General features: G+C 40.3%; 3 protein-coding genes and 1 long non-coding RNA gene across 8 annotated transcripts; 2 read left to right on the top strand and 2 right to left on the bottom strand.

Moving 5' to 3' along the window:
* Positions 1-91,835: 91,835 nt before the first annotated feature.
* On the bottom strand, positions 91,836-138,127 carry LOC126427899 (ras-related protein Rab-11A). 2 transcript variants are annotated; one of them, XM_050089784.1, is made up of 6 exons: positions 137,854-138,127; positions 137,130-137,251; positions 131,728-131,801; positions 122,182-122,456; positions 118,129-118,268; positions 93,084-93,222 (listed from the first exon to the last, which is right to left on the bottom strand). In XM_050089784.1, exons 1-5 carry the CDS (start codon positions 137,891-137,893, stop codon positions 118,132-118,134), a joined length of 648 nt encoding a protein of 215 aa, XP_049945741.1. In that variant the 5' UTR covers positions 137,894-138,127; the 3' UTR covers positions 93,084-93,222; positions 118,129-118,131. The 2 variants fall into 2 exon arrangements, with proteins under 2 accessions (XP_049945740.1, XP_049945741.1); XM_050089783.1 differs by lacking the exon at positions 118,129-118,268 and having other exon boundaries at positions 91,836-93,222.
* Positions 138,128-155,641: 17,514 nt separating this feature from the next.
* LOC126428447 (haloacid dehalogenase-like hydrolase domain-containing protein 2) lies at positions 155,642-199,574 on the top strand. 4 transcript variants are annotated; one of them, XM_050090380.1, is made up of 5 exons: positions 155,642-155,771; positions 166,012-166,171; positions 168,317-168,619; positions 184,117-184,287; positions 198,980-199,574. In XM_050090380.1, exons 1-5 carry the CDS (start codon positions 155,653-155,655, stop codon positions 199,151-199,153), a joined length of 927 nt encoding a protein of 308 aa, XP_049946337.1. In that variant the 5' UTR covers positions 155,642-155,652; the 3' UTR covers positions 199,154-199,574. The 4 variants fall into 4 exon arrangements, with proteins under 4 accessions (XP_049946337.1, XP_049946339.1, XP_049946338.1 ...); XM_050090381.1 differs by lacking the exon at positions 155,642-155,771 and adding an exon at positions 156,337-156,374; XM_050090383.1 differs by lacking the exon at positions 155,642-155,771 and adding an exon at positions 156,796-157,027 and having other exon boundaries at positions 184,077-184,287.
* LOC126428448 (uncharacterized) lies at positions 187,123-262,645 on the bottom strand. The gene is made up of 3 exons (XR_007576832.1): positions 262,542-262,645; positions 229,595-229,749; positions 187,123-187,377 (listed from the first exon to the last, which is right to left on the bottom strand). It is a non-coding gene; the product is annotated as an uncharacterized LOC126428448 (long non-coding RNA).
* A 115-nt stretch (positions 262,646-262,760) lies between these two features.
* On the top strand, positions 262,761-287,269 carry LOC126428446 (dnaJ homolog subfamily A member 1). Its single transcript, XM_050090379.1, has 8 exons — positions 262,761-262,964; positions 263,232-263,386; positions 266,686-266,980; positions 274,864-275,048; positions 275,531-275,685; positions 280,018-280,136; positions 280,494-280,659; positions 285,853-287,269. Exons 2-8 carry the CDS (start codon positions 263,255-263,257, stop codon positions 286,001-286,003), a joined length of 1,203 nt encoding a protein of 400 aa, XP_049946336.1. The 5' UTR covers positions 262,761-262,964; positions 263,232-263,254; the 3' UTR covers positions 286,004-287,269.
* The last annotated feature ends 1,089 nt before the right edge of the window (positions 287,270-288,358 follow it).

Below are 288,358 nucleotides of genomic sequence, written 5' to 3'. Positions count from 1 at the left end.
TTGATCTGTTTGTGGAAGTGAGTCATTATCCTTGCATTATGTTGTTAACATAGGTTGACCAGTCTCTGGCTGCTGATGTTAGTGAATGTGTGTCCTGGACTTTTCCTATTGTTCCTCTGAATGTCTTTTTCTTCCAAATTGTGAATTTAAATCAGCTAATAAAAGTTTAACATCCCATTAGGGTTCTCTCTCTCTCTCTCTCTCTCTCTCTCTCTCCCCCTCTCCTTTTTTTGCCCCCATCTCAGTGCTTATTGATTCTTTCCTTGTCTCTCTCTGTTACTGCTGTTTACTGACGCTTGTGTGTTGATTTTCATTTGAGCCTTGTTGTCATCAGTCTGTTGTATATTGATTTCACTTCTGTTACTGATCAGAGGGGCCCCTTGACTGGAAAGGTCATTCACAGGAGTGGAGCTCCTTTGCAGATTTTCCTCTGTGTTTCACTCTCGAACAGTCTGTAGTTACCGAAGCCCACAGCGTTGTCATCTGTGACGCAGGTCTCCCGTATTGCCAGTATCGGGACCCTTTGTTTGCCCAGAATCTTTTCTGATTCATTTACTTTCCCTGCTTTGATTAGTGTGTTGGTATTCAGTGTTCCTATGTATGTTTTCACTTCGGTGGAAAATTTGCCAGATGTCTCTGATAACCTCTGTTTCCGTGGTAGGCCAAACTCCACCAAATCTGTCAGTCCAGTTACGGTGCGACGGTGAGCGCCGGTCGATCGGCTACCACTGGTGCAGTGATAGTATTTCTCTCGGCGTTCTAGTCTACACTCAGTTTGCAAGTCCACCTTCCACTGCGTGAGTAGAATTGGAGTGGTCACTTCCAGACCTTTATTGCAGCTACCCCAACTAGATGCACAGATGCCGACATTTAACTGCTTGCTCCGAGCAAATGCTGAAAGGGTTTCTGTGACTTGGTTTCTTCCACTCTCTCTGCCATTTGGAACTGATACTACTATTTTGTTAAACAGGTTTCACACACAACCTTGGGCAGGGACTCTCGCAGGGTGCTACCATCCGGACCCAGGTTTTGTGGCAAGGACTTGCTCCTCCCCCTCCTCTTCCATCACTTGCAAGGCGAGGCCCCGGGCTGGAGACTGGCAGTGGCAGGGTTTTTTAAGTATCTGGACACCTATTAGTTGACAGTAAAATGTAGTGTTTCCATCCTTCGCCTTTGACAACTTGAATACTGGAGAATCTGTCAACAAGATGTGTGAATGTCCGTGAAGGAATGGCAGCCCATTCTTCTTAAATAGCCAGAACCAGAGAAGGAGCTGGGGCATGAAGCGAATTCAACTTTCTAACTAACCCCAAAGTTGTTCCTTGGCTCCAGGTTGGGAATCTGGGAAAGCCGGTCCATTTCAGAAATGTTGTTGTACACAAACCGTTGCCTCACAGCCTCCTACAGGAGTAGGAGGTAACAGTACCTGCATATCACATTTGTAGTGACAATGACAATCACATCAAGGAAAGTTAAGACTGACTGCATATTGCAGGGGAATGTTATCTTATTAAGTCATAAACCTGCTCAGAAGTGGTAATTTTGAATGTTTCTCCCAAATGAACAGATGTTCACCCAACATGTGGTATACAAGGTGCTTTCAATAAGTAATGCAACAACTTTTTTTGTTTTTGTTTTTTTTCCTTGGTCAATTTTGGTTGGGGAAATGCAGAATTTGTTGTGGGACATCATGGAATATTCCCGTCTCTATAGTTTTATGAAGTTCTGACTGGTGGTGGCACTGTACGTGTCTTCAAAATGGCGTCTGTAATGGAAGTGTGTTCTAGTCGGAGAGCTGTTGTCGAGTTTCTTTTGGCAGAAAACCAGAGTGTCACAGATATTCTTAGATGCTTGCAAAACGTCTGTGGAAACATGGCAGTGAGAAAAAGCACGGTTAGTCATTAGGTGAGGCATCTGTCAGCATCGCAACAAGGGCGCCATCAGGAAATTGAAGAAACGACATCAATGCAGTCTCGCCACAAAAAAATGAACCGACTTCTCCTTCTCTGTGACAACATAAGTCCTCACACTTGAGAGGAGCCCACAAAACTTCACTGGATTGTTCTAAATAATCCATCCTTCAGCCCAGATCTTGCACCTTCCGACTTCTACCTCTTTGGCCCAATGAAGGAAAGATGTTGGCCCCGACATAAACCAGTAGAGTGTTACCATGCGGGTGAGGTTGCAAAGGCCATTACATAGAATGGAGATTACGTTGAAAAGTAGAGATTTCTTGCCAAATGAGGAGTACTATGCTTTATTGGAATCCTGAATGAAACCAACCTGTTTTCAGAAAAAAATTGTGTGGCATTACTTATTGAATGTCACAATACTACTACAGAGATAAATATAACTTCTTGCATTTGTTTCCACTGTATGCTAAATTCCCTGATCATACGAAGTGTTTCAAAGTCTTTGCGACAAGCGTCAGTTTTCGTGACCGAAGCTGCTACTTCTCAGTCGAGTAATTCCTCAGTTGGCCTCACGAGGGCCGAGTGCACCACGCTTGCTGACAGCACTCGGCAGACTGGCACAGTCACCTGTCTAGGCGTTAGCCGAGCCTGACTGTGCGTAACTTCGGTGACCTGGCAGTAACTGGTGATACCACTGTGGCAAGGGCATTGGCTAACCGGTATATTGGGTGTACCAAAATTCCTTCAGTGAAGACACCACAATTCAATCCCTTGTGTGCCTACAGCGCAAAAATGTCTGTAACAGAATTTTGTCTTCGCATACTTTTGGTAGAAAACTGATATCGATGAAAAGGCAATTTGGCAACCCCGTCATTGCATTATGACAAATGTGTTCATTCAGTACTTCATAACTATGCTCTCTCAATAGTGTGGTGGGTAGAGTTTGCGAGTTAACTTCCTTGAGCTAAAACGTGGCTCGTAGATGTCTCAGGATCGCACCGTACGTTGTCTGCTTTACGCCACGCTAAGGTAGTGATCAGTCGATACACTGCATTGACGAACCTGTGGTCAGATGCTCGAAGGCAGACACGTGATGCGAGTTACAGATTATTAAACATAAAAGACCATGGAAATCACGGCAATAACGTACAATACACTCCAGATTTATATTCGAAATAACTTATTTATTCAGCAAGTTATACTTCCCATTGAATTGTGGTCCTAATGATATAAAATATGAGTTGCTCTAATAAGAATGTCCCATTTGTAACTTAACTAGTGGCATACAAGTGGTGGAAGTCTTGACTTGGTATGCTCAAATTAATAAGTGTGTTTATATACCAGTTCTTATAACCAAAATGTCAGATGTGTAAACTCAAGTCCACAAATAACAAAATACAGTACGTGCTTCGACAGCCAAAGTCACAGTCACGAGTATCTCTTCAGAATGTATCATTTGGCTGCACTCCCGATCAAAGGGACCACCACCACACACAAACACACACACACACACACACACACACATGTCCAACAGCCATAACTGAATATCCACTCTCACATCAGAAAAACCAAACCAGCCCCCTCTGTCCGTCCAATGGCTGTAACAGAACTTTCTCTTGCGTTTTCGACAGCTCTCAAGAGCACATCTCACATCATCACATTCACCACTGTTACCTAACTTTAGCTAACACAACTTCTTACAACACTTTTACACACCGTGTGCGGTTGAAATGAAATGAAACTGAACGGAAAATGTGAATGTAAATGGAATTGGACCACTATTCCTACACTAATAATTCTACAGTTAATTTACATGAAACATTACTTAACACAGTGTTTACTGACACTAATTTCTATTCCTTTAAACATGGTTGTATGGTTTATTTAGACAAGGATGTGCATTTATATCAATTTCAATCAAATACTATTGACAAGGTTAATAATTACGTTAAATTAGTTTTATATACTAATAATTGTGTACCGTTTTATTTTTAAGTGTATGTGTGGTATGACACACTTAATGTAGACACCTGTCATTGTAGTGTATTAAATAGTAATATAATTTGCATTGTTACTCGTGATAATGGCTACTGTGCAATGCCATTGTTCCATACTATGTCTCACTTATAAGATAGTCTTGTTTGTTGTTATTGTGTGTAAATGTTTACAGTTCAGAGTCTACTTATGCTTGTAATTACAGTTGGTGCTTGTGTTCATAGCGCTGAATAACATTGTCTTTCTTGAACTCACATATAACCCTTAAGCTTACTGCATCAGTGTTCCTTGTCTTATTCTAATTTATTGAGGTTCTGTCCAGAATCTTGCTATTTCCAAACAACAAGTATCTATTAGTGGCCTTCTCGGCATTTACCTGTTGGTGCCAAAAACTTAAAGCCAGATGCTAACTCATACTAATTCCTCCTTTGTCCGTAGGCCTTTGTTGTGCCTACCTTGGCTGAACCCGTCACCACTTGCCCGGCCTCTGTTTCATATACACACAACATAATGAACAGTCTTCTATAGCAATGTCTTTTGGGAGAGGGAACCATCCCTGTCCATTAACAGCTTAAACTAATGGTTATACTGCTCTCCCGCTCCAGCGTTTCCACAACACGTGTTACAGGTCGTCTGTTATTGTTTACACTTTTGGGTGTTACCATGAACTAATTTTCTCGACTTCAACTTATACTTACACAGCCCCAAATAATTATTACTGGTGGCCTGAGGCTTCCTCTCCAGCCTTGTCATGTTGCAAGTTTTGTGTCAGAATACTGGAGTTCGTTAGTTTGATTCCAGATCTAGGTGTAATATTTTTTCTTTTCTAATTTTAGACACTCAATTAGGTACCTGGATTCTTAATCATTTAATAGGCATTGCAGACACATGCAGTTATTTAATACTTATTTCAGAAATGAGAGTACAATTGTTTTTATTATTCCACTTCTAAGAAAGAAGTTGTCTTCACATATGAGGGTATCTCGGGTCCCATCATGATGCCAGACTGGTTGACTGAGTAAAGGTTTCATTTCCCACAAACAGTATACTTGAAGCTCTATAAGACATTCTACTTCATATTCGGCAGAGGCTGTGGTTGCACCTGTACAATTTGTAAAATATGTGCAACATTAATAAAGGAGAGCCTTTTTCAGGAAATGGGTCGGTCATGGAGGTTGTTTTGTGGCCTCCGCATTTACCTGATCTAAATTCTCTGTGCAGCGCTTGAAGAGGCATGTTTATTCTGTTCCACTGACGAATGTAGAGGGAACTGGTAGTGTGTTCCGTGTGGGTCTCGTTACTGAGAATGCAGCTGTGCTGCGAAGAGTTTGGAGAAATGCGATCCGACAAGTCTCTAAATGTTTGGAGATGCGGAAAGGTCTGTTTAAGCATCTGCTCTGAAGACTACGTATGTTTATACATCTACATCCACACAATTACTCTACAATTCACAACGAAGAGCATGGCAGAGGGTTCATCGAACCACTTTCAAGCTATTTCTGTACCTTTACACTCTTGAACAGCACGCGGAAGAAAACAAACATTCACATCTTTAACAAACATTCACATCTTTCTGCACAAACTGTGATTTCTCTTATTTATTATTATGATGATCATTTCTACCTATGTACCAACAAAATATTTTCACACTCTGAGGAGAAATTTAATGATTTAAATTTTATGAGATACTGCCACAATGCAAACCACTTTTATTTCAGTGATTGTCACCCCAATTTACATATCGTGTTTGTGGCACACTCTCCCCTATTTTGTGATAGTGCAGGATGTTCCATTTATCTGATGACTGCCTACTCGGGGTATTGCGGGTCAGCCACGGAAGATGCGCATGCCGGTCGAATGGGTCCCATGTGCGCTACACCCCGCCCTCCCCCATCGCCCCCCCCCCCTTTTTTTTTGCGTGAAGGCCATACAGACATATGGCCAGCGTCATTCGAGCAGTGAGACAGGCAACACGAGTGTAACAGCAAACACAACAATGGCAAGAGTGAATTATTCAATTCCGCAATGAGCGTTTATTTACAATTCACATGTGCGTACAGAGTCCGCTGGTACTGGTCGGAGATTGTTTGAACAGAAGTTTCCAAGTGTTAGAGTTCCAAGTAGTGACACAGTTCACAAATAAGTGAATAAATTTTGTGAAATAGGATGTGTTCAAGACAAGAAGCGTAAAGGACGATGTACAGTGTTCAAAGAACCTAGTCTCGATGACATTGCGTACTGGCTGGAAAATTCCCCTAAAAAGTCTCTTGTACATCTTTCGCAGGAAACACAAATATTGTGCACCTCTGTACAAAGGGGTGCTAAGCTGCTTGGGCGAAGGCCCTATTAAGTATCACTGGTACAAGAACTTCGACCTGATGATCCTGCGCACAGGATTAAGTTTTGAAAACTGGTTTTAAAACAAGTGCATGATGGGGAAATGAGTCCTTGCCTCATTCTGTTTTCAGACGAGGCTTGATTCCGTGTTAATTCCCAAAACTGTCGACATTGGAGTGCAGATAGACCTGTTGTGCTTCATGAGAAATCCCTTCGTGATCAGAAAATAGGGCTTTGGTGTGCCATTAGTGGTGACAGAATAATACGCCCAATTTTTTTTAATTACACAGTTACAAGTGAAAGATATGCGCAAAACATTTTGTGACCATTTTTTAATGAACTTATTGGAAGAGAACAAAGCATCACATTTTTTCAACAGGATTGAGCAAAGGCTCATATGACCAATGTTTCTTCACATGCAATTCACAGTGTGTTTGATGAAAGAGAGATTAGTAACAATACCAGGCCTGCTAGAAGTCCTTATTTGACTCTGTATGATTTTTATTTGTGGGGTGCGCAGAAGGACAAAGCATACACAACGAATCCTCACACAATAGAGTAACTCGAAGATAATATGTTGTTGTTGTTGTTGTTGTGGTCTTCAGTCCTGAGACTGATTTGATGCAGCTCTCCATGATACTCTATCCTGTGCAACCTTCTTCATCTCCCTGTACCTACTGCAGCCTACATCCTTCTGACTCTGCTTAGTGTATTCATCTCTTGGTCTCCCTCTATGATTTTTACCCTCAACGCTGCCCTCCAATACTAAATTGGTGATCCCTTGATGCCTCAGAACATGTCCTACCAACCGATCCCTTCTTCTGGTCAAGTTGTGTGAATCAATTAATTCAATATCTCAAGAGAGAGTTACATCTTGTAGATGCCAGAAATGCCTAGTAAATAATGGCAGGCAGCTCCAGCATCTCCTTGCGTGACATGAGTGAGTACAAAATTTATTTTCTTATATTCTAAATAGATTCACGTCATACCGCAGCAGTAAACAGGCGGCGACACCTCTGATCGCTGGGCAACGGAGCACACACTGCCCGGCATCTAGTGCACTGTACAGTATTAGATTAGATTAGATTTACTTTCATTCCAATTGATCCATAGTGAGGAGGTCCTCCAGGATGTAGAACATGTCAGAAAAACAATAATACATGACAAATATTTACAACTGAAACAAATAAGGTAATGTACCTTCCACAGGTCCCAAGTGGAATGGTGATCATTTTTTTTTAATGAACACGATATGAAAGAATCATTTTACAAACACTATTGCACTGAATTTTAAATAAAAAAGGTTATTTTTATTTATAAGGTAATGAACATGTAATAGATCTACTATAATACTTATTTACAATGAACACAGGGTTAAGTTTCGCAAATGGGTTTTAAAATGAGTGCATGATGGGGAAACGAGTCCTTACTTCATTCCGTTTTCGGATGAGGCTCGATAGAACTACTATAATACTTATTTGCAATGAACACATTGCAGAAGTTAGATTGTACTCACACACACACACACACACACACACAAATCAGTTGAGAAAATCATCAATGGAGTAGGACTTGGCCACCAATAAATCCTTTAGGCTTCTCTTAAACTGAATTTCATTGGTTGTTAAGCTTTTTATGGCTGCTGGCAAGTTATTGAAAATATGTGTTCCTGAATGGTGCACACCTTTTTGTACAAAAGTAAGTGATTTTAAATCCTTGTGAAGATTATTCTTATTTCTATTATTGATTCCATGAATTGAGCTGTTAGTTTGGAAACGTGATATATTTTTAATGACAAATTTCATTAAGGAATGAATATATTGGGAAGCAGTAGTTAGTATCCCTAGTTCCCTAAACAGGCTTCTGCAGGATGTTCTTGAGTTCACACCACATATAACTCTTACTGCACGTTTTTGTGCATGGAAAACTTAGCTTGGCTTGATGAATTACCTCAAAAAATAATCCCATATGACATTATGGAATGAAAGTAAGCATAGTATGCCAGCTTTTTAATTTTTATATCCCCTGTGTCTGACATAATTCACATTGCAAATAGAGATTAGTTAAGACACTTCAGCAGATCTGTAGTGTGCTCCTCCCAGTTGAATATATTATCAAGCTGTAATCCAAAGAATTTAACACTGTCTACTTCTTCTATCTGCTTGTCATCATATGTTAGGCATATACTCATGGGACACCCCGTACAAGTTCTGAACTGCATGTAGTGTGTTTTTTCAAAGTTTAGTAACAAAGAATTGGCTAGGAACCAGTGATTAATGTCCACAAATATTTTACTAGCCGATCTTTCTAACACTACACTTGATTTGATATTCATTGCAATGTTTGTATCATCGGCAAACAAAACGAACTTGGCATCTGGTAATGTTACTGATGAAAGGTCATTGATATACACAAGGAAAAGTAAGGGCCCTAAAATGGAACGTTGTGGGACCCCACATGTATTTGTTCGCAGTTGGATGATGCCTGGTAGCTTAATACATGTCTCTTTCCTAATAACACCCTTTGTTTCCTGCCAGAGATATAAGATATGAACCATTTTGCAGCATTCTAATTTACTTAAAAGGATATTCTGATTTACACAGTCAAATGCCTTTGACAGATCACAAAATATACAAGTTGCCTGCAATTTTTTGTCTAATGAATTAAGCACATTTTCACTGTGAGTGTATATAGCCTTCTCAATACCATAACCCTTTAGAAATCCAAACTGTGACTTTGACAGTATGTTATTTGAGATAAGATGGTTAAAAAGCCGATTGTACATTACTTTTTCTAAAATTTTTGAGAATGCTGGGAAAAGTGAAATTGGACGGAAATTTGATGCTATTTCTTTACTTCAATTCTTAAACAGTGGCTTAACTTCAGCATATTTCAACCATTCAGGAAATATTCCACTGATAAATGACTGGTTACACAGATAGCTTAATATGTTACTTAACTCTAATTAACTTTGTTGATATTTCATCATACCCCCTAGATGCTTTTGATTTTATGGTGGACATTATTTCTGCTGGGGTAGTTAGGGTCAAATTCATATTATGGAAGTTACTTGAAATGTCTGGTCTGTGAGGTATTCCATAGCAGCTTCTACAGTACCTGACAACCCCATATTTTCAGTAACAGTTATAAAATATTTGTTAAAAAGTTCTGCAACACTACACACATCTGTCACCAATGTATCATTTACTCTTAATGCTATTTGTCCCTCTTCATGTCTGATTCTACCGGTCTCCTCCTTCACTATATCCCATATTGTCTTCATTTTGTTATCTGATATGACTATCTTTTCCTTGTAATATATTTGCTTTCATGTCCGTTTTACAGTCTTTAATATTTTGCAGTATTTCTTGTAATGTGCTATAGCATCATCAGAACTGTTTTGGATTGACAGAAACAGTTTTCTTTTTGTTTACAAGATACCCCTATTCCTTGAGTAATCCATGGCTTCTTTGTAGACTTTGCTCTGACCTTGGTTAGTTTTGAGGGGAAAACAGTGTTCAAATAAGGTAAGCATTTTATTACCAAAAGTGTTATATTTTTCATTTGTGCCATGAGCACTGTAAACATCAGTCCAGTGGATGTCTCTGAGGAGTGTTCTAAAATAATCAATTTTTGGCTTATTGATTACCTTCTTGAGCTCAGATTTAACAGATTTTATATCATGTTCAGTATTAACATTTAACAGAAGGAACAGCATGTCATGGTCTGAGAGACCATTGACTATTGGTTTTGTAACATAATTTTGTTCATTGGACTTTTCTACAAAGATATTTTCAATGGCTGTTTGTGAGCAATTGGCTACCCTAGTGGGGAAAATCTACAATAGGAACTGTGCTTTGAATTTTTTCGAGGTCCTCTGTCAATCCTAACTTGTGTGTACCCCCAATGCGCAGCAGTATTCGAGAAGAGAGGACATGTGCGTAATGTAAGCTGTCTCTCTAATAGATCTATCTCATTTTCTTAGTGTTCCGCCAAAAAATTGCAGACCGCAGTTTGCTTTCCTGACAACATTATCTATGTGATCATTCCAATTTAGGTTATTTGTAACTGTAATCCCTAAGTATTTAGTTGGATTCACAGCCTTCAGATTTGTGTGATGTATTGTGTAACCGAAAGACTTACTGTCACAGATGGTGTACTTAAAGTATTACAACTTGCCACTCTTAATGTAGCATGTGTGTTTAACATATCTGATTGATAAGTTTTGCAGTTATTTCTATCCTGTAACAGTTTTTTTTTTAATCGATTAAAACAATTATGAATATTTCTGACATATCTGTCCAATAATTATGTTAAACGTTAAAAGCTGTAGTTATAAGATACATTTCATTTAAGAAACAGTGTATATTCCAGCATTGTTGAGCAGGTTAATTTTTTTCAAAAAAGAAAAAAATTACCCCTGGACCCAAAATGAAACTCGAAAATTCTAAGGCAAAGCTCTACTTATCACACTAATGGGACAGTATAGCTACAATTTATCAGAAGAAGATACATCCAAATGTGACTACAATGTTTCCAAATTGTCTTTCTTTGTCGTCCATTTTCAACTGAAAATATGCAAGGGACAAATATTTTTTACCGGCATTTTTGTTATGTCGATATGCGAGGAATCACATTGTGGCATCGGAGTGCACGAATTTTGATTCACCTTGTATATAATAGTCTAAAAATGAACTATGATAAAACCGGATTGTGATGAATGAATGAACACTGGAGGGAACTAATTCTGTTGAATGTACTCAACTGCAAAGTGTACAGACCACTCTGTAGGGGGTGATGCGAGTGTGGTGATGCCATAGGTGGTGCGAAACCAGTGGGAACGCTGTGGACAGTTTAACAATATAACTTTATTACATCTGCATTTCTACACGAGGCAGACACACCTCTCCTCGTGAGCTCTGGACGGTGCTGCCGGCGTGGGCTGCCAGAAGGGTGCTCGGCGATGCCGTGTCGGGACTCCGACCTGGTGGCAAAGGCGAGGCCACGACCGTTTATGACAGTGGCGCTTCACAGCGGAACGATACGCCGTGCGGCAGCTCTGCCTCTCTTCACTCCACGGTGGCGGAGGTTGCCGTGCACAGGTCTCGACCCCCCCCACCCCCACCCCCGCGCCGACAGGTGGCGGACGGTGTCTTGCGTGACACCGTGTCCCTCCCTGGGCCTCAGTGTCGGCAGCAGCAGACACAGATAGCAGGTTAGTGTGGCTTTGGTACAGAGTCCCGTGAAGGACCCAGTGTGACAGCAGATGTAGCCTAGTCTCAAAACGGAGGCTGCAGTTGGTGGTGCCCAGTTATCTCGTAGTCTGGTGTTGCGGTGCTACTACTCAGTGACGATCGAGTCCTCGAACTGAATGATATCATGCTCTCAAATCCAGTCTCATTTATACTCCGCTACTGCCCATTTGTTTTCTCTAAATCCTGGCATCTAGTCACGTTGCCCATAACAGAGAGACTCGCTCGAGTGTGGTGGGAATGACCTGCTCGCTACAGCTGCGCGGGCAGTTTGACACGGCACTCGGCTATCCTCACTTTGCAACTCACTTGCACATCTGTTATTGTGCCCTACATAATAACATAGTGTGGCTGACGGTTATTACCATAATATTCTGCAATGGCCTCCGTGCTACTTTCAGCCACTTACACTAAAGATTTAATACTTTTACCTAAAATATTGGGTAGTGCCACTACAAAAGGGTCACAGAATGTCTGTCTGGGTCGATCTGAAAATATGAAGAGAGGCCCAAAACCAGAAACACTTTGATGTATGAAATTAGGCTGGCAAGCTTGTGGAAGACACTCTTCAGTTTTGAATTCTAAGATGTCGGTTGACCAATTTATACTACTAGTAATATCTAAATCGTGAGACATGGACATTAAATGAATTCATTATTACAACCCCCCCCCCCCCATGAACCATGGACCTTGCCGTTGGTGGGGAGGCTTGCGTGCCTCAGCGATACAGATAGCCGTACCGTAGGTGCAACCACAACGGAGGGGTATCTGTTGAGAGGCCAGACAAACGTGTGGTTCCTGAAGAGGGGCAGCAGCCTTTTCAGTAGTTGCAAGGGCAACAGTCTGGATGATTGACTGATCTGGCCTTGTAACAATAACCAAAACGGCCTTGCTGTGCTGGTACTGCGAAAGGCTGAAAGCAAGGGGAAACTACAGCCGTAATTTTTCCCGAGGGCATGCAGCTTTACTGTATGATTACATGATGATGGCGTCCTCTTGGGTAAAATATTCCGGAGGTAAAATAGTCCCCCATTCGGATCTCCAGGCGGGGACTACTCAGGAGGATGTCGTTATCAGGAGAAAGAAAACTGGCGTTCTACGGATCGGAGCGTGGAATGTCAGATCCCTTAATCGGGCAGGTAGGTTAGAAAATTTAAAAAGGGAAATGGATAGGTTGAAGTTAGATGTAGTGGGAATTAGTGAAGTTCGGTGGCAGGAGGAACAAGGCTTCTGGTCAGGTGAGTACAGGGTTATAAATACAAAATCAAATAGGGGTAATGCAGGAGTAGGTTTAATAATGAATAGGAAAATAGGAATGCGGCTAAGCTACTACAAACAGCATAGTGAACGCATTATTGTGGCCAAGATAGATACGAAGCCCACACCTACTACAGTAGTACAAGTTTATATGCCAACTAGCTCTGCAAATGACGAAGAAATTGAAGAAATGTATGATGAAATAAAAGAAATTATTCAGATTGTGAAGGGAGACGAAAATTTAATAGTCATGGGTGACTGGAATTCGAGTGTAGGAAAAGGGAGAGAAGGAAACATAGTAGGTGAATATGGATTGGGGGACAGAAATGAAAGAGGAAGCCGCCTGGTAGAATTTTGCACAGAGCACAACATAATCATAACTAACACTTGGTTTAAGAAACATGAAAGAAGGTTGTATACATGGAAGAACCCTGGAGATACTAAAAGGTATCAGATAGATTATATAATGGTAAGACAGAGATTTAGGAACCAGGTTTTAAATTGTAAGACATTTCCAGGGGCAGATGTGGACTCTGACCACAATCTATTGGTTATGACCTGTAGATTAAAACTGAAGAAACTGCAAAAAGGTGGGAATTTAAGGAGATGGGACCTGGATAAACTAAAAGAACCAGAGGTTGTACAGAGATTCAGGGAGAGCATAAGGGAGCAATTGACAGGAATGGGGGAAATAAATACAGTAGAAGAAGAATGGGTAGCTTTGAGGGATGAAGTAGTGAAGGCAGCAGAGGATCAAGTAGGTAAAAAGACGAGGGCTAGTAGAAATCCTTGGGTAACAGAAGAAATATTGAATTTAATTGATGAAAGGAGAAAATATAAAAATGCAGTAAGTTAAATAGGCAAAAAGGAATACAAACGTCTCAAAAATGAGATCGACAGGAAGTGCAAAATGGCTAAGCAGGGATGGCTAGAGGACAAATGTAAGGATGTAGAGGCCTATCTCACTAGGGGTAAGATAGATACCGCCTACAGGAAAATTAAAGAGACCTTTGGAGATAAGAGAACGACTTGTATGAATATCAAGAGCTCAGATGGAAACCCAGTTCTAAGCAAAGAAGGGAAAGCAGAAAGGTGGAAGGAGTATATAGAGGGTCTATACAAGGGCGAGGTACTTGAGGACAATATTATGGAAATGGAAGAGGATGTAGATGAAGATGAAATGGGAGATATGATACTGCGTGAAGAGTTTGACAGAGCACTGAAAGACCTGAGTCGAAACAAGGCCCCGGGAGTAGACAATATTCCATTGGAACTACTGACGGCCGTGGGAGAGCCAGTCCTGACAAAACTCTACCATCTGGTGAGCAAGATGTATGAAACAGGCGAAATACCCTCAGACTTCAAGAAGAATATAATAATTCCAATCCCAAAGAAAGCAGGTGTTGACAGATGTGAAAATTACCGAACTATCAGCTTAATAAGTCACAGCTGCAAAATACTAACACGAATTCTTTACAGACGAATGGAAAAACTAGTAGAAGCCAACCTCGGGGAAGATCAGTTTGGATTCCGTAGAAACACTGGAACACGTGAGGCAATACTGACCTTACGATTTATCTTAGAAGAAAGATTAAGGAAAGGCAAACCTATGTTTCTAGCATTTGTAGACTTAGAGAAAGCTTTTGACAATGTTGACTGGAATACTCTCTTTCAAATTCTAAAGGTGGCAGGGGTAAAATACAGGGAGCGAAAGGCTATTTACAATTTGTACAGAAACCAGATGGCAGTTATAAGAGTCGAGGGACATGAAAGGGAAGCAGTGGTTGGGAAGGGAGTAAGACAGGGTTGTAGCCTCTCCCCGATGTTGTTCAATCTCTATATTGAGCAAGCAGTAAAGGAAACAAAAGAAAAATTCGGAGTAGGTATTAAAATTCATGGAGAAGAAATAAAAACTTTGAGGTTCGCCGATGACATTGTAATTCTGTCAGAGACAGCAAAGGACTTGGAAGAGCAGTTGAATGGAATGGACAGTGTCTTGAAAGGAGGATATAAGATGAACATCAACAAAAGCAAAACAAGGATAATGGAATGTAGTCTAATTAAGTCGGGTGATGCTGAGGGAATTAGATTAGGAAATGAGGCACTTAAAGTAGTAAAGGAGTTTTCCTATTTGGGGAGCAAAATAACTGATGATGGTCGAAGTAGAGAGGATATAAAATGTAGGCTGGCAATGGCAAGGAAAGCGTTTCTGAAGAAGAGAAATTTGTTAACATCCAGTATTGATTTAAGTGTCAGGAAGTCATTTCTGAAAGTATTCGTATGGAGTGTAGCCATGTATGGAAGTGAAACATGGACAATAAATAGTTTGGACAAGAAGAGAATAGAAGCTTTCGAAATGTGGTGCTACAGAAGAATGCTGAAGATTAGATGGGTAGATCACATAACTAATGAGGAAGTATTGAATAGGATTGGGGAGAAGAGAAGTTTGTGGCACAACTTGACCAGAAGAAGGGATCGGTTGGTAGGACATGTTCTGAGGCATCAAGGGATCACCAATTTAGTATTGGAGGGCAGCGTGGAGGGTAAAAATCGTAGAGGGAGACCAAGAGATGAATACACTAAGCAGATTCAGAAGGATGTAGGTTGCAGTAGGTACTGGGAGATGAAAAAGCTTGCACAGGATAGAGTAGCATGGAGAGCTGCATCAAACCAGTCTCAGGACTGAAGACAACAACAACAACAACATTATTACAAAACGAGTAGTAATGCAAACAGTAATGGAATGATTAGTGTTGGCTTCACATAGAAACACAGAAGGAAAGCAGCTGATATCAGCCAGTGAAACAATGGAAAGAGTGATTAGCTTGAAATGGCAGTGGCCAGGTCATGTCACTTGAAGAAAAAACAGTAAGTCATCAAAACAAGTACTAAATCAGAGCCCAATTTAGCAAAAATGTTGTTGATCTCCATGGTATCCTTCTCTCTTAAATCAAGTAACATTGTTACATAAAGTAACCTGGTCACCATAAAGGTACACTTCTCCTCAGAAAAATCCTTTTTGAAAAAGGGTCCTCATCCTCAAACTTAGGTATAGTATATAGGTAGCATTTTCCTTTAAGGTATGCCTCTCAAAGATATAATCAACTGTTACGAAGTTGTTTCCTCGAACTTGTTATCTTCATCATTATCTGAGGTATCTTTATTAATAAGTATGCACATAATTGTACACTTAAGAGCCAAAACATTATGACCACTGTCCACTGCAAGATTGTACACTGCCTGAGAGCACGTAATGAGTGAAGAGAAACGTACGAATGGAGCAGAGAGACATGAGGAATCATTCTAGCAATGATAAGTGGCATAAATGCAGAAATCTGCCGACTTCAGTCATTTTGACTAAAGCTAGATTGTTGTGGCCCAGTGGCTGGGATCAAGCATCACGGAAATGGCAAAACTGGTCAGCTGTTCGCATGCTACTGTCATAAGCATTTATGGAAAGTGGTGGAAGAATGCTGAAACCGCTAGTAGTTGACAAGATATTGAACGTCCGTACCTCAGCACGGACATAGGGATCGGAGGCTCGCCCACTCCATAAAGCAGGGTAGGCATTGATCTGTGGCAGATCTGATAACAGAGTACGTTGCCGCTGCAGGTACAATCGTTTTGGAGCACACCGTTTGGCGCACAGTGTCAAACGTGGAGTTCCGCAGTAGAGGGCTGCTACGTGTTCCCGTGTTGCCCCGACGACATTGTCAATTACGATTACAGTGCGCATGGGATCATTGAGACTGGAAGTGTGTCACCTGGCCAGGTGAATCCTGTTTATTGTTAAACCAGGTTAACGGTCGTGTCCAGATATGCAGCCATCCAGGCGGACGGGTGCTCGAAACGTGCAGCGCACCAGAGGCCCAGGCTGGTGAGAGCAGTATTATGTTATGGAGGACATTCACCAGGGCTTCCGTGGAACCCGCTGCAGTAATCGAAGACAGCTGTGGACTACATGAATATTATTTGGGACGACCTGTAACCCCTTATGCTGGGTGTCTTCCACAACAGCGGTGGTATCTTCCAGCAGGATAACTGTCCGTGTCACAAAGCCAGAATCGTGCCACAGTGGTTTGAAGAGCACGATAGTGAAGTCGCCCCGATGTCTTGGGCGTCAAATTTGGCTTACCTGAATCCGATTAAACACATCTGGGATGCTATCGAGCACCAGCACCGCAACCACAAGCCGACCCGACCACCCTTACATTGTGCGAAGTCTGTGACCTGTGTGCAGGCATCTGATGTTACAAACCTCTTGAAACCTATCAAGTACTAGTTGAATCACACAGAATCACTGCTGAATGGCATTGCAGAGGTGGACATAGTGTTTTGACGCATCTGTGTGTGTGTGTGTGTGTGTGTGTGTGTGTGTGTGTGTGTGTGTGTGTGTGTGTGTCCATAACATTAGGGTGTGAAACATCCTTATGTTTTAACATCTCCTCTTCCCTCAGAATAAGCTACAGCCTAAATAATCCAAGTACACCAAAAGACTCTTTTAATTTCACATGCTTCATTTGTCCACTAAGGGACCACATAAACTTTGTATATTCTAGTCCAAGAAGAAGCCTTCGTCAACAGGAACTTGTCTCTGATTCTCTTCATTGATTGATTGATTGATTCATTCATTCATTCATTATGTTACTTAGGTCGCATCAAAAAGAAGAAACTTCAGAGGTATGCAGCAATTGAAGATATAAATTGACAAAAGAGAAGCAAATTGTAGAAATTTAATTTGTTTTCCATATCAACAATAGCCTACCATTATACTACACTCATGCTCATAAATTAAGGATAATTGCAGAATTTGGTGCCACACAACGTGGCACTACACAAAACTGGCGCCAATAGCATAGGCACGTAGGGAACATACACGACACAGATCTATAAGTCCACGGTATTGGTGATAAGTTGAGAAAACCGTCCTGAAACTCATGCTACAAAACGCCACTGTTTCCTGCGCATGTACCCTTACATCAAAATGCGATATGATCACCATGAACATTTACAAAGGCCGCACAACCGGTTGGCATACTCTGGATCAGTTGTTCGACCAGCTGCTGGAGTATAGCCTCCCATTCTTGCACCAGTGCCTGTCGGAGCTCCTGAAGTGTCGTACGGGTTTGAAGACATGCAGCGATACGTCGACCGAGAGCATCCCAGACGTGCTTGATGGGGTTTAGGTCTGGAGGACAGGCGGGCCACTCCATTCGCTTGATATCTTCTGTTTCAAGGTACTCCTCCACGATGGTGGGGCCGTGCATTATCATCCATCAGGAGGAAGGTGGGACCCACTGAAAAGGCAGATATACTGGTGCAAAATGACATACCGACACACCTGACCTGTTTCAATTCCTCTGTCAGACATGCAGGGGTGTACGTGCACCAGTCATAATCCCACACCATCAAACCACAACCTCCATGCAGGTCCCTTTCAAGGACATTAAGGGGTTGGTATCTGGTTCCTGGTTCACGCCAGAAAAAAAAACGGCAAAAATCACTGTTCAGACTATACCTGGACTCATCTGTGAACATAACCTGGGACCCATGTTCCAATCACCATGTACTGTGTTCTTGACACCAGGCTTTACGGGCTCTCCTGTGACCAGGGATCAGTGGAATGCACCTTGCAGGTCTCCGGGCGAATAAACCCTGTCTGTTCAGTCGTCTGTAGACTGTGTGCCTGGAGAAACTGTTCCAGTGGCTGTGGTAAGGTCCCAAGCAAGGCTACCTGCAGTACTCCGTGGCCGTCCGCAGGCACTGATGGTGAGATATCGGTCTCCTTGTGGTGTTGTACTCTGTGGACGCCCCGTACTGTAGTGCCTGGGCATGTTTCCTGTCTGCTGGAATCGTTCCCATAATCCTGAGATCACACTTTGTGGCACACAGAGGGACCGTGCTACGAGATGCTGTGTTTGACCAGCCTCCAGTTGCCCTAGTATTCTACCCCTCATAACGTCATCAGTATGTGTTCTTTGAGCCATTTTCAACACACAGACACCATTAGCACGTCTGAAAATGTATGCACATTTACTCGCTGCACCGTACTCTGACATGCACCAACACACCTCTGCATCTGTGGACTGCTGCCAGCGTCACCGTGCGATGACCGCAGATCAAATGCACCGCATGGTCATACCCCGAGGTGATTCAAACCTGCAAATCACCCACCAGAGCATGGTTTCATCATGTATCAGCATTATCCGTAATTTATGAGCATCAGTGTAATTGATGCCATTCATGTTTATGCTGGCTAACTTTAAACAAATAAATCAGAAACAAAGTTGCTTCATTGAAAAAAGCTGCTGCCTCCTTCGTTACTTCGTACAGCATCTGTTTAATTTTATTACAATGGTATTTTTCAAAGAAAATTTTTACCAACACCTACAAATACGGAGTCTTGTTTACAGTACATTACTGCTTGCCATGAAGCTTTACAAAGACTATTACTGCACTTGCCATGTAGCTAACAGAACTTTTTAATCTTTGAATCTAGATATTCAAATAATTTATGGAAAGAGTGGCTAATGAGACATTTTCTATCGAATTGTGGGGATTCCCAGCTCTCTTTCTTGCCTTGTGTTATGTGGGAGAAAGTAACACAAGGTACATAGGGGAGCACATGACTCCATCCTAAAACCTAGACTGAGAGGCAAAGTATATGAAAACTATTTTTGTGTTGTGATTGTGCAAACCACAGTTCAGCTGAAACTGATTGTCAGTAGCAAAAACAATTGAGGAGTAAATATGTTGAGAAGTGTTGTTGTTGTTGTGGTCTTCAGTCCTGAGACTGGTTTGATGCAGCTCTCCATGCTACTCTATCCCATGGCCGTAGTTTCCCCTTGCTTTCAGCCGTTTGCAGTACCAGCACAGCAAGGCCTATTTGGTTAGTATTACAAGGCCAGATCAGTCAATCATCCAGACTGTTGCCCTTGCAACTACTGAAAAGGCTGCTGCCCCTCTTCAGGAACCACACATTTGTCTGGCCTCTCAACAGATACCCCTCCGTTCTGGTTGCACCTACGGTACGGCTATCTGTATCGCTGAGGCACGCAAGCCTCCCCACCAACGGCAAGGTCCATGGTTCATGGAGGGGGAGGGGGGGGGGGGGGGTTGAGTAGTGAGCGGCAAGAATTTCAGTCTCTTTAAAAAGACTTTTGCGAGATGTTGTTTACTATATGCAATTGTCTTACTTCTCACCTCTATTGAATAATCACATTATTTACTGCGGATGGACTCCCCCAGAACAAATATGTGAATGTCGTGTGACTAGGGCCTCCCATCGGGTAGACCGTTCGCTTGGTGCAAGTGTTTCAATTTGACGCCACTTCGGCAACTTGCGTGTCGATGGGGATGAAATGATGATGATTAGAACAACACAACACCCAGTCCCTGAGCGGAGAAAACTTCCGACCCAGCCAGGAATCGGACTTGGGCCCTAAGGATTGACATTCTGTCACGCTGACCACTCAACTACCATGCCCCAGAATATAAATCCACAAGACAAAATCTTCTAAATAAGACAACACTTTTGTGCTAAGGGCAACACAATGAGGGAGGTTTCTAAGGTCATATCACACTGACCTAAGCTTTTGTATTAGTTTATTGTGTGTTGACTATTTTAACTTATCCTGCTGGATGTGAAGGAATTTTTATCTAGTGTATGACCATCAGTGTCAACTTCTGGTGCTAACACATTATTATTGCTTGTTTGAAATCATATAATGTGAGTCTAAGAATTAAACTATCTGCTGTGAGCCCCTTGGTCTGTTCAGTTATCGCCTGACCCATTCTTGTATGCTTGTGTCATCAGCATACATTGCAGTCTTTGAACTGCCCTTTAAGGTCATCAGAAAACCACTTCTGTAGGTTAAGAACAAGAGCTGGGCCAACCAGTATCTTTCCTTGTGGCACCTCACACTTTATGTTTCCCCATTCTGTAGGCAAATGCCTGAGACACTGGTCTATCTGTGAGACCCTCTGCTTTCTGTTGTGAATGTAAGACACTATCCTTGCAAGAGGGCTGCAAATAATGTCCTAACACTGATATGTAGAGCCCAGATTTTTACTTCTTTTAAACAGGCAAAATATGTATATATCTATGTAATGAAAATGGGCTAAATATGCAATATTACGAAAATATTTTGTTAAGTCTGTAACACAAACAACAGTTTCAACTGAAATAAACTTCTGAATTACATTATAGCCTTTATTATCTTAAAATACCCTTAAACATGCCAGAGTGTTGTAACAGAAGTAACAAAATATTTCAATGATCAGGGACTCAAGGTGAATGTCACCAAATCTCAACTACTGACATTTAAAAGAGGCAGTTCTCATCACAACAATATGAATAGTGCATGTAATATCTCTGCAACAGAAAATGGTAACTGTAAATTCCTGGGTGTATGTGTTGATGAAAATTTGTAGTGGACATACCACATTAATTTCGTATGCGGAAAAGTCAGTAGTGCCATATATCTCCTCAGCCAGTTCGCTAAGATAGTTCCTAGCCAATCACTGAAATTAGTATATTATGGATCACTTTACCCCTTTCTCAATTATGGAATTGAACTAAGGGGCTGTGCAGCTGACGTACATTTAAAAAGAATACTACTACTACAGAAAAGAGCAATAAGACTTGTACATGGGATGGGACATAGAGATTCATGTCATGAAGTGTTTGTGCAGCACAAATATCTGACAATATATTCTCTGTACATCTTCAAAATAGTTTTATTTTTTATAAGTCAACCAACAGAAGCTATCAAGAGCAGTGATGTACACGATCACAACACTAGAACAAAGAGTAACTATTTCCGTAACAGAGCAATGTTGAAAATTACTGATAGAAGTCCATATATCAGTGGTTTGATTTGCTATAACAAGCTACCAAACTTCCTGAGAACGTACACGGGAAATGTTTTTAAAACAAAATTAAAATCTTTTCTAATAGAAAAATGTTTATATTCTTTCAATGAATTTTAATATAGTGATTGTAACATGAGGCATTAGCATATCAGTTGTAATGTGATAAATGTAAAAAATAGACATAAGAAGCAACAGCTACAGAATATAGTGTATTTTATAAGTATAAATATAACCATAGTATTAAGTCTGATGTTTGCAAAAGCCATCATTACAATGGCTCCACGCAAAGAAAATGTAAATAAAATAAAAAAAACACATGAAAACTACACTAAGAAGATACATTTACATTACTTAATTTTTTTGTTTTTAAAGTATACTGCACTGGGCACATGTGAGGGAATACTGATCCTAAAACTTCTCTTGGAAGATAAGTTTGGCAAAGGCAGACCTATGTTTTTAGCATTTCTAGACTTGGAGGAAGTGTTTGCTATTGCTGACTGCAATACTCGCTTTGAGATTCTGAAGGTAGCAGGGGTAAAATACAGGAAGCAAAAGGCTATTTACAACTTGAACAGCAATCAGACGGCAGTTATAAGAGTTGAGGGCCATGAAAAGAAAGCAGTGATTAACAAGGGACTGAGACAGGGCTGTAGCCCAAACCCAACGTTATTCAATTTTTACACTGAGCAAACAGTAAAGGAAACCAAAGAAAAATTTGGAGTGGGAATTAAAGTTCATGGAGAAGAAATAAAAACTTTGAGGTTTGCTGGTGATATTGTAACTCTGTCAGAGACAGCAAAAGACTACGAAGAGCAATTGAACAGATAGTGTTGGCAGTTGAATCGACAGTATGTTAAAAGGTGGATATAAGATGAACATCAACAAAAACAAGACAATGGTAATGGATAGTAGTCGAACTAAATCAGATGATGCTGAGGGAATTAGATTAGGACAAACACTTTCTCTAAGTCTAAAAATGCTAAAAACATAGGTTTGCCTTTGCTAAACTTATCTTCCAAGAGAAGCTGTAGCATCAATATTCCCTCACATGTGCCCAGTGCAGTATAGACTTCAAAAACAAAAAAATTACGAAATGTAAATGGACAGTAAAATGATGGCCAAAGCAGAGAGGGTAAAAAATGTAGACTGGCAATGGCAAGGAAAGTGTTTCTGAAGAAGACAAATTTGTTTACATCAAATAAAGATTTAAGTATTAGGAAGTCTCTTCTGAAGGTATTTGTCTGGAGTGTATCCATGTATGGAATTGAAATATGTGCAATAAACAGTTTAGATGGGAAGAGAATAGAAGGTTTCAAAATGCGGTACTACAGAAAAATGCCAGAGATTAGATGGAAAGATCACATAACTAATGAGGAGGATACTGAATGGAAATGGGGGGAAAAGAAATTTGTAGCATGACCTGACTGGAAGAAGGGATTAGTTGACAGGACACATTCTGAGACATCCAGGGGTTGCCAATTTAGTATTGGAGAGAACTGGTTGGGGGTAAAAATTGTAGTAGGAGACCAAGAGTGAATACAGTAAGCAGATTCAGAAGGATGTAAGTTGCAGTAGTTATTCAGAGATGAAGAGGCTTGCACAGGGTAGAGTAGCATGCAGAGCTGTACCAAACCAGTCAACAACCACAATGACAACTGCACTAATAAAAGAAAATTATTTTTGGCCACATCTGTTTACTCAGATGCCCATTGTCACTGAAATTACTAAGGTACGCTAGCTTACTTTTCATTTAGGAGTGCAATCAACAACCAGGTACCTCTCCAAATTCACTGTAATAGTACGAGGTATATCCACAAAGTAAGTTCCATTTGGTTATATAAAACAAATGTGTACAAATACAGAAAAAATATTTATTGTACAAAAATCTACAACTGTTACACTACTTTTCTACATAGCTTCCAAAATTTTGTAGGCTCTTGTCATAGTGTGGCACAAGTTTTTATATGCCTTCTTCATAGAAGGTTGCTGACTGTGTATTCGACCACGCGGTAACATGTTCTTTCAGCTCGTCACCATCGCTGAAGTGTTGACCACCAAGGACAGATTTTAGGTGTAATAAGAGATGAAAGTCACTAGGAGTGAGGTCCGGGCTGTACGGAGGATGATCAAACACGTCCCAGTGAAATTCCCATATGAGTTGTCTGGTCACATTCGCTGTTTGAGGTCAGGCATTATCGTGCAAAAAAACAACACCTTTCGACAGTAATCCTTGGCACTTGTTCTGTATTGCATGGAACTTCCATAGCAAGGGCACTAAGTATAAATTTATGGTTGTGCTTAATCTTCTCTTCAGTTGTGTGAACCAGTTCATTAGTAACCACAGATGGGCGTTCATTTCAATCTTCATCGTTCACTTGATCACATCCTTCATTGAACAGTCTGACCCATCTTCTAACCATTGAATCACTCATAGCATTTTGTCTGTAAGCCTCACAGACTTGCCGATGAATTTCCTTTGGTTTAACTTTCTTTGCATTTAGAAAACAAATCACAGATCTGATTTTACACGCGGTGGCATTTTCAATTACTGCTGAGATTATAAAGAAGCACTAAAAAAGCACACTTCGGCAGCAGCGATATGAAAATGGCGTACATGTCTTCTCCTTGAGTCAGAGTAACTGCTGTGCATATTCGGAATTGCGATCATAGTGCTGCCGTGGATAGAAATAGAAACGGAACTTACTTTGTGGGCAACCCTTGTAGAATGTCACCTAACAATAAGATACTGCACAGAGTATTTGGTGGTGGAAATTTTATGAGATTAATATTTCCAGTGATATGTCCACTGGAGCATCTTCTCCTTCGCTGAGGATATTGCAGATAGTATAGAAGTTGAATAAACTGGTTTTCTTGCAAAATTGGCATCTAACTGTTGCAAAGCAGATTAGAATAGGCCTTCCTTGGTGCAGCCAGAAAAATTTTGATGTTCTTCTCTGACAACCCCAGAGGCAGAACGTAATGAGTTGGCAGCCAGGCAGAATTCCAGTGAGGAATAATCACTGATAGTGCAGCAGCAAACACAGAAGCTATTGCAACAGAAAGGCTGAGTACCGGAACAAGCAACATAGCAAAATGACATCGTGGTGACAAAGGGATATTGTTGTAATTGTGATTGCACAAAGTGTTGCAAGAAGGCTGAAGTTGGACATAACAGTAACTATTCAATTTGTGCCTGCCCGGTTGGCTGTGCGGTCTAACACATGGCTTTCCAGGCAGGAAGGAGTGCTGGTCCCCGGCACGAATCCGCCTGGTGAATTTGTGTCGAGGTCTGGTGAGCCGACCAGTCTGTGGATGGGTTTCAGGCGGTTTTCCATTTGCCTCAGCAAATGTGGGCTGGTACCCCTTATTCTGCTTCAGCTACACTATGTCGACAGATTGCTGCGCAAACAAGTTCTCCACGTACGCGTACACCACCATTACTCTACCACGCAAACATAAGGGTTACACTCGTCTGGTGTGAGACGTTCACTGGGTGGGTCCACCGGGGGCCGAACCACACAATAACCTGGGTTCGGTGTGGGGTGGCAGAGGGGTGAAGTGGACAGCGGTAGTCATCGTGGGGTTGCGGACCACTACGGCTGCGGCGGGGACGGAGCCTCTCCGTCGTTTATAGGTCCCCGGTTAACGTAACATAACTATTAAATTTACTGATGCAGCAGAAAAGAACGTCTGAAACATGAGTGTGTGAGATCCTGAAGTGACAAAAGAGAACATACCAAATGGGAAAATCAGAATGAATAATGTCATTGCTGCCTCACTCTAGCAGCGCCCAGGAGCTTGTCCTGTATAAATATTACTTCTGTTCTGGCAGAATTCTATTCACATTGTAGCCATCCCGTCAAAGGGGAAAGCCAGCACCAGTCGACCCTCTGCTTTTTTAGCTGCCACTGATTTTCTACAGAGTGGCAAGTCCTGTCTGGAGGGACTCGGTAGCCGTGAGCTGCGGCGCCATCTACCGAGTCGAGAATGGAGGAAAGCTGGGCCGTCGCCATCCGCCAGGCCTTCTGGAGGTCTGACCCACCATCCGTCATCTTGTAGGCGAGTCCCCGCTGCTGCCCACCTCTGTTGCTGTGGCAGACTTCTACAGAGCCAGGTTCTCTCTCTCGATGGAGGGTTATGGCATTTCACTACACAACTTTGCGTACTCTAGCAAGCTGGTAGACACCTTCCCCGTGTGCTGCCTATGACAGGATCAGGGTGCCCTGGCCGTCATCTCCTGGAAGCTGCACGCAGCCAAACTCGGTGCGTGTGCATCCGAATACTAACACAGATGACGTTGCCACTGTGTGCGTGCCAAAGTCTGACCGGCGCATTTCGTGGCAGTATGCTACTCCCAGCCCTGTTCACACTGACCGTCTGAATGTTGTAGCATGCAAATAAATATGTTTTGTTGTAAAAATACACTGTTAGAGCATTTTTGTGTCATTGAAGATGTGGATATGATATGTACGAGGGCCATCTAAAAAGTTCTCAGCCTCGCCTGGAGATTACAGCACTACTCGTGATTTTTTCCCTATACATTGGTACATGTGTTAGTAGATACCACATAGAAGATGTCCAAAAAGAGCAAACACACCAGAAATCATCAGCAAAGTGCACAATATTATTTTGGAAGATTGGTGTTTAAGGGTGTGAGAAATTGCTAATTCTCTAGGGATATTAAAGGAATATATCGGTCACATCTTGCTCCAGAAACTGAACACGAGAAAGCTTCATGCAAGACAGATGCCGCATTTGCTCAGTGCGGATCACAAATGCGCCTGCACAGCACTTTGTGAAGAGTGCTTGGTGCATTTTAAGAAGAACATAAATGACTTTTTGTGTCAATTCGTGACAGTGGATGACGTGTGGATTCATCACTACACAACCAAATCCAAGCAGCAGTCTACACAGTGGACTGAAGCTCATTCTTCAGCTCCGAAGAAGGCAAGAACGGTGCCATTGGCAGGAATGATCACGGCATCGGTGTTTCGGAATGTGAAAAGAATTTTGTCAATAGACCATCTCAAAAGAGAGAAAACCTAACTGGAGAACATTACTCAGCTTTTAATGAAACTGGACATAATCATTTGTGAAACCAGATCCGGCATAAAGAAGAAAACTATTGTCTTCCGTCAGGATAATGCATTGGTCTCAGCAATGGGGAAATTGAGGTATTTGCACTGCAAAGTGCTGGAACATCCATTTTATTTGCAAGATTTGACTCTCTCAAACTTCAGCCTATTCCTAAAATTGAAGAAATGCCTTTTTGTCCAATTGAGAAGCTGTTGCAGCCTTACATGGATACTTTGCAGAACTTCTGGAAGAACACTACAGAGAGCAGATATGGTATTGGAACACGACTGGATGAAATGAATTGATATTAGAGGAGATTATGTTGAAAACTAAAACTTCTTTGAAAGCATAAATTATCATCTTCACTATCAGGCTGAGGACTTTTGAGACCACCCTCGTATGTGAAAACTGGCTTACAGAAAATCCAGTGGACAGCTGTTAGGGATATGTTGCAGTGGGCATATGCTGTGGAAAACAGAGGATCATGGTGGTGATGGACTTTACAACAAGCACAGTTCAGTAGTTTCAAAACAACACAACACAGTATTGTTCAGAAACACACACACAGTTTAGTTGTGTAAGACTGGTTGAAGAAAATGTAATAATATAACAAGTCTCTAAATTGGTATATAACTTTATTTTTTGATAAATTTGAATTATTGTTGAGAAACATATCTTCCTATCTGTCAGGATTTTAACACTGAAATGGCAAATTTATAGTAACAATATTCCAGATTATGTTTTAAGACTTCAGGGTCCTTAAACTTGCATAGCACAAATGAATGTTCAACACATAATGATACATGTCTTTGGGTACAATTTGCTTTTAATATTTATTTACTGGAGCAAATTTTCTGTTTTTCAAACCGTCCATAGAGAAGAAAGTCAAATCTAGTGAGTTTATTACTTACTCCAAACACAAAATAATTTGAACATAAATGTGAACTGTGAGTCGAACTTTGTAGTTTAGCACTGTCATAGGCTACGTGACTTAGTTACCTTAGTTGCAGAAAACTTGGATTAGATTAGATTAGATTTACTTTCAGTCCAATTGATCCATAGTGAGGAGGTCCTCCAGGATGTAGAACATGTCAGTGGAGAACAGTACTTGTAAATTTCCCATAAGGGAAAAGTTCCAGCATATCAGTTACATAATTGGAGACTCGATCCAGTAGAACATGTAGCAAGAACAGGGAATTGCATGCTGTAGTACTAAATAACTTACATAAAGTATCTGTGACAGTTAGTTATACAACTGACTGGTGAGGATAATGTCTGAGGCCTCCTGGTAGAAACAGATTTCATATCTTCGATTCAGTTAACACAGGGAAGGTAATTGGTGAGTCTAGGTCCGTCTTAGCATTAATGAGGGTGAGTATTAAAACAAATATTGCAAAAGCTAGCAAAATATTTGTGCTTTCCAAAGGCAACAAACAGATTGCAGGTCACCCAAGCAGCCAACATCAAGTATTCATGTAAGGGTCTGAAAATATAGAGAATCAGTGACAAAAATTCAAACATATTATACAATGTAAAGGATATAACAGGAATAAATGCAGATATTTCTATTGGTCACTGAGGTACAGAATAACTTTACATCAGTATTTATGTCATTTGCAGACTAATAACTGTAGCTACTACAAGTCCTTTTTTTTTAGGTTGGGTGGTACCTCCAAGTACATGTGACAAGAGTAGGCCGTTAGCCTGATTTTCCCAGGGTCAGCAGGTCGGGTGTTGAAACACGGGCATAAAATGGTCAGTCTATACTTACAGGTGTAGTCCACTTAGTGATGCAGCTCTGATTGTACAGAAAACATCAGGTCGTAAAGTTTCTGATGTGTTAATGGGAAGACTTTTCAAAGTGGAAAAGAAAAACAACCAAAACACTGATGTGACTGCATATTAAGGTGACACATATGAAAATACCCATTACATCCTGTACATAAGACAGATGTGTGCCAATCAGAGTCATGGCCAGTGGGAAAAGCCTACTGTGGATCAACAGCTCTGTTAGAAAATTATTATGAAAGCAAAGAGAGCTTCATCACAGATTTGAACAAAGTCAGAATCTTGTCATCAAATAAGGAGGGTAAAATAAGCACTAGGAAAATGAACTGTAATTGTGTGTGACAAAGACTTGACAAGTCCTTGGTAAGTTTCTGGAAGTACGTGATACCAGATGTCTAGGCACAGGTCACAAAATTCCCATAAATTGTAGGCCAGTGTCCGATCGGGATCAAGTCGTGAATTTGGCAGTCAAGACTTGAACGTGATATCACTGCCATTACTGAAGACTGCATTAGGGTACATCTATGCAACACTTCTCAAACCAATGCAGCATGATTCTGACCTTGGTGCAAGGACAGTTATCCTGCTAGATGATGGCATTGCCATCAGGAAAGACATCAAGGTGGTCTGCATTAAAGTTTACGTAGTTCACAGTGTGGTGCTTTTGCTTATTACCATAGGTCCCATGGAAGCCCAGCTAAATGTCCCCCATAGCTTAATACAGCCTCCACCATCATGTGGCTGTTACCCAGGGCATGTTTCAAGCAGCAGTTCATCTGAATCATATTTTGACATGACCATTGAGCTGGTGAAAAAAAAAAGAACCCTAACTTATATGACCAGGTGACCCATTATCTACATCTACATTTATACTCCGCAAGCCACCCAACGGTGTGTGGCGGAGGGCACTTTACGTGCCACTGTCATTACCTCCCTTTCCTGTTCCAGTCGCGTATGGTTCGCGGGAAGAACGACTGTCTGAAAGCCTCCGTGCGCGCTCGAATCTCCCTAATTTTACATTCGTGATCTCCTCGGGAGGTATAAGTAGGGGCAAGCAATATATTCGATACCTCATCCAGAAACGCACCCTCTCGAAACATGGCGAGCAAGCTACACCGCGATGCAGAGCGCCTCTCTTGCAGAGTCTGCCACTTGAGTTTGCTAAACATTTCCATAACGCTATCACGCTTACCAGATAACCCTGTGACGAAACGCGCCGCTCTTCTTTGGATCTTCTCCATCTCCTCCATCAACCCGATCTGGTACGGATCCCACACTGATGAGCAATACTCAAGTATAGGTCGAACGAGTGTTTTGTAAGCCACCTCCTTTGTTGATGGACTACATTTTCTAAGGACTCTCCCAATGAATCTCAACCTGGTACCTGCCTTACCAACAATTAATTTTATATGATGATTCCACTTCAAATCGTTCCGCACGCATACTCCCAGATATTTTACAGAAGTAACTGCTACCAGTGTTTGTTCCGCTATCATATAATCATACAATAAAGGATCCTTCTTTCTATGTATTCGCAATACATTACATTTGTCTATGTTAAGGGTCAGTTGCCACTCCCTGCACCAAGTGCCTATCCACTGCAGATCTTCCTGCATTTCGCTACAATTTTCTAATGCTGCAACTTCTCTGTATACTACAGCATCATCCGCGAAAAGCCGCATGGGACTTCCGACACTATCTACTAGGTCATTTATATATACTGTGAAAAGCAATGGTCCCATAACACTCCCCTGTGGCACGCCAGAGGTTACTTTAATGTCTGTAGACGTCTCTCCATTGATAACAACATGCTGTGTTCTGTTTGCTAAAAACTCATCAATGCAACCACACAGCTGGTCTGATATTCCGTAGGCTCTTACTTTGTTTATCAGGCGACAGTTCGGAACTGTATCGAACGCCTTCCGGAAGTCAAGAAAAATAGCATCTACCTGGGAGCCTGTATCTAATATTTTCTGGGTCTCATGAACAAATAAAGCGAGTTGGGTCTCACACGATCGCTGTTTCCGGAATCCATGTTGATTCCTACATAGTAGATTCTGGGTTTCCAAAAACGACATGATACTCGTGCAAAAAACATGTTCTAAAATTCTACAACAGATCGATGTCAGAGATATAGGTCTATAGTTTTGCGCATCTGCTCGACGACCCTTCTTGAAGACTGGGACTACCTGTGCTCTTTTCCAATCATTTGGAACCTTCCATTCCTCTAGAGACTTGCGGTACACGGCTGTTAGAATGGGGGCAAGTTCTTTCGCCTACTCTGTGTAGAATCGAATTGGTATCCCGTCAGGTCCAGTGGACTTTCCTCTGTTGAGTGATTCCAGTTGATTTTCTATTCCTTGGACACTTATTTCGATGTCAGCCATTTTTTCGTTTGTGCGAGGATTTAGAGAAGGAACTGCAGTGCGGTCTTCCTCTGTGAAACAGCTTTGGAAAAAGGTGTTTAGTATTTCAGCTTTATGCGTGTCATCCTCTGTTTCAATGCCATCATCATCCCGGAGTGTCTGGATATGCTGTTTCGAGCCACTTACTGATTTAACGTAAGACCAGAACTTCCTAGGATTTTCTGTCAAGTCGGTACATAGAATTTTACTTTCGAATTCACTGAACGCTTCATGCATAGCCCTCCTTACGCTAACTTTGACATCGTTTAGCTTCTTTTTGTCTGAGAGGTTTTGGCTGCGTTTAAACTTAGAGTGAAGCTCTCTTTGCTTTCGCAGTTGTTTCAAAGTCTAATGTTGATGATCCTGTGCTCACTGCAATTGTAATGCCAGTAAAAACATGCCATTGTTTGACCATCAAACAGACTCGTGTATGTACAACATGGTGATAAGCATCCCTGGCATAGAGAAATAACTGAAAGTTGGAAACAACCAGGTCCAGATGGAATCCCAAGTCAGTATTACCACAGAGTACTTTACAGTATTGGTCTCTCATTTAGCTTGTATTTATCGTGAATCTCTCATACAGCGCAAAGTTCCAAGTGACTGGAAAAAAGTGCAGTTGATTCCAGTATGCAAGAAAGGTAAAAGAATGGACCTACAAAATTACAGACCAATATTCCTAATATTGGTTTGCTCCAGAATCCTTGAACGTATTCTCAGTTTGAATATTATAAATTTTCTTGACAGTAAGAAGCTTATGTCTATGAATCAGCACAGATTTTGAAAGCATCACTCAGGTCCTGGCCATAATAATTTGTCTCTGCTCTGCATACAGTTTCCTTTTCCACACCACATTCCCACACCACTACCTGGTGGGATTCAGCTTCACAGTCAGCAGTGGTCATTAAGTCTGGACTCATCAGTGTATTTTTGAGAAGAATGATTTCATGCAGGTGGCAAAGACAATTTATCCATTTAAGATGTCAAAGCTTATTTCTTATCATCTACATCTACATCTACATCCATACTCCACAAGCCACCTGACGGTGTGTGGCGGAGGGTACCTTGAGTACCTCTATCAGTTCTCCCTTCTATTCCAGTTTTGTATTGTTCGTGTAAAGAAGGATTGTCAGTATGCCTCTGTGTGGGCTCTAATCTCTCTGATTATATCCTCATGGTCTCTTCGTGAGATATACGTAGAAAGGAGCAATATACTGCTTCACTCCTCGGTGAAGGTATGTTCTCGAAACTTCAACAAAAGCCCGTACTGAGCTACTGAGCATCTCTCCTGAGAGTCTTCCACTGGAATTTATCTATCATCTCCGTAACGCTTTCGCGATTACTAAATGATCCTGTAATGAAGCGCGCTGCTCTCCGTTAGATCTTCTCTATCTCTTCTATCAACCCTATCTGGTACGGATCCCACACTGCTGAGCAGTATTCAAGCAGTGGGCAAACAAGCATACTGTAACCTACTTCCTTTATTTTTGGATTGCATTTCCTTAGGATTCTTCCAGTGAATCTCAGTCTGGCATCTGCTGTACTGACGATCAACTTTATATGATCATTCCATTTTAAATCACTCCTAATGCGTACTCCCAGATAATTTATGGAATTAACTGCTTCCCGTTGCTGACTTGCTATATTGTAGCTAAATGATAAGGGATCTTTCTTTCTATGTATATGCAGCACATTACACTTGTCTACATTGAGATTCAATTGCCATTCCCTGCACCATGCGTCAATTCGCTGCAGATCCTCCTGCATTTCAGTACAATTTTCCAATGTTACAACCTCTCGATATACCACAGCATCACCCGCAAAAAGCTTCAGTGAACTTCCGATGTCATCCACAAGGTCATTTATGTATATTGTGAATAGCAACGGTCCTACAACACTCCCTTGTGGCACACCTGAAATCACTCTTACTTCGGAAGACTTCTCTCCATTGAGAATGACATGCTGCGTTCTGTTATCTAGGAACTCTTCAATCCAATCACACAATTGGTCTGATAGTCCATATGCTCTTACTTTGTTCATTAAAAGACTATGTGGAACTGTATCGAATGCCTTTCGGAAGTCAATAAACACGGCATCTACCTGTGAACCCGTGTCTATGGCCCTCTGAATCTCGTGGACGAATAGCACGAGCTGGCTTTCACACGATTGTCTTTTTCGAAACCCGTGCTGATTCCTACAGAGTAGATTTCTAGTCTCCAGGAAAGTCATTATGCTTGAACATAATACGTGTTCCAATGCAGTCAAAAGTGCCTGGAATATTTCATAGATGTAATAGCATACATTTAAACAGGAAGAGGACCCCATCGGGTGCTATAAACAGACTTTTCCTGGTCAGTTTTGTCAACTTTGAACTGCCAGTAGCCAGTCTCCATACCCGTAAGTGGAGAAATACTGTGCCCCCATTAGACAACCCAAGGTGCCATAAACTCATGACAGTGTTTATACATCCTTTATTGGTGATTTTGTTAAGCTACAAGTAATTGCCACAGAATAGACGTGCTGCCTTTCTTCTTCATGAGGACCACATTGCAGGACTCTACAGTGGCTGACTGATTTCTCTTAGCATCTTCTCCAGTTTCTTCTGAATTACTCATCATTTGACTAGAGATGTCCTATTCCCTTCCATCCTGAGAGAATTTTGAACTTGTATCTGAAATATAGCAATTTCCGTACACTATGACCTGTTGATTCAGGTAAAAATACTGAAAAAAATCTCATGATGCTAGTTTGTTTAAAAAGTCACTAACATGATTATTCTACTCAAAATACAAACATCTATAGAATCCAACTGGCACTTCATGGATTTGTTTAGACACCTTATATATGTTAAATGAAACGTTCTCAGTATAAAATAATGCAGGAATTGCCTTAAAGTAATGAAACGTTGGAAAACATTGTATTTATCTCTGGGATGCATGGCTCTGTCTTCTAGTTGAAGTTTGAAACGATCTGTTACACTGTGGTGGTCACAATATGAAACAAAATAGCTGCCAAACAGAAGCTGGGAACTTGCACAATCACTGTAGCCTGGAGTGACGCAGAAAAGTGACAATGGTGAGCCACGAAACATTTAAAACCGGACGTGCACAATCGTGCATGCCAGGGCAGAAAGGCCTGTATGAGTAATAAGTGATTGGGGATGTGGATACGGCATTTCACATTTGGTCATCTACGTTTCCTCGTCCCCTCTCAGGACTCGAATGCACCTGAAAACTGACACACAATAGCTGAAAGATGCAGACACTGTCCCTCTTTCAAGCTGGGACCTACTTGTGGTCAGGTAGAAGATGCTGGTGGGTAGTCTGTAATGGTGTCATAGAACGATTCTCCATCACTTGCACTGAGCTGACATTCCTGAACTGGTTTGTCAGTCCATTCCTGAACGGGTTTGTCAGTCCGTATGCACACGCCCATAGGTATGGGTTGCAGCGTTAAGTGGAATTGGTGGCCCACAACTCTTCTGCTCCATTTGTAATGGTTATGACTGTCACTAGCATATATATTTCTTTTTGCACTTTACTTAAAGTTCACAGTTTGACTGAACATCCAGGTTATGAGCTAGAACTTATCTCATGAACAACAATGGGATAAGTGGCTCTTAAACAGTTTACTATCGTGCAGAGCACTCATTGCTGCATGAACTTGTGGGACAGCTTCATCAGTCTGGAGCTCTGACTTACCACAGTCTGTGACTGTTTGTGCTACATGTAAGAAGCCCCAACCAATACAAAATTATGGCTGATAAAACAAAAAATTGGAAGGGCTGTATTATGTTGTTGATAGTTAATCTTGCAAAACAGGTTCCTGACAAGTAGATAAATTTTCCATGCGCAACCTGGGTAACGTACAATTGCTACAGTCACCCGTCCATTTCCAGCTTGGTTGGTATCATTATTCGTTAGAGTGAAGTTAAGCACCGTTCCACAAAAAACAGAAGGGCCGTGCAAAAACACCTGCCCATTAGTGTGATTCACATTCATATTAATATTGTCTACAGCTTTGTAAACTGTCTGGCATGTGCGCCTCCTCCTCCTCCTGTAGTACCGTGGCATCTCTGTGTATATGTGTTGCTGCTCGTGCGGCTGCTTCAGAGACTGACGCCTTCTGGCAAACGTTACTCGTGCAGCTGCGTTATCACACCACAGCTTCCGGCCCCAGAAATGATAAGCAGCAACTTGCCTCGGTGCGCGACCTCAAGCACGAGGCCACCGGATATAATTTTATCCTGTCACGGGCCTAGTAAAACTAGGGCCTGTGACACGGGTACCACAATCTTGAAACGAGCAGTGCGCATGCGCGAAGCCGTGTTCAGCGGCTAAGTCCTGTTCGAGGTCACACAGAGATAAGGAAAGGAAACAACCTTTGTTAATTTCTGTAATAGTGAGTCAAATCACCTACAATATGAACATTAGCACAATTGCCTGATGGGTGACTGTAGCAATTGTATGGTACCTAGGAGGCAAAGTGTCTAAAGTTGAAGGACTAGAGGCGTTTTATGATAGAGACATTATTGCATATGATGCATATCATATAGATGAAGTGTATAACAGAGCTATCGCAGCTTCGTATTTTATGTCTACAATGCCTCTTACTTTAAGAAATAATAATCACCGTGAAATTGGTGGATATGAATCTGTATGTGTCTGGGCTAAAGGCTCAGGCAATTGTTCTGATGTTCAAATTGTAGGTGATTTGACTCACTATTACAGAAATTAATAAATTTCCTTTCCTTTCCTCATGTCATTTCTTTTTTGAGAAAACTTCAATCTCTGGTTGGTACTCAGTGACGTACTCCGTGTGAGGCATCTCTGCGTGACCTCGAATGGGACTTAGCCGCTGAACGCGGCTTCACGCATGCGCACTGCTCATTTCGAGATGGTGGCACCCATGTCACACGTCCAAGGTGAGTTGCTCCTTATCGCTTCCTGTGCCAGAGTGGGGGTTTGATAACACAGCTGCACGAATAACGTTTGTTACAAGGCGTCATTTGCCGAGCAGCCTCATGAGCGGCAGCACATACACACAGAGATGCCGCGCTACTATAGGAGGAGGAGGCGCACATGCCAGACAGTTTACAAAGCTGTAGACAATATCAACATGAAAGTCAATCACACTAATGGGTAGGTGTTTTTGCACGGCCCTTCTGTTTTTTTGCGGAGGAGTGCTTAAATTCACTCTACAAAATAATGATACCAATAGAGCTGGGAATGGATGGGTGATTGCAGCAATTGTAAGGTACCCGCAGACCGTAAAGTGTCTCTTCAACAGTTGACTGTCGTGCAGAGCAGTCATTGCTGCATGAACTTGTGGGACAGCTTCATCAGTACGGAGCTCCAGCTTTCCACAGTCTGTGACTGCTTGTGCTACATGTAAGAAGCCCCAACCAATACAAAATTATGGCTGATAAAACAACAAATTGGAAGGGCTGTATTATGTTGTTGATAGTTGATCTTGCAAAACAGGTTCCTGACGAGTAGATGAATTTTCCACGGGCAACCTTCAACAGTACATACTGAGTGTGTCTAATGTAGAGGGTTGCATAGCTTATAAATCGAGGCACCGCTGTCCCATCTGTGCTATTCAGACCTCTTCCTTCCCACTGCAGTTGTCCTCTCTCACTGAAGCTTGCAGGGGTGTAGGAGAAATTGTGACTTAGTAAGGAAGTTGAGTGCTCAGTTTGGCTGTTACAAAGATGCTCTGAGAGGATGAAATGAATGGTTTTCAGGATCAGGTAGCTTCTAACGAAGCTGTGTTTTGTCGCGATATGAAAGACGTGAGACAAAAATTAAGTGATGCAATGAATACAATTGCAAATGTAACCCATTACAGGAGTGATGTCTGTTAAGTCTGATGCTGTAGTCCACCCTTCAGACAAGAAACTTACAAAGTTTGTCCAATTCAAACGGGGTGGTTGTATTCTTCTTTATTCACCCTCCAACATGAGACAACATATGTGCACCATCAGATGACTAGCAGGGTCCTGAGCAATGTAGGTTTCTTTCCTTGTGACCAAAAAGTGTACTCTTTCCGTATTCTCTTAGTTGTGACAACTTGTGCTTATGAACTAATAGTGAGTTGTTTGGCTTATCATCAATTTCTGTAACTTTTTTTAAGACTGTTGGAAATTGATTTTAATAATTAAACACTACTTAGAGACAAAGTGGACTGAAGAAACAAAAAGAATACAAGGAGAAAAAAAATTTGAGCTGCTTCGAATCTCGAAAGACCGAAACGTAAAGAATTTCACATGATCTGAGGTCCAATCACACTAGTACTAATAACAATAATATACACACATACATATTAATGTATGCATAAACAGAACAGTATTCACTAGTAACTATTCAGTCATTGCATTGGCAGATAATAATTGTCATGTACAATGATTGCTAATATAGTGATAATGTCGCAAGTTCTCAGTTATATTTGCCAACTCGTGTACACCCTCTACTTTCTATGCTGGCAAAGTTCACTTGTACTCACTGAGACTCAAGTGACAAGTGGTAGAGACTCTTGAGTCGAGTCTCTGGGTGTAAGGAGACAATGAGTTCAGAGAAAATGTGTGACAATGGCTGTAACTTGTTTATAGAGAATGGTTTAATCATCAATCACATGTCCAAAATTAGTCAATGCAAATAAATGATATTTCTCATTGCAACTATGACAAATTACAAATAACAGTTTTAACATATCGCCCTATTAGATTAGCAGCTCCAACAATCACACTAAGCCTCACGCCACACATAAAAGACGCAGGTCTCTTGCTGGAATGTCTCAGATCAATTCCCATCTGTCTCCCTTAAGAGTCAATAGGCTGAAGCCTGCAACAGAATTTGTAAATGTTAACATCTAATGCTCTCACATTATTTATATCGTGCCACTGAAGAATCCTTTTTGTTCCATCACAGCTGACATGTTTTAGGTCTTTGTTCATTATTAGGAGCATCATTTCTCTGCTAGTTTGTATAGTGTGCATTAAGAATATCACATTACAGCTCAAAGGCCTGGAGCACAAGTATGACCATCTTGTACAACTATATTGTCCTCTTTGTTGCTCTTATGAGTGTGGGCGTCTATCATAACATGGGACTGATGCATGTGTGTGATGTTCATACCATTAGAGTGAAAGAAGTGCCTTAAATTCTCTGCAGAGCAAGAGTTCAGCTCAGGACTATGTTTGTGTACCTTGTTTGAAAGCTAATCAGAGTCTCAGACTAAACATTTCTGAATCCAGAGATATGTTTCGACAAACAACCATTTGTATCCAGTGTACTTAAGATATTCAGTCTTAAATCAGGGCAAAATATGCACCTATATCACCATAAAATGTGTTGTGCAATTGATCTTTAGAAGAGTAGAATCTAAGAGATGAACAGTCTGCAGAAATGCTTGTTTGAACCAAGTTCACTTATTCACTCATCATGGGCCATAGATCCTCTCATGGAGTTCCATCATTGTTGTTGGGGCCTTCTGTCCAAAGACTGGTTCAATGTAGCTGATCATTCTGGTCTATTCTGCTCACCATGGCAGTACTGCACAAGTCTCTTCATCTCTGCATAGCTGCTCTAACTTCATCCATTTGAACCTGCTTATTATACTAATTCCCTCCACATCACCTGATCTAATTTGATTACATTTAGTTACTCCTGTATTACTTTAGTTGATGTTTGTCTTGTAACCTGTTTTCAAGACATTATTCATTCCATTCAACTACCCTTCTGAGCACCCGTGCCACATCTGGAATTATAATATCATTAGCAAATCTCGAAGGTCTTTACATTCTCCCTGAACTGTAAAGCCCTTTCCAAATTTCTCCATGCTTTCTGTTCCTGCTTGTTAAGTGTTCAGGATTGAATAACATGGGGGATAACTTGCAACACTGTCTCACTCCCTTCCCAACTACTGCTCCCCTCCATGCCCTCATACTCTTAGTACTGCAGTCTGATTTCTTTACAACCTTTTGCTCCATGTATTTTGTCTCTGCCATTTTTAGAATTTCAGAAAGTGAATTCCAACCAATATTGTCTGAAGCTCTTCTAATCTATGAATGGTATAAATATAGGCCTGCATTTCTTTAACCTATCTTCCACTATAAGATATAGCAAGCCTCACTTGTTCCTACATTTCTCTAGAACCCAGCCTGATCTTCCCCGAGGTCACTTTTTACCAATTTTTCCATTCTTTTGTACCCCCCCCCTTTTCCCCCATGGACCATGGACCTTGCTGTCAGTGGAGTGGCTTGCGTGCCTCAGTGATAAAAAGAGCTGTTGTGTAGGAGCAACCACAATGGAGTGTATCTGTTGAGAGGCCACAAAAACTTGTGGTTGCTGCAGGGGCAAGAATCTGGATGTTTGAGTGATCTGGCCTTGTGCATCAACCAAAACAACCTTGCTGTCCTGATACTGGGATGGCTGAAAGAAAGGGGAAACTACAGCTGTAATTTTTTCGAAGGCAATGCACTTCTACTGTATGGTTAAATGATGACGGCTTGCTCTTGGGTAAAAAATATCCTGGAGGTAAAATAGTCCCCCATTTGGATAGGGGCTACTCAGGAAGATGTCATCGTCAGGGGAAACAATACTGGCTTTCTACGGATCTGGACTAATGTGTTGGCAAATGTGCCAACACCTTGTAGATAAAGGATGCCGAAAGGCACGCTATCTAACGCGTGAATTCTGGAACAGGATTAGTAGTGAATTCTAATAAGAAAAGTATGCAGCTCCTTGAATACTTAACTTTATTCGATCCTTGTGGTACATCGCTCTTGATAATACAAATAAGACTATCTTCAGATACGGTTAATGGCGCCTTGCTAGGTCGTAGCCATGGACTTAGCTGAAGACTATTCTAACTGTCTCTCGGCAAATGAGAGAAAGGCTTCGTAAGTGTAGTCGCTAGCAAAGTCGTCGTACAACTGGGGCGAGTGCTCTTCCGTATCTCGCGACCTGCCTTGTGGTGGCGCTCGGTCTGCGATCACACAGTGGCGACACGCAGGTCCGACATGTACTAAATGGACCGCGGCCGATTTAAGCTACCACCTAGCAAGTGTGGTGTCTGGCGGTGACACCACATTCCTCCCCCGCAAATCGGCGAACGGTCGTGTTATAAGGCTTCCGCCCGCCGTGGGGAGGACCCCATGTTGACGTATGCGATGAGGTGGGGAGCCTAACAACAGGTGAGGCTGTGCCACCCGCACCCGGCCATTCAGTCCGAGGGGATCTAAGAAACGCCTGAAAACCTAGTCCAGGGTGCACGTCAACATGCGGTGTATGCGCCCGTAAAGAGACAGGAGGGGCCAAAGGGTCGACCTCCATTGCGTCGGGGTATCCGACGCGCGAAGACGCCATGTGGTCCGGAGCGGGCAAGAGTTCCATGGCGGAGGACAGCTGGTCACGGGAAGCGATCGACGGCGCGTGACCCAGGGAGGCGCTTGGCGGCTGCAGCGAAGCGTCCACTGCGGGCAGCGCCAGCTGGAGGACAGGCGGCAGCAGAGGCGGCGGAGGCGGCGGCGGTGGCGGCGCGTCGCCATGGGGCAAAATGGAAGGCATCGTCGGTAACACCTGGGCATGAGGCGAGCCAGTAGATGGGTCCCCAGGGCGCTGACCGGACGGCACCGTCGCTGAAAGCAGACGGGGAGCGGCAGAACCCGTGCAACGACAGAGGCGCAGCTGATTGAGATGCCGACGCACCTCACCAGAGGCCCCCAAAACCAAATACATTGCGTGGCCGAGGCAGCGAAGAATGCGCCCTGCGAGCCAACGCCGTGAACCTCGATAGTTGCGATAAAATACAACGTCGCCTGGAGCAAAAGCAAAAGTCTGCCGCCGCACAGGAACCTGATGCGGCGGATGCAACAAAGACGTCAAGGTTCGATGAGGATGACCGTGGAGCAACTCAGCCGGCGAGCGACCATCTCGGGGCTGAGAGCGATACGAAGACAAAAAGAGCAACAAGGCGTCCTCCCGAGAATGCGACTCTTTCAACTTCAACATCTGTGACTTGAAAGTCTGGACCAATCGTTCAGCGGCACCGTTTGACTGAGGCGAAAACGGCGCGGATGTCAGATGTTGAATACCATTGGACTGGCAGAATGACTGAAATTCTGCGGACATGAATTGTGGGCCATTGTCGCAAACAATAGTCTGCGGAAGACCTTCAATGCAAAAGATAGCAGACAACGCTTGGATGGTGGCAGAGGACGTCGTGGAAGACATCCGGACAACGAAAGGAAAATTACTGAAGGCATCTACCAGAACCAACCATCGAGCATTCCAGAATGGACCAGCAAAATCGATGTGCAAGCACTGCCAAGGGGAAGTGGCTTTTGGCCATGCAAAGACTTTCCGCGGCAGTGCGGATTGTTGTTCGGCACACGCCATGCAAGAAGAACACATATTCATCATCGCAACATCAATTCCGAACCAAGTACAGTGCTGAGGAGCAAGTTGTTTCGTTCGCACTATACCCCAATGTCCTTGGTGAAGAAGCCGTAAAACAGAGGACTGTAACGAACGTGGGACCACGACTCTGGACTGATCATTATCAGAACGCAACAACAAAACACCACGTCGAACAAAAAGTCTCTCCTTGTGAGCAAAAAATCGGCGAACCAACGGATCCTCGATCCGTGACTTTGACAAGGGCCATTGCGTAGCAACAAAATGCAAAACGGTAGCAAGGACAGGGTCAGCAGCTGTGGCTGTAGCTACACGATGAAAATCAATCGGAAACGATTCGACCACTTCATTGGTTTCCGAATCAATGAACATGCAAGCAAGTTCGGAAGAACCGAATGCTTTATCCTCAGCAACAGGCAAACGGGACAACGCATCGGCGTTTCCGTGCTTAGCAGTGGACCGATACAAGATATCGTAGCGGTACTGCGAGAGGAAAATAGACCAGCGAATGAATTTCTGCGCTGTACGCGGAGGTACAGGCTTGTTCGGATGAAAAAGCGACGTCAAAGGTTTGTGGTCTGTGATGATGGTAAAGTGACGACCATACAAGAAATCATGGAACTTAGTAACACCAAAGACGAGAGCCAAAGCTTCTTTCTCTATCTGTGAATAATTTCTTTGCGCAGACGAGAGCAATTTTGACGCAAAGGCAATAGGGCGATCATGCGAGCCAACTTTGTGCGCAAGCACAGCACCGATCCCTAATTCCGATGCATCTACCATCAACAAAAGGGGTTTCTGGGGATCGAATGGCATAAGGCAAGTATTTGAAAGCAATGCCGATTTCAACTGGCGAAAGGCGCGTTCGCATTCCGTCGTCCAGACGAACGGAACACCTGTACGGCGTAAGCGATGAAGTGGAGCTGAAATGGAAGAGGCATTGCGCAGAAAGCGATGATAATAGTTAATTTTTCCCAACAAACTCTGTAGCTGTTTCATATTCTGTGGCGAAGGCAATTCTTGTATGGCACGGAGGTGCTCTGGACTCGGATGTATGCCTTAGGCATTGATGACATGCCCCAGGTATGGTAAGTCACGAGCAAAAAACACACATTTGTCCTTCCGCAAGCGAAGACCATGTTGGCGCAATACCTGAAATAATGTTCGTAGGTGTGCTAAATGCTCGTCTGCCGTCTTTCCGGAGATCACAATATCGTCCAGATAGTTCGCAGCTGTAGGGACCGACGCACAAATAGTTTGTAAATATTGCTGAAACAATGCAGGGGCGGATGCACACCCGAAAGGCAGTCTTTTGAAGCGGTACAAACCAAGATGCGTGTTAACCACCAAGACGCGCTGGGATTCGGCGTCCACTGGGATTTGCAAGTACGCATCTGCTAGGTCCAACTTGGAAAAGTATTTACCCGGGCACAGTTTATCAAAAAGATCTTCCGGGCGGGGCAAGGGAAAAGTTGCAGGCACTAGTTGTGGATTCACTGTTGCCTTGAAGTCCACACAAAGTCTCAGTTTTCCGTAAGGTTTTGGCAAAATTACTAAGGGTGAGGCCCAGAGAGAAGCTTGCACACGTTCAATTACACCTTGTGATTCTAAATCGTTTAATGTTCTTGCGACCTCATCACGCAATGCGTGGGGAACATTGCGCGCTCTGAAAAAATTTCGGTTGCGCGTTTACTTTCAGTTCCAAATGTGCTTCATAGTTTCTAGCGCAACCTAAGCCCGGTGCAAAAATGTCTGCAAATTCTTCACATAGACTAGAAACACTGTCTGTAGGCACAGTCTGATTCACTGATAGGACCTGATTTACTATAGACATGTTAAACAACTGAAATAAATCTAAACCAAACAAGTTCACTGCAGTAGAAGAACGAAGAACGTAAAATGACACAAGTTTTGTTTGTCCCTTGTATGTTGCAAGAAGGCTGCACTGTCCTAACACAGGGATCTGCTGTCCTGAATAACTTTTTAACTGAACATTTGCGGCAGGCAATGGAGGTTTGCCCAGTTGTTTGTACGTGTCGTGATTGAGCAATGAAACTGCAGCTCCGGTATCGAGCTGGAATGGTATGACCTTGCCATTAAAGTCCAAATCTACAAAAAGTTTATTGTCCTGCTGACGACAAGAGCGACTGTCTCATGCAATTTGAACTGATACCGGTACAGCATCACTTGCTAATTGACGTGATTTCCGGCGACGTCGATGCACACTTTTTGTGGGACGAACACAGTCACTGTTTGAGAAAGTGGCACTGGACGAAGTGGAATTAACTACATGAATGTCCATGGGCGAAGGTTCACGAGCCTGAGTGTCCTTGGTTCGATTCTGGCGCGAAGCAAAGGGCCTGGAATGGTTGTGATTGTCTGATCTGAGATTTTCTGGCAAACACTTTGAACATGTCCTTTCCTATTACAGAAAAAGCAAATAGCTTGGCGTGACGGGCAATTGTCACGCGAATGTCTAGTAGCACACCGCGGGCATGATTTCACTGCATTTGTGTGCTGGCGCGGCACACCTGGTTTAGAGCGTGGCGGCAGCTGCGTTAGTGTGTGCGAGGGCAATCTACCGGGCCGCGCAGCGCGCCCGTCGGGCCGGTTAATGTTACACACGGCCGGCGAAGTTTCAAAAGATTCCTGTGCAAAGTCAAGCGTGTCTTGTCTATCCAATATGTCTATCACTTGCTGAAGGGAGGGATTAACTAGTTTCAAAATTTGCTCCCGTATGCGAACATCAGAAACGTTCTGTGCAATTGCATCACGCACCATAGTATCTGAATAAGGAAGGCCACAGTCACATTCAAACGCACAATCCCTAGTAAGGCCTTGCAAAGTTGCAACCCACTCCCGATTAGTTTGACCGGCCTTACGTTTTGTACGAAAGAAAGTATACCTTTTTGCAACTACATTAACTGTTTCTTTGAAATAGGCGTCCAATGCCGACAAAATTTCTTCATAGGACAGAGTTGCTACGTCGCGTCGGGGAAACAATTTCACTATCACACGGTACGTTTGCACCCCTACACATGACAATAAATGAGGCTGCCGCTCGTTACCTTGAATTCTGTAGGCGGCGAGATGGAATCCAAACTGGCATGACCACTCAGTCCAGGTCTCGTGCTGTGCATCAAAATTGCGAAACGGCGGTGCAACTGCATGGTGTGGCTGCGGTAGCGGTGAAGCGGCGGCTGCCGCATCGGTTTGAATGGCACGTTGACCCTGGACGAGCTGTCCAAGGGCATCCAATAACGCCTGCATCTGCTGATTCTGCAAGCGATAAAATTTGGGCAGTACATCTGGAGATTGTGGCGAAGCCATGACACAAGTAAATGTAAGCAATGAGAAAGAACAAGACCCTTTCCGTTGTCTCGTCGCCAATGATGTATTGGTAAACGTGCCAACACCTTGTAGATATAAGCGGCCGAAATGCACGCTATCTAACGCAGACGGGCGTGAATACAGCATTCTTGATGAGACATTTCATATGATAACTATCAAACTATGTAAGGCTAATGGCACCTTGCTAGGTTGTAGCCATGGACTTAGCTGAAGGCTATTCTAACTGTCTCTTGGCAAATGAGAAAAAGGCTTCGTAAGTGTAGTCGCTAGCAAAGTCGTCGTACAACTGGGGCGAGTGCTCTTCCGTATCTCGCGACCTGCCTTGTGGTGGCGCTCGGTCTGCGATCACACAGTGGCGACACGCGGGTCCGACATGTACTAAATGGACCGCGGCCGATTTAAGCTACCACCTAGCAAGTGTGGTGTCTGGCAGTGACTCCACATGGACATGGAATGTTAGATCCCTTAATCTACAGGTAGGTTAGAAAATTTAAAAAGGGAAATGGATAAGTTGAAGTTACATATAATGGGAATTAGTGAAGTTCAGTGACAGGAGGGACAGGGCTTCTGGTCAGATGGATACAGGGTTATAAATAAAAAATCAAATAGGGGTAATGCAGGAGTGGGTCTAATAACAAATAAGAAAGTGGAAATGCAGGTAAGCTCCCATGAACAGCATAGTCATTTGTAATGGGTTTTGGTTCTTTTTAAAGTAGTTGTGGCGGTGTGTCTGTGTTATTGTAAAATGTATGAAAATGTAGCAGTAACAATAACAGCATTATTTGAAAAAAAGAAATAATCTCTGATAATTCTTATTTATGTGCCACTGAGCCCAACTGTATTGATTTATTTTGTCATAGCTCATCACAAAAAATAACGATTGAAGTGCTGTTTCACTAATTCAGTAAGTGATTTTAAATTTATGCAGCAAATAATTAATATATCACACTGAAATCTCTTTCCATAATGAACACTGGTGTCATAAATGTTTTTATTTAAAGTCACTGATAAATTACTCTGAGAAAAATTAATCTTACGCACCAGCCACAAAAATGATTTCATTTATTTAAAGTCTAAGAGTGTTCTACTAAATGTTGTTTTCACTGTTAGAATACAAAAATAATAAATTCCTTTGGGTTCTTGTCCTCAGAGTTCAAATATAATATGGATCAAAAAAATTACTGTCTGATTATTTCTGCAGTTTTGAAATTGCCACTCTCTACACTCATGTAATGGTGGCAGATAAAACACAGTCTGGACATGGTATTCTTTCCTGTTTGCTGTGGACACAAAACTTACACATTCATAGTTGGTTATCTAATTACAAATAAAAGTCCAAACAGTAGAATTCTATTTATTAAATTGTACATTATATTTTTTCTTTTGATCACTTATGACTACCTTTTACAATATTTAAAAGAATAGACCACAGCTTAACTTCGATCTCAGCTGCTACATACATCATAGAGAATAATAGAAGAAGGAAGAATTTCACAGACAATACAATGCTAATACATTCTTTTAGTGGTATTATCTCTTGTTATATGATTATTCTTTGTAGGAAACTGGTTATAAAAATAATAAAACATATTGTGGTTTGAAATTATTCACATTTCACAATATAATAATAAAACACTCATCACTTCGTAAATCTCAAGCACTGTCACATACAATGGTGACACAAAATGTCAGCGTTGACTTACACAATGCATTACCACAGCCGAGACAGTCACAAAGCCCACACCTACCACTGTACTACAAGTTTGCATTATTGGAGGCAAGATAGACACAAAGCCCACATCTACCACAGTAGTACAAGTTTATGTTTCAACTAGCTCCACAGATAGTTAAGAGATTGAAGAAATATATGATGTGATAAAATAAATTTTTCAGACAGTTAAAGGAGACAAACATTTGATTGTGATGGGGACTAGAGCACAATAATAGAAAAGGAAAAGAAGGACAAATAGTAGACGAAAACGGACTCAGGGAAAGAAATGAAAGAAGAAGCCACCCGGTAGAATTCTGCACTGAGCATCGCCACTTGGTTTAAGAATCATAAAAGAAGGTTCTATGCATGGGAGAGACCTGGAGACACCAGAAGGTTTCAGGTTGATTATATAATGGTAAGACAAAGATTTAGGAACCAGATTTTAAATTATAAGACATTTCCAGGGGCAGATGTGGATTCTGACCACAATTTATTGGTTATGAACTGTAGATTAAAATGGAAGAAACTCGAAAAATGTAGGAAATAAAGGGGATGGAACCTGAATAAGTTGAAAGAATCAAAGGTTGCTAAGAGTTTCAGAGTGAGTATTGGGCAATGGTTGACTTCAATAGGGAAAGGAATGCAGTAGAAGACAAATGGGAGCTTTAAGGGACAAAATAGTGAAGGCAGCAGAGGATCAAATAGGTTAAAAAGACAAGATCTAGTAGAAATCCTTGGATAAAGCCCGACGTACTGAATTTAACTGATGAAATGAGTACATATAAAAATGAATCAGGAGAAAAGTAATACAAGGAGGTGAAAAATGGTTGAGCAGGAATGACTAGAGGACAAATTTAAGGATTTAGAAGCATATTTCAGTACAGGAAAATTAAAGAGGCCTTTGGGGAAAAGAAAAGCATCTGTATGAATATCAAGGGTGCAGATGGAAAACCACTCCAAAGCAAAGAAGGAAAAGATGAAAGGAGCATTTACATGGCCTATACAAGGGAGATGAACATGAAGGAAATACTACAGAAAGGGAAGAGGATGAAGATGAAGATGGGATGGGAGATATGATACTGTGACTTGAATGTAACAGTGCTTGGAAGAATCTAAAAACAAAACAAAGCTCAAGAGTAGATGATATTCCATGAGAACTATTGACAGTATTGGGGAGCCATCCAAGACAAAACTCACCCATCTATGCAAATGTACAAGACAAGTGAAACACCCTCAGACTTCATAAAGAATGTTAATTCAAATACCAAAGAAAGCAGTTTCTGACAGGTGTAGATATTACTAGACTATCAGTTTAATAAGTCATGATTGCAAAATACTAACATGAACTCTTTAAAGAAGAATAAAAAATCTGGTAGACGATGACCTCAGGGAAGACCAGCTTGGATTCCAGAAAAGTATAGGAACACATGGGGCAGTATTAACCCTATGACTTGTCTTAGAAGACAGGTTAAGGAAAGGCAAACATACATTTATAGCATTTGTAGACTTAGAGAAAGCTTTTGACAATGTTGACTGGAAGACACTCTTTGAAATTTTGAAGATAGCACAGAGGGAGCAAAAAACTATTTACAGCTTGTACAGAAAACAGACAGCAGTTATAAGAGTTGAGGGACATGAAAGGGAAGCTGTGATTGAGAAGGGAGTGAGACAGGGTTGTTGTCTATCCCCGATGTTATTCAATCTGTACATTGAATAAGCAGTATAGGAAACCAAAGAAAAATTTTAAGTAGGAATTGAAGTTCAGGGAGAAGAAATAAAAACCTTAGAGGTTTCTCAATGATACAGTAATTCTGTCAAAGACAGCAAAAGACTTGGAAGAACAGTTGACTGCAATGGAAAGTGTCTTGAAAGGAGGATGCAAGATGAACAACAACAAAAGCAAGACAACGGTAATGGAGTGCAGTCAAATTAAATCAGGTGATGATGAGGGAATTAGATTAGGAAATGAGACACTAGAAGTAGTAGATGAGTTTTGCTATTTGGAATCAATGATGGCTGAAGTAGAGAGGATATAAAATGTAGACTGGCAATCGTAAGAAAAGCATTTCTAAAGAAGATAAATTTGTTAACATTGAATGTAGGTTTCTATATTAGAAAATCTTTTCTGAAGGTATTGGTCTGGAGTGTAGTCATGTATGGAAGTGAAACAATGATGATTAACAGTTTAGATGAAAAGAGAATAGAAGCTTTCAAAAAGTGATGCTACAGAAGATTGTTATAGGTTGGATGGGTTCATCATGTTACTAATGAGGAGGTACTCAAGAAAACTGGGGAGACATGGAATTTGTGGCACAACCTGGTAAAAGGAAAGGATCAGTTGACAGGACACATGCTGAGACAGAAATGTGGACAGGTAAAATTTGTAGGGCGAGGCCAAGAAATGAATACAGTAAAAAGATCAGAAGGATGTAGTTTGCAGTAATTATTCAGATATGGAGAGGCTTTCACAGGATAGAGTAGTATGAAGAACCGCATGAAGCCATTTTTCAAACTGAAGACCAGAACAACATTTTGCAACCATGACTCATTAAATTGATAGTTCAGGAATATTCACACCTATCAGCACCTCCCTTCTTTGGAACTGGAATTATTACATTTTTCTTGAAGTCTGGTGAGATGGAATGGTATTGTTGTGGGTGACTCTCCCAAGGATCTCAATAACTCTGATGGAATATCATCTGTTCCAGGGGACTTGTTTTGACTTAGGTCTTTCTGTGATCTGCCAAGTCCTTCTCACAATATTCTATCTCCCAGCTTATTTTCCTTTAGTTCATCTTCCTTTTCTATAACTTTGTGTTCAATTTCATTTCCCTTGCATAGCTCTTCTGTATATCCATTCCACCTTCTGTGTTTAGTACTATGTTGCCATTTGAGGTCAAAAGGTTCATAGAGTTGCTTTTCTTTTCTCCAAAAGTCACTTTAATTTTCCTATAGGTAGCATCAGTCTTTGTACTAGTCATACTTGCTTTTACTGCCTCGCATTTGATATCTAGCTGGCCATTCCTGTTCAATTATTTGCGTATTTTCTATATTGTTGTACACTTTTGGCTGCTTCATTTTTATATTTTTTCTTTCATCAATTAAATTTAATGTCTTGTGGGTTATCCAAGGATCTGTACTAAGCTTTATCTTTTTATCTATGTGACCCTCTGCTGCCTTCACTACTTCACCTCTCAAAGTTATCCATTAATTTTCTATTGTATTAATTTTCTTGTTTCAGTCAGTTATTGCTTAATGTCCTCTTTGATTCTGTCCATAAGATCTGGCTCATATAATTTGCACAGGCTCCGTCTCTATAATTTTCTACCTTTCTTCAGTTTTAAGCTGCAGTTCATTGCCAATAAACTATGATCTGAGTCCACTGCTACCACAGAAAATGTTTATCTGTACTACCATAATATAATCTGCCTGAAACCTTACAGTGTCTGTGGGTCTCTTTCATGTATACACCCTCCTTTCACTGTTCTGCAACCAAGTGTTGGAATGTTCTGTACAAAATTCTGCCAGGTGGCTTCCACTGTCATTCCTTTCCTCCAGTACATGTTTTTCTATTTTTCCTTACATTTCTTTTCATATTATTGAATTCAAGTCCCACATCACATTTAAATTTGTGTCTTCCTTAACAGTTCGAATTTCTTTAATCACACATATTCCGGTCTCTTCATCCTCTGTGGAGCTAGCAGATGTCGGGGTACAAGGGCATTTTATGAAATACATGAGAATTTGAGTGGCATTAGTACCCTCGACAGCTTTATGACTGAGTGAGTGTTATCAGTTTAAATTAGTATTTACAGATCTCCAGCATGCCAGAGTTGAAGTGGGATCACAACTGTATCTTTAATGGAAGAAATGCTTGGAATACATCATAAGCTGCATTGAAAGGTCTCCTTTGTTTCTTAATTGGTGATTAGTTTCAGGCTTGTGTCCATTCTGAAACCATCCTATGAGATCAGATTTACAATAGACATTACAACAGTAATACCAGTAAAGCATGACTATGACAGTTGTTCCTATTGCAAGTGGTACAAACAAGGTTTCATACCATCTTCGTAAATAACTGAATACAGTTATGCATTCATGTGTGGGACAACTATAGCAAATACTCAAAATGGTAATACAGCTACTTTAGCATACGGTAGACCAAATTACAATGTGCATAGCAATGAAAACTAAGACTGGAGGAGCTCACCAGTAGCTGCCAAGTGATAGCACCACATGCCACTAGTAGCAGTGTGTGCTTAGGTCAAAATGTTTATTATCTAATAAACAGTTCTAATTGTCCAATGCTATCTGTGCAAATTATGTAATAATAATCAAAAGATATTGCAGCCTCCTATTCGTAGTAACTAATTTAAGATCAATAAAAATAAGTGTGTTCATAATATGTAGGGCCACATGTGGCATGATTTGCAAGAGCAGGTGGCAGCACTGCACAACATTCAGCAATAGCATGCAAATATTGAGTAAACACTTGAGAATGAGGCACATAACAAAATAAACTTTCTGGATTTAACAGCAACATGAAGGGGAAACAATCCACGTTTTCCCATTTCCTGAAAATCCATAGACATGGATGCCATAATCAATAATGATTCAAACCATCCCATATAGCACAGAAGGATCTTTTTTCATGTGTTGGTAACATACATTGGCAAACTTCCACTAATAATACTCTGTTGCAGAAGCTAAGTAATTATGGAATACGAGGCCTGCCAAACAAGTGGATACATTCCTACCCTCATGACCGTCAACAGATCACTCAAATAAAATACAAACACATAAAAACACAAAAAATTGTAATTGTTACAGTAATGCACAAAACATTACATATGGAGTTCCTCAAGGGTCAGTCCTTTGGCCAATTCTTTTCATTCTTTATGTTAATGATTTGTCAGAAAAAGTAACTAAAGGGATAACAGTACTTTTTGCAGATGACACAAATATCCTAATCAAATCATGTGATGAGGAAAGCCTACAAAAACAGCTACAGGTATAATACAAAATTTGACACAATGGTTCGGAACAAACAAGCTAATAATAAATAATAAAAAAACAGTGACAGTCAATTTCCACAATTCTCAGAAACTACATCCTGCAAGACCAATTTTTAAAACTGATGGAAAAACTGTCTCATCTGTGAGCAACACAAAATTTTTAGTTGTACATATTCAGCAAAACCTAAAATGGGAGACACATTTTAATTTTGTAAATAAAAAGCTAAACACCCTCACGTACGCAGTAAGAATCCTCGCACAAAACACAAGCCGTGCATTTATGATCACAATATACCATTGTAGTATTCAGTCACTGCTGATGTACGGCATTATCTTTTAGGGGGACTCCGTAGGTACAAAAAAAACATTTAGGCTACAGAAAAAGATTGTTAGAATAATAAACCATGCTAAGTACAGAGACTCCTGTAGACCAATATTTAAAAATCTCAACATACTGCCTCTTCCTTGCCTATATATATATGTATGAAATATTAAATTTCACAAAAGGAAGTATTTTAAAAGATGGAAATATCTTCAAGTATAACTGTGATTACCACCCTCATGATACTAGGCAGAAGCATTACTTGCATGTCAATACATTACATTAAGTAAAAACATTTGTAAGAGAGGAGTGTCTACAAAAAGGGTGACAAAGACAATCCTGCAAGCTTCAGACCAATATCAATTGTTCCAGACTTGGCCAAAATAATGGAATATATCATATACCCACTTCGAAAAACTTGGAATATTTAATGAATCACAATATGGATTTAGAAAATAATTATCAGCAGTTGATGCAATATACTCCATAATTAAATATATACTTAGAGTGTTTGAGGAGAAAAGCTATGGTCAGGCACATTTTGTGACCTGAGTAAAGCATTTGACTGTGTAGGACACGATACGCTGCTAGTGAAACTCCATTTATATGGCATCAGGGAAAACAGCTTAAAACTACTAACATCGTTTCTGCAAGACCATAGGCAAGTTGTGTGTATTGGCTCAGAAAAGTCTACTGAGAAATGTACGAAGATGGGAATTCCACAGGGCTCTGTCTTGGGACCATTTTTGTTTTTGGTTATGATAAATGACTTACCCTCCTTTATAAGTTCCAGTACGGTCCTATTTGCAGATGACACAACCTTCCTAAACTACAATTATGACCTGAATAAGCTGAAAGATTCTGTGGACAATACACTTGCCCGAGCAAAATATTGGTTTAAGTCAAATGGTTTTCTCCTGAATGAGAACAAGACACAAAAAATGTTATTTAGCCGAAGGGACAAAAGCCCTGTTAATGATCCCAGCTATGTAAAGTTCTTGGGGATACACTTAGACAATAAGTTGGTAGAGCACTTGCCCGTGAAAGGCAAAGGTCCCGAGCTCAAGTCTCAGTCCGGCACATAGTTTTAATCTGCCAGGAAGTTTCATGTCAGCGCACACTCCGCTGCAGAGTGAAAATCTCATTCTGCAGATATAGGAGAGGTATGGTAATGCTAATATATACATAACACAGGTAGGTTAAGACTTCACAAGGAGAGTATTAAAAAATTCTGACATTGCTATACTGAGGGCATGTAACTAGTACATTGGTATCAACCTTTTCAAAAATGTTTCAAACTCGATTTCAGACTGGAGGAGGGGTTGGGGGGGGGGGTTCATCTTAAACATATATTGAAGCACAGATTGGGTAAGGAGGTAGAAAAGGGTGACACTAAAAAATTTGACACATACCAGGTGTATAAGCTTAACTGAAAATCTTGTGGTAAATTTCATATAGGCCAGAAGGGCAGATAATTCTTGCCTACATTTAAAGGATACATGGGCCTCACAAACAGGATGGTGTCTGGCTGCACTTGCATAGTGAAGGGCATGGTGGATATGATGAAAGTACTTCATGTCACCACAAAGGGCTTGCAGGCAGATTTTAGGTATAATAGATATTTTGCTTTGTTTCGGCAGGAATTTTAGTTAACATATGATTGATGTGTAGGATGATCTCTCAGTAGGTGAGATGCTGGAGTTGGCAGTCATGTGTGCATGAGGCGTGCTTGCTTGCTTGCGTGTATGAATGGTGTGTGTCTGTCTTTTGCTGATGGATGCTGTGGCCAAAAGCTTTATGTGTACTTTAATTGTGTCTATTTGCAACTTAACATGTCTTCTTTATGCTAAGTAGCAATCTGTCTTTTCCTACAGTGTTGATATTTCTACCAGGAGTTTCTATTGTTTGATTAATCATAGACAGTCACACTAAAAGTGCAGCATTACTAGAGAGCAGTATACCATTACATTACTACTTTGTGGCATCATCATTGCATCAAATACCAAATAGTTTTGTTATTTAAAAGAATTTCAAGTGTATTTTAGCTAAGTGTGATTAATTTACCACAAAATACAAGTGATTTGAGCTTGGCAATGCGAAAAGTATTTGGTTACCTATTATATCAATAAAAGTAAACAAGCCATCACAACAACAAATGGGGGATAATTATTTATTTTAAATTTCTTGGTTTCATTCAACAGTAGCTAATACAGTCAATTAATACCCACAAAAAGGTTTTGCACTATAACCCAAGAGGCAATGTTCCTCAAGTTCCAGCACCTCACACCACAATGTCATGCAGTAGCACCCAACACTGCAACGTAAGACTGTGTCCTTAGCAGATATGACAACCAGAATAATTCATGTAACGCTATCCAGTGACACAATGGAAAATCCAGGATGTAATAGTGACTCAACATCTCCATTACATGGTGAGGAACAGTCTATCCTTTTTATAATATCCAGTGGGTCAGTTATATTGCATTGACAAGTACGTCTTTAATAGATACTTGATTAAGAAAGTGTATATGAATCATAATCATATGGAAAACCAGTCCTAAGCAAAGAAGAAAAAGCTGAAAGTTGGAAGGAGTATATAGAGCTGCTATACAAGGGAATGAACTAGAAGGCAATATTATAGAAAGGAAGTGGACATAGATGAAGATGTGATGGGAGATATGATACTGAAGGAAGAATTTGACAATCTCTGAAAGATCTAAGTCAAACAAAGTCCTGGGGGTAGACGATATTCTGTCAGAATTACTGATAGCCTTGGGAGAGGCAACTATGACAAAACTGTTCTATCTGGTTGTGCAATATGTATGAGACAGGTGAAATACCCTCAGACTTCAAGAAGAACATTGTAATTCCAATCTCAAAGAAAGCATCAGTTTAATAAGTCATGGTTGCAAAATACTAACACATATTTCTTACAGAAGAATTGAGAAACTGGTAGAGGCCGACCTCAGGAAAAATCAGTTTGAATTCTGGAGAAATGTGAGAACACGAGACCACACTGACCCTGTGCCTTATCTTCGAAGATAGGTTAAGGAAAGACAAATATATGTTTATAACATTTGTAGACTTAGAGAAAGCTTTGAACAATGTTGACTGGAATACTCTCTGTGAAATTCTGTAGGTAGCAGGGGTAAAATACAGGGAGCAAAAGGCTATTTACAGCTTGTACAGAAACCAGATGACAGTTATAAGAGTCAAGGGACATGGAAGGGCAGCAGTGGCTGAGACAGGGTTGCAGCCTGTCCCCAGTGTTACTCAGTCTGTGTACTGATCACGCAGTAAAGGAGACCAAAGAAAAATGTTGCATAGAAATTAAAGTTCAGGGAGAAGAAATTAAAACTTTGAAGTTTGCCGATGACATTGTAATTCTGTCAAAGACAGCAAAGGACTCGGAAGATCAGTTGAACGGAATGGGTAGTTTCTTGAAAGGAGGATGTAAGATGAACATCAACAACAGCAAAGCAAGGATAATGGAATTTAGTTGAATTAATACAGGTGGTACTAAGGGGATTAGAACAGAATAGAATAGAATATTTTTATTAGCCTTTCAGTATTTTTTATACAATTGGCTTCGTCAAAGTTTACGGAGGGTTTTAGTTTCAGTACGATATTCAAATAGTTACAGAAAGGGGAGAAAAGGAACTAAAGACCTTTTCTTCAGCATTATGAAAAACAATGGTTTATATAGGAATTAAATACACACATAAGAAAAGAATCACAGTAAATAACTAGCTTATATAATATCAAAACATTTTCTTCATAACTTAGGTAAAACATATATTTTGATGATTAGTTTCTAAGAATTCTTCAGTTGTATAGAATTCGTTGGTTTTTAGCCAGGTTTGCTATGTATTCTTATATTTATTTAGTGGTACTGTACAAGCTGAGCATGGTAACATATTGAAAACTTTCATGCCTAAGTACTTATAGTTATTATGGACTACAGCAAGTCTTGTGGAAGGCAAGTCCAGCAGGTGACTGTTTCTTGTACTGTGTGCATGCACATCACATCTCATGTTCAATTTTTTCAGATTTTCTCTGGCATATATTAAACAGTTATATATGTACATGCTTGGCACTGTCATTATGCCAAGAGATTTAAAATAATTTCTGCAGGACTCTCTGGGTGCTAATCCTTCCATGCACCTGATTGCTTTCTTCTGCCCATCTGAAAATACATTCAGCCCCTGCGGAGTTACCCCAAAGCAATATTCCATATTGCAGTTGGGAATGAAAAAAAGCATAGTATGAGTGGAGTAGCAACTGCTTGCTCACACTGTCTCTTAATTTATACGATAAGAAAAGTACTCATGCTAGTTTACTACATACAGAATTGGTGTGTCCTTCCCTTGAGAGCTTTTGGTCTATGATTAGTCCAAGTAATTTCACTGTTTTGTTTTCATTTTTAGTTACTTTGAGATAAAATATTACTTCTTCTGTTTTTGTTTGATTTATGCACAGCTAGTTAGCCTGACACCAATAATTAGCCATTTGCATCATTTCTCTATTTTTATCCCAAACACTAACCAAAACAGCCTTGCTGTGCTGGTACTGCGAATGGTTGAAAGCAAGGGGAAACTACAGCCGTAATTTTTCCCCGAGGGCATGCAGCTTTACTGTATGGTTAAATGATGATGGCATCCTCTTGGGTAAAATATTCCGGAGGTAAAATAGTCCCATAGGCCCCCATTCGGATCTCCGGGCGGGGACTACTCAAGAGGACGTCATTATCAGGAGAAAGAAAACTGGCGTTCTACAGATCGGAGCGTGGAATGTCAGATCCCTTAATCGGGCAGGTAGCTTAGAAAATTTAAAAAGGGAAATGGATAGGTTGAAGTTAGATATAGTGGGAATTAGTGAAGTTCGGTGGCAGGAGGAACAAGACTTTTGGTCAGATGAATACAGGGTTATAAATACAAAATCAAATAGGGGTAATGCAGTAGTAGGTTTAATAATGAATAAAAAAATAGGAGTGCGGGTAAGCTACTACAAACAGCATAGTGAACACATTATTGTGGCCAAGATAGACACGAAGCCCATGCCTACTACAGTAGTACAAGTTTATATGCCAACTAGCTCTGCAGATGATGAAGAAATTGATGAAATGTATGATGAGATAAAAGAAATTATTCAGGTAGTGAAGGGAGACGAAAATTTAATAGTCATGGGTGACTGGAATTCGAGAGTAAGAAAAGGGAGAGAAGGAAACATAGTGGGTGAATATGGATTGGAGGAGAGAAATGAAAGAGGAAGCCGCCTGGTAGAATTTTGCACAGAGCATAAGTTAATCATAGCTAACACTTGGTTCAAGAATCATGAAAGAAGGTTGTATACATGGAAGAATCCTGGAGGTACTAGAAGGTATCAGATAGATTATATAATGGTAAGACAGAGATTTAGGAACCAGGTTTTAAATTGTAAGACATTTCCAGGGGCAGATGTGGACTCTGACCACAATCTATTGGTTATGAACTGTAGATTAAAACTGAAGAAACTGCAAAAAGGTGGGAATTTGTGGAGATGGGACCTGGATAAACTGACTAAACCAGAGGTTGTACAGAGTTTCAGGGAGAGCATAAGGGAACAATTGACAGAAGGGGTGAAAGAAATACAGTAGAAGAAGAAAGGGTAGCTCTGAGGGATGAAGTAGTGAAGGCAGCAGAGGATCAAGTAGGTAAAAAGACAAGGGCCAGTAGAAATCCTTGGGTAACAGAAGAAATATTGAATTTAATTGATGAAAGGAGAAAATATAAAAACACTTCACCAGAGTCTGCAATGCAGGGTGCTGCACCATGGAACCTCATTCATTGGAATTCTGTGGTTTGGACTTCCAGACAATAATCAACGTGTCACTGGTGTACATCCAAAAAAATACGACAGTCTGCATAGAGAGCGTATACAGAAGCTACCAGATTGTAAAGTCCAATGTAATACTGTTAATGAGTTATGCTACAGTAAATAAATGCAGTAACTGTCTGCATTTAGGCTTTCACTTCGTAGTCAGAGTTACCTGGTACATGTGGTGGTCTTGTCTGACTCGCATCAGGGTCAAATTTCAAGAAATTTTAAGCAAGATGGAGCCTTTCGCACAAAAACTTTTACTACTGTGGTGGATGTTGACTTCACATCTATCTGGGCTATGGTAATACACTACCATGCTGTTCATAAGAACTTACCCGCATAATTATTTTCTTATTCATTGTTAGACCGAGTCCTGCACTACGGATGTTAGATTTTTATCAGTTTTTTGAAAATAGAGGGACAAAAAATCCATCCACCAAGTGGCAACAGGAGAGCACGCACATACAGGTACTGAAACTTGCAGGCTTTTGGAACCAGTGGCTCTTTCTTCTGACAGCAGGGTTGAAGCAGAAGGGAGAGGTGTGCAGGAAAAGGACTGGTGAGATTTAGGAGATGGGGAGAATCTGGAAAAGTTGGCAAGAACTTTGAGTTGGGGGCAAACTTACCGCACAGAGGTGGAAGGAACAACTGAGTGTTGGGGACTGCACTGGGTGTAATATAACATGGCAAAAATGTTTTTGTGGGTGAGGTTTGGGATGTGTATCATTGCTTAATACATGAAAAATAATGATTAATTTACCACATCTTATTATGGATATCCTCCACCAATAAAATAATATGTATCTAGTGTAATGTGGGATGCTGCTTCTTAATGCTGCCGTAGGTTCGTCTTGATGTTACTGCATTGCCACGCGGGAATCATGCAATGACAGAAATAAGTTTCAGTACTTCTTGTTCACAGAGAATTTTATCTCACACGCTAGATGTTCAGCGGCAAATATACAAAGTCTGACTAGATGTTGTTGAAACAAAATTTGGTCCACAACTGACACAAGACTGAGCTAAGACTGACATCAGACTGACCTACAGCAGCATACAAATCGCCTCGATTTATATGGTTTTCAACAATTACTGTCAGTATTACATATTGAATTTTGGATTTATATAATTACATACATATTTCCAAATTACATAGAAATTCACATGAAATAAAAGTGAATAATTTCATACAACAAAAGTAAAGAATCTGTTTCTATTAAAACTATAAATTACATGTTTTATCACTGCAACAGTGTATTTCATTAATTTGCATCTATTATTTTACTGACTTAAAGAAATATCATCCTATCATTTTCAGGTGAATAGAGCAATTAGTTTTATTGAATAAAAGGCCTAGATTCAATTAATTAAATTTTGTACAAGTAAAATTTTACATTTCTATATGGTCATAATTACAATTCTGTTAACCAACACCAATTAAAACATGAGTATGCTTAATTCTGACTGAAAAATCATCATATCATATTTCTGTTATGGATACAAATAGTTTTTTGATTTAACAAAGCATAAAAATAGCTGTCTCTTCATGACTAGAAATATCAGAACTTTAATCATTAATTACTCCATAATTACAACAGCAATTTTATTCCTACAACGTGCCTGTAATTTGTATTATGTGCAAATTGTGATGGTACATTAGCTTTTAATCCAACATGTTTCCTTCATTCTATATACTGTTGAGGCCCAACATTAAAATCCTCATAGCCCAGTAAATAGTCATTAGGATTCTGTGTGGTGTCAATTACAGACATTCGTGCAGGAAACTCTTCCAAAAGCTGCGAATACTCAAAACAGTATCTCAGTACATTCTCTCTCTCGTGTGTTTCTTATGTAAAAACCATTCCCTTTTTGAAATGAACAGCATGTCTCATAACTATGACACTAGGGTAAAAAATGATCTACATCTTGAACAAAAGAAACTAAGTATGGTACAAAAAGGAGTACACTACTCTTGCATAAAAATATTTAATGCTCTCCCTCGGGCAATAAAAATGTCAGTTACTGATCCACCTACTTTTAAAGATCAACTTAAACAAAATCTTCTAAGTAAAACCATTTACTCACTGGACGAATTTATGTATGAGAATATGTGAATTGATTTGGATCTATTGTAAGTCTGTTCAATGTAATTTGTAACTTTTTACAAAAAACTATTCTTGTAAATGTTTTTTCTATGTAATATATTACTCATTGTACAACCTATTATTATAAACAAATGTTTCAAAAATATGTAAATGACACAGTCTACACCCAAGTGATTTATCGCTAATGGGTCTACAGAACACGAATGAAATAAATAAATAAAAATAAATAAGTAAAAATGTCAAAACAGTAGCTTAAATTAGTGAAAATTACTAATTTGCTGCACAAAAAATCTTCAGTGTATTCAAATCTAGATAACCATGAAATACAAAGTCAAAGCAGTAGTTTAAACTGGTGTAAATTACTGATATTACATATATGCCCTCTTTGGGAGAGTGGGGATGAGACTGGAAAAGGATACAGGATACCAAAAGGGATTGTGGTATTACATGGACAAGATCTGAAAACCAGAGATTTGTGTTTCCGGGTGACTTTTCTGAACTTTGCCCATTTCCTAAACCTCATCAGTCCTTTTCCTTCATCCCTCTTCATTCCCCTTCGACACTTTTTCCTGAAGAACAAGCCACTGGTTTTGAAAGCTTGCAAATTTCAGGTGTGTTGTTATGCCACCACTTCGTGAGTAGATTTTTTATTCATCCAATTTTTAACACTGCACTTACGTAATATATTATAACATGTTGTGCAATGAGCTTTCTGTTCAGCAGAGTTCCTATTGTCTGCGCAGTAGTGATGTTTAGCACTTAATGCTTATCGTTTTCTTTGCCTCCAGTCTTTTGCTCATAATCCCCTATGTTATGAAGAAATGAAATATTAAGTACTCTCTATCAGTTCATGCTAGAAATTAGATATGTGTCATTACTGTCTTTCAGTTTTAACTAGAAATTTGGCAACAGAATTGGAGGAGTTCTCCAGGAGAAATGATTTTAAATTAGATTTAAAACTTGCTTCACTACCTGTCAGACATTTTATGTTATTAGGCAAATGATCAAAACTTTTTATTGCTGCATATTGAAATCCTCTTTGAGTCACTGACAGCTTTAACATAGGGTCATTTTTTTCCTCTGGTGTTGTGGGTATGTACATCACTGTGCTTCTGAAAGTGTGATGTATTATTTATGACCAATTTCATTAGTGAATATATGTATAGTGATGGTGCAGTTAAAATGCCTGGCTTCTTGAAGCTGTACCTACACTATGTCCATGGGTGAATACCACATATTATTCTTCCTGCTCGCATTTATGCAATCAGTACTTTCTAAGTGATGAGTTATCCCAGGAAATTTTTTCATACAATGTTTGTTAGTGTAAATATGCAAAATATGTTATGAGATTGATACATTTGTTTCCAAATTTAGCAATTATATGAAGAGCAAAAGTAGCTGTACTTCACTGTTTGAGAAGTTCCATATTATGCTTTTTCCAGTTCAAGTTTACATCAACATGTACACCCAAAAATATCGAGCAATTCTGCCCTACTTACTGACTCTTACTCATGTGTTACATTAATTGTTGGTATGGCTCTATTTGTTGTACACAACTGAATGTAGTATGTGTGTGTGTGTGTGTGTGTGTGTGTGTGTGTGTGTCTGTGGTTTTTTTTTTCCAAAATTTAAGGAGAGTCCATTTTCAGAGTATCATTTAATAATTCTTTGGAAAATATCATTTACCAGCTCTTCTGCAGCTTTTTCTCTAATAGGATTTAGTATAACACTAGTATTTCTGCAAAAAGTACTAATTTTTCTTGTTGAATGTTAAGTAGAAGATCATGTTAGGATTAGAAGTGTCCCAAAAACCGAATGCTGTGGGACTCCCTTTGTGATTTTATCCCAGTCAGTACAATTTTCTAACTTTCCAATATTGTCTGAACTATCCACCACAACTTTTTGCATCCTGTTTGCCATGTATGATCCACACCGACTGTGTGCAAAGCCATCAGTACCATAAAACTTAAGTTTTTCTACAAAAGTATCATGATTAACACAATCAAATGGCTTAGAGAACACAGAAAAAATACCAACTGGGTATAAACATGGGCAAGGAGATTGCCATGTTGATTATTCAAATATTTTATCAAGATTAATCAACTAGAAGATGCCAATAAATGTCTACGCTAGCTTATGGTGAGACTTACCTCTGTATTACAGTGTCAGCATGATTATTATTAGATTGCAAATAACCTTTTTTCCCTTATGGATTAACTTACGTGGCATGGTTTGTATTGGCCACTAATGGAGCAATGATATAGAGTCTGTAATTGGTGATGAGTTTGATCATACTGTTCCCACAGACTATTTCAGCCATCATCTGCACAATCAAGTGAGCATCACACCATGCTCCGCTTTATACCAGCCACTCAAAGGAGAGTACATTTCAATGCATTTTAAACTAATATTCTTTACTGACCAGAAGCTCAGATCTTCCTGCCACTGCACTTCGCCAACTTCAACCACCCATTTCTCATTTTAAATTATCTCACCTACTTACATCTAATGAAACTAACATCCCACACATTGACCCACAGAATACCAAATTTGTTTTTCCTGACATCCTCCTGAGTAGTCCCCACCCAGTGATATGAATGGGAGACTGTTTTACTTCCGCAATATTTTACTCAGTAGGATGCCATCATCATTAAGCCATACAGTAGAGTTGCGTACCTGAAATACCTACACATAAAGGCCACGTTGGACAGTGCTACTACAAGGCTAGATCAGGTGATCAACCAGCCTGTTTGCCTGCAACACATGATGTACTTAATCTGTCCCTGTTCCTAATCTAAACATAGTTTCTTCATACTCTTTATTCCTTTCATGAAACTCTCTCTTCCAGAGAGAGTTTAGTCTGGCCTATCAATAGATACTCCTCACCATTCTGGTTGTACTTATAACAATCTCAGCATAAACCCTCCCCACATCAGCGACATTGATGGCGAATTTAGACTTTTGGACTTGCCTTTCAGGAGAAATCACAGCCAATAGGAAGCTGTTGTATATATTTTATATATGTGGAGAATGAAAAATTATTAAAAATAAAATATTGCATCAAAGAAACTAAAACATTAAGCTGTTGTCAATTTTACACATTCAATAAGTGTTTTAACAATATTATTGCCAGGTATGCAGCTGGATCATACAAACATTTTGACACACTGGGATCTCTCAGATTTTCTAGAGATAACTGATTAATAGTGTGCTTCCAGGTGTCCTGCTGTGTTGTTTCCATTTCATGCACAACATTTCGATGACTGACCCAGCTGCCTTCTTTAAGTAGTCTCAGTTTTGCTGTTATGTGTACTCACTGTTTGGACTCCAACCAGACAGACTGTAATAAAATCAAAACAATCTGAGGCATCATAGGGAATGAGACAGGTGACAACTAAGCTGGTAAACCCAAAGAATTTGACTTAAATATTGACGATAAACATGTAAGCAACAAAGAAGTAAGTTCAAAAACCTTCAATGACCATTTCTTAAATGCTGCTGAGCAAATAGACAGCCATGGAAATACTGAATTACCATTTTCCCGACCCACAACCAGAAACAATGTACAGAAAACTGCTGCCTCTCTAAAATGCAAAGGATCATTAAGTGTAGATAATACTTCCAGTAAACTTCCAAAAGCCTGCTCTGATCAGTTATGTATGGTTTTGGCACACATGTTTAGTACAAAGTATTATAGTAAATATTCAATACATAGTGTCAGGGTGTTTTCCCAAACAGAACAAAAAGGGAGACAAGTCTCAAACCATTGACCAGTCTCCCTACTGACCACATTTGCAGAACTTGGCAAGAAAGTACTGCAGTCCTGAATTGTGGGGCACCTCGAAAACTTTGACATCATCAGTGATAGACAGTTTGGTTTCCGAAAAGGTATGTCCACAACTGAAGCTACGTTTTCATTTGTGGAAGATGTATTGAGATCCCAAAATTTAAAAAAAAAATATAGGGAGCCAGATGGGATATTTTGTGATCCTTCCAAGACTTTTGACTGTGTGGATCACACAATATGTCTCAACAAAGCCTGGCACAATGGCATCAGAGGGGCAGGGAAACTGGTTAAAATCCCACTTCCATGATAGGAAGCAGTAAGTAGTTCTGGATGAGAGCAGCACAGTAGATGAAGGGGTAGAGTCTGACTGGGGCACTGTAGTCCATGGAGTTCCCAAGGATCTGACAATAGTCCACCACTGTTTCTCATACACGTAAGTGGCCTACCTTTCTCATACAAAACAAACAAGTTCACTATGTTTGTTGGTCATACTGGCATTTTTATGAACAAAATAAGTCCACCAATTAAAAGCTAATGCCATCAAATTACTTTCAGAATTCCTTTACCGACAGTAAACCTGAGCGAAACTAATTATACCCAATGCAGCACCAATCTCAAATTCACCACAGGAGATACCTACTGTACATGACAGCCAGCAAATATAATGGGTACACAGACTGTAGAGTTAGCTGGAAACATCATGTCCTCCAAACCATAACAAGGTTATCCTCTGCTATTTTTGCCATTAGAACAGTATCACATTTTGGAGACCTCAGTGTCAAAAGATCCACTTACTTTGGGCATTTCCACTTTTAATATGTATTTTGGCAATCCACCAACATCAAAGAAAATTTTCTTTCTGTAGAAAAAGGTTGTGTGAATTATGTGCAGAGTACCCACGAGAATCTCGTGTCGTTATCTCTCTAAGAAACTTGGGATACTTATTACAACTTCCCAATATATTTTTTTGATTATGAGTTTCATAGTTGACTGTCCCGTGCACTACAAAACCAATGAAATGTACCGTTATCACAATACAAGATGAAAAGCTGACCTCCATTGTGATAGCAAAAATGTAATATGGTATTCTAGTATTAAAATATTTAATTTACTGCCAAACTACATCAAAGGCCTCCATAGTAACAGTAACCATGACTTATGAATTAGGCCTTAGGCGGACTGGTGCCTATAAGGCAGAACAAGGAGCAATCGAGGGTTGTGGGACACGCGATCAGCATGTCGCCAGTCGCTCCAGCCATTAGTGCCAGTAAATGAATCTTGCTGGTGCTGCTGCTTCTTTCAAGCAGCTCCTCATTTGGCCCCGCAAGGGCTGAATGTACCCTGCAGCAAACCTCCCTACCTCAGGAAAAAATCTGAGGAGACACCAAGAATTGAACCCGCACTCTTCCACACTGAAGGCAGCGATGCTAACCGTTTGATAACATGTAGTGTAGTGTATTACTTTGGTGAAGTGATGTGCTACCCAAGTATTTTTTGAACCAATGAATGATGATAGCCAAAAGTTTAGTTTTGTAAAGTATTAGATAATCTACTGTGTGATATGAACACCATACAGGAAGAACAGTCATGACAATGCCTGTGATGTCATGGCGACTAGAGAAAACTAGTTATGGTGATAATTGCAATTGGAATCCATTAACTATGACAGACCATTTTTGAAATTTGTCTTTATCTGTGTTTTGTGGTGTTGCGAATAATGTAACAACTCTGTACCCGCAGTTATTGCAAACAAGAGTACAATACACAAGACATTGTTTATTAGAAGCCTCGCATTTATTTTGAGAGTTGGATGTTGCACATGTATTCTTAAATTCAATTGCAGCAGTAACTGCAGCATGTCACGTGAAGTTTGACCAGAAGAGGTTGGTGAAACAGTGAGGTGAGCAAGTTTGAATAATAGGAAGCCTTAGCTCCTGATCAGACTACTTTACCTCTTGATAGCACGACAAGCAGAACATCACATACGGAGGTGGTCAACAGTGAATTAATTATGAACATGTTAAAGATACAGCTACCTGAGGGGAGGGGGGGGGGGGGGAGGAACTTTATTCATTACACGAATTTTGTAACAGAAATATAGAGTTTTTACACAGATATGTTTACTGATTTTTAGGTGCTGTACAACAACATATGCCAATCTCTGTATGATGTCTTTTCACTTTGCTTCTGTTTTAGTTTTATAGGTTTATTTTCCCTGGAAGTGACATGCAAATTAACTTTACTATGTTCTATTTAATCTACATTTTATTGACATGAGACAGACAGATCAGAGTGAGCATACACGAGCCATGCATGTGCATGTCATGCTTGTTTTTTCGTGGTGTGTGTATGTGTGTGTGTGTGTGTGTGTGTGTGTGTGTGTGTGTGTGTGTGTTTCCTTCCTCTGCTGGAGAAGGACATTTCTATCCAAAAGCTAAAAGTCCACCAGTCTTTTCATTGTGTCTGTCTGCAAGTCAACACCTCCTCTATGAGGAGAGTAGCAATCTGTTATTTTTATATTGTTGTTAATTTATGTTTACATATTTTTCAACGTGTATCACATCCAAGCATCTCACATGCATAGAAGGATTTACAGGATATGTATAAAAACAAATAAGTGAAGTTCATATGCTGGGAGAGTTTGTAGGGCCAGAAGTGTTCGAATAGTTTAAGTTTTCTTTTAATATTTTTTTTCTTTTATTAAGTCTTGTGGACAAATACTTGTGCTTAACACCGATGGAGTGTATGAGGGGCATTCAATATGTAGTGCAACATACTTTTTTTCTGAAAGCACGTTGGTTTTATTCAGGACTCCCATACATCATATTATTACCCACTCTTTTGGTTACAAAACCCTAATTCTCAACATAATCTCCATTCAATGTGACAGCTTACACCACTTTACTAGCAGGGCCTGTATGCCCCCAATGGTACCACTCTACTCGTCACTGTCAAAGCCATCATCTTACTGCACAAACAACTTCCCCATGATACAAGTTACTGCTTCCCCCGGAATGCACCCTTCATTGGACCAAACGGGTGGAACTCAGAAGGTGTCTTATCCAAGCTATAGGATGGATGAGGATGAACAGTCCAATGATGTTCTGTGACCTTCTCTCTGGTGGTCAGACTTTGATAAGTCCTTGCATTGTCATGGGGAAGGCAAGGTTAGTCTGCATTTTTCAGGTGACGAACAGGCTGAAGTCATTTCTTCAATTTCCTGAGAGTACTGCAATACACTTCAGTGTTTATTCTTGCACCTGACGAGAATTTCAAACAGAATCACCATGACTTTGCAAGCTGAGGTTGTTGTCGCTGTTGTTGTAGTCTTCAGCCCAAAGATTTGTTTGATGCAGCCCTCCACACTACTCTATCCTGTGCAAGACTTTTCATCTTCACATAATTACTGCAACCCACATCCTTCTGAATCTGCTTACTGTATTCTTCACTTGGTCTCCCTCTCCAATTTTTTCCCTGGGGCACATTTCCCTTCAGCACTAAATTAGTAATCCCTTGATGCACCAGAATGTGTCCTACCAACTGTTCCCTTCTTCTAGTCAGATTGTGCCACAGATTTCTCTTCTCCCCAATTCTATTCAGTACCTTCTCATTAGTTACATGATGTACCCATCTAATCTTCAGCATTCTTCTGTAGCATCACATTTCAAAATCTCCTATTCCCTTCTTGTCCAAACTGTTTATCGTCCATGTTTCGCTTCCATACACAGCTACACTCTGTATAAATAGTTTCAGAAAAGACTTCCTGAGACTTAAATCTATACTCAATGCTAATTCCCTCAGCATCACCTGATTTAATTTGATTACATTCCATTATCCCTGTTTTGCTGTAGTTGACGTTCACCTTATATCCTCCTTTCAAATGCTCTCCCAAGTCCTTTGCTGTCTGTGACAGAATTACAATATCATCGGCAAACACCAAAGTTTTTATTTCTTCTCCCTGGACTTTAATTCCTACTCCAATTTTTTCTTTGGTTTCTTTTACTGCTTGTTCAATGTACAGATTGAAATTGTACAGGGTGGCAGCCAGTCAAGGAATATTTTAGGAAAAATTGTTTGTGCAGCAATCGTCAACATAGTGTAACTGAGGCGGAATAAGGGGAACCAGCCCGCATTCAATGAAGCAGATGGGAAACCGCCTTAAAAACCATCCACAGACTGGCCAGGACACCGGACCTTGACACTAATCCGCCGGGCGGATTCGTGTCAGGGACCAGTGCACCTTGCTGCCCGGAAAAAATGTTGGGATGTAGAAGCATATATCACTAAGGATAACAAAGATTCTGCATACAAATCAATTAAAGAGACCTTCGGAGAAAAGAGAACCCATATCAATATCAAGAGCTCAGATGGGCAACCAGTTCTAAGCAAAGAAGGGAAAGCAGAAAGGTGCAAGGTGTATATAGAGGGTCCATACAAGGGAGATGTACTTGAGGACAATATTATGGAAATGGAAGAGGATATAGATGAAGATGAGGTGGGAGATACAACACTGCATGAAGAATTTGATAGAGCATTGAAAGAGCTCAGTTGAAACAAGGCCCGGGAGAAGGCTGCATTCTGTTAGAACTACTGATAGCCTTGGGAGAGCCAGCCATGACAAAACTCTTCCATCTGGTGAGCAAGATGTATGAGACAGGTGAAATACCCTCAGACTTCAAGAAGAATATAATAATTTCAATTCCAAAGAAACCAGGTGCTGACAGGTGTGAAAATTACCGAACTGTCAGTTTAATAAATCACAGTTGCAAAATATTTCCAAGAATTCCTAGCAGAAGAATGGAAAAACTGGTAGAAGCTGACATTGGGGAAGATCAGGTTGGATTCAGGAGAAATGTAGGAACATGCGAGGCAGTACTGACCCTACGGCTTCTCAGAAGATAGGTTAAGGGAAAGCAAATCTACATTTATAGCATTTGTAGACTTAGAGAAAGTTTTTGATAGTGTTGACAGGAATACTCTCTGTGAAATTCTGAAGGTGGCAAGGTTAAAATACAGGGAGAGAAAGGCTATTTGTAATTTATACAGAATCAAATTGGCAGTTATAAGAGTCAAGGGGCATGAAGGGAAAGCAGTGACTGAGAAGGGTGTGAGACTAGGTTGTAGCTTATCTCCGACGTTACTCAGTACATGAGCAGGGAAGGGGAAAGGAGGTTGCGGCATCCGGCTTATTACGACGATGTGCAGGTGGTCGAGCAGTAAGGACTTGTAAGTGGGCATCCAGTGCTGCTGTTTAATGACACAACAGAAAATTAGGTAAAATAAGCAAATATATTTCAGTGTATAGCATACAAGGGCCACAACCTGGGCCACTCTACGAGGTCGAACAACTAATTGAAATGGGCAACGGAATGGGAGGCAGTTCATATTAATAATGTCAGTGGCCGGCCATGGAATGCAGAGCCAGAGGCTCCGCCTCCCAAAAAGATGTATGTTCTGCTCGAGACCTGGATCACAAGAGAACAAGGCAACTGTGTTCTGTGCTGCAGAATGCTCCAGCATCTACACACATGACCTTTATCCCATGCATGCTATTGGCTAAAATCAATGGCGTGAACTCACTAGCAGTTTCAGCAGAGGGCTCAAGGCTTCTCTTGTCAGCAGCTTTAACTGGACAGAACTGCCTTGGTTCTGAAAGACAAGCAACGTGTGACGTAGGCACACCTGAAGTTGCTCTGGGAGAAAACTTGTAAAGATCTGACTGGGCCTTTGAAATAAATTTTTTGAACCAATTCCCTAAAATATTCCTTGCCTGGCTGCCACCCTGTACATTCCTTCCCCCTTCCAGAGGAATCGGGACTCACATTGTTTACAAGAGGATATCAGTCACTCACCGGAAAGACGGTTTGCCCTGGTAGGGGCCTTAATGCTATGGGAGGGATCTGTTACAATGGTTTTTATTTAGTGTAAGTGGGAGGGGTCTTACCTGTAGTCAAGTTTATCAAATTTCATGAGTTAAGAAAACAGTAAATATTAACTGTTCAGATTTTGTACAGAAATACAGTAGCTTCTGTAATAATTGAAATCATCATTGTCCAAATAATCAGATCTTAAAATAAAAGAAGTTAAAATCATACCAGAAAGCTCACAAAGAGGAATGTACTACACCATAATTACTCTACCATGCAAACATTGGGGTTACACTCGGCTGGTGTGAGACGTTCCAGGGGAGGTCCACTGGGGGCCGAACTGTACAATAACCCTGGGTTCAGTGTGGGGCAGCAGTGGAGTGAGTGGACTGCTGTGGCCTGTTGTGGGGTTGTGTACCACTGCAGGCCACGGCGGGGACGAAGCCTCTCTGTCGTTTCTAGGTCCCCAGTTCCATACAATACAATACATCCCAAATTTGTCCTGTAGACATTCTGCTTAGCCAGTTTGCACTTCCTGTCAGTCTCATTTTTTTAGATGTTTGCATCATGTTCTTTCAGTTTATCCAGGTCCTATCTCCTTAAATTCCTACCTTTTTGGAATTTCTTCAGTTTTAATGTACAGTTCATAACCAATGAATTGTGGTCAGAGTCCGCATCAGCCCCTGGAAATGCCTTACAATTTAAAATTTAATTCCTAAATCTCTAACCATTATATAATCAATCTCAAACCTTCCGGTTCCAGGGCACATTGGCATTGATGGGAACGAAAGGGCAGATGTCGCAGCCAAGGAGGTGTGTCTCGATTCACAAGTATTTCAGTGTGCCATCCCCCTGTATGCACTCACCTCGCACTTGAGCTCACGAGTCATGCATCAGTGGGAGGATGAGTTGCTGGAAATGACTGACAATAAGCTCCATTTAGTGAAGCCCTCAACACGTGTGTGGTGTACTTCCTTTCAGCCACACCAATGGGATGAGGTTCTCCTCACTTGTCTTATGACACATGGCTTCTTGCTCCGGCAAGAAGACCTTCTGTGTCGTGCTTGTGGCATCCAGATCACTGTGCACCACGTTTTATTGGATTGCATTTTATTTTCTGACCAACAGGCCGCGACTGACTTGCCAGCAGATCTGCCATCTCTTTTAGGAAATACTCAAACGAATGTGGTTAAAGTTTTGTCCAAGGTTTTTACCAAAATTTTAGGGAGAAGGTCTTAATTTGTTCACAGGGCGACTGGCTCGTCCATATTTTACGTAAGTGGCCAGCCAGTGTCAATTTCCTGTGGCGTCCCTGATGCTCCTTTCTTGTTTTCCTTAGGTTTTATTTTCTTATACAGCATTTTTCATCTTTTCCCACTTTCTTTGCATGTATGCTTCATTATACTAATTTTGTCCATTTTCAATTCTTTTAATGTGAGCCAGGGCACTGATGACCTCAATGTTGAGTGCCCGTAAGCCCTAATGTGCTCCGCCCACACACACACACACACACACACACACACACACACACACACACACACACACCGGTTTCTCCAGGTCTTTTCCACATATACAACCTTCTTTATAATTCTTAAACAATGATTAAATTATGTGCTGTGCAAAATTCTGCCAAGTGGCTTCCTCTATTATTCCTTTCCCCCAGTCCACATTCAACTATTTTTTCTTCTCTTCCTTTTTCTACTATCAAATTCCAGTCCCCCATCACAATTAAATTTTCATCTCCTTTCCATTTATCTCATCATACATTTCTTCCAAACTTGTCATCATCTGCAGAGCTAGTTTGCATATAAACTGTGGTGGGTGTGGGTTTGTGTCTTATCTTGGCTACAATAATGTGTTCACTACGCTGTTAATATTAGCTTATCTGCTTTCTGATTTTTCATTAATTATTAAACCTATTCCTGCATTACCCCTATTTGATTTTGTATTATAACCCTGTATTTACCGAACCAGAAGTCCTGTTCCTCCTCCAAACAAACTTCACTAATTCCCACTATATCCAACTTGAACCTATCCATTTCCATTTTTAAAATTTTCTAACCCACCTTCCCAATTAAGGGCTCTGAACGCCAGTTTTGTTTCTCCTGATAATGATGTCCTCCTGAGTAGTCCCCGCCCAGAGATCCAAGTGGGAAACTACTTTACCTCCAGAATATTTTACCCAAATTATGCCAACATCATTTAACCATACAGTAGAGCTGCATGCACTCAGGAAAAATTATGGCTGTAGTTTCCCCTTGCTTTCAGCCATTTGCAGTTCCAGCATAGCAAGGCAGGTTTGGTTGCTGTTACAAAGCCAGATCAGTCAATCGTCCAGACTGTTGCCCCTGCAACTACTGAAAAGGCTGCTGCCCCTCTTCAGGAACCAACAGATACCCCTCCGTTGCGGTTACACCTACGGTACGGCTATCTGTATTGCTGCAGCAAACACGCCTACCCACAAATGGTTAGTTCCGTGGTTCATGGAGGGTAGACCAGCTGAAGATGCAGCTTTAAACTTTTTCTTCAGAGGAGAAGTGATGTGGTTCCATAGATTGTCGTTTTGTTTCTGGTTCGAAGTGATGAACCCACGTTTCATCGCCTGTGACGATATTCGACAAAAAAAATTGTTATGATCTGCGTCCACACAGATGGCCCTTTGTTACTCCTCATGGTCTTCTGTTAGGCCTTGAGGAACCCAGTGGGCACACACCTTCCAGTACCCAAACTGGTGAATGAGTGTCGCACTACCAACAGATGTCCAGTCAAACAGCAATATGTTTGATTGTGATCTGTCGGTCACCTCACCTGACTGTGCCTCCACATTCCAATACTGCAAGAGTGACAGCTGTGTGTGGCTGGCTGCCGCATGGAAGATGAGACAGGCTCACACAATCTCCTTACGATGGTGACAGACACCCCACCTAATGACTCAACATTCTTTTGTTCACCCCCAATCTCTAGAGGGATTCTGCAAACGCCTATGAATAACTGCAGTGCTTTGGTTTTTCTGCTGAAAGAAACTCAATGGTAGTTCTCTGCTTGGAATGCACCTCCATTACAGACTCCATTTTAAGGGCTAAGTATAGTGCTGCCACCTATCAGAACTTCATAAAACTATTGGGGCTGAAATGAGAATATCCCACTAAGTCCCACACAAATTCTGCATTTTTTCAACCAATACAGGCCTACAAAAACAATGTTTTGCATACTTATCGAACGCTTGTTCTATCTTAAAACTTACGAAGTTTCCTTGTATAGGTAGTCCAGTGATACAGGTTGTGTGGAGATGAATTATTATCAACATTCATAGAAGGCTGAAGTTCGAAATTGTAATTTTTTTACCGTTTTGTTTCTGCTGTGCTTAGCTCTCTCTTTTCAGTTTTCAAAATACACTGTTTCCATATTAACTTCCAGTAGATGATCCAGTAAATCAACTGAAAAAGTTGCCGTATACACAGCCATGTACAACTTCGTTTGAGACCGCAGTAGTCGTGGCTAGTCAATGTGCAGTCTAACTAGATAGTGTAAGGACTATTCCCTAGGAGAGAAACTAACAGTACATTGACAGACCTGATGAGCAAAGGAAGCACACTTTTTTAACACTTTGAGATTATGTACAGTGAAGAGCCAAAGAAACTGGTACACATGCCTAACATCACGTAGGGCCCTCCGAGCGTGCAAAAGTGCTGCAACACGACATGGCATCGACATGTCTAATGTCTGAAGTAGTGCTGGAGGGAATTTACACAATAAATACTGCAGGGCTGTCCATAAATTCGTAACAGTGCGAGGGCATGGAGATCTCTTCTGAACAGCATGTTGCAAGGATTCCCAGATATGCTCAATAATGTTCATGTCTGGGAAGTTTGGTGGCCATCAGAAGTGTTTAAACTCAGAAGCGTGTTCCTGGAACCACTCTTGTGGGATGTCGCATTGTCCTGCTGGAATTGCCTTAGTTCATTGGAATGCGCCATGGACACGAATGGATGTAGGTGATCAGACGGGATGCTTTTGTAAGTGTCGCCTGTCAGAGTCATATCTAGACATATTAGGTGTCCCATATCACTCAAATTGCACATACCCCACACAATTACAGAGCCACCACCAGTTTGAAAGACCCCTTCTGACATGAAGGGTCCATGGATTCATGAGGTTGTCTCCGTACTCGTATGCGCCCATCCGCTTGATACAATTTGAACCGAGATTCGTCCATCCAGGCAACATGTTTCAGTCATCAACAGTCCAACGTCAGTGTTGACAGGCAGAGGTGAAGCATAAAAGCTTTGTGTCATTCAGGCATCAAGGGTACACGAGTTAGCCATTGGCTCCGAAAGCCCATACTGATGATGTTACGTTGAATGCTTGGTGCACCGACACTTGTCAATGGCATAGTCTTAGACTCCGTTGAAGTGCGGAAGGCCTTCAATCCTGCTTTGAAGCTGCCTTCGATGAAGCAGAACCCATGGTATGTAGCTTTGAAATAGGGAAAAGCTTCAAGCCAGCTGAACCTCTACGGCCGTACAATGCAGAGATTTGCGGAAGGGTTGCATTTCTGTCACACTGAACGATTCTCTTCGGCCCTTCATGGTCCCTTTCTTACAGGATCTTTTTCCGGCTGCAGCAATGTCAGAGATTTGATGTTTTACCTGATTCCTGGTATTCATGGTACACCCGTGAAATGGTCATTAGGGAAAATACCCACTTCATCACTACCTCGGAGATGCCGATTATTACACCACATTCAAACTCACTTAACTCTTGATAACCTGCTATTGTAGCAGCAGTAACTGCTCTAACAACTGCACTAGACACTTCTCTTTTAAAGGCGATGCTGACCGCAGTGCCGTATTCTGCCTTTTTACAACTACATGATTACTCTGTTATTCACAATAAAGTGCCCAGCAGAGGGTTCACTGGACCACCTTCAAGCTGTCTCTCCACCGCTCCACTCTCAAATGGCACGCGGGAAAAATGAGCACTTAAATTTCTCTGCGCAAGCCCTGAATTCTCTTATTTTATCGTGATGATCATTCCTCCCTATGTAGGTGGGTGCCGAAAGAATGTTTTTGCTGTTGGGGGTGAAAACTGGTGATTGAAATTTCATCATAAGATCCCATTGCAACGAAAAACAATGATTGCTACTCCAATTCACATATCTTGTCTGTGGCATCTCCCCTCTTTCGCAATAATACAAAAATGAGCTGCCCTTCTTTGAACTTCTTAGATGTCATCCATCAATCCCACCTGATGCGATTCCCCTATCCAGGATAGGGCGGATAAGCCTGGTGTAAGTAGTCTCTTTAGTAAACCAGTTGCACCCAAGTGTTCTGCCAATGAATCACAGTCTTTGGTTTGCTCTACCCACAACATTATGTATGTGATCTTTCCAAGCTAGATTATTTGTAATTGTAATCCCTAACTATTTAGTTGAATTTATAGCCTTCAGATTTTTGTGACTTATTGTGTAACTGAAATTTAGAGAATTTCTTTTAGCACTCGTGTGAATAACTTCACACTTTTCTTTATTCAGGGCCAATTGCCACTTTTTGCACCATACAGGTATCTTATATAAATCAATTTGCAATTCGTTTTGCTCATCTGATGGCTTTACGAGATGGTAAATGACAGCATCATCAGCAAACAATCTAAGATGGCTACTCAGATTGTCTCCAGTGTTGTTAATATAGATCAGGAACAATAGAGGGCCTATAACACTTCCTTGTGGTAATGCCAGGTATTACTTCCGTTTTACTCAGTGGCTTTCCGTCTATTGCTACAAACTGTGACCTTTCTAACATGAAATCATGAATCCAGTTGCACAAGTGAGGCAATATTTCATAGGCACACTGTTTGGTTAGAAGACACTTGTGATGAACGGTGTCAAAAGCCTTCTGGAAATCTAAAAATATGGAATCAATTTGACATCCCCTGTCGATAGCACTCATTACTTATTTGCTGAATCCGTGCTGACTGAGTGTCAATAAATCATTTTCTTCATGGTAATTTATAATGTTCAAACACAGTAGATGTTAAAAAACCCTACCGCATATCGACATTACTGATATGGGCCTGTAATTCAGCAGATTACTCCTATTTCCCTTTTTGGGTACTGGTGTGACTTGAGCACTTTTCCAGCCTTTAGGAACAAATCTTTCTATGAGCAAGCGGTTGTATATAATTGCTAATCATGGAGCTATTTCAGCATACTCAAAGGAACCTGAATGGTATACAATCTTGACCAGAGGCCTTGCCTTCATTAAGTGGTTTAAGCTGCTTTGCTACACTGAGGATATCTACTTCTAAGTTTCTAATTGTGGCAGTTTTTCTTGATCGGAATTCAAGACTATTTACTTCATCTTCTTTGGTGAAGGAGTTTCAGAAAACTGTGCTTGTTAACTCTGCATTAGTGGCACTGTCATCAGTTACTTCAGCATTGTTAAGGTGCAGTGAAGGTGCCGATTGCATCTTGCCACTGATGTGCTTTATGTAGACCAGAATCTCTCTGGGTTTTCTGCCAGATTTCGAGACAAGAGTTTCATTGTGGAAATTATTAAGAGCATCTTGCATTGAAGCACGCGCTATATTTCGAACTCTTGCAAAACTTTGCCAACCTTGGGGATTTTGCGTTCTTATAAATTTGGCATGCTTTTTTCATTGCTTTTGCAACATCAATCTGACCCATTTTTTGTACCATGGGGGATCTACGAGGGTGAGTCAAATGGAAACCTTAAATATTTTTTTAAATATTATTGATTGTGCAGAAGTGGTACAAAGCTGAATCACTTTTCAATCTAATCTCCCCCACGCTCAATGCAAGTCCTCCAGCGCTTACAAAGTGCACAAATTCCTTTAGAAAAAAATTCTTTTGGTAGTCTGCGCAACCACTCATGCACTGCGTGGCGTACCTCTTCATCAGAACAGAACTTCTTTCGTCCCATTGCATCTTTGAGTGGTCCAAACATGTGAAAATCACTTGGGGCAAGGTCGGGTGAGTATGGTGGATGAGGAAGACACTCAAAATGCAGGTCTGTGATTGTTACAACTGTTGTACGGGCAGTGTGGGGCCTTGCATTGTCATGTTGCAAAAGGATACCTGCTAAAAGCAATCCACATCGCTTTGATTTGATTGCAGGCCGCAGATGATTTTTTAGGAGATCTGTGTATGATGCACTGGTGACAGTGGTCCTAGGCATGTAATGCTCCAAAATGACGCCTTTTTCGTCCCAAAAGAGAGTCAGCATAACCTTCCCTGCTGATGGTTCTGTTCGAAACTTCTTTAGTTTTGGTGATGAGGAATGGCGCCATTCCTTGCTCGCTCTCTTCGTTTCCGGTTGGTGGAATTGAACCCAGGTTTCGTCCCAAGTAACAATTCTTGTAAGGAAACCATCACCTTCTCGTTCAAAGCACCAAAGTAGTTCTTCACAAGCATCAACACATCATTCTCTCAGTTCAGGAGTCAGCTGCCGCGGCACCCATCTTGCAGACACTGTGAAACTGGAGTACATCATGCACACTGTGGTGTGCTGACCCGTGACTAATCTGTAAACATGCTGCAATGTCATTCAGTGTCACTCGGTGGTTTTCCTTCACTATGGCTTCAACTGCTGCAATGTTCTGTGGAGTCACAACTCATTGTGCCTGACCTGGACGAGGAGCATCTACCACTAAAGTCACACCATTTGCAAACTTCCTACTCCATTCATAGACTTGCTGCTGTGACAAACATGCATCACAGTACTGAACCTTCATTCGTCGATGAATTTCAATAGGTTTCACACCTTCACTAAGCAAAAACCGAATAACAGAATGCTGTTCTTCCCTGGTGCAAGTCGCAAGTGGGGTGGCCATCTTTATACTGATACTGCGACGATATGTGTGGATCTGCATTATGCTGCCTCCTACAGGTCATTCTGCATGCTGTTTGTAGCACGCTTACCAACTTACAGGATAATGGCACAACATTTCGATTTGTTACTACAAATTTATGGCAACGGCCTTGCCGCAGTGGATATACCGGTTCCCGTGAGATCACCGAAGTTCGTGAGATCACCGAAGTTAAGCGCTGTTGGATGTGGCCGGCACTTGGATGGGTGACCATCCAGCTGCCATGCGCTGTTGCCATTTTTCGGTGTGCACTCAGCTTCGTGATGCCAATTGAGGAGCTACTCGACCAAATAGTAGTGGATTTGGTCAAGAATACCATCATAACGACCAGGAGAGTGGTGTGCTGACCCCAAGCCCCTCCTATCCGTATCCTCTTCTGAGGATGACACGGTGGTTGGATGGTCCCGGTTGGCCACTCGTGGCCTGAAGCCGGAGTGCTTTTTTATTACAAATTTAAGGTTTTCATTTGACTCACCCTCGTATTAATTTATGTGGTACATATATCTCTCAATTGCCGTCGATACTATCTCTCTGAAATCGTTTCCACATCTTTTTTAAACTTACATGATTAGATCAGAAGAAGTGGAGACTGTCTCTTAAAAAGGCGTTAAGAGCACTTTTATCAGTTGTTTTAAACAGATGTACTTTGTGTTTGTTTTTGATAGTTGTGGGTGTTACGGTATTCAGCCTAGCAGCAACTGCCTTGTGGTCACTAATCCCTGCATCCGTCATGATAATCCCTATTTGTCCAGAATTGTTTGTTGCTAACAGGTCAAGTATGCATTTGCAACCATTTACGTTTCGTGTGGGCTCATGAACTAGTTGCTCAAAATAATTTCCTGGAAAGCATTCAATACAATTTCAGATGATGTTTTATGCCTACTGCCGGCTTTAAACGTATAATTTTTCCAGCATATCGAGAGTAGATTGAAATAACCATCGACTATAATTGTATGAGTGGAGTACCTATTTGAAATGAGACTCAAGATTTCTTTGATCTGTTCAGCAACTATATCTTCTGAGTCGGGGTGTCAGTAAAATGAACCCATTAATAGTTTTGTCCGATTGTCAAATATAAACTCTACCCATACTATTTTGCACGAATTATCTACTTCAATTTCACTACAAGGTAAACTACTTCTGACATCATATCTCTGCATTAGATTCTTGAGAATTGTAATAGATTTCTCACGACTTAGACAAATTCCCATCCTGAAGTACTATACTTCCTGTCCCTACAAGAACGTTCCATCTTTGCAGCCAAGTGTTAGTTATTTTATTATCAAATCACGTATTCACTGTCTTTAAATTGTAAGCTGTTAGTTACTCAGTTAGAACAATATAAACACTCTGAACACAATGGGAAGCAATCAATACGAGTAAGGCAGGCAAGTGGAGCAGAAATGGGTAGGTGAACACAATAAAATGATCACATGCCATTATTGGCTGGTGAACACAGTTAAGTCACATGACTATAAATGGCAGAATTTTTCAGTTGATCTGCCTGACCGTTCACACACAGCAATATGACTGCACTCACTGTGTATTCGTAAGACAAAAATGACAATGTAATATTGTTACCAAATGCCAAAGCTGGAACTAATGTATTTCAAGTATGTTAAATTTGTTTCTGTGATTTTGTAGCATGCTACAAGACCACACAGATTGTTGTTGCAGCATCTTAAATTTGTTTTTAGTACTTTTCATAACAATAACAACTTCAGTGTTTCAGGTTCCAGAGGGCCATTACTGGAAGCCAGTTGTTACAGGCTGAAAAATTTAATGAACCTTATATTTTGATCCTAATGCACCGCTAGGTGAACTCAATCAATTACACACAAAGTACTGCCCCCTTTCTTAAATCCTTTTCACATAACATTATTACACTTAACTTACCTGTAAGCTTTTTGATGTTTTCTCCTATGAAAACTCTTCCACAGAACAAATAACTTCATTGTACAAAGTCATACCAAGAGTGCAGAACTCTGATGCAGCTGCTAACTGGCTCAACACAGTTGGAGTCACAACGAAATTCAGTAAACTTCCAGGGACTGTGGTTTGCCATCGCCTCAAGTTTCAAGGTGGATGAAACGTAAAGGGCCGGGAAAAATGAACAATGAATCCTGCTCTAGCTGACCCTTGACCAGTGAGAGTTATGAGAACATGTCATATTCGTGCTCTCTAACATTGATTGACATACGAGCGTACTGACAACAGCAGAGACTCAGTATTCGAAAAACCACTGTGCCAATCATTAGCAACAAATTGGGAACCAGCTCAGTATACACCTTCTGCATAGTGAAATTATTAAGCAACACAGTGGTAATCAACTGAATTTTTAGAATGTGTGCAAAATGAACCCCATTTTGAACAATGTTATTATTAATGACAAAATGTCAGTCTGACTATATGATCCTCACTCAATCTGACAATTCTGAAAAGAACACTTCCGAGTACTCATGAGAGTGCAGATTAGCAAGTATACTGTGCCATGTAGGCAATGACGCCACCTATTTTATATCTTCCTCCTCCTGTAAGGATGAAGCTCGTGGTCAGCGCTGCCCGATGTCATGTGACACTGCGTGTGCTAGAGGGCGCAGTGTGAGGTGGAGCAAGGTGTGGCAGCCGGAATGGAGATGGACAATACCGAATTTGGCCAGACTGTGGCTTGTGGGCTGTGCCCATACTGCTCGTCTCTGGAATCATGTGTCCAATCTGTCTAGATGTCTGGGTGCTTTGTCAAAACATCTCCAACAACCGTTTGTAACAGATGTAGTCTGAGGTATGCAATAGCCCTGGCTGAATATTGTTTATCTTGTGGAGCAATTCATTGTTCTTCAGACTTGAGTGGAGTACACATTTCATAGCTTAAAGTAAGACATCTCTGAAGTTGTGTAACTTCCAATAGACACAACCGGTGCAGACATGTTGTGATTGTGAGAGGCACTTTGCCTCTTGTCACCATGCAGAGTGCAAGGGAAGATTTGTTTTGTCTTTTAAATCTTAGGGTGCTTGTATGCCTTTTTCTGAATGGTCTAATTCATAAAGTATTCAAGGTGACTGTATTTGACAGAATCATTTTAATGCACCCATGTTATTTGCCTGTCATGGATTTTTGAAGCCCACGCATTTCAAAGCATTGGTTGCAATCTAAAATTATTTCGCAAAGACTGATTTGCCGAGTGCTTGACATGATGATTTTCCAAAAATAGTCTTTCTAATGCACTAATGTTAGTTACTAGTTTTCCACTTTGAGAACTGTTACTTTTCATAACTTTCATTAAATTGATTTCTCATGCTTATGAAAGTAATCCTGTAAGAGGAGGGTGTAATTCTGTGGCCTGTTGGCTAGTTTCTTGTTAATGTCAGTTGAATAATTTTCTGCTGCGTGTGTCTCTTCTTCAATTATTAGTGCGCTACTGAGAAAACTTATGATAGATACATTGACAAACTGTTTGGATCTGCTATATTATTGATTATTAGATTATGTTTTATAATGGCTCAGGTACTCACTCTAATGTACACTATGTGACCAAAAGTATCTGGACACCCCCAAAACATATGTTTTTCATATTAGATGTATTGCGCTGCCACCCACTGCCAGGTACTCGATATTAGTGACCTCAGTAGTTACATTATACATCGTGAGAGAGTAGAATGGTTAGCTCTACAGAACTCACAGACTTTGAACGAGGTAAGGTGATTGGTTGTCACTCGTGTCATGCATCTGTAAGTGAGATTTCCAAACTCCTAAACATCCATTGGTCCACTGTTTCCGATGTGATAGTGAAGTGGAAATGTGAAGGGACACATACAGCACAAAAGCGTACAGACAACCTCATCTGTTGACTGACACAGACTGCTGACCATTTAAGAGGGTCGTAATGTGTAACAGGCAGACATCTATCCAGACCATCACACGGGAATTCCAAACTGCATAAGGATCCACAGCATGTACTATGACAGTTAGGCGGGAGGCGAGAAAACTTGGAATTAATGGTCGAGTTGCTGCTCATAATCCACACATCATGCCGATAAATACCAAACGACACCTGACTTGGTGTAAGGAGCATAAACGTTGGACGATTTAACAGTGGAAAAATGTTGTGTGGACTGACAAATCACAGTACACAATGTGGCGATCCGATGGCAGTGTATGGATATGGTGAATGCGCAGTGAACGTCATCTGCCAGTGTGGGTAGTGCCAACAGTAAAATTTGGAGGCGGCAGTGTTAAGGTGTGGTCGTGTTTTTCACAGAGGGGCCTTGCACCCCTTGTTGTTTCGCATGGCACTATCACAGCACAGGCCTACTTTGATGTTTTAAGCACCTTCTTGCTTCCCACTGTTGAAGAGCAATTTGAGGATGGCGATTGAATCTTACAATACGATCGAGCCCCTGTTCATAACGCACAGCCTGTGGGGGAGTGGTTACATGACAATAACATCCCTGTATTGGACTGGCCTGCACAGAGTTCTGACCTGAATCCTATAGAACACCTTTTGGATGATTTGGAATGCTGATTTCATGCCAGGCCTCACCAGCCAACATTGATACCTCTCCTTAGTGCAGCACTGCGTGAAGAATGGGCTGTCATTCTCCAAGAAACCTTTCAGCACCCGACTGAACGTATGCCCGCGAAAGTGGAAGCTGTCATCAAGGCTAAGGGTAGGCCAACACCATACTGAATTCCAGCATTACCTATGGAGGACACCACGAACTTGTAAGTCATTTTCAGCCACATGTCCAGATAATTTTTTCACATAGTGTATCAGTGTGTTCCAAGTCTGATCTGTATTTAGAAAGTGCTATTTTATTGTTGTTTTCTTAAGATTGTCTGAACTTGGTATATCTGAATAAATGTGTTTCAAAACTGTATCCCAACTCATGCTCAATCAATCACTCTGCATCTTTACATCCACATTCCCATTACAATATAGAGAAACCCATGTTAATTGTCTGTTTCTACAGGATATGAGTCACAAAAAGCCTGTATTCTAAGGGAAAATTCCTGACTAGTGCTCAAAAGATTAAGAAAATGGGCTGTCCAAAAGTGAAAGCAAATTAGAAACACCTTTCAGATGCATGATGACAATGCTTGCAGCCACACCGAGTGTTCCTGGCCGAGTGAGAAACTTGGCAACATTGCCCCATCCCCCACTATGTGGCTGACATGGCTCTGTTGGACTTTTCCCTGTTCTCAGAATCAAAATCAGCCTGAAAGATGTTAGTCTTGAAATCGCTTAAGTTATCCAAATTGCCATGACAGAGGTTCTAAACAAGGTTCCTGTCTGTCTTCCAGGATGCATACAGTGCAGGACACTTACTGGAAAGTATGTAGATGGAAAGGGGAATACAAAGAGCAATTTTTAACATTTACATCATCATGATGCCAATTTTGTTTAGAGTCTAACTGAATCAGTTCTTGCACTGTATACGAATAAACACCAATATTGTACTACGCATTAAGTACTGCACACATTTCGTAACTACAACAACATAGGAAATTGTTTCTCAGCTATGTGTGTAACAAGTCACCAGCATGCTAAAGTAAAACTGCACTTGCCAGGTACACATCTAAATAAAAGTGACAGTGTCCAATAGATTAACATAGTCTGAAAGTCCATGAAGACAAAAAGGTAAAAAGTCAAAGATAAATCAGCAAAGGGATAGTGCCTTAAACTTTTCGTAAGTAGTCTTTAATGGCTGCTTCTGCCTCTTCACTTACAATTTGACTATTTCCACATTCCTGAAGACTCTCTTACATGACATGTCAATGAATTATTACCATTTCAGAAAGTTTTTAAGTTTTTACAGTTGCCAAAAATATGCAACATTACTGACTGTACCCCAATTGGCCCAAGGGCACAAAATGTTTCTATACGTTTCTAACACTTCTGTAGCATACAAAATCTTAAAGCCTTTTCAGCTCAATGCCACTGGTACATTCACTGACAGAGCAAAGAAACTGGTACATCAGCCTAATAACACATACGGCCCCCATGAGCATGCAGATGTGCCGCAACAAAATGTGGTATGCACTCAACTAGTGTCTGAAATAGTGCTGGAGGGAACTGATACCAGGAATCCATAAGAGTACAAGGAGGTGCGGATCTCTTCTGAACAGCACATTGCAAGGTATCCCTGATATGCTCAATAATGTTCATTTCTGGGGAGTTTGGTGGCCAGCAGAAGTGTTTAAATTCAGAAGAGTGTTCCTGGAGTCACACTGTAGCAATTCTGGACGTGTAGGGTGTCACACTGTCCTGCTGGAATTGCCCAAGTCCATCGGAATGTGCAATAGGATGAATGGATGCAGGTGATCAGACATAATGCTTGCAATGCTTACCTACGTGTCACCTGTCAAGAGTTGTATCTAGATGTATCATGGATCCCATACCACTTCAACTTCACATGCCTCACACCATTACAAGCCTCCACCAGCTTGAGCTGTCCCCTGCAGACATGCAGGGTCCATGGACTCATGAGGTTGTCTCCATACCCACACATGTCCATCTGCCCGATACAATTTGAAACAAGACTCGTCTGACCAGGCAACATGTTTCCAGCTATCAACAGTCTGATGTCAGTGTTGATGGGTCCAGGTGAGGCATAAAGCTTTGTGTCACGCAGTCATCAAGGGAACACAAGTGGGCCTTCGGCTACAAAAGCCCATATCAATGTTCAGTTGTATGGTTCGCATGCTGACACTTGTTGACGGCCCAGCATTGAAATCTGCAGCAATTTGCAGAAGGGTTGCGCTTCTATCACACTGAATGATTCTCTTCAGTTGTAGTCGGTCCGATTCTTGCAGGATCTTTTTCTGGCTGCAGCGATCTCAGAGATTTGATGTTTTACCGGATTCCCGATATCCATGATACACTTGTGAAATGGTCATACGGGAAAATACCCACTTCATCACTACCTCAGAGATGCTATGTCCCATTGTTCATGCACAGACTGTAACACCAGGTTCAAACTCACCTGATCTTGATAACCTTCCAGCAGTAACTGATCTACAGATGCTTGTTATCTTATGTAGACATTGCTGACCACAGTGCTGTATTTTGCCTGTTTACACATCTCTGTATTTGAATATGCATGTCTATATCCGTTTCTTTGGCACTTGAGTGTATATGAATCGTGGAAAGTCTGGATCACAAACACAAAATAGCTCGTTTGTGACAATGAACGCTGGGCTACTGCCAAAAATGCTTCCATTATGTCACTCATGCACAATTTGTTAACTACATGCTAAACTCCTGAAGCACACCTGACACTGAAGTGAAGACTACATGAGCTTCCTAATAACAATAAGGATTCAACTCCAGTTCACAAGAGAATACAGCTTTACAGCTACTGGAAACTTGTGGTTAGATTAGGTTTGTATACACAAACCTCTGCAATGAGATGATGATACACACAACAGTATTGTATTTAAGAGAGCAACACTGTGAGCACAAAAGAAATACTGGTTGCTAGAGCTATTACTAACACAGAAATGATCCACTGTAGTGCCCCCAGAATTTTATGAAAGTCTGGAGACACTTGTGTTCCAGCTGTTTCGAATACACGTTATTTTAAAGCAGGGTTTAAGGATGAGCATGGGATACTGCACCCATTTATTGTTTGTGCAGGCGAAACTGGAAGGGAGATAATTCATCGGCACTGGCAAGTGTTCAGCGCAACCTGCCAAGAATAAGGAAATACGGCCCAGAAGCTCCGTGTAATGTGGCATTGTATTGTTAAAAAAACAAATGGAGAGACTTGAAATAGTGACTGTTTATTAGACGTTGAACTGCAGTTGAGAGTACGTGGACTGGACGTGGATAGTCAGCCACGATAAAAGCTTATGCATTAATTGTGTTCAAAAATGTGTAATTAACTGATTCTGGGTGCCCAGTAATGTGTGGGCTTATGTCATAAAGTTACAAAGTGGAAAGAAATATGTCCTGGTGCATTGAATGATATTCCAAGAGTAGCGTATTTTTTAAATAACAAGAGAGAGAGCGAGAGAGTAAAATTTCCCCTTTCCAGCAGTGAAATCTTCAGAGAAGCATCCGGTGCTAGCAGAAGACACCCGGCGCTGCAAGAAAGCAGAACCAGCGTTCTTCAACAAGTAAGTCCACGCAAACGCTTCAGCTGTATAGAGAGAGTTTAACATTACACCGGGCCACCGCACCACATCGATTGTGAATGACAGGGATCTTTAACAGAACAGCAAGAGGGAAGGGAACATACATTGGTATGTAAGCCTTATGAATGAAAGTAGCTTTGGCATGATGTGTCACTGCCAAGTAACACAGTTTAGTGAAACATGGGCCATGCATAGAAAAAACTGCTACAGTATAGGACAGAAGGAACTGAAAGAAAAGGGCAATGAGACAAACAGAAATGACACTTTTATTCAAAGACAATAATTACATTGGAGTCTTTGACTCATTATAGTTTCCTGGATATTAATAACGGCAGAATATGGTTCTTAACAGAGTGTGTGATCACTAATTATGGCAATGTAGGCTCTGCAATGTGCTCCCATGCTGGCCACATGGTTGGTAAGAAATTCTTGTGGAAGGGCATACCATTTCTCCACCAGCAGGGTTGACAATTGCTGGGTGGTCATTGGTGTATGTGGACATGCTGGAATACAGCTCCCTAACACAGCCCACATGTATTCAATGGGATTATCATCTGGAGAACAGGCAGGCCAGTCCATTCAACAAATATCCCTTCACTATGATATGTCTCCTAGCGCTTCTCACACATACTTCACGGAACTTAAGTGAGGAGAACAGGCAGGCCAGTCCAATAGCCAAATATCTTCCTGTTCCACGAGCTGCTGCACTTTCACTGTATGACGTGATTGTGCGCTGTCATCCATAAAAATTCATCCTTAACACGATGCAAATGGGGAACGAGCAATAACTCAATGAAGTTGACTGGAGAGTGTACCATTTTCAAAGATTTACGATAGTATCGAGCATAAGGAATGGACCAACAAGCAGTGGCACTGAACACACTTTTGGAGGACAGCAATTTCAGTCAACACAGGCATTCTGGACATACACTCATATGGTGAAAGGTGAGAACACCTAATGCACCGAGGAACATTGTCAAACATGACTGTTTTTGTTGTCCAGATACTATGGCGTGGGGATGCATATTGTCACATGGGTGTACTGACTTCCAAATCTACAAAAATTGCACACTCATCGGACAATACAGGCCAACAACCTTCGTTTGGACTTTTATAATAGGTGTTAACTCTTGGAGCACTTTTGGTCACTGGTCACCACAAGCACTGCATTCCAGTGGTCATCCACAGCCAGGAGAGTTGGAGATTCTTCACACTGCAGACTTGGGACAGGATGATGGCCTGCCATCACAACAGACTTCACACACAGGGGGAATGTGCGCCCCCCCCCCCCCCCACACAGAGAGAGAGAGAGAGAGAGAGAGAGAGAGAGAGAGAGAGAGAACTTGTCTGCCCCCTCCCTCCAGGCATCCAGATGCTCCCTTCTCCATATCGTCAGAGCCTCCTTCCTCGTTTTTACCACCACTTCTTACACCGAGCACTATCTTGGCTACATCACTGGATGGTCAAGTAGGTGCTGTACCAGCTGGCTCCCAAATCTCCCCCTCACCCCAATCCTCCAAACACCCCCATGTATCACATTCTGGTGTCAATGCCAGCTGAAGCTAGTGCCTCATCTGCAGGTGCCCCCTACGACAGCTATCACCGCCGAGGTCATTTCCAACCTTACCTTCTGGCACCAACCGACAGGGGACTTCTCTCTTCTCCAGGAGAGCCCGCTGATGGTGCCCAGAAGAGATGGTAGTCATTTTTCTAGGTGTCATGCACCATCCCATGCTATGGGTGAAGTACATCAGAGGCACACGGTCTCAGAGTTTCCCTGGCAAGGGGTTTGTACTGGTAACTTTTTGTTACCATATCTACCACACAGGCATCATGCTGGCCATGAGAAAAAGACTTGTGGCCAACTCATTACAACTCGACACACCGGCACCTGGTGGCATAGTTCCGGTCACCGGGCAATGGCAGCATTGCAACGAAGTTGGCGTGCGCAGACCACAGACAGCACCACCTCACGAATCTGACTAGCAACCTACCTATTATAATCCCAGAGAGAGGGCTCTCGTCCTCATTCTGCTATGGTTCCACTTTATGCTCACTTTACTTTGCTCTCAGGAAGCTTGCTAGTTGTTTGGATGCGGCCTAGCTATGTACATGAACTTTGGATGGTACTTAGATTGCTGTTCTCATTAAAATGGTGTGGTTACTCTACACATACTTATTTGCGTAAACTTCAGTTACTCCAAAGAATGTAACAATCTCTTTAAAAATTTGGGATTGAACAATACACAGGAACTTAAACACCTAATGCCATAAACAATAAACAGAAAGTAAATAATGAATACTTACAGAAGAAATTTTAAGAAGCTGAAGAACAATACCATAGGAAAAGTAATGAAGCAAATGCAATAGTAAGATCAGTACATAGTACATCTTGAGAAGCATTTATAAGCTGAGTAGAATACCATATCCGTGGCAGACAAGAAATACCATAAAAATTAATGAAACACGTTTACAAAGAAAGATATACCATAAATCTAAACATCTGACTAGATTACCCATCATAAATAATCAAGATACTACCCAGAAATTCAAAGAAGTAGATAATAAAGAACAATTGCAAGGAACAGGTTATATAGAACTGATGAAATTGATAAAGTTTTTAAAAAATGGAAACCGAAATTCACCTGGACTAGACAGGATAAATACCCAATTAATTAAACACAGGAATTATCATAGAATTAAGAATGCTACATTTCCTTAACATGGGCTGGGTAAAATATGAGACACCAGAGGAAAATAAGAAAGATGGAAGTAATAATACATATAATTACGGAGATATAAGTATTCTGAATATTGCTTACAAAATCTACAGCAAAATATTACATGAAAGGCTATGAAATATCTTGAACTTCAAATAATGGTGGAACAAGTGGGTTTCTGAAAGGGAAGATCACACATAGACGATGTTTTCACACTAAAACAGGCAATCCTCAAGAGATGAGAATTTACTGTTAACTCCTCTAGCATTTGTGGATGATAAAAAAGCATTTAAAGAAATAAGGTATGCGCTATAATGGGTAAAAGAGAAATCCCTAAACATCCGATCCAAGTCACAAAAAGACTATGTATAAACACTATAATTAGAATTGGCAGGGGTGCAGATATACAAACAAATCAAGGCATTAAAAAAGGGTGTAGCTTGTCACCAACATTATTCAATATCCACATAGATGAAATGAACAGAATATGACAAGAGAACATCATCAGACATAAATACTGGGAGAAATTAACATATTAACACAATGTTAACTGCAGATGATCAAGTTATCGTACAAGAAAGTGAAGATGGATAAAAATCTACTCACCAAGAGGCGGCAGAAAATACACATAAAAGAAGGTTATAATAAGACAAGCTTTTGGAGCCAGTGGCTGCTCCTTTAGGCAGAACGGTTGACAGAGAAGCAAAAGGGGTAATGGAGATGGATTGGAGACGTCTGGAAAAAGGGGTAGATTTCAGGAAAATCACCCAGAACCACAGGGTCAGGTGCAACTTACCAGAGGCGGTGAGAAGAAAAGAGTGAATGTTGGGGACTGCATCGGACAAGGTTTGAAAACCTGAGAGCTTAAAGGTGGAAGACAGAGTAATATGCAAGACAGAGATTACTGCTTAAACATTGTGAACTGGTTAATATGAGTGAAAAGCTATATGCATTGTACATAACAGAGATGGAAGGGAGGGTGGCGAAAAATAAACAGGCAAGAAAATGAAAGGTGTAGAAAATTGAGTGAAGGAAGGAGTAGTTATGTGAAGAAATGTTGGGACGGAAGAAATTAACGTAAAGAAAGGTCAGGTGTGTGGTGAGAACCAAGGTCACATTGTAATGAGAGTTCTGAGGAATTTGAGTGGGGGGGGGGGGGGGGGGGGGGGGAAGACTCCAGATGGCGCATATGGTGAAACAGGCACAGAGGTCATGACTGTCATTTTGTAGAGCATGCTCTGCAACAGGATATTGTGTGCTGCCAGTATACATCCTCTGCCTATGCCCATTCATCCTAACTGATAATGTGGTGGTACCTATGCTGATGTATAAGGCCGAGCAGTGTTTACATAACAACTGGTGTATGACATATTGCTTCACAGGTAAGTATATGTTTTGCCAGCTACAGGGCTGGTATATGTGGTGGTTAGAGGCTGCATAGGGCAAGTTTAGCAGCATGGATTGTCATAGGGGTAGTAGTCATAGGGTAGGGAGATGGGTGCATTAGAACCATTGGGTCTGACAAGAATATTGCACAGATTTCTTGCCTGTCTATTTTTCACTGCCCTCTCCCACCTCTGTTACGTACAAAGATTTTCACTTATATTAACTTGTGCACAATATTTGAGCAGTAAACTCTGTTTTGCATATTACCCTGTCTTCCACATTTAAGCTCTCAGGTTTTCAAATCTCACCCGGTGCAGTTCCCAACAATCAGTCTTTCCTTCTCATCGCCTCTGGTAACTCTCCCCTGACCTGCGGTTCTGGGTGAGTTTTCCGAAATCTACCGCTTTTCCTAGACCTCTCCAGCCAGTCCTTTTCCTTCACCCCTCTCCCTTCCCCTTCAACCCTTCCGCCTAAAGAAGGAGCCACTGGCGCCGAAAACTGCTTAATTAGAACCTCCTTATGTGTGTTCTACCGCCACTTGGCATTACATAAAATAAATGGGGAATGCACACTACAATCCGACTATATCTATAATTAAAACTCAAATCAAACCATTGCCTTTTTAAATATTCACCCAGTATGAACAAAAATAGTCCTCAATAATAAAACAGACTGAAAATGTAGCCCAATGAAGTATTTTAAGATGTAACACATCATATGATCAAGATATGAATATACAGGAAAAACTAATACTTACAAGCGTATACGTGGCACAATAAGGAAAACACTTAAGGGTAAAACCAGGAAGGAAAGACAGCTGAAATTTAATAAATTCAACGCAGTAAACATTTCATAACACGGGGTGGAAAGTTGGGACACTGAGAAAGAATGATTTATGGCAAACAGAAATGGAATTTCTAATATCTGTGAAAGGCTGCACTAGTTAAGACAAAATAAGAAATGGAGTAATAAGGGAAGAATCAGGGATACAACCAATAATACAAAAGGCAATCATCTACAAAGAAAACTGAAGAGAACACGTAATTCATATGTTGTCACAAAGACTTCATAAATTAGCAATGGATTATAAACCGTGGGGCGTGTGAGAATACTGAGGATGAGATAGTGAGACCGGAACAGGCCCCATGCCTAACCTTGGAGTGGCTGAAGAAGAAGAAACTCTTGTTGAATGCTGTTTTTTAACGAAACTGGACTAGGATAAGGAACTGTATCAGTGAAATCTCCGGAGCCTAGTGACCAGAAGCAGGAGACTGTTATGTGAAGTGAAGTGAAGTGAAGGGAAGTACAGTGCGAACTTCAAGGGCATCTAGGCCGCTACAGTAACTGGAGGACCACACACAACTCTGCACTTACTCTGTTCCTCATTCCCATTTTCAAAGTAATGAAGCAAACTGAAAATTAATAAGATCAGTAAATTTAAAATATGTATGTGAACTTTAATTTTACTTTGTATTTAATATTCCTTTTTTTTTCAAATATTCAAAGTAAGAAATGAACTGTCAAGGGGACAAAGTTTATACGCTAGCTTAAATCACACCAAGCAAAATAAGACCGAAAATGCAGAATGGTGCAAGATGGAACATAACAAAGAACACAGGTGGTACAGAACAACCACCTAAAAGTCTAGAGAAAACTTCCTGAGCAGTAAAGATCTTTTAGATACCATATGCAGTGCATCTAGACTCTCATTATTGTGAGCTAGACTTCACAACCTACGTCATGCTGTCTGCCCAAAACAAGCCCTAGTACCTGGCAACAATCTGGAGTAGAAAATTGGGAAATCCTTTAGATTAAGGAGCATAGTGGGAAAAACAAAACCATCTGTGGCAAGATGGAATCAATGCCTTCATTTTCAGGCATATTTGTGCCCTTATTTTTTCCCCATATATTTCATCATGTATCAGTATATACAGTCAAGGCAGTAACAAATACTCTTACCTTCAAGAGTGGTCACATATTTGATATTTACTTTCAGTATGTAGTGACAAACTGACCCATGACCTTTGGCAAAAAATGCTTTCTAGTTTAAAAAGATTAGGCAAAGTTTAAAACATTTGTTTTTAATTTGAAATACTTAATCTGTTCCACAATTCAAGTTGGTATATGCAGTTCAAATTGAATCTTGTGCAATGTGATTTAAACATGCTGAAACTATTTGTCACTGCCTGTAATTGCTATTACAAAGTCAATCGTGCAAAAATAAGAACAGCATTAGTTGCCATACCCAGCTGAAAACAGTAAGATATTTTTATGTTTCAGGTACATACTATCTGATGATTATCCCACCCACAATGAGGGTCTGTGTAAGGAAACACACTTGACAGAGAAATAATTACCATTCAAACCACCAGATATGAAACACTACTGAATAAGTAAATTTATTATGGCCATACTTTCAAATTTACAACGTAAGGACACCTTCATAATATATCAGCAGTAACACTTCAGGAAAAAGTATATATATATTTTTTCATATATAATGTATAGTAATAATAATAATAATTATAATAATAAAGAACGAGCACAGCACAGGTGTTTGAAAAAGCAGCTCACGTCGAGTAAAGCAACCAGTGCCACAGGGGTGATCAGTCACCCACGGGCGAGACAGACAAGTCAAGACAGCGGTGCAAGGTGCATTTGCAGCAGAAAGTACATGGCACCAGGCAAAACAAAATTCTCATCTAGGGGGAATGGCTCCTTCACTGGGTCACATCACGGTCTGGCACTTACAGGGTGCCACCCAAAGCTTAAAAAATAGCAAATTAATGTCTCTCTCTTTCCCCCCTCAAAATGTCCTTTCTCAATATACAGTTCACCAATCCCCCCCCAAGTCTATTAGCAACCACAATAACTTTTTAAAAAATTGAATTCACATCATTTCAATTTACAATCATCAAACAACTTACGTGCCTTAGTATTATTTAGACTATTACCTCTTACAACCATTTATTTAATGTTGAAAGCTCTCAACTTTTGAAGTCCGACCTGTTCTCAGTTTCCTTGACCCACGTTTAAAGTACAGTGTTCAGCAATTCATTCTGCCGAAGTATTTTTTGCGGCTCTACTATTATTTTAATATCACACGAGAACAGAGGAAAAAAAAGAGTGAATGACATGTAAAACTAAAAATGTCAGTTTGTCTGTTACTCTTTCCAATCTAAACTATAACAGTACGAGTAAATAATACAACTAACATAACTTTGTTCACATTACTCACATTTTTTAAAAGTAAAAGAAAGGGAAAATCAGTAGTTCCTGCAGAAATAGAAATTCAACAATACAGTAAATCTAAAATGAAAACCAGAAAGACCTCTAAATTACTCGGGTGCATCGATAAATAAGTTACGAGACCACCTAGCCGGACATCGGGCACACGAGCGGCTAATGTGGGATTACGCTACGCAATTAGGAATGTCACCCTGACGAAGACTGATGTTTTCTGCCCCAGCACTGTAGATCCCAAGCCCCCTCTCCCCCCCCCAAAAGTCTTCCACGTCTTCCCGCTCTCGTGTTGCGACAGAGAGAGAGGCACACTCGAGGTGGGAACCTGACTCCGACTGCACCTCGGGAGCCGGGCGAGGCGGGAGATACACCTACGGAGTGCAACAGGCACGCTTCGCACCCGCCGCACTACTCTCGTCCGTAGGCTCCACGTGGATCGGCTTCATGTTGCCCGAGGGAGTGTTGTCCTCATCGGGGCTGTCTGGGATCTGTTTCTGGGAAACAATGCGGTAGATTTCTGCAACAAAGTAACACTAAGGTAAGTAGAAATTAACATTTATGTGCAATAACTTAAACACATCAAGTTGCTACTGTGTTTTCATTCACGTTTTTAAGCAAATTCTGGAGACAGAATATTGCATGAAATATCCAATGCAAATGAGGATTTTCACTCGTACGCAAACTTATTTTTACACTTCTAACGAAGCACTGACATGCTGACACCATACAAATAAAAATGTTACATTATTTGGATTGAAGCTGATAGTATACTTTCTTGAAACTTTTAATAGTACTATGTATTTGTTCCAGATGCCAATTTTTATTAATTATCCGTTTCTAAAAGTCCATAGCAGACTGTCCAGAAGAGGTAATTTTTGTTATTGTTAGAACTTTCACTGTTACATCTGTGTGAATGTTAGCTCTCAAACATTTGTAAGATTCTTTAAAATTGAATTAACTATGAATATATTCAACAAAATGACCACTATACATATCCCAGAACTCAACAGCAATGACTGTAAGTAGAGCCCTACATGTCAATTTACTCGGACAGTTTCATTCATGTCAGATTACGAAGAACCCTTATTTCATAACCTATTACCTTTCTTTCCAGATACGTTTCTCATTGTGACAGCCAATCAGCAAACAATTTCACTCCACTCCCCCCCCCCCTTTGTGACATCCAATCAGCATACAATTTCACTCCACTCCACCCCCCCCCCCTTTGTGACAGCCAATCAGCATACAATTTCACTCCACTCCACCCCCCCCCCTCTCTCTCTCTCTCTCTCTCTCTCTCTCTCTCTCAAGTATAATGTATAATGCTAAAACTGGATACAAACAAAACAAAAAACTTTATAATAAATTCAATTATATGAAAATCCAAAATTTATTGAACTACACAAGTTAAAATTGCATAAAATATTAATACTAAGTGGTTTTTGGACACCTCTTCCTACCTTCCATAACACTGGTGAACTAACCAAAGGACATTTATGCTACTAGTCACGTTGATTGAAAGAAGTCTATCACAGCAACAAAAAATGTTCAAATAATTTGATATTGAAGATACATTAAAGATTGAGACAGCAAGGGGAATCACCAAGGAACAGTGGGAATTACAAGTCAAACCAGTAGTGATCACAGATACTAAAAAGAAGATATGGGTGTCAGAGTAATGTAAAGATTACTACATGTTTTGTAGCCAGGTTGATAAAGACAGGAGGTTGTCAGCTGGAATGCATAATGAAGGCATGGAAAAATAACTTTCATAACCATGCATTAGTGAAAGAATAACACAGTTTATATACATATTACAACGGAAGTAGGGGTGGGGGTGTAGTAGGTGTTCACGCACTTCAACAAGGAAATAGCAGCAGTTTATGAAGAACTACAAACATAATACATAAAAACTAAATGATTATTGTTTTTGGAAAAAAAAACGGTAAACCCCAACTCTTGAAAGAATCACTTTACACATGAATTAATGTGGTGAACATTTGTCACTAAGCATGTATGTAAGAAGAGGTATCTAAAGGTTGGAAATCGTGGGTGCCCTCAATATGAAACTATGGATGAATATCAACTGGGTAATTTGCGACCCATTTTAGCATAAGATGCATCTCAATGTTTATTACATAGTATTGTCTGAGATACGCGTCTTACAATGACACAAGTTTGCAGGTACATTCAGTGATGCAGCATGTGTTGTGAATAGAATTAGTAGTAGAGAAGAAGTAATAAATTAGACTCATGCCTGATGCTGAAGCTTTACTGCACAAACAGCAAAATGTAGTAAGTGATAACTTTTTTCCTTTGATCATTTGTGGAGCTATCAGTGAGAAAAAGTTTCATAAGGAATGGAATCTTTATTGGAAGTCCTTGAGTGCTCTCACTCTCAGGTACTGGATGGATGAGGGCTATGCATTTGTACGCCATCAGTTATGCTGCCTAATGACAAACAAGCGGATTCTAACTGTAATACTTGTCTTTTAGTATTAAACTTCTAACACAAAATTACATCTCTGAATGGGTAGATTTTGACAGCATTTTAAATTTCATAAATAATTACATTAAATATTGAAAAATCGATTTTTTGTTGCCCCTGCTGCAACACGTACCAGGTTCCAGGACAGTGTTTTAGTAATATAGATGGTGAAACAATATGTAACAGCAACAGATACTATCACACAGACTGAAGCTTACAACTCACTTTAGAACTGCCAATAACTTCTCTGTATACACAAACACTAATTCAATTCACATGGGCACAAAGAGAAACGAAACTCGTAACACAATATACTGTAGCAAATATGTAAACTGCAGCATTAGTCAAAGATACCAGATGCAAGTATCAGAGCAAATAATTTTCTTTCACAAAATCAAAATTAATATGCCAACAACAATGGGATCTTCTCTTTAAACCAAAACCTAATTCCACAAACAAAACCTTCAAAGTAAACCATGAAAGAGATAAAGCGTTAGATCTTGGTATAACAACTCCAATAGTTATCTGAGAAGTAGTATGAAATAGCATGTATACAGCATCTCCACCACATAAAGCATCTGGAAAGCAGGTAAAATTATGTATAAAGAACAGGCTAGGAATACTGAATGATGATGCCAAAAAGAAGCTTATCTGAAATATTTAAAAAGTTTAAGACTGAGGATAAACAGAATATCAAAGTGCAACAGTATAGAATAACGAAAATAGCGAGCTGGGGAAACATATCAGATAAACTGTGAATGATCTCATGTAAATCAAGATAAAGCTAATTAAATAACTGAATTTCACAACAGAAACAAGGAAGGCAAGGTATTCCTTTAATAGTGCAATATCAATAAAAGCATGTGAAAAATACTATTAAGAAATTTGGAGAGCAACTACAGAAAGGGACATTATGACCATGGAGCATGGCCCTTGTGCAGATTTGAAAGCTAAATGCTAAGTCTTGTAAGTTTTGGAAGAGATGTCAGTACAGATTATTAATACAGAACAGAATAATAATGCAACCTCTCCGTTAAGAAGACAGAAGGCAGTGCTCCATAACTGGAATGAAGACCTTGCTATGCCAACATTTAAAAAAGGAAACAAATGTGTGCGATGATTACTGACATACCAGCTTACTTAACTTGTGGGTACAAATCTACATCAAAATATCAGCAACAGATTAAATGTTGTCTCGGAAATATGTTATTAAATAACCAAGATACCACCCCGGTTTTACATTTAGTACAATCGGAAAACCAAGAAATTCAACACACTTTAATCTTTATATGCTAAGGGAAACAATGGAAAAGAAAGGAGTTCCAACTTAGCTACTAAGTGCTGTTAAAACATTGAAGTGTCAGTAAATAACCAAAAAGCAACCTACTAAACGTAGAACAATGTGGAAGACAATGACATCAATCACTTACATTATTTAACTTTTGTACAGACAATACCATAACTACAAAAACTATTTGGCTTCAGAGCCTTCAATTGGTTATTGGCAAAGAGCATTATCTTTGGTAGGTGTTTGTTATATTTCAAAATATAACAAACATCTACCAAAGATAATGCTCTCTGGCAATAACCAATTGAAAGAGTGAGAATGATATAGTCCAAAGCCACATTTTTCTGAAAATAGGTTATTGTGTTAGTTCAATTTCTGTTCAACAGAGGAAGCTACTCGAAAATATTTTAACTTTCACTCACTGGATGGCAGAGCAGTTCACACTTGTTCTTATACAGTGAGGAAGTAGTCTTTTTCATGTGTGACAACTCACAGTAAAATGGCACTTGCAAAGAATAGGTTATTTCCAAGCGTAACAAAAAAAAAAAAAAGAAAATTCTGAAACAGAAATGACCAGTTCTGAAGAAGATTATTCGTCCAGTGTAAGCAGTTATTGTGCCCCTGATGAATATTCATCCGAAAATGGCATGGTAAGTCAAAATTACTTATTTTAAACATTTAAAACATTGAGGCTTAGGACTGTATCAGTAAAATATTATTGCATAATTATAACTATTATATATTCACTAATTAAAATTTGTATGTGTGAATCATGAACAAATTATACTTCTATCAATTACTGCATTATCGGTAATTTTAATATTGTAAGGCTATTTGTATAATATATTCAGGTACGTTATACGTGTTAAAGTGGCTTTGGTCTTTCTCATTCTGAATACTTTGTTTGGCTTAGGATGCTGAAGAATGTAAAAGGTCTCCCGAAGTATCACCTACTGAAAGAACCTGAAGGCAGGAAAAAAAAATGTGCAGCTGGAAAAGGGAAAAATGTAAATGACCTAGAAATTCTGGCAGAGTGCATATCTGATAAAACAGGACGAACTGTTGGTGCTAAAATTTGAGGTTCTGGATGTACATATAAAAACAAGTGTTGCAGCAAAATTCATGAATGTGTAGAGCAGATAATCCATTCTTTTTGGGATATGGGGGATTTCAATTGCCAAATTAATTACCTTCTGAGTTACATTAAGACGAAACCAGTGCAAAGGAGATCACTATGATTAACGAAAATCTGAAATAAATTTTTTACATCATGTACCTTTTATAAATAAAATATTATTTTGATTGATATATATTAGCCTTTTAGGTACCCAGAGAAAAGGAAAAGCATAGTTTCGTGGCGAATGGTTACTTTTTTGTACCAGGATAAGGTTAATGGCCATTATATTTTGGTACGCAGAGAAGCATTTTTAAGTGTGCATGGGCTTCAGAACAATCAAGGACGTCTTAAGAGCTTACAAAAACACTCGTGTGATGGACAATCCACTTCTCCAAAAGAGAGAAGAGGTAGATAAAGACTAATTTACTCTTGCTACCCAGAAAAACCATAATTGTTCTATTCTACTTATTTTTTCAGTGTTTTTCCTTTGAGTATCATATTCAAACATAAATTCACTAAATTTCTCTGTCCTGGGCATTTATCTTTAAAATTACTTTTATTCTTTTCCTTTGTTTCCAGGAAAAATGGGGAATAAATCAAGGAACATTTCACCAGAAGCAGTTCAGACTGTTCACAACTTCACAAATAATATACCTAAGTATGCCACTCATTATAGCTGCTCACAGATCTCTCTCTGCCATGACATGTCTATTTCCTCATTGTATCAGTAGCACTATTGAAATATTGTGAAGAACAAATTCACCACAAGTAAAAGTTTCAAAATTGAGATTTTTTTTAACCTTAATTTTAATATTGGTTTTGAATCACCTCGTTCAGACACATGTCATGTATGTGATGAATTTCAAATTGAAATACAAAATGCACTGTTGACCAATTTTTAAGATATGATTAGAAGATTAAAAATTGAAAGGGACCTATATCATTCCAAAGCATCTGCTGGACAACTTAGCTAAGGAAAATCCTGAGGAACATCTTACAATAGCCTTTGATTTTAAACAAATGTTTCAACACCAAGGCTGACATGTGGGCCTGCATTCTATAAGAGGAAGTTGTAGCCATAATTTTGGTATTCATTATTGTGGGTCCGAGCTCCTGGAGGTATGCAGCTGACTTGCATCCACTAACCCCCCCTCCGCCTCCTCAAGCCATCACCTGCAAAGTCAGTGTCATGTGGATGGCAGAAAATTCCAATTTTTATTTCTCACTGGCAAACTATCAATCACTGCAGGCCTCATGCGAGATTCATCAATCTGACTAACATGCAGCTGAAAGCCAATGTTATTTCAGTTCTGCGATGGAGACAAGTTTTCTCCCAACCCTAAGCTCACACTAGTCATGGATACCATCAGCACAGTTGCCATGCGACTACCAGCTGAAGCAGCTGATGAAGTATGTCGTGAAACCTGTGATTCTCTAACTAGAACCAAGCCCTATGAAAGTCAAACATTACCAGCAGAGAGAGGGCAGTCATCCGGAACCTGAGAGTCCCCTGCGTTGACGGTCTTATCTTCTGATAAAGACAATACTACTCTTGTTCTCTCCCACAAAGAATACACTGAGAAGATGCAGAGCATGCTAGATGACAACTACAGGAAAATTAACTATGAATTCACTAAGAAGCTGGGGATTAAGACCAGGGTACTCGAGCACTGATTTACCATAGGGGGTCATCAACAAAATGTTACAAGCACCTGTACTGCCAAAATTTTATAGATGCCCTAAGATCCACAAAGACGGGTATGTTCCATCCCGCTGTGATCATTAGGGCTCCTACATATTTGCTGTCAAAATATCTGACAAATGCTACGCCCTTATATTGTCAATATGTCCACATCACACCTGCAAATCTATGGATTTTGTGAAACACCTAAACAACCTCATGCTTAAAGGCTTAGATATCCTGGTGAGTTTTGATGTCTTCATTGTTCACCACCAGGGTGCCCATACAAGAGTCACAACAACTCAATGGTCAGAAATTTGACAGGAAGACCACTGACCTTACCAAGCATGTCCTGAGCTCCATGTATGTTCTGTTTACTACAGAAAACTGAACAGAGGGAGCCATAATGGGCATCCCACACTCACCTGTAGCTGCAAATTTGCATATTGGGCACTTCGAGGAAGAAGCCCTGATGTCATCCAAATGTAAACCTACCTACTTTTTCCATTATGTAGATGAAATGTTCATCACCTGACCCTATGGAAAGCTTCTTGACTTCCCTCCACATCTGAACTCCAGTCATCCCAATATCAAATTCACTACAGAGACCAAAGCAGAAGGAAGACTACAATTTCTGCCATCATGGTCAAGAAACGAAACGATTGCATCCTGGGCCCGGTGAGTATCAGAAGAAAACACAAAAGAACCTGTAATCACACGAAGTCAGCTGCCACAACCATATGCAGAGGAATGGAATATTCAAAACACTAGTGCACACAAAAAAACACCATCTCAGATGCAATGTCTGCCCTGAAACTGGAACATCTTAGAACAGTGTTCCGAAAAAACAGTTACACGGAATGGGAAATTAGGTGCGCACCTTGCCTCATCATTATGGTTCATCCTGTGGAGACAGAAGAAGTCAGGGAGGTAGAGGCAGCCACTGCATTTATACTGTATGGTCGTGCACTGCTGGGGAAAAATGTGACATACTGGAAAAGCACTAAGTAAAAGATGTCTTCTGCCCGCCAAATAAAACATTGGCATCATTGGGGATTGTCAAACACAATGTACTGATTTACATCAGATACCATGCCAGTGTGGGAACACAAACAGCATGTACAATTTTAGATCTGTCCCAAGAACACCAGCCGCACACACTATTGACATATGCCAAAAAGTTGTCGCACAGCATTGTTTGTATGAGAAGTGTGCAAAGGATACAAATGTAGCAGGATTATAGCACAGGCTCGCAAATACTGGGACAGTGTTAGAGGGGTCAAAGAAATTCACATTAAGGACAATCTCAGTTGCTTAAAAAGACCTCTCCATCTTCTGTATAACTAAGGCATTTTGCTGAAGTGAGGAGTTTCCCAGAGCACTAGACTATCAGGGTGCCTTTAAAGAAATCTTTTGAAATTATTGAGAATGTCAAATCCAATTGGACTGTGACAGGCGACATTAGGCAAACAAGAGTGAATACGTTTCACACTGTTTTGATAAGATGTGCAGACTATTCGATTTCCACTTTATAGTATCACTTCATAACCTGAATGATTGCTTTCACCTGCGAGAGCGCAGAATTGTAATCATCATTGGCTTGTTAGTGTTCCGTGATTTTTAACACACTTGTGTATTCTGTGACTTTACTAATGATTTTTTCCTTCCAATAGTAGGCTTGACTACAGACAGACGTATTTTCAAAGGTGGTGTACTATTGTTAAAGAACAGCAGCCATTGCTGCGAGATATAAGAAAATATTAATTTTTTGTCAGTATATGCTCTTGTAAGAAGCTGAATGTATACTGCAAGTGTTGAGAACTGAGAAAAATGTTTTTATGAAATAATTGTCATCTTAAAAGGTAAAATTTTTCCCATATCTGAAGTGAATATTATGCTCATCTTTCCTCTCCTAGTAATTATGATACAAAGTGAAGCAAGCAGAAGACTTGGGATTTTGAGTGCTAGGTAGTAGTGTGCAATCCCTGTTTAAAAACACTGTCTTCTGGAATGAACAGATTCTCTTTTGTGAAAAGTGAAAAGTGAAAATTTGTGGCACTTGCCCTACCGGCACAGGCTATCAGTTGTTCAGAATCATTCATCTGACTTGCTCTTCAATAACAGCATCAAGAATTTTCCAAAGCTACATTACTACACAGGCTGTTTCTTATGCTGGCTGCTAAGAAACTTAATCTTTAGTGCACTCGACTGCACAACAGATGCCACGCATTACTGAAAAATCAATAAATTACTCTTTTACAGCCATCAAGACAGTAACTAAAATCCACAGTAAAATCAACAACACTGAATATTTTTGATGAAAAAGTCAATTTCTTTATATTCAAAAGTAACACCAAAGGAAAGATTTATGTAAATCATTTAATACTAGGAAGGAAAGAGGACCTGGTAAGAGTAGGGAACAGAAGTTACAATTTTGCAGCAAAAAGTTTCCAGGCTGTCTTAATTCTTTTTGCTCTTATCAGGAATACTCAAATTTTCTAGCAGCTAAGAGCTATCTGCAAAACCCTCAAAGCAGCTAAGAGCTATCTGCAAAACCCTCAAAGCAGAAGAAGATACTCAGGTGAACTCTTGTCCAAGAATATGTCACAATATAAAATTTGCACCATTAATGTCCTGTAATGAGGAGAGATCATTTTGCTCTTATAAAAACATTATTTCTGATCGGCAGCATTTTACAAGTGCCGATAATTTGGAGAAGTACTTCATTGTTCTCTGCAATTCAGACTGGAGGGTAAGGTAGGGACAGAGTAGGGTAGGGTATGTGCCTTAGTAATTTAAGTGAAGATGGACATTTCAGTAAACACACAACAGAAAATAATTCTTTTATTAGCACATTTTAGACAGATATTTTTACAACATATCTTCTTTGTTAACGTGTTTCTAGTACATTTAAATGCATATTAAGATAAAGTAGGTTACGAAGTTGATTTCAATAAAAATAGTTTTGTGTTATATATTAAGTAATATTTTTTGTGATATTACATGTTTGCTCATTTTCTTTACATAAATACAAACCCATTCTGTGTGCTGATATTGTATGAAAACTTGTGCCTCAGGCATCAGTGAATGAAAACATGCAAAATATTTTAACTGCCTTCTATATTTCCAAAGTTGGCAATTATGGCACAAGCAGCTGACACTAAACAGATCTACTATACGATTTTTCCATATCAAATTTTCAACAATATGCATACTAGAAACTCAAAACTTTATGCTGCTAACAAAGCCACAGCTTATGACTTGTAATCTTCTGGGCATCTACCCAGAACAATTAAATCTGCCTGTCGTCTCCTTGTCCCCCCCCCCCCCAAACTACCAAATTCTAACCAATGTGCTGCCACACTTCTTGACCAAAGTAATTGAGAAACCCCCTCACAATAATGCACAACTCTACATTAATTTATTAATTTCAATCAATTAGATTTCTCTAACATAATTAACAAGTGCCCCTGAAGTTCTCTACACACAAAGTAAGGGAAATGCCAAGGTGGATTCTGAAATTGCTTCTTGCACTACACTAGCAGCAGTTATGGAAATGTGTGAAAATGAATGGTGCCGAGTGTTGTTCATTTTTTGGTCAATACTTACCAACATAAAAGGCATTACTCTAAGTTGTGCACACTGAATCAATACTACCACTTCTTTTAAACAATTTTATGTAGTCAAAGCACAAACCTCTTAAGTGAGTATGTAACACTGTGGTTCTAGTAACAAACGACAGTTCATTGAACACAATTCTTTGCTATCTTTACAACAAAGGCTATAAATGGGGCTTATGGCTCATTTATGAACTACAATATACATACTTGTTGTATGAACTGTGTTCCCGAAGATATAATCCAGAACAAGTAAGGAAATTATGCAAAGTAAAGGAGCTTTTGAGACTATTGGTGCTGTCTGGACAATACTTTATGGTAGAGATATCAATGTATAACTTCTCTGGTTAACATGTGCCTTCCCCTGGAATTTGTTAATTACTACAGTAATCTGAAGTATTCTGCCACTAATTATCCCGATGTGTAAGAAAGTTTAATGTGGGCAAAAACAAGATTGAGCATACGAAAGTGGATTATTGACATTGTTTCTCTTTTTGCAATTAATCTTTCCACTACTACAGATGTGCTCTTTGCATTCCGTGCTGAGGCAGCTTTTGTTATGGCTGTATCACTTGTAAAACACTAGTGCCTGTACTAAGAGATGGTATTCAGGCTGATATGAAATACTTATCTGATTTTTTGCAAACTATAATGGGAAAACATTTGATTTTTTGCACATCTTATAGTCTGGTATCTTCACCTGAAACAACTGAGTTATCCATCATACATACTGCGCAGCATCAAATCAAAACATTGTACAAAATTTTAATGAGTTCGCAAAGGTAAAAACACACTGTATAGACTGCATATGGTTGATTTTAGTTCATACATTGCAGTAAATGAAATTTAGATAATGTATTGAAATTTTATTAAAATTGAGAGCAGCAGGATACCTCTGTTCTCACGTTACTGGGTTTTTATGTCCAAAGGATGGTAGCACATGATGCACCCATTCATGTCTTTTGGCACTGTGAATCCTGTAGCCACAACAATTGTCTACCTCGACTAATTCAAGGTATCAAAATGAGGTTTTTGCAAACTATAGCACGTAATGAGGCACATTAACTTGTATGATGACTACTCTATAAACTTTTATTCACTGAAACATGGAAATAGCTCATCCGCAGAAGTGAGAGGTTGTCTGTTCACGATGCATTCAGATGACGTTAGCATAGTAGAAAAACCCAAGTGGGCCACATACACACGCACCCAGAACACCTGAGGGCCACTGTAACAGGAAAGGCACACATACCAGCAAATGGGTTAAGATGCAAACTATTGTGAACCAAGGGTAACTTTTCTCCAGAACATGATTTAGTTCGTAATTCTATTTGACCTAACAATAATGCTGGTACCTGTATTATTTGCAGTTAATTTCAGAAAATTTGGTCTCCAAATTTTGACAGTAAACACACTGCAATGCACAATGCCTCTCAATGGCTGCCACTAAAGTTGGATGAGCATCTCCATAACACACATAGACAACTAGCTCTCCCAGATAAATGAGCAATATTCTAGAATCTGTTAACTGAAGTTTATATAGGCTTTTCCTTCAACTAGTTTTAGGTACCCCTGAACACATACTGCAAGAAATTTATAGTTACTTTTTCAAATTGTTATGAATTGTGTAACCTAACAGTAATGGATGCTTGTTTAAGTTCAGTATGTTAAATTTATTTACACTGAGGGCCAAGTACCAGTGCCCTCACTGAAGGTCAATCCTCAATGTTACTGCACTTCCCAGAGTTTCTTTCACAGTGGAACATTTCAGTACGTCAAGAATGTTGTATCTAACTCTACAAGGAAGTCATTAACCATAACATAACAATATCTAAGTTCAAAATTTATTCATTTGGTTTGTTTGTTTTTGTTTTAGGGTGCAGAAACAACTAGAGTCACAAGCACTGATGTCTAAACTGTAGAACACGAAGATAAAGAGAGGAGTTAAAAACCACTACACACCAATCCCAGTCAACGGAAGGAAAGACAGCTAAAAAACAGGGATGTGGAGAAATGTCTATACAATATGCCATAAACAGAGGTCCTGAACTAAAAAGTGAATGGCTATTGCCATATTGCTACAATGAATAAAAAGTAAAATGTGGTCGACAGCCCATATGTCGTTCACTGAAACTGCCAAAATTCAGACAGCAAACAAATAGGAACATAATTGGTTAAAAAAAGGGTATTCTGTCAGGAAATGGTGGACAATTAAGAGTTGGACACAATGAGCACAGTGCTATGAGCACAAAGTGGTGGGGGACCACCACTTAAATAGCGATGGCTAAAAAGACAGTGCCCAATATGCAACCTAGTTACCATTATCTCCCTTGTGGCAGAGGAGCAACAGGTGGTGGTTTAACTTGTTGGGAGAGGCTCAATAATCCAGAGCTTGTTCCCATGAAGGGAGGACCAGTGGTGACACCAAAGTGACACCACCTTCATACACATGGCAACAAAGAGATCATCAGAGGGAGTGTAAGAACTACCAGACTGAGGTAAGCGTCAGCAGCAACCCACATAAACACCACAGTGCCTCCATCAAGAGTAAGCAAATACAGCTTTCCTGGACCCGTTGCACTCAGGGATGGACGATGTGCATCACACAGAGGTTTTGAAAGTCACAGATAGCGAGCAGACGATCCAATTGAGAAGCCTGTGTCGCCAGATGTACTGCATGGCCTAATACAGGGCAAAGAGCTCTGCTGTAAATACTGAGCAGTGTTCCAGAAGCCAATACCAAAAACAATGACGAAGGCACACCCTACATTACGATCAGTATATACAACAGTACTATCGCGAAATTTCATGTGAAAGTTGTGAAACTGAAGGCAACAGAGTGAGGCTGGAGTAGAGTCCTTAGGAAGTGAATGAAGGCCACGGTGAACACAGACTGCTGCATGAAGTCAATGTGGTGAAGGATTCACACCTACCACGAAAGTGGCAGGTAGTGTGAAGCTAAGCCATCAGAGCAAGAGCTGAAAGCAAACTCCAAGTGGTAACAAAGAAGAGGGATGCACCACTAACTGGTGATCAGACGAGTCATCAAAGGAGGCATAGGTTGGGTGGACACGCATGTCAGACAACAGGCACACATATCTGCCGAGGAGAAGGTAACGGCAGTAGTTCAGCAGCTTCTGCATACAGACACTAAACTGGGCTAGTGTACAAGTTGCCAGTGGCCAGACGGATGCCACGACAGAGGATAGTATTGATACTGTGTAAGAGGGACGTTCGTGCAGAAGCATAAACGAAACATCCATAGTCTAGTTTTGAACAGACAAGGGACTGGTACGAACAGAGGAGGGTGCTTCGATCTGCACCCCAGGAAGTACCAATGAGGATGCAGACATTGAGGGACCAGGTAAGACACGTCTGAGGACCAAGAAAGTTTGCAATTGAGCATGAGCCCCAGGAATTTTTAGTTTCAACAAATGGAAGAGCAACATGCCCAAGATGTAAAGACAGTGGAAGAAACCAATTCTGCCACCAGAAGTTCTCACAAACGGTTTTTCCAGTGGAAAAATGAAAGCCACTGTCGATGCTCCACGAGCAAAGACGATTGAGACACCACTGAAGACACTGCTCAAGGAGACAAGTCCATGGAGAACTGCAATAAATAGTAAAATCGTCAACAAGAAGGAAACCAGATATGCCTGCCAGGAGACAGGCCATTATAGGTTTAATGGCAATAGGAAAAAGGATGATGCTCAGGACAGAGCCCTGAGGCACACCGTTTTCCTGGATAATAGTGCCCGACAAGGCAGAACCCACACATACCTTGAAAACTGTCCTAAAAATTCCTGAAGAAAACCACACGTGTGGAGTGTACGGAGGATACCAGTCCTCCGGCAAGTGTCTTGGGCTTTCTGCAAATCGAAAAACATGGCCAGTCAGGGATTTCTGCAGAAAACCATTCATGACATGGGTGGACAAAGGGAGAAGACTCAACTGCAGAATGGCACATTCAAAAGCCATGCTGTGCAGTCATTATTAAATTGTGTAGTCATTATTAAATTGTGAATCCGAGCCACCACACTAGCTGGGCAAGAATCACGCATTCCATCACCTTGCAAACTCAGCTGGTGAGAGAAATGGGGCATTGGCTAAAAGGAAGGTGTTTATCCTTACCGGGCTTAAGTACGGGTATGACAGTGGCTACACACCAGCATTTGCAAAACATGCCCTCTGCATATATGTGGTTGCACATATTAAGCAGAAAAGGCCTGCCCAGAAAGGTGTTGCAACATCTGAATGTTAACAGTGTCTGGCCCTAGGGCAGAGGATCGTGGTGAAGTGAGAGCATGATCTAACTCCCTCATAGCCACACTAACACTCACAATTCTGAGAAGCTCAAGCTGCCTCCACCCATTTCCAATGGATGAAGGCAGAGTGATAGTGGGAGGAGCTTGAAATTGCGCAAAATGGGAGTCCAAGGTGTTGGAGATAGCAATGGGGTCCACAATGACATCTGCTACTATAATGCTGGAAATTGGGGAATAGATCTTGGTCCCAGAGAGCCGCCAGAGGTTGGCCCACACAACAGAAGAGGAAGTGGAAGTGGGACTGCTAAAAGAACTAGCAAATGAAATCCAGCTAGCTATTTGGCTTTCCCAAAGAACGCGACGACACCGTGCACCCATTTGTTTACAATGAATGCAGTTTGCCGTCATATGCTGACAGTTAAAAACGAGGAGAGCACATCTCCGTGTGTGTTGTGGTACACCTCAATCCACCAAGCGATTAGGACACGGTGCGGTAAAGAAGAAGTGCAAAGAATGGAACATTCTGCTGGGGTAAGGATAATGTTTATAAGATATTCCACCTGGTCATCATAACTGGGGAAATCTTGTTCATTGAAGTTTGCCACGGAGTAGTAAAGCTTCCAATCGGCCTTAGCAAGCTGTCATCTGGGTGTGTACGGAGGTGGGGTAGGTGTCAGCAAGCAGAGAGCACACAGCAAATGACCACTCGAGTTGTGTCAGAACGGATCATTCGAGACTGATGGCTTGCACAGCTGAACAAGGAGACAGCAATGCAACCTTGACATTGCGCAATTTCACAACATCAACATCAGAGCTGAATTTGAGATCGCATGTCTGCATGGCCATTTTCTTCATGGAGTGAGACATAGCAAGGACACAGTACTGTAAGTGCCAGACAGTAGAACGCAGGGTTTGCGACTCGTTAATAACTTGCAAGTGACTGGGTAAGATACTTTTTCCTTTAATCTCTTTGACAGCCCACCATTGACATACGTGGGTCAATCTTGAGATGAGGCAGCTTGGTCGCCGTTGCTATTTATACAGTGGGGGAGAAGGAGGCGGACCTTTGCCTTCATGAGCATCCCTACCACAGGTTACTCTCATGTTGACAACACACGAACGAGGTTGAAAATGACACAGGTAGCAGGGCATCTGGTTCGGAATGTACTGTGACTGATAATTCATATCCGGATTTGATCTTTGACGGAAGTACCACTACCAAACGCGATAAGAAAGTGCTTGTGGGTGCTCAGGAAGCATCCACCCTTTTCATCAACCAATGGACAGCAATGACACCCTGATCAGAGAGGTACATTTGGATTTCGGCCTCAGTCAGACCATCAAGCAGCCTAGTGTAAATAACACCACAGGAAGAATTCTATGGGCATCGAGACGAACAGGACAGCCATGGAGAAGTAAATTGGCATGCAGTAGTTGCACATGAGAATCAGAAGTAGTCACCAAAAACAAAGTGCCATAGTGTAAACGAAAGCAGGATTTTACAGGGGCGGCAACTGCATCAACACCTTTCTGAATTGGGAACGGATTTACCATTGCAAAGGACCGACTGTCTTTAGTACGTGAAACCACATGGAACTGTGGTGCAGCTGAGAGGGTCTCTGGATCGGGAGCTTCATTCCATTTATATCTGGTTTGGTAGACAGACTGCAATAATGATGATTGGTCATTGTGAGAAAACCCCCATGATTGCCAGCTTCTCCAATGCTACGCACCTTCCAACTGAAGGCCCCATTCACAAGGAGGTGCACCCACCTTGCATGATTGTTCACACTTCAGATCACACCTCCGGAACACCTAACAGAGGGACCAAATCATCAATTTGGGAAGGTAGCAGCTCAGGCAATCACCACACACTGCGTGTGCTGTGCATGTCTGACCTATAGAGGGGACCCTACATTTCTCACCCAATAGCAGATGCCAAGACAAATCACAGAATTTGCTGAATAGCTTGGGCATTCAGTTCAAGCCCCCCACTTGACCCAAACCAAGAGTATCACCATCAGTCCTTGGAACTGATATACCAAGTATTAAGCTGTTTTTCATCTCTACACAATATTAGCTTCCATTAACAATTCAGTCAGCCATTTAAAAGGAATTTAGAACAAGCTGTGTACTCTGACATCACTTATGCTGAAAACAGCTACAATTTGTGCATTCAATATTCATTAGCAGAACCTCATCTAAAAAGGAACCATGAAAAAGTTGATTGCAGATTTCTTTCTTCTTGACCTGCCAGCTATTTCTCCGAGGGGGCTCAGACTTTCCAGGAAGATCACTCGAGGACACAACAGGTAAGGCATCACACGCTGACTCAGGTGTGCACAATAGAGGGGAATGCCAATTAGTAGCTAAGGCATCAGTAGAAAGCTGTGCAGTCAGTAGCCACATGAACCCTCTGGCCAGAGAGACCCTCCCACTGTCAGCTCTAATGCACTAAAAAGCACAGCGACAGCGACAGTGTTTCCGCAGCATTTTAGGTGTACCTCAAATGCGACAGCATTTGTTCCATGTCCCAAATTGCTGCAGAGTCTGTCAACCACACCCAGTGTAACAAACATCAGTTTCAGGCAGCAGCCAAATCATCCTGCATACAAACTCTATGAGCAGTCCTACCATGTATGAAGTTCATAAATAATTTCAGAGTAAAGGTTGGTTTTATTTTGCTTTAGGGTGCAAAAACACCTGGGGTCATACGCGCCCAAGTCAAAACTATAGAACACAAAGACAGAGACAGCAACACAGAGCTCATCACAGGGAGTATAGGTATTCGCAAGCTGAGGTACAAGAACGGCAGCTTTGTAGGCAGTGTCAGCACCTTCATTTCCTGGCAGATTGACATGACCAGGAACCCACAGAAATATACTGGCACCACCAAGAGTGAAGTCAACAGTTTTCCTGGACCCACTGCACTAAGGTACGGGCAGTGTACAGTGCACACAGGCTTTGAAGGGCACTGAGAGTGAGCAGAGAATAATTGAAAAGGCTGTGTCACTGGATGTACTCCGTTGCTTGATACAAGGCGAAAAGCTCGGCTGTAAATACTGAGGAGTGTGCCGGAAGGTAATATCTAAAGACACGGGTGCCAATTACTAAGGCACACCCGACCCCGTGTATACAAAGGTACTATCGCGAAGTTCCACGCGAAGGTCATGAAACAAAGCGATAGACCGTGGCTGGAGTAGTGTCCTTAGCAAGCGAATAAAGGCCAAGATTAACATGGGCCACTTCACAAAGCCAAGGAGGTGAAGGGTTCACACCCACCGAGAAAGGTGCAGGTAGTAGAGTGAAAAGCCACCGCAGCAAGTGCTGGAAGTGGACTCCAGGAGGTAACAGAGAAGGACGACCCCCATAACGATATCAAAGGAATCATCAAAGAAGGAGGCATAAGACAGGTAGCAGCAAAGCAGATGAACAACATACATACCTGCTGAGGAGAAAGTCAGAGCAGTAAGAAAGTGGTAATTCAGCATACAGACTCAACCGTGTAAAAGGCAAACGGATGCCACAATGGTGGACAGTGTTGAGATGGCTTAAGAGGCATGGGCTTGCAGACGCATAAACAAAGCACCCATAGTCTAGTTTCGAACGGACAAGGGACCAGAACAAACGGAGGAGGGGGGTTCGATCAGCACCCCAAGAAGTACCATTGAGGACATGTAGGACACTGAGGAACCGCGTACAGCAGGCTGCCAGGTAAGATACATGGGAGGACCAAGAGTGTTTCCTATCAAGCATGAGCCCCAAGAATTTCAGAATGTCAACGAATGAAAGGGCAGCAGGCCCAAGATGTAGAGATGGTGGTAGAAACCATTTGAACCACCAAAAAATTCATACAGACAGTTTTGTCAGTGGAAAAGCGAGAGCCATTATTGACACACCAGGAGTAAAGGCAATAAAGACACCACTGAAGACACTGCTCAGTGAGACAGGTCTGTGGCGAACTGCAATAGATGGCAAACTTGTCGACAAAAAGTGAGCCAGAGACACTAATGGGGTAATGGGGTAATGGCGATAGCAAAGAAGGTGACACTCAGGACGGAACCCTGAGGCACACAGTTTCCCAGGATAAAGGTGTCCGACAAGGCAGAACCCACATGCACCTTGAAAACTTTATCTAAAAAAATGCCTGAAGGAAACAGGGCAGGCAGCCATCAAAGCCCCACGTGTAGAGTACACAGGATACCAATTCTCCAGCAGGTGTCTTAGGCCTTCTCCAAATCAAAAGACACGGCCACAGTGTGATTTCCACAGAAAACCATTCGTGACACAGGTGGACAAAGTAACGAGATGGTCAACTGCAGAATGCCGTGCTCAAAATCCACACTGTGCATTCGTCAGTAAATTGATGGACTCTAGCCACCATACCAGTCGGGCATGAATCATATGTTCCATCACATTGCAAACACAGGTGGTACGAGAGGTGGGGGGCGGCAGCTAGAAGGAAGGTTTTTGTCCTTGCCAGACTTAGGTACGGGTACAACAGTGGCTTCACGCCAGCATCCAGGAAATGTGCCCTCTGTCCAGATGCGGTTGTAAATGTTAAGCAGAAAGTGCTTGCCCGCAAGATAAAGTTGCTGCAACATCTGAATGTTGTTGGCATCCAGCACTGGGGCCAAGGATCAGGATGAACTGAGACCAGTCAAGCTCCTCCGTAGTAAAAGCGGCATTGTAGCACTCACCATTCAGGGAAGAAAACATTATTGCCCGAGCCTCCTCCACTCGTTTCCGAAGGAGGGAGGCAGGGTGATAGTACCAAGAGCTCAAAACTTCCGTAAAATGGTGGCCTAAGGTGTTGGAGACAGCAATAACATCACCTGCTACTGTGAGGCCAGAAATGGGGGAATGGATTTCGGTCAGAGGGAGCCGTCCGAGTTTGGCCCACATGACAGAGGAAGGGGTGGAACTAGTAAAAGAACTAGTGAATGAATTCCAGATAGTTCATTTGCTATCCCAAAGAACACGATGACACACTGCACACATCTCTTTACAATGAATGCAGTTTGCCTTTGTAGGATGATTGTTAAAAACGCAAAGAGCACGTCTCCGTGTGCAAATTGCATTGCAGCATGCCGCAATCCACCAAGGGACTGGGACACGATGCAGTAAAGAGGAAGTGTGAGGAATTGAACATTCTGCAGCAGTACTAACTGGGGAAATCACGTTCTTCGAAGGTCGCCTGGGAGGAGTAAAGCGGCCAGTCAGCCTTAGTAAGCTGCCATTTGGGCGTGCACACGGATGGGATAGGAGTCGGCAAACAGAGCACACGCGAAATGGTCACTCGAGTAGGTGTCAAAAAGAACAGACCACTCAAGATGATGGGCAAGCTGGGAAGTGCAGAATAGGTTCAAATGGGAATAGGTGTGCAAGTAGTCAGAAAAGAAAGTGAGTGCTCCGTTGTTAAGGTAGAAGAGAGTTGGTAAGGAGGTCAGCCAAGAGGGCACCTCTCTGACAGGCCCTGGGAGAACCCCACAAGGGATTATGCACATTAGTCACCAAGTAGCAAAAATGGGGGAGGTAGCTGCCTGATAAGCTGAAGGAAGACTGCCCTGGTGACATCGAATGACGGAGGTACATAAATGTTACAGAGGGAAAAGGCAAACTGCAATATCTTTAAGGCGGATAGTCAGGGAGGTGGGTTGGGTTGTTTGGGGAAGGAGACCAGACGGTGAGCTCATCGGTCTCATCGGATTAGGGAAGGACAGGGAAGGAAGTCGGCCATGCCCTTTCAAAGGAACCATCCCGGAATTTGCCTGGAGCAATTTAGGGAAATCACGGAAAACCTAAATCAGGATGGCCGGACGTGGGAGTGAACCGTCGTCTTTCAGAATGCGAGTCCAGTGTCTAACCACTGTGCCACCTCGCTCGGTGGAGATGGGTCGACTACGAATGTCATCCCATAGGATCAGCAAGACACCCCAACGAGGCGGAATGCTAATCTCAGGGGAGGCTCAAAACGAATCAGTAAGTAATGTGAAAGTTCAAGCCGGTTGTGAAGGTGCAATTTCATTTCCTGAAGGCAGAGTACAAGGGGATGCTGCAATGCTAAAAACAGCTGTAATCCTCTTTGTGGGACCGAAGGCCACAAACGTTCCATTGGACGACAGTCACGAGCAGGAAGAGCTGCAGGGTGTCAACTCGGCAGCCGCCGAGTTACAGCCAGTGTAGAATCTCTACTACAGGGCACAGAAGCAGGAGGATCCTGCTCCGTGGGGTCCACAGAAGCAATGGCTTGCTTATGCAGTTGGTCTGTGGAGTCCAACACTGAAAAACGGTTGGTGGTGCACATCGGCAAGACAGAGGCCGGCCAAGCTAAGATACCACGTGGCGACACCGTCGAACAGGATCTTCAAGTCGGCAAAGGAGAAGACTGTTTGCCTTCGGTGGACTTCTTCGAGCCTTTCCAGTTAGAGGAAGACTCGGGTGTGGGACGGAGGAAGTCTTCATGGGAGTACTCCTCCTGTCCTTTCCTGCCTACTGTTTGTGTAGCTGATGGTGCAGTGGGAAGTGTGTTCAGATCATTAGCCTCATCACATTTACATTTCATAGATGTCGACTGGGAAGACGATTGACTCATTGCACGAAAATCCCCACGATTGCCAGTGTCTCCGACGGCGCGCTCCTTCCAACTGGGGGCTCCCTTCACAAGCAGGTGCACCCGCCTGAGGTGATTGTTCACACCTCACATCACACCTCCCGGGCATCTGACAAGAGGGACCAATCGACAATTTGGGAAGGTTGCAGCTCAGGCAATCACCCCTCCCTGGGCCTCGCCTATACCAGGGGGTTCATGCGAACCCTACCTGACGACCCGGGGCTGGGAATTACGCGTTACCCAGTCACCTGTGAAGCATCAAACGTGTGGGCCTGCCAACATCAAACGTGTGGGCCTGCCTTCAGAAGTGTACAGGGAGGAAGAAGAAGAGAAAGAGGAACCTCAAACGCCATAGCAGAGGAAGGAGAGGAGAAAGGAAAAGGGAGCGAAAAACAGTGGTGAGCCTGTTCCTACATCAGCAAGACAAGGCAGGTATTCCCAGTAACATCCTAGACATGTTCCCAAGGGAGAGGAAAAAGAACAGCAAGAGGATAGACAGGCAGCAAGGAAGGGAAAAAAACACTGCAAAGACTGGGGCCCTTGGTAGCCAAGCAAGAACCTGCCAAAGAGTCACGAGCCCCCTGGGTGTCGGAGTAAAGGGGACTACTCACCAAATGACATAAGCATTGAGTTATCAACAGGCACACACAAAGAGAAAGCAACCTTGGGAGCTTTCATAAAACACACACACACACACACACACACACACACACACACACACACACAAACTGCCCCTGGATAGTTCCAGTTGTGCTCCGTTCCAGCTGTGCTGCATTCCAAATCAAGAAAGGCTTTATTCCACAAGCTAGTAAGTGTCGCGCGCGTGTGTGTGTGTGTGTGTGTGTGTGTGTGTGTGTGTGTGTGTGTGTGTGTGTAGACTGGCACATGCACACATGTTCCTGTCAATGACAACACTTCTATTTGGTGAATGGTGGTCTTTATTACTTAGTTCTTTACATTCTACCAATTTTCACTATATTCCTGTTAAGTTCAGTTTTACAATTAACATGAAAGAAGCAAACTTACTGAAAATGGGGAGACTGCCATAACATGGGATCACACTACATGTGGCAGATTGGTGCCCTACTGATTTAACAAGAAAATAAAAGTTAGTTTTGGCATATATATGCTTATAACTGAATCAGTTGTTCTGTATTGCTACAAATACTGCAATTACTGTTTTGTTGAACAGAACATTTCTGACTGATTCTCATTACTTAATGGAAATTAAAAAGTCCTCAAGAGAAGAGTTTGATAGCAGCATTCAGGATTGCATTTTTCATGTTATTACAATTCTCTTATCTGTAAACTCTCTCATAAAAAGCAAAATCCAAGAGCTATATGAAGAGTATGTCTAGCTATCAGATGCTAGCAAATGATGCAAACACTGACAGGGAAAAACTGGTCAACCAGAAACATTTGAGTAGCTGACTTGATCCCAAACAATCACCAACACAACTTAGTAACACTGCCTCTTGATGATCTCCCTCAGATGTACACAATGTAATGGTTTTCAGGTCTCTAAGCCAACTCACTACTGAAAGTAATTTTTAGGCTGGTTGAGTATCAGCAGCTTCCTACCATATCCCTACTTATACACTGCTCCAATATCTGACAGGACAAAATGAATTGCCAATATTATGTGGAACTGTTAATTCACTACAAATAGGACAATAATGATTGAGTTCACTTGACAGCAGTTCTGGTTCTGGGCTAGTGTGGGGTTGCATTCATTGTATCATTTCATTTCAGAATTAAATACATAAAGACAGATTGTACTATGAGGATTTTTTAGGAAGTTTATTGGAAATACTGGAAACAAGTATGACATTTCATGTATCAGTGCAAAGGAAATGATATTTCACACTGCAACAACAGTATGAAAATTTCTGTCAGGATGTCCAAATTTATTAGATTTCTGTCCTACTGAATAATCCACTGTTACAATATACAGCTAGAATGATACGCAGTATTCCTGGTATTGACTTTACACATATCTTGCATATTATAGTAATCAGATGTAAACCTCACCAAAAACTGTTTGTTCCCTCAGCTGTATTTGGATAAAAATGTACTGATCATACTATACACAAAATATAAAGCATTTTTTGCTTTATGTCATACTCCAAATGGAAATCATTTGTGGAAACACACAATATTTAAAAAAATTTCAAGTGATACAGCTTATCTGACCAAAATGAAACGCCTTTAATTGAAACCCACTAACACCTTCTCTATCTTGCTACTGAATAAGGTATTCAAAAATACGAAAATTTATCCTCAATTTCAATCATGTGAAAGTACACAATACAACTATAGTCTGATATCTCCAACCACTGTGGCCAGATGGCTGCAGCAGCTGGAGGTAGCAGCCATGTGCATAGGGGGGGGGGGGGGGGGGGGGGGGGTAGGTGTTATGCATTAGGTATGCACATGCACACACTTTTCTTCAGAAGGCTTTGCCCAAAAGTTCAATGTGTAACAGTTTCTTTGTTGTGTCCGTCTACAACTCAACATGTCTTTATAGTCATTAGCTATCTATCCTTTTCATGACGAAGATGATATTCCCACCTCTACATTGTTTAATGGCAATAAAATTATCATGCAAGGAGGAACTATTCAGATGTGAGAAGGACTGACTTGTTTATAAGAATTTAATTTATCTGCAATTGCATACATGAATTTACAGACACTGTATAATCACAATTGCTAGACCAAGATTTAAATAGCGAACAATTCATAGCTGACTTGTGAAGAGCAATATTATAATTCAGTCGAGCAAGGGAATTTGTAATGATTAGCTCAACTATTATGTTCTTTCAATCTGTTAATGTTTACAGGAAACTTCTTGTATCCCAGCACATTGTAATATACACAACACAGTATTATAATATTGATCCTTAAACTATAAACACTTACGTGCTAAATTTTTAAAATAATCAAGTGACTAGCTTACATTCCCTCACATGGAAACGGGCTCCTGTCATCTTAAAACTAAAGTATGTGTAATATAAGAATAGTTACAAGAAGGAAGTATTTAAGGGAAGATTAGGAGAGTGTAAATGGCTTCACTGACAAAGGAACCTCAACAAGACTTGTCATCTGACTTCCATATAAAAGCTAGTGGGCAAGGGCAAAGGGGAGGAGGGAAGGGGGAAGAGTGGGGGAGGTGGAGAGAAAGATGAACAAGGAGCTCAGGCAGTTTAAAAGTCCAGGTTTGAGTAATGACAATACAGACTAGAGATAGCTACTCACCACAGAGGAGGCACTGAGTTGAGACAGGCACAATAAAGAAAAAATTACGCTCTGATTAAGTTCTCCTCTGGAGGCAGAAAACATGCACATTCACACCAACAAAACTAACACATACATGGCCACTGTCCCTGGGTACTAGGTCCTAGCTCCACAGATGGTGGCCATGTATGTGCAAGCTGTGGTTATGTAAACTATACAGGTTCCTTTCTCAGAAGGACTTTGTCCAAAATTTGCAATATTTTTCAGTCTTTTCATTGTGCCTACCTGCAACACAATGCCACCTCTGTGCAACGAGTTCAGAGGTTTTCAGATGACAAAGGATTAAGTGACAATAGGATTAAGTTAGGAAAGATGAAATTAATTGCAAAACAAAGGTAAAGACAATGTAAATAGGGTCAAACAAACGCCAACAGAATTCCTAAATATTGCTAATGAAAGACATGTGAATAATGTTCACAACCCAGTCTTCACACTAGGGCACGGCCTCCCCAGAGTGAGTGACAAAACTGTTCACAGCAGTGCAATCAGCAAGCTCAAATGTAGGTGTCAATTATGAGACTTTTCAATGTACAAGCATAAAATAGTTTCAAAATTTCATGGAACTTCCATCGAATGAGTAAGTGGCACTGAACTGCAACTCTCATGTACATCAGAAATACATTAAAAATATAAATCCCTTCAAATTATTATGAACTAGTAACTTTTCATTTAACTTGAAACAAATGAATTCTTGTTTTCTTACAGACAAATTAATACACATGTTCATAACTGACCAGCTTAGTTAGTAAAGAAATTGGCAAATAAACATCTCAAACCATTAACACCAACCAGACCCCATCAGGAGAGCAAAAAAATTATGTGCTTGGCTATGCAGATATTTCAACAGACAAAGAAATCACAAATTCAATATCTCATAGTAGTATATTTAATTTTTATAATACTGTATACTTTCACAACATGATGCCACAGTGCATAACATGATACAAAAACAATAGCTCTAAACCACAAGTCAATGCAGGCACATGCACATAAATCATGCAAAATTAACTACAACTGACTGGCCAACACTTAACTAGCATTACAAAACCTGTCTACTGACTTTTCACTGGCAGCATTGCTTGCGCACACTGTCAGGGTTGACTGTCGGCTTCACATCAATCGGTTCCACATTTTGGGGCCGAATTGTGTCTCCTTCGGGAGGATCTCTGATTTGCTTCTGGGACACGATCCGATAGATCTCTGCCGGGAAAGAACGAATCCAAAAACAAAATAAAAATGAACTGGCACACAAAGAAGAAGGGTCTAGGACTGATTATATTCGAACACAAGGATGGGCTTAAACTGAGACGTTTTTTCATTTTAAATTAGGAATTTTAACACAAACATAAAAGTAGATTAAATTACTATCTTATAGAAAAAAAATCTTTATTAACTGAATGAGAATATGTAAAGAATATTGTAAGAACACATACTAAATACTGTGCCCTCAAAGTAACTCAGTTCTCTACAACTGCTTCCACTAGTCCAAACGAAACAATAATGGTAGTACCAAAAGTAAAGTGTCACGTGTTTTTATACGTGCCTATTGACAGAACCAACATTTCACCAAACATATCTCAATTCACCAAGTTCTTTCCACCCCTCCCACTACCTCTTTTCCAAATTGGCAACAAGTGTGAGGTCAACAATTGGCTGTGATAAGTCATGCATTTCTATCAAATCTAACAGCTACACATCACATCAGGGTTCGATCACCTCTTACCATGACCTGAAATGGGGTCAGACACTCCAAATAATCTCCCAACTTTTCCAAAATGGTTTACTGCCTTACCCTCAAACCAAGAAATATACTGGGCTGGTATTATGTCATTTCTACTTCAAACACTACCATAAAGGGCATACACGCATCAGAGAGCCATACACAAAACCTTCAGCACCCATCCAGAACAGCCTGTTGCAGCACCATTTGAGTACACGTCAAATCGACAATCTTCCCCACATCCACAACAGCAACTGTGTCATACACCGACAACACTATCATCACACAGCCTTTTACGTCGGCACGACCACTGACCGACTATTGCCCACCCCACAACCTGTGCCATCTGGATTGTTCCTCCAACTACAGCTTCCCTGGTCCAACAATGATCCCAGCCATTATCTTATTCAGTACGCCACCTTTTTACATCTTTATTTCCATCCCTTTGCTTCCCGACTCCACCACTTTCTTAATCCTCTAATAGTCTCCACCACCTCATTTTAGTTTGAAACCAATTACAAATCTTTGTTCAAATTGTTCTGGTAAACTTCATTTACTCTGTCCTGATCTTCCAAAATCATTACACCCAACACACCACTACTGCCACCTGCAGTAAACCAGTTCCTCCAGGGCACCTTACTACTAATCCTTTGACCCCCTTTTTGCTCTCACCTCCCTCTCAGTCTCCTCCTCCCCCACCACATTTTTCTTTCACCCCTTTGGTTAACCTCAGCTTCTCTACCCCTCCTTACCTTCTAGTTTCTGTCAATGCCACAGTGTAAGGAATGTCTCCAATGAAAACCTATTTATTAACCTTAGTTACTGAGTTTCGTGTTTTCATATGTCTTAAGCCTAAGCAATATGCTATGTGGTCTTCTTTAGCGATTTCACTGCTACAAAAACAGTGGCTAAAGATCAACCCACAAGAAATATTAGTGTTTATTATCTTGCCAATGATGAAATCTCTAGACTGAGCGAGATCTCACAATGGGAAAGCACGGGGAATGACTTCCGACAACTTTATCTTGGGTAATGAATTCAGACCAGTTTCTTTCAAAGGAACCATCCTGAGATTTGGCTTCAGTGATTTTGGACACGTGCATACCCTAAATCTGTTTTGTGACCTGATGGAGATTTGGATCATCCATCATCTATAATCTGAGTCCGGTCTCTCACCACCGCACCACTTCACCTAGGATTTCATGAACATGATTATCTACCACTAGCCATATAGGGTCAAAGGCACACACACTATTGACTGGAAATCAATTTTACACTTAGTTCAATAATTTAACTGTTCAGGAATCCACTCTGCAATATGTGGGAGTTGCCTGTTCATAGATTTACTTACAATTGTGTATTAATAATATATTATTTACTTCTTTCCAACTTTCATTTGCACAAACCAAACTTGTCTTATGATGTCACTCTTCTCAACTGACAACTGCAGTGTTATACAATCGGCCCACAGCCTTATCGAAGCAATTCCTCACTATGAAAACAGGGATACGATCCTGAAGAGATACTTATCTGATCCTTCCACTCAGCAGGATACATGCCTACTATAGGGTAGAGGCAAGACAGAATGCAACCTCTCACTGACAAACTGATAGGGATGCTACAAGAGATCAATTGTGCCATTCTGAAGATCCCACCTCAACATTTACACTATACGATTTAGAGATCTAGAAAAACTAAACCTGAACAGCCACAATGGGGGTTAAGGTCCCCTAAGCACCAACCTACTCTGTACTGTGTAAAAGGAAACAGAACTTGTGCTCTTTATTAGTTGGCCACAATATTATGGCACCTGGGAGTGAGGATGCTTCAAATGGCTTATTTTAAGCCACCAGGTAATCAGCGTTGATAGCATATGCACAACTGACCTGAAAGCAATGACAGTGCAATGTGTTTTCTTTATTCACCACTGTCCTTTTTCCTGCATTGTCACCACGTGTTTCCGATAATGCTCAAGTGCAATAATATTGTGGTTGAGTAGTAACCTGCAGTCAATAGTGTGTGTAATGATGAAAGCCACAGGCAGGGCTACATTTTGTCTGTGCACCTTTTTCCAGCAAAAATTTTTGTACAATAGGCATACAGGCATCGACATTCCCTTCATCATCTGTGCCACTAACAATTTAATGTATTGGTGTTCTGTGACAATACCTGCACAGATCAAAAGTGTAAAGAGTGAAGAGGATATGGACTATACTTTCCACAGTGTCAAATCACATTCAAGACATCTCCAATATATGAAGCAGACAGCACCTATAAGCTAGTTCAGTGCAAATCTGGAACTTTTGTGTACAGAACTGCCAAACTGGTATGCTCCAAAGTGCTGTCTGACTACTATAATAATGTGCAAACACGTATGTAATGTGCAATAATTCTTGCAAAAGTCAAATGCCACCACACACAATACAACCATCTTGAGGAGGATATGGCAACTGATATTTAACTTATTACTCTGCAGAACTTTCGAAGAATTTGCACGTTATATTCCACTTCTGCATTTCTCTAACCCAACGTCAGTTACACTAGCTAATTTATTTTCACAAGCACTAACAGAAACTAATTGTACACAATGCAAAATTTCACACACACAACATCTATAAATGCAATTTACTTTCTGGACAAAGGTTATCTTTCAACTGCCCCACAATGTATGCTAATACAACACTACACTGACAATATTTTAACATACTTAAAATTCAAATATAATTACAGAACTCCCATGAATTTACCATTATTACAAAATGCATTGCTATATTCTGAGCACAAGTTTCAGTTAAAGACTTGCACCAGACTGCATACAGTGGCATGAAGGAAATTCCAGTTTCCACTAAATAACCCAAAACAACACTATTCTACTACCACTAACAAAGAATTTAACAAATATGCATCAACTCAACACAGCACTGCAACAACTTAAAGGCTACCATGCATGAGTGTTTTTTTCTTCACAAAACCTCTAAGATATTTTTTCAAAACATGCACAAAAGAAATAAACTATTTGCAACATGAAGGTAACATACTAGTTAAAAAGTCTTCACATATCTTTGATGCTAGAAAACTATGCAACAGTCAAACAGCTACTCATTACCCTCAGAAAATGGATAAATATGGTGATCAGCAGATTTTTCAACCACATTTACATTTTACCAAACCCACAACCACTTACAGATCACAAAAGCCTGTAAACTATTTAGAAACATCTTACGGCTTAACGACACAGTTTACAAATAAAGGAGTCCTTAGTTGACAGCTTAATGAAAGAGAATTATCTATAATTAAAAAAATAAAAAATTGAAAGGTAGAATTATGAGTCTTGTATTGAAGCCCAATAACACAAATTTAACCGTCTATAATACTATATACTAAAAAACAAACCTGTCAGAATGTTCTGGAAGGCAGTTTCAACATTAGTCGAATCAAGCGCTGACGTTTCAATAAAGGAGAGGCCATTGCGTTCAGCGAACATCTTCGCCTCATCTGTCGGCACTGCCCGCAAATGCCTTAAATCCGACTTGTTGCCAACAAGCATAATAACTATATTCTGGTCAGCGTGGTCACGAAGTTCTCTCAGCCACCGCTCCACATTCTCGTATGTTAGGTGCTTTGCTATGTCATACACCAACAGTGCTCCTACTGCACCACGGTAATATCTGCACAAGAAAATTGAGGCACAATTAGACACCACATCTAGGCAAGCTACAAAGGAAGTTAATATTTCTAATTTATTTAAATTAATATATGTGAACAAATATTTTAAATATTTGTGCCAAAGCTACAAACTGGCAGTAACTTAACACTAGCCAATTTGGCATACTGTAATACTGTGCGTTTTAGGGATAAGGCAATTCCGCTTTCACCGGCCAAGTACATTACCAATGAATTCCATGCTGTTTTTTTCTTTTTTTTTCTAATTTAGCTACTGATTGTCTCGCATATCTTTGGCAGTAGCAAATACTGGAACAAACCAAGCTGCCAATGGCTGAGGAAATACGAAATCGAGAGCTCTTACATGCAACAAACAGTGTGTATAAAATATGGTATGCCATTTATATTCCTAACAAACTTTTTGTGCTTTAGGTACATCAGGAAATGAATGAGAGCATTAAGAGTCCAGTGAATGTAACATTGGACTGTATCTCCCATGTTTAATTTTTACCACACTGTACTTCACTATGAATGCGAAATTTTCCTCTGATCTTGTGCCTTGTGTGCTTCTTAAGCTGTACATTGGCTGTAAAAGAAATATAAAGAGATCACGTTTTTGCTTACATATTTGAATACTAGCAATCTTTTTCATTTTTTCTGTGATAACTGTTAAATTGAAGTTTCATCTGCATCTACAAGATTTAATACCAGACATACTGGAGGAACATACGTATTTAAAGTCGAAAGTATTATAAATCTAAAATGTTTCGAAATTCCAACTATGCATTTGTACACACGAATTATTAATTTAAAATAAAGAAGAAAAGAAATTTTAGCCAGCCCACAGGTAATGGCAGCTATCTACAAGACCAGTACCATAAGTGTTGAAGTTATGAGCTGCTTCCATTACTTATATGTCCACTTAACAAGTGATGATAATACAACACACTATTAGAGAAAGTACACAAAAAAGAGCCTATTTGTGCAAACTTACAGGTGTTCAAGAATTCTCTAATTACAAAACAACTACATTAATAATATGCTGTTCCTCATGTGACCAGTGGTTAATATGGATCAGAATGTGGACAATGACCGAAGCAGATTTGAACAATCTGAGGGCATTTCAAAGGGAAATCCTGCAAAAAATTTATGGGTCTGTGAGAGACAGAGGGTTGTACAGTAAGGCACAATGAAATACAACAGCTTATAAAAGGGAAAGAGAGTGAAATTCATTAAATCTGAGAACATGTAAGTTAGGACATATGGTGAGGATTACAGATGACAGGATGCCCAAGCAAATAATGAAAGATTTTATTCCACCAGAAGGACAGGCCAACCATAAGCCAGATGGTTGGACAATATTTTGGCTGACTTTACCATGATGGTGAAAGATGGATAACCGTGGGTTGAAGAGAAAAAGCAGAACAGAGATGTATGGAGGAAGATTGTTGAGGTGGTCAAGGCCCACCAAGAGGAATACTGATTCATAAGAAACATTTGTGTACATACATTTATACACACTTTGCACATATTGGCAGGACTATGATGAGTTAAAGCTCCTCACCAACGTGACAAAGCCATTATAGCCAAGGCCATCTGACTGCAGCAACAGCCAAATGGGAGCTACCACTGCTGAAAGGCCAGTGCAGGCTACTGTCAACATCTGTGATATTAAGCTGATAAGAAGAGATTTTTTGGCCTCGAGTTAATGTTTAAAGGGTGTGAAATTTAGGGAAATGTTACACAGAAAATGTGGCTCACGCCAAACTGGCACCAGAGTTGGGCAGCTGTCAGCTCAGCTTGCAACTTCCATTATTGCCATGAGATGTCACTCCAATTGCCAATTAAATATGCAACAGGTAACATTCATGCCTCCTGAGAACTAACATAGGGTAAACTGTTTAAGTTACATGAAAGTGGCAATATTCAGTTACCCAATGTTTTCTAAATTTTTATCATAACTATGCAGTGTCCCACAAGCAAAACTTCAAAGTCATCCACCCATAGATTCTCAGTGTTACCTGTGCGAAAATAGGACAGGCTACTAGTATGAATTACATTTCATTGTTACCAATCAGCGACCCAGTTATACCTTACCTGGTTTAGGTCTCATTCCATTAGTACTGACTATCTACATTTCTTCATGCAAAGAGAATGGGTTATCCTTCAATCCCTATAGTTGGTACCCCTGCCTAAAAATAACCAAAACTACTCTGTATTATAAAAATCCTCCTACAAATCCTATAATCAATGAACATTTCACTGTTTCCCCTATATCTGCCTTCTGTTACTAAACAACGGGGCTAGAACTGCTTCTCTAGCACCTCACTCTTGCTTTCAAAATAAAGTGTAACTTCAAATTTCTCTTCAACCCTCTGTCTGAAGCAACATTACAAGTACTTTCTATACATTACAGTGTGCAGTATGTTTTAAATAGAGACACTCCTATTTTACTCAAATGTAGTAGTTTTGAGCACTGATCGACAAAGACTAAGTGATTTTTTTTACAAATGTTTATTATTCCATTTCAATATTTACACGATCTTTTTCAAATCACTTCCTCCCACTTCAATTAACTTTTTATAGCATCTCTGTCTGTCAAACGCATGGTACAGGGCTTTCTTCGTCACATCCTTGAGAATTTCTTTTCTTTAGCATTGCTTCAGAGTTCTCAAACTGAAGGCCCCAAAGCTTTGCCTGCAGGAATGGGAATAAAAAAGAATGCAGAGTGCAAGATCAGGGCTATAAGGCAGTGTGGTACACAGGTAATATTGAATGGACCAGAAATTGCACGATCTGATTTGCAATGTGGAGCCGTGCACTGTCAAGAAGTCGCCACCTACTCCGAGAATGTTTTAGTTGTTTCCTTGCAATGTGCTTCCTCAGTTTAGCCAATATTGGTGTGTAGTGTGCTGCCTTAACAATTGTGCGGGGGAGACCGCATGCTGGTAAATCATCCCCCGACAGTCAAAAATGTGATGACTTCCTCTGCAGACGGAACAACTTCCACACTACGATGGCTCATTTTCCTTCAAAATTATAATGATGCAGCCACAACTCATCACTGTTGAGGGTCAATTATAGAAATGCAACCCCTCCATCAGCAAACAGACACAGCTTGTCTATTCGCACAGCCTTTAGTTCAGAGTCCACAGACGTGGCATCCAATGGCCCCAAACATGGGTCATACAGAGATGACCCTACATAATCATAAAGGCACTGCAGTATGAAATTCAGTCACTGAAGAAGTCTATTGAGGCCCACATTGCTTAATACAGACAAATCCGCCTTCTTTGAAGTCCCAGGACCTCTGGAACACTGAAGCACGAAGTAGTGCATCTTCACTGTATGCTTGCTGCAACGTCTTTTAAGTTACAGTGGCTGTAAAGCTTAAACAACCAATTTTATTAGGAACCCTTCAGACCAAATATTTCCTCTGCTTTTTTCCCTGATGGCAAGTGCAGTCAAAGTGACTACACAGCATCACATGGACTCTACATGTTGGCTACACAAACTTTACAAGCATGTTTGGGCTATATGGAGAAGGGGTGATTATTTGTGCACACTTGTGCGAACTGACAGCAGCAATAATGTGTAACTACCTTTAGCCTCTTACAATGCTGCACACGAGTTTCAGTGCACCTTAAAATAACCAGACTGCTTTCAGAAGTGGGCCTGATTCTGGTCACAATATACCGGCCACTTGCACATAGAGGGTGGCACATGCACAACTTTTTTCTTAAATTTAAGGGCGTAGTGATAAGTAATGATTTATTGGGATTTTTGAGAAGTTACTTCTTGCAGTAATGTACATGAAGATGGCTTGTCCATCTAATCAGTTATCCAAAGTATACACAGTTTTGTAGATTCCCTCAATCAGGTCTGTAGCAGCTAATTTCCCAAAACTCCCACGGTCCATACCAATCACAGAAATATCACTTAATTTATTGGTTACAACATCAAAATCTAATGGCCCAGTCTAAATCCTATGAAAATACTATATTTAAAAAATTGCTTGGTACAACACTGCTTATTGTGACTTTGCGCATAAAATAACCTATATTATATTTTTGGAGAAATATATTGGTTATAGCATACAATGTTCATTTTTGTTTGTTACAAACCTGGGGAAAACTAACAATAATTTAACACTTATCGTCAAACTCTCGTTTTCTCTACAATGCTTGTTTCAAATCAGTGTGTAGGTTAAGCAGTCAATGCTGGCATCACTTAAAACATCTTTAAAAAAAAGAGAGAAAAGCATTTAATATTTAAGAAAAGTCACACATAAGACGGCGATTAGAAAATGGGGAGACTTAACACCAGCATCGCAAAGGAATTTGGCATCTTGACACTCATTTTCCAGAATCTGAGGAGAGTGAGAAAACAGTCTTTTCAAGAAAATTCTTTAAAAACCAAGCAGGCAAGATCATCTGAGCACAAAGATATTGAAGTAGCTTTATTTACACAGCTTAAGCAGCAAAGATCAAACAATGTGTCTATCCGTGGATCTATTCAAGCGAAAACCAATGAATTCGCAAATCCGTTTGAAAATCAGAACAACAGTTTTTTGTCTTTGATACGTTTCCCAACTAGTCATGATATTATCGCTGGGAAAATTTCTAGCGCAACTGCCATCTAAGAAGTGGCCTGTTTTGTGTGTAGGCTACAAGCCAGACGATATATTCAATGCAGATGAAGCTGGCTTGTTTTACTACATGACCCCAGATAAGACACTGAAAATTGAAAGTTAACTGCGTTCAGGTGAGAAGTTTAAGACAAGGATCACAGCTGTAGTGCAGCAAATACAATGAAAAGAAAAGCTTTTGCTGATTGAAAAATATAGATTACCTAGATGTTTTTAAAACTGTTACTCCCTACCCATAGTTTATGAAAACAATGCAAGATCTTGGATGACTTTTTTAAAAGTGGTTGCGTAACTGACTCTCTGCAGAAATCCAAGAAAAATTATTCTCCTCGTTGATAACTGCCCTACTCATTTAGTAATCAATCTACACTGAATAAAGTTAAGTGTTTTTACCTCCAAACGTCACATCAGTTCTACAACCTATGGATCAGCGAGTTACAGAATCTCTTAAAACTGAGTACAGAAACTTCAGGTGATGAACATGTTACAAAAACTCTTAAGAAGGTACAGAAACTTCTCAATATTCTTGATGCAATTTTAATGATATCTGAAGCATGGGAAAGATTCACTCTAAAGACAGTTGCCAATTGTTTTAAACATGCAGCATTCACAACTCTTTCCTCACCATCCCATGGTGAAGGTTATAGGTTTTCAACAACAATTGATGGTGCTGACAATCATGACTACATTACTCTGGCAGAATCTGTGCAAGAACTTCTGACAACTCTTGTCAACTTGAGAAATAGACTACTTCATCCAGACACACAATCTTACACTGTACCCCTCAGTGAGTAAGTGAGTGAAGAAATTTTAGCTGACACCCAAAGCCAGCACAATCGTTATCCTACACAGTGTTCAACATTACAGAACATTCTACATTGTTGCTACTCCTTTCTTCAAATATTAAAGGTTTTTATATTTTGTTGGCATATTACTGCTGTACATACTGCATAAACATAAGAGAACTTCCCTCAGTCCCTCTGCACAAACAATGTATAGTACATAATACACATGTACTGTATTTGCCATTTTCAGTAGTTTTAGCTCTGTGGCAGCCAAAATTTTTTAATCAAAAACACAAAAACCCAGTTTTTGCAACTATCGTCTCCAAAGACCATAAATCACTGGTCCCTTTGACATCATTATAACCAGTCTGGGCTGTAATTATGAAAGCTATGCAACATTACCTGAAGGATTCCAGCTTCCTTCCATTTTCATGTAAAAACTATTTTAACACCCATGAAACACAATAGTAGTAGTATACTCGGCAGATCTTGCATCAGCTCCCTAGCACGCACCATTATGAGTCAGACAGCTAACCTGGAGGTGTTTCATATGTTGACAGCTCCAGTGAAATTTCCTTCTAATATCCTTAGAACACTACCTGTGTTGGCCAATCAGGACTGCTGCAGCATCTGACGTCACAACATGCAACCCACTGCAAGCAAAGCCACACTAGAGTTGCATTTGGCTGAAACTTTTATGAAATGTGCCTCTTAATTGTTTTGCATGAGGAGTAAAGGAAGCATTACTGCTTTAATTTCTGAATATAGGGAAAAGTCTTCCCCATAAACAGAGAAACTAGCTGCCCTTTAAACATACGATGTGCTACCAAATATGACCACATATTGTGTGATAACTATAGCAGACAAATTAGACACCGCTACTGCCTGCTAAACATCAGTTGAGCCAGACATCAAATACACTTGTTGGGAAACTTCAATCTGCATGAAAGGCTTAAGGAAGGGACTTTATATGGAACAGATGACAGCTATCAAAACATTAGCTAAAGTTGGCACTGATTAGCAGATGATTTTATGGAGGTCAGAGAGATAAATGTCCAGAAATTTAGTTTCTTCAAGGACACTGAACAAATGAAAGGTTTGGAAAATAGTGTTACAATTCTGGAGAAAAGAGTAAGGGGATAAGAAATTTAAGATTCAGGGAGAATAGGAAAGCTCTATCTAGCACAAATAGTTCATTATAGGGAGGTGTTTTGTGTACCTGCATCAGTTCTCCAGAAATAGCCTTTGAGAAGTAATTCAGAGGCAGAATGAGAATGGCTACTCAAAGGAAATTGTGAATTTGGTATCAGGTGGCTGAAAATTTTTGTGAGTACTTAGTTACAATATACTCCTGATATCGACACTGAACATCAGCTAGACAATGTTATCTATCAAGAACAAACCCTGTGCATTTAATTCAACTGAGCCGGCCATTTTACAATTCTGTTGACTGTACATGCCACACCGCATAGCCACATATTTCATGCACACCATCAAATACTTGTAAATTGGCTGATGTGGTATGCATCTTGTTTAGTATTTCTTCATCTTTAAGCTTTTCAGAAACCGTGAGATTACGCTTTAGATTATTCTTTTTGAACTGCTGCATTTTCTCAACAAAATTTTGCCTGCATGTCATTAAATACTCAACAGGAGAATCTGAAAACTTATGTCACAAAGTTTAAAGAGTTTTCTTGTACTGAATATCCATATATATTCTGCAAGTTTTTTAAAAGCTGTTACAATTTTATTTTTACCAGAAATGAAAATAGATTTTAGCTTTAACCTTCAGCTTGGTAATTTGATGCAAACTTAAGTCAGATGCCAAATCTGACAATGAAAAGTATGGCCGGATAGGCATGTGTTGTACATTGATACCTACGATTACAAAACCCAGTTGATAACCAACAGTGCTACTGTTTTCATGAAATGCTGTACACCAACTCACTCGTAAACTAATTCACGTACACAAATATCTTCAGTCAACACCAAGTAATTTCGTTATGTTGTTGTTAGCAAATACATATCCACAACTTTCTTAAATAAATGTGAATGGTGCATGAAACAAAAAACTACACAAATTTTGATGTTTCAAGCATATTAAATGTCCAGAAAGAACACATTCACCACAAAATTCTCAACCACTGCACACAAATTTTGAAGAATGGAACACTAAGGTTCCTAGTATGCATTCCTCTATCTTTGTGTTAGAACTACTCTTTGAACACATAGAACGCACAAAGTTTTTCAGATATGGAGAAAATGTCACATGCAAATATAACAAAAGCAGTCATATAAAACTGTTACTGATCGCAATATGTATATATACTCAAAGACCTTTGACAGCCAGTGTATAATGCTGCTGCAAATAGTGGAGTTCCAATGTCAGAAAATTGGTATAAATGCAGGAAGAGCAACAAGGACTGACACCAAGTTCAAGTTCAGAATTGCTATTGAGCTCAACAAATATACTTTGTTGGATATAAATGGGAAGAGTGACTCAACATTCAATTCCATTATTGGCAGATAATCACTGGAAACACTTAGGAGCACCTGTTTTTAAAAAACTAAAATTGAAAGAAGTCTTATCAAACAGCCTTGTTTGACTTATTCTTGAATATTGACAATTAGTTCAGAAACTTTACCATATAAGGGAATTAGAAGCATATTACAAAAAATTATGTTATCACATATTTGTGTGTGTTCTCTCTCTCTCTCTCTCTCTCTCTCTCTCTCTCTCTCACACACACACACACACACACACACACACACACACACACACACACACACCAGTCAGTTGCAAAATTTCAGTAAGAGAAAAGTTTTGCAAATCACATCACAGAGGTTTGCCATTAAAACTGCAAGAACAAACATTTCCAAAATAATCCATTAAATTTCGGGAATGCAGCCGCGCAAATAAAATTTCTTCTACTGATATTTCGGCCGCGTATCGTCCGGCCATCTTCAGAGCGAGTTCCAAGACTGACGACAAGGTGCCACGCGCGGCCTTATATGCTTAATTAAATTGCAGAGAAGTCGTCACCGTGTCACCGACGCCAATCAAACGTCGATAAGCATATCGAATCTCCGTACGCCTTCGCCACAGGCGGCGCAGCATCTGTGACCCGCATGCGCAGTACCGCCGCGGTGGAGCATATAAGGCCGCGCGTGGCACCTTGTCGTCAGTCTTTGAACTCGCTCTGAAGATGGCCGGACGATACGCGGCCAAAATATCAGTAGAAGAAATTTTATTTGCGCGGCTGCATGCGCGAAATTTAATGGATTATTCATTACGCCGCGAGTAGTTGAAAATGCACATTTCCAAAATATTTCGGCAACATATCACTTCTTCCCACACACTTCTCAGAAGTGTCCATAATGTAAAATCAGAGATTCAAGCTCATTTTACAATTTACCAACAATTTTTATTCCCAGTCACAAGCCTTAGAGCAGGAAATGGGAGAAATAATAGCAGTTCACATATGAAACCAGCATGCAGACCATGAACATAGATGTAAAACAAATCTACAGTTCTCAGTGCAATAGTTTTCTCAAATTTACTCCAAGCCAACTTTCTGTCCACTTCTAATAAGTCTGTTCCACTTCATTTTCCTTATACACATTTGGCAACAGCAATAAACATATAAGAAATATTGTTTTTAACCTGAAAAACTTAACAACTGCCATGAAGCCTGTTCTAAGACTGCCATTATTTGTTAAGTACCCAAACAGTACTTTGTATCTAAAAGTATTCCTAGAAGTTACTTGACATAAAAAGACCCAGAAGAACTAATCAATTTAATAACGGCAATTCAACTAATGAATAGGTAGCAGTATACTTACGCCGAAGTGATAGCTCTGTATCTTTCTTGGCCAGCTGTGTCCCATATCTGTGCTTTGATTGTTTTTCCGTCAACCTACAAAGCAAGTACAATGTAAGAAAAATCTAAAAATAAAAGTATTTACAAAAATATTTTAAGTGTTTATAATTCAAATGAGTAGCAGAATAAGCAAAAGAAATTTCACCTGGAATTTGTCAAACCATATAACTGTACACTTAATTCCCATGACTACGAATATTTAAGAAACATTTGACATTAAGATAATGTGGCGCATTAGCACTGTTTGCCAAAGTCTGAAATTGATCTCTGAGAGTATGTTTCAGATAAAAACTAGAAATTTTCAGAAGACAGTTCCTCATATGAGATTGGAGGTAACTTAGCTCCAAATAAAAAGAAAGAATGAAATGATTATGAATAACCTAATGTACAATCTGAATTATCTATATTTGAGGAAATGAGCTGAATGGGTTTCAGATAATACAATATCAATATAATTACACACAGTTCTCTTACTACAGAATAATATGCATATAGCTAATGATATTCCTCCTGAATTCTATAGTTAGAAAAATCAAATGAAACTTTGAAAGAAATGAATTGCAAAAAGTATAACCATTCTTATATCGGTTTTAAAGAACTGTAAAGTGAAACTGAGTTTAAGGCTCACTGTTTAGTTTATAATTTGCTTCTTAGGTGATGCCAAGAGATTGTCATATGCATGATGCTGCGTACAATGACAACAAGGTTCTATATGAACCTCAAAATTGCATAAAATGAGGTAAAATAGCTTTGTACCTACCAAACTAACAATGAGATCAGACCATAGATGAAGCAATTTGTCCTTTGAGGAGGAACTACACTCCAGGTATGAGAACACAATAGCCCTAACAAGGGATACAACTATTTTAACTAAAGCTAGAAATTTTGTACAGATGATTCCACTCCAGCTCCACATCTACTCGAACTTGCTAAGAAAGTTAAATGGAGCAGTAATTTCATGGAATTCTAAAGAGCAACAAGCACTAGCGTTAACAGAAGCCGAAAAATGGTGTAAGGAGCTCCATACCTTCAATGATTACATGGTGAAATGTGTTTCAAACACAGTGAAAACCTAAAAAATGTTTTCTGTGATAATAGAGGTGACACTGCACTGTGTCTCAGTGGAGAGCATCACACTATTCCAGGATCAGACAAACAGTGACATCTAGCTGATTGCAGGGCCACTACCCCATCAATAGCCAATCAGAAAGCACTTTGTTGCACCTTCTGCTCCACACCCCACAGTAAAATCTCTACTTTGGCAGGTAGCACTACTACAGTCACTTGCAGATGATACTCGCAGTTAGTAACCTGAACAATTGTGATGCATTTCGTTGTGTGCTTTGTTTCTCATTGAGCAAGTTTATTTTTGCTACAAAATGTCTGAAGCTTCTAGTGGAAGCATACATAAACGTGTGGGTGCTAACCTGAAAGTTCAGCAATCTGCTCATGTTTTGCACCACACTGTGTGTGGGTGTAGTTTGGAAAGAAGAGAGAGAATGTTATGACTATTGCCAAATTGAGGCAGTTGAAATAACTGCAGAAGCTTTGAAGATACTTAAAAACATTGCCATCAAAGTTTTCATGAAAAAGTATTGTGCAAAGCCTACAAACACCTAATGAGGACAGAATTGTGAGAAACTTGGACACATTCCTACAAGGTATTGTCACCACATATATGAATATTACAAGTGGAAATAACATCCAACCACAAAAACCTGTTACTCTTCATTAGCCAGAATTGTTCACTGGCAGCATGACAAATTTGTTAACATTTGCCAGAGCCCTCATTTCCTGCATAAAAAAATTAATGGACAAAAATCAGAACAGAGAGAGAGAGGGGTGACATCATAGCACAACAGTGTATTTTTAAAAAACATAGATAGACTCCAGACATTCTGTCAGAAAAGGTTGTACAGCTTATAGTATATGCGGAAATTTTGATGTTCATGTGGGAAAGGACAATTATAGTCTCGCAAGGTGGAACTTCATCTGGTTTCATACATAACTGTCTCCTTGTTGACAAATTGACGAGAAAAGCAAGAGAGTAACACAAGAGTGTTAACCACGATAGTTTTATGAAGCGGTTCAGGGTAACAAACTTAAACAGCCGTCTGTCACTGCAATGGATAGTGCCCCACACCATTCAGTTATTAAAGATCTGAAAAAGACAATGGAAAAAGCTGATGTCATTGAATGGTTGAAACAATAAAGTTCAGAATGATTCATGTAAGGCAGAGCTCAGAAATAGTGAAAAATATAAGCCACTGGTTCAGCAGAATGTTGCAGGCTGAGATGGGTCAAGAACACGGCCTCAGGGTCGCAAGCTTCCACCATACCACTGTTGCTTCAACACCATTGAAATGGTTTGGGCTCAGATCAAGCATTATGTGGCAACAGATGAGAAAAGCTTCACTGAAATAATTAGGAAAAGCTTCACTGCAGAAGAAATTAAAGAACTGTGAGGAACCAATGGCACAAATGATGCCAGATACATGGAGTAATGATGAACACTTTACAGAAATTGATCTTTAAACATGAAAAAGGGAATGTAGAACATAATATTGAAAACAATTACATCCTTCAGAAATTCCAGTGACACCTCCACAGACCGGAGCACAGATAATGACACTGCCAAGGAAGAAAGCGACTTCATTTACGCTTTGCCACAAATCATCTTAATTTTTGTAAATCTCACCTCATTACTAAATAACAGTAGAAGTATGATGTACTAAATGCACAGCGATTGTTGAGTAACTAAGCAGTTTATATTATTATAATGTTTCAAGATACTTTATGTACAAGAACAATTTGGATCAATCTCAGTGTCCACTTCATTAGAAATATGGCAACCAATATGAATCATTTGTAAAAGACAGTGCACTTCCTGCTGCTGTTATTGAGATATAGAAGAAACAGGAACAACACATGAGTATTGTGTTACATGACAAGGATATTAAGAGTCTGTAAACGTAATCAATATTTCACATTAAAAGGCAGAATGAGGAGGTAATTCATACAGAGTCACAGCCATAATGCACAAACATACACCAGTGAACTGACATCGCCCCTTCCATGCTTAACTGCATTTCACTGACAATCACTTTGCAATTTTGACTCAGCATAACATGCATCAATATGAGGTAGCACTATACTCATGAGCTAATTAATAGAATAGAAGGGAGAACCGATAGAGGTACTCAAGGTACCCTCCTCCACACACCGTCAGGTGGCTTGCGGAGTATGGATGTAGAAGTAGATGAATGCAGGGCAATTAAGTCTCAAGTCTATCAATATTAATAAGCAGCAAGCTACCTTTTTCAATCAAGCCAAGCTGTGGGACTTCCAGTGTCTGCAAATACATACTCCACAAGCCACCGTAAGGTGCCGGGCAGAGGGCATATGCACGGGGATGTTGGGAACTGTTTCTGCACATACAACTTCTAAACATTTGTTGTCTTCGTCTTTGATCCCTACTTTAATCACAGAATAAATAGTTTCATACTTGTGTTTCTGACAAAATGGCATATGATAATTTAATTCTTTACAAAGTCTACTTTATAATCTCCTAAAAGGACCTAATAGAGTTTATCCAGTAGCACTCTAGAGCCAAAATTAAAAGAATACTGAAGCTCCAATTAGTCTTAATTGTCAATATACATCCACATATCATGCAACTGCATTATGGAACCAAACCCCCACCAAACTGTCATTTCACTTGCATGTTTCTATTGTCAACATACCACAAGTTTGAACTAGACAACACTTAAGACAAAAAGTACATGATTTTTGTGGGATACTGTCCCCTTCGAATAGATCTGTAATGAACCCGGGATCTACATTAGGCAGGAGGTGACAACCTAGTTCCTTGCTGCTAAAACCCAAAAGGGTGACTACAAAACAATATTTTTATTAATAAAGGGATGTGTATCAGTCTGAGGTCTACATTTAATGTACTATTCATTATAAGTAATGAAATTCATCACAAATAAAAAGGCAGTAGGAGGTACTAATCTGTTTTGTTAGCACGCATAAACAGCAAACCTAATACAAAGCAGCATTTATCATATTTTTCTAGATTATCTAAAGCATGCAATAATTGTGCCCCTACTAAAAGGAAATGCAGAAAATACTGAACACTACACACCAGTTGCCCCACACATTTGGTTACCTGAATACAATCTTCTCACCTCACTTGAGGCTCTCAGAAGTAATAACTGTGTTAAAGACATGTTTAGAACTGTCCCAGACTTCGACGACCATAAAATATTCCTAAACAAACTAGAAATGTAAGTATGATAGCTACTGGCTGGTTCTAATCATACCAGTAAAGTAGGGTGCAAATGAGAGCTCCACTTCAGGCCTTAACGCTAACATCGGTGTTCCTCACGGGACTATTAGGACCAGCTCTGTTTGCCAATAAATTTCAATGACATGGCAGACACACAGAAAAAATTCTCTTTGCTGATAATGGCAACACTAAAGTCACCAATAAAACTCCACAGCTCCTTCCTGATAATGCAAATGAACTAACTGTCATGACTTTCCTACAGTACTCAAAAAAATTTCAGACTTTTTCAACACTACCATAGTCAAACAGCCGCCATCCCCGCGAACATGCACATACATTCCAATGCCTGTGTATGTGACATATGGCTTCCCTTGTATTAAGCTGACATACATCACTATAAAATTACCCTGGGACATAATTACGAAAAATTTGGTAGGGGGGGGAAATCAGACACAAAACTTAGGTTTAATCAGTAAGTTATTAGAGTGTAAGACAGTTTAATGTCAGTGAAGTATGCTCAGAGCACTAAGCAATTACTGTAAGTCACAAACAGTAGCACCTTATAAACAAGTTAATACACATTTAACTAACTGCTGGGACTAGTATTCGTAAATGGAAGGTTTAAAAGTATAATGTACTTGAGAACTTACCGACATGCCTTTGTAAATATTGTTTCTTCAAGTTAACACTTTAATTAAATGCTGATTACAAATATAATAATGCTTGTCATTAGACATTACATTTGCTGTCCAGTACAATTTACGTTTTTACTCTAATTGCATGAAAGTTCATTTTTGTGGATATTAAGAAACTCCTGGTAGGCCATATACTAAGCCTATGGGCAGAAGTGCATTTCATAAGCCTATTGAGATGTGCAAGATTATGAACTAAAAAGAAGCTGAGAAGCTTTTGACTTTATACTGGCACACATGAACGTCAATTCAGGACTGAAGAATTGTTAGTAACTGGTTCGGGATTTATAACATGGCAATTACTTCAATTAGCTCCTGATGAAAATTTCACTTGCATTTAAAATCTCTAATTTCAGTGCTATATAACGATCCTAGTCTTACCTGGATGCTTCTCGTTGCAAACTCTACTCCTATTGTGGACTTCGACTCGAGATTAAATTCATTTCTAGTAAATCTGGATAGGAGATTACTCTTTCCAACTCCCGAATCTCCAATGAGGACAACTGTAAGAGAGAAGGGTTACTCGTGAAAAATACTATGTCTTGTCTTCGATTCGTTCACTGCCTGAACAGAAAACTGAGAACAATAATGAGCATATATTCGAAACTTCATTTTCTAATTGATGAATTCGGTATTGCGACAAATATGCAACTTTTAGTACAGATTTATGGTTTTTAAACATTCATAATCATCTAATTGTATCCTAATACAATAAATAAATCGGTCGAAGATAACCTTCGAAGGCTCCTTTGATATTCACTATCCCTGAATCATGCCACGTTAACGCATAGACCCCAAGACAAAATTCACTGCCGCAGCTAGCACCATAGCACGATCACTTTCAATGTACTTTCGTTGGTTGTTTAAAGCCAACGTCAGTAATTGTCCCACAAATAACACAAACTGGCAACGTCAATCCATAAAACGATTGCCTACGACAATGACACTCCCGCACTGCACAAACGTCAAATCCTAGGTCAAAGGCGGAAAAAAGTCTGCAGGAACGTAATTACAATGCGTTATAATAGTTTCTAGACAGTATCAATTCAAGAACTTCCACGATTAGTAACACACAAATTCTGAATCGTCTCCCATTAATCTTTACCTTTGAACAAATAATCGTATTCATCGTCTCGGGTACCCATCTTACTGGAATTTGCACTCTATGTAGACTGGTAAAAATCAATAATATTCAAAGATAAGACACTAAGTATCACAGCAGTCTTGAACCCGTAGGCAAGAGGTGTCACAACACGGCGGCGCGGTATAGAATCTAATAAATTAACAGAAGAGTTGTGATTTGACGATGTAAAACGCCTGATTAGTCTGAACTAACAGGACAATATTGCAATATGGCTGCCACTCTTCTCCGCCCCTTCCATTGCGCATGTACATGACGTAATTCTGCGCCTTCTAAATATTTCGTGTGACGATGACAAGTTGACAACTAACCCAGAACATGACGCTTGCATGTGAAAGAAAATTATTTTTATTGTTTAAAAGATATTTAAGGAAGAATAAAAAAAGTCTCTATATACTGTTCAATCAAAATTGATATGATAGCCGTTTAAAGAATGAATACTCGGCTGCATAACAGCATTCCTAAACGCTAAAAACGGACGAGATCATTTTTGTGTTCTGTTCGGCTGCTAGCCTCATGACTCAAATGTTTCTACGTTTCGTATCAATGAATGTCAGAGGTTAACAATATTGGCTTCGGAAAATACATATACCATGGCGCTCCTCTCCTCTATGGCTTCCTCACGTGTGACGACCAGATCATCTCCATTTGCTATGCACTTTACAGTAGTTCGCAGAGTACAGCTGCAATATAGATGTTATTGGCACATTCATTAACATCCACAGCCACTAGACTGCAGAACAAAGGCATTGGCGTACTAACTCAGTACAAGGTGATCAGAGTCCCTTACCCCATCATACTCAACCTGAAAGCAACGCCATCCCTGAAATCACATTTGCTTTACCCAGTCACCCTTGGACACACTCATGTCTCCAGACTCATTGGAAGTGATCATCTCACCATCATTCTCATAATCACCTACACCACACCCAATAGACACTACCCTCCAAATATTTTCCTGAAAATAAAAGAAGCCTACTCTCATACCAATCGGAACACCTACCAAGATTTCATACATACCCAAATTCAACCCCCCCCCCACCCCCAATCTACCCTGCAAAGCAAAGGTTGACATTTTGCTCACCACATTCTTCCTTCAAGGTATCATGCCTTGTTTCAGGTCGCATCCACTATAATATCTACTCACGTAATTTACCCCCACGAGGCCACAGTTCTCCCAAGAGAATCTTGTCAACTACTCTGATCCTTCTTCTCCTAATCGCAGAACATTCCCTCATGTCACTGGCAACTACAGCAACATAACTGTAATCTCCTTCACACACACAAACACTGAGACTATCAACAGAAAGTACCACATAACATACCAAATTAACCATAAACTCAACAAAGTATTGAAAAGCTATCCACCATATCACTAATACAAATCCTTCACCACATTATCCTCTCCTCCACAACAACCCACTATTACCAAGCAACCTCTAAAAAGCTAACCTCTTTGCTTCATACCGTAAAAATATCTGACAGTTCCCACTGATCCACACTTCATGCCCCGTGTCCACATGTTTTCCGAAGTAATCATTCTGCCTCTTGGTCGCAGCTTCCAATACTTTTGCATAACGTCACAACTCAAATTAAGCACACCAACTGCAGCACAAGACATTAGAACATCAGTCTCCAGAAAACACAATACCATCCATAGTCATGACTCCACTACATACCCCCAAGGATTGCTGTAAGATCCTATCTGATATGCCGGTTTCTATCTGGAGCTAAGGAAGACATCCAGAATACTCCAGTTTCTTAAATCTATCAAACCTCTCAGTGAACTAGAATGAAATTTTCACTCTACAGCGGAGTGTGCGCTGATATGAAACTTCCTGGCAGATTAAAACCGTGTGCCAGACTGAGACTCGAACTCGGGACCTTTACCTTTCGTGGGCAAGTGCTCTACCAACTGAGTTATCCAAGCACGACTCACGCCCCGTCCTCACAGTTTTAATTCCAGTACCTCACCTCCTGTGAGGACGGGGCGTGAGTCTTGCTTGGATAGCTCAGTTGGGAGAGCACTTGCCCGTGAAAGGCAAAGGTCCCGAGTTCGAGTCTCAGTCTGGCACACAGTTTCAATCTGCCAAGAAGTTTCATATCAGCGCACACTCCACCGTAGAGTGAAAATTTCACTCTAGAAACAACCCCAGGCTGTGGCTAAGCCATGTCTCCGCAATATCCTTTCTTCCAGGAGTGCTAGTTCTGCAAGGTTTGCAGGAGAGCTTCTGTGATGTTTGGAAGGTAGGAGATGAGGTACTGGTGGAATTAAAGCTATGAGGATGGGGCGTGAGTCGTGCTTGGGTAGCTCAGTTGGTAGAGCACTTGCCCACAAAAGGTAAAGGTTCTGAGTTCGAGTCTAGGTCTGGCACACAGTTTTAATCTGCCAGGAAGTTTCCTCCCAGTGAACTATCTTCCTGTCAACCCATTAGGTTCTTACTTACATCTTCAGCAACTTACTCTGAGGATGGTCGGATGATACGAAGCCAAAATATCAGTGGAAGAAATTTTATTTATACAACTTGGAAAACAAATGATAATGAGATGGGGAGCTATTAATATCAATGGGGGCTACTCTGGGAAGAAGGTAGAGCTGGCAGAGGCTGCAAGTAAGATGGGGCTAGATGTTTTAGCTGTTAGTGACATTCGGGTAAGGGGTGAGAAAGAAGAGGAAGTGGGAGAATACAAGGTCTACCTGTCAGGAGTCAAAGCAGGAATAGTACAATGGGGTGTAGGGCTTTACATCAGGAAAGAAATGGAACCCAGCGTAGTTGCAATAAGGTATGTAAATGAACGATTGATGTGGATAGATTTGACAGTGTCTAGCAAGAAAATTAGGATTGTGTCAGTATATTCGCATTGTGAAGGGACAGATCAAGATAAGATGGATAGTTTTTATGAGGCACTCAGTGATGTAGTTGTTAGAGTAATGGACAAGAACAGTGTTCTGCTCATGGGTGATTTTAATGCCAGGACAGGAAATCGAACAGAAGGGTATGAAAAGGTTATGGGTGAATTTGGAGAGGATATGGAGGCCAACAGGAACGGGAAACAACTCTTGGATTTCTGTGCCAGTATGGGTTTAGTAATCACAAACTCCTTTTTTAAACATAAGAACATTCACCAGTATACTTGGGAAAGCAGGCGAACCAGATCTGTCATTGACTATGTAATAACATATCAGGAATTCAGGAAGGCTGTGAGGGACACACGTGTATTCAGGGGATTCTTTGATGACACTGATCATTATTTAATCTGCAGTGAAATTGGGATTGTGAGGCCGAAAGTGCAAGAGGTCAGGTCCATATGTAGGAGGATAAGAGTGGAGAAACTTCAGGATAAGGAAATCAGGCACAAGTACATAACAGCAATCTCATAAAGGTACCAGTTAGTTGAATGTAGTCAGTTACAGTCATTGGAAAAGGAATGGACAAGGTACAGGGACACAGTACTAGAAGTGGCTAAAGAATGTCTTGGAACAGTAGTGTGTAAAAGTAGGATGAAGCAAACAGCTTGGTGGAATGACACAGTCAAGGCAGCCTGTAAAAGGAAAAAGAAAGCGTATCAAAAATGGCTACATACTAGAACTTAGGTAGACAGAGAAAGTTATGTTGAAAAAAGAAACAAAGCCAAACAGATAATTGCAGCATCCAAGAAGAAATCTTGGGAAGACTTTGGAAACAGGTTGGAGACTTTGGGTCAAGCTGCTGGAAAACCATTCTGGAGTGTAATTACCAGTCTTCAAAAGGGAGGTAAGAAGGAAATGACAAGTATTTTGGACAGGTCAGGAAAACTGCTGGTGAATCCTGTGGATTCCTTGGTCAGATGGAGGTAATATTTTGAAGAGTTGCTCAATGTAGGTGAAAATACGATCAGTAATGTTTCAGATTTCGAGGTACAATGGGATAGGAATGATGATGGAAATAGGACCACATTTGAGGAAGTGGAGAAAATGGTCAATAGATTGCAGTGCAATAAAGCAGCTGGGGTGAATGAAATTAAGTCGGAACTCATCAAATACAGTGGAATGTCAGGTTTTAAATGGCTACACAGGATAATTGAAATGGCCTGGGAGTTGGGACATGTTCCATCAGACTGGACAAAAGCAGTAATCACACCAATCTTTAAACATGGAAACAGAAAAAATTGTAACAACTACAGAGGTATCTCTTTAATCAGCATTGTGGGTAAAATCTTCTCAGGTATTGTTGAAACGAAAGTGTGAGTATTAGTTGAGGACGAATTGGATGAAAATCAGTGTGGGTTTAGGCCTCTTAGAGGTTGTCAGGACCAGATCTTTAGCTTACGACAAATAATGGAGAAGTGTTATGAGTGGAACAGGGAATTGTATCTATGTTTTATAGATCTAGAAAAGGCATATGTCTGGGTTCCTAGGAGGAAGTTATTGTCTGTTCTACGAGATTATGGAATAGGAGGCAAAATTTTGCAAGCAATTAAAGGTCTTTACATGGATAGTCAGGCAGCAGTTAGAGTTGACGGTAAATTGAGTTCATGGTTCAGAGTAGTTTCAGGGGTAAGACAAGGCTGCAACCTGTCTCCACTGTTGTTCATATTATTTATGGATCATATGTTGAAAACAATAGACTGGATGGGTGAGATTAAGATATGTGAACACAAAACAAGCAGTCTCGCATATGCAGATGACTTAGTTGTGATGGCAGATTCGATTGAAAGTTTGCAGAGTAATATTTCAGAGCTAGATCAGAAATGTAAGGACTATAGTATGAAGATTAGCATCTCCAAAATGAAAGTAATGTCTGTGGGAAAGAAATATAAACGGATTGAGTGCCAAATAGGAGAACCAAAGTTAGAACAGGTGGACCGTTTCAAGTACTTAGGATGCATATTCTCACAGGATGGCAACATAGTGAAAGAGCTGGAAGCGAGGTGTAGCAAAGCTAATGCAGTGAGCGCTCAGCTACGATCTACTCTCTTCTGCAAGAAGGAAGTCAGTACCGAGACTAAGTTATCTGTGCACCGTTCAATCTTTCGGCCAACTTTGTTGTATGGGAGCGAAAGCTGGGTGGATTCAGGTTACCTTATCAACAAGGTTGAGGTTACGGATATGAAAGTAGCTAGGATGATTGCAGGTAGTAGTAGATGGGAACAATGGCAGGAGGGTGTCCACAATGAGGAAATCAAAGAAAAACTGGGAATGAACTCTATAGATGTAGCAGTCAGGGCAAACAGGCTTAGATGGTGGGGTCATGTTACACGCATGGGAGAAGCAAGGTTACCCAAGAGACTCATGGGTTCAGCAGTAGAGGGTAGGAGGAGTCGGGGCAGACCAAGGAGAAGGTACCTGGATTCGGTTAAGAATGATTTTGAAGTAATAGGTTTAACATCAGAAGAGGCACCAATGTTAGCACTGAATAGGGGATCATGGAGGAATTTTATAAGGGGGGCTATGCTCCAGACTGAACGCTGAAAGGCATAATCAGTCTTAAATGATGATGATGATGATGATGAGCTGCATGCATGAAATTTAATGTAGATTCAAGGATGTTGCTAAAGATGGGAGTAAGAACTTAATTGATTTATAGAAAGATAGTTCACTGGGAGGTTTGACAGATTTAAGAAACAGGAGTATTTTGGATGTCTCCATTAGGCCGCAAAAAGATGAAAATGCATCCTTGAATCTGTTTTAAACCAGCACTCCATATAATTAAGGAACACACCTACTCCCCAACACACAATATGGCTTCAATCCAAAACACTCAACAGACGATGAGCTCCTCATCTTCTTGTTGTAACTGATCAAATGCTGTTATGACATCTTTGTTTTTCTTGACCTTAGAAATTTCCTTCAGTAGACATGACACATTGGTCCCCTCTTCAAACTGCAAACATATTCTCCTCCACTGAATTACACCCACTTTTTCGCTTCCTTTCTGACATGCTGCCCCTGTTTTGTTACCATCAGCCACACACAATACTGTATCTTTTAACCATCTCCAGTAGAGTCCCAAAGATCAGTCCAATCTTCTCTCTTCTACCTACTCTACACAGTTAAGATGCCCCAGCCACCCATCTCCCTCCATTTGCTGCAGTATGCCGATGACAGCACCTTCCTTGTCAAGCGCCCAACCATACAAGCTTGTCAATGGTCCTTCCAGACCCATTTCAATTGCTTTATTTCCTGGTGTAATCCCTGGCACCTCAAAATTAATTCTAACAAAATCAGGCAATAGTTATAGGATGTACTCCCCACCACTTCTTGTGTCCAACTTTCACTCATCATCCATAACCATGCCATATTTAGTAATAAAAAACTGCCTTATTGTCACTTTACTATTCTACTCAGCATACTTAGCAAAAGTTCAATATCACTAGGCCTGTGATGGCACAATGACCAAAGGAACACATCACGGTTCTGTGTTCCCGGAAGTAATTAAGTTCACACAGTGAACGACTGGCATGAAACAGAATCCAAAATACAGTAAGATCATTGTAAGTGTACAAGATCAGCCCAGAGCAAATAATAAAAGAACAGAACAAAAACATACAAGACGAAGTAGTCAAAAACTTCAATTAGTGTGGTCCAAGGGCTTCAAGAGATAACAGCAAGTAGCTGTATGTGGCTATAACATGCATTTAAGCACAGAACTCTGCACAAAAATAGTATACCTACAAAACCAGAGCCATCCTCACCTTTCACAGTACAGCCAGAATCACTGAACCCCCAAAATCTTACCATTCCTTGCAAGTGCTAGAATACCATGAGCTCTGTCTCATAGTCCGCACCCATCTTCCCTGTCCTACACATATCCTACACCAGCTTATAAAACTCCCCCTCTCATATTCCTCGGACATCTTTGAATATCCTATACAGTGAGAAAACTCAAAGCAAACACTAATTGTCTCTTCGATACTCTCCAATTGTGGGTGGCTGCTACATTCATACCATACAGCCCACCCTCCATCCATCTCCCCAATTTCAATATCCTTTCCCAAGGCAACTCTAAAGGCTATTTCTGCTTGATCCAGAAGTCTACCCTAACATACACCTATTCAACCCAGCTCGCGCTATTCGTCCACAAGACTCAGAGGGCCATAGACACGGGTTCCCAGGTAGATGCCGTGTTTCTTGACTTCCGCAAGGCGTTCGATACAGTTCCCCACAGTCGTTTAATGAACAAAGTAAGAGCATATGGACTATCAGACCAATTGTGTGATTGGATAGAAGAGTTCCTAGATAATAGAATGCAGCATGTCATTCTCAATCGAGAGAAGTCTTCCGAAGTAAGAGTGATTTCAGGTGTGCCGCAGGGGAGTGTCGTAGGACCGTTGCTATTCACAATATACATAAATGACTTTGTGGATGACATCGGAAGTTCACTGAGGCTTTTTGCGGATGATGCTACAGTATATCGAGAGGTTGTAACAATTGAAAATTGTACTGAAATGCAGGAGGATCTGCAGCGAATTTACGCATGGTGCAGAGAATGTCAATTGAATCTCAATGTAGACAAGTGTAATGTTCTGTGAATACATAGAAAGAAAGATCCCTTATCATTTAGCTACAATATTGCAGGTCAACAACTGGAAGCAGTTAATTCCATAAATTATTTGGGAGTACGCATTAGGAGTGATTTAAAATGGAATGATCATATAAAGTTGATCGTCGGTAAAGCAGATGCCAGACTGAGATTCATTGGAAGAATCCTAAGGAAATGCAATCTGAAAACAAAGGAAGTAGGTTACAGTACGCTTGTTCGCCCACAGCTTGAATACTGCTCAGCAGTGTGGGATCCGTACCAGATGGGGTTGATAGAAGAGATAGAGAAGATCCAACAGAGAGCAGTGCGCTTTGTTACAGGATCATTTAGTAATTGCAAAAGCATTACAGAGATGATAGATAAACTCCAGTGAAAGACTGCAGAAGAGACGCTCAGTATCTCGGGCTTTTGTTGAAGTTTTGACAACATACCTTCACCGAGGAGTCAAGCAGTATATTGCTCCCTCCTACGTATATCTCGCGAAGAGACCATGAGAATAAAATCAGAGAGATTAGAGCCCACACAAAGGCATGACAGAGGCGTGGCCCCATGGTACGATGTATTAGGGTTTCTTCCCATTCATATAGTGCAGGAAAAAGGAGTACTTAAATGCTACTGTGCAGATAGCAATTTCTCTAATATTGTACTGACAGTTCCTTTGGAGAGCAATATGTAGGAGGTAATAGCACAATCCTAGATTTCTTACATACTACTGATCCTTGAAACTTTGTAAGTAGGCTTTTGCAGGATAGCTAGTGTTTTTTTTTTATAGGATTTCCATGACATTCTCTCATTTGGTCAAGCCAACCTGTCATCATCCACGCTGCACTTCTTTGTATATTTTTAATGTCCTATGTTACACCTTTTGGACATAGGTCCTACACACCCATGCAATTTTTTAGGCTGGGTCACATAAGTGTTTTGTAAGCAATTTCTTTTGTAGATTGACTGCATTTTCCCAATATCCTAGATATGAATTCAAATGTACCACTCTTTTCACATATGACTGAGCCTATGTGATCATTCCATTTCATATTGCCACAAATTGTTACAACCAAGAATCTGTATGAGTCAGCTAAGTTGATTTTTGAGGCACTGATATTATAGTCACAGGATACTGAGATTTGCATTTTGAAAAGTGCAAAACTTTTTATATTTCTGAATATTTAAAGCAAGCTGCCAGTCTCTGGACAATTTTGAATCCTTTTCAACATCTGAATGAATATTTGGGCAGTTTTTTTGGTTAGTAATTAATTATAGAAAACTGCCTCATCATCAAAAAGTCTGAGGTTGTTGTTGATATCGACAGCCAGTGCATTAACTCACAATATGAATAGCAAGTGTACCAACACATTTCTCTGAGGCACACTTGTGGTTACTTCTACATCCACCAATGAACCTCTATCCAGGATGACTTACTGCATCCTCTCAACGAAGAAATACTCAACTCAGGCACACATTTCATTTGATACACCATATGATCGAACTTTTGTCAGTAAGTTTTGGTACCACACTCAGTCAAGTGCTTTTCAGAATCAAGAAACTCTGCATCAACATGACTGCTCTGACCTGTAAGCTTCAGGATGTCATGTGAGAAAAGTCCAAGTTAAGTCTTGCATGACTGATGTTTTTAGAATCTGTGCTGACTGGCCTAGAGGAAGTTGTTCTGTTTGACGTAATCTATATTATCTCCTTAAATCAAAGCTCCAAAACTTCTTCAAGCCTCCTGACCCATCTCTGCCACTTCCTGTGCCAGCCATCATTGTACACTGCCTTCCCATCCTGATATCATCCTCCCACATCTCAATGTAGCAACCCATTTATCTGTATTCTTCTACTGCCCCTCAGCTCACCATCTTTCCATTTACTGGGAACTGACTGTGAGGAACTTGTCAAATGCATCATTGTCATTATCATCATCAGGATCATCATCAACCTAGAACCAGATACACCACTGCTGACTGTGTTTTATAGTAACTCACAAGGAGATATTGTTTTAAATGTTTTTAATCCCATCATTTCAATATTCTTAACTGTAAAAACCTATTTCATATATATATTTTAACATTATTTTGTCGAAGAGCAGCAATGTGGTTGCTGCCAGCTTGCACCCTCTCATATGGGTGGGGGGGTGGGGGGTGGGGGGAAGGAAACAATTAACAACAACAATGACAACAACCAAATAATTCTCTTCTCTTCCACGCAATGTATGGACTTCTTTAACTCTCAGGTAGCAAATTGTTATGGATTATTTTTCTTTATTCACACACATATATGTGAAAATCTCTTGTTGTCACAGTAATTTACAGAGATTTATCACATCATCTTCTCCTGCTGTGGACAGATCCTTTTTGCCATAGTCAAATTGCACAAATACCAACATATCCATAAGCAGACAGCACCTAATATATTTGCTTAAATGACAAGGGCTACTGTCCACACATTACATGGTTAGGTGGACAACACAGTGAACAATAACATGTCAGACACATGCATGGTGCAACCCAATATATGTAAATCTCCAGATGACCCTCAGTCATTTAAAAAAATATCTCTTGCAAAGATTTCATTATAACAAAGCCTCAAATACACAACTCCCACAATTTCATTCATCACACATTTTAAAGTCCTAGCAGAATATAAATAATTTAGGAGCAAAGGTGACAACTCATTGAATAGTGGAGACATTGAGTCATTAACAGACACCTAAAAAAAGAACGAAAAATAAGAATGAAAGTTTTAGAGCATTTAAACTGTAACACTACTCAGTAGACCACCACCAATCTAACCAGAACTCTCCTCCTTCTCCCCTCCCCCACTTTCTCTGACCACTCACCCTGCATTAGCCACTAATATAATTGATTTACATGATCCAAATAAAGAAATTAAAAGTTATTTGAAATAATAATGGATCTACCTACCTAAAAAGTATTTTTGGCATCACCTAACACCACTGAAAATTTTGATGAATAGTGGACCATAATAAATCCACAGTTGGACCCTTACAGAGTCATTAAAGCAACCCCATAAGCATATTCATGTCAGTGATGCCCTTAATATAATTTCCATCTGGCTGAAGAAGTAAACACCCACCCACTCTTGTTACAGAGAACATCCTCAACGCAAAAAATTTGACAAACACATATATTGGCCAACCTGCAACAGCTGCAGGAAAGCAAAAGCTACCTAACATAAATGCAAATCAAAACTGCCTCCCCAAAAGTTGAAGTGATTACCCCTACACATACAATCCACTCCATGGTAATGACTCAATCTGGCCTTCACCCACAGCTCAAAGTATCATCTGTTTCACCACCCTAATCCTCACATGAGAGGCTAACGTCCTACAATACATATCTACACATACCTATATACTCTGCAAACCACCATGAGGTGCATGTCAGAGGGTACACCCCATTGTACCAGTTATTCTGTTTTCTTCCTGTTCCATTCACATTTGAAGTGCGGGAAGAATGATTGTTTGAATGCCTATGTGCATGCAGTTATTATTCTAATCGTGTCCTCACGATCCCTATGTAAGCAATACATATGGGGGTGTCATATATTCCTAGAATAATTATTTAAAGCTGCTTCTTGAAACTGTTAATAGATAGTAAAAGGATATCTTATTAGCTGCTGCTTCCATCTTGCAGTAGGGTTTGATTTGGGGGTATTAATGCTAGTCAATATTCATGTTCATATTAAACTATTATTTAAATTGAATAGTATATATACAGCTGACAGTGTTCAGTGTAAAATTACATATATGCTCAATACGAGCAAGTGCTGAAAAGTAATACCTCCGAATTGTTTTTGGACACCTTCTGTCAGGTAAATACTTCCAAAATAACTGTAAACTTTCTCAGTATACATTTGCAAATTTACAATTATTTTGAAAGTACTACATTATTGAGTAATAGCGAGTTTGGCTTTCAATTTCAGCTATCAATAACAAAAGCAGTAGACTGTCTCCTCAGTAATATATGTGAAGGATTTGAGAACAAGAAACTCACTTCTGCAACGCTGTTAGACTTAAGTAAAGCCGCTGATTCTGTCAGACATTACATGATAAAAAAGCTAGAGCTTTACGGTATGATATTGCAGTGGCTGTGTTGTCCAGAGGTACGGTGCGGTGATGAACAGGCATTGTAGCAAGCATATCTGTTACGAAATACATGAAATGTATTGGCAGTCGTGAATATGGACAACAATCAGTTGTATAATGGAGTGACAACAGTGAAAATTTGTGCTGGACCAGGACTCTAACCTGGATTTCCCAGTTATTGTGAGCAGTCAGCTTGCCATTAGGAGGTCATATTTATCTGCCAACACCAGGTGAGAGACTATCAATTAAATGTCTCCCCTGTATGGGAATATACATACAAGTGCAAAAGGAAACTATAGTCCAACATTTATCCGAACAAGCTAAGAAAGTAGAACAGGAATTCCAAGAATTCCTAACAGAATTCCAGGAATTCCTAACGGAGAAGGAATGTCAGATCTCAGAACAAATAGACAATAAAGTGAAGACTGCTTTGCAGCAAGTAACTAACGGCACAGCTGTTTGTAAACAGAGTGCAGTCGAAGCGTGTCAGCTCGCAGGTGAAAAACAGAAGCGAACTACAAATCTCCAATGCCACTGTGGCGCGATCTCCAAGAGGTTCAAGATCCCTGGACAAGACCGGAGTAGCAAGAAGGACCTGGAAAAATGGGAAGTTTTCTTAGGAGCAAGAAAGGAAGTGGCCCGAACAATAAGATGGACCAGAAGACAGAAGATGAAGTAGGAATTGGACGAGACTGAGACCAACTTCAGGAAAATCAACAGCAGACACTTTTTTGGGAAATTCAAAAAGAGTCCGAGTGGATACAAGGGTAGAGAACTGTTTATAAGAGATAAGAAAGGGGAGCTGGTTGTTAGTGCAAAGGAGAACTGTCGGATTTTTGCAGAGTACTTCCACGACCTGTTGAACTGTGGACCACATGAAGACAAGCTGGAACTAGGGACTGACACAGAAGAGAGAGAGCCTCACCCTCCAACCAGGGATGAAGTCGCACATGCCATAAGAAGGGGGGCAAGAGAGATGCAAAGAATTACAGGTGCTATCAAAACTATTGCTCAAGAGAGTAGAGGAACAGGTAGAAAGTACAGTTCGTGTGGGATTCAGAAAGGGAAGAGGTTGCATAGAACAGATATTTATCCTGAAGCAACTCATCGAACATAGGGCCTTAAAAAACAAAGAGATGGTAATAACCTTCTTGGACTTCACAAAGGCATATGACACCATCGACAGACAGACTCTTGTTAGGATCCTGAAGAACAGAGGACTGGATGGAACTACACAAGAACTCATAAAAGAAATTCTGACAGACAGAAAAGCAAGGGTGAGATTTAGAGGAGCACTGTCAGAAGAATTTGAGATCAAGACTGGTGTTAAACCAGGGAGATGGATTGTCACCATTGTTGTTCAATATAGCACTGGACGAAGTGATCAGGCAGTGGAGAGCAATAAATGAGGAAATGAGAATACCAAAGACCCATGTGGGGGACAAAAAGGACAACAGGGATCAAGTGGACTACCTAGCCTTTGCAGACAACATAGCAACAGTAAGTGAGACGGAAGAAGATGCAAAGACACAACTCGACAACTTAAGTAAGGTAGCCAAAAAGGTGGGACTGAGGATCGCCTATAACAAGACAAAGACATTAAATACCACTGCAGACTGAGAAACACCAGAAGGTACTGTGCAAATGGTGGACAAATTTAAATACCTGGGAGGATTTATAACAAAAAGGAACAGGAGCAATGAGGGAATGACAGAGAGGATAAAGAAGATGAGGTCAGCCTTCTGTATGACAAGAGAAATATACAATAAAAAGAACATATCCACAGAGGCAAAGATAAGCCACTACAAGGCAACAGTGAGGAATGCAGTATTGCAGACGATGAAAAAATGGGGCAGAACCACTAGAGAAAGAAGAGAGAAAAATACTGAGAAAAGTACTAGAACCCAAAAGAGGTGGAGAGAGATAGATGCAAAGAACTAGGGAAGAGTTGTACCAAAACATGAGAACAATATCTGGGGAAATCAGACTCAAAAGGGCAAGGTTTGCTGGACACGTAGTTAGGATGAGTATGGACAGAATGACGAAGAGAGTGTAGGAAACAACAGGGAGGACAAGGGGAAAGACAGGAACTAAGTGGGTTGTTGAACTTCGGAAGGACTGGTTGGAATTGGGGATCAAGGTCGAAGGAAAGGAAAATTGGAGGAACAAATATACACCGACCAATGTGCCGGAGATCAATGACAAAGAAGAATACAGGAAAAGATTAGAGTGTCACCAGTGGAGCCGATAGGAGAAAAGGACACTGAAGATCTCGGGAGAGGAGCGGGAGAGAAGAAGAGAAAGGATGAAAAGGTTCTGGGAGAAGAAGAGGAAAATGCAGTCCACGAAGGAGCTACCCGTGGTCCTACAGAGGCCGTAATGCAAGAAGAAGAAGTTCAAGTTGTAGACACATGGTTGACGGCATATGGAAGTTTGGGGCGGGCCATGAGTTGTGCTCAGATAGCCTAATGGGGGTAAAGGAGCCACTTGCAACAAGCGGGAAATTTGGGTTTGAGTCTTGGTCCGGCACAAATTTTCACTGTCATCCTTCCATTATACAGCTGGTAGTTGTCTAAATTATTAGCTGTGAATATAGTTCATGTCGACCATTATGATGTCATAAATATGCCATTACAACTATCTCAGCCATACCAAATGTCAACACCCTTGAAAATAAACAGAGGAATACCACGAGGTTCAGTGTCTAGGCCTTTCCTGTTCATTGTGTATATCAGTGACTTCCAAAATTACATGCTATGTGACAATGTACTGGATGCAGATGACATGACACTAATTCCAGACGGAGAAAATCTGCAAAATTGCTTACGCTACAACAAAGTAGTAACTGAAATTGGCAGTGACTGGTGCATGACCAATCTTTTATCTGTAAAGATAATAAAAACTGAAGAAATTCACTTCACCCTGGAGACATTCAAACAAAATACGAAAAAAATGTCAGATTGTTAGGATTGCATCTATATAAAAATTCACAAAACCTATATGGGGTAAACACGGTTATTATCTATGTGGCAAACTTGCTTGTACTCTCTTCCTACTGCACAAGATGAGACACATTATTAGTAAAAATTTACTAATTTCTGCACACTTTACATTCTTTCAATCACAACTACAGTATGGAGTACTACTTTGAGGTAATTAAGTTGGTTCAAGCACCATCTTCAAGTGGCAGGACAAATGTGCTAAGGATGAAGACGGAGATGAGTTCAGGGTCAAGTACTAGATGGGATATGGGACTGGAGGTCTTTCTATGGTTGTAGCATCCCTGAACAACCTCTATAATCTCTGTAAGGTGCTCTCATTCTATAATGTAGTTTATGGTACTCTTATTATGAGATTCCAATTACCTAAACTGCATGTTCCTTACTGAAGTTCTTGCTCCCCAACAACACTGTCATCCTACTCCTGCCTTAGGATATCACTGAACGACAGATCCATCTTACTGCAAGTGAAACACGATTGTTCCCTATTCACCAAGTAAACATGACATGGTGTAGAGGGCCTGTTGTGCTGACATCTTCCAAATGCCACATCCCCCAAGACTCCTTCCCAGCATCCCAAAAAACCTAGAAATAGTTGTTAATGTATTCTCTCAAAACCTCAGTCTGACAGAGTTTTCAGTGCTTTTCAAGGGCCCCAGCTATGTTCAGTAATACTGAGCTGATCAAAAAGCTAATTTCCTTTTCTACAGTGGAGATTCTTGTCACAAAATGCATTGACCATAACAGTCAGAAAGGTAAAGCTGAACACTGCAGCTCCTATTTCACACCTCCATGCAATTGTGACCCCCCCCCCCCTCCCTTTCATTCACACCCACCAACACTGGTCACCTTCCAGGAGTTGCTTGTCTTCACCTTACGCTCTCTTTCCTTTCCTATGCCCCTTCTAAAGAGTCAGTACTCTTAGCAGAAGAAAATGTGATGCCACCATCATGTATACTTGACTTATTGTCCACTGCATTCCTTACTTTCGGACATTTCAGAAGAACAAATTCAAAGAGCCTCTATGCCATTCTACTATACCCCATCAAATAAGATGTTACAGAACACATCCTCACACGTAAACAATTCAAAGATATGGAGAAAAGGCAGGAAGAAATATTGACATTGAGCCTTCTATCAACAAATGCAAAGAAACTAAAATTCTGGTTCAGATTGCCAGTTTCTCGCTCGTCGAGGAAGCTATGAAAATCATGCTGCTCAAGAATGAATGGAAACAATAACTTCAAAATTTGAGAAGCTGAATAAAAATTATTGCAGATGCAGACACTACCCATGTCCAAGAATATATCCACAGTGGTGTGATGAACACCAGATATGCCTCCTAGTCTTCAAGGAACTGGATAGTGGATAGACTATAAGTAAATGTCAGTATTTGAAAACATACTTTAACTCTCCACTCTGATTATGTGTGGAAATACGAGTTATTTAATGGGTAGGCAACAAGGCAATTCCTCAAACTGGCCTTCCATAACAACCTACTTACATTGACTGACCTCACTGGGTGCACAATCAAGTCTTTAGATTCACTTTACATGTACTGAGAAATTTCATAATAGTGAAACTCCACCAAATAATCCATCTCTAGGAAAACTATTGAAGATTAGTACTGAAGATCAGAGGGAAACCTAAAGTGTCAAAGAACTTGTACATCTGCAACCCGGTAACCAGAATGCAGTACCAGTAAGTGGCCCTACCTACATGTGAGCTAAGTTTGTTCTTTCAGTGTGATAATTTCAGATTAATTACTGCTTTTCAAATTTACTCTCCTGAGGACAGAAGAGAGAAAGCCACCAAATTTTCATTGCCTGGTAACTCTTACGAAGAGATCAACATGTTCAGGAATGAATGTCAAGAATTCCCAAGAGAGGTTCCAGGCAACACTTATGAGCACGAAAATCTTTGATGGTAGCACATTCATCTGGTACCAAGTGTGTGTATCACTTCCACACTTCTGTGTAACAGCACACTCAAGAGTTCATTCTCATAGTAGACAATTTTTACCATTTACATACATGTAACATTAAGCAAGCAGCAGTAAATTTGCACCAGCTGCATATTACACCTCAGAATACAGCAATTTTGTTCTGTTCATTGTAAAGCTGCATGACAAGTCGTAATATATGATACTGAAAATGTGCTTCTATTGATTTTTGTTGCTTTTACTACCAATGTTGTGTCATCAGCAAACAGAATTGTTCTATGCAAATCAATAAGCACATCCAGATCATTGATATAAATCAGAAAAAGAAGATGTTCCATTACTGAACTTTGTGGAACACCATAGATGACTGAGCATTCATCTGACAAATACTCCGTGACATCTACAAATATTGTTCCTACTTATTTTTTTGTTTGCGGTTTGTAATACATCCAGATAAAGTTTCTACAATAAGTTTTTTGTTTATTAAGATACACCATGACCCTTTGTAGCCTAAGATACACCATGACCCTTTGTAGATTTCTTGATGGTATGTATGGGGCATAATAAACGGCAGGAAAGCTCTGAGGAAAGAGGCATTACATATTATCTAATAAGACATCTAGAAAGGTTTAGTTGTTCCATGATGAGTTTGAAATGTCGTCGGTTTTTCCATATAACTCCGAATCCCGCTTGCGGTGAAGGAAATTTGAAATTCTGACACAATCGTATTAATTTAGGGCTGCAAAATGAAATATTACAGCTATAGCTAATATTATAGCTAATATTGTAGCTAATATTGCTACATAACTTCCAGAAACGTACTTACGGCATAAAACTCGTCAACTTTTTATGGAACATGCGTTCAGAATTTAGTCTATAATTTTATTTGGTACTCTATTATTCGAATTCATATTTCCGCCAACATCGAATTTGGCGGTCTTCCTGTGTTTGGTGCAGCCAATCATTGTAACCAACTTCCCGTAGTCAATGTTACTGAACGAGGAATAAATGACCTGAATTGAAACAGTAGCAGATCATCAGTTATGTGATACTATCTATGCTTTACTGATTATTGCCGTATATAATTCTACTGAATATATTTTGTTAAATGATGACTCACAATTTTTGTCATGGATGAGTGTGTCAAGTTGGCAGAAATGCAGAACACATAGATCATAGATAAGTGGATTATGTATGGCGAAGACAATAATTAGCAAAATGGGGAAACGAGTGAGATTAGTATTAATCGATCTTAGTGGCACTTTACATATAGAAGATGAGCCTACTCCAGGAGCTGTGGACGCTCTGAAGAGGTGTGACGCTGAACAAAAACGATAAAAAGATTACGTCTTATATTATTTGTTGCAGGTCCCGAAGAGCACCGACTGATGTCAGTGCGTTCAACCTCTTACCCACAGTTACACTTGCGACGCTAATGATTCTTAATAAGAAACATGAGATTCACTCTTTAATTTACATGTCGATAAACACGCCGTAAAAACTTGCCTTGACCCTGTGATGAAAACACTTCGTATGCCATAGAAGCAAAGAAACGTAGCATCTGCAACAGTGTGTTCAGTTTTCGGAAAGTGTCGTCCGTTTATCGCATCAGAGGTTTCTAGTTTTATTTGATACACAACGAAAACGTTGTCTATGCACTTAAACATTTTCTCGGGAGGAGTGATCCTGTGGTTGGCCTCGTCGAAAACATTTTGGATTTACGCCGTTTTGAGTCAGGATGCACATATTACTTTGTACTTTTTTCCAGTATCCTAGGCGACTGATTACTGGCTGTTACTGTTAGAAGCCGGCCGAAGTGGCCGTGCGGTTAAAGGCGCTGCAATCTGGAACCGCAAGACCGCTACGGTCGCAGGTTCGAATCCTGCCTCGGGCATGGATATTTGTGATGTCCTTAGGTTAGTTAGGTTTAACTCGTTCTAAGTTCTAGGGGACTAATGACCTCAGCAGTTGAGTCCCATAGTGCTCAGAGCCATTTGAGCCATACTGTTAGAATTGCTTCTTAATCACCAATTTGGCCGTTGGATAGGTTACTGTTTTTCCACCACACTGACAACATTCTGCCAAAAGTGTAAACCAAGGACATAAAGTTTTTTTTTTTTTTTTTTTTTGTTGTACTTCTTACATTTAAGATTTCTGCTTCCATGCCTTTCAAGGCAGATTATGACAGACATTTGTCGCGTTGTTGTAGTCACAATGGATACTGATACTGTTGTTTACAACCTATAAGAATAGGTGTTTTTTTTTTTCATCGTCTAGTAATTCATATAGTTTCACACTGATTTCAACGAAAACGTGGTATTGGTACCCACTCCCTCACCAGAAATCTGTTTTGTGATGCCACACTAATTTGTAACAATCCCCAAGTTCTGTGTCCGATCAAAAAGTGAGAATTTGCTTGTGAGTTGGCATAGCCAGTAAGTGTGAATTGCAAATAATCTTGTGGGAACAGACTGACCTGTAGAGTGTAGCCTAATGTTTACATCCACGCCATCCTGAAATACACTTTACCATATTTAGTACTTTTCAACAGAAAAACGGAGACTGTAAGGTAAATTCAGAAAATATGTGTTAGATAATAGACATGTCTCTGGGGAGTACTTTCATGCATTTATTGTATGTAAACTGTGAAAAATGTGAGGGAGGGAAAGGGAAATGCGAAGTACACTATTTAATTTTTACCCCTATTTGTGGTATAACATGTCCATATTGTGTATTTCTAGTACACATTAAATTTTTGCTAGCATTTTTTATTGGCTCTACATTTACGAAATATTAAGGTTTTTTTCTTGTGTGTTACTGCCACAGAAAAGTTTTTGGTTTTAATAGAACTGTATCTTTAGTTTCAGCTTTTCGTTTGGTAATGAATAGTCCAGATTGTCAAAGTGTGCAGAATTTTGTGCATGAACTGACCTCTTGATTATGTCCCATAAATGTTCGATGGGATTCGCGTCAGGCGATCTGGGTGTTCTTCAAACCAATTGAAAATAATTGTGGCTCAGTGACATTTCACATTGTCATCTATAAAAAAATCCATTGTTGTTTGGGAACACAATATCCATAAATAGTTGTAAATGGTCTCCAAGTAGCCAAACATCCGAAGGAACCAGTCCATTTCATGTAAACACAGCCCACATCATTATAGAGCAACCACCAGCATGTACAGTGCCTCGATGATAACTTGGGTCCGTGACTTTGTGGGGTCTGAGCCACTCTCTAACCCTACCATCAACTGTTACAAACATCTAGCATCAAATTGGTGTGGTCACAAGCCCAGGAGAGGTGCTGCAGGTGATGTACTGTTGGCAAAGGCACACTTATTGGTTGCCTGCTGCCATAGCCCACCAAATTTTGTCACACTGTCTTAATGGATTTATTCATTGTACATTCCACATTGATTTCTGCTGTTATTTCATGTAGTGTTGCTTGTCTTTCAGCACTGACAACTCTACGCAAACGCCCTTGCTCTCGATCGTTAAGTAAAGGCTATTGGCCACTGCATCATCCATGGTGGGAGGTAATGCTTGAAATTTGGTATTCTTGGCGCATTCTTGACACTGTGGACCTCAGAATATTGAATTCCAAAATGGAGTGTCCTAGCTCCAACTAAACTTCCTTGTTCAGAGTCTGTTAATTCCTCTCATGTGGCCACAATCACATTGGACACCTTTTCACGTGAATCAGCTGAATATAAATGATAGATCCGCGAATGCACTGCCTTTTCTACCTTGTGTACACAATACTACTGCCATTTGTATATGTGCATATCCATGATTTTTGTCACCTCAGTCTAAATTGGACAAAAGACAACGCTGCATTTTCTGGCCCAGATGGGGCAATTGGGACCGACCGCCCACCGTATCATCCTCTGCTAATGGGGTCATTTGGATGTGGTGCATAGTAGCACAAGACCAGCATGTCACTCTCCCAGCCATTGTGAACTTTATAGTCCATAGAGCTGCTATTTCTCACTGGAGTATGTCCTAAGTTGGATCACAAGGCTGAGTGCTCCCCATTCCAATCCTTCCACCAAGGAAAAATCTCTGACAGTCCCAGGAATGGCACCGGGGTCTTTTGCGTAGCAGCTACCCACACCGACCACTCAGCTGCAGAGGTGGACTGATCATAAATTAGGAAACAGTTAATTCCTATATACTGAAAACATAAGTTAAGAACATGACATAATCTTTTATTTGAGGTGCCTTTTGTCATTTTGCAACATGGAATTGGTGTTTTGCCTGCTGTATTGCATGCTACCTTATGTAGCGTAGAATGTGTAAATAAGTGTATTGAATGACCAGATATTAGTAACAAGACTTTATTTATGTAGGCAAAATGTCTAGCTGATGGTAAATAGTCAAGCTAAACTTCCTCATTCCCCCACCTCTCCTGACCACACTCAAGACAGAGAGTGAAGTGGGGATGGGACTAAACGTGAAAGTTCTACACAAACATAGTTCTGCAAGGTTCGCAGGAGAGCTTCTGTAAAGTTTGGAAGGTAGGAGACGAGATACTGACAGAAGTAAAGCTGTGAGTACCAGGCATGAGTCGTGATTCGGTAGCTTAGTCGGTAGAGCACTTGCTCGCGAAAGGCAAAGGTCCCGAGTTCGAGTCTCGGTCAGGCACACAGATTTAATCTGCCAGGAAGTTTCATAATGAAATGAAATGTGCACAAGAAGAAAAACTGTTGTTTCTCATTTTTGTATCTAACAATTCATTTTTTTGTCTAAATAAAAAATGAAGAAGATTAACAAAGGGAAGCACTTGTCGTAAAGTATATTGAAATTGAGCATAAACTACTTGTTTATTCAATGAAGATTTAGCACAGTAAAATTGGCAGAAAAATGGGTACTTTGAATGAAACTACTGCTTCCTCAGTTACATTACGAAGACTCTGCTTATTCTTGTTGTTAACTTAATATGTACACAATCAGTGTGATATCAGAATTAATGTGTTTATAGTCAGCATTGCTGTTATTCATACAGTTAATAAATATCTTCAATCCATAAATGTAGATAATCAGGTAATTGGTTCCCCCCCCCCCCCCTCAGAAATTTCCAAGTCTGTGTAATAGGAAGTTTTTAAAATTTGGAAGCCCATTGTGAGCCTTAAATAGTGAGACAGTCTACATAGAAATTATTTTTGTAGCTTGTACTGTGGTTGTGTCAATCACAATCACTGATTTGTTACTATAGGGAACAATACAAATAAGGAGTAAATGTAAAGTGATCGTAAAAATTCAAATTTCTGTATACATCATAGAATTCAGTCTTGGTCACATTTGGAGAGTGTACTAATTTCTTCTGTACAGTCACTATCGATTTATAGTGAAAAACGAAGTAAAAATAAAGGTATTTCAGAATTTGTGAATTGATCATGAACCAATAAGTACAAACGTGGAAAAAACAAGTAAGCTTATTACATCATAAGCTAGGGGCACGAAGAACATGTATTAACTGAACTGACTAACAGTGCAGCTAGTGACTAACTTGTTTTCCTGTTTGCACATATTAGGTTCTGTAATAGCTGTATTTTTATCTTTCTTTTGTAGATCTGATGAGAGATGTAAAGCTGAAAACAGTTATATGTTCAGGTAAAACAAACTGTGACCAAGACTGGAATATCTAAGGTATCATCACCAGGATCCACCAACTGCAAAAGTGAACTTTTTTCATGTCAGAGTTCTTTATAGAGACTTTACAATATGTGTAATTACTTACTACACCTTTCTTTTGCCTTTGGCACTGTTTAAAATCTCACCTTCATCTACTTTTTCTTCCCCTTATATAATATTGTCTTCTAGTTTGTTTCCCTTGTGTAGGACTTCCACATATTTCCTTCCACCTTCCAGCCTCCCTTTCTTTGCTCAGCACTAGCTTGCCATCTGAGCACAAAATTCCTATATAGTCTCTTCTCATTTCTCCAAAAGTCTCTTTAATTTAGCAATACGTGACAGCTGTTTTTCCCAAAATAATGAATGCTGCTTCAGCTTATCCTCTAGCCATTCTTGATAAGTCATTGTACAATTTTTGTCAATCTCATGATTGTAGATAAGTATATTCCCTTCATTTGATGTATTTTTTTAGCTTAACAGATCCAGAAATGAGAAGAGAATAAGCAAGTTATTTGTTTGCCATTCTGTAAGGCACAATTCAAACAGAAGGGTCATGGTGCAGACGTCTGTGCGGACATGTTGTTGTTTAAAGCCACCATCGTGTTAATAAACGGAGCAGTTCAGAGGTGGTATGGAGGAGTGTCGCTTGTTGTCTTCATCGTGTCCAGTTGTAACCACCAGAGGCACACCAATGTGATGTGAGGTGGACATGTTCAAGTGGTGCGCTATTGTTTTCTTTAATGTGAAATGTCAAAATGCTAGACTATTTAGAGCTACATTCGTCTCTGTAGTTAGTTCCCCAGTGAAGCTTTTACTTTTCACACAAAAAATGAAAACCACTATTTTGTGATTCACACATGATCTGCGTTATGCAATCTTTCTCATTCGGTTCTCAAGAAACTATTTAATTTTTTTTTTATTCTTTCACATCTTATAGTTTGTTATCATAGCTCGATAATGAACGGTTTCTCATTTTGAGGTCGCTTGGTTAATTTGATATTTCTGAGTTAAGTAAGTATCGCACATATTTCAAAACATTTGCGGTGTAAAATGTAGTCACTGGCCAGTTTACATTTAGTGCATTTTAGAGCCGTCATTACTGCTTGCAAAATGAAGTTAACACAGCAAGATTGTTTTTAACACTGGAAGGAGAGCCATATCTCTTTTCAGTCCCAAGTAAATAAGTTTTGAGATTTGGCCGCGATGAGATATGATGTGCCACACTCAACGATGTGGCTGCACGCTGTGCGGAGTTGTGGCTCATGCTTCTCTCATGTATGAAATTAGTTACAATAACATTTTGAGGTATTATTGCATTAAGGGTTATTCTAATTTTAAAACTAGAGATAGACAATTACAGATCCAGTGGCAGAGATATACACCGTTTGTCAATTTTTCTTGTCTCCACTAATAGTTTCATTCACAAAACAGTCAGTAAATGTTTTTGTTCTCATGTTGTCAAAAAAAAAAAGAGAGAGAAAAGAAAAAAAATGTGTGTTCCAGTGAGCAATGAATGTAAAATGGGATTTTGTAGCAGATCGATGCATGGAGCACAGTAACACACAACAGAAAACAGCATTCACACTAGCTTTGAGGCACTAGCTCTTTTTCCAGCAATACTATACACATTCATACGCAAAACCACAGACACATCCAAACACACACTGTTGCTGGGAAGATAGCTAGTGCCCGAAAGCTAGTGTGAATGCTTTTTTTTTCTGTCATGTGTTACTATGCCCCCACACATTGATCCACTATAGGTGAGCGGTTGCCTTTACATTATTTTACATATTGCTCCATCCAGAAATATTCAGCATTATTATATGAAATGGGATTTTGCTATTGATGTAACTAAAGTTCTGGATGTTTTATGTTCACCTATTTTACTCTTACCTATTTGATATTTCTTGATGCAGGCATTGTATGTGAGCTAAAACACCATTTTCCATATTTTTGTAACAGTTATTACATATTTATTTATGTCATCTTTGAAAAAAAAGCACTCTTTTGTTTTTCCTTCCATGGATGAAAAACAAATATATCTGTGAAGTTACAATATTGTGCCACTGAAACACACTGGTTTTTCTGTGTTACTCATTTCAGAAACAGAAAGCGTATTTTGAGACAGTGCAACAACACAAGTCAAAACGCATAATGCTTATTGAAGTTCAAATCTCTACAGGTGACAGCAGAAAATATGGAAAAATTTAACACTCTTCCTGTTGCAGTTACAATCAGCATTACATTTTCTGTGCTCAGGCAATGAGTTTTGTCAGTCAGACCTGAAAGTCCAATATTCATTTGGTATTTGCTCATAAAAATTCCATTTTTTAGCTGAAATGTGCTGTCACATGTCTAGTAAACCTTTCTTCTTGGCACTTTTTACTGGCAAAGTTTATCATACAAGATAGAAAAAACTGAGATGTTATTTAGCAGCAGATTTCTTTTCCCACCACCTCTTGTCTTCCTTGCAATGCTTTGGCAAATCCACAGTTGTTGGATGTCATGACTGTTTTTTCTTCTTAGTGTAGTAGGGTTGTCAGATGAAATGTGTAGCCTGACATATTCTGTTATTTTGAATTAGCCTCTATACAACCCTTGGTCTAGTGTGCTAACATTCCTGAAATCCTGCAGATGATGAATCCATTGTCTTTGGCACTGCCAATTACTGGAATCCAGTAGTTTGGGTGATTGGATCTTTTGTTCCTCTCTACAAGGACAAAATCTCTATCACATGGTAGGAAACTATACCCTGTAATGAGGAATTTCTGATCTACAACAGTCAAATATTTACAGATAATCAGGTTTTGGAAAAGCACCCTAATAATTTGAGCATCTCTCATATAATCTGCAGTATTTCCGCTTACATTTAAATCAAAAACAGGAATTATGATCAAAAAATTCCAGTTCCAGTGCTTATCTGTGAATGCTGTCATTCACTTTGTCTGGTACAGTTTAGAAACAGTCTTCAGACATACTGTAAAAATTCTGGAAATGGTCAGGATACATGTTCAGTTCTTTCATTAATTTGAATATAAATAGAGATCATGAGGCATGCACTGGATGTGGCTCTATGGGTGAAGTTGCTGGGAATCCAGGTGAATTGCAAACTGAGATGGCATCGCTGTTTGCACGAATTAATCATAAAGCTTAGTTCTGCCTGCTTTGGTCTTAGCAGTCTCTCTGATTGTGTTGCCCTGCAGACACCATTGATAGTGTACCACGCATACTTTGACTTGATTCTGTACTATGGAGTAATCGTCTGGGGCTTTGCAGATAAGCTGAAAAAAGTGTTTATTCTAAAGAAGCATGCTATAAGAATATTTTGTAAAATGTCTAACCAAACATCTTGCAGAGCTAGGGATTCTTACACTCGTATACCAATATGTATACTCCCTAATGGTGTTTGTGATTGATAACAAGAGTGAATTTAGGATGAACTCAGCAATTCACAATTACAATACTATGAGGGCAGTCTGAAAAGTAATACCTCCAAATTTTTTATTTTGTTCTCTATATTGTTTGAGGTATTATGCATCATACATATTTCAGGGTCAACTTTCTCACTTTGCTGATGCAACCTGCAAGCCTGTGGCACTAAAGGGATCTGAATTGTAGTGTGTAACAGGGCAGTGTGACATAACTGTCAGTGGATGAGAAACAGCATGCTGTAAATGAGTTTCTGACCAAAGAAAATGTGCCTCCAATTGAAATCCATACAAGAGTGAGAGCTGTTTATAGTGGTGATTGCAGTGAAATTAGTAATGTGCAATGTTGAGTAGTTTGTGTTCGTAATGAAGGAAATGCTGGTGCAAACCTCAACGTTTGTGACAGAGCTCGGAGTGACGACTGTGTACGGCAACCGATGAGACTCATTGGAATCAGATTCATGAACTCATTAGATACACACGTTCATGAACTCATTACACACACACACACAGCTCTCAGGTAAGTGTGGCATATCACAAGAGCGTGTACAGGCCATCATTGCAGAACTGCTGTCCAGAAAACTGTGTGCACACTGCCTGCCTCGAATGCTAACTTGCAGCACGAAACAGAGGAGACTGGACATCTCTCAGCTATTTCTTTTCAATTTTGAGCATGAGGGTGGTGAGTTCTTTAACTACACTGTGACGGGTCACCGTTTTGGCCCCAAAAAGAAGAGAGCATCGATGGAGCTCCACCAGAAAGGATCACCAGTGCCAAAAATGTTTAAGAATGTGCTATCATCAGGTAAAGGCATGCTCACCATGCTCTGATATGCTCATGGTGTGTTGTATTTGGAGTTCATGCCTAAAGGCACCACCATAAACTCTGCAAGGAACTGCAAAACCCTCAGAAAACTGAAAGCACAAATTCAGAGAGTTCATCCACAGGAGAAGCACCGTCTCCTTCAGCATGACAGTGCTAGACTACACACGATTGCTGTGACACATGCAACAATCCAATGCTTCAGGTTCACTGTCATCAACCGTCCTCTGTACTGCTCGGACTTGACTCCATCTGATTTTTATCTGTTTCCAAAACCTAAAGAACATTTTTGAGGACTCCAGTTTGATAGTGATGAAGCAGTGCAAGCAGAGGTGAGGTTGTGGCTCCATCTACAAAGCGAAACATTCTACAGTGATGGTATCAACAAACTGGTCTTTTATTGGTAGAAATGTCTTTGTTGCCATGGTCAATATATTGATAAATAAATATGTAGACACAAAGAATAAAGATCTAGAATGTTAATAAATTTTGTTCTTTATTGAAAGCTTTAAGAGTTTTCACTTAAGAAATTTGGAGGCATTATTTTTCAGCAGCTCCTTGTAGAAGTAGAAATAATTTTCAGATTCATTCTCTCTCTCTCTCTCTCTCTCTCTCTCTCTCTCTCTCTCTCTCCCTCTCCCTCTCCCTCCCCCTCCCTCCCTCCCTCCCTCCCTCCCTTCCTCCCCCCTCTCCCCCCCCTCTCTCTCTCCCCCCCTCTCTCCCCTCTCTCATTCACAGTGGAGTTGCTGCTGTTTTATCAAAAAAGTTGGACTTGAGAAATTAAATTTCACGTAATTCTAATATCTCAATTATATACTGATTTTGCCAGTATATAGAAAGTTTAGACAGACTAAGAGTAAGATGAAAGTTATGAGAAATAGCAGAGATGAGATTAGTAAGAATCAACATAAAAATTGGGGACTGCAAAATAACACAGGTTACTAAGCAACAAAGACATAAACAGCTTATTACCACAGGTAAAGACGGCATTCTGGGCAAAGTCAATCCTGCTAGTAACAAATATTCGGCTTAATCTGAAGAAGTAATTTCTGAGAAGGGAGCACAGCACAGGGATTAACTTCTATGGTACTAGAGAAAGCTGTAGAGGATAAAAACTATAGGGCAAGAAGAGATTGGAATGCACCCAAGAAATAAATGATTGTGTGGGGGCAAGCGCTACTCTGAGATGATGATGGCACAAGAGAGGCATTTGTGGCAGGTGACAACATACAAGTCAGAGGAAAAGTTGATGACATTAGTCTGTTTGAAGCATTACATAAAAACAGCAGTAGAATTGCATAGGAGGTGAAGCTGTGGCATTTTTCAAAGTAGTATGATGTAATCTAGCAGCAGCTACAGAAGACAGAATGAGCAGCAGTAACTGCACTTCTGTCTGAGTTAGGCAACCAAGTTAGTACCCTAATAGTAATTAGAATACAATACTACAGGATTTGTATCGCTTGGTAGGGCAATACCCATGTTGAATAGGATGCAATAATAGTAAACATGTTCTAGCTGATACATGTATGGTAGGGGTATTGTCACTCAGACACCTCACAGAGAAATGTGTTTAGCAGTGAATAAACTTGTGTAAATGTAATTAAGAGTTCATCATCTTGCTACTGTGGCAGATTACCATCCCTGTCAGACACCTTTCTCCATTCCACAGAATCAATCTTAAGCAACAGGCAGCTTTACTCCCTCTTGACTCCACTATAAGGGCTGATCAGGAGAAACCTTACTCACAACAGAACAGTATTTTCATCAACGTCCATGCCACACCATCTCTATACTGGCGGATAGGAGCTTTACTGGCGCATGACAATAAGGTAAATTGTATAGTTTTCCAGTTAAGAGGTATTAGTAATGTGAAATTTGTAAACTCTTAATTCTGCAAAATTTCATAACAATCTGTTGACACTGCGTTTATCCCAGAACTTGACCAGTGTCAATAAGTAAAATATTTGTGTAACTATGATATGTTTGTGATGACATCATTCAAGAAAGAACTTTCTACTGTCACTGGTAAGTTATTCAGGTGCTGTATTTATAAACAGATGATTCTTTTGACTAAAGCACCGGTGAGTTTTTACATTGATTGTCTCTAGTTCCAGTGACAATTCTGCCCATTCATTCACGCATCGTGTTTCACAAATCCCATCACAAATGAGAGACTTCAGGGATGTCTATCCATTTATACATTAATAGTCAGAAGCTGCCACTGTTGGTTACATGTGTTAAGTAAACTAACAACATATTATGACTAGCACTAATCTACTCAAACTGATAATTGAGGGAACTGATGGACTCTCTGGCTTAATTCACAGGAAACAAATGCTGTGCAGCTACCTGTTCCCACTAACAAATAACTACTGAGTACTATCTTCTTGAGACAAAGGCCAACTGTTCTTGTACAACGTCAACTATGAAAATTTATCAAGTACTTGTAACATACTTTCTACCTGTCTGTCAGCAGTGTCTCCTTCACAGAACTGATACTGTCTTGTCGTAGATGAATTTCTACCAAGTCAGCTGTTCTGTAGTTACAACTGTAGCTACTGATCTCCAATGCCACTAGTCACTGCTCAGTATTTACTGACTGTTCCAGTTATTGCCATTCTTTTATATGCCTTTTGAAGATCTTACTCTTTCGCTACATTACCACTTTATTTTTCAGAGCTTTGGAATATTCTATCTTTCCATGTCTGTGTTAACTTCTTTCTAGAAGTCAGAGTTCCTGGTCAAAATTTCCCTACAGTAAGCAAGCAATGACCCAGATCTCTTCTTCCAATATCTCTTGATGTTTACCCTCAGTGCAGCTGTTATTCACAGACGTCACACTTTCCCTACATGTTCCGGCTGTCTGCGTGTTGTCATATAGAACATGTGGATGTGCCTGCCTAGAGGTTTTGGCTGGATATTTTCCCTCCACATTGAAACTGTGTGGCGGACCGAGACTCGCACTCGGGACCTTTGCCTTTTGTAAGCAAGTGCTGTACTGACTGAAGTACTCAAATGTGACTCGCTGCACTTCTGCCGGTGCCTCATCTCCTAACATCCAAACTTCACATAAGTTTCCCTGTGTCACAGTCTTGCAAGTTTCACAGGAAAACTTCTGTGAAGTATGGAAGCTATAAGATGAGGTACTGGCAAAAGTGAAGCTGTGAGACACATTTGGGTATCTCAGATCAGTATAGCACTTGCCCATGAAAAACAAAGTTCTCACCTCCAAGTCTCGATCTGGCACACAGTTTTAATCTGCCAGGAAGTTTCATATAAACACACACAATGCTGCAAATTGAAAATTTCATTCTAAAATATTCTATGGCCAAGCCAACATATTTAACAATTTACGTATTTTCAGTAATTTGTATTGCAAGTGAAGTAAATTGCTGTCGTTAGGTTAGGTTAGGTTAGTATTGTGTGCCAATTGGCACACTTCACAACAAACTGGCAGTTATTAGGTTTATGAAGCTGTAATTTGAGGAAATGTGTTAGCCCTAAGATGTGGTGCCCAGAAAATGTTTAATACGGCCAAGTTTTAAAGAGAAGGTGTTTCTGCATTTATTTTTCAGGGCTTTGGAGTAGTCAATCTTTTCATGTCTATGTTAATTTCTTTCTAGAAGCCAGAGTTCCCGGTCAAAATTTCCCTACGATAAGCAAGTGATGACCCAGATCTCTTCTTCCAATATCTCTTGATGTTTACCCTCAGTGCAGCTGTTATTCACAGACGCCACACTTTCCCTACATGTTCCGGCTGTCTACATCAAAGAGTGTATTAGCAAAACTAATTTTTGTATATGTTCTCAATAATATCACATAAAGTAGTTTGTATATAATAATAGTCCTCTGAACTTTACAGGTACAGTAAAAATATCGATTTAAGTAATAAATGGAAAGTGCTCTCTTTTGACAGAGAGTAATTAGACTGTGTAGTCTTTGTACTTCAGAAAATTCCTCACTGTTCAAAACAGGTTGCAACAGAGCAGTTTATCACTGCGCTTCGTCACAAACACAACCAAGGAGTCGCGGGCACGTCTCCACGCCCGGCTCACGAAGATCGGGTTCAGAGTCCGGCCCGAGGATATCCTGTCCAGCCTGTGGGCGGCCAGAGAACTGGTGGAGCGGCGGGGGCTGCGGCCGCTGCTGCTGCTGGACGCGCAGGCCGAGGAGGACTTCGCGGGGCTCGGTGCGTCTGGGGAGGACGAAGCGGACTCCGTTCTGGTCGGCCTGGCGCCAGACAAGTTCAATTACGAGGAGCTCAACACAGCATTCAGGTGATAACTGCACAAAAGCTTTAAGGCAGATTGCCTCTTTTAAATTTAGTTGGTCAGTAAAAGCTCTGAACTATGTATTGATGTATAATTTGGTCATCTCTTTCTGTAACTGTGTTTATAAATGTTTAAATGGATAGAAATTTTGAATGAAGTACAGTGAAGCCAAAGTCTGCGTAGATCAAGAATGTTGTTACATACACTGAAGTTCATTTACGAGGGCATGCTGTAAAGCAATGCATTCGAATCTTTTTTATGTGAAAACTCTTAAAGCTTTTTAAATAGAACAAATGTTATTAACATCCTACATTTTTGTTTTTCATGTCTACGTATTTACAGCCCTCTGCTGCTAGAGGACTCTGGATTGTAGCATGTAACATGGCGATGTATAGTGTAACTGTATCAGTGTGTGAGAAACAGTGTGTTGTGATTGGGTTTCGAATTTGAAGAGTTCGGCCTCACATGGAGGGGACCCTCTCCTCCAGCATAACTGAACTGGACCACACATGGGTGCTGTGACATCTGTAACAATCTGATGGCTCGGGTTCACAAGCATAGATCATCCTCCGTACTGTACCGACTTGGCCTCACCTTAATTTAACCTGTTTGCAAAACTTAAAGAACACCTTCAAGGACTTCACTCTGATATTGATGAAGTGTCAGCAGAGATGAGGTTACGGCAATGTCAACAAAGTCAAACATTCTACAGTGACGGTATCAATGAACTGGTCACTCGTTTGGAGAGCTGTGTCCATTTGCAGGGTGACTTTGTTGAGAAATAAATATGAAGATGTAAAGAATAATGGTGTAGAATGTTAACAACATTTCTTATATTTAAAAAGCATTAAGAGTTTTCACATAAAAAATTCGGAGACATTATTTTTCAGCATGCCCTCATAGTGTATGCTGCCTAAAAATATTTGGGAACGAAGATTAGAATTTTACTGTCCGTTCAACAGTGAGACCATTATACACAGAGCACTTTCTCGAATGATGAAAGGCTGCCGGAAGGAAATCGGCCATCTCCTTTTCAAAGGAACCATCCTGACATTTGTCTGGAGAAATTTAGGAAAATCTCAATGGGTTGTAACACTTGTTTGTTAATTTTTTATTTTGGTCTGTGGTAATATTTAGTAATAGAAAAATCAGCTGACAACGTTCTAACTCATGAAGAATGGTAAAGAGCAATAGGAGCCATGTAGAAATACTATTTTGGAGCTAAAAAACTGCATAGTTGGATTGTAAAAACAGAATTTTATTCTGTTTCTCGGTGGTTAAAAGATTATAATAACACGGTGTTTAATATTTTATGAACCCAAAGGCAGTATTTGTAAAAGTAAAATTAGTAAAATTAAATTATCAATATCCTGTTGGTTAGAAGGTTATGATGACACACTGTTTATCATTTTATGAGCCCATAGTCACTATTTGTCAAAGAAAAATTTAATTATCAATATCCTTAGCATGTCAAAAAGTATCTTAAGTGAATTAATAGAGGGAAACATTCCACATGGGAACAATATACCTAAAAACAAAGATGATGTGACTTACCAAACGAAACCGCTGGCACGTCGATAGACACACAAACAAACACAAACATACACACAAAATTCAAGCTTTCGCAACAAACTGTTGCCTCATCAGGAAAGAGGGAAGGAGAGGGAAAGACGAAAGGATGTGGGTTTTAAGGGAGAGGGTAAGGAGTCATTCCAATCCTGGGAGCGGAAAGACTTACCTTAGCGGGAAGAAGGACAGGTATACACTCGCACACACACTCATATCCATCCGCACGTACACAGACACAAGCAGACATTTGTAAAGGCAAAGAGTTTGGGCAGAGATGTCAGTCGAGGCGGAAGTGCAGAGGCAAAGATGTTGTTGAATGACAGGTGAGGTATGAGTGGCGGCAACTTGAAATTAGCGGAGATTGAGGCCTGGTGGATAACGGGAAGAGAGGATATATTGAAGAGCAAGTTCCCATCTCCGGAGTTCGGATAGGTTGGTGTTAGTGGGAAGTATCCAGATAACCCGGACGGTGTAACACTGTGCCAAGATGTGCTGGCCGTGCACCAAGGCATGTTTAGCCACGGGGTGATCCTCATTACCAACAAACACTGTCTGCCTGTGTCCATTCATGCGAATGGACAGTTTGTTGCTGGTCATTCCCACATATAATGCGTCACAGTGTAGGCAGGTCAGTTGGTAAATCACGTGGGTGCTTTCACACGTGGCTCTGCCTTTGATCGTGTACACCTTCCAGGTTACAGGACTGGAGTAGGTGGTGGTGGGAGGGTGCATGGGACAGGTTTTACACCGGGGGCGGTTACAAGGGTAGGAGCCAGAGGGTAGGGAAGGTGGTTTGGGGATTTCATAGGGATGAACTAACAGGTTACGAAGGTTAGGTGGACGGCGGAAAGACACTCTTGGTGGAGTGGGGAGGATTTCATGAAGGATGGATCTCATTTCAGGGCAGGATTTGAGGAAGTCATATCCCTGCTGGAGAGCCACACTCAGAGTCTGATCCAGTCCCGGAAAGTATCCTGTCACAAGTGGGGCACTTTTGTGTTTCTTCTGTGGGAGGTTCTGGGTTTGGGAGGATGAGGAAGTGGCTCTGGTTATTTGCTTCTGTACCAGGTCGTGAGGGTAGTTGCGGGATGCGAAAGCTGTTGTCAGGTTGTTGGTGTAATGGTTCAGGGATTCCGGACTGGAGCAGATTCGTTTGCCACGAAGACCTAGGCTGTAGGGAAGGGGCCGTTTGATGTGGAATGGGTGGCAGCAGTCATAATGGAGGTACTGTTGCTTGTTGGTGGGTTTGATGTGGACGGATGTGTGAAGCTGGCCATTGGACAGGTGGAGGTCAACATCAAGGAAAGTGGCATGGGATTTGGAGTAGGACCAGGTGAATCTGATGGAACCAAAGGAGTTGAGGTTGGAGAGGAAAATCTGGAGTTCTTCTTCACTGTGAGTCCAGATCATGAAGATGTCATCAATAAATCTGTACCAAACTTTGTGTTGGCAGGCCTGGGTAACCAAGAAGGCTTCCTCTAAGCGACCCATGAATAGGTTGGCGTACGAGGGGGCCATCCTGGTACCCATGGCTGTTCCCTTTAATTGTTGGTATGTCTGGCCTTCAAAAGTGAAGAAGTTGTGGGTCAGGCTGAAGCTGGCTAAGGTAATGAGGAAAGAGGTTTTAGGTAGGGTGGCAGGTGATCGGCGTGAAAGGAAGTGCTCCATTGCAGCGAGGCCCTGGACGTGCGGGATATTTGTGTATAAGGAAGTGGCATCAATGGTTACAAGGATGGTTTCCGGGGGTAACGGATCGGGTAAGGATTCCAGGCATTCGAGAAAGTGGTTGGTGTCTTTGATGAAGGATGGGAGACTGCATGTAATGGGTTGAAGGTGTTGATCTACGTAGGCAGAGATACGTTCTGTGGGGGCTTGGTAACCAGCTACAATGGGGCGGCCGGGATGATTGGGTTTGTGAATTTTAGGAAGAAGGTATAAGGTAGGGGTGCGGGGTGTCGGTGGGGTCAGGAGGTTGATGGAGTCAGGTGAAAGGTTTTGTAGGGGACCCAAGGTTCTGAGGATTCCTTGAAGCTCCGCCTGGACGTCAGGAATGGGATTGCCTTGGCAAACTTTGTATGTGGGGTTGTCTGAAAGCTGCCACCCTACCTAAAACCTCTTTCCTCATTACCTTAGCCAGCTTCATCCTGACCCACAACTTCTTCACTTTTGAAGGCCAGACATACCAACAATTAAAGGGAACAGCCATGGGTACCAGGATGGCCCCCTCGTACGCCAACCTATTCATGGGTCGCTTAGAGGAGGCCTCCTTGGTTACCCAAGCCTGCCAACACAAAGTTTGGTACAGATTTATTGATGACATCTTCATGATCTGGACTCACAGTGAAGAAGAACTCCAGATTTTCCTCTCCAACCTCAACTCCTTTGGTTCCATCAGATTCACCTGGTCCTACTCCAAATCCCATGCCACTTTCCTTGATGTTGACCTCCACCTGTCCAATGGCCAGCTTCACACATCCGTCCACATCAAACCCATCAACAAGCAACAGTACCTCCATTATGACAGCTGCCACCCATTCCACATCAAACGGTCCCTTCCCTACAGCCTAGGTCTTCGTGGCAAACGAATCTGCTCCAGTCCGGAATCCCTGAACCATTACACCAACAACCTGACAACAGCTTTCGCATCCCGCAACTACCCTCCCGACCTGGTACAGAAGCAAATAACCAGAGCCACTTCCTCATCCTCTCAAACCCAGAACCTCCCACAGAAGAAACACAAAAGTGCCCCACTTGTGACAGGATACTTTCCGGGACTGGATCAGACCCTGCATGTGGCTCTCCAGCAGGGATACTACTTCCTCAAATCCTGCCCTGAAATGAGATCCATCCTTCATGAAATCCTCCCCACTCCACCAAGAGTGTCTTTCCGCCGTCCACCTAACCTTCGTAACCTGTTAGTTCATCCCTATGAAATCCCCAAACCACCTTCCCTACCCTCTGGCTCCTACCCTTGTAGCCGCCCCCGGTGTAAAACCTGTCCCATGCACCCTCCCACCACCACCTACTCCAGTCCTGTAACCCGGAAGGTGTACACGATCAAAGGCAGAGCCACGTGTGAAAGCACCCACGTGATTTACCAACTGACCTGCCTACACTGTGACGCATTATATGTGGGAATGACCAGCAACAAACTGTCCATTCGCATGAATGGACACAGGCAGACAGTGTTTGTTGGTAATGAGGATCACCCTGTGGCTAAACATGCCTTGGTGCACGGCCAGCACATCTTGGCACAGTGTTACACCGTCCGGGTTATCTGGATACTTCCCACTAACACCAATCTATCCGAACTCCGGAGATGGGAACTTGCTCTTCAATATATCCTCTCTTCCCGTTATCCACCAGGCCTCAATCTCCGCTAATTTCAAGTTGCCGCCACTCATACCTCACCTGTCATTCAACAACATCTTTGCCTCTGCACTTCCGCCTCGACTGAAATCTCTGCCCAAACTCTTTGCCTTTACAAATGTCTGCTTGTGTCTGTGTACGTGCGGATGGATATGAGTGTGTGTGCGAGTGTATACCTGTCCTTCTTCCCGCTGAGGTAAGTCTTTCCGCTCCCGGGATTGGAATGACTCCTTACCCTCTCCCTTAAAACCCACATCCTTTCGTTTTTCCCTCTCCTTCCCTCTTTCCTGATGAGGCAACAGTTTGTTGCGAAAGCTTGAATTTTGTGTGTATGTTTGTGTTTGTTTGTGTGTCTATCGACGTGCCAGCGCTTTCGTTTGGTAAGTCACATCATCTTTGTTTTTAGGAATATCTTAAGTGACATAGATACTTCACCTTGTATGTGATATTCGAGGTAGCAGTGCTACTTATGAACGTGGAGGGTAACTGTTAGAAATTTCCTCACTCCCTATTTAACTAGAGAAAATCTGAGGCTCCCACTGATATGGAATAGAGTTTCAACTAAAAAAAAAAAAAAAAAAAAAAAAAAAAAAAAAAAAAAAAAAAAAAAAAAAAACAACTGGCGGTACTTCGTAGAACAGTAGAACTTACAGAAACTCATCAAGAATCCAGTTTCACTACACTGAAAGATCAACACCTGTTCGCCACAAGCCAGTGTACAGTTATTATGAAGAGTGTACATTGCATCAATTTTGTTTCCCTCTTCTTAATCCATTTGTGGGTGTGCAGGGAGAAAGATTGTCAGTGCCCATCTATGCAAACCCAAATTTTTCAAACTTTAGTGACACATTCATTTTGCGAAATATGCACTAATGAGCCAAAACGTGATGGGCCACTGCCTGCAAAGGGAGTGAATGCATTCTGGTGGTGTTGCATACATGTAACACAGTAAGGTAAGTGTGCAAGCGGAAAAGAAGCATAGCTACAATACGAGCCACCAGTGGAATAATTGGCAGACATAACTGACTTTGACAAAGGGCAGTTTGTTATGGTCTGGCTTCTGGGAAGGAGCGTCTCCAAAACATACAAGCTGGTCGGTTGTTCGTGTGAACTGTCTCGAGCATCTACGGGCGTTGGTCAAAGGACATTCTAATGACAAGTGGGCGACAAGCTGTCGGACGTCCACATCACGTCACAGAAGTTAAAGGTTGAATGAGTATCTGCTCTGTAAAGAAGAATAGGGGGCAATATGAAACAGAACTGTTAACAGTGCCAGTGCAGAAACAAGCATTTCAGAGCACTCTGTTTAGTGCACATTTTGGAACATGGGAGTCCACAGCTAGTGACTTCCACATGTTTAAGTCTTGGCGCAATGACACTGTCAGTTGTTATTTCGGTGGGGATGTGTTCAATGGAAACATGTCACCTAGTCGGGTGAATTACATTTCGTGCTACGCTAGGTCAGTGGTCGTGTCCAGATACACCGTCATTTGTGTAACACGGCTGCTGAAAGTGTGCACTGTGCCACGGATGTGGGCCAGTGGGAGCAGTATAATGGTGTGGGGGACATTCAACTTGGCTTCTGTAGGACGAATGTTAGTATTGTGAGGCATTGTGATATTTCGAACCACCTGCGTGCCTTGGTTCTCAGTGTTTCTCCAGCAGCATTGACATCTTCCAGCAGGATAACTGTTTGTGTTGCAAGACCTTAATGACTCTGCAGTGGTTTGAACCAAACCTGTGTCGATGTCTTGGCCACCAGATTTGTATGATTTGAATCTTTTCTATCTTTCCTGTTAACCAATTTCGTGTAATTCTTAGACTGATAAACAGTATTCAAGCCTCCCGCACAGCTAGATTTATGTGGTCGTCTCCCCTGGACAGAAATACCTGGATGCTAGAAGGTGGTGACTGATTCCAGTGATAAATTGCAGACCTTTTTGCCCATTTTGGTGCATTGTGTAACATTTATTTATGTACAGGATGAGCTGCCAATCTTTGCATCAGGCATAGGATGTCTGCAAGTGTCTACATTTTGTAACAAGTTTCTAAAGCCAGTAATCTCATAGAGCTACAGATTTTATCCTGTGTGTCATTTGTATGTATTGTGAACAATAGCAGCCGCTCTTTGAGGTATACCTCTACTTCTGATGATGTCTCTTCATAAACAGTGGAAACCTGAGCCCTGTTTTCTAGGAAGTTTTCAATCAATTTGTGTACCCGGTTGAGTATTCTGTACCCTCATATTTTGTTTACTCGTTGACAGTATGGAACTGTACTGAAGGCTTTAAGGAGGTCGAGAAACGTGAGACTGACCCCAGCTCTGCCATCTACTGCTGCATAGATCTCAGAAACGAGAAGACTAAACCGGGTTTCACATAATGTGTGAAAACAAATACTGTGTCAAAACCTACAGAGGACTCATCCATTCTCTACAAACGTTATCATCTGTGAGCACAGTATATGTTCCATAATAGTATAAGAAATTCATGGCAGTGAGATTGACAAATACGTTAATAATGGTTTGTCATTCTTTACATATAATTGAGCTCCTCATTCAGACAAAGCATACTCATCATGCCACTGATTACTTCCATGTGATGTACAAAGAACATGAGGAAAGATTGCAATGATGTGTCAGAAAGTGCAGGAGCACTTCCATCACAGAAGCCTCAACTTACAAGTCTGAGGGTTTTCACCTATTTCATATATTGTCCACACAAGGTCTAATACTTTTGTCATATTTGTCTCTCCCAAGTATCTTTGAAATTCTTCTCTTCCAATATCGGTTGAGATATGCATATTACCCTTCCCCATGAACCATGGACCTTGTCGTTGGTGGGGAGGCTTGCGTGCCTCAGCGATACAGATGGCCGTACCGTAGGTGCAACCACAACGGAGGGGTATCTGTTGAGAGGCCAGACAAACGTGTGGTTCCTGAAGAGGGGCAGCAGCCTTTTCAGTAGTTGCAGGGGCAACAGTCTGGATGATTGACTGACCTGGCCTTGCAACATTAAGCAAAACGGCCTTGCTGTGCTGGTACTGCGAACGGCTGAAAGCAAGGGGAAACTACGGCCGTAATTTTTCTCGAGGGCATGCAGCTTTACTGTATGGATAAGTGATGATGGCGTCCCCTTGGGTAAAATATTCCGGAGGTAAAATAGTCCCCCATTCGGATCTCCAGGCGGGCACTACTCAAGAGGACGTCATTATCAGGAAAAAGAAAACTGGCGTTCTACGGATCGGAGCGTGGAATGTGAGATCCCTTAACCGGGCAGGTAGATTAGAAAATTTAAAAAGGGAAATGGATAGGTTAAAGTTAGATATAGTGGGAATTAGCGAAGTTCGGTGGCAGGAGGAACAAGACTTTTGGTCAGGTGAATACAGGGTTATAAACACAAAATCAAATAGGTGTAATGCAGGAGTAGGTTTAATAATGAATAAAAAAATAGGTTTGTGGGTAAGGTACTACAAACAGCATAGTGAACGCATTATTGTGGCCAAGATAGACATGAAGCCCACACCTACTACAGTAGTACAAGTTTATATGCCAACTAGCTCTGCAGATGATGAAGAAATTGAAGAAGTGTATGATTAGATAAAAGAAATTATTCAGGTAGTGAAGGGAGACGAAAATTTAATAGTCATGGGTGACTCGAATTCGAGAGTATGAAAAGGGAGAGAAGGAAACATAGTAGGTGAATTTGGATTTGGGTTAGGAAATGAAAGAGGAAGCCGTCTGGTAGAATTTTGCACAGAGCATAAGTTAATCATAGCTAACACTTAGTTCAAGAATCATGAAAGATGGTTGTATACATGGAAGAACCCTGGAGATACTAAAAGGTTTCAGATAGATTATATAATGGTAAGACAGAGATTTAGGAACCAGGTTTTAAATTGTAAGACATTTCCAGGGGCAGATGTGGACTCTGACCACAATCTATTGGTTATGAACTGTAGATTAAAACTGAAGAAACTGCAAAAAGGTGGGAATTTATGGAGATGGGACCTAGGTAAACTGACTAAACCAGAGGTTGTACAGAGTTTCAGGGAGAGCATAAGGGAACAATTGTCAGGAATGGGGGAAAGAAGTACAGTAGAAGAAGAATGGGTAGCTCTGGGGGATGAAGTAGTGAAGGCAGCAGAGGATCAAGTAGGTAAAAAGACGAGGGCTAGTAGAACTCCTTGGGTAACAGAAGAAATATTGAACTTAATTGATGAAAGGAGAAAATATAAAAATGCAGTAAATGAAGCAGGCAAAAAGGAATACAGACGTCTCAAAAATGAGATCGACAGGAAGTGCAAAATGGCAAAGCAGGGATGGCTAGAGGACAAATGTAAGGATGTAGAGGCTTATCTCACTAGGGGTAAGATAGATACTGCCTACAGGAAAATTAAAGAGACCTTTGGAGAAAAGAGAACCACTTGTATGAATATCAAGAGCTCAGATGGAAACCCAGTTCTGAGCAAAGAAGGGAAAGCAGAAAGGTGGAAGGAGTATATAGAGGGTCTATACAAGGGCGATGTACTTGAGGACAATTTTATGGAAATGGAGGAGGATGTAGATGAAGATGAAATGGGAGATATGATACTGCGTGAAGAGTTTGACAGAGCACTGAAAGATCTGAGTCGAAACAAGGCCCCGGGAGTAGACAACATTCCATTAGAACTACTGACGGCGTTGGGAGAGCCAGTCCTGACAAAACTCTACCATCTGGTGAGCAAGATGTATGAGACAGGTGAAATACCCTCAGACTTCAAGAAGAATATAATAATTCCAATCCCAAAGAAAGCAGGTGTTGACAGATGTGAAAATTACGGAACTATTAGTTAATAAGTCACAGCTGCAAAATACTAACGCGAATTCTTTACAGAGGAATGGAAAAACTGGTAGAAGCTGACCTCTGGGAAGATCAGTTTGGATTCCATAGAAATGTTGGAACACGTGAGGCAATACTGACCTTACAACTTATCTTAGAAGAAAGATTAAGGAAAGGCAAACCTACGTTTCTAGCATTTATAGACTTAGAGAAAGCTTTTGACAATGTTGACTGGAATACTCTCTTTCAAATTCTGAAGGTGGCAGGGGTAAAATACAGAGAGCGAAAGGCTATTTACAATTTGTACGGAAACCAGATGGCAGTTATAAGAGTCGAGGGGCATGGAAGGAAGGCAGTGGTTGGAAAGGGAGTGAGACAGGGTTGTAGCCTATCCCCGATGTTATTCAATCTGTATTTTGTGCAAGCAGTAAAGGAAACAAAAGAAAAATTCAGAGTAGGTATTAAACACTTAAAGTAGTAAAGGAGTTTTGCTATTTGGGGAGCAAAATAACTGATGATGGTCGAAGTAGAGAAGATATAAAATGTAGACTGTCAATGGCAAGGAAAGCGTTTCTGAAGAAGAGAAATTTGTTAACATCGAGTATAGATTTAAGTGTCAGGAAGTCGTTTCTGAAAGTATTTGTATGGAGTGTAGCCATGTATGGAAGTGAAACATGGACGATAAATAGTTTAGACAAGAAGAGAATAGAAGCTTTCGGAATGTGGTGCTACAGAAGAATGCTGAAGATTAGATGGGTAGATCACATAACTAATGAGGAGGTGTTGAATAGGATTGGGGAGAAGAGAAGTGTGTGGCACAACTTGACTAGAAGAAGGGATCGGTTGGTAGGACATCTTCTGACGCATCAAGGGATCACCAATTTAGTACTGGAGGGCAGCGTGGAGGGTAAAAATCGTAGAGGGAGACCAAGAGATGAATACACTAAGCAGATTCAGAAGGATGTAGGTTGCAGTAAGTACTGGGAGATGAAGAAGCTTGCACAGGATAGGGTACCATGGAGAGCTGCATCAAACCAGTCTCAGGACTGAAGACCACAACAACAACAACAACAACATGCATATTACTCAGAAAAATTTCGCACTTTGCTGATGGAAATTGCAAACAGCTGCCACTAGAGTGCTCTGAATTGTAATGCGTAACATAACTGTGTGTAACATAACTATGTCAGTGAAAAAACAAAGCACTGTAATTGAGTTTCCAACCACAGAAAATGTTCCTATAATTGAAATCCAAAAAAGAATGAAAGATGTGTACAGTGAAGATTGTATCAAAATCATTAATGTGCGCTGCTGGTTATTCGTGCTTGCAGGAAACGGTGGTGCTAACCTCAGTATGTGTGACAGAACTCGGAGTTGATGACAGCTTATGGCAGCTGGTGAGACTCATCAGAATCAGGTTCGTGAACCCATCAGAGAAAGTCTTGAGGTAATGCACACACAGTGTGGCGTATCACAGTGGTGTTTACAGGCCATCATTGCAGAACACTGTGGGACATGAAACAGAGAAGGCTCACATCTGTCAATAATTTCTTTTGCATTTTGAGGATGAGGATGGTGGGTTCCTTAACAAAATTGCGACAGGTGATGAAATCTAGGTTCACCATTTTGACCCCAAAAACAAGAGAGCATCAATGGATATCCACCACAAAGGATCACAGTTTGTGTCACTTTCGATAACATGCCGTCAGTAGGGCAAGTTATCTCACAGTGTTCTGGAATGCTTTGTGGTGCAACTGGAAGTCGTGCCTAAAGGCACCACCAGAAACTCTGCAAAGTACTGTGAGATCTGCAGGAAACTGAAAGGATGAATTTGAAGGGTTCGTCCATACGTGGAGTACCCACTCCTTCAGCGTGACACTGCCAGACCACACGAGTGCTGCGACATCCCGACACCTCAGGTTCACTGTCATCGATCGTCCTCCGTACAGTCCCGACTTGACCTCATCTCATTTTCATCTGTTTCTAAAACTTAAAGAACACTTTCGGGGACTTCACTCTGATAGTGATGAAGTGGTGCAAGCAGAGTCGAAATTGTTGTTCTGTCCAGAAAGCCAAACACTTTACAGTGACAGTTACACCATTGGTCTCTAGTTGGGAGAAATGTGTTTGTCACCAGGGTGACTATGTTGAGAAATAAATATGTTGGCATGAAGAATAAAGAAGTAGAATGTTAATAAAGTTCATTTTATTTAAAAAGCTCTAAGAGTTTTCACATGAAAAATTTGGAGACATTAGTTTTCAGTATGCCCTTGTAGATTTTGAATTGTAACATGCCACATTGTTCCATTGATGACTGAGATGTGGTACACTCTACTGAACTTCACCAAAGATACAGATAGTTGCACGTTGCCATTTCCTGTGATAAAAGTGGTGAGCGTGGTGAGAAAAAGGTTTCAGGTCAGAAACACATGAGCTAAGCTACTCGTGATGGTAATACAAAACCTTTTTTTAGCTGTGAATACCAAAAGGGGAAGAAATTGAGAATACTGTAATAACAGTAAATAGAAACATCTTCCCGGTGTTCTGTAAAACTGTATTTATTTGCCATGATCCGGCTTTCTGCTTTTTAGGCTATCATTAGGTGTCACCTGACGGGCTGAGAGCCTGAAAGCCAGCAGGTGACAAAAGAAATAATGTTGTTGTGATCTTCAGTCCAGAGACTGGTTTGATGCAGCTCTCCATGCTACTCTATCCTGTGCAAGCTTCTTCATTTCCCAGTACCTACTGCAACCTACATCCTTCTGAATCTGTTTAGTGTATTCATCTCTTGGTCTCCCTCTACGATTTTTACCCTCCGCGCTTCCCTCCAATACTAAATTGGTGATCCCTTGATGTCTCAGGACATGTCCTACCAACCAATCCCTTCTTCTAGTCAGTTGTGCCACAAACTCCTCTTCTCTCCCATTCATTAGTTATGTGATATACCCATCTAATCTTCAGCATTCTTCTGTAACACCACATGTCGAAAGCTTCTATTCTCTTCTTGTCTAAATTGTTTATCGTCCACGTTTCACTTCCTTACAAGGCTACACTCCATACAAATACTTTCAGAAACAACTCCTGACACTTAAATCTATACTCGATGTTAACAAATTTCTCTTCTTCAGAAACGCTTTCCTTGCCATTGACAGTCTACATTTTATATCCTCTCTACTTCGACCATCATCAGTTATTTGGCTCCCCAAATAGCAAAACTCATTTACTACTTTAAGCATATCATTTCATAATCTAATTCCCACAACATCACCCGATTTAATTCAACTACATTCCATTATCCTCCTTTTGCTTTTGTTGATGTTCATCTTATATCCTCCTTTCAAGACATTGTCCATTCCATTCAACTGCTCTTCCAAGTCCTTTGCTGTCTCTGACAGAATTACAATGTCATCGGTGAACCTCAAAGTTTGTATTTCTTCTCCATGAATTTTAATAACTACTCTGAATTTTTCTTTTGTTTCCTTTACTGCTTGCTCAATATACAGATCGAATAACATCAGGGAGAGGCTGCAACCCTGTCTCACTCCCTTCCCAACCACTGCTTCCTTCTCATGTCCCTCGACTCTTATAACTGCCATCTGGTTTCTGTACAAATTGTAAATAGCCTTTCGCTCCCTGTATTTTACCCCTGCCACCTACAGAATTTGAAAGAGAGTATTCCAGTCAACATTGTCAAAAGCTTTCTCTAAGTCTACAAATGATAGAAATGAAGGTTTGCCTTTTCTTAATCTATTTTCTAAGATAAGTTGCAGGGTCAGTATTGCCTCACGTGTTGCAACATTTGTACGGAATCCAAACGGATCTTCCCTGAGGTCGGCTTCCACCAGTTTTTCCATTCGTCTGTAAAGAATTTGTGTTAGTATTTTGCAGCCATGGCTTGTTAAACTGATAGTTCGGTAATTTTCTCATCAGTCAACACCTGCTTTCTTTGGGATTGGAATTATTATATTCTTTTTGAAGTCTGAGGATATTTCACCTGTCTCATACATCTTGCTCACTAGATGGTAGAGGTTTGTGAGGCCTGGCTCTCCCAAGGCTGTCAGCATTTCTAATGGAATGTTGTCTATTACCGGGGCCTTGTTTTGACTTAGGTCTTTCAGTGCTGTGTCAAACTCTTCACGCAGTATCATATCTCCTATTTTATCTTCATCTTCATCTACATTCTATAATATTGTCCTCAAGAACATCACACTTGTATAGACCCTCTATATACTCCTTCCACCTTTCTGATTTCCCTTCTTTGCTTAGAACTGGGTTTCCATCTGAGCTTTTGATATTCATGCAAGTGGTTCTCTTTTCTCCAAAGGTCTCTTTAATTTTCCTGTAGGCAGTATATGCGCCTCTACATCCTTACATTTGTCCACTAACCATCCATGCTTGGCCATTTTGCACTTCCTGTCGATCTCATTTTTGAGACGTTTGTATTCCTTTTTGCGTGCTTCATTTACTGCATTTTTATATTTTCTCATCAATTAAATTCAATATCTCTTCTGTTACCCAAGGATTTCTATTAGCTCTTGTCTTTTTACCTACTTGATCGTCTGCTACCTTCACTCTTTCATCTCTCAAAGCTACACATTCTTCTTCTACTGAAAGAAATAATACTTTTCAGAAATCAGCAAAGTGTTTCCTGTGTAATATTATTGTCATGTTCTGCGTTGCATGGTTGGAAAATTCAGTTAAAACTGTAATATTACTGGGAGACAGACTAGCTGTCCATTACCTACCCTCAAGGTGCAAAATTAAAAAAAAAAAAACTGTCAATCGATTCATTTCGAAGAAGAAAAATAAATTCTAATTTAAAAGTCTGTTGGTAATACAAGGGCCATTCAGAAACTTAGAAACAATTGGTCACAAATGGAAACCACAGTACAAATCTGAGGAAGTTTTTCACAGATGTGCTTGTCAGTGTCTCTAGTATGCCCGGAGGTAGCGTCATGTTGCTCATCTCAGTTCTGAGCGCAGAAAGATGCCTAGAAAATAGTGTCTGTCACCAAGTATGGGTGTCTGCCATGAAATTTCACCTGATTTCACTCAACTCCGCATAACATAAATGTCGTGCAGCTCCTTCGTGACAGTTCTCAACCGCACACTTCGAGGGCAATGAGGACGCTTGTATAGTATTTTCAATGGGACGTATTTGATCACCCATCGGACAGCTTAGACTTGGCTCTCTCTCATTTTCATCTCTGCTCAGATCAACTGTTTGCTATGAAGACAACATTTTTGCACAGAAAACGAGCTGCAGTCCAGCATAGAAAATTGTCAGAAAGTACAGGAGGCTGCTTTCTATGACAAGGGTATTGGAAAATTGGCACAACACTGCAACAGATGTATAAGTCAGAGCGGTGACTATGTAGAGCAGCAGCTGGAAGATGTAGCTAACTGTGGCAAATAAAATATTTTTTTTATTTTCACTTTGGTTTCCATTTTCTGACCGATTATTCCTTACTTTCTGAATACCCCTTGTATTACAAATTTTGCCTCCTGAAGGTCGGAGGTAGGCAAGACATTCTGTCTCCTTTATTTATTATTATTGTCATTATTACTAATACCACTACTACTACAATATGTATATACTGGTATACGTATTGTGCAAACTTGTTTTCTTTGTTGCTAAGATTGATTTAATTGTTTTAAAATTTTCACTTAACTGTCAGCATGTTTACTTTATTTGCACCATATAGAGTGTTAAACAAAGGAGGGCCACTGATTGCTATCCACCAGGGACGGTACTACAAACGCAGTGACGGCTTAGCTCTGGGTCCTGGGCCTTTCGTGAAGGGCTTGGAGTATGCAACGAACGTCAAACCCGAAGTAGTCGGAAAGCCGACCGAGCTGTTCTTCCGAACGGCACTGGGAGGAGTTCCTGCTGATGAAGCGGTCATGATCGGTGACGTGAGTAACTCTTTGTCTGTGTGCATAGTGGACATGTCTTACGGCAGAGGGTGTGAATTTGCCCAGAAAATCCGTGAAAATGGTGAATGGCCTCTGTCAAGTAACTCACATTAAGCTGCTCCTAGCATTTCCAGATACTTCCTTCACTTTGTGTCTTGTGCTTTACTGTACAGTCAAGTCTCATCACATTTGATTCACAACTTTTTTTTTTTTACTGTGGGTAACAAATCTCTGTCCAGTTATGTAGAAGAAAGGTTAGGTTTTAACATCCCATTAACAGTGATACAGATCTCGGTTTTACATGTTTTGTTTGAAATTAATTTAACATAAATGATTGGATGATTCCTTTGAAAAGGAGAGAGCTGATTTCTTTTTGCATTTTTTGTGAAAAATTACAGCTTTTAAAAATGTTTATGGGACAGGCCTCAATTCTGTGTCTGAATATTTGGTCCTTGTCATTAAACAAATATGATAAATCAAAAATACTCTCCTAGCTTTCCCATGTGGGCTATACTTCATTACATCAATTTAAAATAGCATAATGTACTCTCGGATGCCATTGGCCCAGTGATATTTCGTGAATCATTTAATTATGTCCCATACATCTAATCAAGAAGGAGGAATTTTTAAGCCTGTCGAACAAGCCGAGGTATACTTCAGCAATAACTGTGTATTGTATAACTGTAATCTGTGCACTATATTAACAATAAAATATCTCTTTTACTGCTTAGTACGTACTGGAGAATTGTAAGGCAACCGTCATTGGGTTTGGCATGTGCTGCATGCAAGAAGTGGTTACTTAAGTAACAGAGGACATGGGGCTTTACAGGTTGCAACCCCTCCTTAGGATCAGTGTTGAATTATCTGCTATAATCAGAGAGGGATCAGCCATCTTGGAAAGAAAATGTAATTCCATCTTGCGTTCAGGAGTGTGGAACAGCAGCTGGTCTATGAAATGTAATTATACTGTACCAACATCCATTATTTTGATATGTTTTATTAGGCAACCGGTTTCAATGTTCCAATCGCATTATCTACAGGACTTTTGCATGAATAGCACCAAGTACCGTTCATATGTATATAAGACCAAGGTATCAGTGATCACCTCTGGTTCTTTAGACATCTGAACTTTAAGAGCACGTGTGGTCTTCACACGTGTGATATGTCAATTGCCGTCACATGCGTGAAGAGCACACATGCTCTTGCAGTTCGAATATGTTCTGAACCAGATACAAATATTGGTACCTTGTCTTGTATGTGGATGAGTGGTACTTGCTGTCATTTTAACCTTCGGATGTCTATACATGAACACAATACAACTACTGTATAATCAACTGATATACTCTACAGTAGGTTAGCTAAGGTTCACAAATGTCTAGGCCCCAGATTTTTCAACAGACTCCCAAACGCTTCCCATTCTGTTCTCTATAGTACATTTCACGCTGTTCTAGCAGAGTTATTTAAGAAGGAAGCATACTACTACATAAAAGAGTGTGAGGAATCAGCTTTAAGTGACACAAAGTTCTGATTACTGTCATACTAAGTTGTAATAAATCACTGGTTGAAAGGTTCCTATGTATATAATTTTCACATTATATGTAACGATGCATCACTGGTGTAAATGTCATGAAATTTTTATGTTCTTTGTGTCTCTTAGCTTTATAAGTCAATAATTACACCAATGACGTGTAAAATGTTCGAAGGTGAATAAATTCTAAATTCATACAACGGGCCTGAAGATGACATGATTGAACGTTGTAACTGCTTGCCTAATAAAACGATGTCAGAATATCGGCTGTCGGTAAAGGATTATACGTTTCATCTCGGAAAGAGGTTCCGAGACAAACGTGAACAAAAACTTAAAGCGAGAGCAACGGGGTGTAGTCAAATTAAGGACGCAATGCTGAGGGAATTATATTAGTAAATGACAAACTAAAAACAGTACATGATTTTTGCTGTTAAGACAGTGAAATAACCAACAGCAGAAGTAAAGAGTATAAAATGCAGACTGTGAACAGAGAAAAAGTATTCCTGAGGAAAGAAATATTTCAGCATACTATATAAATTTAAGTATTTTATGAGGGTATTTATCTGGAACATAACCTTGTACAAATGTGAAACATACATGATAAAGAGTTCAGGCAAGAAGAAAATAGCTTTTGAAATTTATTGTTACAGAAGAGTTGACTGGGTAGTTTGGTTAATTAAGGAAGAGGTACTGATCAAATTAGTGAGAAAAGAAATTTAATTAGAACTTGACTGAAAAAGAGGATCAGTTGATATTACACATCCTGAGACATGAAGGAATTTTCAGTTGGATAATAGAGAGAAGTGGATCAGGAGAGTAAAAGTGTAGAGGGAAGCCAACAAGCGATGATTACTGCAAGCAGGTTGAAATGGATGGTGGATGCAAAGCTTAGAGAGATGGAGAAGCTTGCGCTGGACAGACTAAGGTGGAGAGCTGCAGCAAACTAATCTTCAAACTGAGGAACACAACAACAACCACCATCACTAATTAATTCCTTAAATACACAGTAAGATTTGCTTTACACCATCCATTTAAAAGGGATTGGCCTTAATGCTTATACTTTAAGTTAAACATTGACTGGATGAGTGCAGTCTTCCTCAAAAATTACTGCATGTAAGATACAGTTAAACCCTAATAAGGAAGCTGACTAATTTCCGTGTAACAGGTTTGTCAACAGCTTTCAGTTAATCCCTTTCTGTTGATTTTGTCTTTCTTTTCCTCAATTTTTTTTTTTTTTTTTTTTTTTTTTTCAAAGTTAGTAAAGGATTTTTGCCCATTAAACATTGCTAAAATAGTCAAAACTCCAATTCAAGAACAACAATTTAACTGCAGGAAAGAATACAATTGTATGACACTAGCTCATCAAGTTCCTTTGGTTTCATCTTGACACACACTCTTTTACATTAGAATTTTCTATAACAGTTGGCTGGTTTGCATTCGCTGTTTGGCAGCTGCTGCTGCCCTTGTGAACACACTGAGGTGACAACGTGTGCCTGTTGCATTGCAAAACTTGCGATGTTACACAGCATACTTGGCAGACCCAAGTCACAGTCCAGCATCCCCTGCAAAAGAATAAATACAATTCGCAAAAGTATCTTCCCACCTACATGTAACTTAATATGAGTAGCATACTCCATAATTATTTCTTTATCACTGTAGAGTAGTAAGCACTAATCAGTTATACTTAATTGTGGGCTGTTACCACTTGCTTATAGTTAATTTTTATGACTTTACACAGTATTTTTGTATTTGATTACTTGTTTAAACTGTAAACATAATGAAAATGTGGTGTGTGTGTGTGTGTGTGTGTGTGTGTGTGTGTGTTTTACATGTAATTCCCTGTTGTTGAATGAATTGTTCTCATATTAACTGAGATAAGGAAAGGAAATGCATTCTGTTTACAAGAGATCAAGCAGCGATGTGGCCTCGCTACCACTCAAATTCTGTTAGTAAAAGGGCGCACAAATTTTAACACCAAAAGGCTTTTGTATTCAAACAAATGTCACATATAATTACAAACTATTTAGGAAAGTTAATCCAACAGCAATAGAGAGTTTTTTGAACCTCATTAGTGAACAGGAGTGGCAGGATATTTATAGTGTTGATAACATAGATGACAAATATAATGCTTTCCTTAACACACTTCTAATGCTCTTTGAGAGTTGCTTACCATTAGAAAGTTCTAAACGGGGTATGAGCAGTAAAAGGCAGCCCAGGTGGCTCACTAGTGGGATAAGGATATCAGGTAGAACAAAGTGGGAATTATATAAAAATGTTAGAAGTAGTTACAATCAAGCTACAGTAGCCCATTCCAAACAGTACTATAAGGTGCTTAAAAATATTACTAGGGAGGCATGTGGTATGCAAATAGAATAGCTAATTCACAGGATAAAATTAAAACCATATGGTTAGTTGTGAAGGAAGTGTCTTGTCAGCAGCCGAAGGTCCACGATATAAAGTCAGTTTGTAGTAAAAATATTTCTGTCACTGATAAATCAGATATATGTACAGTATTTAACAATCATTTTCTGAGCATTGCTGATGAATTAAATAAAAATTTAGTTTCTATAGTGAATCATATAACCCTCTTGGCATATGCCTTTCCAAGATTGATGTCTGAAATACTTCTCTGTGATACAGAGTCAATAATTAATTACTGAAGGCTAAGAACTCTCCTGGTTATGATGGAGTGTCTAGCAGAATATTAAAGTACTTTACTGCACCTGTTAGCCCTGTATTTAGCCATATTTGTAATTTTTCCTTTAGGAATGGTCAGTTTCCTGAGCGATAAAGTACTCAGTAGTGAAGCTGCTTTATAAAAAGGGAGAAATGGGTAATGTAGACAATTTTAGACCTATTTCTATGCTATCAGTGTTTGCCGAAGTTATTCAAAAGGCTGTATATGTTAGGATAATTGATCATTTTATATCACACGATTCGCTGTTAGATGTACAGTCCAGCTTTACAAGTCATTTAACAACTGAAACTGCTGTATTCTCTTTCCTCTGTGAGGTACTGGATGGGTTAAACAAAACGTTTTGAACACTAGGCATATTTTTTTTTTATTTAACTAAGTCATTTGATTGCGTTGAACACAAAATATTGCTCCAGAATTTGGACCATTACAGAATACGGGGAGTAGCTCACAATTGGTTCACCTATTACTTTAGCAACAGACAGCAAAAGGTCATTATTCGTAGTGTTGAGAATGGCTGTGATGTGGGGTCTGAGTGGGTTATGGTCAAGTGGGGGTGGGGGGGGGGGGGTGCCCCAGGGATCAGTGTTGTGGCTACTCCTGTTTCTTATTTATGTAAATGATATGCCCTCTAGTATTATGGGCAACTCTAAAATATTTCTGTTTGCTGATGACACTAGCTTGGTAGTAAAGGATGTTGTGTGCAACATTGGCTCAGTTTCAAATAGTGCAGTTCATGGCATAAGTTCATGGCTTGCAGAAAATAAACTAATCTTTAATCACAGTAAGACTCAGTTTTTACAGTTTCTGACACAAAATTCAACAAAAGTTGACATTTTAATTTCATAGAATGGGCATATGATTAGTGAAACTGAACAGTTCAAATTTCTCGTTGTTCAGATAGATAGTAAACTGTCATGGAAAGCCCACGCTCAGGATCTTGTTCAAAGACTTAATGCTGTCGTTTTCACTATTCGAACAGTATCTGAAGTGAGTGATCGTTCGACATGAAAATTGGTCTACTTTGCTTATTTTCATTTACTTATATCATAAGGTATTATGCTTTGGGGTAACTCTTCCCATTCTAAAAGGATATTTTTGGCACAGAAACGGGTGGTTCGGGCAATAAGTGGTGTAAGTTCAGAAACCTCTTGTTGACCCCTGTTCATGAGTCTGGCTATTTTGACATTGGCCTCTCAATATATATATTCCTTACTATCATTTTGTATTAACAATATTAGCATATTCCCAAGAATAAGCAGCTTTCACTCGGTTAATACTCAGCAGAAATCAAACCTGCATTTAGATTGAACTTCCTTAACTCTTGTGCAGAAAGATGTGCAGTATACTGCTGCATCCATTTTCAATAAGCTACCACCAGAATTAAAAAATCCAAGCAGTAATCAACACACTTTCAAATTGAAACTGAATATTTTCTTCGTGGATCACTCCTTCTATTCTGTCCAAGAGTTCTTTGAAAAATTAAGCTGATTCTTGTTGTATTGCTGATTGTGTTTACTTAAACTTATGGCTCGACTTTTTCTGGGTTCATAAACATTTTATTTTTATCTGTTATTACTTTTATGTTGTAATTTCATGTACTGACACGTTCCATGACCTTGGAGATTTGCTCCTCAATTTAGTCCTATGGAACATGACGTGTAAATAAAATAAAATAAATCTTTAGGGTCTTGTACCTCAGCTAGTAAAAAAAAGAACCTTTATGGAGTCACTCTGTCGATGTGTCTGTTATGACCACGTTTGAGGAACTAGTAGAGGTATCTAGTTGCAATTTATGTTAAATACTGAGCTATGTAGTCCCTTAGCCAGTACAGTGAAAAGATGTGGCCATTTATGTCACACATTTTGATACTCACGTACTCAATCATCATAACCTATAGAAGATTTACTCATAAACATAAGTGTGCAGGAACCCTTAGAGCACAGTTCCTACATGCACGTGTCCATTTTTTTCTTGCACTGTGCCTTAGTGTATATTAGTTTCAGCACAAGCAGTGGACTAGCCTCTTTTAAGGTCTGTGATTTCCTGCTTCAAGGGACAAACTGTTCTCTTTAGGAATGTGCTCAGTCATTCACTATTAACACTTACATTGTGGTGGATAGCTACAATAGTTCAGTTGTGACATGTGTGCTATGCAATCAATTCCTGTACAAGTTTTGAGATGTATCCTGGTTTATCATTTACCAGTTTTGGAATGCACATTTATTGCACTGCTCCTAGTGGGCACACATCATGCCCTACTATTTGGTCCAAACCCAACATACGGTATTTCAAAGTACACTTCAGGACTTCAGTGTCAGCACCCTCGGGTCGATGCGCACGCTCTGTAGTTTGCTGCAAACGTAACAGATGATACTCTGCAGTACATCCCAGATCTGCTGTTTGTTGCACCACCTCGAAGCTTCGAATCTGCATATTCTCTTCTTCAGATCTTTGCAATACCACAGTACCACGGGGCTCGTACCCCTCAGAGAATTCAGTCAACAGAAACCCCTTCAGAGATGTGAGACAGTTCAAATTATAGATTGTCAAGCAGAAGCATCTGCTATAGCCAACTTCATTAAACTTCACTGATGATAAATCATGACTAGTGCTAATCTGCTTACAGAGATATTTATAAGAATTACTTTTGATTTTTGTATCTATACTAATCAGCCAAAACATTATTACCACCACCTGCTTAATAGCATATCGATCAACCTTCGAAATGCAATACAACAGCAATTCTCTGCGATGTAGTTTCAGAAACCCATTAGTAGGTTTCCAGAGGTATTTGGCACCAGATGCCTATGTGTGTCACTCAATTCCTGTAAACTACGGTCTGGTGGTTCATGTTGACAGAGCTGGTGCCCGATAGCATCACAGATGTGATCCATTGGTTCCAGATCAGGCAAATCTAGTAGCCAAGACATCAATGTGAGATCACTATGAGTCACTTCAAGCTAGTGTAGCACGATTCTGGCTTTGCGACACAAACAGTTGCGCCACCACTGTTGAGATGACATCAAGCACGAAGGGATACAGGTGGTCCACAATAATGTTCTCACAGTCTGCAGTTGTCACGGTGCCTTCGATTACAACCCTCGAGTCCCGTGGAAGCCGAGGGGACCCCATAACACAGTACTGCCTCCACGGCGCAGTACATGTTTCGAGTGGCCATTCGCCTGGACGGTGACATACCTGGACACGACCGTCGACCCAGTGTAACGAGAAATGTGGTTTGTCTGATGAGGGAATACATTTCCATCGATCCAGTGTCCGATCACAGTGGCCCTGTTGCCACTGAAGTCGTGACTGACAATGTTGTCAGATCAGTGTGGGAACATGTAGCGATCATCTGCTGCAGAACCCAGTGTGCAGTGAATGATGTGCTCTGGAACACTCATCCCTGCTCAACCATTATCCTCTACTGTCAGATTACCACAGATACTGCCTAACCTGCTTCACAGAGTGAGCAAACCTCTAGCCTCCACATTCTGTGATGGAACTTGGACATCTGACATCTTGTTGCCTTTTTCAGAGTTTCACCCTCCTTCGATCACTTTCTGCAGTAGCATGCGAACAGCTGGCCAGTTGTTCCATTTTTTAGATGCTCCTCCCCAGGTTTCTGACCTTTTTGATCTGCACTTTGTGAAAGTGGGTTATGTCAGTGGCTTTCCCCGTTTGCGGCCTGTATCATTGCTAAAATTATACTCCATTCATCACTGCTCCACTTGTATCCTTTCCTTACCGTGTCGCATTCCGGCAACACCACCAGGCACTGTTCAGCCTCTTGATAGTGTTTATAATATTAATATAATAGAGGGAAACATTCCACGTGGGAAAAATATGTCTAAAAACAAAGATGATGTAACTTACCAAACGAAAGCATTGGTATATTGATAGAGACACTAACAAACTCAAACACACACACAAAATTCAAGCTTTCGCAACCCATGGTTGCTTCATCAGGAAAGAGGGAAGGAGAGGGAAAGACGAAAGGATGTGGGTTTTAAGGGAGAGGGTAAGGAGTCATTCCAATCCCGGGAGCGGAAAGACTTACCTTAGGGGAAAAAAGGACAGGTATACACTCGCGCGCAGACACACACACACACACACACACACACACACACACACACACACACACACATCCATCCGCACATATACAGACACAAGCAGACATTTGGTGCACATATACAGACACAAGCAGACATCTGTGTTAGTATCTCTATCAACATACCAACGCTTTCGTTTGGTAAGTTACATCATCTTTGTTTTTAGATATGTTTATAATATTAGAGTGGTGCATAAGCTCATAGCGTTTTTGTTTTACATGTTGGTATTCCTGTTCCTATGGGTTTATTTATTGATTGTCATTTTTTATTTGTAGTTCACCATTGCTATTTGAGTTCACATATTGTTATTTCATCATTTGGAGATAATGGGTGGAGCTGCGGATGCTAGAAAATGGAGTGCCAACTGGAGAAATCAGAACATTTCCGGCATATTCTCCTGTTTGAGTTCAGTAGAGGAGTGACAGCAGTGGAGGCAGCCAGAAACATTTGCATCATGTATGGGGATAATGCCATTGGGTAGAGCACAGCAAGAAAATGTTTTAAGGAGGATTGTTTTTACATTAGTAACTATCCACTTTCAGGGAGGACATCTGGGTTCTCTGAAGATCGACTAAACGCATTAATCCGCAATGATCCACATCAGAGCCGTGACCATTCTGTCATCGTGTGACATTTGCACACAATGGGCAAGGGTCAAAACTTGGGTGTATGGGTAGTGCATGCTCTAAACCAAAATCACAGAAATCAATGGGTGGCCATATGTGCATCTCCGCTTTGTCATTATCAATTGGCTCGTGAACAAAACCAGACCATTCTTACACTGTATTATTACTGGTGACCACAAATGGTGTCTTTATGCTTGAGCCCAAGCAAAACAGCAACCCCCATAAAAACAGCTGCCACGAAAGATAGTGTTATGCATTTGGTGAAACAGCGGCGATGTAGTGTACTACAAATTGCTTCCCTGTGGTGTAACTGTCACTGCTGACATGTATTGTCAACAGCAGAGATGTCTTGCAGGTGCAGTTCAAGAACAACAATCAGGAAGACTATATGGAGTGATGCTACTCCACAATAACACTCATCCACATTCTGCTAGACTGACAAAAAGCTCTATACAGGAGTTGGGTTGGGAAGTCATTCCACACCCACCTTACTCAGCTGATATTGTGCCTAGATTTTCATCTTTTCTGCTCTCAATCGAACAACCTTCAAGGAACTTCCTTTCCGAATGCAAATGTGCTCCAAACAGAGTTCTTTGCCTAAAAACTGCGTGATTTCTAGAGTTGTGGAATTGAAAATTTACGCTAATGTTGGCAGATTGTTGTAAATAGTGAAGGAGAATATATTGTTGATGACTATAGCCTCTATTTTGTTTCTTAAACTTACGGAAAAATGGTATGGACATGTGTACCAACCTAATATTTTGTCACAGTGTATGTATATTGGGAGGAAAGTAGCTAGTTTGAAAAAGCAATTTCTCCTGCTCTTATCAACTCAGTCATTGTCTGTGTCTAAGCATTTCCATACCTTAAAAACAAAGATGATGTGACTTACCAAACAAAAGCGCTGGCAGGTCGATAGACACACAAACAAACACAAACATACACACAAAATTCAAGCTTTCGCAACAAACTGTTGCCTCATCAGGAAAGAGGGAAGGAGAGGGAAAGACGAAAGGATGTGGGTTTTAAGGGAGAGGGTAAGGAGTCATTCCAATCCCGGGAGCGGAAAGACTTACCTTAGGGGGAAAAAAGGACAGGTATACACTCGCGCACACACACACACACACACACACACACACACACACACAGAGACACGAGCAGACGTATTTAAAGACCGAGAATGCTGTCATCTATGGGCCAAACCTGAACTCGCCTAACTAAATTTTAGAGGTTACTCATGGATATTATCTGATGTTTTGGCATGAGCTACCGGCGGCTTTTTACAGAATCATTGCATTTTGTTTGATTTCTTGTTGCAATTAGTCTTTGTAGATACCGGGTGATCAAAAAGTCAGTATACATTTCAAAACTTAATAAACCATGGAATAATGTAGATAGAGAGGTAAAAATTGACACACATACTTGGAATGACATGGGGTTTTATTAGAACAAAAAAAAAACAAAGCTCACAAAATGTCCGACAGATGACTCTGGACAGCAAAACTGCTGCCGTGACAGGTGAGAGGTACACCGATATGTTACAGAATTGCATCATCCCCAGCCTGGCTGATATACACCTGCTGGAACGTACAATGTTTATGCAGGATGGCGCTCCACCCCATATTGCTAGATGCGTGAAAGATCTCTTGCGCGCGTCGTTTGGTGATGATCGTGTGCTTAGCCGCCACTTTCGTCATGCTTGGCCTCCCAGGTCCCCAGACCTCAGTCCGTGCGATTATTGGCTTTGGGGTTTACCTGAAGTCGCAAGTGTATCGTGATCGACCGACATCTCTAGGGATGCTGAAAGACAACATCCGACGCCAATGCCTCATCATGCTTTACAGCACTGTTCACAACATTATTCCTCAACTACAGTTATTGTTGAGGAATGATGGTGGACATATTGAGCATTTCCTGTAAAGAACATCATCTTTGCTTTGTCTTACTTTGTTATGCTAATTACACTCCTGGAAATGGAAAAAAGAACACATTGACACCGGTGTGTCAGACCCACCATACTTGCTCCGGACACTGCGAGAGGGCTGTACAAGCAATGATCACACGCACGGCACAGCGGACACAACAGGAACCGCGGTGTTGGCCGTCGAATGGCGCTAGCTGCGCAGCATTTGTGCAACGCCGCCGTCAGTGTCAGCCAGTTTGCCGTGGCATACGGAGCTCCATCGCAGTCTTTAACACTGGTAGCATGCCACGACAGCGTGGACGTGAACCGTATGTGCAGTTGACGGACTTTGAGCGAGGGCGTATAGTGGGCATGCGGGAGGCCGGGTGGACGTGCCGCCGAATTGCTCAACACGTGGGGCGTGAGGTCTCCACAGTACATCGATGTTGTCGCCAGTGGTCGGCGGAAGGTGCACGTGCCCGTCGACCTGGGACCGGACCGCAGCGACGCACGGATGCACGCCAAGACCGTAGGATCCTACGCAGTGCCGTAGGGGACCGCACCGCCACTTCCCAGCAAATTAGGGACACTGTTGCTCCTGGGGTATCGGCGAGGACCATTCGCAACCGTCTCCATGAAGCTGGGCTACGGTCCCGCACACCGTCAGGCCGTCTTCCGCTCACGCCCCAACATCGTGCAGCCCGTCTCCAGTGGTGTCGCGACAGGCGTGAATGGAGGGACGAATGGAGACGTGTCGTCTTCAGCGATGAGAGTCGCTTCTGCCTTGGTGCCAATGATGGTCGTATGCGTGTTTGGCGCCGTGCAGGTGAGCGCCACAATCAGGACTGCGTACAACCGAGGCACACGGGGCCAACACCCGGCATCATGGTGTGGGGAGCGATCTCCTACACTGGCCGTACACCACTGGTGATCGTCGAGGGGACACTGAATAGTGCACGGTACATCCAAGCCGTCATCGAACCCATCGTTCTACCATTCCTAGACCGGCAATGGAACTTGCTGTTCCAACAGGACAATGCACGTCCGCATGTATCCCGTGCCACCCAACGTGCTCTAGAAGGTGTAAGTCAACTACCCTGGCCAGCAAGATCTCCGGATCTGTCCCCCATTGAGCATGTTTGGGACTGGATGAAGCGTCGTCTCACGCGGTCTGCACGTCCAGCACGAACGCTGGTCCAACTGAGGCGCCAGGTGGAAATGGCATGGCAAGCGGTTCCACAGGACTACATCCAGCATCTCTACGATCGTCTCCATGGGAGAATAGCAGCCTGCATTGCTGCGAAAGGTGGATATACACTGTACTAGTGCCGACATTGTGCATGCTCTGTTGCCTGTGTCTATGTGCCTGTGGTTCTGTCAGTGTGATCATGTGATGTATCTGACCCCAGGAATGTGTCAATAAAGTTTCCCCTTCCTGGGACAATGAATTCACGGTGTTCTTATTTCAATTTCCAGGAGTGTATTTCTATTCTGATCAGATGAAGTGCCATCTGTCGGACATTTTTTGAACTTTTGTATTTTTTTGGTTCTAATAAAACCCCATGTCATTCCAAGTATGTGTGTCAATTTGTATCTCTCTATCTACATTATTCCGTGATTTATTCAGTTTTCAAATTTATACTGACTTTTTGGTCACCTGGTATATTGCATTGAAAATATCTGCACAGCAGTAAAAATGTCAGTTGTATGCTGTACAGTTTTGTTTAGAAACATGTGTTTCATTTAGTAACAGTATTTGGCATTGACAAGAATAGTGTCCTCTTAACATTTTGCCATCGAGCTTACTTTTGGTACTATCTGTTTCTGTCTCAGATTTGTTTTTGCAGCAGTGTTAGTTGTATATTTACAGTGATACACAGTTGTACGAATAGATTTACTGATGAGGAGGTGATCAAAAAGTTTCCATTTGAGAGCATTCGTGTAGTGTATATGCAACGTAGCACAACTCCGATACGGTTATATAATTACCAACATGTAGGCAAGGGATTAGTGTAGCATTCATGTTTTTCTGACTGCATGCAGTAAATGCAGAAGTGTGAACTATGGTGGAATTATTACCAAATGGGACCAGCGTGATGTTATTCTTTTCGTGGCTGCTGAAAAGCAAACACACAGACATTCATTGGAGAATGAAGAATGTGTACGAGGCAACATGTCTGTACTGTTGAGGACTAGGGGTGCTGCTGCTTCACGATAACACATGTCCTCACATTGCAAAAGTCATAACACAGACGTGATAGCAATTCAAGTGGGATACACTCTAGCACACGCTCTTTAGTCCTGATCACTCCCCATGTGACTATCACACCTTTGATCTCTTAAAAAAGGCCTTCATGGGACAATGATCCCACTCAGACGAGGTTATGCAGCGGGCAGTTATGGACTTCTTCATATAACAGGACATGGTGTTTTACCAAATGGGTATCTTCATTGTGGTGCTTTGGTGGGATGATTGACTCAGTGCTCATGGCAATCTTGTCTGATGGGCATACCGATTCTGGACTGTATGGCCTCAGGACAGCAACTTTTTGCTTGCCCCTTATAGCTTGTGCACAGATTCATCAAATGCAATGGTAGTGTGGCACAATAAATAAACCAAATAATTTATAAATACATTACTATCTGCAGGAGTTGACATCCCTTATATCAAAATACTCAGTAAATATCTCTGAAAAATATCTGAAATTTCATCGATGAAATTCTGGTGCACCTTTTATCCTGTCAAATTCAAGATTTGTTTAATGCAAACATTATAGTTGTGGGGATGTTGCATCCCTGAGTCCAAATGTTCAGATAAATTGTAGAAGTAGTGACACTGAGGTATTGTTTTACTTTGTTTGTCAATATCTGTCACCTGTAATATGTTGTACGTCTGTGTACCAGTATATAAAATTCCTGTCTCAACCTTAGAAAGGAACACAGTCTGTACGGAAATTATATATACTTCTAGTTGTGAATTGCACAATTCATCGTAAATTCACTCTTGGTATTAAACACAAATAACATTCTGCAAGATGTTTTGTTATAAGTTTTACACAATATCCTCTCTACCAGGCTTCCATGGAAAATACACTTTTTTCATTTTAATCAAACAATGGGAAATCCAGGATGAAATGTAACAATATTATGAAAAGGAAAGTTGCTACTCACCATATACTGTAGATGCTGAGTTGCAGATAGGCACAACAAAAAGACTGTCACAAATAAAGCTTTTGGTCAGTTAGGCCTTTGTCAAAAATAGACCCCCCCCCTCCCCCCCACACACACACACACAAATACAACTCTCAGATGCATGGCTGCAGTCTCAGGCAACTGAAGCCACACTCATGTTAGCTGCATTGCCCCAGAACATTATACCACATGACGGGAGTGAATGGGTATGCAAGGAATGCTCACAGTTCTGTCTGCAGATCAGTACATTGAGATAACTTTGTAAGTGTAAAGTAAGCAGAACTTAGCTGTTTTTGGGTTAACTTACCCATGCACTGGTAGTACCTCAACATATTATGCTCCTGGATTCCCAGGAACTTCACATGTTGAGATTCATCCAGTGCATGTATGTGCTGATCTTTCCTTCTGTAAACCATGGATCCTCTGTTACAGAGGATGACTTAATATCAGCCTCACGGATTTTACTAAAACATTGAAACACCTTTGACTGCAGCTGTGTGACCTAGCGATAAAGAGACTAGATCTGTTATGAATTACAGAGGTATCTAGTTAAAATAGTTATAACTTGTTACAGTCCTTCACTGCAGCATATACTTTACTAATAAGAAAAATATGTTACTCTGTCTCCACAGGATGTCCGAGACGATATTGATGGTGCCCAGCAAGTCGGTATTCGTGGCTACCTCGTACAGACAGGAAAATACCGCCCTGGAGACAAGACAACTATAAACCCACCACCACATTCTGTAGTGCCCAGTTTTGCAGAAGCTGTCGAGAAGATTCTGGCTGAAGCTGCTGCTTCTTAGCCACCTGAGAAACTGAAGACACATCTCAAATGCGTAACCTATAATTGCGTCTTAGGTGCATCACTACTGAAGCAGTTCAGTGGATATGATGATACCATAAGTAGTGGAAGATTGGTGTTAAGTGTGATATACCAGTGATTTTTGCTACAAGAAATAAATGCAAATGAGTGGAAGCACATGTGCTCTATTTTACCTGACACTCAGTACTGAATGGCTGGATAGTGTTGTATATTCATCCTGTAGCAGAACTGTTATGTTGCCAATGAAAACATACTATTTCTTAAAAGCAATGTGTTAGTAAGAAATATGCAGATTATATTCTCTAAATGTGTTATATCCTGTTGTTGATAAGAAAACTTGGAACCTAACTTCCTTGTAAATTACTCCTAAATAATAAGAAATATAAATCTATGATAAAGAACTCCAGCTCACAAAGTTTGTACCCCATTTTAAGCAACTGGCAAGAAAAATTGTAAAATATATTACTATTGAAAACTTGCAGCAATGTGCCAGTTGGTATGGACAGTACACGATGCTTCAGTTTCAGGAAAGCCTGCTCTCTGTTGTTCTCTGCTTTAAATATTTCAGCTTTCATTCATCATTTGAGGGGCAGTCATTTGCTATAGGAGTATGTACAATTCTGGAATTGATTCCTCTTCAGCCTAATGAGCTGTGTTTCTGAAGATGCCTTCTCTCCCCACTGAGACAGCAGTGGTTTTAACGTATGGCCTTACAAATCCTTGATTCATTGTGCAGAATTGGCAAGAAAAGTAATACATGAAAAACAGTGACTGCTGGAAGGGAGAGGCTGGTGGGATATATGTTAAGGCATAAGGGAATAACTAGAGAGTCACGTAGAAGTTAAAAGCTGTAGGCAGGTGTACATGCTACTCTGAGATGAAGGAGTTTGCAATACACAGAGGAATAAAGCCTTTAGCTGCCAGTGAGCATTGCTTAAATCAATAGGGAAAGTTGCAAATTTGTGCCCTATCAGATTTTGAACCCGGGTTTCCTGCTTTCTAGGCAGACGCGCTGACCGCTATACTGCCCAGATGCAGTGATCATCACAACTGTGTGGACTACCCAAGCACACCTCCCACGACACCCAAATTTTCAACTTCTTCACACGCTACTGATGTACGGGAATTGCCAAATGTTGTAAGTAATGAGGGCAATGTGTGAGGGGCATTACATCTGCAGAATGTGGTGTGCTAGGGTAGTCCATGCAGTTGCTATTACCACTGTGTCCAGATGGTGTAGTGCTCAGTGCATCTGCATAGTAAACAGGAGACCCGGCTTCAAATCCCAATTCCCAGCCTGGCAAAACATTTCAACTTTCCATGTTGATGCAATACCCACTGGCAGCAAATATCTTTAATTCCTGTGTGTTGATTCATAGTTGCCGCAGCATCAAAAATGGTGTTGTTCTTTTAGAGTGTCCAAAAGAATAGGTACCACATATAGAAGAGGTTGACATTGGAGAGAAAGTTGTGGTGGTCTACAACAGAGAACATCTGACACGTCTAATTTGATCTCTACTGGACCAGAACACCATAATATTCGTTTGAACATTAAGCTACATGGGAATGCTGGGAGATAAAATTACTGATAAATTTGGCTGCAGAAGCAACTACAGGAGAAAAACCAGAAGTACCTGATACATACTTACTGTTACAACTGAGGCACCAAATTTTGTGAACCGGGAATACACAATAGCAGTTGCGACTACCCTCAATTGAGTGAAGGCAATCGAGATGACCACTACTGCACTGCATCCTTTTCTCCAGGCCTCTCAGTAAGAAGCAATCATATTTTGTGTACTGTGTATCGGCTACTGATCCGCAAATTCCTTATACAGTGGGAGGACTGGCCCCAGTGGAACTGTGGTAACCTTTTGTCAGTAGTTTGTTTTGTTACAGGGTATTGCTCTTTGGCTATCTTGAGATGAACCATTCCCACCCCTGACACATGCAAACGATGGTATAGCCACTGAATGAGTGCTACATTTTATGAGGCAAAGTGGCCATTGTCACTCTTTGCCACTTGTGTCACTCCCAGAGGTGGCCTTAAGGGATCGCCTCTCACTGTAATGTACGCCCCAGTTAGTCTCCACCTGTTTTTCACTCTGTCATTGTACACTATGAACATTTTTTAATTTTATAAAGAAAACCGTTAAAACTAATAAAGCCTCTAGTTCTTAAAAGACTTTAGTTTCTCATCCCATTTTAGACAAAATGAATTTTGTACAGAGATATTTTTCCCCATGGCCTCCAGGTGTGACTGTTTCCACACCAGCACCCTTATCTTTTTTTCCTCTTTCTATCTTTCTCAAACTGCTACCACTTCTACCTAGCTGTGTATTAATTACAAATTTTAGTCACAACAAAGAGGTCAGAGAACCAGTAGCAGACCAATTTTATTTTTCTAACTTCACATCAAACTTTTACCTGAAATTCCTGAGGAATGAGAGATTGATAACCATGCTATTTAGTGACATTTAATTGATAATCATAATCAACATCATCATCGTCTGTCAGAACTACTGTCTCATATGTTTCCAAGTCTGTCCCTGAAGCGCAGCACTTGAGAAGCTATCTGGTACAGTACGCAAACCATAGCGCAATCATTTCGTCGTCTTTAGTAATAAATTCTCCTGCCGTGCTCCAAAAAACGGTAAGCCTATCTACAAAAGATCAAATCGTGCACCATCTGAAAGAAAAGCCTGTTATTAAGCAAAATGTGGAACCTACACAACAGAGTCCGTGTAAAATAAAGTGTGCAGATATCGTAAATAGTGTTTCTTCTTCAGTAATAGCTCAAAAAAACAAATTCGATATCCTACTACAAAACGATGGTCATTGTGAAAAAGAAACTTCTGCTGCATACAATAAATTTGCTCCTAAGACTGCAAAGTTAACACAGGTTCATAGTTATCAAAAAAGGTTACCGAATGTGCAAAAACAGAATATATCTACACAGCAAAAACACGTTTCAAAACCTTCTAGCCCCAAAACTGTGATGAACAAAAAAATTTGTGTGCTTGGTGACAGTCATGGACGTGGAATTTCAGCACTATTGAAAGATAAATGTAATTTAATGGTAACAGGTTTTGTGAAGCCAGGAGCGCAGTTTTGTGAGGTAAATAAACTAACAAACTCTACTGATGTATCTCACTTAAGTAATTGTGATTTTGTCGTGCTTCTAGGTGGTTCAAACGATATATATAGGAATGAAACAAAAGGGTTTGCAAAAGAAATGAAGGAATGCTTAAACAACCTATTACATACAAATGTACTCATTGTTAACATTCCTCATCTTTATGATTTGCCCTCCTGGTCCTGTGTCAACCAAGAAATTTACATTGCAAACAAACTGATATCAGAAATATGTTCTACATTTCATAACGTAGAGATAATTGATACATACAATTTAGGAAGAAGATTTCATACAGCTCATGGACTACATTTAAATATGTTAGGAAAAGACCAAATAGTAGAAAAACTCCGAAATCATATCCTGAAGAAATCAGCCCCAAGTATCAAGATCGCCAGACAACCACAAATTACAAAATGGTTTAGGCCAAAAACAGAAGCTTTGATGGAAGCAGAACTGTGTCAACCACTCAAAACCATCTCTGCTACTGAAAATTGCGTGCAAGAAGCCACACACAAAAATAAAATCTTGGCCAATTTTTTAGGGTAAGTGCTGTGTCAGAAATACCTTTAGAAAAGAAATTAATTAAACCCTTAACTGAAAAGTCACAAAGTCCATCATTTCTTGTATTGCACCATAATGTCCAGTCATTCAGAAATAAGATTCAAATGCTGGAAGTGTTACTTCAGTCTCAAATAAATCCAGATGTAATATGTATTACCGAACACTGGCTGTTTAAAGAAGAAATTCAGTCAACCTCTATTCCAAGGTACTCATTAACAAGCTTTTATTGTAGGAATTTCTCCACACATGGCGGTACTGCTATACTTGGAAAGGACCAGATAAAATTCAGTGAGGTAGGTCTAAATGAACAGATTGCATTATCTGAAGATAAGGAATTTGAGCTTTCTATGGTTAAGCTGCCTGAACTAAACTATATAATTATAAATGTATACAGAGCACCAAGTAGTAATATTCCAAATTTTATGACCAAATTAGAAGTTCTGCTGAATAGTGTCGGCTCGTTAAATATGAGAATAATACTTTGTGGTGATTTTAACACTGATTTATCAAAAAACAGTAATGCTAAACTTGATTTGTTAAACGTGACCAAATCCTTTAATATGATCGCCGCAATACACTCTCCAATAAGATCAACAGAGCATACTGATTCAATAATTGATCAAATCTTCATAACTGATACTGGTTACAAATTCACTGGCGAAGTATGAGCATGGGATACAGTGACCATGATGCTCAGCTACTTAGCGTTGACATGGAAAATAGTAAAATCAGCCCCAAAAAAGTATTTCAAAGAAGAAACTTTTCAGATGGCAATATTAGGATTTTTAACTTCCTATTAGCTAAGGAAAATTGGGACAGTGTTTACATGCAAACAACTGTTGATAATATGTTCTTAAGCTTCCATAACACCTTCCTTTATTACTTTAATACAGCATTTCCTTTTGAAACAAAAACTTCAAGCAATCAAAATAGAAAGTTGTGGGTAACAAAAGGAATCAAAATTTCTAGTGAGAGAAACAGATTTCTCCAATATTGCTCCAAAAAATACATAGTCACTGAAGAATTTTCTGACTATTGTAAAGCCTACAAAAAAACTTATCTTAGAGTGATTAGACAGGCAAAACTTTTATGGAATGACAATTTCATAAGAAACTCTTGAAACAAAATGGAAGCTATGTGGAAAGTTATTAAAAAAGAAACTTGTAGTCCAACACCTAAAAACGAAAACATTTCTCTAACACTTAATGACTCTAAGGTCACAGATCCATACACAATACAATATTTGTTTATGAAACAAACCCTGATGAAATTATGAACATAATAAAATTGTTACGCAATAAAATCTCTAGTGGCTATGATGAAGTACCTGACCTCATATTAAAGGTGTGTGCTTCCCATATAGTAAAGCCATTATCAACCATCTACAACCAATCATTAAAAACTGGCATTTTTCCAGATGCTCTCAAAATAGCTAAAGTCTCACCATTACTAAAGAAAGGTTACCCTGATTTAGTATCCAATTATAGACCATTATCCATATTAAGCATCTTTTCAAAAATCCTGGAAAAACTCTTTTATGACAGGCTTATAAATTTCATAAAAAACCACACACCAATCAGCATTCAACAACATGGTTTTAGTAAATCTTTATCCACCCAGACAGCTATTTTTGAACTGTTGGACCACATACTGAAATCAATTGACCAACATAATATAGCTGCAGGTATCTTCTTAGATCTCTCTAAAGCCTTTGACGTACTAGATCATAAAATACTGCTTGCTAAATTGGAAAGAAGAGGAATAAGAGGTGTGGCTCACAACTGGCTATGCTCTTACCTACAAAACCGCAGACAGAAGGTATCACTTCAATACGATATTAATGTACAGAATAAAATAAATAACACAGTTTTCCTCTTGGAGGAAAGAACAATAAGATATGGTGTTCCCCAGGGTTCTGTTCTAGGGCCATTACTTTTCCTCATTTACATAGATGATCTTGTTGAACGTATGAGCCCACAAAAAACTATCCTGTTTGCTGATGATACAAGCATAGTGTTGACTGGATCTAGCCCTGAATCCCTTCAGACAATATCTGATAACTCTATGAAAAAACTTTCTGAGTGGTTTAACAAAAATGGCCTAATTGTTAATGGTGGGAAAACTGTATGTATCAACTTCCATCTAATTCCCACATCCAATCAAAAAACTATCCAAGTAAAGTTAAATAATGATAAAATTGAAAATGTAAATGCAACAAAATTTTTGGGTCTATGGGTCCAACAAAATTTAAAATGGGACACACATATAAACAACTTATCAAAGAAACTCTCATCATTGTGCTATGGACTAAGAATACTAAAATCTACTACAAGTAAATCCACACTAATGCAAGCATACCATGCGCAGTTCCACTCATTGCTCCGCTATGGAATCATCTTTTGGGGAAATTCAACTCACAGCACAAATATATTTAAACTACAAAAAAGAGCACTGAGGATAATCTGTGGCCTCAAAAAGCTGGAATCCTGTAAATGTCAATTTATAAAACTTAATGTTCTAAGCATCCCATCCCTCTTCATTCAAGAAACAATCCTATTCACCAGGGAATACCTCTCAAGAACAGGCAAATTAATCCAAAACAATGATATACATTCTCATTATACCAGAGGGCAATCTAATATCCATCAAATTTTTTCAAGGACATCATCATACCAAAAATATATAACTCATCTGGGTGTCGTATTACACAATAAAATTCCAGAACAAATAAAAACTGCTCCAGATCCAATATTTAAAAATAAACTAAAGGCATTTCTGACAAAGCACTGTTTCTATTCAGTACAAGAATTCCTGGAAATGAAAAATTATAAAGTTCCTTTGTAAAATACTGTGATTAGAGTAAAACATTCTGTAGGCAAAATAATAACCTAATTTCTACTATACACAACTATGTTTCAGTTTCACTTCCCAAAATTTTTTAACTCGCTTGTTGAATGTACAAGTACACATTCTATTAGTATTAAAACTTAATTGTCTGTGAAATCTCAATGTTAATTTCATGTTTAATGTAGTTTTTAAATGACATTGTCCTCCTGTTGTGTTTCCAGATGACATTTTCACTATTCTGTAATCTCAGTGATTATTTGTGTAAATTTAAAGTAGCACTACATTGCCTACATGTTTCTTAGTTCCCCATGTAAATTGTTTGTATTCTCTGTATGTGAAGATACTATATTCATCAATGAACAATTTTGTGTACATTTTTTTTAAATGGCAGTCCATTGCCTATTTTTTTTCTCCAAACTACATATTTGTTAAGAAAAATGACTTGTCCTATATCATGTGTACTTTGTACAATATGTGATCCACAGGATAAATAAATAAATACAAATACAAATACTTATTGAGGTCTGTGGCTTTGGCTTAATTACACTTCTGTGTGTGTGACCACTTCACCCTCTTTTTGAATTATGCTTACAGTAATGTGGTACTAACATGTGTCCAGCTAGGTGTGAGTATTCAATTTCTGTGACTTCCAAACGATGTTCTTTTTGAGAGAATCATACGTCACTCATACTGGAGAAGTCAGTGATTTTGAAATGCTTTTTAAACATTATTTGTTTTTGGGCACAATCACTTATAAGTTTTGGATGTTTCCAGATCATATGAAAGAAGTATTAGTTCACTCCCAAACACTACTACTTCCTTCTTTTGACTTGAAACCAGTAATTTCTTGTTGAAATTATGTGTCCATTTGGCAGAAAATAAATTATTTGTAAATATTATATTTCATTATGCATAGCAAGTCTGTAGAAATATCTTTCAGTTTTTTTCAGAAATCTATACTGATATGAGAAGGTCATCCATCTTATTTAACAGACTCCATAGGTGTAGCAAAACATTTTAAATGTATTGTGATTGTTACTCTTTGTGCTGTCCAAACAGTCGTTTAGTTTTTCTCTATTTTTCTGATTGTGTTATTAAGAACCTCTGTCTTTGGAGAACATTTATGTTAAAAAAATGCCTTGTAAAAATACTGGAAATCACAGGGATTGGATAGCTAGTGCTGTAGTTACAATGAATGCTTTTGACACAAGTAACTCTTACCAGTATCTGAGATATAGCCGTGCCATGTGTGATGCAACCATGAGTGGTGATCACCCCTGTGTGCGATTGCCCCACTCTTCTGGTGTTTGCGACTCAGTGTGTTCTGTGCTAGTTCACATTCCTCCTCCCCCATGACTGCTTCAAGCAATGGGGCGTTTGTGATCTTTTTAAACATCTGATTACTGCTAGGTGTAACTTGAAATTTCTTCCCTGAGTTGTCATGCTCTTCTTGAACTTCTTAGGTTTCCAGAAGAGGAGGAAATTGCTGGGTGCCAGTAACTATGGCAGATGTGGTAAAACTTTGTGCCCTAAGTCTTAACAGATAACCAGAGATTCTCAAGCAGTGTGAGTAGGTGGATTGTAGTGTAGAAATCAGATACCTTTTGCAGTCATTTCTAATATCAGCTTCTCGGTTGAAGGTCACAGACTATTGAGAATATCCTACACTAATACTGATGTCTCAATCCTGGCTTCTAATCTGTTTCATTTGTTATTGCACAGCATGGCAGCTACTAACTCCACGAAAATCCAATAACACAAATGTCCTGGCACTTAGAATGTCTGAACAATGATATTAAGCATTGTGAGAATACACTCTAAAGGAGTTTATAGCCATCAGCAAATACACTTTCAAGTGACCTTATTGTGTTGAATGTAAATTTCCAAATAGACACACCATCTGAGCCAAGTAGAACAGAGCTAACACTGCCATTTTCATAATAAAGAGGGGGGGTGGGGGGAGGGACAAAGTTACACAGTGCTGTCTGATAGGATCAAAGTTTCCCACAACTCACTAGAAATCTTACTTCAAAAGTAAATCTACTCCACAACATAGTCAGGAGTGAATGCAGATGTGCTATGCGATGCTGCAGTTTCAGTTTTGTAGTCAGCTGCTGAACAGTGTAGCTGTGCAATGGAAAACAATACACATACAAATAAGATAGATGTACAGTGTGTCCCAAAAAGAATGACCCAATTTTAAATATAATTATTTATTAAGGGGATACGGAATCACCTATCCCCACAATGTTAATATATGCCTACTATAGGGAACATTTTCTCACAAACTACTGGAGACAGAGAGGTAAAAATTTTACTGTATGTGCATTCATATGTTACAACAGTACTGAAACAACAGTTTATTGTCAAAGTATTTTCTTACAGAGATATTGTACATTTATTTTTAAGTAAATTTTTTCCATCGCTTTTTACTAGACTATCACCCCTAAGTCTTTTGTAAATCAAGTAATTAAAAAATCGTTGTTTCAGTATGTAATAGGGACCTATGTCACTACGTCATAAAAATTTCAGACTTCTAGGTTGACCAGTACCTGAGATAATGTTCCTAGATGAAGTAAAAAGTAAACTTACGGGAAACGGAGAAAGAAGATTAAAACATTCCTGATCCGTAGCTAATACCCCCTTCACAGTCTTCATAATCATCTTCAAGTCTTCTTTTGGCACCCCTCTGCACCTGTCTTGCTTTTTTCACTAATGTCTTGATTATATTATCAGCATGCCTTAGTCTGTGCTGATCTAAAAAGAACATAGCACGTACCGTACGGGAACCAACACACATACCCAACTTTTGAAGGACCTGGCATTTAGTTATATTTCCAAGATTGAAGGTTGCCACAGCATCATACACACCAAAATGTAGTGTATTAATTCCGACAAACACTGTTTTTGGGAGACGATGCCATATCACACTATTCAAGCACTCGTTGGGGTTCTGCGTTTTTCCGTGAAGACATTTCATCAGAAGACTTCTGTCAGCCAGATCTCTGAAAATGGGCTTTATTTCTGCCATGATGGCTGATGGTAGACTGTGGTGGTGAATGTATTTCTCTCCTGTTGTTAGTCCCCTATTGTATTTACACCAGCTGTTTTCACCTTTGGGGCACAAACCATGTTGTGGATGCTCATCCGTGGATGCGGTGTGGAAATATAAAGCCCATATAGCTCTCCTCATTTCTTCAAGATTGCCTGTATTTTGCCTGATTGCAAGGCCATAGCAGTTCTGAATGTGTCTATTATGGAATCAGTCAATCTTCCTCTGCCATCCAAGGTTTTCCCATCATCTAGTTTTTTCCCTTTCATAACTGATTTTAACCTTCTCAGCCTGGCACCCATTCTCTTCTGCACATGTCCTATACATTCAAGTTTGCTTATATTTACACTGTTCCCATATGGTTTGCTTTCCAAAACTTCTTTGAATGCTTTAGAGTCACCATCTCCCAGATATTTGACATAGCGAACATTATACCACTGTGAAGAGCGATGAAAAATTTTCTTCACCCCAGCAACCTCCATGCCACCACTACTACCATAATAATTAGCAATACAGTCATCACTGTGTTCATTTTTCAGCCTGCCTGTGCACCTACAGTATTTAGACATTATTGCAACATCAATAACCTTGCCAGTATCAACACTAGTTGCTGTAACAACACCATTGTTGGAGGTGTGGCCCCTTTTCTGCCACGTGCCATCAAACGCCACTGTGAGGTCACGACTGCCGTCATTTTCTTCCACTGCTTCTTCCACAGCAACCTGCATTGACTTCTGTGCTACATCTTCAACTGCAGATCCTAGTACATAATTGTAAGCTTCAAACTTTGAAGGTGCACTTGGAAGATTTAGAACACCACATAGCATATCACCAGCTGCTTTGCCCTTACCAATTGCTCGCAATCCATAAACTAACCTAATATTTACACTATAAAGTTCAGTTTTCTTGTATCCATTATTTACAGTTACTGAAACCGAACTTGGAAACTTACAGCTGTATTTACAAACACTGCATATTAAATTAAACTGGGCAGCCAGGCCAACATGGGATTCTACTTTCAGAGAAACGTTTCCATGACATTTTTTGCAGCACAAACTGTTTTCAAGAGCTTCACACAATATATTCGTATCAATGAGTTCAAAAACTTCATTCCCTCTATCAAGTAAATTATATTTCTCTTCCAAATCTCTTAGTTTTTTATGAGAAGCACTGTTTTCATTTGGTGTAAGTTCGTTCGGCAAATCAGTAATAAGTGGATTCACATTTTCCAACAGTGATGATGATGAACTGCTTTGCTTTGCTAATGAATCATTATTTCTTTTCTTTTGCCAGTTCACACGCTTTTTAAATACTTTTGCTTTAGCTCTAGGCATTTTCACTGCGAAAAATGAAGCACTAAATACGAAATAACTCAACAACAACTACTTTCTTATATCACACTGTTTACAAAACAGTCCCGCCACAAAGTCAAAGAGTAACTTGAGGAAACCAGAGAGAAACATTTTCGGGCAACTAGTGTATAAATAGTCGCTGGAAACCGGGATATTTGAATTCATGTCACTTTAAAGGTACTGCCAAAAAGTTCATGGTCAGCCACGAGAGACGTGAATAACTAAAGCGCAATACCCGATCTCACAAATATATAAAAATAAAATAGTTATAATTGTAGTAGAGCTATGTATGATACGTCATTTTAAAGAGGAAACATGGCAGAATATAATACGCCAATAAAAAAAAATTCGATTTTTTAACCCAAAATCCGATTCCGTATCCCCTTAAGAAGAAGGGCTTAACACTAACAAGTTGCATACTAAATTACTCAGAAAAGACAGAAGTTTATAAAAATCCATGATAAATGTTCAATACGTCCTCCATTGGCTGCACGGATGACATCTAGTCGATAGCCAAATTCATCCCAAACTGAGCATAAGGTGTCTTCTGTCATTGAAGCTACAGCAGCTGATATTCTGGTTTTTAGTTCATCAATGTCACGAGGTAAGGGAGGAACGTAAACACATTGTTTAACATATCCCCACGTGAAGAAATCACATGGTGTTAAGTCAGGGGACCTAGGAGGCCAAGAGTGTAAAGCCTGGTCTCACGGTCCTGCACACCCTATCCAACGTTGAGGCCCGTTGGCATTGAGGAAACTGCGCACATTGTTGTGCCAGTCTGGTGGTGCTCCATCTTGCTGATAGATGAAATTGTCAGAGTCAAGTTGTGGAATTAACCAGTTCTGTAGCATTGCAAGATATGATTGTCCTGTTATGGTTTCTTCCTTGAAAAAGTAGGGTCCATAAAACTTGCTTTGCTAAACAGCACAAAAAAACATTCACTTTTGGTGAATCACATTCATGTTCAATTGTTTCATGAGGATTTTCGAGCCCTCATATACGCACATTATGATGCTGAACCTTACCACTAATATGGAAAATTGCCTCATCGCTGAATATTAACTGTGACATAAAAGTGTCACCTTCCAAGTCCTGTAGAATAAGCACTGCTAAAGTCCAACGTGCTTCACTTTGTCAGTATCTCGAAAAGCTTGTACCAGTTGTAATTGATATGGTTTGAGGGCTAAACAGCGCCATAACACATGCCACACTGTCATGCGCAATAACGCAAGTTCTCGGCTAGCACGACGTGCAGACTTGCGGGGGCTCCACTCAAATCCTCATCGGATTTGTTCCACTGTTTGTTCAGGAACGTGTAGCCGGCCAGTACTTTTGCCTTTACAGATGCTCCCTGTTTCTTCAAACTGTTTATACCACCACTGAATGTTCTTTGGTGATGGTGGTTTAGCACCAAATTGAATATGAAATGCCCGCTGAACTGCGATCACTGATTGAGTACGACTAAATTCAATAACACAATATGCCTTCTGGTGCGCGGACGCCATATTGCGTGAGACTGGCTGGCTGCTCCATGTCAGCACTCGTAGTGATGTCTAGCGATATTTTCTGAAACTCAAGAGCATGCCGATTACATCTAGCGCTGTTTCGGTTACCTAGTTACATTTTTCTCAATATTATTACAAGTTAAAATCAGGTCATTCTTTTTGGGACACCCTGTATATCTGAATGAGGACCATTACTGGTCTGCCAGATCATCTCCCATTCAGTGACTGCCTGCTCTGCCCTGCCCTTTCAGATCTCAGAATAGAATCTGCCAAGGCATCAATAATTAAGAAGATAAGAGCCCTGCAAGAACTGAGTCCTAAAAGGCACTTTCTAGAATCCACCAGCTGTATGTCTGAAGTCATGCAAGCCATATTGGGTTGATCATTGGATCGCAGATGTTTTTATTGTTACTGACAAGTGGAGGAAATGCTGAAATGAACATCCACCTCCAGAATGTCCACCTAATCAAAAATTCCACAAAAAATGTTGCAGGATTTGATCTCCCCAACACAAATGGTCATACCTGAACCGTATTGGAACCGGTTGAGGGAGATGTGGGCATATCTCAAGGAAGTGCAGTTATTTTGAAAGTGCTGAGTGTTACTGTGGTTCAGAGGGATACACATATTGTGGAGAACTACTTGTTTAGTGCTTTTAAGAGAGGTCTGAAAGATTTGCATGAAGTGAAAATAACATGAGACATGAACATCATAGAAACTTAAACCGTATTCTGTATTAACAGTGAATTACTGCCATACTGCCTGCTGTTATTCATTTTTGTGCTACCTGAATTTAGTAGAGTAAATTAGAGAGGGAACTGCTAATTTGAAACAAAAATAGCTGCCTCCTCAGTTTTACTGTAATATAGTTGTGGTTTACCTGCTATTGGCAGCTTAATACTTGCCTTATTCCCATGGAATTTTTCAGAGAAAAAATTTTTTACATCTGTAAATACTGACTCCTATTGACAGTATGTTACTGTCATACAGCTTTATAACAAACACTGCTAATTATTGTTTAGCTAACAGGTCTTTTCAGTCCCTGAATCTAGATACTTACATAATTTGTAGAAAGAGTGGCTAATGAGGAATGTTTGTATTTTCTTTCGAATTGGTAGAGATTCCAATTTTTGCTTTATGTTAAACTTGTTGAACTCCTTATGAGAACAGTACATAAATGTATTATGAATCCTAGACAAGGAGTTAAAATGTACCTGAAAATTATATTAGTGTCTTTTATTCTGACTGTGTATATCACAGATCAATTGAAACTGATTTTTATCTTCAGTAGCATTAACCATTAATGAGTAAATTGTGATCGGAATTCCTTAAAAAAGCTTCTCACCAAGCAGTGGTAGGAGAAAATACATACGAGGGTATTCCCATAAGTACCTGGCCTGACCAAGAGATGGCAGTCGTTGAAAAATATATCTGGATTAGAAAGTATATGATCTATGAAGCACATGCTTCAAGTTTGAAGACACCACATTGCTTAGTATTTGTTTGGCAGCCACCAACAGTGAAATTGTGATTGAACTTGTGAAAATGGAGAAAACTGGCCATTGTTATGTGATACTTTTTTTTGTTTTTAAAGGCCTTGCACAACCAGTATTAAAGCTGAGCTAGATTCTACTTTGGGAGGGTTTGCTCCTTCATTAACAACAGTAAAATATTGGGTAGCTGAGTTTAAACAAGGCCGTATGATCTGCCAAGACGAGCATCTCAGTGGTCGACGAAATGGGGTGACGATTCCAATGGTGAAGAAAATCCATAAAGCAGTACCGGATGATCGTCGCCTGAAAGTGCATGAGCTAGCAGACATAGTAGGCATTTAAAAAAGTATGGTACATTTGGACATGAGAAAACTATGTGCAAGGTTCGTGCCGCGTTTGCTCACACACAAGCAAAAACAGTGTCATGAAGATGTTCCAGTTGAGTGTTTAGTGAAGTTTTGCAGCAACAGATCTGATTTTTTGTGCTGTTTCATAGCCATGGATGAAACATGGGCCCACCACTTCACTCCCGAGACAAATGAACAATTAAAACAATGGACATAAATTGGAGAACAGACTACAAAGAAGGCAAAGACCATTTCATCTGCAGACAAAGTCATGGCGTCGGTTTCTTGGGGTGTGCCTGGAATAATTTTCATTGACTACCTTGAAAGAGGAAAAACTATCAACAGTGAGTATTATGTGAGTTTATTGCAATGTTAGGGCAAAGAAATCAAGCAAAAACAGCCGCATTTGGCCAAGAAGAAAGTTTTGTCTCTTCAGGACAATGCACCGTCTCACAAGTCCGTTATTGCAAATGCCAAAATTAATGAATTAAAGTTCAAATTGCTACCTCATGAACCCTATTCGCCAGATTTAGCCCCCTTGGATTATTTTCTGTTCCCAAACTAGAAACAATGACTCAGCGGTTAAAGATTTTCAACAAATGAAGACGTAATGTCGGCACTTAACGGGCTATTTTGAGGAGTAAAGACAGTTCTCATTACCTTATTGATCATCGCTTGGAAAAGTGTATAGAGCTGAAAGGAGATTATGTTGAAAAACAAATATGTGTATTTTTTTTCCAAAATGTTTGTGTTTTCTTTGTTGGGTTGGGTACTAAACCAGGATATCTTCAGGGGGTGCCAAATTCATATTCTTAAGAGAAAAAAAAAGCTTGTTGCACAAAGTGCCTAACATCCAATGCATGTCAGCCTGTCAGTTATTCATATGATTTTGAAACACATCCCAATTGGTTTTTGAACATTTTCGAAAAAATTTTTAAGTTGATTTCTGAATCAGTCATCATCATCATTTAAGACTGATTATGCCTTTCAACGTTCAGTCTGGAGCATAGTCCCCCTTATAAAACTCCTCCATGATGCCCTGTTCAGTGCTAACATTGGTGCCTCTTCTGACGTAAAGCCTATTACTTCAAAATCATTCTTAACCGAATCCAGGTACCTTCTCCTTGGTCTACCCCGACTCCTCCTACCCTCTACCGCTGAGCCCATGAGTCTCTTTGGTAACCTTGCATCTCCCATGCGTGTAACATGACCCCACCATCTAAGCATGTTCGCCCTGAATGCTACATCTATAGAGTTCATTCCCAGTTTTTCTTTGATTTCCTCATTGTGGACACCCTCCTGCCATTGTTCCCATTTACTAGTACCTGCAATCATCCTAGCTACTTTCATATCCGTAACCTCAACCTTGTTGATAAGGTAACCTGAATCTACCCAGCTTTCACACCCATACAACAAAGTTGGTTGAAAGATTGAACGGTGCACAGATAACTTAGTCTTGGTACTGACTTCCTTCTTGCAGAAAAGAGTAGATCGTAGCTGAGCGCTCACTGCATTAGCTTTGCTACACCTCACTTCCAGTTCTTTCACTATGTTGCCATCCTGTGAGAATATGCATCCTAATTCTGAATCAGTCTTAAGTTGATTTTTGAATGCATGCAAAGTGTATGTGGTGTCTCTGCCAGAAGAATCCCTGTCACATCTAGAGGTAAATACTTTCCTGCAGACAAAAGGGGAGGAGCTGTATGAGCTGAGCTGAATAAACCCAAATGGGTGAATGCCAATTGCTGTTTGTTTATGTGGTTGATCGAATGTGCAAATGATCAGTGTTGTTATAATTATTAGCAAAATCCATAGATTCAGACTACCAAGGTGGAAATAAAAGTCTGACAGGATTACCTATTATCTTCTCAGTATCCAAGAAAATGGAATTTTGATGTATAATTTTTGTCACATCGCTATACTACCAGTTGTTAGCGGCCGCTTTAAGTTCTATTCTCGGAAGAGCACAGAAAACACGTTGTATGAACACCTAATAAAGCCTAACCGGAGAATAAATGCAGGATAACTGAACCAGTGATTCTGGCAGCGTTAGTGAAGTTAACCAGAGATAAAGTTTTGACAATGGCAGGAATAGTTACAGAATTAGTGGTGACAAGACTGTTTGTTAAAATGATGAAGGAAAAGAAATGGGGACATCACACAAATTATATGGTAGGATATGAAGATTGGAAATTTATATAAAGATTTCGTACTATTATTTTTCGATCTCATTCTTGAGAAAGAGGAGTGTATGAATGAAGTGTGAAACTAGTTCCTAACATAAAGCTTTTTGCTTGTAGTAAGCCTAATAGCCATTTTATACTGTTACTTTTTAATCATGTTCTGTGGTGTTATTTATGTAAATGAAGTACATCAAAACATTTGTGCCAAAACAGTCTTGGTTATTTGGCACGTGTTACAGTTGCTGCAATATTACAGGATTACAGTTATTGCACTACATGAAAAAAATGCAAATTAGTTACAAACTAGGGCATGTACAAATGAAACTTCCTGGCAGATTAAAACTGTGTGCCCGACCGAGACTCGAACTCGGGACCTTTGCCTTTCGCGGGCAAGTGCTCTACCATCTGAGCTACCGAAGCACGACTCACGCCCGGTACTCACAGCTTTACTTCTGCCAGTATCTCGTCTCCTGCCTTCCAAACTTTGCAGAAGCTCTCCTGCGAACAAGCTCTCCTGGTTCGCAGGAGAGCTTCTGCAAAGTTTGGAAGGCAGGAGACGAGATACTGGCAGAAGTAAAGCTGTGAGTACCGGGCGTGAGTCGTGCTTCGGTAGCTCAGATGGTAGAGCACTTGCCCGCGAAAGGCAACGGTCCCGAGTTCGAGTCTCGGTCGGGCACACAGTTTTAATCTGCCAGGAAGTTTCATATCAGCGCACACTCCGCTGCAGAGTGAAAATCTCATTCTGGAAACATCCCTCAGGCTGTGGCTAAGCCATGTCTCCGCAATATCCTTTCTTTCAGGAGTGCTAGTTCTGCAAGGTTCGCAGGAGAGCTTCTGCAAAGTTTGGAAGGCAGGAGACGAGATACTGGCAGAAGTAAAGCTGCGAGTACCGGGCGTGAGTCGTGCTTCGGTAGCTCAGATGGTAGAGCACTTGCCCGCGAAAGGCAAAGGTCCCGAGTTCGAGTCTCGGTCGGGCACACAGTTTTAATCTGCCAGGAAGTTTCATATCAGCGCACACTCCGCTGCAGAGTGAAAATCTCATTCTGGAAACATCCCTCAGGCTGTGGCTAAGCCATGTCTCCGCAATATCCTTTCTTTCAGGAGTGCTAGTTCTGCAAGGTTCGCAGGAGAGCTTCTGCAAAGTTTGGAAGGCAGGAGACGAGATACTGGCAGAAGTAAAGCTGTGAGTACCGGGCGTGAGTCGTGCTTCGGTAGCTCAGATGGTAGAGCACTTGCCCGCGAAAGGCAAAGGTCCCGAGTTCGAGTCTCGGTCGGGCACACAGTTTTAATCTGCCAGGAAGTTTCATATCAGCGCACACTCCGCTGCAGAGTGAAAATCTCATTCTAGGGCATGTACACACTTTATCAACATTTAAATGTCAGTACAGATATTCGAATTTAGGTTATGGCACATTCAACATGCCTGCCATCATTGGCGATGATGTGGCACAGACAAATAGTGAAATTCTGCATGATCCGTTGAAGAGTCAGAATACTGATGCTGTTGATGGCTTCCAGAATGGCTGTTTTCGGCTCAGCAGTGGTTTTGGGGTTATTGTTGTGCACCTTGTCTTTAATATAGTCGCACAAAAAGGAGTCCATTTTGTCAGATCTGGAGAATATGATGGCCAATCGAGGCCAATGGCAGTGGCCTCTGGGTACCCCACAGCCAGAACACGGTCACAAAAGTGCTCCTGCAGGACACCAACACTCTCCTGTTTCGATGGGGTCAAGCTCCATCTTGCATGAACCACATTTTGTTGAAATCAGGGTCACTTTGGATAATGGGGATGAAATCATCTTCCAAAACCTTCATATACTGTTTGATAGTCACCATGCCATCAAGGAATATTGCACCAATTATTCTGTGACTGCACACCACATAGTCACTCTTTGAGCTGAAAAGACTACTCAGTCACGAAATGCGGATTCTCAGCCTACCAAATATGACAATTTTGCTTATTGACAAACCCACCCAAAAGAAAATAGGCTTTGTCGCTAAACCAGACCATACAATTCCGAGTGTGCTTCACAGCCAACCATGCAGTTTGAATGTCCTAACACAAACCATTCAGAATTTACAACGATTTTATTTCATATACTTCAATAATTGTCACCCTGTAGAAAGGCCTATTTTGTTTTATCTAGCAGACAGTGAAAAAACAGATGTAATCAAATCAAGAAACTACATCGGTCTTGGGTACTATTCATATCAACATCTTTTTCAGTACGTATTAGACACGATATTTCAATTTTTCATGTAACGAAACATTTGACAAACTTTGATGAGGTAATAGATTCTTTCACAGAAAGGAAAGCACGCCATGTTCAGCTGCAGCAAGATCAGAGAGAAAAAATGCTGGCACCTAAGGACTAAAGAAATGTGTACTCTATTGATTGCCTCTTGCCTTTAGTGGTTTTATGTTTCCTATATTTAATTTTATGTCACACAAAAGAGAAAGCTGTTAGCTAGTAGGCAATATAGAGTGCAATTTTTCTGAAGAGTTCTTATTCTCCCAGTCACAAATCATTCTCCCGGTCACAAATAATCTCACCCAGTATTAAATGTGAGGTTTTTTTAAAAGGGAGTAGCACGTCAAACAAGCCGACTGGAAGCAGGAGAGGCACCACAGGACATTTTAATTTCCTCTGCCCTGAATATAGGTTTGATGGCTTCTATTATAAAATATACATGTTTGAATTCCATGGAGCGAAATACAGTGACGTGCGAAAGAAGAAACCTGTGTGAAGAGACGTAGCACTGCACTTTGGCACACTGAAGACTGAATAATATGTCTTACATTTCCGTGAACACATATGTTTTGTATATCAAATTTGCAGAATTTTTTTTTTTTTCCAAAATTTTTGATGTCCTATCTCAAACGCTTGGGGGGGGGGGAAGCGCCGCTATAAAGTTTTCGCCCCAGTTTGGAAATATCATAGATCTGGGACTGTATAAAAGATATGTAAATGCACAGGTGTTTGGAGCCTCCTGGCAGGAGGATTGAAGGGAAAGGAAGAGGAATGAAGGAAAGAGAATGATGAGGTAATGGGGAGAGGTACGGAAAAACCGCCCAGAACCCTGGGTCAGGAGATACTTATCAGATGGGATTAGAAGGAAAGACTGATTGTTGGCACCTGTTCCAGACTTTTGAAAACCTGGGAGCTGAAAGGTGAAAGAATGGGTAACTAGCAAAGTAGAGATTACTAAAAAAAAACATTGTGCAAGAGTCACTAAGAGCAGAGAGCAAAATGCATTGTGTGTGGTAGATAGATCAGGTGAGGGGGAGAGCAGGGGCAGGTGGGAAAATAAAAGATAGAGAGAAGTAAAATGGAGTGAAGTAAAGGAATACTTACTGAAAATAAATGCTGAGACTGAATAAATTAACATAAATTTAGTCCAAGTAGGTGGCGAGGATCAAGCACATGTTGTGTAATGCCAATTCCCACCTGTAGAGTTTTGAGAAACTGGCAGGAGAGAGAAGCAAGATGGCATGTGTGGTGAAACAGGCCCTGAGGTTATGACTGTACAACTGTAGAGCTTGCTCTGTGACAGGATATTGAGTGTTGCAAATATACACCCTCTGACTATAACCATTCATCCTAACTGATAACTGTGTTGGCAGTCATACACCCCCATACCCCTGTGATCCTGCCACAGGAAAGTGTGAAAAGGGCAGGATGATAAAGCAGCAAAACACTGTTATTTTTTGGATCACGTTCAGGTTTTGTGAATGGTGCCTAGTGGCTCTGCCCTGTATACTGGAGCAAAAATTACAGTTGCAGTATACTTCAAAGTGGTCACACATTTTTAATTTGGTTGCAGTCCCATGATGTCCCTAGAATAGGATTAAAATGGCCAGCAGCTGGAAGCAATCTCAAGTTTGGTCAAAACATCATCCTGATGGTCATCGCACTCTGAACTCGTTTTCGTCTGCAACGTGTGTGGCAGTCGATGCTCCAAGAGAAGGGTTGGTTTCATTGAGACCCTTTATGCCACCCCTGAGGCCTTTTCGTGTCAATTCTGAGTGACAGTGTGTCTGAAATATTTCCCTCGGTCACCCGTAAGAAAACTGTGTAACTTCTACAGTGGGTGTCGTTGTTCTGACCTCGATTGCAGAGGCGTCAAGAAAGGGGTAAAATGTAGGTAAAAGTGGGTATGATGACCTTCTCATCATGTGACACATCCCTCACAATGGTGTTGGGCATAATTTTGGTAAAATTTGGTACCAATGTGACATTATTAATCCACCTTACAACTCACTTGAACTTCTGAGCTGTTGCTTTTTTTTTACATGTATGTCAACAACTCAGTGTTTGAAGCATCATCAAGTCTATGAATGGGAGGCCAACGTGTTTTTACACCAATACAGAGGAAGGGTGTAAGTGCCTCTGAGCCAAATATAAAATTTATGCATCAGAATAGAGAACAGTTACAGGATTTCAATAAAATGATCCTTTAATTTTGTTGCTCAGTGTACTTTATTTATGTACTTTATTTAGTCTAGAAGCACTACCTCTGAAGATAACGCCATAAAACAACAGGGAATGGAAATATGCAAGGTAAGCCAACATACTTGTCTTCTAAGACAACACAATGAGGGATGTTTCTGAGGGTATAACTTGCTGTATTGAGCTTTTCGATTAGTTTATTCGTGCGATGACACCAGTTGGACGAACACCTTTCGTACGTGAAAAGCTTGGCTACACCTTCATGGATTGACAGCATTAAGTGTTCCAGTATGTTTTCCCCCAGGGTAACAAAGATAATATTTTTAAAGAATTTTGGTTTGGACAAAAATTAAAAATAATTAGTATAAGGTGGCGATTAGATCCAGGGGGTTGTTTGGAATGGCTGCCTAATCATCTGCTTGGAGTCTCACTGGAGATACGCCTCTCCTTCTCCCTTTAACAAATGCTGCTACTTCTCCTTCTAAGAGCTTTTTACACGACCTCACAAATCATACTGGTCATATGATAACATAGTTTTTTTGCAGTGACATTCATTAATAAATTTCATGTTGTACTCTTGTCACATTCGATTTGAGGCACATAGAGCCATAAAGTCACAAAGGTCAGAAACGAGGTTTTGAGGAAAACAGATGTTTGTGAAAATCAAATATATATGCAAACTTCCAGTCTCATATGTTTGAATTGTTTTTTAATCAAGACTCTACATCCTATGAAAAATAATTTACCCAATGTATGTTATGAAATATTAATTAATGTTGAAGATTATATTTATTTTTAATGTTAATCCACAAAATTTCCACATATCTAGTCCAATACTGCATGGTCCTCGTTGTCATTGTCTTTCAACTCATTATGAGGCTTGAGGTTCAAATAAAACTACCAATACAATTCCTATTATGAAATATTAGTGCTACATACATGATGTAGACACTACATTATGTTGCCAACCCTAGATAACAACTGAGCAGCACAGCACAACAAAATTAAGCTTTTCGCTTTGGAGGAGGAGGAGGAGGATGAGGTGATTAGTGTTTAACATCCTGACGAGAACTAGGTCACTAGAGACAGGGCACAAGCTTGGATTAGGGAAGGATGGGGATGGAAATTGGCTGTGCCTTTTCAAAGGAAATATCCTGGAATTTGCCTGAAGCAATTTAGGGAAATCACAGAGAACCTGAATCAGGATGGCTGGATGTGGGTCTGAACCATTGTCATTCCAAATGTGAGTCCAGTGTGCCATTTTCATTTGGCCTCTTATGGAAATGATAATCAGAGAATTTGTTGAGAGAATATGTTCATACATACAGTGTGGGGCTACAGATACAGATAAAGCTGGTTCACTGTAAGATCAGCAGATGTCAGGCGCATGCTTACATGCTACAATCTCAGAATCACAGTGCGTGCTTTAGGCCCTTATGGTTCTCCGCACCTCATTTGTATTCAGTCTTGAGCTTTCAACGACTTCCTCCACACTTGTCATCAGGAGATTTTGGTAGACCACTAGGTACTTTACTTGGCTGAAATCTCCTCATGACGGAGGAAGCTCAAGATTAAATACAAATCTGATACAGCAAAAACTCTGCAAAGCATATATTCGATTTATTTGTCTTCCCTAAGAGAAGAGAAAAAGTAATCTACCATATAATCATAAATTTTCTGAACAAAGTGAATTTAATTTTTGGAAACTAAAGAGGTGATCAGTGGTAAGGAAATATAGGAACATACCACTGGTGTATACCTCAATATTGAAAAAAGTTTTTAATGCTATGAATATTTTGAGGTAAATTATGAAATATTGGGATTAGAGGCACTTCATGACTTGATAAAACCTTGGCTAATAAATAGCAAATAATTTGTAGTTTTCAGAACAGGAAGTGATGCTTGTAGGCCCAAAGCCTTTAATATTAGACGTGATGTGCCTCCTAGTTTGTACTGGAGCCACTCCAGGTTTCATATACATATAATAATACTTAAGGCTGTTTCCTTTGCAAATATAAAATCATGATGATTTAGAGACCAGCTGCAATGATGTAGAAGTGAAATTGAGCAATAGTTTAAGGAAATTGGAAGCGCCAGCAAAATGTCATTCAAGGAATTTTACATAAAATGGCAAAATGACATGTAGAAGTATACATTATCATCATCACCTCACGTGTTCTACAAATCTGTCTTTGGGCAGACCTCTGATGATGATGTATACTCCCACATATCATTTTGCCTTTTTATGTAAAATTCCTTCATTTTTCTGGTGCTTACACTGAGACGAATTTCACTAAACTATCGTCCAATTTCATTTCAGCATTGTTGCAGCAAATCTGTAGTTTATCATTATCAGATATATACATAAGCAGCAGAATTGTAAATAAGGAATATACTGTAAAATTTCTGAAATTATTTGTTCAAGATAACCTAAAATTAGACATTAGTTTCATGCCTTAGTAAAAGAGCTACCCAAGAGAATATTTGTGATACACACATTAGCTGAATACTGTAAAGTCTCTGTTGCACTAATGATTGCATATAATTTATTGTTGTCCTCAAACTTTAATTAACTTTTGAGTTTAAATATGGTATCCAAACACCCAAGGTAACCTAAATAGGCTACTAGTCCCAGCAAAAAGAACTGTGAGAATTGTTTATGGGACTAGACCTACAGAGTTTATTCCTAAAAACTGATATTCAGATATATGAGGGGCATTCAATAAGTAATCCAACACATTTTTTTCTGAAAGCAGGGTGATTTTATTCAGGATTTCAATGGATTATATTATTCCCACTCTTTTGGGCAAAAAACCCTAGTTTTCAATATAATCTCTGTTCGTTGTGATTGTCTTATGCCACCTTGCTAGGAGGGTCTGTATGCTCAAATGGTGTCACTGTACTTACTTGTTGCCAGAGCCAACATCTTGCCGTACGCACATCCCCATCAGCCGCGTACTGTTCCCCCAGAGTGCATTCTTCATTGAGACAAACAGGCAGAAGCTGGAGTGTGCAAGATCAGGGCTGTAAGGTGGATAAGGAACAACAGTCTAGTGAAGTTTTGTGATTTCCTATCAGGTGCGCAGACTTGTGCAACAGCTTGCATTGTCATGGAGAAGGTGAATCTGTTTGCACTTTTGTGGCAATGAACACACTGAAGTCGTTTCTTCAATTTCCTGAGGGGAGCACACTCACTTCAGAGTTGATTGTTCCACAGTGAGGGAGGGAGGGGGGGGGGGGACTTCAAACAGGATACCTCTTCAGACTGCCAGAAGATCTTTGCCACGATTTTACTGGCAGGCTGCGGCCTTGAACTTTACCTTTGGAGGAGAGGTGGTCTGGTGCCACTCCATGGAGTGCCGTTTTGTTTGTGGTTTGAAGTAATGAACTCACATTTCAGAGTCTGTGATAATGTTTGACAGATACTTTAACGATCAGCTTTGCAGCATTGCTACATTGCTCTTTATGGTCTTCTGTTAGGTACCGAGGAGCCCAGTGGGCCTACACTTTTGAGTACCCCAGCTGGTGTGTCAGAACTACAACCAGATGGCCAGCTCAGCAGTGAGGTGTTTGATTGTGATCCATTGATCACCTCGAATGAGACTGTCTGCACATTCCAACATCTCAGGAGCCACAGCTGGGTGCAGCCGCTCAGCACGTGGGAGACTGGACAGATTTGTACGACCTCGCAACGGAGACAGACGCCTCGTCCAACATTTCACAGTGCTTTTGTTCACTGCCACACATCCGTAGACATTCTGCAAGCACCTATGAATATCTGTGAAGCTCTGGTATTCCGCCAAAAGAAACTCGACAATGGCTCTCTGTTTGGAACGCACCTCTGTTACAGACCTCATTTTGAAGGCTATGTATAGCGCTGCCACCTACTGGAAATTCGTGAAGCTGAAGCAGGAGTATTCCCTGATGCCCCACAACAAATTATACATTTTGGCCAAGAAATAAATGTGTTGCATCACTTATTCAACATCCTGTGTCATTAATGCACCTTCATAGGTCAGTGTGTCCGGATGTTGTGCAGAAGAAATTCTGGAGCCTCGACTGGCCAGGGTGAACACCACCCTCGCCGTAGGCTGGGGGAGAGCGGTAGCATGGTAAAAGAAACGCACTTGCCTGGGGATGACTGAAGCAGGCGGATGGACTGAGGAAGTGGCGGAGCAAGAGGAGTTTGTGGCACAACTTGACAAGAAGAAGGGACCGGTTGGTAGGACATGTTCTGAAGCATCAAGGGATCACAAATGTAGCATTGGAGAGGCAGTGTGGAGGGTAAAAATCGTAGAGGGAGACCAAGAGATGAATACTCTAAGTGGATTCAGAAGGACGTAGGTTGCAGTAAATACTGGGAGATGAAGAAGCTTGCACAGGATAGAGTAGCATGGAGAGCTGCATCAAACCAGTCTCAGGACTGAAGACCACAACAACAACAACATATACATTAAGAGTAGTTTTGTTGGTCATAACATCACAGTCAATCATAAACTCTAACCTACATTAACATAACACAAGAACAAAAGAGAAAAACTGTATAGTCACGTGCCAGCACTGTACGGAAAGAAGTTCCTACATACAGGAATCAATCGAGCAAATGCATTTCTCAGTGTTGTTTCGAGCCTTCCGACACTGAAGCTGAGAAGTTACCTTAAAAATCTATTTAGCAGTAATCTTTTTCACTTCCTTGAAGAGTGCCATTATTTCATGCAGAATAAAATCCCATGCAATTAAAAAAAATTGCCCTACTAAATGCTAAGTAAGATCTCTCACTCCCTCTTCCTGTACCATTCTCTTGCAACCTGCTAGATATAAAATAAGGTGTCTCTCTATTACTAGCTCTTAATATTTAAAAAAAATTTGCTATACTTTCAAGGTAGAAATAAAATGTGTGAGAATATTTATACAAAGTAAAAGTGATCGTAACTTCGACAGCCGTTGTGGCCAAGCGGTTGTAGGCACTTCAGTCTGGAATCACGCAACCGCTACGGTCGCAGGTTCGAATCCTGCCTGGGGCATGGATGTGTGTGATGTCCTTAGGTTAGTTAGGTTTAAGTAGTTCTAAGTTCTAGGGGACTGATGATCTCAGATGTTAAGTCCCATAATGCTCAGAGCCATTTGAACCATTTTGATCATAACTTTATTACATAGACAGCAGAAATTAATATGCAATGCATTTAAACGGCAAAATTTATGATTTTTGGCATATACAGAACAATTTAATGTTAAATGAAGCACGATTATCATCATTATTATTAGTGAAATCTCCCAATAAATGAAAGATGTCAAGCAAATGACTCAGTCAATTTTTCTTTGGGTTCTTCTTGTTGTTCCAGTAGGCTTTCATTCTTTCTGAGGAAGCTTGTTTATCTTGTTCTGACCACTTCAGTCTGTGCAGGTTTTTGTTATTGCTCTGATATAACTTCTCTCATTTGTCTACTTTTTTTCTGAAGGTCTCACTTTCTAAATTTTCATTTGGCCTTATATTTGGATTTTTGAGGTCCTTTCAGATTTTGTTCAGTCAGTATGTTGAGTTCTTAAGTGATGTCACATAGTCTGTTGTCCCTTTTGTCAATTGCTTTGTTGGTAGTCTGTTGATACGACCAAAGAATTTCATTAGCCTTTTCTTAATGTCAGTTTCAATGTTTGAAAACTTTTCTGTTGTTTTGACTGAATCTAGCGCATAACTGTCTTGGGTATGTCTTGCTCCTAAAATTTTCATAATGACTTTATTTCCCCATTTTTGATTTCTTCGTGTTTTCAAGTGTCCTGCTTGCGTAGAGGACTGTAGGACTGTTGATTTTATGACTGTGTTGTAGTGCTGAATTTTTGTCTGTCTTGACATGGATTTTTAGTTTTAGAGATTTTTTACTTTTTGGAGGCAATTTTGCTGTGAGATTTTTTTAAGGCCTGTCAGTTTGGTGAATTCTCCAAGGTATTTAAAGTACGAGACCCTGTTGATTTTATTATCTTTTGTTTCAAGGCATGTGATTTCTGCCTTTGAACATAGGAATTCAGTTTTCTCAGACAAGATTTGTAACTCATCTTTTTCTACACATTCTGTAAGTGTCACAAGCCAGTCTCTTTGTCCTTTGTAAGTATCACCAGGTAATCTGCAATGCGAGATATGGTATGTGGAGGTGGCTTTTTGGGAGAGCTCTGTAGGACTCGCTTCCAAAACCCCTGCTTCTTCAGTTGTTTCTCCTGTTCTCCCATAACCTTGTCTAGGATGATGTTGAATAGAACAGGAGAGATTCCATCTCCTTGTCTCACACCTGCTTGAATGTGAAAGGGTTCTAAGATTTCACCCATAAATTTTACTTTAGATTTCATACTGGTTAGTGTGTTTTTTTATGAATTCTCGTATTTTGGAACCTAGTCCCTTCTCTTCTAAAATCTGAAACAGTGAGGACCTATTATTATTATTATTATTATTATTATTATTACAACAAGGAAAAAATTTTCTCTTGCAACACCATGGGTTGACCCTGAGTTTTGTATGTGACTCTCAAACAGGATGACATTGAAAGGAAAATCATGGATGGAGTAAAAGAAACTGAATAACATGGTCAAAGGGTTGAATGAAGAGTTTGATATATGAGACTCCTGTAGAGACAGAAGAAGATCTGACGGCACAAGTTGTGGTCACCGCAGACACACAAGCTGCGGTTGTGTGTGTGTACCACAGTGTCATTCTTAGGTACAATGTATGCACCGAACTTGGTGATTGCCACATCGAACCTTACTTGAAGTGGATCAGAGTGCTATAACCCTCCTTTGAAAATGACAAAATGGCTTAACTGTAAACAGTAGTGTTTGGGAAAATGGATTAAGTTTGCTGTTTGTTTCTTTGGTTATTAACGAGTGGAATTGTAAAATGAGTGATGTGCTGAACTGTGTCTAATAAATTACTTGTAAAAGCTGTTGTGTTACCAACATTCCATCTACAATTTCTAGAAGACTGTAAGGGGAGTTTTAGAGCACCCTATAAATTGTGCAATAGATGAGAGGATTTCAAGTTCTTTAAAAATATTTCTGCCTGTGGTTCTGGGGTGGATTCCACTCGTGGTTTTTATGGCTTTTCTATGTATATAGCACTTTTCTAGTCAATCGCTGATTTCCCTGAAAAGTGATTCTGTGTGTCATAATGGCATGAAAATAACCATAATAAGCTGATTTAATAGTTTTCATATCTCTATAAGAGCAGACAATGTGTAAAGCATAACCTGGAGCCTTTTGCACAGACCCAGGATACAGTTTGACAAGTTTAGTTTGCCATTAGCATGTAAGCCCACATATTTAGATGTATTCACTCTAACTGTCTGCTGATAACCTACTTTTTTCCTATTTATTCATTTCCAGAAGTTATGCAAAACTTAATAAAGCTTACAGCAGACTGATTTGTGGAGCACAGAAAAATGTAAAAGAAAACGACATCCACACTAGCTTTTAAGCACTGGTTTGTTTTCTAGCAAAGGTACATACATTCACACAAAGATACGTAAATGACCTCTCCTGTGGCCATGGCAAGAGTGTTAGATCAACACTGAACCTTTTTCAAGTTTATCTAAGAATCTGATAAGCTCAGCCTTGTTATTTAATACTGATTTGTGAGCATCAGACCTGTTAATCACAGATTCAGATGAGGCTTCAGTATTTTCTAGAGAGGCCTGTGCTGAGTACTTGGCTGGTGGGATTTCATGCAATGGGCCCTAGTTTCTGACAATATCAATGCTGAAGTTACCTCCTATCCCTGCAATGTTTGTAAAGTTTTGCTCAAACAAGCATAGCACAGTGGTTAAAGTTTGTGGCTACTGCTCTGGTGGTATGAGCGCAAACCTTTCCTGTGTACTTTCTTGTCCATCATTCAAAATATCAGTAAATAGTATATGTCATACAGAATTATTCAAAAGTTTTGCTGTAGTAATTTTATTAATAAATCAATCTGTACAGTAACTTTTCTGAAATGTGTATTATGTTTCTTGCAGAATAAATTACTGAATTATCTTACTCAGTATTTCTTGCTGTGCTAGAACAGTCTTTTTGGATGATGTTAGTTGTAGAAGCAACCAAAATACAAATTTGTAGAGTACCATGCACATTTAATGGAAGCTATTGTCTTGCTGGCACACAGATTTTTCAGAAGACTTACAGGAAACACTGTTTGTTTGGATTCAAAAATATTGTTCTTTTTTTAATCAACTTTGATGCAAACAATGCACATTTGATAATTCCTCTGAAAGCAGATGCATTAAACTGATACAGAATTAAAGAAAGTATTTTTATAGAATCTTCCCTCACAGAGATTTCTCCACTAGTCTTTAGCAAGTTGGCAGCATTTTGAATTTGTTTCAAGATAATTTTGATGTATCTGTAAAGGTGAACAGCACAGGGTTGGCTAATTGGCACCACCAGCATGGAGCCATGGAACTTACCTGCTGTTCTATGTTCCCTTGATTGAAACATGATTAATGTCAGAAGTATGCAAGGTGTTACGGCATAAAGCCAAGCACTAGCATGCCAGCCGGGAGCGAGAGAGAAGAGATGGCAGTGAGAAGACATCAGCCAATCACATGCTGACGGAACCTCCCTCCAGGACGACAATGCGATAGCGGTGGCCCCTATGTGAAGAGGACATAAGCACCGCACCTGACTGGCCACGGCCCAGTCAAATAGCAGCTTCAGGATTAGGCACTTCTATAGCAGTGACTTAGGATTGTCCATACTGAATAAGATAGCTTATTTTGTATGTCACCCTTTGCTTGTGACACATTTATGTAATTGCAAAACTCATTAATATGATTTGTTTGTCTAGTGAACTGAGTAAATAGGATTCCTACAATGAGCAAGGAGACATAAAACTTCTACAAGGTACCCATAAAACTTTAAAACTGATTTCCTCCCAAATAATTAAGGGCCTTCACATGAAAATCCAGTAGCTATGTATCAGGACAGGCCCTTCTACAACATACAAAAGACTCATCAAAATCAGTGGTTAACAGGTCTGATGGTCTCCCATGTTAGACTATGTGACAGCCTGCCACTGGCCAAATCTTAAGTCAAAGAGTGTACATATTTTTTTTTATCTTTGAAAGGACTGTCACTGAATTTTGATAACACACAGTACACAGAATTCAGGACTGCACAAGGCCTGACCACACCATTAGAAATAATGCATGAGGGTAGTTCAATAAATGATGCAGAATATTCTAAATAGGTGTTTATATTGATGAGAATCTGATCTAGAAGCCACATGTTACAGACCTTCCTAAACTTCTATGATCTGCAATTTTTATGTAACATGTAATATTAGATTTCTGAGACAAAAAGTAAAAAATTACATTTCCTATTTTCATTCACCAATGTCTTACGATTTTCATATTGTGCGGTAGCTCATCTGTGAGATAAAAGTGTCTGTCACAGAGAAGCATATAATAAGGATAATGTGTGATGTTGAGATGTGAACATTGCTGTGTTTACTTACTGTTGAGGATGCAATTGATCTTGAATGGTGGGTGTACATCAGTTCCCCAAAATCAACTGTTTCTTTACTCAAAATCAGGGGACCACCAGCAGTTCTTGTGACAATGCTGCAAATTGTGAGCTGAGGCTTTTCTTCTCATCCTCCTCTGCCAGCCACTGGAATGATCCAAATATGACCTCAGAGCCCAGACAACAGACATCATTCATTACAACATGAGCCACAATATGTGATTGGTTGCACCTTGTTGTACATCTACATACACTACTGGCCATTAAAATTACTACACCACAAAGATGACATGCTACACACGTGAAATTTAACCGACAGGAAGAAGATGCTGTGATATGCAAATGATTAGCTTTTCAGAGCATTCACATAAGGTTTTTCCTACTTGTCTGCATTAACATACATTTTTCTACATTCATCACACCATCTAGAAATTTTGCCTAAGTCAGCTCGTATCACCCAACACTCACTCATCTTCAACAGCTTCCCGTACATGACAACATCATCAGCAAACAACTGCAGATTGCTGTCCAGCCAGTCCACTAGATCATTTACGTATATAGCAAACTTCCGTGGGGCACCCCTGACAAATACTCTTATCTCTGGTGAACACTTGCTGTCGAGGACAATGCTCTGGATTCTATTACTGGAGAAGTCTTTGAGCTACTCACGTGTCTGAGAACCTATTCCATATGCTCGTACGTTCGTTAACAGTGTGCAGTGGGGTACCACGTGAAATGCTTTTCAGAAGTCTAGAAATATGGAATGTGCCTGTTGCCCTCCATCCATAGTTCACAATATACCATGTGAGAAAAACACACATAAGCAATGCTTTCTAAAACCATGCTGATACATAGACATAAGCTGTTCATTCCCTACGAAATTTATTATATACAAACTCAGACTTCAGCCAACCAATGTTAAGGATATTGGTCTGTAATTTTGTTTGTCCATTCTTTCACCCTTCTTTTATACAGGAGTCACCCCACATTTTTCCAGTCACTTGGGACTTTGTGCTGGGTGAGAGAGTCACGGTAAGTGCAAGCTACATAAGGGGCCAATTCTGTAGAATACTCTTTGTGAAACTAAACTGGGATTCCATCTGGATCAGCAAACTTTTTTTTTTGTTGAACTGTTACAATTGTTTTTCTACACCAGAGACACCTATTACTATGTCATCCATACGAGACTTTGTGCGATGGTGTGTTTATGTGATTCTCTTGCATGAATGATTTCTTAAATGTGGAATTTGGAACTTCAGCTTTCATTTTGCTGTCTTCAACTGCCACACCAGAATGGCCAATGAGGGGCTGGATGAAAGCCTTAGCCCCACTTAGAATTTTATATAGTACCAGAATTTTCTCGGATTTTTAGCTGTATATTTTGCTGTGGTGTGATGTCGGTAGTTGTTGTACACTTTACGCAGTGATACATACTGTGTGCACTCAGCGTTCCCTACTATGCCTTCCTCCTAAATTCCTAAGGTTACCATTATTCACCATACATGTGAACTGCTGGCAATTAATAGACTCCTACACTTTTATGATTGTCTAATGTTGGCACAGGACATGTAGTTTCCCAGCAGGTGAAGTGAATCTCAGTGGCTCTGTTTTGGTTTCAGTGAAAGACAGCATCTCAAACTTGTCAGTTACAGAGATCAGTAGAACACCCCGAGTTCTTCCTGCTCCTCGTCCCCTCTGTAGAGTGCGCTCGGCCCTGCCACATGCACGCCACTGACAGTAAAGTGGACTTCTATTGGTAAATATGTGCTTCCTGTTTAGGAGATAGGGTCCACAAGAGAGTATACACAGAGCTGACAAAAGTCATGGGATATCGCCTAATATCATGCCCTTTTCCCTAGTGCAATGCAGCAAGTCAATGTGGCACGATCTCGACAAGTCCTTTGAAACAACTGCAGAAATATTGAGCCGTGCTGCCTGTGTGGTCATTCACAATTGCAGAAGTGTTGCTAGTGCAGGATTTTGTACACGAACTGATCTCACAATTATGTTCAATGGTATTCGTGTGGAGTGATCCGGGAGGCCAAATAATTTGCTGGAACTGTGAAGAATATTTTTCAAGCCAATGCAGACAATTGTGGCCTGGTGAGATGTTTGGGAGCATGAAGTGCATAAATGGCTGCAGATGGTCTCTTAGTAATGAAACATAACCATCTCCAGTCAATGATCAGTTCAGTTGGACCAGAGGACTCAGTCCCTCCCACGTAATTGCAGCCCACATCATTATGGAGCCATCACCAGCCTGCACAGTGCCTCTTTGACAACTTCGGCCCATGGCTTTGTGGGGTCTGTGCTGTGCCCAAACCCTACCATCAGCCTTTACCAGCTGAAATCGGGACACATCTGACCAGGCCACAATTTTCCAGTCATCTAGGGTCCAACCAATATGTTCATGAGCCCAAGAGAGGCAATGTCATGATGTTAGCAAAGGCTAGGGTTGATTATCTGCTGCCATATCCCATTGATGCCAAATTTCACCATACTGTCCTAATGATTATCTTTATTGTACATCCCACATTGAATTCTGTGGCTATTTCGTGCATTGTTGGATGTCTCTTAGCAGCAACAACTCTACACAAATGTTATTAATTGAAGGCCTTTGGCCTCTGTGTTGTCCGTGGTGAAAGGTAATGCTTGCAATCTGCTGTTCTTGGCACACACTAGGCACTGTGGATCTTGGAATATTGAATTCCCTAATGATTTCCATAACGGAATGTTCCATGTGAATAGCTCCAACTACCACTCCACTTTCAAAGACTGTCAATTTCCATCATGCGACCATAACCACGTTGGACACCTTTTCAAATGAATCTCCTGAGTACAAATGACAGCTCCGCCAATGCACTACCATTTTACAGCTTGTGTATGTGATACTACTGCCATCTGTATACTTGCATATCCCTATCCCATCCTTTTGTCACCTCATTGTAGTACTTGAGATTCCTTTGGTACCTCTGGTACACAACTCTTGGGAGCCCTCCGGACACACCATTTGCAGAAACTTCAAGCTGTAACTCTTTGTCAAGCCGTATATTCAAACACAATTTCAGAAATGCACCTTAATCCTGTCACTGTAGAAGAAATTCAAAAAATCATCATGTCTCTAAAAAGTACAAATTCTGCAGGGGTTGATAATATATCTAGTAATTTATTGAAATATTCTTGTGTGTGGATAAGGGACATTCTCTGTCATATTTGCAATGCTTCCTTTCAGAAAGGTGTTGTTCCCAGTAGACTTAAGTATGCCATTGTCAAGCCCCTGTACAAAAAGGGCGATAAAGCTGAACTAACTAACTATCGACCTATCTCTTTGCTGACAGCTTTCTCCAAAATTCTAGAAAAGCTAATACATGTAAGAATTACTGATCATCTCATGAAGAATGGAGTTCTCAGCAAGAGCCAATTTGGCCTTCAAAAGGGCCGTTCAACAGAAGACGCAGTCTACGCACTTGCAAAAGAAGTCCTACAAACCCTTAATGAAAAACTTGGTGTCTTCTGTGATTTATCCAAAGCGTTTGACTGTGTTGATCACCAGATTCTCTTGCAAAAAGGAAAATTATCAGGAATAAGTGGTGTTGCAAGCAATTGGCTAAGTCGTACCTCCAAGACAGAAAGCAAAAAGTTATGTTGAATAGCTCGGGTGGAGTATATGACACTTCCTCAGATTCTGAATGGAGTTCCCTTACATGTGGAGTGCCCCAGGGCTCAATTCTTGGGCCACTATTATTCCTGATTTTTATAAATGATCTACCGTCATGTACAAGCCTGCCGTGTGAATTTACATTATTTGCTGATGATACCACAATTTTTATGAGCAGTAGAACAGACAACAATCTTGAGGAACTCATTAACCACATACTCTCAGATATGGTTAATTGGTTCGAGATGAATGGTCTCTCATTAAATTCCAGTAAGACCAGCTTTATTCAATTCTGTACAAAAACAGAAAAAGAGAGAGAGATAAGTGTGACATGTGGTAATCAACCAATAGTTAGAACAGAAACAACAAAATTTCTTGGAGTGCACATTGACAAGAAAATGAACTGGTCTTCACATATTATTGATCTCTGTAAGAGGCTTAGCTCTGCTACCTATGCTTTACGGGTTGTCACTACATGTGTTGAACCTAACACTCCAAAAGTGGCATATTATGGCTATTTTCATTGTCTCATTGAGTACGGAATTATTTTTTGGGGCAACCAGCCATTAGCAAGGAAAGTGTTCATTTCACAGAAGCGAGCTTTAAGAATTATATGTGGATTGCGCCCAAGAGACTCTTGTAGAAATAGTTTTCGTAATCTTAAAATATACACAACTACATGCCAATATATTTTTTCTCTCATGTGTTTTGTTTGTAAAAATATAGATATATTTCAACCAAACAGTAATTATCATGAGCATAACACACAGAGGAAGAATGACATACACAGTGAACTCAGAAATTTGAGCTTGGCACAAAAGGGTGTCCACTACACTGGAGCAAAACTCTTCAGCGCTCTTCCTCCCGAAATAAAGACAAAGATTCATAACAAGAGTGAGTTTAAGAAAGCACTAAAAATATTTCTGCTAGAAAAAGCTTTTTACAGTCTAGCTGAATTTTTAACTAAATAAATTGTAATATTTTAATATTATATAATACAAGTTGACATAGTGCCACTAAGAATTTTATTTAGCCTGAGCTCTGTATCTTTGTGTGCTCCGTATCTGTTTTCTGTAGTGTTTTAATGATTCTAAGAAAATATGTATTTTCTTTTTCTGTATTGCTGCCCAAAGAATTTACTGTATAAATTTTTATATAATTATTTACTCAAATTTCTGTATATGCTATAAGATTATCAGATTGTATTTGTAAAAAACTGACTCGTTCCACGTCCTTGTGTATCCAACACAGTTGGACCTATGGAACACGAAATAAATCAAATCAAATCAGAGAATAAGATTTCCCCTCCGCAATGGAGTGTGCAATGATATGAAACTTCCTGGCAGATTAAAACTGTGTGTTGGACCGAAACTCGAAGTCAGGACCTTTGCCTTTTGCTTACCAATCAGAGTGATTTCCAGTAGCTGACAAATGTTAACTAACTCATCGCATGTTCGAGAACAGTTTTCACATTTGTTGCATACCTGTAAAATACAATCAATATACTGAAAGATTACTTACACATTTTAAAAAAACTTATATATGTTCAGCATGAAGCAATATTTACAAATTAATTTGTGAGATGAATGTAAAATGACTCATTCCATATCATTACGATTTATAGTGCAAATGACGCACGGGACATGAACCTAACTATAGTCTGTGACAGAGTTTATAACTGCTGGGCCAGGAATGTTCATCAGACAGCTATGCAGCTAGCCAGTTGGTGCTCAATCTGTTTCTGCATTCCATACTGTGTAAATTTCTGAACTATTTCAGCAGTCTATCATGTTTTACAAGTGCAAAACTACAACTGACTTCTTTATGAGCTGTTCTGTCAGTTTTCTCATAATGGCATAGAAGGTGCCAAATGTTTCACAAACAGGCAGGGGACCTTGTTTTTAAAGTGTACTCATTCTTCAAACGTGACGCAATTTCCTACGAGCCAGTCTTTGATGCTGATGAGGTGCAGAAATGTAACCCAGTTGCTGTCTATACACTTCCAGTCCAGTTGACAACACAGCATTCCTTGTTGGCTGCACACATTAACAGTCACCAACTATTAGCTGCTACTGACTTACCATGGTGTGCTGCTCAAGCATATGGGATCCATACCAAATCAAACCAGCAAACAGTACAAGGAGAAAGGCAGATTGCTACTCACTGTAAAGATGAGACCCTGAGATGCAGGCGAGGCGGGCACAATGAAAACACTCTTACACATTCAGCTTTTGACCAAAACCCTTTCCAGAAAAATGAAATATATACACATTCATTTCTACAAGCAAGCACATGTCACACACACATAACTGCCATCTCTGCCAGTTCGGGCCAGAATTCTGACAGTTGTATGTGCATGAAGTGTGCTTGATCCTGTGGTGTGTGTGTAAGCTGAATGTGTAACAGTCTTTTCATTATGCCTGTCTGTAACTCAGTGTATCATCTTTTTGGTGAGTAGCTTGAGCTGTGGTGGGACCAGCTCCAGTTGTATCTCTGACACGAGTATGATCGATTCCTTGTACAGAGGTTTGTCTTCGGGCTGGGTCCGGGTCGGGATATAAGCGAGTACCGACCGCGAGTAACGGGAAGGATGCTCTGAGAACGGAAGGCGGCGGTGCGCGAGTCAGCGATTGGCTGGTGGGCAGAAGCGAAGATGGCGTGTCTGAGGCCGGGTGGCGGTTATCACGTGGTTATACTGGAGGTGGCTGGAGTTGGCCGGCACTATGCTTTCTCCGGCAACTTTGTGAGCTGTGGATGTGCCCACTTCCTTGGAGGGACATGCTGTTAAGGTCTTGCAAAGTGATGGTCTGACATCTTCACAAAATAACCCCAGCATCAAGACACCCAGTTAAGTCTTGGCTATCCCGGATTTTAGTGCCACCTTTGTCCTTCAATCTAATACCTGTCATGGCGGGACAGCAGCAGTCTTACTGCAGGAATCCAAGGGAGAGAGGTGCCCTTTGGTGTTCGCATCTCATAATTTATCGGGAGATGAGCTTAACTATTTGGTGTATGAGTGCAAATTGTTGGCCGTTTTATTAACCCTCGAGAAGTTTAACTTCTACCTGGAACATAAAACATTCCTGGTAGAGACAGACAATCAGGCCCTGAGTTGCGTGTTGATCAGGCCTAGAAAGACCGGATGCATTGCCTATTGGGTGATCCGCATTTCCGCCTATCAATTCAAAGTCAAGCACATTCCGGGTTCAGAGAACTCCGTGGCTGATGCTCTCAGCCGCATGTTTTTGGAAGGAAGTGAAGCTCCGAATGACTGCAGGGGAAGGCATCTCATCCACTAATGTTGTGTTGGTAGAACTGCCAGGCTTGTTCGCTGATTTAAGGGAGAAACAGGCTCAAGACACCTTGTGGGGTGTTATTAGAGAAAAATTGATTGCTGGGGCAAACCATGAAAGATTATTGCCTTAAGGAGGGTGTCCTGTGCAAACAGGTGGGCGGGGGGTCCGGACTGCAAAATATGTTTGCCTGCTGAATTTGTCCCACTCATATTCAGATATTTCCATGATTCGGTGGTTGGCCAACTCTTTGGTCTATTTAAGACCTTGGACAAGATCCGAAACAAATTCTACTGGCCGTCATTATACAGGGACATCCAACATCTTGTAGCACAATGTCACTTACATAGAAGGCTAAGCCTGATCTGGGGCCCAAAAAGACCTGCTCTACTCATGTAGGGAAGAATACCCTTTATGCAAGGTAATCATTGATTATATTGGTCCTTTGCCTTGTACTAAGGAGGGCCATAGATCTATCCTGGTAATAGTCAATGCTTTCACTAGATTTTGTCGGTTATTCCTGACATGGGGTCACGGCGACATTACCATTCAGCAACTGCCCCGTATGGTATCTTGGTTTGGTCCACCCAAGATCCTAGTCAGTGACAATGCCCCTGACTTTACTTCGAAAAGATTTAGGGGATTTTGCTTCGGGCAGAGAATCAGACATATTACAACCACCTCTTATTACTCCAAAGCCTCATTCACGGAGTGGGTGAATCGCAATTTGAAGTCAGCCCTTATAAAAATGGCTCTGAGCACTATGGGACTTAACAGCTGTGGACATCAGTCCCCTAGAACTTAGAACTACTTAAACCTAACTAACCTAAGGACATCACATACATCCATGCCCGAGGCAGGATTCGAACCTGCGACCGTAGCAGTCGCGCGGTTCCGGACTGCGCACCTAGAACCGCGAGACCACTGCAGCCGGCTAGCCGTTATAATCTATCACGCGAACGCACCAGGAAAGTGGGACTCGATGTTGTCTTGGTTAAATCAGGCCTTCAGTTAAGCCAAGCATGAAGCCACTCATGCACCTCCTGTGGAGCTAATGTACGCTTACGATCTGAATACCCTATTATCTTACTTTTGGGAGATTAACCACCTATTGCCTAGCTCCATAATACCTGAGACCATATGTGAGAATTAGAGGCATGCCAGGAATAATATTCAGATTGTGCATAACCGACAGGCAGCACGTTATAACAGGAGGAGGAGACCTTTTACTGGCAAGGTGGGGGACCACACATACATTAAAGCTCTAGTGGGCAGTCTTGACAAGGTAGCTAGTCACAAGTTGACACCACATTTTTGGGAACCTTGTGATTAATCAAGGTTTTAAGCCTGGTAAATTTAGAGGTTAAAGAGATATCCTCAGGCAAGCATTTCCAGGTTCACTTAAGTCAAATAAAGGCTGCCTGATCTCTCCCTCGGTTCATGGTTCCTTCCTTGTCTGTGCTGCTAGAAGGTGGTCTGGACGGAGGGAGGGGTGAATATTCGCATTTTGGGGGAGGAGATTGAGCCGTGGTGGTAACAGCACCAGTAGTATCTCTGACATGAGTGTGATTGATTTCCTAGTACAGAGGTTTGGCTTGGGGCTTGGGCCGGCTTGAGATATAAACGAGTGCCGACCACGAGTAACGGGAACAATGCTTTGAGAATGGGAGGCGGTGGTGCGTGAGTCGACGATTGGCTACTGGGCAGAAGCGAAGATGGCATGCCTGAGGATGGGCGGTGGTTATCACGTGGTTATACTGGAGGCGGCAGGAGTTGCATTCTCCGGCAACATCGTGAGTTGTGGATGTGCCCGGTTCCTTGGAGGGACATGCTGTTAAGGTCTTGCGAAGTGATGGTCTGACACCTTCACAAAATCACCTCAGCATCAAGACACGCAGTTAAGTACTCTAATTACTAAGAACACTTAGTTAACTGTGATTGTGATTGCTCTTGGTACAGTAAGACATTGCAGGACGTGTGATGTTATGTGTGTTTGATTTCATTTGATGCCTCTTACTAAGCATGTGCTCTGCTTCTGCATAATATTGATGTATTTGCAGAATGTTAGTTCATTAGCTATTATTAGCAGGTGTTTAATTTGCTTATGATATCAGTTAATCCATGTCAATATGTCCTCTGCGGGCAATCTGAGTTTTTATTTCTAAAGGTTACCGTGCTGAGCTTTGCAGGCCCACTTAAGGTGGCCAATATGGGTGTCATTAAGTTCTAGTGAGTGTCGGTTCATATGAGCGAGTTCATTTCCCACTCTTAGCGTTTGCTTATTGGGTACTGTTTCAATTTAATAAAGGACTTGCAAGTGAAGTTAGTTGTTGTTTAGCCTCAATTTTATAGTCTTAATTTAATGCTCAATCTTGAATGTTAAAGTTAAGAAATGTTTTTTGGCCTCCTGTTGTCAGGTGCGGTCTGTGTTTCAGTGAGCTGAGGCAGTGGGTAACTGAAGTTCAGGGCTTCCCTTTGGATTACAAGTTTGATTTACAGGCAGTGGACTTTGCCTGAGCTCATGTGTTCCTCTTTGGTAGTATTTGCTGGGTTCACATTTCAGTGGCCTACTCGATGTGGGGTTGCAAATGGAGTCACGTCTTGGTTCGAAGTTAAATATTACTTCCCTCAGTCGGTTTCACTGTTCTTGGTTAAACTTTGGCCTTACAAGCCTGGGCCTTGCTTCTCTTGTTATACATTTATAATTGTACAGAGTTGTAACTTTCTATGCCCTGAAAGCCCATCTTGTAAGCCAATGGGCATTTGAATAATTTTGGGGTTCACTGTGCAAGACTCTCTAGTCTAGTAATTTGCAAGATTGCCTAAGTGACATTTTAATAAATATGTCCTAAGTATTTGTGTTAAAATTGAGGCAGTGTGTCCACTGTTATTTTACATGTAATGTTAAAGCATTGGAATTGAAAGGATCTTAAATAATGTGTCTTAACTAGAACTGTTTTGTTAGAGTTATGGTCAAATTCAGTCTTAGTGGCTTCTGTCAATTTTTATATGAGATCGTTGTTAATGGTTTATTAGTTTATTGATGATTTTATGCAATGAGAGAGTGTTTCAATATTTTGCCTGAGTGGCATTTCTCAATGTTTATGGGAGTGTGCTGGCTAATAATTTATTAACTTACTTATGATTTTAATTAATGAGTGTTTTGTAAATAATCTTGCCTGATTGGCATCTGTCAATTTTTACGTGAGATTGTTTCTGGTAGTTAATAAACACATTTAAATTGAAATGTTTACCTTATTGGGTCAGTCCTTCCACTCCCTTTAGATTTAAAGGTTAAACAAAGCAGGAGTTACGTAAAACATTTGAATCCTATCTTTTTCTTTATATTGTTGATATTCCAACCTGTAGTTTCCATTGTTTGATGGAGCAGGTTATTGCACGATTGCACGATTGCAAAGGAAGCCAGTAGGAATGGTAACAGATTTCATTTTTATGAGTGAAATGCTGAAAATCCTGAACTGGTGTACTTTTGAAGAGTACAATGCATAATTATTGATAACTATTGTAACAGTCTCGTTAGTTTCAATACTTCCACTGAGGTCAGGGAAGGGAGGTGGGGCCTCACCTGCTGCTCTGCTGTCGCTGACACTACAAAATCAGTGCAGATCGTGCAACACTACTCAGGCAACCTCACATCAGATCAGGTGAGTTTTATCTATAGCAAGCCTGAGAGGCTGCTCGGTCTCTATCTCTTGCTGTCTTCCATATGTGACCTACTGATTCTAAGAGACTGAAGTTCTCTGTTATGTCTCCAACTATGTAAGTTCTCTGTAGCCCTTTCCAGTAAACTACTTTTCTATCAAGTATGCCTTCATATTACCCTTAAATACACAGGCTATCCTGTCACCATCCCGTTGCCTACACATCTCAAGAAAGTTTGCTGAAATGATTGATTTATTAATTAAATTACTACAATGACACTTTTGTATAATTTTGCATGACAAACTATTTCGTGATATTTTCAATCCAATTCTCTAAAGCGCTGATATGCCCAGTACTTACAAATGGTTCAGGAACATGGATGATTACAAAGCAGGGTGAAAGCAGACTGAGATCCCATGAAAGAAGTATATTGAGGAAAACTGGTGGACCTGTGCATGAAAATGGGACTTGGAGAAGGTGAAGGAATAGCGAGCTTTATGGCTGCTACAAGGAGGATGATGTGGTCAAATTCATAAAGTTGTGTAGACTGAGATGGGCTGGACATGTAGTGCAACTCAATGAGACAGATTCTGTAAGGAAAGCCTGCTGCAATTAACCTGCAGGAAGAAGAGCAAAAGGAGAACTGAGATGGAGATGGAGTGTGAGGGTGGAGAAGACACTGCCCGCTTGAGTTGTTTGCAGTAACTGGAGGTCTAGAGCGAAATCCAGAGAGGAGTGGTGGAAAATTATTGAGGAGGCCAAGTCCTATCCTGGGATGTAGTGCCAATTTAAGAAGAAGAATGTATTTTGAATGATGAAACTGAAGAAAAAGTACACAGGAAAGGTTTGAGTCATCATATGATAGCCGTAAACTTTAACCACTGCACTACGCTCGATTGATCGAAACTTAACAAACACTGTGGGTGCAGGAAGTATTTCGAAAATTAATTTTTTCAAAACTGGGGTGAGAGGTGCCCAATCCGTAGCCCATGGGCCACATGCGGCCCAAAGCAAGTCTCACTGCAGCCTTTTTTTTTTTTTTTTGCTCAGTGGTTACTATTAGTGTTACTTATATTATGTGCAGCTCAGCTTATCCTCTTCCAATGCGACCCAGGTAAGCTAAAAAGTTAGCTGCTGTAGAGCATACTGAAGACTCATCAGAACCCACGATTAAGAGGTCTTGCAAGTCTGTTCCAGTCACAATATGGGTCAAATAACACGGCCAGGCTTCAAATACTATAAGTCCGTCTAACTGCACAAACTGGCGACATTGTAGGTTGCGACGTTCACGGAGGAAATTTTGTCTCCTGCTTGAGCCGTTATACTACATCTATGGTCTTGTAGTAAATTGTTTGTCATCTGAATGCAATGTCTTGAGGCTGAAACCACTCATTACCAACATTATTTCAGTGCCTTCCTTATGAATGCTCAAGTCCTGAGTGTGTGATGGTAGCACAGCTACAATGTTTTTCACTTCCTGGCTCACCACTAATAATACTTTCACCCAATAAAATTTCTGCAAAAAATTACTTGCCAGACTGTGTTTCTTTGAATGCAGCGTACACCAGAGCTCTCTGGGAAGCACTTCCTGGCAACGGACAGCGGCGGTGGTGATAGTGCTGCACCGCCTGGCTCTTTGTCCAAAGTGTCAGCTACCAATCGTTGCTTAGGGAAGTATAAAATTCTTTACTGTTGTTAAGTGATGCACCACTAAAAAATTTCTACAATTTGCATTTCACGCTCGATAATAATGGAGGCAGATGACCCAGTTTAATACGATGAGCATTGTATTATACTAATATGAAAGAAATGAATATGGCTCAAAATTAATTTTGTAGTTCATGATCCAATCAGAGTACATTGTTACATTGTTCAATGTTATTATTGATGTTTTATATCTCATTTATTTTCCTTTAAAAGCAATTATTCATGCAATTCTCTCGTCAGGAATACACATGTTTTTGTCAAGCCACAGTGAGTATCTGAGGTACTGTTTTTTGCCATCATTGTTTGATGTTTTAAGGTATATATATATGATAAACTTTGTTAATATCTTGTAGTGCATGCTGTATAGCAATTCAGGCACACTGTACATTTTTAGGTCCATTTATGGATTCATGGAGAATATGACGCTGATTGAAAGTGGAGTTGGAGGTATTCAATTAGATTCAAACCAACAAAGTTGCTCACTTTTGAGGCTACCCAGGGTGTAGGGAAGTTGTTAATTCCCATGTCAACAAATGTTTACAGGGATGCCTAAATGCTATTACACAGGTTTAGTACAGAGGAAATACATTCACATTATAACTATTCCACTCACATACCTGTCTGGCACAAAGGAATTACAGACATTAATTCAAATCAATAGAGAAAGTTGAAAATTTGTCCCGGACCAGGAGTTGAACCTGGTCCGCTGCTTACTAGGCAAGTGTGCTGACCACTGCACCATCCAGACACAGTGGTCATCATAGCTGCACGGGCTACCCTAGCATGCCTCCCATCAGTCCCAAATTCTCAACTAATAATGAACTGCTCCTTGGCCATCATCCTCATTACTTGTGGGATTGTGCTTATTCCCATAAAAGTTCAAGCCTAGTGTTCATCTGCACTGGAGAGATCATTGGCCATTCTCACTTTTTATATGTACACTATGTGATCAAAAGCATCTGGACAACTCCAAAAACATACATTTTTCATATTAGGTGTGTTGCACTACCATCTACTGCCAGGTACTCCATATCAGCGACTTCAGTAGGCGTTAGACATTGTGAGACAGCAGAATGGGGCACTCCGTGGAACTCGCGGACTGTGAACGTGGTCACGTGATTTGGAGTCACTTGTGTTATATGTCTGTACACAAGATTTCCACACTCCTAAACATCCCTAGGTCCACTGTTTCCAGTGTGATAATGAAGTGGTATCATGAAGGGACATATACAGCACAAAAGTGTACAGGCCCACCTTGTTTGTTGACTGACAGAGACCGCCGACAGTTGAAGAGGATCGTAATGTGTAATAGGCAGGCATCTATTCAGAACATTCACAAAGGAATTCCAAACTGCATCAGGATCCACTGCAAGTACTACGACAGTTAGGCAGGAGGTGAGAAAACTAGAATTTCATGGTCAGGCAACTGCTCATAAGCCACACATCACGCCTGTAAATGCCAAACGACGCCTCGCTTGGTTTAAGGAGCGTGAACATTGGGCAATTGAACAGTGGAAAAACGTTTTCAGTGATAAATCATGGTACACAATGTGGCATCTGGTGGCAGGGTGTGAGTATGGCGAATGCTCAGTGGACGTCATCTGCCAGCATGTGTAGTGCCAACAGGAAAATTCGGAGGCGGTGATGTTATGGTGTGGTCATGTTTTTCATGGAGGGGGCTTGCACCCCTCATTTTTTCGAGTGGCACTATCTCTGCACAGGCCTACATTGATGTTTTAAGCACCTTCGTGCTTCCCACTGTTGAAGAGCAGTTCAGGGATGGCGATTGCATCTTTCAACACGATCGAGCACCTGTTCATAACGCACGGCCTGTGGCAGAGTGGTTACACGACAGTAAAATCCCTGTAATTGATTGGCTGCACAGAGTCCTGACCTGAATCCTAGAGAACACCTTCGGGATGTTTGGGATCACCGACTTCATGCCTGGCCTCATCGAATGACATTCATACCTCTCCACCGTGCAGCACTCTGTGAAGAATAGGCTGCCGTTCCACAAGAAACCTTCCAGCATTTGATTGAACATATGCCTACAAGAGTGAAAGCTGTCATCGAGGCTAAGAGTGGACCAACACCATACTGAATACTGGCATTACTAATCGAGGGCGCCATGAACTTGTAAGTCATTTTCAGCCAGGTGTCCAGATACTTTTGATCACTTAGTGGCTGCAGGATCAAAAGGTGTCTCTTCTTGCGGGCATGTCTGTTTATAGGTGCTACATGAGGAACAAAACTCAAATTTGTACCATTGATGGTCAAGTCGAAGCTCTACAGAGACATTTGTATAGTGAAGAAGCAGACACCTATGACCATTAGCACAGCTTGCTGAGCCAAGCTTGTGAGAAGACTTAATGTGTAAAGGTTTTCTTCAGATTCCATTAAAGTATTTCTTCTATCAATTTGGAGCTCCATTAAACAAAATGAAAACTAACAATCTAGATTGCACTGATCCACAGTGTCCTTGCAATACAAGAGATACGCGGAACCACTGAACTTGGCCTTTCTGTGCAACGGTTTGCGGAAGTGCATTCCAACCTGAAAACTTTTAGCCAGTTCATGGCTACTTACAGAATTCCAGAATAGTACATTATCACGGAACACACTGTTTCTTTATGGCATAATACCGTGTGGACAGCACTGACACGCTGTGCTTTCGTAGGTCCTCTGATTTCACTGTGTCCCACGTGCCAGTGTGTGCACTGACAGACAAGTAAGCTGTTCTAATTTCTGCACAACTGCATGCCAGCTGGCATGGTAATGTCTTGCAATCTGATTGAATTGGCTGAGACTGACACTGTGTATTTGGACATAACAGATATGTGCGTACAGATATCTGTCTGCCTGGACAGCAGACTGGCTGCCTGTTCACCCTAGCAGAGGGTCACGGGATCAGTTCCTGCTCTGCCACGTGATGCTTACGTGTCACCGGAAGGTTGTGTTCCACTGCAACATTGTTCTCATCGCAGCCTAAAGATGCTGACTGTGAGTGTTGAACTGTATTGTCTATGGAGGATGTTCAGTAACTAATACAATACATTATTTTTCTGCAAACAGGTTGGTTTTATTCAAGGTTCCAGTATACCGTATTATTCCCCACCCTTTTGGTTACAAAACCCTATTTTTTGACACAATCTCTGTTTCCAGAATGAGATTTTCACTCTGCAGTGTAGTGTATGCTGTTATGAAACTTCCAGGCAAATTCAAACTGTGTGCCAGACCGTGACCCGACTTCGAGATTTGGTCCTACACACAGTTTTAATCTGCCAGGAAGTTTCATAACAGCGTACACTCCACTGCAGAGTGAAAATCTAATTCTGGAAACATCCCGTCGGCTGTGGCTAAGCCGTGTGTCTGTGATATCCTTTTTTTCCAGGAGTGCTAGTTCTGCAAGGTTCGCAGAAGAGCTTTGAGATCCCGTGCTATACCCACAGGACATGATAGATAGTTTAATTTGTGGAAAGGGGCCAAAATGAGTGGCTATCACTTGCACTTGAACAAACTACTTTATTCATTTGACAAACATTACAAGAGTAAAGAAAACATTAAAAACAGAGCAAGCCAAACATTAATTTTAGAACTTAATTCCCGGTCAAATTCACCATTCAATCTCACACACAACTTTAATTTAAAATCGGCTAGAAGCCATACATAATCAAACAACAAGGACAAATAAGAAAAGGCAGCACATCAAATGTTGCTCAGAAGTTTCTAAGGTTTGGCCAAGAATTCAAACACCAATGCTCGCTTAGGTGAGACAGGCAGTCAGCCCAACAATTCTCAATCCGACGGCAACCCAACCGACAGACAGTCAACGGAATAAATGACAGGATAACTTCCGCTCCCCCCGACCAGCACACAACAGGGAGTTCAATGGAACAACGCAGAAGGTATTGGCGCCCACAACAAATTACACATTCAGCTGTCAAACTGCATACCGTGCTGGATAGCTACAACATGATGAGGAAAATACACTGCCTGAATTTATGCCAATGGCCATGGCAGGTAACCGGAACATTAATGGCCACAAGGCAGAAGATTCCGCTGGTGCACTTCAATTCCAAAATAATCAAGTTAAACTTCACAGGAGGGCGGCTAGAATTTCGCCAACTTGAAAACACACATGTTGCCCACGCGAATGTCCCAACAGCCCACAACAAAACTCAAATGACAAATGTGAACAGTTGTGGCTGGCCGGTAGATTAAGTAAAGACTCAAATTTCACGTCCAGGATCGGTGAGCCACGGACCTCGTAGCAACGGGAACGGCCCCTCACACGCCGCCCGCGCACAGATGCCGCCAGCGGCCCCGGCCAGACACGCGCCAGGCAGACTTCCTCACTGCTCCATGTCAACTGACCGACTGCCTGCACACGGCACAGCTGGAAACTATAAGCACGAGGCCAAAGATGGTATGAGGGTGAGAATATTTATACACGCTGCTGCTGCGACTCACGGAGAGGGAGGATAACGGCATAATTGCGATAACAGTGGGAGACTAATCACAGAATAGCAACGAAGGTTTAATGCAAAGCATAACACGACCCAGCCACAGCTCAAGCTTCTGTGAAGTTTGGAAGGTAGGAGATGAGGTATTGGCAGAATTGAAGCTGTTCGGACTGGTTGCAAGTCACACTCGGGTAGCTCAGTCGGTAGAGCACTTGCCGGCGAAAGGTAAAATTCCCGAGTTCGAGTCTCGGTCCGGCACACAGTTTTAATCTCCCAGGAAGTTCCATAATCTCTGTTCAATATGACGGCCTTTTGCCATCTTACTGGGAAGGCCAGCACGCTCGCACGGTACCACTCTACTGGTCGACATCAGAGCTGACGTCTTCCTTCATCGATAACCTCCCCATCGTCCACGTACTGCTTCCTGCAGAATGCATCCTTCATTGAGCCAAACAGATGGAAGTAGGATGATGTGAAATCTGGACTGTAGGGTTGATGAGGGCGACCAGTCCAATGAAGTTTTGTAAGCTCCTCTCAGGTGGGCAGTCTTGTGTGTGGCCCTGTGTTGTCATGGAGAAGGGGAAGATCATTTGCATTTTTGAGGTGATAAACACACTGAAGTCGTTTCTTCAATTTCCTGGGGGTAGACTATACATTTCAGCGCTGATCGTTGCACTGTGAGGGAGGTCACCAAACAGAATAATCCGTTCAAAGTCCCAGAAGACAGTCACCGTGACTTTACTGGTTCAGACTGTCGCTTTGAACTTTTTCTTCAGAGGAGGGGAGGTGTGGTGCCACTCTGCCATTTTGTTTCCAGTTCAACATGATGAACACACATTTTATTACCTGTGACAGTGTTTGACAAAAGATTGTCACAGTCAGTCTTATAACGTGCAGTTCTGCACAGACGGTCACAAGTGTCTGCACATTCCGACATTGCAGGAATCACAGGTTCGTGCAACCTCGTCGTGACGATGACAGCCGCCTTGCTACACTGTGCTTTTGTTCATTGTCAGGTCTCTGTGGACATTCTGCAACTGTGTATAAGTACCTGTGATGCTCTGGTTTTCTGCCAAAAGAAAGGCAATGACAGCTCTCTGCTTGGAATGCACCTCCATTATAGACGTCACTTCAAAGGCTGCATATAGCGCTGCCACCTTTCAGAACTTTATGAAATTATAGGGGCCAAAATGGAATATTCTGCAATGTCCTGCAGCAAATTTTGCATTTCTTCAACCAAAACTGACCAAGGAAAAAAATGTATGGCACTATTAATTGAACATCCCTCATAGGTCAGTGTAAAGAGAAGACGCCATGAGAACAGCTGCTTTAAAATGTAGCTTTATCCACACCTTAACAGACACACAAGATGAAGCCTGAATATCTCCACTTTTGTAGTGGCATTTCTTGACAATATTTGTTTGTTATTATTCATTTTGTGCCTCATTCATTGAAGTGTGATACCATGCTATTTATTTTATTACTTACCCTTTGTGTGCAAGTCAGGAAATTTGTAGAACATAGATTGAAACAAAGAACTGTTAAGACTAGGGCCAGGGAAAGTTGCATGTAGTGAAATTATTTCAGCTGAAACTATTGTTAGTAATTGTGTTGTGAATAAGCTTAATATGGAGCAGTTAGAGAAACTATAGTGGTAAGTTGCAACTCTGTGTTGGAGAATCAGCAATTAAAGAAAAAGTTGAACACTGCCATTGTGGCAGTTTCCAGGGAAATGTGTTGATCATGGAGGCCCAGTGTTGTGGCCTCCACATTCCCCAGATATTAATCCACTAGATTTTTATTTGTGGAGACACTTAAAGGAATGAGGTTATAGTACTCCATCCATTGATGTAGATGACCTAATAGTTCATATGCATTCCACATCAGCAATGGTGGATGCAGGTGTGTTGCGTATTTACAGTAAAGTATGATCCACTGAGTGGTGAAGTGTTTGCAGATGCATGGTGGTTGCTTTGAATATCTTTTGAAGAATATGTTCCGGCTCTGTGAAGATAAGCCTAGATGTCACATGTACAGAGTGGAATTATTGTGCATAGCATAATGTGCAATCTAGTGTCACTCCTCTGTTGTATTTTTGGTACATCATTGGACAAAGACAACAATACTTTATCCACTATCGTTTTCTGTTGGCTTTATTTGTGTCACAGCTGAAACAATGTGATCTTTTACCTCTGTAAGAAGTTCATGTTATGTCTCAATGTTTAAATAAACGTAACGGTAACAAAAAATACACAAGATACCACATTGTGTAGATGTAAATTGGATACAATTTGATGCTTTAAAGGGAAAAATATGTTTGACGTGAACACGACTTGAACATCAGAGAGTAAACATATCATTCCCCACAGCATTGCCTCATCTTAATGAGCTAAGGAGACTGCTCTGACACAGTGCAGAGTTGCTAATGCCAGTTCTTGACCATGCTGCACACACTTACAGCTTTGCTGAAGTCTCATTTTTTTTCTTTAATCGCATTACTGTTAAATCGACGAAGAAATTGAAGAAGTGTATGACGAAATAAAAGAAATTATTCAGATAGTGAAGGGAGACGAAAATTTAATAGTCATGGTTGACTGGAATTTGGTAGTAGGAAAAGGGAGAGAAGGAAACGTAGTAGGCGAATATGGATTGGGGCTAAGAAATGAAAGAGGAAGCCGCCTGGTAGAATTTTGCACAGAGCACAACTTAATCATAGCTAACACTTGGTTCAAGAATCATAAAAGAAGGTTGTATACATGGAAGAAGCCTGGAGATACTGACAGATTTCAGATAGATTATATAATGGTAAGACAGAGATTTAGGAGCCAGGTTTTAAATTGTAAGACATTTCCAGGGGCAGATTTGGACTCTGACCACAATCTATTGGTTATGAACTGTAGACTAAAACTGAAGAAACTGCAAAAAGGTGGGAATTTAAGGAGATGGGACCTGGATAAACTGACTAAACCAGAGGTTGTACAGAGTTTCAGGGAGAGCGTAAGGGAACAAATGGCAGGAATGGGGGAAAGAAATACAGTAGAAGAAGAATGGGTAGCTTTGAGGGATGAAGTAGTGAAGGCAGCAGAGGATCAAGTAGGTAAAAAGACGAGGGCTAGTAGAAATCCTTGGGTAACAGAAGAAATATTGAATTTAATTGATGAAAGGAGAAAATATAAAAATGCAGTAAATGAAGTAGGCAAAAAGGAATACAAACGTCTCTAAAATGAGATCGACAGGAAGTGGAAAATGGCTAAGCAGGGATGGCTAGAGGACAAATGTAAGGATGTAGAGGCTTATCTCACTAGGAGTAAGATAAATACTGCCTACGGGAAAATTAAAGAGACCTTTGGAGAAAAGAGATCGACTTGTATGAATATCAAGAGCTCAGATGGAAACCCAGTTCTAAGCAGAGAAGGGAAAGCAGAAAGGTGGAAGGAGTATATAGAGGGTCTATACAAGGACGATGTACTTGAGGACAATGTTATAGAAATGGTAGAGGATGTAATGAAGATGAAATGGGAGATATGATACTACGTGAAGGGTTTGACAGAGCACTGAAAGACCTAAGTCAAAACATGGCCCCGGGAGTAGACAACATTCCTTTAGAACTACTGATGGCCGTGGGAGAGCCAGTCATGACACAACTCAACCATTTGGTGAGCAAGATGTATGAGACAGGTGAAATACCCTCAGACTTCAAGAAGAATATAATAATTCCAATCCCAAAGAAAGCTGGTGTTGACAGATGTGAAAATTACCGAACTATTAGTTTAATAAGTCACAGCTGCAAAATACTAACGCAAATTCTTTACAGATGAATGGAAAAACTAGTAGAAGCCGACCTAGGGGAAGATTAGTTTGGATTCCATAGAAATATTGGAACACGTGAGGCAATACTGACCCTACGACTTATCTTAGAAGCTAGATTAAAGAAAGGCAAATCTACGTTTCTAGCATTTATAGACTTAGAGAAAGCTTTTGACAATGTTGACTGGAATACTCTCTTTCAAATTCTGAAGGTGGCAGGGGTAAAATATAGGGAGCGAAAGGCTATTTACAATTTATATAGAAACCAAATGGCAGTTATAAGAGTTGAGGGGCATGAAAGGGAAGCAGTGGTTGGGAAGGGAGTGAGACAGGGTTGTAGCCTCTCCCCAATGTTATTCAATCTGTATATTGAGCAAGCAGTAAAGGAAACACAAGAAAAATTCAGAGTAGGTATTAAAATCCATGGAGAAGAAATAAAAACTTTGAGGTTCGCCGATGACATTGTAATTCTGTCAGAGACAGCAAAGGACTTGGAAGAGCAGTTGAACGGAATGGACAGTGTCTTGAAAGGAGGATATAAGATGAACATCAACAAAAGCAAAATTAGGATAATGGAATGTAGTTGAATTAAGTCGGGTGATGCCGAGGGAATTAGATTAGGAAATGGGACACTTAAGGTAGTAAAGGAGTTTTGCTATTTGGGGAGCAAAATAACTGATGATGGTCGAAATAGGGAGGATATAAAATGTAGACTGGCAATGGGAAGGAAAGCGTTTCTGAAGGAGAGAAATTTGTTAACATCAAGTATAGATTTAAGTGTCAGGAAGTCGTTTCTGAAAGTATTTGTGTGGAGTACAGCCATGTATGGAAGTGAAATGTGGACGATAAATAGTTTAGACAAGAAGAGAATAGAAGCTTTCGAAATGTGGTGCTACAGAAGAATGCTGAAGATTAGATGGGTAGATCACACAACTAATGAGGAGGTGTTGAATAGGATTGGGGAGAAGAGAAGTTTGTGGCACAACTTGACTAGAAGAAGGGATCGGTTGGTAGGTCATGTTCTGAGGCATCAAGGGATCAACAATTTAGTATTGGAGGGCAGTGTGGAGGATAAAAATCGTAGAGGGAGACCAAGAGATGAATACACCAAGCAGATTCAGAAAGATGTAGGTTGCAGTAGGTACTGGGAGATGAAGAAGCTTGCACAGGATAGAGTAGCATGGAGAGCTGCATCAAAACAGTCTCAGGACTGAAGACCACAACAACAACAACAACTGTTAAACCTATTGGCAGCACTAGGTTTCCTAGATACACTTTCGTCTTGAACTGGGCGATGATGAATTCCAAGTCATCTGCCAAGTGCGGCTTTTTTCCTTTACTATGTATAATGTGTTTAAAATTACACTGCACTATGATCTTGATTTTCTCCAAATTGAAATTTGCACTCTTATTACGAAGCTAACTATTGGCTAAGCATTACAAGTGATGAATTATAACATACATGTTGTTCAACTTCAACTCAGTTCTTTATCCACTTCTATATGAGTGGGCCACCAACAGAAATTAAGTGAAGTTCTTTTACCTCTCAGGGCCTTTTACATATGTTAAGTAACCTTACTATTCAAGTACACCCTCCACTTAAAATGCTACACCCAATATTCCTTCCATATCTACCCCAATATTATGAACTGATAAATGTACACTCTATATAAACTGGGAATCAACTAGGGGTATATCTGCACCAACTGTCAGTTGGAAGGCTATAAAATTCATACCTTTCTGGTTTTGTGGAAAATTTGAAAACAATATATAGTTTGTAAAATGTAAGGTTTTCTATTCATTACCAGTGACCAAGACTTCGCGCTATCCAGTCCAAAGATGCCTTACAGCAATGTGAATGGGTTTACACTTATTTTTCTATGGATCTGATGTGCACAGACCAGAATCAATGTAGAATCGCATTGTGCTCAAAAAAGTTGCAATCCTCCTTGTCACCAAGTGTTCTCCACTTTGATTCAACACATTTTTACTAAGATCAGTAATAGTTGGTTATACACCATTTCCTGCCACCTACAACTTTGACATACTTTTGTTATGATAAAGTGTTAATTGTGCGTACTTACCATTTGTCCTTAGTGACAGTGGACAGATTTTCAACAGTTCTAAACGTGAGATTGTCAGCCACAGCTTCAAATATTCTGTCTAGTAAGGATGCTCTCTGAATAGTAATCTGCAGCCATTCTTATTATATCCCCCATTCCCACAGTGAGCTTAGAATATCATGTCCTGTTGCCGGAACTGCTAATTCTACTACTGACGAATTAATTACATCTTCGGAACTGTTATTCCACAAAGAGAAGGAGCATTTCTTCCACGAAGAGAACAGGCCATTACCTGTACTGCAGGTTGTCATTATGACAATAAATAAATAAATGATGTGTGACAAGGGCCTCCCGTCGGCTAGACCATTCGTCAAGTGCAAGTCTTTCAATTTGACACCACTTTGGCAACTTGCACATAGATGCGGATGAAATGATGACGATTATTACAACATAACACCCAGTCCCTGAGTGGGGAAAATCTCCGACACAGCCGGGAATCGAACCCGGGCCCTTAGGATTGACATTCTTTCGCACTGACCACTCAGCTACCAGGGGCACAAATACTTAAACTGACATTATATGGTACCTCATTTACAGTTTCAGTTTTATTAATCGTAGATGTCTACTTTGGAAGAAGGCCTTCTGACTGAAAGGTTACTTGTTTAGCTGTCTTTTTGTTATGCCTGTCTGTGACTCAGCATCTCCACTATATAGTGAGTAGCAATCTGTCCCTTGCATAATATTGTCATTATTCCATTCTGGGTGTTTCACTAAATATTTGGATATTGTTTGTATAGAAAGGGGTGATGTAGAATGAGATATGTCTCGTCTCCTGATGCCTCCCTGCCCAGGAAGTTATAGCCCCCAAAGATCAGCAAATAGGGGTGTTTAACTACACAGACCCACACCAAATACGACTAACAAGGGATAATGAATGTATACAGAGAAAGTCTGAATAACTGGTCACAGGCTTGTTTGATCTGTGGGGGTTGGTTGCAGAGATGCTGAAGAAACTGAGCTGGCACTCTCAAAGACAGACACAAATTATCTCGACAAAGCCCACTTACAAAGTATCGAGAAACGGCTATAAATGATGACTCTAGGAATATACTACAACCTCCTATGAACTACTCCTGTAAGGTTTGAGAGGACAAGAATAGATCAGTTATAGCACACTTACACAATCTGCATCCACACCCCTACAGTGCACGGTGGACGGTACCCCGTAGCGCTACAAGTCATTTCCTTTCCTGTCCCATTTTCAAATAGAGCGAGGAGAAAATGACTGACTGAATGCCTCTGTATGAGCCTTAAACCCTCTAATCTTATCTTTGTTGGCTTTATGCAAAACATAAGTTGTTGGCAGTAGAATCGTTCTGCAGTCAGCCTCAAATGCTACACTCATGCTCATAAATTAAGGATAATTGCAGAATGTGGTGTCACACAATGTGGCACTACACAAAACTGGCGCTAATAGCATAGGCACACAGGGAACACATGACACAGATCTGTAAGTCCACGGTGTTTGTGATAAGTTGAGATAACCGTCCCGAAACACGTGTGCTACAAAACGACACTGTTTCCTGCACACGTATCCCGACATCAATATGGGATACGATCACCACGTATACGTACACAGGCCACACAACGGGTTGGTATACACTGGATCAGGTGGTCGAGCAGATGCTGGAGTATAACCTCCCAATCTTGCACCAGTGCCTGTCAGAGCTCCTAAAGTGTCGTAGGGGTTTGAAGATGTGCAGCGATACGTCAACCGACAGCATCCCAGCCGTGCTCGATGGGGTTTAGGTCTGGAGAACAACCAGGCCACCCCATTTGCCTGATATCTTCTGTCGCAAGGTACTCCTCCGTGATGGCAGCGTGCTGGGACCGTGTGTTATCATCCATCAGGAGAAAGATGGGACCCCCTGCACTCCTGAAAAGGTGGACACACTGGTCCAAAACGACGTTCCGATACACCTGACCTGTTATAGTTCCTTTGTCAAAGACATGCAGGGGTGTACGTGCACCAATCATAATCCCACCCCACCCCACACCATCAAACCACAAACTCCATTCAGGTTCCTTTCAAGGACATTAGGGGGTTGGTATTTGGTTCCTGGTTCACACCAGATGAAAACTCGGTGAGAATCACTGTTCAAACTGTACCTAGATTTGTCCATGAACATAACCTGAGACGACTGTTCCAATGACCATGTACTGTGTTGTTGACACCAGGATTTACGGGTTCTTCTCTGACAAGGCCTTGCAGGTCTCTGGGTGAATAAACCGTGTCTGCTCAGTCATCTGTAGACTGTGTTTCTGGAGACAACTGTTCCAGTGCCTGCGGTAAGGTCCCGAACAAGGCTACCTGCAGTACTCCGTGGCCCTCTGCAGGCACTGATGGTGAGATATCAGTCTTCTTGTGGTGTTGTTCACTGTGGATGTCCCGCACTGTAGTGCCTGGACACATTTCCTGTCTGCTGAAATCATTGCCTCAATCTTGAGATCACACTTTGTGGCACACGGAGGGCCCGTGCTACGACCTGCTGTTTTTGACCAGCCTCCAGTCGCCCTAGTATTCTACCCCTCATAACATCATCAATATGTGTTCTTTGACCCATTTTCAACACACAGTCATCATTAGCACATCTGAAAACGTCTGCACACTTATTCACTGCACCGTACTCTGACATGAACCAACACACCTCTGCGTATGTGGACTGCTGCCAGTGCCACAGTGTGATGACCACAGGTCAAATGCACCGCATGGTCATACCCTGAGGTGATTTAAATCAGCAAACTGCTCACCAGAGCATTGTTTCACTGTGTATCAGCATTATCCTTAATTTATGAGCATGAGTGTAGTTATCTAAATTTTCTCAGTACTGTTCCTCGAAAATAATGTTGCCTCCCATCAGGTGATTCCCATTTGAGTTCCTGTAATGTCACTGTAAAACCTGCAAGTTGTTCGAACCCACCAGTAACAAATCTACTTCGACGTCTTCCTTTTAATCTGACCTGGTGCAGTTCCCAAACACTCGAACAGTACTCAATAATGGATCACACTGGTGATTTTTTACAGAAGTGTATGTCAGTTGTTGTACTCCATGGATGAGCTTACCTAACTAACAGTGCCACAGCTGAATGCAAAACTTCTGCCATCATGCACTTTGAACAGTTGTTTGTTGTTGTTGTGGTCTTCAGTTCTGAGACTGGTTTGATGCAGCTCTCCATGCTACTCTATCCTGTGCAAGCTTCTTCATCTCCCAGTACCTACCGCAACCTATATCCTTCTGAATCTGTTTAGTGCATTCATCTCTTGGTCTCCCTCTACGATTTTTACCCTCCACACTGTTCTCCAATACTAAATTGGTGATCCCTTGATGCCTCAGAACATGTCCTACCAACCGATCCCTTCTTCTAGTCAAGTTGTGCCACAAACTTCTCTTCTCCCCAATCCTATTCAATACCTCGCCATTAGTTATATGATCTACCCATCCAATCTTCAGCATTAAACTAGTTATCGTCCATGTTTCACTTCCATACATGGCTACGCTCCATACAAATACTTTCAGAAATGACTTCCTGACACTTAAATCTATACTCGATGTTAACAGATTTCTCTTCTTCAGAAACGCTTTCCTTGCCATTGCCAGTCTACATTTTATACCCTCTCTACTTCGACCATCATCAGTTATTTTGCTCCCCAAATAGCAAAATTCCTTTACTACAGTATGATTGGTTTAATGTGCAACTCACACCACAGCTGTTGTCCTAGAATTTATCTGTCATTTGCAGCAGAACCCATTTGCTTAATGATGCTTACATTGCCATTTAGTGGGAAAATATTTGTAAAGTTTTGATTGTTTCCATGATATTCCCTCCTTCTTTGATAATATTCCATTCAAATTTGACATCACTCTGAGCAGTTGTTCTTTTCTTACACTTTTTTGAAACTATTACTTTAATTATTATCACCCTGCAGGTGATAATAATTAAAGCAATAGTTTCAAAAAAGTGTAAGAAAAGAACAGCTGCTCAGAAGGGTAGCTGAATGGTCAGCGTGACAGACTGTCAATCCTAAGGGCCCGGGTTCGATTCCCGGCTGGGTTGGAGATTTTCTTGGCTCAGGGACTGGGTGTTGTGTTGTCCTTATCACCATCATTTCATCCCCATCGACATGCAAGTCGCCGAAGTGGCGTCAAATCGAAAGACTTGCACCAGGTGAACGGTCTACCCGACGGGAGGCCCTAGCCACACGACATTTCCATTTTACCCTGCAGGTGGTATGGAAAAAGTCTAAGTTAGCGTCATTTTATCTACTTCTCTTTATTCTCCATTTTTATTAGCTAAGTAATAAAGATAAAACAGACAATTTTGCCATGCTTGATCTGTCTAGTTCCTACTTATTTTTGTAAGTCTAGTTTGCAGTAAGTCATTTAGAATACTTAAGGCAGGAAATATGTAACTAGTTACGTGACCTTATGATAAAACCACTAGATTTAGTCAAAGGAAAAACATTTTTCCACCATTTCAAGAAAGGTTTTTGATTTTTTAAACTCAGAATTTTTCATTCCCATTCGTAACCCATGAAGATCATGTCTCATTCACAGAGGAAAACGAAGACATTAGAATAATTACCCTAAACTTTTATCTTCTCTGTATCAACTGAAAGCTCATCTAAATGGATCTGGTGCAAGTTTTAAACTACAATGTTCTATAGCCTTCCTGTAGAGTGATGATAAAGTAATTCCTCGATCTATGTTAATACACGCTGTGCAGGTTTCGGCTCATCTTCGCTTATCCATTAGTAATCAGTCTTGGGCTGCTATTTTTCATCTACCATCTCAGTTGCATAGCCGAGCCACAATCACTGTTCATTGGAAGACCAGTTACATAATTGCTGTTGTTATTGTTGTTTTACTGATCTTCACAAATTGTATACTGCGAATGTAACGCCATCAAATTTTTCTATTGGTTACGAGCACCCATTAAGAGCAAAATTTGTCATGTGGGCATCTGTGAGGGGGAAGAATGTACTTTGTGTAATTATTAATAAATACTGTAACAGTCTCATTACTTTTGCTCCTTCTGACTGACCCAGATGAGGGAGTGGGAGGGAACATTGCTGTACTGCCAGTGCCAATGCAGCAACCAGTGAGCTTCCCCCAAACCAGATCAGGCAAGTTTCACCTCTAGCAGGCCTGGGAGGCTGCTCCCTTTCTCAGTTGCCGGCCTTGACATATGACTGTCCGATCGTAAGAGGTTGAAGTTTCCCATTACGCCTCCACTCTATGCATAATATCTGTATCCCTTCCAAATAAAGCTCTTTTGTGTCAGATTGTAGATTGTATTTTATTGGTCCTGTTGTCTACATAGCAGCTTATGCATAAGACATTGGACAAGTCAAGTTATAAATATACAGGCTGAAAGTCATTTCAAGGCATACATATTTAAGCTCACAATAATACTCTTTACACGTAAGTATTTATATAACACATTTCATAAATTTAAATATTCTTCAATGGAGTAAAAGCAGTGATGCTGTAAATATGACTTTAGAGATTGTCCAAATGTATTGACCTCAGCGATAGCTTTTATGTTTTCAGGAAGTTTGTTATAAAGCTTAACTCTCATGTGAAAAGTACCTTTTTGGCACAGTGCTGTGCTGATTTGAGTCATATGTAAGTTTCTGTTTTGTCTGGTAAAGTGCTCATGTATATCACAGTTTTTTTGCAGTCTCCGGTCCTTGCCTATTACATTTAATTTAAAGAACAAAAGGGTTTCCACAATGTATACACACGGTAATGGAGGAATACCAGATTTCTTAAACAGGGGTTTACAAGAGTCTCTAGGCTTGCACCCAAACAAGATTCTAATGGCCCTTTTTTGTAGTTTAAAAGTGCTATTAGTTATTTTAGAGTTTCCCCAGAAGGTGACCCCATATCTAAGACGAGAATGAAAGTACGCACGATATGCATTCAATACTGTTTTCTCACTACAGTGTGATTTTAGTGAACAAAGAAGGTAACATGTTTTGCTCAGTTCTGCATCGAGATATTCTATATGCTTATTCCATCTGATGTTACTCTGCAGCCAAAGTCCTAAGAATTTGGTTTCAGTACTGTTACCAACTGGTTCGTCATTGATAGGGACTGATGGGATAAACATGTCCTTGTTAGGAACATTGTGGAATTTTAGAGCAACGGTTTTCTTACTGTTTATTACAATCTGATTACTCAGTGCCCAGCTGCTAAGTTGTTTCGTGACCGTGTTTACTGTCTGCTATAACTGTTCATCGTCGTCTCCTTTTAGTAGAATCGTGGTGTCATCTGCAAATATGATTGTTTTGTGTGCATCAACATTTAAGCTTAGATCATTTATGTACAGAAGAAACAGAAGGGGTCCCAATACGGATCCTTGGGGTACACCACATTTTATTTGTTTATAGTCAGATAAGTGATTAGATACCATTTTTAGTTCAATATTTGTGTGCTTGACACACACTGCCTGCATACGATTTGTCAGGAAGGAACTGATCCACTTGTTGGACAGACCTCGAATACCATATCTTTCTAGCTTTGATAGCAGAATTTTATGGTCCACCATGTCAAAAGCTTTTGACAAGTCAATAAAGTCTCCTATTGTTTCCTGTTTTTTGTCCATCAGGTTCAGGATGGAGTTGTGTCTTATTATCATCTCTAAATAAACAGCCTATACTGCTGCCTATCCTCCTATGTTGGACATTCTGTACAGAAGATAGCTGTCAACTGTTATGTGAAATCCTAGTTACAAAGTTTCAAGAACCAGTATTGAGTGAGAATTTATTTATTTATTCATAAAAAAAAAAAAGAGAAGAAGAAGAAATCTCCAGGTTGTGGAACACAGAACAAACACAAAACAAAACAGTAACACAACACAGTAAAAATACAGTATATTTCAGGAGATGCATAAATTTTAGCTTTATCAACAAAAGAGCTTGCACTACTTGCAGTAGCAATGCTGTCTTGTTTCAAATCTCTTTTATCTCAAGTATTCTAAAATTTTGATTCTGAATAGAAGCAATGATCTGATACGAATGTGTTTAGCGTTTTTCAAAAGACTGTGATCGATCATACGATTTTAGTTTATGTAGAATACTGTTGTAAATCTGTATACCACTGTTTGTTGTGGAAGTTTTGTAAGCCAATTTCCTTTACTGACTGGACATGAAGCCTTTTCTTTTGTCTTGTATCATGCTCATAGATATTAAAATTTTTGCTTATCTTTTAAATTCTTTCTAAGACACTTACAGAGTTCTAGTATGTACACAGTAAAGTGGGGGGATTGACAAGTTTTGAAAGAGGGGTTTGCAACAATCTATTTGTTGAGCTTGTTGCATTGATATTATAGTTCTTTCTGGCCAGGAAAATTAGTCAACTAGATGGGATATTGCTCCAGAATATAATTCTGTACAGTAGCATGCTATGGAATTGAACATAGTTGGCAATTCAAACAGTGTTAAAACTTTCTTTAACAGAGAGTAATCATAGACCATAACTTATTTTATTTAGTGTTCCATTTATTTGTTTATAAGTGTATGCCATTTCAGTTATTCTGAGGTCATACGCCTAAAACCTCTGTTTCCAGTTTATACCACTCGTTTTCTTTTTAGGTGTGGTTCCACATTCATTTTCCCCCTTTTCCTTTAACAAACTTACTTTGGGAGTTGGTTTCCTCTAAGCCCTGTTTACGTCTGAAACAAGGGCTGATGATCCTTAGTTTGGTCCCTTCATCCCTCAAACCAACCAACCAACCTTTGTTTCCAGAGAAGATGAACTTTTGTTGGAGATTATTGTCACACAGGTATTGTACGCATCCATCACCATCACCTTTTACACAGAAATTTGGGATTGCTGGTGTTTTTTTTTTTTTTTTTTTTTTTTTTTTTTTTTATCAGTAGTTTATCTATTTAGCTGTGTTGTAGTTTTATCTACAGCTGCTTGTAGCTGACTTGGGGTGTTTCCTATAACAAGGATGTGTGCGTCATCAGCAAAAGAAGTATTTGTTTGTAATTCACTGTTCAGGTCTAAATCATTTATATACAGGAGAAAGGCAACTGGTCCAAGAATGGATTCATGAGGGACTCCGTTTCTTACAATTTCTACAACTGAGAAACATATCCTAGTATTTTACTTTTGTTCATGTTTTATTTGTGTTTTCTGTTTCCTGTTTGTCAAGTTTGATACAAACCATTTTAGTGCAGTGCCTCTAACGCCATGTACTTGGAGGTTGTCCAGCAGTATGTCGTGGTCCAGTAAGCCAAAAACTTTACTTAAGCATAAAAAATGCTAGTGGCATTTTGTTTTTCATTCATTGTTTGCAGGGCATTGTGTATAAAATCATAGCTGGCACTAGATGTCGATTTATTTTTCATGACTCCATGCTAAATATAAGTGAGAATTTTGTTTTTCTTCAACAAATTCATTAACATATTAAACATTACCTTTTCTATGATAACAATACATGTATGTGGTCTACAGTTTTCTGTATTTGATTTGTCTCCTTTCTTGTGAAGAGAGACCAGTTTAACAATTTTTAAACAGTCTGGAAATGTGCCTCTCAGGAAAGATGAAATGACCATAAATGCAGAACATAGTGCAGTCCTCTATGTATCCCTCTCATAGGGACTACAAACACAAGATTAGACACATTATAGTGTCCGTAGTTGCATTTAAGTAGAATGAAAAAAAAAAAAAAATATTTGGTAAGTTGGAGTTACCCTCTACCATGCACTTTACAGTAGTTTGCAGTGTGTGATTGTAATTACTTGATGTGATAGTTTCCGAATTGCATGCAAGTTGTTGTTCATGTACCTCAGAATCTTAACTCTACCATCCTTGTACATAACTGTCTGATGGGACTTGTGGTTAGTAATATGGACTGCAGCATTCACTCAGTGAACGTCAGACAATACTTCATTATGCAAGTTCCATTTTCAGTAGGCTTCAAATAAAACTAACAGACCTGACACGTGAACCTAAGATTCTGAAATCTGACTTGAAAGGCTTTCTTATGACAGATTCTCTTTTTCTGTCCTTGAGTGTCTCACAATTGATTAGAGCCTACAGTTCTATGGTGTTATTTATTTAGTTTTTAATTTTTACACTTTTATGAACATTCTGTGAACTATCTACTGGCTTATTCCATGACAATATCTTCAGATGACATGTTCCTTTGGAAACAAAACATATTAAATCTAATGACCCCATATCCTGCTGCTTGCCCAGATGCCACGGACCTCCCTTAGAAGCAGCAATATGCTGCACACTGTCATGTTATTTCCTCACCTAATGTGATAAACCAGATTGTACTCAGATGCTAGGAGTAGATGAGAACTGAAGGCATTGGTAAAGCTGTAGTGTACATACAGTGAAGCACAGCGCTATCTACCTTCGAGGCTTTGATCTAGGTGCTGAAAAATCTGTCCTAGAAAGGACTGGAACAGAAGAAAGTTGTTCTTCCTTTTTTAAAAATATTTACAGTAACATTCCCTGGGTAAGAATCATGTACAATTACAGATTAATCGTTTTATTGCTCAATATAAGAGCAAAAAGGTAATGCGAAAATGCAAATGAGGCTTGGAGGAGCTATTTTATAAGCATATTGAGCAAACAGATTACATACAAACATATGTTGTTAAAATGACTAGCTATTATCCTCTTGTCCAAAATATGGAAACTGATTTCTGTACTGTTGGATGCAAGCAAAAAATCAACGGAATTTTTTGGCCTGTTGACACTCTCATCACTATTGCTGATGCTCAGTGACGAGGTAACAGGTAATCAGTCATAACTTTTATTCGGAGGGCCTCCTCATTATTTTTGCTTGCAAATACACTGCAGTCAAGTAAATTTATTAGGTGTTATCAACTGGCAATTTACCACACTACAAAACATATTAAAATTGGTAGTAAACTTATGATTCAATTTCTTAAACCTCCTGAATTTCATTACGTTAAAGTGCAAATTTCTTTCTGTTACGAAAAAAGGCGTTACAGTGTGGTGTCACTTGCTGATGCAGCAGGCTTTATTGATGTTCAGCTGCAAGCTTAAAGACAGATTAACAAGGGCTTCCCTTGATCTATGTTGTGGTCTGTCATGGAATCACTTTGGTTTCTTTTCTAAAAGTGCTATGTAATGAACCCGCTCTCCACTGTTAATTTCCGCTTCTTCACCCTGATAACGCACATTTTGTAATAGCTAAGAGCTTAATGTCAATTGTGACTGCAATCAGTGCTTACTGAGTCCATATTTGCTTCTCCGGCTACAAATGTTGACAGTTTATACTATATTCCCCGCGCAAGTAATGAAAACAAGAAAATCGTTCAACCCATAACGACTTACTTTGTTTTTATTAAAACATCTCTCGATTTTTCCACATATCGAATTAGTAGCCCTAGTGTTAGTTCATTGCTTCGCCACCAGAGTATTCCGAGCTCGTCATGACGTAATGTCAAAGCAGCAGTGCTATTGGTGTGCACAGTTCGTGTTTGCCAGAAGGTCAGGAAATTTCGAGAAGTCTGTGCTATAATATCCTCGACGGAGAAGGCCGTGTGACTTAGTTGGATGTGTGGATCGATAGTGCTGTAAAATTTGTGCTCAAGTGAAGCTATTTCTCAGTAATTAGTTGTTCGCATAGTGTCAGTGCAATAAGCAAGAGCTTGGTGAGTTTCGTGTTGTAACTTCAATCTCGGATTCGTGTTTTGAAATTTCTATTCCTTTCGATCAGCTAGTTCTTTCCTTTATATTTTTTTAATGTGTATTTGCTTTACTTGTGTAATTGTGCAAGATTCTAATAGTAGCCAGTTAACCAAAATAGATAACATTTAATATTTCGTTCATGTACAGGCAATCGATTGTGTCAGGTAAAGAGATTTGTATCCGTGTAGTGTGTTCCACTGTTTTATTGAACTTTTTTCCACCCTTTTAAGGTTATTTTCACCGTCCTGCAAATATGGTGAAAGAGACCACGTATTACGACGTCTTAGGTGTAAAACCAAATTGTACGCTTGATGAACTAAAGAAAGCGTACAGGAAGTTAGCCTTAAAGTACCATCCCGACAAGAACCCAAATGAGGGTGAAAAGGTAAGTCGGTCATTGTCTTTGTATTTAGGTGGAGACCATGATCGCTATTTTCACTCCTTGCGTTGGTATTTTTCACATAAAGTTCTAACTAATCATTTTCCAGACGAGCGCTTGACCCTAGCACTGGAGCTTCGTATTGCTATTACGGACCATCTTTACGGTTATGTGCATAGATCTTGGAAATTCAGTGTTGATTAGTTACCTAAATGTTTTAAGTTACATTTTGATTTCTAAGTAAATCTCCGCTTGCGAGACATTTGTAAAAATGCTAGGCCCAAAAGTTGTGATGATAGGGTTTCTATTTATATTTGCTGATATAAACCTAGACGTGTATTGCGATGACCACCGTGTCCAGTTATTTGTTACGTTAAGTTGTGAAGCATTGCTTCAATTAATTTTGAAACAAATATCTAAAACCTCAATAAAAGAAATAAAACATGTTTTACCAGAATAGCAACATCTGGCCATGCTACAGTTGGAAATAGGAAAATTGAGATATGTTTATCAAAGTGTCGAAAATACAAGTGATCTGTGGCACTCACATTTTAACACTTCAACATTACTGGCCAGACAAGGTGGCTTTGCAGCACCAGTGTAGCATTTGAACAAGTTGTGTTCAAATATTTGTGATTCAGTAAATGTAAAAGTTGACTTTTCTCTATCATTGTCTAATCAGATGTTCTGAGCAGTCTGATTTCATCGCCTTATTAAACTCTACAAATCTTCCTTCATTCCTTTGTCCACAGGAGCAGAATATTGTTATTAACAAAGTGCCATAGGCAGTTACTTTGCAAATTACATTCTCTCCCCCTCCAAGTACCTTTCCCCCACCAGAAAATGTGGTGGTGATAGGTGATATTTGTGTTAAAAGGTGCTTTTGTAATAGGCATTTTGGTTTGAAACCTTGTCATTCATTTTAATCTCCTAGATTTTCCTAAATTGTTACGTGTGGTGTGCTACACAATACGTTATGGTTTTAATATTCCTTCTTCCTTTGCCAAAGGAGGTCAGAATTTGTGTTCTGGAACTTAATTGGTTGAATATGTTCTCTGATGGGAGCTGGTTTGAACCCAAGCTTGAATGGCAAATGAATGCTAGAGACAGAATAGTTTCTACTGTCTTGCACTGCATCTGACAGCAGAGAGGTATGCAGTTATATTTTGTCTGTACATAACCTGTGTCTAAAAGTTTTCAGCCAGTAGCCAAAGTTACACACGTCGTAGTAGTGTCCATGGTTTCTTTTTATTAAACTTTTGTGTGAGATTTCTTGTTGGACAAACCAGTGTCACTAGAGTTGTCTAAATGCATATTGGTAAAGAGGTGTCATCAGATTATTGCAGTAACCAGTGTAGTCATCCAGTTTCAACACATTAGAGGATTAATGTGCGCTGTTGCTGTTGAGTTGGCCAAGAGAAAGCCCAATTCAAAGTGAAGCTGAATCTGAGCCTGGCTTCAGAAATCGGTCAAGGAGTGGAGGTAATTGGTCAGTCATTTGTCAGATTGTATTTTCGGTGCATGTTTAAAGAAATTACTTGAAGTATTCTGTAATTTTCAATAGATTGGTCTTCAGGAAGGGTTATTGCATATTTTATCATGAGGTCAAACTGTTGTTAGAGCCCACGTGGACTTCGCAGACTTCAGCAATAGTCATTAAGCTTGATATCCCATTGTAAGAAAATTCTCTGCTGCATTGCAATCAGTAGCCTGCTTTGTAAACAGAGGATGTGTGGCAGACATTTCTATCAGTTTCAGAAAGGCAGAGGAGACCTTGCAAGTGGCATTCAACAGTAGACTGTCTGTCATGGTTGCTGTGAGCTGTAAGAGCTGTCGAAGCCATATAGCTGGGCTTAGGTAGTGTATCAAATGTGGAAATTAATATAGGCCTAGTAGGAATGAATTTCCAAAACCTGTGACAGTTGAACTACAAACCCAAATACAGCAAAATGATCACAATAGTTAAAGTAGAAATACAAATCTGAAAACCATAACAGGCTATATGAAAATTTTTATAAATTGTTAAAAATGTAGGGCCTATTTTGAAAAAATTATAAAGTTCAAAAATTTAAGTGTTTGTGAGAATTTATTCAAACCAGTAGACTGGCAAAAAAAGTGAAAACAAGATAACAGCAGATGGGCACAAACCCCATTAATGTGAAAACTGTACATTATGAAACAGCTAGAAAACTCTTAAGAGCTCCATGCAACATAGTGCGGTGCCACTCTTAGAGGAGGAGAAGGCAAAACTGATGGTGGAGGTGGCGGCAGTGGGAGAGGGGAGAGAGGTGGTTGAGATGACAGTTTGGTTGAGATGTAGTTGTGAGAGCCAAATAAAGGTTGTGGTAATGAACTGACAGGAATACGGAAGTGTCAGATTCCACCTGTCTGCTTTTACCCATGACATCATCAATATGGCGGAAATGGCTATTCTAAGAGTCTCCAATATTGCACCTATATCACTACATACACACGGCAGCAAACATGGAAATACTTATATATGACAATAACATCTCCCTCCAAAAATACAAACAAACAGGACAACCACGGGGAATTAGGGCTTTTAGGGAGGGGACAAGCTAAATATAACACCAAAAACACACCCAAGATGACGGAAAAAAATTACAAAATCTATGGGAATTGGTCACTTCCCTTGACCCTGAACTGACAAATAGTGCAGCCTAACGTTTATGCCCATGCAATAAATAGCAAATGCAAATTAAGAAGCAACAAAGAACTGTATCAAATTCTGTAACTCTCAACACAATCTAGAAAAGGTGGACCAATTTCTTGGTACATGTGAAAGAAGAAATATGGAACAAAAAAGTTATAAGGTAAAGAAGTATGGGAAGAAAGACAGGACTCATTCAGAAATTAAGCTCGGGCATAATTGTTTCATGTGGTCTGCTTTTGGCAATATCTTGCTAAAGGAATGGGGAAAAAGATCGTAGCTGTTTAGCTGAGAATTCTCACACAGTCCAGCTCTCCAGACTTCTATAAAATCTACACACTTTTCTTTTAATTTATTATTTCGCTGAGGGAATCTGCATGCACATATGCCATGACTATGCAGTGTTACTAAGTGTTCTGTTCATTGTTTGTGGAACTAGTTCCGCTTCAACTCGAGGATTAAGTAATATTTTTAATACCAACATTTTTAATTTCTAATATACTAAAATTTCATGAACTATTCATATTCATAACTTGCATTTGATGACAATATTGAACTGGTGCTGTAAATATACTGAAAGAATGATTTATTTTATGATTAAAAAAATTTAAGATAATCTTTTTTTTTTCTGTAGTTCAAACAGATTTCTCAAGCGTACGAGGTCCTATCAAATCCAGAGAAGCGGCGGATTTATGACCAAGGTGGTGAGCAAGCCTTAAAAGAGGGAGGTGGCAATGGCTTCTCAGCACCTATGGATATTTTCGATATGTTCTTTGGTCAAGCATTTGGTGGCCGCGGTCGTGGACGTGCACGTGAGCGTCGTGGAAAGGATGTTATTCATCAGTTGAGCGTTTCTTTGGAGGAACTGTACAAAGGAGCTGTTCGCAAACTTGCACTGCAGAAAAATGTTATCTGTGACAAGTGTGAAGGTAGGTTTCCTAGAGAGAGCTTTTTTTGTAAAACAGTTTAACCTTTCCTTTTTTAAAAAAAGGCCATGAAAGTTGGTAGGTTCTCACTTGTTTATTATATCTAGAGCAGCAGGAAGTGACAAGTGTTTTAAATAGAGCACCAGTAATTACCAGTTCAATTTTCTATAGCAGTTAAATTCAAAGTATGCAATTCACCAAAAATATTTCATACTAAAGATACATGTAAACCAGTAAAGGTTTGTCACTAAGTTTTAATGAACTTATTGGGCTCAATTCATTCACAGTTTTGTACTTGCCCAATCTTCACAAACAAAATTTTCCCACAGCATAAAATTGAAATCTTATCAGTACACTGCAGAAGAAATGTGTCCAGTCATCAATAGATATGTGTTTAGTTCAAAACAGAAAATTTTTGTAACAGATTACTGCTGTTATTTTAGTAAGAAATTGCCACACACACACACACACACACACACACACACACACACACACACACACACACACACACACACACCTTCAAAAGGTTATTGGGAAACTACCTTGCTACATCAGTGCATTTAGGAAACACGAAATTGTGTAATTTCTCAAAGGTTCGATGCTTTGTCAAGTTGTGCTATTGATTGAGTGGATAAACACATTTTGAAGGGCATCCTCCAAAAGATGAGCTACCGTTTTCACTCTTGCTTACATGCAAGTGCTAGTGTTTTTCAATACAGTCCAAAGACAGGTAGTGCTAGTTTTCATTGTTTTCTACAAGAAGTGTCTAGCAACCACAGTTCAGTCAACAATCAGCTGCCTTTAGTGAATTAGCAGTCTATTTAAAAGTTGTTTAACTCTCTACAGTAAATTGATTTCTTAGGATGGATAGGATGTGTGACTGCTGTGTATGGACGCAGGAGGAGCTGGCCACTGTTCCCGAACAGCTGAACGTGTTGATGGCCGCAGTCAGCCGTCTTCGGGCTGCTGCCTCAGAGTGTAGCGGCAGTGGGGAGTCTGGTGCGTCGCATGGTACACCCCACGTGTTGCATGCTTCACCCACTGTCCCTACTGTCGAGACATCTTCGCGGGTACCGGGCGCGGTTGGACCACCCTCTCCCCAAGGGGAATGGCGGGTTCAGCGGCGCACAAGGCGGAGGGTCAATGTGGAGGCTGGCCGTGTGGCATCGCCCACTCTGCCTGTGAGTGGACATGTGGCCGCTCCTTCAGCAAGGTCCGAGCAGGCACACAGGGGGAGGGGTTTATTAGTTATTTATTAGGCGGGAAGGTCAGTGTTCACTCTGTCTCCTTGCCGGGGGGGGGGGGGGGGGGGTCTCAGAGATGTGGAGGAGGCCCTGACGGCGGCGATAGAGCACTGGGTGCACCCGAATGCAAATTGTTGCTCATGTTGGCACCAATGACTCCTGCCAACTGGGTTCAGAGGTCATCCTCAGTTCGTACAGGTGGTTGGCGGAATTGGTGAAGGCGGAAAGCCTCGCTCGGGGGGGTTGGAAACTGAGCTAACTATTTGTAGTATCGTTCCCAGAACCGATCGCGGTCCTCTTATTTGGAGCCGAGTAGAAGGCTTAAACCAGAGGCTCAGATAGATTCCGCGAAGATCTGGGGTGCAAATTTCTCGACCTCCACTATCGGGTGGAGAAATGTAGGGTCCCTCTGAATAGGTCAGGCGTGCACTACACGCTGGAAGCGGCTACAAGGGTAGTGGCCTACGTGTGGAGTGCACATGTGGGTTTTTTAGGTTAGAGAATTCCCTCCCTAGGCCCGACAAGATGCCTCCTGAGACGCGGCAAGGTAGGAGTAGGCAAAATGCAACAGGGAGTAACAATATTAATGTGCTAATAGTAAACTGCAGGAGCGTCTATAGAAATGTCCCAGAACTGCTCTCATTAATAAACGGTCACAATGCCCCTACAGTACTAGGGACAGAAAGTTCGCTGAAACCAGACGTAAACAGTAATGAAATCCTAAACTCAGATTGGAATGTACGAGGGCAGTTCGATAAGTAATGCAACACATTTTTTTTTCTCGGCCAATTTTGGTTGAAAAAACTGGAAATTTCTTGTGGAATATTTTCAAACATTCCCGCTTCGTCTCGTATAGTTTCATTGACTTCCGACAGGTGGCAGCGCTGTACGGAGCTGTTAAAATGGCGTCTGTAACGGATGTGCGTTGCAAACAACGGGCAGTGATCGAGTTTCTTTTTACATCTCTGTTGGTAGTGCTGTCACAATTGTTCACCAGTTGGGATATTCAAAGGTTGGTTCCCGCTGGGTCCCTCGTTGTCTAACCGAACACCATAAAGAGCAAAGGAGAACCATCTGTGCGGAATTGCTTGCTCGTCATGTGGCTGAGGGTGACAATTTCTTGTCAAAGATTGTTACAGGCGATGAAACATGGGTTCATCACTTCGAACCTGAAACAAAATGGCAATCAATGGAGTGGCGCCACACCCACTCCCCTACCAAGAAAAAGTTTAAAGCCATACCCTCAGCCGGTAAAGTCATGGTTAGCGTCTTCTGGGACGCTGAAGGGGTTATTCTGTTCGATGTCCTTCCCCATGGTCAAACGATCAACTCTGAAGTGTATTGTGTTACTCTTCAGAAATTGAAGAAACGACTTCAGCATGTTCGTAGACACAAAAATCTGAATGAACTTCTCCTTCTTCATGACAACGCAAGACCTCACACAAGTCTTCGCACCCGAGAGGAGCTCACAAAACTTCAGTGGACTGTTCTTCCTCATGCACCCTACAGACCCGATCTCGCACCGTCGGATTTCCATATGTTTGGCCCAATGAAGGACGCAATCCGTGGGAGGCACTATGCGGACATCGACCAGTGGAATGGTACCGTGCAGGCATACAGGCCCTCATTTCAAGGTGGTGTAAGGCCGTAGCATTGAATGGAGATCACGTTGAAAAATAGTGTTGTGTAGCTAAAAGATTGGGGAATAACCTGGTGTATTTCAATGCTGAATAAAACAACCCCTATTTCAGAAAAAAATGTGTTGCATTACTTATTGAACTGCCCTCGTATAGCGCAGAGACGGGCTGGACAGTGAAGGGTGAGGCGTGTTTATAGCGATAAGAAGTGCAATAGTATTGAAGGAAATTGATGGAGATCCGAAATGTGAAATAATTTGGGTGAAGGTCACGGTTAAAGCAGGCTCAGACATAGTAATTGGATGTTTCTATAGGCCCCCTGGCTCAGCAGCTGCTGTGGCTGAGCACCTGAAGGATAATTTGGAAAATATTTCGATTAGATTTCCCCACCATGTTATAGTTCTGGGTGGAGATTTTAATGTGTTGGATATAGACTGGGAGACTCAAACATTCATAATGGGTGGCAGGGACAAAGAATCCAATGAAATTTTTGAAGTGCTTTATCTGAAAACTACCTTGGGCAGTTAAACAGAGAATCGACTCGTGGCGATAACATATTAGACCTACTGGTGACAAACAGACCCGAACTATTTGAAACAGTTAACGCAGAACAGGGAATCAGCGATCATAAAGCGGTTACTACATCGATGATTTCAGCCGTCGAGAGAAATATTAAAAAAGGTAGGAAGATTTTTCTGTTTAGCAAAAGTGACAAAAAGCAGATTACAGTGTACCTGACGGCTCAACACAAAAGTTTTGTCTCAAGTACAGATATTGTTGAGGATCAGTGGACAAAGTTCAAAACCATCGTACAATATGCATTAGATGAGTATGTGCCAAGCAAGATTGTAAGAGATGGAAAAGAGCCACCATGGTACAACAACAGAGTTAGAAAACTGCTGCGGAAGCAAAGGGAACTTCAAAGCAAACATAAACATAGCCAAAGCCTTGCAGACAAACAAAAATTACGTGAAGCGAAATGTAGTGTGATGAGGGCTATGCGAGAGGCGTTCAATGAATTCGAAAGTAAAGTTCTGTGTACTGACTTGACAGAAAATCCTAAGAAATTTTGGTCTTAAGTCAAAGCGGTAGATGGATCAAAAGTGTCCAGACACTCTGTGACCAAAATGGTACTGAAACAGAGGATGACAGACTAAAGGCCAAAATACTAACAGTCTTTTTGCAAAGCTGTTTCACAGAGGAAGACTGCACTGTAGTTCCTTCTCTAGATTGTCGTACAGATGACAAAATGGTAGATATCGAAATAGACGACAGGGGGATAGAGAAACAATTAAAATCGCTCAAAAGAGGAAAGGCCGCTGGACTTGATGGGATACCAGTTCGATTTTGCACAGAGTACACGAAGGAACTTGCCCCCCTTCTTGCAGTGGTGTACCGTAGGTCTCTAGAAGAGCATAGCGTTCCAAAGGATTGGAAAAGGGCACAGGTCATCCCCGTTTTCAAGAAGGGACGTCGAACAGATGTGCAGAACTATAGACCTATATCTCTAACGTCGATCAGTTGTAGAATTTTGGAACACGTATTATGTTCGATTATAATGACTTTTCTGGAGACTAGAAATCTACTCTGTAGGAATCAGCATGGGTTTCGAAAAAGAGTCGTGTGAAACCCAGCTCGCACTATTCGTCCACGAGACTCAGAGGGCCATAGATACGGGTTCACAGGTAGATGCCGTGTTTCTTGACTTCCGCAAGGCGTTCGATACAGTTCCCCACAGTCGTTTATTGAAGAGTGCTATCAGACCAATTGAGTGATTCTACTGAAGAGTTCGTAGATAACAGAACGCAGCATGTCATTCTCAGTGGAGAGAAGTCTTCCGAAGTAAGAGTGATTTCAGGTGTGCCGCAGGGGAGTGTCATAGGACCGTTGCTATTCACAATATACATAAATGACCTTGTGGATGACATCGGAAGTTCACTGAGGCTTTTTGCGGATGATGTTGTGGTATATTGAGAGGTTGGAGCAATGGAAAATTGTACTGAAATGCAGGAGGATCTGCAATGAATTGACGCATGGTGCAGGGAATGGCGATTGAATCTCAGTGTAGAAGAGTGTAATGTGCTGCAATACATAGAAAGATAGATCCCTTATCATTTAGCTACAATATAGCAGGCCAGCAACTGGAAGCAGTTAATTCCATAAATTATTTGGGAGTACGCATTAGGAGTGATTTAAAATGGAATGATCATATAAAGTTGATCGTCGGTAAAGCAGATGCCAGACTGAGATTCATTGGAAGAATCCTAAGGAAATGCAATCCAAAAACAAAGGAAGTAGGTTACAGTACGCTTGTTCGCCCACAGCTTGAATACTGCTCAGCAGTGTGTGATCTGTACCAGATAGGGTTGATGGAAGAGATAGAGAAGATCCAACGGAGAGCAGCGCACTTCGTTACAGGATCATTTAGTAATCGCGAAAGTGTTACGGAGATGATAGGTAAACTCCAGTGGGAGACTCTGCTGGAGAGATGCTCAGTAGCTCAGTACAGGCTTTTGTTAAAGTTTCGAGAACATACCTTCACCGAAGAGTCGAGCAGTATATTGCTCCCTCCTATGTATATCTCGCGTAAAGACCATGAGGATAAAATCAGAGATTAGAGCCCACACAAAGGCATACCGACAGTCCTCCTTTAAATGAACAATACGAGACTGGAATAGAAGGGAGAACCGAGAGAGGTACTCAAGGTACCCTCCGCCACACACCGTCAGGTGGCTTGCGGAGTATGGATGTAGATGTAGATGCCTGTTAATCATGAACACCACAAATGTAAGGTGGGTATTTACCATTACACCAGCTTTTACTGTATTAACTGTGATCCTCACTTAGCAAACCTTCATGAAAGAGGCATACTATTCAGACCTTGCATTACACATCGCATTCAAACGACAGTGTTGTTTTAGTAACCACAAACACGTACACCACTTCTCAAATTACTTTCCCTTGCCCAATTCTTTCTGTCCAAAAATTGATATATTTCAGCAGTCGGTAGTTTTCTGCTCAACTTTCGTTTCACAAATTTATGAACTGTAAACTCTAAATTATTCAGAATCTAGTGCTGCATTAGATAATGCATTAGATGTACGTCTCAGCCACTTAATGTTGGAATATGTAGAAAGTTATGTATGTATGGATGAATCCCTTTCATCCTGAGCTGTAAAGAAGGGAATTTTAAATTAGTGTGGTTGTGACCAGTATGTTCCTTCCTATTCCCAGTTTCCATCCTTTCATGGTGTGTGCCTCTGTAGCAGGGAGATTTTCTCTGCTTGGAGGTGGGTGTTGTTTTGTCCAACATAGTGTCAACTACAAAGACTTGCACTGGGTGGCCCCAGCTTGGGTTTTTCTGCAGTGCTGTGGAAGTGCGTATGCACCCTGAACTGCATACTTCTTTGATGGTGACAAGTTACTTCCATATCTCTGTGAATAAAAAAGTTTAGAGTATTTAAAATCAAACATGTGTGCCTAATTGTGTGCTATTATTTGCAAAAATCTTGTTTAGATATCTTCAGTCGTTGGAGATGTGATTATTGTTATGACCGTGATTTGCAGTGCACAAGGCTGTGAATGGGCTTCTTGTGTGCAAACGTTGCTCAGGTATGAAACCCAGTAACTAAAGAACGAAATATTGTTCTGTTTTCAGTTTTAAGGGGGGGGGGGGGGGGTAGGACGTCAAACGGGCCGACTTGGAGCAGGAGAGGCACCACAGAACATTTTATTTTCTACTGTCCATACTTTTACAAATAAATTCATAAAACTTTGTCAGCATGACCAGGAAGGATTCAGGATTCACGATTCACATACATAGCAGTGGAAGTGCGAAAACATAACAAAATAATTTTTTTTAGATATGAAATTTCATCATTTTTTCACTTACTGTTGGCTGCATTTGTTGCTATAGGTACATTTTTCTTCACAAGTAAGAGAGATTCTTTGAATTTTGTACAGCATACAAACCATGCTTACAGGTGTATAAAACTCTAGAATTTTCCAAATCTATTAAAAACTGTGGTAAAAATTGAGATAATTAACTACAAAATTTCATTTTTCTGTAAAGATAACGTTTAAAACGTAACAGAACTTTCATTTTTTTCAACCATTAAATAGATTCTAGACTTTGACACCTGTAAGTATGGTTTGTATGCTGTGCAAAATTCATTGAACAGTCTCTCTTACTTATGAAGAAAAGTGTACCTATAGCAACAAATGCAGCCAATAGTAAGTGAAAAAATGATGAAATTTCACATGTAAAAAAAATTTTGTTATGTTTTTGAACTTCCGCTGCTGCGAGTGTGAATCCTGAGTCCTTTCTGGTCATGCTGACAAAGTTTTATGAATTTATAGACAGTGGAAATTAAAATGTCCTGTGGTGCCTCTCCTGCTCAAAGTCGGCCCGTTTGACGTCCTACCCCCCCTCCCCCCCCTTAATGAAATTTTGATATTGTATCAACATTTCATTAACTGCAACGTATGAAGTAAAAATGACCATACACATAATTTATGAAGTGCCCTTTTAGCTTTGTGAATTCTTTAAAGCTTAGTGCAGTTTCTGCTTAACTTGAGACAGCTCAGCAAGAATGGTGTATAACAAAAAGAAATTCAGTTCTTTATAGAGTGAAGATACTAGGCTGTAAGAGGGACAAGAATCTAATTTTTCACCTAATAGTTTCCAAAAACCTCATACATATTTCATATCTGCTGGTTTGATGTCACTCAACACAGGTACCAGCATTGGGCAAGCAGTAAAGTTATAACAAAAGCAGCTCTCAGCACAGAATGCAGAGAGCACATCTGTAGTGGTAAAAGGATTAATAGTGCTGCTGTCCCAATCTGGCGAGCGGTTTGTGTGTATTGACTCTTATCTGATAAATTGTGTGCATTGTGGACATTATTAATGCATTACAACTGGGTGACAATTCTGAATTGTTTTGATTGCATTCCTTTTTATGGATTTCTCTCTTCAGAAGTTCAATGTGTGTCCTTTCCTCAGGCCGAGGTGGCAAGAAGGGAGCAGTAGAGACGTGCCCAGCGTGTCATGGCAATGGAATGCAGGTGCACATCCAGCAGCTGGGGCCTGGCATGATCCAGCAAATCCAGTCGATGTGTTCAGAGTGCCGCGGGCAGGGGGAGCGGATCAATCCCAAGGACCGGTGTAAGCAGTGCCAGGGCAAGAAGGTATGTTTGTTAACCTGCACCAGGGGCTGGGTTGTTAAGAGTGGATTTCTGAGTAAGTAGGCTACTGGTGGCAAGTTAAAATAAACACTCCTGCCAGAAAATTTATAATATTTGTAATTTAATGCAAATGCTGAGATATCCATAGCAAAAGTTGTGGTACTCTGTTTGACAACCAGTTTACAGAAAAACTGCAGATATGAGAAGTTTGTCCTTGTCATTGGTATGCTGCATACCAGAATTCAACTATCAGTTAGAACAAGGTTTTGCAGCTTGAGTTGTCCACAGCAATGAAAGTCCTTCAAATTTATCAAGTATCAGTTCGTGGCTAATAACTGATATTGTTCCAAAACATACACATAATAACTTTCAGCGAGTAGTGACATTAACTGAAATTATTTGGCGATTATCATCTCTTATTTTGAATGTATTGTTAGTTAAGTGCTGGTAGTATTATTATACCTATTTATTTATTTATTTTTTAGACAATCCGTGACAGAAAAATTCTAGAGGTTCATGTAGATAAAGGCATGGTTGATGGTCAGAAAATAGTTTTCGGTGGTGAAGGAGATCAGGAGCCTGGGTTAGAGCCAGGTGACATCATCATAGTTCTGGATGAGAAAGAGCATGAAATGTTCAAGTAAGTGGTACACATTTTATAGTAGAAATGATCTTTCTTATAGTTTTCATAGCATGTCAAGCAATACTTAGTAGGTAGAATAACCATATCATACTAATTGCCGTTTTATTAGTGATATGAGTCAGGTATGTGTTATTGGTAGGGAAGGTGGAAAAAATAGTTTTATTGCCAAATTACATTTTGCTAAATTACTTTTCATGCCAAAATAATTTTGCCAAATACAGTGTTATTTTTTCCTGATTACATTGTTAATATTTGCTATATTTGGTGCTTTTTTCCAATTTGATGTTGGTCTTTTGGCAAATTTGGTGTTTCTTTAAAGTACATAGTTGTTTCCAATTCAGGTTTTTTGCCAAATTTTTGTAATCAGATCAGAGTTTGTGTGAAATGATTGTCATTTTAAGATTATGCACAAACCTTAGCACTGAGGAGATAGGACCTCATAATGCAATTTTAACATGCAATAATTGATACAAATATTAAGTGCATTTGTAGATTTATAAAATTATCAGGAAAATACAACTTTGTAATATCTTTTAAGTCATATTTCTCATTTAGCAAAAACTGCTATTTTTTGCATCAATTTTGCAATATTTTCCTGTCTCTAGTTGTTGAAAATAGTGAAATATTGTATTTTGAGCATAAATTATTGGTCATTGAATCCACAAAACCTTGAATTTTCAGCACTATGGTTATGAAATTGAGAAACTGAGTTCTGTTTAACAGGGATTTGAAGTTTAGTTTTAGAATTAGCATTACTTTCCTGTGGACAATAGCATGGTTGACAAACAGTGCTGATACCCTAGCTGTCAAACAGTTGATGTACATAGACCTGAATCACATAGCTTTCATTGCTCATACCATTTTCATAGCTTGCAATGTGTCAACTTGTGTACAAAGAGTGTACCATGCAAATGTCAACTTGGGGTACAGTGAGTGTACAAAATGACTGGAATATAAAATTGGAATCCTTTGTGATGCTGTAATATTCATTTGCTTTCCAAACATTGTAATACTATCCAGCTGGAAGTCATACTGAATTTCTTAATAGTGCAGTTGTAGGCTGGGTGACATAATTTTTGTGATAAGATTCTGTAGTTAGTTGTTAGGTTTTTTTACCAGTTGTGAATTTTTGTGGGCATGGAAGGATGGAGAAAATAGTTGCAAAATCTTTAGTATGCTTGTGGGCAGTACATGAGATTCCTTCATATTCGGAAGTTAATAAGAATCTTCCAGTTAGAAGATAGTTTTGTTAATATAAAGATGTGAAGACAGATAAGACACATATTGGAAAGAAGATACTCATTCAGTCTTAAGGAAAACTGCTGCTATTGGTTTTGCTTCCACAAAATAAATGCAGTTGTTATTTGTTAAGAACTAATTGTTCATTGTGCAGTAGAGAGAAGCTTGTCTTTAACCACTAGGAGGCACACAAAAGTGAAAGAATTGATCAGGGAATAAGTCAGAACAAATAATTACTAAAACTGTAATGGGCATGGGTGGGACAGGTAGCCAGATGGACCAAGGAAGTTGTTAGCTGGATTCAAGGAGAAGGGAAAGAGAAAAGTTTATGTGCATACACATTACAAAACTTGCAGGAACTACATGGGTGTATGTTGCTGAAGACTGTAGGGCATGGGAAATTCCGGATGAAGTCTCTGTCCAGCATCTGGCATTTTTTACTGCCACTGGTGATTATTTTGTATTAATAAATTTGTTTTAAAATCAAAAATGGAAAATCCAGGATGGAATGACAACATTTTGAAAAGATAGCTTACTACTCGCCATATAGCAGAGATTTTGAGCTGCAGACAGGCACAACAAAAAGGTTGCTAAGCAAGTAAGCCAAGACCTCCTGAATTACACACATACAATCAAACAAACGCAACCCATATACGTGTGACCACTATCACTGGCTACTGAGGCCAATTGGCCTTGGCACCCACAGTGTTTGTGTGTGTGTGTGTGTGTGTGTGTGTGTGTGTGTGTGTGTGTGTGTGTGTTTTTCAGGAGGCCTTTTGGCAGAGTGTACTTGTTTAGCAGTCTTTCTGTTGTACCTGTCTGTGACTAGAGATATTAATTTGTTTTAAATTTCCAGAACTTGGCTAACACAAAATATTAAAAATAACAAAATTCTGCTGAGCATCTCATGTTCTTTTAGGTGAACCAAAGGTTTGGAATGTATTTATGGCTTTATCACTTGCTGTATATAGATCTATGGTGTAAGGATCATGCAGGTTTCTGCAAACCAGTAGATAGGGATCCTGCAGGTAACCTCATTTTCAGGACTCAACGTGAGTCATGAAGCCTCACTTCCTGAGGCTGGTCTTGCATCTTGACACTACCATCCTCAGTTGGTTTAGAGCGTTCTGCATCACGTATGGCAGATGAAGGTCCGTAGCAGGTTTCTCTTTGTTCTCACCAATCCTTTTGGTTAATGAATTTTGCCACAGTTCTGTTCAGTGAGTTCCAGGTGCTTATAAAATTGCTGATGCGCACGTCAACCTCCTGTTCGACCTCAACCTAGGTTTTAATATTTCACATCCAAAGAGGGATATCTGGGATCGATTTGTCCCCCACCCCATGCTGTTAGTGTGTGCTTCTGTGGTTGTCAGGTGGTGCTACACATAATTTGATAAATTTTGGTGACAGTAGTTGATCATAAGCAGCCAGTCACCGTGCACCTAGTCTCATTCAATGCTTTGTCCACCTGTTTGGTGTGTGTCGAGTTCCACCAAACTGGTGCTGCATATTCTAATGCAGGTAAGCATATTACCAGGGAAGATGTGTGGCTGAATGTGCCATGCGGTGCCAGTAAGTTTACAGGTGTTGTTCTGATCAGATATTTTTAGCTTTATTTCTTGCCCATGTTCTCTAAATGTGAGGCTGCAACCCGAACTTACTCACAACTATTTTGGAATATCTTAGTTGCATGATTATTCGCCCATCCAGATAATATTAACTTCCTCTTGGCTTCCTGGTTTCTCAGGTGGTAGGTGCAGACCTGTCTTTTGGGGGTTTGGCTTTAGACCTGTTGAGGTTTTAAAGAGCTGCTATCAGTTTATGTCCTCAAAGGTTTTGCCTTAAGCTGCAGTTGTCATCTGTGCAATAAATGTCATTCCACGGTTGGTTGGTTGCCTGTATAGATGTTATACAGCAAGGGTATCGATACACTACTCAGGGGAAGACCATTGTGAAAGGTTCTCATTTCATTATTATTATGCAGAATGACAACCATCCTGTTTCACTGCAAGCACTGGATAAACTGTTAAACAGAAGTATTTTGTGATTGAATATATCATTGTAATAAACTTCCTTGGGTTTGATGGTGTCACACTCTGCCCAGAATCTATGAATACCAGTTCTGTAACTTGTTCTCTTCCATTTTTATCTCCTGTGCATTCAGTAAGATTAAGGAGTTGACCACAGCATGGCTTTTCTCGGCAGAAACCTTACTGCTAAAATTTACAAGGTTTTTTTAATCAACATGCTACGAGATGTGGTTAAGGATCAACCTTGCCAATACTGACAAAGGACAGAAAGTATTTCAGGCTTAAGGAATGATAAAATTCTGGCTTTGTGCCAGAACTTAGGAATGTGTAATTCTGTAATACAGGTGTGCATTAAGTTTTGGATACTTTGCTTTGTTACACACACAAACATTGGAATATACTGTGTTGTTAAAGTGTCAAAACCCGCCGTTTTATTAACCTATCAAGGTGGTAAAATAATCACAATTGAGATAGCTGCATCTTTTAGGATATTTTCTTAATAAGTGTAGGGTTGATAGACAGTGCTTACCTTTCTCTACACTTAATTGGTCAGAGCTGTGCTTTACTCTTAATGTATCCCAAACCTTTTATCAATATTTTGAGACTGACTTTATGCTGAAAGACCTGATATTTTTGATTGCTTGTGGAAAGAATCTTTTGTATTGAGAATTTGTGTAAGAAATAAATAACCTAGGACTACTTTGTTACTTGTATGGTATTGACTTTGGCTCATCAACAAGAGTGGGATTGAGATCACTTTGCATGCATTGTGAATTAGATTTTGCTCAGTTTCCATAAATCCACACATGCTTTTATCCTATGCTAATATTTTCATTGGCAGTTTACTTTTTCTTTCCCGTAGGAGTATTGAAGCCTTTGGGCAGTTAAATAAAATTTTTTCCATTTTTTTCTTTAGGAGCAATTATTAGACTTGTAAAAATGTTTGTGTGAGGTTAGAGTACTGCTGTGTTTTAAACATGTTAGAATTTATTCTTAGGTAGAACTTTGAAAGCGATGGTTTTGTACTTGTTTTGACAACATTGCTCTCTTTTTGTTGCAGGCGATCTGGATGTGATCTCATTATGAGAATGAATATTGAGCTAGTGGAAGCGTTGTGTGGATTCCAGAGAGTTATAAGGACATTAGATGATAGGGACTTAGTTATTACTTGCCTCCCAGGTAAAGATACTGAAATGTCGCATAGAGTAATATAATATTGTGATTCTGTCTAATATGTTATATGGGAAAAAGTAAAGTATAAGCTGTATTCATAATGGATTTGCAGCTTGTTATTCATAGCAGTGTGCTTTTAAATCATTTTTCTTCTGCACCTAAAGCTTGTTGTGTGTTCTGGGTGCATTTTATGCATATACATTTTTTACCAGTCTGTTACTGAATTTTTCTTTCTGTGTGTGGAGATTATTCAGAAAAAAATAATATAGTTGGAAAATTATCACACAAAATGAGTAGATAACAAATGTAAATCCTTATTGTAACTGCCAGTGTAAAGTGCAGTTTAACACATTAATTTTTCAGGTGAAGTTACCAAGCATGGCGATGTCAAGTGCATTTTGAACGAGGGAATGCCTCAGTACAAAAACCCATTTGAGAAGGGACGTCTTATTATTCAGTTCCTTGTGAATTTTCCAGCGACTATTCCACCGGAAGTTATACCACAGTTGGAAAACTGCCTGCCACCAAGGTATGTGACTTTGACATTGTTATTCTCGCGTCCACAGTATAAACATGTGGAAATTATCTTAAAATTATAAGAGTAATTGAAATTTGTGGATGGAACAGTAAGTAAAAAAGGAAAGGCAACCACTCATCTGTATTGAACTGATGGGCGGAGCAAACACACACAAAACAGAGAACAATATTCACAACTGTGAATGTGTGCCCTTTTACTAGAAAAAGAGAAAGAGCTTGAAAGCTAGTGTGAAAACTGTTTTCTGTTACATGTTTGTATGCTCTTAACAGAAGAGTTTCCTGGAGAATTTCATATTTTTTGTGTGCATATAATTTAAACAATTAACATTTTACAGCTGGTGTTTGAAAAACCTGTTTTATTGATCATAACTATTCACCAGTCACCAGAATTAGAAAATCATACAGTTATCAACCTTCCATCATCCATTCAGATTAGTTTTTCAAAGATCTATCATCTGAATTCAAAAAAGATAAAATGTGATTTTTGCAGCAGGAAGGGGTAAGGAATGATAATGACCCTCCCTTCCAAGTGTGGAATGAGGAGAGGGGCCTACACAAAGCAAACTAGCATTCTACCCCACAACCCAAGAGATGTACCAATTCAGTATCGGTTGCCAGTCAGTTGTTACGAAATTTCATAAGTAATGCACCATCCATTGCTGTTCTTATCTCTACAGAAAATACTAGATGGCTCTGGGTTCTAAAAGCTCCCAATGGTGTTTGATCTTCAGTTTGCAAATTTTTTCTCACCCTCCAGTAACCGGGCAACACCAAGCACTTTTATTAAGCTGGCTTTGAGAAGAATATTTATTGTGTAGTGTGTGGCAGCAGTTTCTCAATTGTCGGGATTATATCTGGTGTGAGGGAATAATGGGTTTCATAAAATGTACAAGGAGAGGACTAGAGGGATAAGCAATTGTGCCCTACCAGAGTTACTCTCTCTCTCTCTCTCTCTCTCTCTCTCTCTCTCTCTCTCTCTCTCTCTCTCTCTCTCTGTGTGTGTGTGTGTGTGTGTGTGTGTGTGTGTGTGTGTGTGTGTGTGTGTGTGTGTGTGTGTGTGTGTTCTCTATGAATATATTAGTGGCTACAATCTCTTAACGAATTACTATACTAGACTACTGGGAGATTATTGAAATAATAAGTTTGATAGTTGAGTTTAAGTTTTTAGTGTATTGAAATACATGTGAAAAACTAGATCTGGGATTTAAATTTCATACAAATTACTCAATTACTACAGATACAATTGAGCTGTTTAGTGCATTGACATAAAAATTTGGTGTCCTTAAATAGTTGTGGTCATAAGCTTTTCTTGTCCATATTGAGACTTTGCATTTACGTACCAGTGCACACAATGAAATCTCAAATTATTCTAATAAAACTTCTCTCTCGTCAATAACTTAAGATGCTTCACACTTCAAAATTCAAATCTTGTCAGTAGAACACCAAATTTTCACACTAAATCTGTATAATACCCATTCTTATTTGTATGTGTCCCAAATATCAGCCATTAAGCCACTATTCCATGATGCACCTAAGATGTGCAGCTAGCAGCAGCACCTCAAGCATACACGTTTGTAACTGCAGACCAGTTCGTGTTGCCGTATAACACGATGTACATGAAATAGTCTTTGCACAAATCCACAAATGTGCACTAATACTGCAAAAATCTAGACAGAAATGCCTGATTTCTGTAAAGTTGTTCACTCAGATTAACAATTTCTGAGAGCTCAAGGTTTCTTTTTATTAATTGCTCACATTTGTTGTTGTTGTTACCACCACAATCCTCTTAAGTAACTGTTTTTTGTTGTTGTTGTTGTTGTTGTTGTTGTGGTCTATCACACAGTTATCTTATTCATTTCTGGAATTATGGGATCAGCTGATTGTTTTATATTAGGATACTTGCTAGCACAATAATGTTTACCTAAATTTAAGTTTGTAAAACATTTTTCACATGGAGGATGTGGTTGTTGTTGGTTTTTTTGCACTGGCAGTGTGTGTATTCCTTAGGATTAGGGCACAATATCAATGAAAAAAATCCAGATACTGTTCAGTTCAACCCTGGCTGGTAAGAGGAAAGGCAGTGGCATATATTCCCTGTTACTGAAGGAATTGAAGCCTGAAGATGCACAGGAATTCTGGGACATTGTGAGAATTGGTGTGGCTTAATTCAACAAACTGCTGTCAATGATGGAGTGAGTTTGCTCTAGTGACAGTAATGTAGGACGAAGTAAGGATTAAACCACACTTGGCCAACTATTGCCAGTTTCTCCCTCCTGGCATGCTGAACGAAAGCAAAAGATACAGTCAAATCGAACATGAGCTTCTGCCAGTTACGGGACTAAATATACAAATTGAAAATTGAACATATATTTACTCAAAAATTAAAAAAAAATCCAATTTATTATGATAGCTGCAGGTCATGATTGTACAGACACCTTTTGTCACTACACACCTAAATTACACTTAATGCTTTCTTGGTCCATACAATTTGTAGATTACGAAGCAGTCAGTGGAAAGAATGCTTCTTGCAAATAGCTTCCAAAACAAAAAGTTCATTGGCAGCATTTATGAAAATTTAATCACTGAAAAATTCACAAAATCTCAAATACCGAAATGAAAAGTTAGCTGCTGGCCACAAATGCCAACCTATACAGTAAACCATAAACAGTAATAAACAGAAAGCACTCATACTTGCAACTATAGTTATTCATTTTACTGCAGCATTTTGGATGCAGACTACAGTAGGAGACAGAATGATTGACCACTCACATTTAAAAGTGAAGAAACTGTTAAAAACTTCGGAACTAATTTCCCCAAGGAAAAAGGGATAGGTTGGGGAAGGCAAGGAAGAAGGGGTAGGTCGCTCAGGCCTTAGGATAAGGACCAACCTGTTGTGAAAACGTAGATGAAGTGGGAGACATCAGAGGAGATGGTCAAAGATAACAGGCCGGACATTCTCATTGTGGCTTCTGATTGTCCTGCCACTTCTTTTTCCTGAGGAAGGGACTTATTGTTGAGAAAGATAGGATTAGTATTTTCAATAGGGCCTGGATTTTAATTTCCTTAAAAAACAGTGAAATATGCAAGCATTTGACCGAAAACTTGCATAAATATGACCTTAAAAAATAAAATATGACTTAATAGAAGTTTATTTAAAGCATTCTTGTTTATTTAATTATTTATTCACCATAAAGTAATGCAAAATTCACTTCTCAAAATATTGTAAGTATAGTTCTTTCTGTAGGGTTTGTGGCTAATTTGCACCTATTTTTTGAATCTGAATGTTTTATTTTCTAAACACAAAGTGCAGTGAAAAGATCATCTATCGAAACAGTAAACCAATGTTTTTATTTCTACGTAGTATTTAAAGCATTTCACATTATTTAATACCGTATGTCAATCTTCAGTATCTGCAAAGTTGCACTGGATCACAAGGTGCATTTCAGGTTTTCCATTGTCGAAGATCTACGGCTGTCGCTGAGGATAGTTTTGTACCTGGGAAAGCTCCTCTCCACTTCACAAGATGTCACTGGAGTTCAGCTTTGTTTCAGTATCTTCAAATTTTGCGTCATTCCCTGAAAGACTGTCGCTAATGTTCTACAGTGTAGAATAACAAGGATTCCGTTGGAGAACACTTTGCAATTTGGTTTTCACTTTGTCAGCCACATGACCATGAGCTCTGTAAAAACTTCTTTCACAATTTTGATAGCACTTGGTTCATCACTATCAGGCTCACAGAAGATTGTCTTTATTTGGGTGTAGTTCATGTAAGAACAGGTTTTGGTGGGAGAAGCATTGAAGGTGCATGTTCCTTGAATTTCTGCACCTGTAGCGGAGCCTTCACATAGATTTTCTTGCCACAGGAAATTAACTTGTCCATGTCAGGGTAATTGGATCACACCTCTTCGGCAACTCTGTGCAACGCATGTAGCGTACACCATACTGAGGTAGAGAATCTGAAGACCTTTGGCTGGTTTAGCAATATATGAAGCACCATCAGGCCACAGTAGCTTTAGAGAGTTGTCAAACAAAATAGCAATCGTCGAATTGTTTACTCTATCAAGAGCTTCACACATTAGTAGGAACATATCTCCAGGGCCATCGACTTTTAGAACACCAGCAACAACATTGGCAATATATCGCCCACTAATATCCGTAGTTTCATCTAACGACAGCCAGATCTTTTGCTCAGCAATGGTAATTCGTATTTTGTTGAGCACATCATTGTAGTATACAGATAAATAGTTCTTTCTCAGTGTAGATTCATCGGGAACTGGATGTGTTGTGTACTTCTCCAAGAACCATCTGAATTGTGGATTCTTCAGCTTTTCCACCTTGCAGAATGATTGCACGGTTGACGATTGACCTGTCTGTTCAAATAACAGTGTTTGCCTGCTGTTATTTTCATCACTCCATTTCACACAGCTGCTGTGTTTAGCGGCGTTATAGTGTTGTTGCACATTAAAGCGCTTTTCTGCACTAGCTTTAACGTCACACAGTTTACAAAACAATGTTTTCCCCATCAGTGCTAAAGAACTCTCCAAATTGTTGAACATATCCTCACAACTTCCCGCTGTTGGAGCACTTGGCTTTAGGACTGTTGAACAAGGCAAAAGCTGTATTCAAACTGGTTACTGGGAACACCTGTGCGACAGCAGTGTTTTATGTTCGCGAAACGACTGTTGTGGCACACCGATTTTGTGCTACAGTCCTGAGAAATAAAGTTGTGTACTAATTTATCTGTTTATCTTTCATAAAAGCACATTAAATATTATCTCATGAGCAACATATTCATTTTCTTATTGATGTGTCCCGTAAGATACGGGAAAAACCGTATATGCATTTTTGGGAAAAGTTGATGGAAATATGACCTATTATATTAAAAGTTAGCTGCACTATGACCTATTACTAAAATTTGTTAAAATTTGACTCTATACGCACAATCAAAATACGTTTTTCGACACTAAAATGCCTAGATTTGTTCTAAAACTCACCCTATAGTTCAGAAAACAATGACTTGCCATTAAAATCTGGGCCTAATTATCAACTTCAATGTGTCTTTCAGTAGCTATGGCCAGCTGTTTTTATTATTTTATAATTTTATCAATTGAACATCCCTTAACCTCATTAAGAATCACATCTGACAAGGATAAAAATTATTCTAATAAATGCTCTAATTTTGCAGACCAGAATCCATGATACCTGATGGAGCAGAAGAGTGCTTGCTGATGGAAATGGACCCAGAGCATGAAGCACGGCGGCGTGAGTATAAGAATGCGTACGATGAAGATGAGTCGGGCACTGGTCCCAGTCGGGTTCAGTGTGCTACACATTAATGGTGCACATTGTCGGACTTGCTCTTAAATTTATTCTGTGGGAGCCTCAGCTAATGTTATGTGGCTGTCCTTTTCCAATTCTTGTCTTTTACTGGAGCACTTGGCATGTGCAGATGTATCATTCTGACACTGTTCTCAATGTTGCAACTTATTCTATTCATTGCCCAGGTTCCATCGTCTGTTTAATTTACAGTATAGATTGAGAAAGAACTTTGTATACAATCAGTTCCTGTACATCATTGTTGACTTTAATTAAAATTAAGAAACCAGAATTCATAGTTACACTCCTACTTTCTAGTAATTCAGATTGACCATGCACCTGTTGGAAAAATAGAAAAATTTAGTTGTTTATGCAGTTCCCATTTTATGGGTGTGTGCAACGTAAATTATCAGTATTATAGGTGTAGTGTAAGGATAACAGGAAGAAATCATTGAATGTGATCTCAACCTTGCCACAACTGCTTTATCTGTACATGCTTCATATAACTATGAACATTGCACTATTATTTGTTGCTTTATTTTGTGTAACTATGAGTCTTCTGAGAATTTCAGTTGAACGAAATATTTGTCAGAAAGTGCTAAATCGTGTGGTTGACAATATGATTTTGGTAAATTTATTTTATTCTCATTAGGCTCTGTCACGGAGTACCAGTTTTAAATGACAATTTAGTATAAGACACAAATTTCCCTTCTGCCTAAAATTTGCAGAAATGTGAACATTCATAGATAATGAATTTGCAGTTGCTGTTTATACCAATTCTGCTGGAGGTAATTATTAAATTTGCTACTGGCATTGTTGTGAATTACAACAAATACAAAATGTTAGGTGCTCTGGAGTAATCATGGACTGCTGTTAATAAACAATTTTCAAATTGTGAAATGAGCAAGTCTCAGTAATTAAAGCAAGTGTGAAGTGTGATATTTATGCCTTGTGGACTCTGAGAATATTCAGTTTTCTAATGTGAATGTTTTCTGATGCCATCTGGTGTCTTATCAAGCTATTCCATGTATGTGTTAAGTAAAGAGAGAACTTTTGTTATACAGTGACATAATTTATTTTCCTATGTTTAGTCAGTTATTTCTGCAAATTTGTTGCATTCCACAAAACAATGGTACAGCTGCATTTCTGCAGATTTACTCAGAGATCAGTTGCCTGAGTTTTTGAAAGCTTTATTTGTAATTTTTAACAACTGTTTGTTTCTAAGAGTTTGTAAGTGTACTATTTAATATGTGCTTTCCAATTATTAAATAAATACAATGATCAAACTTCGTATTTCATTCACCCCAAAGCCGTAACTTGCTGCCATAAAGGTTTACAGCTAGTGCTTAATCATGCTACGCTGTACAAAAATCTTAATGTTGAAATCACGAAGCCATCTAATCTGCTGTCACAGTTTGCGGCAGTATGAATATTTACCATCGCAATACTGAGGTGGGGGAGGGGGTATGTTGTGCCCACATTTTGTAAATATTGTAACCTAACTGTGTACCTCATATTTTAAAATTTTGAAAAAAATTGGTTTTAATGGTTCCTTGTACCAGATTCTGTAATTGTTTTAAATTGACCAAAAAAATTGAAATGTTAGTAAGAATATGGCTTTACTTAACAAATCGCATTCCTACACATTTATGTATATTTTTAAAAAGTATGTTGTGAATGTTGTAACAATTAACGAAATTTGTACTTAAAAAAAAGTACACATTATGGAAAATGTATTGGTGGTAGTAAGGTGCTGAAAGATATTTTCAGGTTCTGAACAGTACTTACACATTAGTGCCTGTTGAAAATGGCTGTTGTCAATAAGTTAAAACCTAGATTTTTATTGTGTGCGCATCATGTGGGATGATGTGTATGGGTTGACAGGAAATGTAGCCGGTCTCCACATGTCATATTTGGCTGCCCGTTGTACCCTTTCCCTAAATGTCCTCCGTGTTCTCAGCGGTACGCCGTGGGGATCTGCTCGAACCATCCTACTTCGCCTATATAGGTCGATCGTCTGCTCAAAGCTGGATAATGGGAGCTTTGTATACTCCTCTGCACGGCTGTCCATCGTACGCCGCCTCAACTCTATACAACATCGGGGGTTACGTCTTGCGATCAGAGCGTTCTATACTACTCCCATCGAGTCTTCATACTGAAGCTGATGAATTGCCACTAACCTACTGGTGCGATATACTGCTTTGTCAGTATGCCTGTCGGCTATTATCAATGCCCGACCACCCGTCTTATTTCTTTTTTGACGACTCTCTCGACCGTCAATACGGGTTGGCTGTATCTGCCCTGTTACCAACTTGGAGTTTGCTTTTATCGCCTCCTTCAGCAACTTGATTTTCCACTCCCTGCAACCTTTAGAG

The sequence above is a fragment of the Schistocerca serialis genome, chromosome 12 (assembly GCF_023864345.2).
Source record: "Schistocerca serialis cubense isolate TAMUIC-IGC-003099 chromosome 12, iqSchSeri2.2, whole genome shotgun sequence".
NCBI lineage: Eukaryota > Metazoa > Arthropoda > Insecta > Orthoptera > Acrididae > Schistocerca > Schistocerca serialis.
This window is presented reverse-complemented; position numbering and strand designations above follow the sequence as displayed.

What these genes read in the sequence shown, in the direction of transcription:
- LOC126428447 (XM_050090380.1), top strand. Translation starts at nt 155,653, where the DNA reads ATGGCGAAGACAATAATTAGCAAAATGGGGAAACGAGTGAGATTAGTA. An exon ending in GCTGTGGACGCTCTGAAGAG is followed by an intron (nt 155,772 to 166,011) that starts GTGTGACGCTGA and finishes TCCATTCCACAG; the next exon opens with AATCAATCTTAAGCAACAGG. An exon ending in AAGCGGTCATGATCGGTGAC is followed by an intron (nt 184,288 to 198,979) that starts GTGAGTAACTCT and finishes CTGTCTCCACAG; the next exon opens with GATGTCCGAGACGATATTGA.
- LOC126428446 (XM_050090379.1), top strand. Translation starts at nt 263,255, where the DNA reads ATGGTGAAAGAGACCACGTATTACGACGTCTTAGGTGTAAAACCAAAT. An exon ending in ACCCAAATGAGGGTGAAAAG is followed by an intron (nt 263,387 to 266,685) that starts GTAAGTCGGTCA and finishes TTTTTTCTGTAG; the next exon opens with TTCAAACAGATTTCTCAAGC. An exon ending in AGCAGTGCCAGGGCAAGAAG is followed by an intron (nt 275,049 to 275,530) that starts GTATGTTTGTTA and finishes TTTATTTTTTAG; the next exon opens with ACAATCCGTGACAGAAAAAT.
- LOC126427899 (XM_050089783.1), bottom strand. Translation starts at nt 137,893, where the DNA reads ATGGGTACCCGAGACGATGAATACGATTATTTGTTCAAAG. An exon ending in ATACGATTATTTGTTCAAAG is followed by an intron (nt 137,252 to 137,853) that starts GTAAAGATTAAT and finishes TCTCTCTTACAG; the next exon opens with TTGTCCTCATTGGAGATTCG. An exon ending in TTGCAACGAGAAGCATCCAG is followed by an intron (nt 131,802 to 137,129) that starts GTAAGACTAGGA and finishes CTTGCTTTGTAG; the next exon opens with GTTGACGGAAAAACAATCAA.